General features: G+C 34.9%; 26 protein-coding genes and 2 pseudogenes across 33 annotated transcripts in view; 19 read left to right on the top strand and 9 right to left on the bottom strand.

Annotated features, from left to right (window-relative positions):
* The first annotated feature begins 14,738 nt into the window (after positions 1-14,738).
* Positions 14,739-17,111, top strand: CYCJ18 (cyclin J18). The gene is made up of 9 exons (XM_021114181.2): positions 14,739-14,956; positions 15,022-15,098; positions 15,209-15,311; positions 15,394-15,495; positions 15,706-15,723; positions 15,820-15,890; positions 15,989-16,124; positions 16,651-16,711; positions 16,872-17,111. Exons 1-9 carry the CDS (start codon positions 14,867-14,869, stop codon positions 16,952-16,954), a joined length of 741 nt encoding a protein of 246 aa, XP_020969840.1. The 5' UTR covers positions 14,739-14,866; the 3' UTR covers positions 16,955-17,111.
* A 13,048-nt stretch (positions 17,112-30,159) lies between these two features.
* Positions 30,160-35,561, top strand: LOC107622932 (65-kDa microtubule-associated protein 6). Its single transcript, XM_016325012.3, has 12 exons — positions 30,160-30,903; positions 31,453-31,650; positions 31,747-32,013; positions 32,345-32,560; positions 32,685-32,840; positions 32,916-33,075; positions 33,215-33,366; positions 33,983-34,070; positions 34,154-34,227; positions 34,356-34,430; positions 34,670-35,041; positions 35,162-35,561. The coding sequence occupies exons 1-11, from the start codon at positions 30,829-30,831 to the stop codon at positions 35,012-35,014; spliced, it is 1,806 nt and encodes a 601-aa protein (XP_016180498.1). The 5' UTR covers positions 30,160-30,828; the 3' UTR covers positions 35,015-35,041; positions 35,162-35,561.
* Positions 35,562-37,399: 1,838 nt separating this feature from the next.
* Positions 37,400-55,707, top strand: LOC107622643 (ARM repeat superfamily protein). Of its 2 annotated transcripts, none has more exons than XM_016324622.3 (17): positions 37,400-37,765; positions 38,119-38,317; positions 39,306-39,614; positions 39,882-39,971; positions 41,351-41,824; positions 41,958-42,065; positions 43,400-43,533; positions 43,628-43,757; positions 46,517-46,883; positions 46,982-47,469; positions 47,601-47,780; positions 47,863-48,021; positions 49,210-49,284; positions 52,864-52,981; positions 53,176-53,327; positions 54,223-54,438; positions 54,953-55,707. In XM_016324622.3, the coding sequence occupies exons 1-17, from the start codon at positions 37,557-37,559 to the stop codon at positions 55,586-55,588; spliced, it is 4,044 nt and encodes a 1,347-aa protein (XP_016180108.1). In that variant the 5' UTR covers positions 37,400-37,556; the 3' UTR covers positions 55,589-55,707. The 2 variants fall into 2 exon arrangements, with proteins under 2 accessions (XP_016180108.1, XP_016180109.1); XM_016324623.3 differs by having other exon boundaries at positions 37,429-37,765; positions 38,157-38,317.
* A 2,454-nt stretch (positions 55,708-58,161) lies between these two features.
* Positions 58,162-59,651, top strand: LOC107621164 (phosphatidylinositol/phosphatidylcholine transfer protein SFH10-like). Its single transcript, XM_021113920.2, has 3 exons — positions 58,162-58,730; positions 59,272-59,374; positions 59,460-59,651. The coding sequence occupies exons 1-3, from the start codon at positions 58,177-58,179 to the stop codon at positions 59,490-59,492; spliced, it is 690 nt and encodes a 229-aa protein (XP_020969579.2). The 5' UTR covers positions 58,162-58,176; the 3' UTR covers positions 59,493-59,651.
* A 905-nt stretch (positions 59,652-60,556) lies between these two features.
* On the bottom strand, positions 60,557-62,277 carry LOC107621166 (sugar transport protein 10-like). Its single transcript, XM_016323202.3, has 3 exons — positions 61,825-62,277; positions 61,098-61,721; positions 60,557-61,015 (listed from the first exon to the last, which is right to left on the bottom strand). Exons 1-3 carry the CDS (start codon positions 62,275-62,277, stop codon positions 60,557-60,559), a joined length of 1,536 nt encoding a protein of 511 aa, XP_016178688.1.
* Positions 62,278-66,145: 3,868 nt separating this feature from the next.
* LOC107621619 (sugar transport protein 10-like) lies at positions 66,146-67,939 on the bottom strand. Its single transcript, XM_021113713.2, has 3 exons — positions 67,414-67,939; positions 66,687-67,310; positions 66,146-66,604 (listed from the first exon to the last, which is right to left on the bottom strand). Exons 1-3 carry the CDS (start codon positions 67,864-67,866, stop codon positions 66,146-66,148), a joined length of 1,536 nt encoding a protein of 511 aa, XP_020969372.2. The 5' UTR covers positions 67,867-67,939.
* Positions 67,940-81,064: 13,125 nt separating this feature from the next.
* LOC148582081 (uncharacterized) lies at positions 81,065-81,694 on the bottom strand. Its single transcript, XM_088495194.1, has 2 exons — positions 81,605-81,694; positions 81,065-81,520 (listed from the first exon to the last, which is right to left on the bottom strand). The coding sequence occupies exons 1-2, from the start codon at positions 81,692-81,694 to the stop codon at positions 81,065-81,067; spliced, it is 546 nt and encodes a 181-aa protein (XP_088351320.1).
* Positions 81,695-87,524: 5,830 nt separating this feature from the next.
* Positions 87,525-88,793, top strand: LOC107621628 (uncharacterized). The gene has a single exon (XM_016323661.3). It carries the CDS (start codon positions 87,664-87,666, stop codon positions 88,687-88,689), a length of 1,026 nt encoding a protein of 341 aa, XP_016179147.1. The 5' UTR covers positions 87,525-87,663; the 3' UTR covers positions 88,690-88,793.
* A 1,589-nt stretch (positions 88,794-90,382) lies between these two features.
* Positions 90,383-92,591, bottom strand: TT16 (K-box region and MADS-box transcription factor family protein). Its single transcript, XM_016323856.3, has 7 exons — positions 92,239-92,591; positions 92,073-92,148; positions 91,828-91,992; positions 91,274-91,315; positions 91,139-91,180; positions 90,798-91,051; positions 90,383-90,677 (listed from the first exon to the last, which is right to left on the bottom strand). The coding sequence occupies exons 1-7, from the start codon at positions 92,424-92,426 to the stop codon at positions 90,638-90,640; spliced, it is 807 nt and encodes a 268-aa protein (XP_016179342.1). The 5' UTR covers positions 92,427-92,591; the 3' UTR covers positions 90,383-90,637.
* Positions 92,592-96,554: 3,963 nt separating this feature from the next.
* LOC107622826 (chaperone protein dnaJ C76, chloroplastic) lies at positions 96,555-98,432 on the top strand. The gene is made up of 3 exons (XM_016324868.3): positions 96,555-97,363; positions 97,444-97,624; positions 97,699-98,432. The coding sequence occupies exons 1-3, from the start codon at positions 96,759-96,761 to the stop codon at positions 98,269-98,271; spliced, it is 1,359 nt and encodes a 452-aa protein (XP_016180354.1). The 5' UTR covers positions 96,555-96,758; the 3' UTR covers positions 98,272-98,432.
* Positions 98,433-98,938: 506 nt separating this feature from the next.
* Positions 98,939-107,077, top strand: CYP59 (cyclophilin 59). 2 transcript variants are annotated; one of them, XM_016324866.3, is made up of 15 exons: positions 98,939-99,148; positions 99,673-99,839; positions 99,934-100,038; positions 100,800-100,917; positions 101,067-101,117; positions 103,049-103,140; positions 103,221-103,320; positions 104,235-104,357; positions 104,447-104,524; positions 104,644-104,690; positions 104,779-104,834; positions 105,206-105,246; positions 105,689-105,788; positions 105,926-106,055; positions 106,142-107,077. In XM_016324866.3, the coding sequence occupies exons 2-15, from the start codon at positions 99,742-99,744 to the stop codon at positions 106,803-106,805; spliced, it is 1,803 nt and encodes a 600-aa protein (XP_016180352.1). In that variant the 5' UTR covers positions 98,939-99,148; positions 99,673-99,741; the 3' UTR covers positions 106,806-107,077. The 2 variants fall into 2 exon arrangements, with proteins under 2 accessions (XP_016180352.1, XP_016180353.1); XM_016324867.3 differs by having other exon boundaries at positions 99,064-99,148; positions 99,703-99,839.
* A 2,157-nt stretch (positions 107,078-109,234) lies between these two features.
* On the top strand, positions 109,235-112,748 carry LOC107624284 (Tetratricopeptide repeat (TPR)-like superfamily protein). The gene has a single exon (XM_016326774.3). It carries the CDS (start codon positions 109,473-109,475, stop codon positions 112,554-112,556), a length of 3,084 nt encoding a protein of 1,027 aa, XP_016182260.1. The 5' UTR covers positions 109,235-109,472; the 3' UTR covers positions 112,557-112,748.
* Positions 112,749-121,292: 8,544 nt separating this feature from the next.
* Positions 121,293-124,864, top strand: LOC107622683 (amino acid transporter AVT6A). Its single transcript, XM_016324664.3, has 6 exons — positions 121,293-121,843; positions 121,929-122,423; positions 122,812-122,964; positions 123,396-123,599; positions 123,706-124,171; positions 124,363-124,864. Exons 2-6 carry the CDS (start codon positions 121,994-121,996, stop codon positions 124,499-124,501), a joined length of 1,392 nt encoding a protein of 463 aa, XP_016180150.1. The 5' UTR covers positions 121,293-121,843; positions 121,929-121,993; the 3' UTR covers positions 124,502-124,864.
* A 258-nt stretch (positions 124,865-125,122) lies between these two features.
* On the top strand, positions 125,123-126,059 carry LOC107621582 (nicotinamidase 2). Its single transcript, XM_016323616.3, has 2 exons — positions 125,123-125,515; positions 125,584-126,059. The coding sequence occupies exons 1-2, from the start codon at positions 125,215-125,217 to the stop codon at positions 125,874-125,876; spliced, it is 594 nt and encodes a 197-aa protein (XP_016179102.1). The 5' UTR covers positions 125,123-125,214; the 3' UTR covers positions 125,877-126,059.
* A 461-nt stretch (positions 126,060-126,520) lies between these two features.
* Positions 126,521-127,400, top strand: LOC107622036 (uncharacterized). Its single transcript, XM_016323971.3, has one exon. The coding sequence runs from the start codon at positions 126,646-126,648 to the stop codon at positions 127,282-127,284; it is 639 nt and encodes a 212-aa protein (XP_016179457.1). The 5' UTR covers positions 126,521-126,645; the 3' UTR covers positions 127,285-127,400.
* A 1,926-nt stretch (positions 127,401-129,326) lies between these two features.
* LOC107624180 (abscisic acid 8'-hydroxylase 2) lies at positions 129,327-135,519 on the bottom strand. The gene is made up of 7 exons (XM_016326660.3): positions 134,746-135,519; positions 134,348-134,497; positions 132,785-133,027; positions 132,615-132,704; positions 131,979-132,164; positions 131,600-131,718; positions 129,327-129,661 (listed from the first exon to the last, which is right to left on the bottom strand). Exons 1-7 carry the CDS (start codon positions 135,292-135,294, stop codon positions 129,553-129,555), a joined length of 1,446 nt encoding a protein of 481 aa, XP_016182146.1. The 5' UTR covers positions 135,295-135,519; the 3' UTR covers positions 129,327-129,552.
* A 4,047-nt stretch (positions 135,520-139,566) lies between these two features.
* LOC110262678 (uncharacterized) lies at positions 139,567-143,634 on the bottom strand. The gene is made up of 6 exons (XM_088487197.1): positions 142,987-143,634; positions 142,650-142,944; positions 141,468-142,525; positions 140,506-141,399; positions 140,195-140,425; positions 139,567-140,124 (listed from the first exon to the last, which is right to left on the bottom strand). The coding sequence occupies exons 1-6, from the start codon at positions 143,494-143,496 to the stop codon at positions 139,654-139,656; spliced, it is 3,459 nt and encodes a 1,152-aa protein (XP_088343323.1). The 5' UTR covers positions 143,497-143,634; the 3' UTR covers positions 139,567-139,653.
* A 1,965-nt stretch (positions 143,635-145,599) lies between these two features.
* On the top strand, positions 145,600-147,106 carry LOC107621168 (uncharacterized; annotated as a pseudogene).
* A 154-nt stretch (positions 147,107-147,260) lies between these two features.
* On the top strand, positions 147,261-148,707 carry LOC148582080 (uncharacterized). Its single transcript, XM_088495193.1, has 3 exons — positions 147,261-147,554; positions 147,630-148,388; positions 148,699-148,707. Exons 1-3 carry the CDS (start codon positions 147,276-147,278, stop codon positions 148,705-148,707), a joined length of 1,047 nt encoding a protein of 348 aa, XP_088351319.1. The 5' UTR covers positions 147,261-147,275.
* A 1,039-nt stretch (positions 148,708-149,746) lies between these two features.
* Positions 149,747-153,414, bottom strand: LOC107623882 (C5orf35). 4 transcript variants are annotated; one of them, XM_088487206.1, is made up of 6 exons: positions 153,319-153,414; positions 153,028-153,128; positions 152,858-152,915; positions 152,677-152,771; positions 151,388-151,659; positions 149,747-150,741 (listed from the first exon to the last, which is right to left on the bottom strand). In XM_088487206.1, exons 3-6 carry the CDS (start codon positions 152,885-152,887, stop codon positions 149,927-149,929), a joined length of 1,212 nt encoding a protein of 403 aa, XP_088343332.1. In that variant the 5' UTR covers positions 152,888-152,915; positions 153,028-153,128; positions 153,319-153,414; the 3' UTR covers positions 149,747-149,926. The 4 variants fall into 4 exon arrangements, with proteins under 4 accessions (XP_088343332.1, XP_088343327.1, XP_088343329.1 ...); XM_088487201.1 differs by having other exon boundaries at positions 152,858-152,942; positions 153,319-153,336; XM_088487203.1 differs by lacking the exon at positions 153,319-153,414 and having other exon boundaries at positions 153,028-153,210.
* Positions 153,415-165,979: 12,565 nt separating this feature from the next.
* On the top strand, positions 165,980-167,889 carry LOC107621818 (uncharacterized). The gene is made up of 2 exons (XM_016323809.3): positions 165,980-166,518; positions 167,261-167,889. Exons 1-2 carry the CDS (start codon positions 166,201-166,203, stop codon positions 167,636-167,638), a joined length of 696 nt encoding a protein of 231 aa, XP_016179295.1. The 5' UTR covers positions 165,980-166,200; the 3' UTR covers positions 167,639-167,889.
* Positions 167,890-171,298: 3,409 nt separating this feature from the next.
* Positions 171,299-178,749, top strand: LOC107621170 (myosin-6-like). Its single transcript, XM_088500834.1, has 29 exons — positions 171,299-171,337; positions 171,449-171,598; positions 171,681-171,823; positions 171,898-172,044; positions 172,135-172,236; positions 172,393-172,450; positions 172,541-172,642; positions 172,761-172,798; positions 172,884-173,010; positions 173,096-173,398; positions 173,476-173,585; positions 173,693-173,753; positions 173,833-174,216; positions 174,360-174,479; positions 174,628-174,728; positions 174,829-175,066; positions 175,356-175,495; positions 175,586-175,691; positions 175,931-175,993; positions 176,078-176,386; positions 176,477-176,656; positions 176,741-176,839; positions 176,928-176,998; positions 177,098-177,197; positions 177,260-177,316; positions 177,591-177,647; positions 178,095-178,181; positions 178,270-178,349; positions 178,477-178,749. The coding sequence occupies exons 1-29, from the start codon at positions 171,314-171,316 to the stop codon at positions 178,595-178,597; spliced, it is 3,678 nt and encodes a 1,225-aa protein (XP_088356960.1). The 5' UTR covers positions 171,299-171,313; the 3' UTR covers positions 178,598-178,749.
* Positions 178,750-179,690: 941 nt separating this feature from the next.
* Positions 179,691-181,697, bottom strand: LOC107621567 (uncharacterized). Its single transcript, XM_016323598.3, has 3 exons — positions 181,122-181,697; positions 180,914-181,044; positions 179,691-180,708 (listed from the first exon to the last, which is right to left on the bottom strand). The coding sequence occupies exons 1-3, from the start codon at positions 181,311-181,313 to the stop codon at positions 180,024-180,026; spliced, it is 1,008 nt and encodes a 335-aa protein (XP_016179084.3). The 5' UTR covers positions 181,314-181,697; the 3' UTR covers positions 179,691-180,023.
* A 3,237-nt stretch (positions 181,698-184,934) lies between these two features.
* On the top strand, positions 184,935-187,061 carry LOC107624270 (geraniol 8-hydroxylase-like). Its single transcript, XM_016326760.3, has 2 exons — positions 184,935-185,892; positions 186,274-187,061. The coding sequence occupies exons 1-2, from the start codon at positions 185,008-185,010 to the stop codon at positions 186,871-186,873; spliced, it is 1,485 nt and encodes a 494-aa protein (XP_016182246.1). The 5' UTR covers positions 184,935-185,007; the 3' UTR covers positions 186,874-187,061.
* Positions 187,062-188,082: 1,021 nt separating this feature from the next.
* On the bottom strand, positions 188,083-190,067 carry LOC148582079 (uncharacterized; annotated as a pseudogene).
* A 1,639-nt stretch (positions 190,068-191,706) lies between these two features.
* LOC107621171 (Zinc finger, C3HC4 type (RING finger) family protein) lies at positions 191,707-216,063 on the top strand. 2 transcript variants are annotated; one of them, XM_088487097.1, is made up of 13 exons: positions 191,707-192,323; positions 192,568-193,291; positions 195,455-201,426; positions 202,743-204,244; positions 205,424-205,687; positions 206,667-206,887; positions 208,802-209,073; positions 209,160-212,193; positions 212,275-212,404; positions 213,255-213,778; positions 213,911-214,822; positions 214,973-215,152; positions 215,663-216,063. In XM_088487097.1, the coding sequence occupies exons 1-13, from the start codon at positions 191,986-191,988 to the stop codon at positions 215,858-215,860; spliced, it is 14,271 nt and encodes a 4,756-aa protein (XP_088343223.1). In that variant the 5' UTR covers positions 191,707-191,985; the 3' UTR covers positions 215,861-216,063. The 2 variants fall into 2 exon arrangements, with proteins under 2 accessions (XP_088343223.1, XP_088343221.1); XM_088487095.1 differs by having other exon boundaries at positions 214,961-215,152.
* Positions 216,064-219,177: 3,114 nt separating this feature from the next.
* On the top strand, positions 219,178-223,070 carry LOC107621172 (isoliquiritigenin 2'-O-methyltransferase-like). 2 transcript variants are annotated; one of them, XM_088487088.1, is made up of 5 exons: positions 219,178-219,296; positions 220,378-220,731; positions 221,548-221,861; positions 221,989-222,053; positions 222,524-223,070. In XM_088487088.1, exons 2-5 carry the CDS (start codon positions 220,463-220,465, stop codon positions 222,821-222,823), a joined length of 948 nt encoding a protein of 315 aa, XP_088343214.1. In that variant the 5' UTR covers positions 219,178-219,296; positions 220,378-220,462; the 3' UTR covers positions 222,824-223,070. The 2 variants fall into 2 exon arrangements, with proteins under 2 accessions (XP_088343214.1, XP_020969526.2); XM_021113867.2 differs by lacking the exon at positions 219,178-219,296 and having other exon boundaries at positions 220,327-220,731.
* A 4,408-nt stretch (positions 223,071-227,478) lies between these two features.
* The window catches only part of LOC107622471 (isoliquiritigenin 2'-O-methyltransferase), a 2,223-nt gene continuing 1,463 nt past the window's right edge, over positions 227,479-228,238 (top strand). The window contains exon 1 of the mRNA XM_016324375.3: positions 227,479-227,998. Coding sequence (XP_016179861.1) covers positions 227,580-227,998 — 419 coding nt within the window. The 5' untranslated portion in view covers positions 227,479-227,579. The remainder of the gene's footprint in view (positions 227,999-228,238) is intronic.

Here is a 228,238-nt window from a genome sequence, read left to right as displayed (position 1 = left end):
TCATAGATTTCATATATTAAATATTAAATCATAAATTCTAAATTAAAAATATTAAATTATAATCATAGATAATAATTAAAAAAAGTGAGAATTTGAAAAATAATTTTATAATAAAAAATTATCTGATTTTAACTAATTAAAATTAATTCTTATTTTTATTCATGACTTATTGTAGTATTTATTATTCATTTCAATCATATAACTAATTTTTGTCAATTATATGATTAATGTTATAAAATTGTTATTTTTTTAGACAATAATACTAGAAAGACAAAAAACAATCAATTCAAATTTCTAAATTTATTTATTTATTTATTTATTGGTTAGATAAGGAGATCTAAAGTCTATCCAAATTTATTTTATTTAGTATTTATTTATTATAAAATATATTAAATAAAATAAAAAATAATAAATTTTAATATTTTTTTGTTAATATTTTTTTTGTTACAAATATATTCGTTTTTTCAAGAGTTAACATACTTGTTTACTCACTAAAGTTGGCACAACCAAATAAATAATCAACTCGAATATTATTACTTTTACTTGCGGGCTTATTGACAAATGAATTTTTGTCGGTATAGAAATTTTCAAATGATCAATCGTAGTATAGTCTAAACCGACGCAAAATCCTTCATCAAACAAATCTACAATCTATATCCGAGAGTACTAATCTCCCGAGTCGTTCTCCCTTGGAATTGCCAAAGTATGCATCTTATTGATTTAGTAAGCCTTGTTGGAATTCTTTGAAGGTTTTAGCAAAGCAATGAGAAACAAACAATCAATTATCAAAAGACTTGGCTTAGGGTTGGCATTGGAAATTCTATCCTTATAGTCCATTCAATGTTGACAACAATTAAGCCTTGCTTCATTTAGTTAACCCCTAGGTATAGAGGGAAGTCAAATGAAAGCAATCAACTTGAGTCACAAGTCCTAGCTTCACCTTATGTGAACCTAGCTTTAGTGCACTCCAAGCCAACTAGCAATCCCTAATTCTCAATCAACTATTGATACAACTATTCAACTTCTTCCAAGGACCAAACCCTATGCCAAGTGTGAAAATTCTACTCCATAGCTAGTGTTGTCATTTTATCAAACATGTGATGAGCAAGAAGGAAAGTCATAGTAAAACGAGAAGAAAAGTTGAATTGAAAGTATTGCAACACAAAGATCTAACAACAAGTCTCAAAGAGTAGCAATGAAAATCCAAAATGGAGACGAAATCCAAAATTACAAAGTTGAATTCTAGATCTATGAGAATTGATCAATTGCATCTACTACTTGAAACTAGAGAAGGAAATCTATGACATGAACAAAGTGGAGTGAGAATTGTAGTGGATCTCACCAAAAAGTCATTGAAAATTCAGAAATTAGATGAGGGTGAACCCTAGTGAAGCTTGGAATCTCCCTCTTCTTCTCCTCAAAAAGTGTAACTAACTCTCTCTCTCCAAAATATCTAGATCTAGAAAAATGAACTAACTAAGTGTCCTTAACCCTTGCTCCTTTGGTCTTCTTAAGCTTTTCCCGCCAAGGTGCTTCTCCAAAAGTGGGATCCTTAACTGCCTCCACGCCTAAGTCACGTGACTTCATTAAAAAATCATATTCGCAAATCGGCGCGCACGCGCAAGGTACGCGCACGCGCCGTTGAGACGTCTTTTAATGTGCGCGGAGGCGTGCTGTACGCGTGCGCGCCCATGAAGATCCTGGCTTAGCCGCTTCTCAAGCCGGCTCGTGACTTGGCTCTTGGCTTTTGGCTTCACGTTGCTCAATCCGCGCGGGCGCGCCAGGTGCGCGCACGCGCCCATGCGGAAATTTCCAAAGCTTAATCCTCATGCTTCCTTCCTTTGTACCCGTCTTCCTTCTCTCTTTCGGTCCATTCCTACTCTATATCCTGAAACCACTTAACACACAAGTCACGGCATCGAATGGCATCAAGAGAAGATTAGAAATGTATATATTTAGTGCAAAATAAGCATGTTTTCATTCATGAGGCAAAACTAGGGAAGGAATGCAAAATCTTGTATTTTCATATAGAAAGTGTGTGGAATCATTGATAAAACCCCTGAAATCAACACAAGATAAACCCTCAAATTGGGGTTTGTCAACCTCCCCACACTTAGATTCTAGCATGTCCTCATGCTTAGAGAAATGCAAAGAAACACAGAAGACCGAGGGATCGCAAAAGTATAAGACTCATGAAGTGCAACCTACTTATATGCATGCAACTATGACTAGTGCTACTATCCACTTGGTTGGAAACAAATTAGCCTTCTTAGGACATATGCGAGCACATGAGGTACGAGGGTGGCCAAAGCATAGGACTTGCCACTTTCTAAGCATCAAATGCAATATGCGCAACCTTGCATGAGGAATGCTCGCGAGAGCCGGGAATCAAAGGATTGAGCGTCGAACCCTCACCGGGAGTGTTTGCACTCTAATCACTCGGTGTTTGGGGTTTATTCTCTCAATTCTCCCTTAATCATGCTTTCCAAGATTTGTTTTTCATCTAACAATCAACAATTGTTCAATGCATGCATACAATTATCATGAGGTCTTTTCCTTAGGTTGTAATGGGGTTAGGGTCAAGGTAGGATTATATATGGCCAGTGGACTTAGGATTTGAATCTTTGATTAACTTAAACTTTTCCCACCTAACCTATATAATGACCTATACAATTAAGTGCTAACCTAACTACCCATTCCTCACTTTTCCACATACTCATGCATTTTTCTTTTCGTTTCACAATACTTATGCATTGATTCCTCTTGAGCTTCACTTTGGGGCATTTTGTCCCCTTTTTATTATTTTTTTCCCTTTTTTTTTCTTTTTCTATTTTTCTTTTCTTTTCCATATTGTTCTTCTTTTTCTTTTGTTCTTTTGTTTTTCTCCCCTTTTTTTTCTTTTTCTATATACAAGAGCGTCAATGCATAAGGTTTTACATTTGATCAATTCATGAGTATGTACCCAATTCCCAATATTTCAATAATAATACAAAATACCCTTGTATCCACCCAATGCCCCAAGGTTCCCACACTTGAATGATACTCACATACACTAGCCTAAGCTAATCAAAGATCCAAATAAGGACTTTTATTGTTTTCCGCTTTAAGGCTTGTAATGTGCTAAATTAAGAACAAAGTGGGTTACTCGTAAGCTCAAGTTTTGGCTAACAAAGGAAGATAGAAGGTAAGGCCGTTTGGGTGAGTGAGCTAATGAAATGATGGCCTCAATCATATAAATGCATGAATACACCAAATAATGGACATAAAGAATCAAACAAATCAAAGATCACAATCATAGAGAGAGAATAATGCACACAAGAAGGAAAAATAAGTGGTTATAAGATGTAACCACACCATTAGGCTCAAATCTCACAAGCTTGTGTTCTTAACTTCAAACCCATGTTCCGAAATATAATTCTTCATGCAACTTTGGCATCAAAGCATTTAAAATTTGCAATGCCATGGTCGCCCCAAAGTGTTGGTTTCCTAAGAGAGAATTTCATTGTTCCAACCAAGCAGACTTATCATGCGAATGGTGCTAACTAAAACCTAATCATGCAACCTATTCTACTTTATTCAGATTTATTCAGATGTTACCTACGGAGATCGGTCGGCCGACCTCCCCACACTTAAAACTTAGCACGGTCCTCCGTGCTAGAGGTTAGGCGCAGTGGTTGATTGAGCTCCGAGTGTGCCACATCTCCAATGCCATTGCTATCTCCGCTTGAAGTTGCGGTGGAGGTGGAGATATCGGGTTCCTCCATAGGTGGGGTGATTATGCTTAGAAGCCTCTTCACATGAGCATAGCGGCGTTGGTTACGCCTCTCATAGCGGTCTAATTTGTTGTGAAGGTCTTCAAGGCGTTGGGTGGCCGATTTTTGTGATGTAGATGAAGTAGTAGCGTGGCCAGTTGGTGTGGGCAGTTCGATGTCCTTGGTAACTTCCGGAGGCTTGAGGCATCTCTTGGTCGGAATGATATCACCATCGACCGGTATTGAGGTTCGCCTATCTTTAGTCTCCCGGTTGACGCCGGCTTTCGCAACTAATGCCGTCACTAAACCGGGGAATGGGAGATTTCCCTTGGCATGAATGCGCCCCATGGATTGGCGGATGGCATGCGGAACGTCGACCGGTTTGTCGGTCAAGATGCACCATATCAATAGGGCAAGCTCGGCGGTGATGGATGACCCATGCGTGCTTGGGAGCACGTAATGAGCTAGAATTTGGGCCCATGCTGTGGCTTCTTGAGTGAGGTGGCGGACATCTAAACCTTTGGGTCTTCGCTTTATGGTCCCCCGAATCCAAAATGCGTCGGGTAAAGCAATGACGCGGAGGATCGCGTTCCAATCGAATGCGCAGTCAACGCATGCAGCCAAGACTTCTTGGTAGGCGTCATATGCATCCGTTGACGGTGTAATCCCAAGGACTTCTCGGATGGTTTCCACGGTGACCGACACTTGTTTTCGGCGCACAAATATTGATGTGATATGAGGTGAGTGGAAGTTGGAGTAGAATTCCACCACCCATGAGAGATTGGCCTCCGTTGGTTGCCTCAATAGGAATCTCCAATGTCTCCGGTCAATGTGTGGCATCACAATCGGACTGAGGTGAGCCGGTAAGACTAGGAGAGGTTCCGGATGGTAATTCCTTTCAATCATTCTGGAGTAAACAAGTTCGCAGTAACGATTGGGAAACTTGTTTGAATCCTTAGGAGGGTTGTCCTTCTCTAGAACGTCAACGGGGCCCTTGGTCTTCTTCAGGAGGGGCCTGGCCGTTAGTTCTTGGCGCGCTTTATTGGAGGCTGGCTTCTTGGGGCCTTTCCCGTTGTCCTTTTTGATGACCATCCTGTGGAAGCAAGAAAGGGAAAATATCAAACTCAAAAAAAAAATGGAGGTACATGAGCTATATATGATGAAAAGTAATGCCATAGAATATGGGTATCTTTGTTACATGACAGCTGCAACATGTAACTAGGATAATGTGTGAAGAGCAAGGCAAATAATTTCCATGTGGTGCAAAGGTAGTTTAAGCATGCAAGGAAGAAGCATGAGAAGCACACACCCTTGGGGACCATAAATGGGGATGAATGGTCTGTGGAAAGTGGGGATGCACTCAAAAGTGATTGGTTGAGAGGCAAGGTAGTCACAATAAGTCCAAATTTCAAGTGTGCCGTTCATCGAACACTTGGTGTGCACCCCTCAAGTAGTATGTGATTATGTGAAAATGAGAGCAATGTAACTTTCCACAATCCATTATTAATGATTATAATGCCTATTGGGTGCAAGAAAAGTAAGCAACACCATTCATCTACTCATGTAAGTGAGTTTGGGACCTAAGTGCTCATGAAGAACAAAGAAGAAAGAAGGAAGTAACTAGAGAAAGGAGGAAGAGAGAAAGAAAAGAAGAAGGAAGCTACCTAAAAGATGGTGCAACTAAATGAATAAGAACTACAAGAGATTAATGGACTAAGAGGGAGCCTAGTATAATACCTTGTGAGATGGAGAAGGATATGGGAGAAGAAGAGCAGTGAAATGAGAATGAAGGGGTGAGTGTGTCCTTCTTAAAGGTGGCGTCGATCACCGGCGCGTGCGCGCGCGGTGCGCGCTCGCGCAGGGAGTAAGGTGACAAGGGGCGCGCGCGCGCGCACATGTCGCGTGCGCGCCCATGCGCTTGGGCTGGGGGCACAGGAGAGGCACATGGGTGACATAACTCTCTGGACGAAGTACCAGAGATTGCTTTAGCGTGTGTTGGCGCGCGCGCGCACAGTGCGCCTACGCGTCCATGTGGTTGTGCCCCAGGCGTGAGAGGGGCCTGGAGGGGGCTCAACTCTCTGTGAAATGGCCCAGAGAGGAGTGCAGAATGAAAGGGCGCGTGCGCGGCTGTGGCGCGCACGCACATTCCGTGCTCTCTTTGTATGGACGCGTGCGCGCCAGGTGCGCGCACGCGGCAAAGGTGCTGGGCTGGTGGCTTAGTGTAGGCTTGAGAATGGCTTAACTCTCTGTAAAATGTACTAGGGGGGAAACAAAGCAATCGGCGCGGACGCGCACCATGCGCTTGCGCGTCGATTGGCGGATTTCGCTCATGTGCGCGGAAGCGCCATGTGCGTGCACGCGCAGAGGGGTGGGTTTTCTAAATTTGCAGGTGTTTACACCACTTTTGACATTTCAACAACCCCCCCCCATACAGCCACCTAAGCACTATAGCAAATGAAGTCAACAAATGAAGGGGGGTGTCTATGTACAAACATGAAGTCAAGTGTCTATGTACAAGTCTCAAAGGAAGATCTTACCATGGTGGGGTGTCTCCCACCTAGCACTTTTGTTTAACGTCCTTAAGTTGGACTTTCAGTTGCTTATAGTGTTTATTCAAAAGTTGCATCCCTCAAGAGGAACACTTCAACTTCCTTGGCGTTCTTTCTTTGCTCACCATGATACAATTTGAGACGGTGCCCGTTTACCTTGAAGATGTCCGGGCTTGATGGGTGGCGCAAGTGGTAGACTCCATAAGGTTCTACTTTCTCCACTTGGTAGGGCCCATCCCACCTTGATCTAAGCTTTCCGGGTAGTAATCTCAACCTTGAATTGTAGAGAAGGACTAGGTCACCGGGTCCGAATTCTCTTCTCCTAATGTTCTTGTCATGGATGGCTTTCAACTTTTCCTTATAAAGTCTGGAGTTGTCGTAAGCTTCCAATCTCATACATTCTAATTCTGCCAATTGAAGCTTTCTCTCTACTCCGGCTCCATCCAAGCTCATATTACACTCCTTTACGGCCCAATAAGCTTTGTGTTCAATCTCCACCGGTAAGTGACATGCTTTACCATATACAAGCCGGAAGGGGCTCATGCCAATGGGTGTCTTGTAAGCCGTTCGATAGGCCCACAGTGCATCGGAGAGTTTAGTGCTCCAATCTTTCCTATTCGGCTTTACAGTCCTTTCTAACACATGCTTGATTTCCCGGTTAGAGACTTCGGCTTGGCCGTTTGTCTGAGGGTGGTAAGCCGTGGCGACTTTGTGGATGATGCCATATTTTCTCATGAGGCCATCTATTCTTTTGTTGCAAAAGTGGGATCCTTGGTCACTTATGATTGCTCTTGGGGCGCCAAAGCGACAAATGATATTGTTCCTCACAAAAGAATGCACAACATTAGCGTCATCCGTTCGGGTGGGGATTGCCTCCACCCATTTTGACACATAATCGACGGCTAGCAAGATGTAGAGAAAGCCATTGGAATTCGGAAATGGTCCCATGAAGTCGATTCCCTATACGTCAAAGATTTCGCAAAAAAGCATATTTTGTTGGGGAATTTCGTCCTTCTTGGAAATATCTCCAAACCTAATACATTGGGGACAAGATTGGCAATAGAGAGAAGCATCTTTGAGAAGGGTTGGCCACCAAAATCCGCAATCAAGGATTTTTCTTGCTGTTCTTTGGGGTCCGTAGTGACCACTTCCTTCGGAAGCATGGCAAGCGTCCAAGATTGCTTGGAATTCGGTTTGAGGTATGCACCGTCGCACTATTTGGTCCGCTCCACACCTCCACAAATAGGGATCATCCCAAATATAGTATTTGGATTCGCTTTTCAGCTTATCCTTTTTGTGTTTGTTGAGATTGGGAGGGAAAGTGCGTGAAACCAAATAGTTTGCTATTGGGGCATACCAAGGAACCACTTCCGAGATTGCATGCAAGGCATCTAAAGGAAAGGAATCATTGATAGGAGTGGTGTCGCCTTTTGTGTGTTCGAGGCGACTTAAATGGTCCGCCACTAGGTTTTGGGAACCGCTCCTATCTTTGATTTCCAAGTCAAATTCTTGTAATAAGAGCACCCAACGAATTAATCTCGGTTTTGATTCCTTTTTTGCCAACAAGTACTTTAGTGCCGCGTGATCCGAATACACTACTACCTTGGAACCAAGAAGATAGGCTCGGAACTTGTCCAAAGCAAAAACAATAGCTAGGAGTTCCTTTTCGGTAGTAGTGTAGTTGGATTGAGCTCCGTCTAATGTTTTGGAAGCATAAGCTATGACATAGGGAGTCTTACCCTCGCGTTGTGCTAACGCGGCTCCTATCGCATAATTCGAAGCATCACACATGATTTCAAAGGGTTGAGTCCAATTGGGTCCTCGTACAATAGGGGCTTGTGTCAATGCTACCTTGAGTGTGTCATATGCCTCCATACATTCCTTGCTCATCTCAAATTCGGTGTCTTTTTGAAGTAATCGAGAGAGAGGTAAGGCCACCTTGCTAAAGTCCTTGATGAATCTCCGGTAGAATCCTGCATGTCCAAGAAAAGAACGGACTTCCCTCTCGGAGGAGGGGTAAGGTAAACTGGATATGACATTTATCTTTGCCGGATCTACGGAGATGCCTTCCTTTGATACTATGTGTCCTAAAACAATGCCTTGTTTGACCATGAAATGACATTTTTCAAAATTTAAGACAAGGTTTGTTTTGGTGCATCTTTCTAAGACTTTTTCAAGGTTACCTAAGCAATGCTCAAACGGCTCACCATACACACTAAAATCATCCATGAAAACTTCCATCGATTGCTCTAGAAAGTCCGCAAATAAGCTCATCATGCATCTTTGAAACGTTGCCGGTGCATTGCATAGGCCAAATGGCATACGCTTGTAAGCATACGTTCCAAAGGGGCAAGTAAATGTAGTTTTTTTCTTGGTCTTCTAGAGCAATATGAATTTGGAAGTATCCGGAGTAGCCATCAAGAAAACAATAGTATGATTTACCGGCTAACCGATCAAGCATTTGATCGATAAATGGTAGTGGGAAATGATCCTTTCTTGTGGCCGCATTCAATCTTCGGTAGTCTATGCATACTCTCCAAGAATTCTGCACTCTTGTTGCTATGAGTTCACCACTTTCGTTTTTTATTGTTGTCACTCCGGATTTCTTTGGCACTACTTGGACCGAGCTTACCCATTCACTATCCGAGATAGGATAGATGATGTCCGCTTCAAGTAGCTTAGTGACTTCTTTCTTTACCACCTCAAGAATGGTTGGGTTAAGTCTCCTTTGAGGTTGTCGGACCGGTCTTGCTCCTTCTTCAAGAAATATGCGGTGCTCGCATACTTGGGGGCTTATTCCCACTAGATCCGCCAAACTCCACCCAATTGCCCTTTTGTTTTTCCTCAATACATTCAGCAATTTTTCTTCTTGTTGAGGAGTTAACTCTTGTGCAATTATCACGGGTAGCTTTTGGGCTTCATCAAGGTATGAATACCTTAAGTGAGGTGGTAGTGGCTTCAATTCCATCTTCTTGTCATTCCTTGAAGTTTGAGTCTCCGGATGGCTTGTATGATGTGTGGTATTTAGTTCGCTTGACTCTTCAATTGCTTCTTTGACCATGCACTTCTCATCTAGTCTTGCAAGATGCACTTCGGCTACTATGTTATCGATTGGGTCACACCGAAATAGAGAGTGGTTCTCCGGTGGATGTTTCATTGCTTCCTCTAGGCTAAAGCTTACAATTCTTCCATCAATTTCAAATGAGTAGTTCCCCGAGTAAGCATCAAGCTTAAATCTAGAAGTTCTCAAGAAGGGCCTTCCAAGTAGGATAGAGGATGCTCTCTCGGTTTCGCTTGACGGCATTTCAAGGACATAGAAGTCAATCGGAAACACCAACCCTTTTATATTCACCAATACATCTTCCGCAACACCCGCTACGGTTATTATGCTTTTATCCGCTAGGACAAATCTTGCCGTCGACCTTTTTAGTGGGGGCAAGTTCAATACCCGATAAACGGAGAGCGGCATGATGCTAACACATGCTCCGAGGTCACACATACAATCTCTAAATTGAACTCCATTGACGGTGCAAGTGACCATACAAGGGCCCGGGTCATCACACTTCTCCGGTAATGTTCCCATCAAAGCGGAAATAGAACTCCCCAATGGGATGGTTTCCAATTCAAGAATTCTATCCTTGTTTATGCATAAATCCTTGAGGAATTTGGCATATCTAGGAACTTGATGGATGGCATCAAAGAGGGGGATGGTTACCTCAACTTTCTTAAACATTTCTACCATTTTGGGGTCGAGTTCCATGCGCTTTTTAGCTTTCTTTGCAAGTGTTGGAAATGGAAGTGGTTGAGCAATTCCTTCTTCCAAGGTTCTTTTGGTCTTGGTTGTCTCCCTTGTTGGTTGGGCTTCATCCTCAACTATGGCTTGTGGTGTCTCCTCTTCCACTACCTCCTATTCCACTACCTCTTCTATATCTATTCTCTCTTCCTCTTGGGCGGTTGTGATAGGACTTGGGTCCTTTGCTTCCTTTTCTTTTAGTTGTGTACCGGATCTAAGGGTGATGGCATTGATGCCCCCTTTTGGATTTGGTTGAGGTTGAGAGGGAATGACACTTTGGATTGGGGGTTGAGGAGTAGAGGTCGATGGTGTGTCCATATGTGCAAGAAGAGCTTGTAGTGTAGAGGTGAGGCCGGTGAGGCCGGAAGCAAGTGTGTTTTGTAATTCCTTTTGGCCTTGGATAATGGTCCGGAGTGTTTCGTCTTGGTTGGAGGGGGTGGTTGCATATGTGAGTTGAGGAGTTTGTGATTGGTTGGGCGGTGGTCTTTGATGTGGTGGTTGGTATGTTTGGTAGTTTCTTTGTGAGTTTTGTTGGTTGTATGGTTGATTTTGGAAGTTGTATGGTCGGTTTTGTGAGAAATTTTGCGAGTTGTTATTCCATCTTTGACCTCCATTGTTGTTGTTGTCCCTATTCCCTTGTTGATGATTGTCTTTCCAATTTTGATTATTGTGTCCACTTCCTTGGTTGTAGCCTCCTCCTTGATAAGGGTGCCCTTGGTTAGGATTACCTCCTTGGTAGTACCCTTGATTAGGGCGGTCATAGAAATTATGGGTGGCCGCCAAAGTGTTGTCTTCTTGAAGGTTTGGGCACTCATCCGTATAGTGAGAGTAGCAAGAGCAAATGCCACATACTCTTTGAGGGACCAATTGTTGTTGGTTGTGTTGTTGAGATGGTGGAGGGTGTTGTTGATATGATTGAGGTTGTTGTGGTTGTTGTTGGTTCAATTGGAGTTGCCTCAAGACGGATGTCATCTCATTCAAGGATTGAGTTAGAGCGGTGGCTTCACTACTAGTTGATACCTCGTTCACGGTCCTTGGACGGTTGACTCTTCGCCTCATATGTTGATTGGATTCGGCTAAGTCAATAATAAGTTGCCATGCCTCCTCCGCGGTTTTATATTTGGACAAAGAACCATTGCTAGAAGTGTCCAAGAGGGTTCTATCTTGCTCTCGCATCCCTTGACATATGTATCCAAGCAATACTTGAGTGTCGAGCATGTGATTAGGGCATGCATCTAGTAGTTTGCGAAACCGTTCCCAATACTCATAGAGTGGTTCCGTCTCACCTTGCACAATACAAGACATTTCCTTCCTTAGCCTATCCATCTTCTCCGGGGGTAAGAATTTATCCAAGAACCCCCTTCTAAGTAGGTCCCAATCGGAGGTAACTTCACTAGAGAGAGTGTAGAACCATTCTTTGGCCTTGTCCTCAAGAGAGAAAGGGAAAGCAAACAACCATATAGCAACTTCATCGGACCCTTCCCGTCTAGTAGTTGAGCATATGCGATGGAAGTCCTTGAGATGTCGAATAGGGTCTTGTGCGGGAAGCCCGTGAAACTTGGGTAGGAGGTTGATCAAAGCGGTCTTCAATTCAAAGTTCGCATTCAAATTGGGGTGAGTTACATGAAGGGGTTGAAGGACATAATCCGGTGCACCCGCTTCCTTGATGGTAACTCTCCTTGGAGCGTCCATGGTATTAGTACCTAAAACAAAAGAAGAATTGTTAGTGAGAATGATGGGGGTATGATTAATGCCTTCTTTGAGTGACGGTTCAATGTTCACTTCTAGTAAGGTGGTTGAGGTGGTGAAAACCTCTTCACCTTTTCCAAATCTTAGCCGCCTCCGAGCTTGTCTAATATGAAACAAAGTTCGTTCTATTTCCGGATCAAAAGGGGCTAAGCTCGGATTCGGTTGTGAACGCGTCATGCAATGAAGGGGAAATGGAATTCATTGTAACGATGAGGGGTTAGTCAATTGAGCAATTTACAATGAAGTGCAACTATGTACATATATACATGCTTAATCCAAAACAATAACATGGCACACTAAGCAAGTTTCCCCGGCAACGGCGCCATTTTGACAAATGAATTTTTGTCGGTATAGAAATTTTCAAATGATCAATCGTAGTATAGTCTAAACCGACGCAAAATCCTTCATCAACCAAATCTACAATCTATATCCGAGAGTACTAATCTCCCGAGTCGTTCTCCCTTGGAATTGCCAAAGTATGCATCTTATTGATTTAGTAAGCCTTGTTGGAATTCTTTGAAGGTTTTAGCAAAGCAATGAGAAACAAACAATCAATTATCAAAAGACTTGGCTTAGGGTTGGCATTGGAAATTCTATCCTTATAGTCCATTCAATGTTGACAACAATTAAGCCTTGCTTCATTTAGTTAACCCCTAGGTATAGAGGGAAGTCAAATGAAAGCAATCAACTTGAGTCACAAGTCCTAGCTTCACCTTATGTGAACCTAGCTTTAGTGCACTCCAAGCCAACTAGCAATCCCTAATTCTCAATCAACTATTGATACAACTATTCAACTTCTTCCAAGGACCAAACCCTATGCCAAGTGTGAAAATTCTACTCCATAGCTAGTGTTGTCATTTTATCAAACATGTGATGAGCAAGAAGGAAAGTCATAGTAAAACGAGAAGAAAAGTTGAATTGAAAGTATTGCAACACAAAGATCTAACAACAAGTCTCAAAGAGTAGCAATGAAAATCCAAAATGGAGACGAAATCCAAAATTACAAAGTTGAATTCTAGATCTATGAGAATTGATCAATTGCATCTACTACTTGAAACTAGAGAAGGAAATCTATGACATGAACAAAGTGGAGTGAGAATTGTAGTGGATCTCACCAAAAAGTCATTGAAAATTCAGAAATTAGATGAGGGTGAACCCTAGTGAAGCTTGGAATCTCCCTCTTCTTCTCCTCAAAAAGTGTAACTAACTCTCTCTCTCCAAAATATCTAGATCTAGAAAAATGAACTAACTAAGTGTCCTTAACCCTTGCTCCTTTGGTCTTCTTAAGCTTTTCCCGCCAAGGTGCTTCTCCAAAAGTGGGATCCTTAACTGCCTCCACGCCTAAGTCACGTGACTTCATTAAAAAATTATATTCGCAAATCGGCGCGCACGCGCCGTTGAGACGTCTTTTAATGTGCGCGGAGGCGTGCTGTACGCGTGCGCGCCCATGAAGATCCTGGCTTAGCCGCTTCTCAAGCCGGCTCGTGACTTGGCTCTTGGCTTTTGGCTTCACGTTGCTCAATCCGCGCGGGCGCGCCAGGTGCGCGCACGCGCCCATGCGGAAATTTCCAAAGCTTAATCCTCATGCTTCCTTCCTTTGTACCCGTCTTCCTTCTCTCTTTCGGTCCATTCCTACTCTATATCCTGAAACCACTTAACACACAAGTCACGGCATCGAATGGCATCAAGAGAAGATTAGAAATGTATCTATTTAGTGCAAAATAAGCATGTTTTCATTCATGAGGCAAAACTAGGGAAGGAATGCAAAATCTTGTATTTTCATATAGAAAGTGTGTGGAATCATTGATAAAACCCCTGAAATCAACACAAGATAAACCCTCAAATTGGAGTTTGTCACTTATCCCAAACCCAAAGGGGGAAAAAAACCCTAAAATTGTTGAGAAATTTGGGAAGTGTTCAGGAATCAATTGTTAACTAAAGAAGAGTGTAGAAGATGAGAAGGAGAGAGTTCAAATGTTCAATAGAGAAGAATTGGTTCACAAATTCTTGATGTGCATAGAATGAATACTCTCATTGATTACATGCTCTGCTGTCATATATATATATATACACATCCATGTGCAAGGGAATAACTAAGTTTGCTGACCTGGCTTAAAACAAAGTAATCTCTATAATTACCAAGCTAACTATAAACTATCCAACTAACATTCCCCTCAAAGTTGAGAGTTATGCATAGTGTCATAACTAGGGGTGTTCGCGATGCGGTTTGGTTCGGTTTTAAGGGAAAAAGTCATCCGATCCGAACGCTTAATTTATATGTGGTGCGGTTTGGATTGGATGAAATTTTTTTGAAAATCCGATCCAATCCGATCCGATTACAAGCGGTTTGGATCGGTTTGGATTTGCGGTTTTTTAAATAAAAAATTAAATACATATAACAAGTCTCAACATCAAATTTTAAATAATCAACAATGACATAACAAATCTTAACAATATCTTAAAAAACTAACGATAACATAACAATAGAAATAAAATTATAGGTTAGTTAAAATAAATAAATAAATAACATTTTCAACATAAAATATTTATTAAATAATAAAAATACATGAATAATGGAAAAATGTATAACAAATTGAACATATTATAAGTATAATTGTAAATATAATAATAAAATAATAATATTATAGCACATTGTGCGGTTTGGATTGGATTGGATCGGTTATGAAAAGTAGATCCGAAATCCGATCCAATCCAGCGGTTTGCAAAAAATAGAATCCAATCAAATCCGAATTAATGCGGTTTTAATCGATTTTCGGTTTGGATCGAATTGGATGAGCGGTTTAATTTGGATCGGTTTGGATTTGAACACCCTGGTCATGAACTGCAGTGTAACTATGATGCCATCTAACTAACTAACAGGAAGCAAGGAGTGGACTTCTACCAAATTTCTCAACAATTTTAGTATCCAGTGATCAGCCAGCAAGTAACTGGACCTTGGAGCACTTCAACAACTTAAATTGCGAAAGCCAGCATCACCTTCATCAACCAAACAAGTAAACCTAATGGAACACAGCAGTTCGAGTTTGGTTGACTCAACGCTGATCTCGTCTCAGCGTCTCTCACTCGTTGAGTTCCTCATTCAATCTGCTGAAGTAAGTAATCTCTAACTGTAACAAGTAACAATCACTCTCTCTAATTTGATTTTCTATGTATGTAGCACCTCCAAGTTGCTCCGGTTGTTAAGTACTCTGCATTATCCCTCTTCGCGGATCGCTTCCTTCCTTCTCTACCACGGTTACTCTCTCTCTCTCTCTCTCTCGTTTAATTTTTACGTGTGTTGTTAATAATGATTGTGAATTTATGATTCCAACACTTTTGCTACGTTACTGTACTGTTCCATGCAGTTTCAAAATAGATGCTCATAATTCAAATAACTGGCTATTGAATCCCCTCACTGAGAGTGCATTGCACCTATTTGCGGTTATTTCTCTCTGGATTTCAACCAAAGTCCGCTTTTTCCTTCAACTTTATTATTTCCCTTTCTTCATGAATTATGCATCCACTGGTCGACTCTAATTAACATCTTCAGATGCATGATTCGAGGAGGCCGCTCTCCGTTACATGCTTGAGGTCTTTGGCTAACAAATCCATCAGCGAACAACACTTCACCACTCGAAATTTCTTGGAAGCAGTGAGCCATTTTGCTTAATTTATGCCAACTTTTAACTCATTATTAATGCCTCTGATCCGATCATCTGATCTCTGCTTTTATATCTGTTTATAAATTTTTTATTTTTATTTTGAGACATTGTGGTTTTCCACACTAGTGTGATTGTGTCGGGGAACTTAATTATTTTGTCTTATGCTCGAACTATTTGTATTTGGTGTGCATTTTCCGCAGGAGGTGCTCTTTATGCAGGTATTAGTTGAGTTAGAGGACCCTGCAAGTATATCAATGAACTACTCTATTCCAATTCACGAGCTAGTATGATTGATTTGGTATTCCCTAATTAAGGTGTTGAATTTTGAGATTGGCACAACAAATATTGCGTTTTTGTTCCTTCAAGAGCTTTGGATTCAGATCAAGTGAGTCATGCATGCCTTCAACATGGCAGGAGGTTAATTACTTATATAACGTATTGTTATTACTCATTGATTCCGCACTTAAAAATGGTTGAACTCAGGGGAGTGGCAAAGGCTGGTGAGCTGATTAACTTTGAAGCTTGCATGGAGATCCTGGATCTGCTCTATGAAAAGGAAGAGACATCACTACTTTGTACTTATAGCTGTCCGCCTCACTCTCTTGCTGCATCAATCTTGGTATATTTCTTACTTGTTTTCTCAAATTTTTAGGCAAATGAGTTTTTTTTTTTTTTTTTTATATAGTTCGTAGGCGTTGAAAATAATACCGTAACATGGGTTTGGGCATGATTTAACGAATATGGGCCTTCCAAAGTTGCCAAATGCCCGTTAGGCACCAAATATATTACAATGTGTGCAACCAATTTAGGTTGGACTAGCTCCACAGACAAGTTGGAATGAAATTTGGAAAAGGATCAAAATTTAATTTTTCAATACAAAGAGACTAAAATAAAAATTTTAAGGGGGATTAAACAAAAATCTGTACATAATTTATGAAAAAAAGTTAAAATTCAGTGGACATTGCTCCCTTACATATAAAAAGCTCTGCTTCTGTTCACTTCACTAGTCCAGTTTACTTAAACAAGTATCAAAGTTTAAATTTCACATATTTGCTAACGATCTTTAAATGGAATTACAAATATATTAAAAAATGATCTAGTTTCATGTGAGAGTGTGCTTCTAATTAGTTGTATAACTTTTTCAGGTTGTGACATATGTAATGACAGTCCCTCAACACAAATGGGAGTTTCCAATTCTTCCATGGGGTGAGGAGATGCACTAAGTTGAAAATATAATGTAACATGCTTTTCCAGTTTTCCTGGCTGTGAGCCTGTGACTTGTATTTTATTCTATGAACTTATTAACTCAACCATGAAGTTATTAAGGATAAAGGAACTGAAGCTGATAAAAATATTTTGTTGTCAGCCAAGTTTGTGACCTCGTGTAAGGAAGAGGATATCATCAAAATGGCCACTCTGATCCTCAGACATGTACTGGAACCACCTTGAGTTCATTATGATAGATTAACGCCTCTGGAATTTGGATTGTCTTTTGAACTTGTTTTTCGCAACTCACAAGAGGATATTTACCAGTGCACTCTGATGAATGTGGTTTCTAAGCTTGCTTATATGTACATATTATCAGACACAAAAGATTCAACTCTGATTGGCCCCTGTTTATATGGGACCGATCCAACTTTTGGATTACGTTTCTTTGCAGTTTGCATACAATTATTTTTCCTATTTTTTTTCTTTATTTTTAAACTATTACAATTTATGGTTTAGGAATTTAAATTTAATATTTAATATTTTTGTAGATTTTATTAGTTGAGATTGATGCATGTTTGTAAAATATGAACTTCTTTTTATTAGGAGATTTTTTTTATGTTTATAAATTTTTTATGTAAATTGTTTTAAGTTAGAAATAGATAAATATAATTTTTTTTTTAAATTTTATGTCTAAAATTTAGACACCAAAATTTTAATGAATTTCACTCCAAGTTCATTAAAATAAATATATTTTTTCATTTATTCACTACAATTCTAACTTTTTACTTTTTACATTTCTCTCTTTTTACGGCAATCGCTTCACTCCTTTTAATGCACCTCACCGTTGTTATCACCGTCTGAAAAAGCAACATATTGTACCTATACTTTCTACAATTGGCGTCGTCGTTGCACCTTCTTCTTTCTATGCATCGCGCCTTTGCTTTCAACGCTACCGCTCCACCTTCTTCTCCCATGCGTCACACTGTCCCAGTAGTTCATGTATATCTCTTTTACTTCAAACGAAAAAGAGTTCAACTTCTAGACATGAAATTATACCAATTGTCAAACTTACTACACAAAAACAAATCCTATTTGAGAAAATTTATTATTTCATTGTTTCACTTTTGTTTTATTAGGCATATATATCTTGTTTTTCTCTTTCTATATTCGAGATAAATTTAACGTTACTATCGAAAAAAAAAAGTTATAAAATATAATTGAGGTATTATGTCCCCCTTTTTACTGGATCTCTCATTGATCTAATTATATTATTTTCATTTTCTTCTTTTCTAAAGGAGAGTAATCCATACATTCGAGTTTGAAACATGAACTCGTGAGCAATATTCAAGATTTAAAAAACATGTGAATTGCACTTTTAATTCCAAATTATTTTCCACCTATAATTCAAGAAATGTAACCTAAAAGAATTAAAAGAATAATAAGCATATATTAACAAAATTCGACAACATAAATTATCGTAGTATCGACTATCGATTATTGGCCATAAAAAAATTATATGTTCTCTGATCTTAAATTTGTTTTAAGAAATGTGGGCACCTATCTTTAAAAGATTCACAGCTGCTAACAGTGAAATCTTCACCATCAATTTTATTTCCAAAAAACTCATTGGATTGGAAATATTTGTAGGCCAAACTACTTGGCTCAGGGTACTAGGAAGCTATCTTCCAGACAAAGATGTTTTGTTCGGCTTTCATGCATTCTTCCGAACCCATGGACTACAAATCAAACCCACTAGTCTAAGTTACAAAGGGCAGTTTTTGTCTTTCACATGGATGCAAAGTATCTTTGAAATCCAAGAAGCTCCAGAAGAATATAAGGAGGTCCAGTAATTACTCCTTAGTACCTGTTGTGATAGTCATGACCAATTCAACCATCCTACACCTTTGTGGAAGAATCCAGAATTTTATGTATGCCTCCCTTTCAAAAAGAATGAGGACATCAATCCAACAAAGGCCACGCATTCAGGGATGAACCCTGAAGATCTTAAGTTGGCAAGAGCTGAATGTGCAGCCCTCCTTGTTCAAGGACTCATTGAACCAACCAATTCTAACTGGGCGTGTCAAGCATTCTATGATGAAAAAAGGGCCGAGCAAAATACAGGAAAGAAGAGGCTTGTTATTGACTATAAGCCACTTAATGTCTTCTTACAAGACGACAAGTTTCCTCTACCGAGAATCTCAGTTATTACACAGAGATTAAGTGAAGCAAAGATATTCAGCAAGTTTGATCTAAAAGCTGGTTTTTGGCAAATTGGGCTCTACCCTGAAGATAGATACAAAACAGCATTATGTATCCCTGAAGCCCAATATCAATGGACAGTAATGCCATTTGAACTCAAAGTAGCCCCATCCCTTTTTCAAAAGGCTATGACAAAAATCTTTGAGCCCATATTACACTCTGCACTTATTTACATTGATGATATATTATTGTTCTCAAAGAACAATGAGGCCCACAAGGCACTCCTGGCCCAATTTACTCAAATCATCAAAGATCAGGGAATCATGCTATCATAAAAAAAAAGAGCTCTATTGCTAAGAAAAAGATTGAATTCCTTGGCATGGTCTTCGAAGATGGATTCTTTCAGCCAGGAGATCATATTGCCAAAGAATTAATCAACTTTCCTGATGAGAACATGACGGTCAAACAAGTCCAACAATTCTTGGGAATCGTCAACTACATCAGAGACTTTATCCCAGATGTGACTAGACACACCAGCTAACTGTCAAAACTCTTGAAAAAGAAGCCCCACCATGGGGACCTGAGCAAACCACAGCTATCAAAACCCTGAAGAAGATAGCACAAGACCCCCCTCCTTTAAAGATTTCTGGCACAGAAAAAATAATATTACAGACAGATGCTAGTGATAAATTCTGGAGAGCTGTGCTAGTTGAAGAGATTGATGGGACAAGACACTACTGTGCGCATGCTAGTGGAAAGTTCAAAGAATCCGAAAAACATTACCATGCCACTTACAAAGAGATTATTGCTGTCAAAAGAGGAATAGAAAAATCAATTTTCACCTCAGTTCTTATCATTTCACTGTGGAGATGGATAACACCTCTTTTCCATCAATGCTGAAAATCAAGAAAAAAATCCTGCTAGACTCTCAATTGCTAAGATGGAAAGACTGATTTTCTCGCTATAAATTTGAAGTGAAACACATCAAAGGACATCAAAACACACTTGCTGATTTCCTATCCAAATCAACCAAAGAATCACTCCCCAAACCAATCCATTACATTTGCACCATGAGTACATACAATCCTTCATACACCATTCCATTCCCTGATTGTCCACTTCATAGGAGCCCATACAGAAGAAAGATTGGTCCTTTTTCCTTCAAAGCAAGACCTCAGACAGAGTTCCAAATAGACTGTCTAGCTAGACAAACTTTGTTTTACTGGCTACACCAGCTCCTTATCATAACCCAAATCCATCCAAAACCAAGGTACTTCAACATGGATACCCCTTTTTGTACTATACCAATAATCCAAGGGCCTATACTAGAGAAAATGATGTGGTATATATGGGCTCTGTCTTCCATGTATACATGTGCTATCATAGTGCCACTCTTCCCTGTATATCACATCCTGTGCAATCGCACTCAAGCCCAGTCTCATCTAGTCTGGCTATTCTCTATGTATGCCCCACTTGATGCATGGAGAGGAATGTTATATAATATGCTCGACCGGCACCAACTATGGGATAAATCCTCTAAGGCAAAACGAAAATTCTGTTGTTTTATCACCTTACAGAAAAATTATTTCACTGGGGGAGATTCACACACCATGAATAGGGTCGATATTGTTGGATACTCCACCATATGACCCACAGATGAAAAAACAGTCCTAAATGTCCTGGCTAAATACCTTTGTCAACTTTGGCAGCCTGGACTATATGGAGAGAGAGATGTAGTTGAAGGACTCCCGTTTCAGACGGATGTTCTGCCAATAACCCTCCAAGAGTTCCAGTCCAGATTCATAACTTTAGGAATAATCAATCAATTTGGACAATACTCTTTTTATGCTCCAAGAGACCAGCCCAGCACGTCTGCACATATTCCAAGCAGAAATTCTGAAGAAGATCTGAATTCTGAAGATCCAGGTGGAAGTGTATATGCCTTACCACCAAACCCAACTAGAGTTGATGCAGGAATACCCAATGATGCTGAAGGCCCAAACTCAGACCCATATGACCCATATTTGCAAGATGCCCAAGATCCAAATGAAGAGAACACTGAAGACCCGTTTACCTATCTACATGACCCGGATATGGATCTTAGAGCTGTCAATTTAGCTTCTGAAGACACATCATCCTTTTCAGATGGTGATGAGACCCTTTCAAAAGACTATTTCAAACCGTCTCTTTATTAGGATAATAACTCCATTATGTATAATTATTAAGTGTGCTAGAATAAAGTGACCTCTGTCACATGTTTAAGAAAAGTCAGAAAGAGATAAGGCTTATCCTTATCCTCCAGCTAGCATTGTATGATAGGTTTGTCTAGATTTCGTAAGATATCACTTCTATCTAGAGACCTCTATAAAAGGAGGTGCTCGCCTTAGTTGTAATCAGATTCCGATGAACATTGTAATATATCTATTTTTCTTATCTCACAAAATGTTCTAAATTTTCATTCTCTCTCTGAAAGTTTAGCTAGTGTTATTTTCTTCTTTCTCAATCTAATGTCATAAAAAGTATGCTCTGATCTTGCCTCTAAAAGAGGATCATGTTCATCAGAAAATGGCATGAATAGGATCCACGGAAAATTTTCATAGTGAAAAAGGAACTCAATGTTATAATGCTAAGTGTTACTCGTACTCTTTTATTTCATTTAATTTCTTGGTTACAAAGAGTGACTGAGATAAGTAAATAATGTATTGTTTCATTGTTATCATGAAGTACTCGAGATTACTATGTGGTAAATTTTCGATTTATATAAACGTGAGCATTACGACCACAATTCATTTGTTATTTTTCTTAATATATGTTTTCTATGGACATATATTTAGAAAACGAAAAAGTATACTACAAATTAACAGTAAACATTATTGATCACTAGCAACTAGCAAGCTTTAGGTGGGGCTACTATATATGAATTTGGTGATGATTTGAAATGAGGATGGCCTAATTAATTTATGGTTTCTGTGATTAGTGCACAAAAATATTAAGAATTATATAGTGCATAGGAGAGAGATTGAAGTAGAAGTGCAGTGGAAGGGGTCCATGCACTCACCGGTTGGGTGGCCTTCGTTTGTCTTTGTATTGCATTCTTATCTTTCGGCTTCAACCTCTGGTTGTTACCACCAATATCTTCATACCCAATTATTTATATATATATATACTCTAAAAACCTACACCATATGCAAGCATGCATGATTGCATATATATAATCTATAATTCGAAAGTGGAGAAAAATCTTTATGATAATTAATAATGAATATAACTCTCATGATTACGGTTATCTGATCTGTCATTATTATTGAATAATCAATTGATGTGAGACCTAATCTAACAAACCTGCAATAATATATATTAGCATCATTGGGGTCAAATACGGACCTCATTTGTGTTATCGGATGGATGTCACCCAGGCCATTGCCGTGTGACATATGGTAGCCCGAATGTTAGGTAATTAATTTGGATATTAATTAATAACAGTTAAAAAGAAAAAAAAAATATAGAAATTTAATTAAAAATTTTATAAAATTATAGAGACTAATAAAGTAATTATTTTTTTTTAAATATAAAAAAACATTTAAAAATAAAAAAAAATATCCAAAAATTAAAACAAAAAGAATAATTTAAGACTGAATAAAAATAAATATCTAAAATTATTAAAAAAAATACCGCTGTTCGCATACTCTCACTTTTCTCTCTTGAGAGTTGGAAGCCACAATGATCCAAATAAAAAGAAGAGACCTGGAAAGAGAGACATAGAGGGAGAGACAAGAAAGAAACAAGATGCGGAGGGAGAAAGAAAAATATGTGAAAGGGAATGAGAGGATACTCATCTTTTGAACGTAAAATTAATTTTTTTTAAAAAAATTGATTACGTATATAGAATTAGTTCTCTATACTTTCTTATATTCACTCACAATTAGGTAAGACAATATTTTATTAGCATATATGTCCATTAAAAACAAAATTACAGTAGTATTTGTCTATTACTTTTTCGTTAACACATAATTTTTTATAAATACAGTAACACATAAATACTGTTAGAAACAAGAGACCAAACTAAAGAAAGTGTTTTCTGTATTATTCTGTGTGTTGTGAAAGTACAATATACAAGGGGTATATATAGGTACCAGAAGAATCAAAATAATAAAGGCATAGAATCCTACAATTAATACACAGATATACTATATAAATATAAACGATACTAACTGATCTAAAATGATTCTAATGATTCTCTAACATCCCCCCTCAAACTCAAGTGGGAGCTAAGGATACCAACTTGAGTTTGGATAACAAAATCCGGAAACGAGTCGGGTGATGAGCTTTCGTGAAGATATCAGCAGTCTGATCCAGTGTTCCAACAGTAATGAGACGAACAACATCAATAAGGATACGTTGCCTAACAAAGTGACAATCAATCTCAATGTGTTTGGTACGTTCATGAAAGACATCATTATGAGCAATCTGAATAGCACTGCGGTTGTCACAAAAAACATCAGTAGGGGATGACTGAGGAGCACCCAAATCTTCGAGAAGCCAACGAATCGAGATAACCTCAGCAGTGGTGTCAGCGAGGGCATGGTACTCAGCTTCGGTGCTTGAGCGAGCAGTGAACGTTTGCTTCTTAGCACGCCAAGAAATGAGAGCATCGCCAAGAAACAAACAGTAACCAGTAGTAGAACGACGATCAGTGGGATCACCAGCCCAATCAGCATCGGAGTATGCTTGAAGGGTCAAAGAGGAATGAGCAGAAAAATAAAGGCCATGAAATAAAGTGCCTTTGATGTAGCGAAGAATGCGAAGAACTGCCGCATAGTGAGTAGTACGAGGAGCTGACAAGAACTGGCTAAGTACATGAACGGGATAGGCAATGTCTGGTCGGGTGACAGTTAAGTAGACAAGTCCTCCAACTAGCTGTCGATAGAGAGTAGGATTATCCAAGACAGTGCCATCCATAGGAGTAAATCGAACATTAGGCTCAAGAGGAGTAGACTCAATGCGACTATCGGTAATTCCGGCTCGAGCAAGGAGATCTGAAGCATATTTAGCTTGAGAGAGATAGATGCCATCATCGGTGGATATAACTTCTAGACCAAGAAAATAACTGAGAGAACCAAGATCTTTCATCTCAAAAGTATGCTGAAGGGACGCCTTGAGATCAGAGATACCATCAGCATCATCTCCAGTAATGATCATGTCATCAACATACAGAAGTAGAAGAACAACTCCACGTTCACTTTTACGAATAAAGAGAGCATTCTCATGAGGACTGTAAGTGAAACCAAGACCGCATATGGTAGTGCTGAACTTGTCAAACCATTCACGAGGAGCTTGCTTAAGCCCATAGAGTGCCTTGCGAAGTAGACAAACTTTGCCAGAAGGACAAGGATAACCCGGAGGGGGTTTCATATAGACTTTCTGTTTCAAATCTCCATTAAGAAATGCATTCTTCACATCCATCTGACTGAGAGACCATCTTTTGACCGCAGCAATGGCAAGAAGAGCTCGAACAGATGTGAGACGAGCAACAGGAGCAAAAGTCTCTTCATAGTCAATACCATACTCTTGCGTACAACCCTGAGCAACCAATCGTGCCTTATAACGATCAATAGAACCATCAGAGCGAGTCTTGATCTTGTATACCCATCTGCTTCCCACAATTTCCTGATTTGAAGGAGAATCAACCAAGTCCCAAGTGTGTGCTTTTTCAAGTGCCTGTATTTCTTCCTGCATTGCTTGTTGCCAATTTGGATTTGTGGAGGCTTCTCTGAATGACTTAGGTTCATGTTGATGAAGAATAGTAGAAAAGCAATGATAATCAAGAAGATGAGGAGGTGGATTTCTCACCCTGGAACAACGAGTGGAAGGAGGCGGCATGACGGTAGGAGTAGGAGCGTCGTCCGGTCCAAAATCATCGGGAGATGGAGAAGGCGGAAGAACAGGAGGCTGTGGAGGGTGATTCGAGATAGAACCTGTAGAATCATCACTAGGAAAAAGATCAACATTGGGGTTAGTGAAAAAAGGTGACTGAGTAGAAGAAATATACTCAAAGGAGGAGAACCGAAAAAACATGTGATGCCAAATAAAAAGAAGAGACCTGAAAAGAGAGATATAGAGGGAGAGACAAGAAAGAAACAAGATGCGGAGGGAGAAAGAAAAATATGTGAAAGGGAATGAGAGGATACTCATCTTTTGAACGTAAAACTAATTTTTTTAAAAAAATTGATTACGTATATAGAATTAGTTCTCTATACTTTCTTATATTCACTCACAATTAGGTAAGACAATATTTTATTAGCATATATGTTCATTAAAAACAAAATTACAGTAGTATTTGTCTATTACTTTTTCGTTAAGACATAATTTTTTATAAATACAGTAACACATAAATACATACAAAATATTCGAATATCTCCATATGTATATAATTTACTTTTTAATCAATAGAAGTACAACTAAAGAAATGTATGTAAAAATCCAATTATATAAATTAAAATATATAATTAGACTAGATGATTATCATTACATTAAATTAAATCAATTTTTTTTCTTTTCCTGAATTATTCGAAGCACATCTAATAACAACAAAGAAGTTTCTAAATATTTAAAAGTATGATTAATCTAGATTTACCCTATAATAATATCGATTATCTGAAAATATTGTACAAGTAAATATAAATATATACTAATATAGACAATTCGATCATGAAATCAAAATCGACTCAATTAGATTATATTAATTTGTATTCGACAAATAATTGAGTGTAATTGGATCAGACCTAATTAACATTGACTTTAGTTGGTTCGAGTATTGTTCTAGAATCATTGGATCCGACCTGATACAATTATTTTATTAAGTTTATATTAATTTTAAAAAATAAAATATAATAATACAATAATTTTATTCTCTTTTAGTTTAAATTATGATATTTATTTAAGTATAAATTTTATGATGTATTGCTCTTTATTATTATTTTTTTTACTTCAATTAATAATTTTATATCATATAATGTCATTTAATTTTAAAATAATTTAATTTAAGAGTAAAGTATTATTTTTATTTTTAACGTTTGAGGTAAATCATGAAGTAAAATGAAAGTAAATTTTAATTGAATGAATTACCTTACGAATTTAAGTTTTTTACTCATGCTTATAAAATGACTAGTAGATAAATTTTTGAAAAAGAAAAAAAAAGAACATGATACATATATAATAAAGTATAAATTATACTATTTTATCTTTAATGTACCAAACTTTTTAATATTTAATTTAATTAAACCTTATTTTTTTTACTTTGAAATAAATTTTAATTTTATCTTTTAATAATATTAATTTTTTTACGATAGATAATTATTCAATTAAATTTTTAATTATTTTACTCTTATTCAAAAATAAATTTGCTTAGAATAAAAGTAATATTATTAAGAGTAAAATAAAAAAAATAAATTTATTTAGAACATAAATAATGTAATTAAGAGTAATTTACTTTGATGTGATTAAATATTTATTTTTATTTTACTTGATTTTATAATTCTTATAAGAATAATGTATTATTTTTATTCTCAATATTTTTATTCTATTGAAATCCTCAACGTTTTAAAATGTGTCAATATTATTATACCGTCAACTCTGTTAATAGACCACTAACAACAAGACGATATTAAGAAAATTTTAAAATGTTAACTATTTAAATAGAATAATTTAAATGTTAAAAATAATTTTGAGACTTACTCTAAACATTGAGAAAAAATATAATAGTTTACTATTTATTTTAGTGTAAATATTATATGACGTTTATTAAATATGATTTTTAAGAGATTTTATTAACTTGCTCCAAAATAGTAGACTTCAATTAAGTATCGAGTAAATCTGATTTAACTAACGTCATATAATTCAATTAATGAAAGACATGAGTTTTATCTCATTTATGAAAGGCAAAATATGACAATGCTAATTCAATTAATTTAACAATTTAATAAAAATAAAACTGATTACGGAAGGTTTCGAAATCTTAAATCTTACTTTCAGCCAGCACTTAGCAGGTGTATCTCCTTGGTCTTAATCTACTTTTTCAAGCACGTATTTGTGCTTTGTATCAAGGAATTAATTTGATTTATGTTTGTGGAAGTATGCATGAATTAAAAGCCATTGAATTCTACTAAAGTTGTCATGAACCATCATTTAACTTATCATTCTACTTTGATAATCACATTTTTCAAATGTTAAATATTGTTACGGTGGGTAACCGGAGATTAGTGGGCTGGACGGCGTTGGTTGGCCCAAACGTATGGAGGAGGAAGATTTCAAGTGGATCTGCAACTTGGTGCCCTCCGTCCGACTTGTGCATACGAAAGAATGAGGGGTGGTACCTGCAAAGACACTCCAATACCTAAGTTAGCAAGGGTGTGAGCAGGTCTAGAGAGTATTGGGACTTAGAGATACCTGAGAAGTGTCAGTGTATTTATAGTGGTGAACCAATAACCACCGTTGGAGTAGTGCCACTTTTTTAGGGTGTTAACCGTCCCTTTATCTTATGGAAGTTAAGATACGGTTTGTGGAAGTGGTTAGAGAGATTCTGGGGCAGTTATTCATTCAAATGAGTACTTATCTGCCAGCTAACCCTCGTTCCCGACTTCTTTAGAGCAAGTCGTGGCGAGTACCGACTTCCTAAGACGAATATTGATATTGGGTGAGGCCCAACCCTTTGGATTAGGCCTTTCGCTTGGTTCTGGGCCTTTATTATTGGGTCAGGTATGAACAAATATAATATACCTTTTTAAACCCTTTTTTTTTAACCTTGAATCATTTGAAAATCTTTCACTGGGTATGGATGCATTTTCTGATGCTTGAGAAAGAGATATATATAGTCGATGAGAGAAAGTGAAAAAAATGATGAGTTTTTTGGAAATCTAAAATACACTTATAACTAGTGGTGTTATCGATCGAGTCGGATTTGGAAGCTAAAGTATAAGTTTATAATCGAACTAATTAAATAGTAATCGAATTTATTTGGATTAAATTAAATTTTTTGGAGAATAGATTCGAATCAATCTAAAATTATTGAACTGATTTAAATAATTAGACACTCAATTACATCTTATATTTTAATAGAGAAAAAAAAATCAGATATGAGAAATTTTAGCAATATAAAAAATTAGAAATCCGAAACCCAAAATTTAAGAATAGATATGAGCAAAATAGAAGAAACAACTATAAAAGAAAAGACACCGTAAATGCAGAGAAGCTGACAAAGTCGAAGAAGATGGTTGAGCTTTGCTAGGATTACGTTACGGAAAAAAGATAACTAAAAAAATTAGAATTTGCTTAAAAGTTACAAGTCGATTTTAGTTTTGTAGCCATAAATTCGATGTCCAAACTTATTACATGTAATCGGATTTTACCCGATTAGATTTGATTATTCATCAAATACAATGCCGAATGTAATTAGTTTGAGTTTGATCTAATAATGTAATCGAATTATCCGTATTCATTTACACCTCCATATACAACGATAACAGGCTAATTTTTTTTATATGAGATCAAGTTTGGTGTAATGTTAGGTTATGGAATTTGGGGGAGTTTTGTACCATTGTGACGGCGTTTAGGTGAAGGGAAGAAATCGGATGGTCCGATTTATTGCAGTTGAAAAGGGACACAAATCGGACTGAACGATTTGTGGTTTATGAAAGGTAGTGTATGGAAATTAGACCCATCGATTTCATGCTTTACATTTAACCAAAAAAATCGGATCCAGCAATTTTTTTGCTGGATGAGAAAAAATTTTCCAAGTCATGAAATTGGACCCAATAATTTTCAAACCATCACACTTGCGTTAAGTACCATGTACTCTCATATCCATGTGATACTCCGTCTTCTTTCCAATATGAAAAATAAAAATACGACGATAATAAAGTAGAAAATCTTTACATGTTTTGCATTTATACTCCTGAAAATAATATATTTCATTTTATCTCTTATTCTGTCGCTTTACAAACACTTCAACTTCAAAACAGCTACATGGATCACTTTGAAATAAAACCCAAATATTTCTCACGCGCCTCAATTAAACACGCGAAAACCTCGTTCAATGACTGAAGACTGCGAAACAAGCGCCATATTGAGAGTAAGAAACAAAAAATATCAAGATTCTATCCTGTCAGAAATTTTTGAAAGAGAGAGCAGATAAAGAGAAAGAGAAATGTAAAATAAGGCGAAGAGCGAGAGTATCCAACCCAACCCAACCCCAGTAGTAGTACCAAATCATTGGCGAATGTGCACATTATAATTAACGACGGAAAAATTATATTTTGTGTATTTTGTTTTGTATATATGATGAGCACATATGTTTTATTTATTAGAAGGTTATATTAGATGAAGTGTCAATTATGAATCTTAGGTAATATTAAATGAGTTATGTTACGTCTACGCAAAAATCAGCCAATATAAAATATATCGGTGAAAATATTTGGTAACTAAAGAAAATTAGTTAAAAATAGCTATAACTTGTCTTATTTAATATTTATTAATTGTTATGATAATTAATGAATGCTAAATAAGGCAAGTTCTGACTGTTTTTTTTGTCTCCCTATCATTACCCAAAATATATATTGAAATATAAATACACATTAAAAATAAAATAAATTATATATGTATTTATACATAAATATATGAGTGGCTAATTTTAATGATTAATTTTAGTGTATAAATAATATTTTTGTAAAACTAATTAATAAAACTACATTTGTTTACAGAGATAAAAATAAAGATACATAAAATTATATTTGATAAAAAAGATATGAACAGACAATGTATCTAATAATACTGAATAGTATATTTTTTATTCAATAAAAATATTAATAAGAGACACCACTTATTTTTTATTTATTATTTTTATTAATTTTTTATAATTATATTTTTTTATTATTATATTTTTCGTCTTAAATTTTTTGAATAAAAAAAAATTTAAATTTTTATAATTTGTTCTAATTTCTCATCAAACAAAATATAAAAATACAAAAATTTATATCTTTATCTTCTAAATTTTGTTTTTAGTATCTTGTCTAATCCTATTTTTAGAAACACAACTTAAGAGTTTTAATATTAATATATTAACGGCGTAAAAAACTTTTAAATAATGAATTTTAAAACGAATTATTCTTACTGATACAATAATATAATTAATTATTTATATAAAATTCTTTTATATTGATAATAAAATTCAATTAATAAATATATTAACATTTAACATAACAGCACTAATACGATAGCATCATTTCATTTCCTCTGATTTCATAGTTCAAGTGTTCAACGCCACAATACAGAAATACATACAGATCCATGTTTATGTTATTTCCATTCCAATACGTTCCGGTCCTTCCCCCTCTCTCTATCTCTCTATACCTGCTACTTCCAAGTTCCACTACTGTTTGCTGGTACATTACATTCTGGCGCATTTTAGCCTCTAACAACCGAGCCCTAATAAAAAGCATTATCCTTTTCTTTCTTTGCCTCTTTGCTTTTGCATAATCCTTTGGTGATTTGGTCTCTTCTCCTTTGTTTTTGTTTTGTTTTTTTCTTACTGGGCCAAGGTTTCAACAATAATAATCATGGGAAACCTCCCCCGCCCCCAGAGAAGTGAGAACTCTCCCCAAACAACCCCATTTTGAGAGATCCTCTTAGTCTTACTTTGCTTCCTTTTCAGAAGAGAGAGAGAGAGAGAGAGAGAGAGAGAGAGCAGGCAAAAAAGGTTAGAACTTTAGATCTGGGGAGAGGTCAGGTTGTTTGAGGCACTGGAGAGACCGCATGGCATGGCATGTCTCTTGTTTTGTCTCTGAATCTTGCTTTCTTTGAAGTTGAAGCTGCAAACAAAAACCTTTCTTCAACTTGATCTTCTTCTTCTTCTTGTTATTACAATGCTGGCTATTGGGAGTCCTAGCACCAGTATAAGTGCAAGCACTACTTGCGCTGCTTTGCTAAGAGAACTTGAGGTAACCACTTTTCTTTTCTCTTTATTCTTTTTCACTTCACTCTTCTTACAATTATTCGCTTATGATGACAAGTGCCACCTCTTTTTTTCCCCTTTCTCCTTGTTCTTCTACTTGGGTATTCTCTTGCCAATCATGTATTGTGTCTCTCCTGAGCTCAACTTTTTCTCTGAAAAATAGAATAACTCATAGGTTATTTTATTACCTCAGTTGAAAAAGTCCCTTTCTTTTGTAACTTTGTTTTCTTTTCTCCCTAAAATATTCCGTCTTTTTAAGGCTAAAGTTTGAAGTGATTAATTTTTGGAAAGGGTTACCACAAATTCTTAAAGATTTCAGTAGTTGAGTTTGAATGAGTCTCTGGATGGTTTGGTTGGGAAATTGGTAAAGCCCTTGGTAAGCTTCTTTGTTAATTTGTTGAATTATTGGTTTGCCTTTTATGTTTAGCTGAGAAGAAGATGAGAGTAAAATGAAAGTGGGAAAAAAAAAATTGGCACATAGTTTTTTCTTTTCCTTTTCTTGTCGGGTTGATAGACAGCGGAATTATGTGTGCAGCAACTATGGAAGGATATCGGGGAAAGCGAGTTGGAGAAAGATCGAATGTTAATGGAGCTGGAGAGGGAATGCTTGGATATATACAGGAGAAAGGTTGATGAGGCTGCAAACACTAAAGCACGCTTCCACCAAACTGTGGCCGCCAAGGAAGCCGAGCTTGCAACGCTAATGGCTGCGCTTGGTGATATTCATTCTCCGGTAAGAAAATCATTTTGTATGTGCTCTCTGCGAGGTGTCATATTTTCTTTTCCGAGTATACTGCATGTGCTTATATTTTGTCTTTGTTTCTTGTAGATTAAGGCAGATAAGAGGTCTGCATCCTTGAAGGAGAAGCTTGCATCTGTCACACCCTTGGTTGAAGATTTGAAGAAGAAGAAAGATGAAAGATTGAAGCAATTTGCAGATATAAGAGCTCAAATAGATAAAATTAGTGGAGAGATTTCTGGAAATCACCCTCTCAATAGTGGTCTAAGCAGCATAACAGTTACAGAGGAACAAGATTTGTCACTTAGAAGACTAAATGAATATCAAACACAGCTCCGTGGTCTTCAAAAGGAAAAGGCATGTATTATGAGATCACTTTTGACTTCTGAACAGCTAATGCATATGAATTTTCTTTTCTCACATATGAACACTCTTTACATTTCTTTACACACTATTCATATTGTTTTTATGTTAACAGAAACCATCATTGTATGTATGGCTATAGTAAAATGTTTTTCTTTAGCCCTTATTTCTTACTTTCTAATGTGTCTTGTATACTTACACTGTTACACACACACAAAGTTGGCTTGAAAGTGTTTTCATGATATTAAAGGTCTTTCCTTGTATCAGTTAGTTCGGTTCTTGATTTTCGACTCATTTGTGCATTTTTTATGCTTGATTCTTGCAGTCCGACCGGCTTCAAAAGGTCTTGCAATGTGTGAATGAGGTGCATTCTCTCTGTGGTGTGCTTGGATTGGATTTTGGTCAGACAGTAGATAATGTGCATCCAAGTTTGCACGGGACTCAGGTGGAACAAGCCACTAATATCAGCAATAGTACATTGGAAGGCCTGGAGCAGACCATTCTCAAGTTGAAAACAGAAAGGAAAGCTCGAGTCCTGAAGGTGATTCAAATTCACCATCCTTAGTTGTTTTTTCTTTCGATTCGTGCTCTTTCCTCTACTGTAGCTTGACATTTAAAGTATACTTTCTTCCTTTCTTTCTCTCTTTCCTTTTTTTTAAATGCAGTTGAAGGATGTTGTTGCTCAACTATTTGAACTTTGGAATTTGATGGACTCATCAAAAGAAGAGAGAAATAGTTTTATAAGGGTTACCTCTATTTTTGGGTCTGCAGAATCACAGATCACCGAACGCGGTGTTCTTTCAACAGAGATGATAGAGAAGGTAAATACTTTGTGATTTTTACCCCCACCCCCATTTTATTTATGTTTTGAACCAAATTAAAATGTCATTTTGCAGGCTTCAGCAGAAGTGGAAAGGCTCACCAAACTAAAAGCAAGCAGAATGAAAGAACTTGTTTTTAAGAAGAGGTCAGAGTTAGAGGAAATTTGCAGACTGACTCATATTGAACCCGACATTAGTACTGCTGCTGAAAAAGCCAGTGCATTAATAGATTCGGGTATGTTCCCTGTTCCCTGTTGCTTTTATAGATTAATTTTCTGTTATGTATCATAACTCAGCGACTTAGGCAAATCTGGTTTTGTTTGGAATTTCCTAGGAAAGAGCTCACATTACTGAATTTTGCTGATCCCATGCAGGTCTAGTTGATCCATCTGAACTATTAGCTAACATTGAAGCACAGATACTAAAGGTAAAAGAGGAAGCTTTGAGCAGAAGGGAAATAACAGATAGGATTGATAAGTGGCTTTCTGCCTGTGAAGAGGAGAATTGGCTTGATGAATATAATCAAGTAAGCCTGAACTTCTGTTCTACAAGATTCATAAACACCCTGATAGGATACAGACCAGCCAGGGTTTTGCCTTTTCATTTTCCTGCTTAAATACTTTGTTGTTATTTGTTTGTCCGAACTTGTGTTTCATTGTATATGGTGGCATTCTATATTGATATCTTATTGGGTATTGGCCCTCATTTTTCATTTAAATTCAAGGGAGATTCTTGCATGGAGTCAATGCAACTTGTGCAAATCCAGTAATCCACAGTAAAACTTACTATATTTTTAAGTGAATTAAAGTGATATTGGAGTGAAAAAGAGAAAAAGGTTGGAGTGGGACAAAAATTTCAGAATCATAAAAATTTTCATACTGTTCATACTTTCTCCTTTTCTTATCCAGCTTTTGGCCCTTTCTTATTTGTTATAATCTTGTTCAAACTCATACTTAATTGATCTGATGTGGCAACTACAATGCAGTATTTTTATTCGGGCAGTACTGCCAATTAGGATACTATATTACTACTAACTAAAGGCATGAATTAGTTATCCTTTTTGACTATGGACTTCAAGTCTTTTGGTTTGAATAAATATTGTGTTTTCTCTCAACTCTAAAAGTAATCTCAATGAATTTCAGGATGACAATCGGTACAATGCTGGGAGAGGTGCCCACATTAGCCTTAAACGTGCAGAGCGAGCCAGAGTTACTGTAAGCAAAATTCCAGGTATTGCCTTAATTAATGAAATCCCGTGTATGTTTATCAAGAGTTCCATTTGAACCTGTGTAATAGTTTTGTTCTCTTTGCAGCAATGGTTGACAATCTTATAAATAAAACATTAATCTGGGAAGATGAAAACAAGACTCATTTTCTATATGATGGGGTGAGCTTTGAAGTGGTCTTAAATGTTTCTAGTTTTTCTGTTTTTGTTATTGTTATTGTTTTTTGTTTTTTTAAATTACCACCATGTTCTTTGATGGAAGGTAAATCTAATTGTGATACTATTTGTAGGTACGCTTGGTGTCAATTTTGGATGATTATAAGCTTACCAGACAACTGAAAGAAGAAGAAAAGAGACGATGCAGGGTAGGTTTACCTGTTTATCTGTATTTCCTCTATGCATTGTCTTTTGGGGTATAAAAAATGGTATAATTATACTTTTCCTCCACAAATTGATCTGTGAATAACTTATGTTTTGACCAGTTAATCTGCTTACGTATTTCACAAGATACCAATTAAAAAAAAAGTTTTTTTTTTTTTTTTTTTTTTAATTTCTGTTTCACAATTTGTAAAACATTTATTATGTATTTTATTGAATCTTGCAGGACCAAAAGAAGCTGCAAGATCTACTCCTTAATCAAAAGGAAGCCATGTATGGGTCTAAACCTAGTCCACGCAAAAGTAACAGCTTTAGGAAGACAAATGGGTATCGAGCAAACGGCAATGGTTCTTCTATGCCTCCTACACCTCGCCGTAACTCTGTTAGTGGTGGTGGATCATCCGATCTACTTACACCTCGTTCCTACTCTGGCCGCCAGAATGGATATTTTAAGGAAATGAGAAGATTGTCCACTGCACCTTTGAACTTCGTAGCTATATCGAAGGAAGATTCGATGTCATCATATACTTCGCATTGTGGTTCAGAGCCTGAGTCTCCTCCCCAGCTCTAACTAAAAAGAAGAAAGAAACAAAAAATGGTAGGTTGTGGTTACCAATTTGTATAATATAAATCATTGTAAGCTAGAGCTATGGTTTTGCCAACAATATACAGTATTGGAAATATATTTAAATATGCTGACACTTTTTCACTTGTGCAGGAGTAGGCTTAATATTTTCTTGGGTATCTGTAACAACATTATCGAGAGCAAGAACCAGGCTCAGAACCTTGTGAATATGAGATCAGATGGATTGTACACTAGTAATTTGTTTGTAATAAAAAGCTGAGATTGATATATATATGTACATGGACAATGTTAACTGACATTTGAGGACTAGAACTAGGGTGTTTATGCTATGGAAGAACGAAAGTTTTCTCCGAAGTGTGTTGATACTTGGTAGGGATACTTGAGGAATGGGATTCCTTTAATTGTAGAGAGAGGGTTATGGTAATAATATATAGTGTTTGACTTTGACCGTTAGACCATAAATGCTAGATGAACAAGTCATTGTAACCAAGTTTAACCAAGTGTCTATAAGTGTGTTTTTTTATTTGCGTTATTCGCTCCAATTTAGTTGGATGTTAAAAATATTTATAGGCGCAGCATTACCTTCTATATGTTGTGACTTATGAGTTTCGTTTTATTGTATTCCATGTGTCTAAAGCATATGGATATCATTTCATATCTAAAGGCGGGAACAGAGATCATTTGATTCATTATTTTTTGTTTTAGGAAAACTATGCTTTGTAATGTGCATTGCACTCAGCATCAAAGTTTTTTTCAATCTCAGACTTTCAGTCGAGCGTTTATTTCAGTAATACAATAATTGGCTCAGTATGTATGGGGTTGATTTTTTTAGATATGGACGTAATGTGTGTGCTATGCATGGTCATGGATAAGATAGGTGTTTTCTTCTGATATGGAGATTAATTTTCGAATTTGTCACTAACAAATCGGACTTTCAGTTTTTTTGAGTTATAAAAATTTCAATGCAAATAAACCACTTTAAGTGTATGGTATTACTGTTAACCACTTTTTTTTTTTTTTTTTACCAAAGATAGAAGACTCGAACTCGCAACCCGCAACCTCTTAATTGAGTATGGGGAGACTATGCCATTTGAGCTATTGCTTCTTGGCTATTATTGTTAACCACTTGTAAGCTTTAAATATTCTAATTTTACCTTTTGCTTTTTAAGTTTTGAGTAAATACCTATATTAGTCCTTAAATAAAAAATCAAATACTTTAATTTTCAATAAATTTTTATGGTTTTCAAAATGGATTGATTTCTCCATAAAAAAAATTAATTTGTGTTATAATAAAATTTGTTAAGAATTTATTTATCCAATATGTTTATTAAAAAATTTATTAAAAGTAATAGAACTTATTTATTTGAGGGGTGTTATTAGGAATGACATTTCTACTCGAATATGTGGGTACCCTGAGTTAAAATTCTTATTTCTTATTCGTTTCGCATGTCCACTGTTACTTTTGATTGAGAAGTAAATCCTTATAGTTTAAATTTAAATAAAACAAAAATTTCAATGTAGAATAAATAAATTTCTTCTCAGGAAAATCCGCTTTTAAACATCTTTCATAAAAATTCAAAATAACCGTAATAAAAAAAATAATTTTAATAATAATATTCTATCCCTTAATTAAGTCAAATATTGATTCACGTTCAATATGGAATAAAATAAAGTCATCTAATAACTTATAAATTTTCAAAAAAGTCTAAAATAAGTATTTGAAACATTCAAAATTTTTTTTAATGATAACATAGAACCTTTAGATTGAAAGTTTGAAACTACAATTATCAAGAAAAAAAAAAAGTTTTGAGCTTTTATTTTAAACACAGAATCACATGAAAATGTGTTTTAATGAGTCTAGCATTTTTATTGCCTTATGTCAAAATGTTATGGGTGTTTTTTTGGTATAGAAATATTTTGGGCTTTTATTAAGCCCAGAATTATATAAAATGTTTTAATGGGTCTAACATTTTTATTGCCTTATATTTTTTCTCACAAATATATTATAAGAAAGTATAAGGAATTAATGGAGTATTTGTACAATATGTATAATAAGGGTTTAGCCGTTTAGAGATGTTCGATTCAGTAGATATCAGATGTTTATTATTCCTGGTATTCGGATGGTTATTCTGAATAGTATAGATGTATTGTGTTTTTTTTTTTGGTGACTAGATGTATTGTGTTTAAAAAATTAGTAATATTTTATCTTGAATATTTATTTTTTAACTCATATTGGGCCAAATAAATAACTCATTTTACACATTTGGTAAAAATTTCAAAGCAAAACAAAACAGCACAGATATATATATATATATATATATATATATATATATATATATATATATATATATATATATAAAAGAAAAACCAGAATGAAAGCAGAAACTTAGAAAAGAGAAGAGAAGAGAAGTCGAGAATGCTCAGAACGATTGCGTTGGGGGAGCCGGAGAACGCTTGGCAGCCCCGCGACTTGGCCCTTGGAACCGTCAGACTCGAGGGACTCACTCACTAGACACTAGGGTTGGCGATGGAAATGGAGGAAGGTATTTTAGACAATCCTGCAATGGAAAATGACCCTCTGAGAAGCGCCACGTTCCAACGCTTGAAATCATTGTCCTTGCAACTTCTGCAGCTTTTGCAGAACCCTCACACTGTCACTCACTCCCACGCTCCTATCACTCACCTCCTTCACTTCCTTCAGACTTCTTCTCCCTCCAATTTGCAGCCCTTCTTCGAGTATGTATCGACTTCCCTTCACTATTTATTTATTTTACATTCTCTACAAATATGATAACTTTATTATCCATGAATATCTGATGAACTACCGGTAGTAGTCTCAATAGCTAAATACTCTGGTGACACATAGTTTATAACAGGACACAGTAATGTAGTTCAGTCATTTACCTAGTCCCACCCAGTAGGAAAATGCGGTTATCCTTATGTTTTTCGTTGTATGTATTTTTATTTAGCTGCTTTGGCAAATGAAATCCTGTTTCCGAATTTTGGAATTTATAGGATTGCTTCTTGTGATTATTTGATGCCTACTTTTTTTTACGGTGTTAATTTTCGTTTTGTCTCTCTTCTTTCAGCTACACTTTGTTTCCATTACTTTTGCTTCTCGATGCAGCAATTCAATGCAGATCTACTCAGAAAGTTGATTCTCAAGAAAAGTTTACTATGTCAGATATTCCAAACTCAACCCTGAAAGTGAGTGATAGTGTGGCTGAAGGTGTAGTTAACTGTTTGCAAGAGCTTCTGAGGAAGTGCTGTTTGATGTCTGTGGAACAGGTAGGTGGATTGGCCTGTGGTCTGGATTCTATACAAAATATGAAATATTACTTTTGGAATTTAATTTACTTTAAATTGGCTTAATTAGAAGTAGTGTGTCAAATGTGTAATGACGAACTTTCAACATTAGGGGAAAAGAAAAAAAAAAAAAAAGAATCTAGGGCACATGTGTTTTGTTCACTTCGCATAAACTGAAAATTCCTAATACAGAACTGAAAAGACAGAGTAGAGAAAGAAAGCGAGAAGAGATATTTCTCTAAATTGTGTTTATTGACTCAATTGAGTGACTGCTCTGTTTATATAGAGAATGGTAGCCTTTTTTTGTTTGTTTTTTTTTTTGGGGGGGGGGGGGGTCGGTGGGGAGGGAGCTACCACACTGGTAGTTTGGACCTTTCACTGTTAAGTTAGTTACAGCTGTCCTCCTAGGAAGTTGTTTCTATTCATACTTTTCTCTAAGCCTAGCTGAGACTCCCGAGCTTACTCTATTAATCCATGAAAGCATTTTATTTTTTATTTTCAATCCCTGAAGCTAAAGCACGACCAAATTGTATTACAATCATAATGCTCAAGATTGAATTATCTCTAATTATTTTTATAGCATAAAATTGAGAACAAATGAGAATATTCATGCAATTAGATATGCCTTTCTGTGGTTTCAGCTCATGGTTTCTTTAAGTGATCCGTTGTAATGCTTCTTTACACTGCTTTGCAAACTTGCTATGATTTGAACTTCTGGATAATTTCATCATAGTGAAATGGTTTTAAAAGTAAAGTGCAACAGACATTTAGTCTCTGAACAAGTGAGTGCTTGGAAAAATGTTTTGTTGAGGTATTTTTGGTAAGTCAAAGTATATTGATTTTCCATGTTGACATAGCCCACCGAAATTAGCCTTGAGCAGCTATTTAAACTGACTCTTGCTGTGTTGTGTTTTTTTGTGTAAGAGAAAAGTAAATGAAATTGAAACTCAATTGTGATGTTTTTTAACAGATGGTTGTGCTATTAAAGAAGTTAACGTATGGGGCCTTGCTTACCCCTGCTGAGGCTTCAGAGGAGTTTCGTGAAGGAATTATTTTGTGTTTCAGGGCACTGCTTATGGGTTTATCTCCCTGTTCTGATGTGTCTTGTTCATGTAAACAAATTTCTGGCATGCCTGCACTTTCAGATGACCTTCATAATGATGCAATCCATCATAAATGTTTCAAATCTGGTTCAGAGTCAGAAGAATGTTTACTTGCATTTCTCCGATCTCAAAGTGCATCAGCTGCTGTTGGACATTGGCTTTCACTTCTTCTCAAAGTATGTTGACATAATTTTGTTTGTTTTGTTTTTGGTTTAATTTTCTTGGAGAAACACGGTTCAGTTCTTTCAAAATGGTTCTTAGGCTCTTGGCTACATTTTGTAATAGAATAACCAAACTATATTCTAAGTGCATAATTGTAAGTGCATTATGTTATATATTGATCAAGACTGGGGATCTAGATGCAAACCTCCCTGTCTTCTTGCTATTGAAAGTTGGTTACCTGATATTGTTAGTCTGTAGTAACAATTTGGTTTTATGAAAAGGCTGCCGATACAGAGGCTGCAAGGGGACAAAAGGGCTCTGCAAGACTTCGAATTGAAGCATTCAAAACTCTGCGGGTACTGGTTGCTAAGGTAATTTTAGGACAGGTTATTTGGGAAGGTTATGATAGTTATTTTTTAAATTTATTTATTTCTTTTGAAGAGAATTCATAGATCTCAAAGGAGAGTTAGTATCTGCTCAAAAATAAGGTAATAGAGGGGGGAGGTGGTGCACAAACAAGTTAATTAGTGAAACAAAGAGAAGGAAAAAATTTTGAGTAAATAAACATCTTGGTCCATAAAAGATTCATGTGATATCAATCTAGGCCCTAAGTCTCACAATATCAAATAAGTTATTGAAATTCACCTATGATATCACTTTAATTCCTAAAAGTTTTTGACATCAAATAAGCTCCTTCATTAACATGACATCACTTTGGTCCTTGAAAGATACATGTGACATTCACTTGATCTCCCTCTTTTAGATGAAGTTCGATTTTTTTCCCCTGAAGACTTGCTTGATGTTACATATATTCTTTACTCTTCAGTGACCAGAGTGATGCCGCATTTGAATTTCTAGGGACTTATTTGGTGTCAAAATAGTTAAAGAACTGACATAAGTCCACATTTAAATTTTGGGGCTCTGATGGACATAAACAATGTTTTAGTGACTAATTTGATATTTTGATGTCAGTCAGATGCATGTTTTAGGGCTAAAAAGTATATCCAGAATAAAAGATATTTTATTCCATTATAACAGTAAGCATAAAAAATTCTTGAAATGTTAAAAATTCCAATTTAACTTTGCCTTTCTTGCATCTATAAAATCATATGCTTTCAGGCTAGCAGAACCACTTAAAATGAACATCATATAACTCTATAAAGCACTAATGTGATCTATGAACCATAGGTAGTCATCAGTTTGAATTAGGATTATATACTAATTAGCAATATAAAGAGTGCTTTTGCTGTCTATAGCTTTTCCTATAGGTCACTTTAATTCTTTAATACTTCTTCATTTTGTATTAGACTTTGTACTTACTAAAAGATGCATCAAAGCTATACTGTGTTCCGATCTTAGCCAATACTTTTTGCATGTGTGCATGCATGTGCGCTTGCGCTCGAGTGTATTCGTGCTAGGGTGTGCATAGCATGCTGAATATACCTTGCAGTCACTATTCGTACCCATACTAAAGAGTATCCTCCTATCTTCTGTAGTTATTCTTCTCTTCGTCATATTGGTATTCATCTTTAATCAAATGGGAAAAAAAGGAGTATTGTGAACTAGAATTGTAGCCTATGATTGGGTAATTTTTGTGGTGTTTTTGGTGCTGTGGTTGGTCACTTTATTTTTTGGACAAAGGGATTGGTGATCCCTTCAGAGCCAATATTTTCTTTCCTACATTTTGCCAGCCTTTCTCTATCTTATTTTATGCATATAATCAATTTATTTTATTGGCCTACTTATGCAGGTTGGTTCTGCAGATGCATTAGCCTTCTTTTTACCCGGTGTTGTTAGTCAATTTGCTAAAGTCTTGCATGGTGCAAAAACAATGATTAGTGGGGCAGCTGGAAGCATGGAAGCTATTGAGCAAGCGATTAGAGGTTTAGCAGAGTTTCTTATGTTAGTCCTTCAGGATGATGCTAATGCATTTGCCATGGATAATGAAGTGACTTCAAACTTTGATTCAAATGGTCTTAAATCCAGTAGTTCTCTTTTGAGGGAGCTTCGTCATTTGCCAATTAAAGATAGCATTAAGATAAAAGCTGAGGAGGATGGAAGTGTTGAGTCAAGGGAAATCCCTTGCACACGAAGTCAACTTCAAGTAATGGAGAGTACTGCTCCTTACCGGGAGAACTCGTCCTTTCATGTGAATCGAACAAAAGATTGGGTGCAGAAAACATCAGCACATGTAAAAAAGCTGTTGTCTGCAACCTTTCCACATGTAAGGCTTTATTGTTGTTAATTTCCTTAACATTTTTAGTTTCAGCAGAATCTAGAGTTTCAGTGCTTTCTTTGTAGTTAGATATGATAGTGATTTAATGTTTTAACTGACCAATGAAACCATCGAATCTCAGATCTGTATTCACCCTTCACATAAGTTGAGAAAAGGACTTGTTGATGCCATAAAAGGACTCTTAGTGGAATGCTGTCACACACTGGGGGAGAGTAGACTGATGTTTTTGGTGAGCTCTGAACTGCTTATCTGGAACTACTGTTTGTTAGGTTTGTGACAATGTGCCATCCATATGTTTTTCCTATAATTAACATATATTCTGAAACTTGCTCTAGTGAGTCTTAATATTCATAATAGTCTACCCTTCAAGATACCCTCAATAGAAAAAAACAAACAATAGAAAAAACTTATTTTAGGCATAGTTTCCAAACTTGACATGTCTTGAGAAGAAGTTCCTCTAAAATTGTCATGGGTTTTACACCAAATAGAGGCCAAATGTGTAATACTTTTCCACGAAACATGCATGTCTAAAAATCTACCATGCGAGATGTGAGAAATATGCTCCAACCAAATACTCCAAATAATGGCTTATAGGGCACATGCCTCAAAGATTTGGCTTCCTATGCTCTCCCACAAGCAAGAAAAATTAGTCAAACAACTACTGTGGTATGGCACACCAAACACTCCCCAAAGATGGCAAACGAAATGTTGGCAAAGTTGGCCACAGGACAATGCATAAAACAAATGTGATATTGATTCTGAATTCACCCTACATAACACACATCAAAGAAAATAGTCTTATGTGGCCTCCAAACCACCAAAAATATTATTGGTATTATGTTAAGGATATCTATCCAAATGAAGTATTTGACCATAGGATGAGCTTTGGGGTCCAAATTAGTTCTTTTGCTTTTCTCTTTTGATTCTCTATCTATATTGTTTCCTTTGCAATAATAAATTTTCATCTTCTATTGAGAACAGTAAAATTCTCTAGCCAGCAACACTCAATCATGGAAAAGATATTCACTGTTGGATAACTTGTTTTATCCATGTCTATCTCATTGGTCAGTAGAGGAATAGGGGGCATGGGTTGTCTTTGGTTTCAATTTTTTGGTCCAATACATTGGGGAATGTACATCTAAAACTTTTTAGCTATTCTTATTAAGAATTCTTCTTTCACTCGATTACCTTTCTTTTCTACCCCAATTTTCTATTGGAATATTGTTTACAAACACATTCATTTCATATGTTTGATACAATGCGACTTCATGTTCCATCATCTGGGTAGTATGTTTTTAAATTAGCTCATTATTTGTTTTAATTTCTTCATCAAAAGGTTATTTAATCTAGTGACTGTATTAGAGTCATTTGATAATTTTTATAGTCGCGTTTATGGAAATTTTATAAACAATTCTGTCGAGGTAATTCATTTTCTTTTCATGGTTATTTGCTTCACCCCTACCCTTCCGATCTTAGTTTATTGCGTTTGGCTTTTAGAGTATTTTATTGGTAATCTTCTGTTGTTAATTGGTTTTATTTTAATTTGTTTTGGTAATGATTCAGGAGTGCTTATGTTCCTTAGTTGTGGATGACTCTGATGATGTGTCTTTAACTGCTCAAGATTTCCTTGATTCGTTATTTTTCTCACAACATTCAAAAGCTCTTATAGAACATGATGCTACAGAGATATTTATCAGGTGCTTCCTTCTATTTGTGCACAAATACATATTCTGATGACAGACTCCTTTTTTCTTTTTTCTTATTCTGCAATATTATTTATTCCTAATTCAGGCACCTTGAAAAGCTTCCCAAAATGATCCTTGGAAATGAGGAGTCACTTGCAGTATTACATGCTCAGCAGTTACTAACACTAATATTTTATTCTGGTCCTCATCTGTTGGTGGATCATCTCCAGTCTCCTGTATGTTCTTCCTATATTATATGTTTCTGTTTCCCTAAATACGCATGTCTGTGTCAGTAACCGACATGTAATAAATGGAAGAACCACGGAAGAACCTAATATGAATCTTGTGTTACAAAGTGGTAAGTTTAACATGGAAAGATAAATTAATGACAGGACATCTGTATCATTGACATTGGAATAGGGCTTTGTTTGGTAGATCCACTTTCGCGATACTGATTTAGGAAACTTTTGATTGCTAAAAAAGTTTTTCTTTTATGTTGGGGTAAGTTAAAGAACTAGGAAAACTAGGTAATTGGGAAAGTGTTATGGTATTGAGAATGAGGTTAATAGTGCATGCTAAGTAAATACACTAGGCTCAAGGGGACAAGGTTTATATAATCACTGTAGGCATAAGTATTTGAGGATCATCATTATATGACTCCTCCAGTGAATTTATTTTCCTTCTTCCTCGTTTTTGTTTTCTCTTTACCTTTCTACTATCCCTCTTAACAAACTCATGTGGGCTGAGGTAGATCATATTTTACCAAGGGTTTCAAACTGTACCTATCATTCTAACAGCTTCCAACTACTATGTGCTTTATTTTTTGAAGTGTTTGTGCTGTGATATGGATTGTTTGTAACTTCTCTTGTTTGTTAATGCTGGGTATGCAGTCAGGAGGAGGTGTTATTGATTTTATTCACAACTCACAGATAAACACGCAAAAGAGAATTGTTTATTGGGAGCATAAATCCTTGACTTTGAAAGTACTCAAAGGAGTAAGGCTCCCCAGGATACCTTTAGCGTGCGTTTGGTTGTGGGTGTGTCTACCCAAGACACAGACACGGTAGTACTCGTTCTCTGTTTGGCTAGTAAGACACAAAATTCTGATAGGTACGGGAAGACACAAAGGCACATAGAGACACAAAATTTGTGTATAGCACCAAGGGGTGGAACACTGATCTTGAGACATAGACAATATTTTTAACATTAATTTTTCAAAATTACCCTTCAAATCCTTCTCCTTTCTCCATCTCTTTTCATCCCTTCCACTCCCAAAACACAGAGAGTTTAACCTCTCATCTTCTCTTCTTGCCACTCCGACCACCGCCGCCTCTCTTCCTCCTTTCCTTCCACCCAAATCACCGTCGCCTCTCTTCTCTTCGTGTCACCAGACCACCACCGCCTTTCTTCCACCCAGACCACCTCCTGTCCTCCCTTTCTTCCATTTAGACCACCGCTACCACCCCCATCCCTTCCTCCCTTTTCTCCCCCTTGCTTCTTTTTTGCTCTTCACGGTTGTCTCTTCGCTGCCGTCACCTTTCGTAGTTGTTGCCTCTACTTTACATCTCGTCGACGATCCATATTTGCGAACGGTTCTCCCTTCTGTCACTATGTTTCCAGATCCATTCTCCATTCTCTCGCGCACCGTGTTTTCAGATCTGTTTTCCTTCTGTTATCATGTTCCAGATCTGTTCTCCCTTCTGTCACCATTTTTTTTTGTTTTTGTATAATTTAATTTTGAGTAAAGTATCGTTTTTGTCCCCAACGTTTGGGGTAAATCTTATTTGTGTCCGTAACGTTTAAATCGTCCTATTTGTATCCCTAACGTTTGTAAAAGTGATTCAATGTTATCCTGCTGTCAATTACACATCATGAACGCTTTAGTTTGAGTTTTAAAAATCTTTTTTTAAAGTTAGAATACAAATGTCTGGGATAGAATCGATGATCCACTCCGAAAAATAGCTCATCAAAAGTTGAAACTAATTCCTACAACATTTACATAATTCACTTTTCTAAGGAGATAATTGAATCTAAACACAAAGAGTGGGTATAATATTAAAATCAAACACATCCAAGTAAGACCTAATTGAGAATGAATACATCCAAGTGAGAATAATTGAAAAATATAATCTGATTTGTTAGTATAATTGATAGTAGGATAACATTGAATCATTTTTATAAACGTTAGGGACACAAATAGGACTTACCCCAAACCTTGGGGACAAAAACGATACTTTACTCTTTAATTTTTTATTTGTTTGAATTTTGGTTAAGTTTTGTTAAAATAATGTTGTATTAATTTTGTTGGATTGATTTTTTTTTGTTGATATTTGTTGGATTAAATTTGTTATTTAATTTTAGATTGTTATTGGTGATTGATTTTGATTGAGATGGTGGCTGATTGTTAATGGTGGTGGTTTGGTTGAGATGGTAATTGTGTAGTGGTGGTACTGATAATAATTTACAATAAGGGTAATATTGAAATTTAACAAGATTATGATTTGTGTCTTCTATCTTGTACTTGTATTTGTATACCAAACAAATTTAAAAATTTGTGTCTTAATGTGTCTATGTCTTTAGTGTTTATGTCTCTGTGTCTATATATTAAAAGATACACAAAACAAACGCGGCCTTAGCTGTAACTAGTATAACCCAGCCCAATAACTTGTGTGTCTATTAATTCTGAAAAATCAGGATATCTTTTGTTATAACTAGCATAAGCTCATCTCAATAACTCTCAATAATGTACTAAGGTGATAAGACTAACACATGTTCAACCTAGAGAATATAATATACATGTTACTTGTATATAATCCAGGTTGTTTGGGCTTTGTTATCACATGCTTCTCATACTCTCATAGTAGAAGAGAGATCAGATAGAACATGATGCCTTTTATTTATCTGTTTTACACATCTTTAGTTTAGTCATAGTAAAGTCTTTTCTGATTTATTTTCCATGGAAATTTCTTATTTCTTATACCTGAAAAGCAATCAGGTGGGAGCTGCTAGATTCCTAGATGTGTTTGCAACTTGTCTAAGCCATAATTCAGTTTTTTCTGGTTCACTTGGTACACTCATTTCAACAAGTAGATCTTCAACAATGGGATACCTTCCCTCCATTACTGAGTTGAAGTCTGGAGCTAGTTTCTTCAACTATGGACTTCCTCGTATAAATTCTGGTTTATATGAATCCTCGAAGTTTAGCCTTATTGAAGAAAACAGTATACAAGAACCTCTGAAAACTCCCCAGAAGAACTATGAACTTCCTCATATGCCCCCTTGGTTTAGTTATGTTGGTAGTCCTAAACTATACAAGCTGCTTGCTGGGATTCTCCGACTCGTTGGTTTATCTTTAATGGCAGGTGATTCTGAATTCAGTGTGTTTTTTCTCCTCCTGTTGCTCTGAGAGTGTTTTACTATGACATCTACTGAGTTTATTATCATTTTGTGGCATTGATAGATAGAAGTGAAGGGCTTCTGTCACATGTGACTGAGACCCTTCTTGGTTACTTCCGTAAATTGGTTTCTGAGCTCCGTTTGAAAGAGTACAATAAAGAAAGCTGGCAGTTGTGGTATGACAGGACTGGTTCAGGACAGTTATTGCGGCAAGCAAGCACAGCTGTGTGCATGCTCAATGAGATTATATTTGGTCTATCAGATCAAGCAATCAATGGTTTTTCAAGAATGTTCCATAGATCTACTAAAAGAGGAGTCCAGCCTCAGTCTTACAAACTTGATTGTACATTTTCTGAATCTTTGTGGAACATGCCAAAGGATAAAGTCATAAGGAGTTATTTGGTTGATTGCATTGGTGGGATCTTACATGAGTATTTGTCTGCTGAGGTGTGGAATTTACCACTTGAATGCAGAGTAGCTGACATGGACCTTAATGTTCCAGTTGAAGATATTAGTCTATACTTCTTTCAGGATGTTGCTATGCTACATGAGGTAAGACATTTTTTCCCTGAAGCTGACATGGCATGTTTATTCTCATCCATTTGATGATATTACCATGTTCATATCCTCTAAAGTAGATTACTGTAACCTCCATGATATCTTCCTTGTGATTTGCGTAATAGGTTATTATTGACGGAATTGGAATCTTTAATCTCTGCCTTGGAAGAGATTTTGCTACAAGCGGTTTTCTTCATACTTCTCTTTATTTGCTGCTGGAAAATCTCAGTTCTCCAAATTTCCATGTCAAAAATTCTGCAGATTCTGTCTTGCATGTAGTTTCTGACATGTCTGGCTATCCAATGGTTGGTTTGTCCATGATAATCTTGATTTACATTTTAGACCTTTTTCCATGGATGTTAACTTACTAAATATGTCTTTATGTAGGTTGGACAGTTAGTTTTGGAAAATGCAGATTACGTGATTGATTCAATATGTCGACAGTTGCGTCATTTGGACCTTAATCATCGTGTTCCAAATGTGCTAGCATCCATACTTTCCTACATTGGAGTGGCTCACAAGATATTGCCTCTACTGGATGAACCGGTATGATTATCTCCTCTTAGTACTGTTTTAAGCCAATTAGTGCATTGTTCTGGAATACCCTTTCCCTGACAGAGAGACTAGGTTCAATGTGCTTAGTTCGGGGGTGAAGTACAAGTTTGTTGGCCTTTTTAACTTTTTCACTAGCTCATGCCTAGTGTTCTAAGTGAACTGTCAGGGCATGTTCATACTAAATGAAATTTCAGGTCTTGTGTACAGCAGAGCTCCAACTGCAGATATATATTACTGTGGGTTCTTTATAAGATTTGGTCCATATCTTGTTGAAAGCTTTAGTCCAAAGGCCAGTTGTGTTTGAATATCCTTAGGCCTTAGCTGTATCCATTTTGGTTACGCTCCATGAAGATGATGCGTAGTGTACTTCAGTTGAAATAGGTGCTTAGAAACCATCAGGAAATTTCTGAACCTAAGACCAAAATCTAGTGCATATTTGCAAGATCTGAGAGAATTCAGAGTTTAGGTTGTTAGAATTTGTGATGGTAACCTAGAAATATATTGTATATTTAGATGTATATCAATATGATGTATGATGAGGAGTGCGTATTTATCGTAATAATGAAATAAACCTAATATCAAATTAAATAAACATAAAATCAATATGAGGCATACTTAGATTTAAATCTATAATATCCTAAAGGTATTCTAACATAGGTTGAGCAGGTGCTCAAGGAAAGCGGAAGATGACCCTCTGGCAGTATTATCACTGATATAATAGGATGTAGATACACTATTTCCATGAAACTTGAACAAAAGTTCTTCCTAAACTCTGAAACCATCCCCATGGGGGTTGTTTAAGATTTTGTCTTTACTCTCAACCCTGGGGTTCAGTCATACATATTGCTCGATGAGTGACCATTTAGGAAAGCAAAGTGGAAAAAATGTCGAGTATCCAATCTTTTCAATGTTCCATTGTTTTATTCTTTTTGTTTTGTTCAAATATCCAAGAAAGTTTCTTTTTTTATCCAAAAAGAAAAAAAAATTGGCAAAGGTTGATTATATTAACAATGCTCAATCTGTATTGGGAAATGTTTGTGATTGCATTTATTTAGAGATTATTTATGAAATCATGTGTTCCTCTTGTGCTTATAGTTGTAAAAGGTAAGGAATTGCTGTCTGACATGCTTAAACTTTATTGATTACAGTTCTATGGTCTCATGATTTGCAATTTAACAGATGCATGCTGTCTCAGTGGAACTTGAAATACTAGCTAGACATCAGCATCCTGATTTAACAATTCCATTCTTGAAGGTGTGTTGCTAACTTACTTGTTTCCTCTGTGTGCCTACATTTCTTTTTCTTATTGTGAAATTGTGTTCTCACTTCTCATTACTTATTTACTGTATTTATTTAGATGTCCTCATTCTTCGCCCCTTTATTCTTTTGGTGGTGTGGGCTTCTCGTGAAAATTCTTACTAGGAGTCACCATTCACAATTGTAATTTTATATGTGATAAGAAGTTGGAGTTATGGAGAGAAGCCCTAGAAGTGTATGGTCTGCGCATAAGCCGTAGCAAGACGGAATATATGGAATGTAAGTTCAGTCTGAGAAGGGAAAACTCCAATATAGAGGTGAAGATTGGAGAAAACATCCTGCGAAAAGTTAAAAGTTTTAAGTATCTTGGGTGCATCATACAGGATAATGGAGAGATTGAACAGGATGTAAATCATAGGATCCAAGCAGGTTGGTCAAAATGGCGAAGTGCATCTGGTTTTATATGCGACAAAAAAGTGCCTTTAAAACTTAAAGGTAAATTCTATCGCACCGCTATAAGACCGGCTATGCTGTATGGTACGGAGTGTTGGGCGGCTAAAGGGGAGCACGAACATAAGTTGAGTGTGGCAGAGATGAAGATGTTGAGATGGATGAGTGGTCATACGCGATTGGATAAAATAAGGAATGAAGATATAAGGGAGAGAGTTGGAGTAGCACCCATTGTGGAAAAGATGGTTGAATCGCGTCTTAGGTGGTTTGGACATGTGGGAAGAAGACCGATAGAACATCCAGTCAGGAGGGTGGATGAGATGGAAGATGGACAAAGGGCGAAAGGCAGAGGAAGACCTAAGAAGACCATCCATGAGGTGGTCAAACGAGATCTACATGTAAACGGTCTCTCTGTAGACATGATACATGACAGAGCACAATGGCGTCGTTTGATTCATGTAGCCGACCCCACTTAGTGGGACAAGGCTTTGTTGTTGTTTGTTTTGTTTTGTTGTTATAGGATCAGGGATCTAGCAGAATTAAAGGGATTTTATTGATGAACTAGGGATTGCAAATCACAATCCCTCATTGGAGTACACTGTTGGAACTACCAACTGTGGAGAGAATTTTTTCCTCTCCTGAACTAACAAACTTCACAAAATTTTCTAACTGAATTGAAAACTAAGTAAGCACTGGTATTTATAGGTAGCCACTAGGACTAACACTACTGTCCCTAAACCTGCTAAACTAGCTCAAAAAGAACAAACAAACCTGTTTCTACCATTACTCTGCCCGCTGGACAACCACCTTGTCCTCAAGGTGGAACTCTGGAAAGGAGCTCCAATTGCTCCATTGCCTCTGGGACGGCTTCATGCTCCAACCAACCCCGCTCTTCAGCCTTAGGTTCCATAACCAGCAATTTGAATTCCTTGTTCTTGCACACATGCTCTGCTGAGTATGGTTTATCACAGGAAAAGCATTCGCCTCGTGCACGTTTAGCTTTGTACTCCTCATTGCTAAGGTGCTGCACTCCCTGCTGTTTCGGAGGCTCCACTCCTGATTCCGCACCCTTGCTTGCCGGACCCGTCGCCGCTGCTGCAAGTACCGGCTTGTTAGTAACGAAGTTGTGTCATATGCGTACCCACACTGGCCAGGAGCAGCCCGCAGTGCCATGTTACGATTCTCTACCTTCTGCGCCAACTCCATCAACTCATCCACGGTCTGGAACAAGAACAGCCTGCACTCCTGACTCACCTCAGGCTTCAACCCACTCAAAAACAAGTCAATCAACAATTTTGGAGCGAGACCTCGCAGAGGACATGCGTGCAGCACAAACTGATCAACGAAGTCCCACACAGTGCCTGTTTGTCTCAGCCTCAACAGCGATTGATAGGGACTTTGCAACCGTTCAGGTTGGAAGTGACGTGGTAACACCATTTGGAGGGACTGCCACTGCAGCGTCGGTGTGGTTGCCTCCCACCGCGAGCCATTCCTCCTCCGGCACTGCTTTGAGCAAGAAAAACTGCTCCATATGCTCGGTCCAAGTCATATTGTCCTCACCGTGAAAAATCAGGAGTTCCAGTTTTCTCCACTGCTCTGATGCGAGCCACCGACGGCCTGGTGCGATGCCGGAGAACTCCGTTCGTGACGGATCGGAACACCCTGCTCCATGGAATCCACTTGCGCGTCGATCCTCTGCAGCATCTCCTGCAGCGCGCGGCACAGGTCCTCAAAGCAGTCAAATCATGATTCCATTGCATCCATTCTCCCTTCCATTTTCTCCGATCATGGTTGCACCATTCATCACAAGCTTCCAGGATCCGTGGACTTCTGATACCAGTTGATAGGATCAGGGATATAGCAGAATTAGGGGATTTTATTGATGAACTAGGGATTGCAAATCACAATTCCTCATTGGAGTACATTGTGGAGAGAATTTTTCCTCTCCTGAACTAACAGACTTCACAGAATTTTCTAACTGAATTGAAAATTAACTAACCACTAGTATTTATAGGCCGCCACTAGGACTAGCACTAGTACTACCCCCCTAAACCTGCTAAACTATGCTCAAAAAGAACAAACCAACCTGTTTCTATCAATATGCATATTACTATATTAGAGAACACCAGCCTTCAGATACTCCTCATTTTATTGCTAAAGAAGTTACAGCAAGCAGAAGCAAGGCTAGAGAGCTGATAGACTAGTCACCATCTAGTTAGTAGTATTCTAGGTAGCCTATTAAGTTATTAGCTTCGTAACAGCTGTTATACCTGTCCTTCATCTCCACCTTCTGCAATCTACTTCTCTACTTCCCCTGCATCTATTCAAGCTTACTATAATTATGAACCTCATTATATACGTACATCTCCATATAATCCATGCATTCTACATTGCATCATCACATTACCATGCACATTCTCAGCATGCTTCTTCTAGGGTTTCTACTCCTTCCAATTCCGGTTTCAACTATGTGGCATTAATAGCCATACCTGAATCTGTGATCAATTCGTCATAGTATCCGGATTCAGGAGCTACAGCTCTTGCTGTTCCACAGTACTCAAATCTTATGTAGCATGCCTTTCCTTACCATGGTTCTGATCAGCACCATGTTGGATTTGGCCAAGGTCTGTGCATTTCTCCTGTTGGACATTTCAATATTCGTTCTCCTTATCTTTTAAAAGTAAATAATGTGTATTCATTCTCCTTATCTTTTAAAACTAAATAATGTGATTTATGACCCTAAAATTACTAAAAAATTTATTACGGTAGCCCTAGGGCCTAGACAATCACTGTTTCTTTGAATTCTGGCCTTACAATTACTTAGTCAAATCACAGGCAACTAGGGATCTTCTCCTTGTGACATATCACTATATCAGGGAGAGATGGACTGTATTGGTTCCCATACTGCATATTCCAGCACCAGCTCCCTCACCCGCCAATTACTAATGTTCAGAATAGTGCTCACAATGCTAGAGCTGTTTCTGAGTGTTAAGTTTTCAGAAACAACTATGCCTAAACTTGTTTTAAGACATTATACTTCCCTTCAGCATGTATCTCTCTGAATGGGTAAAAGTAAAACAATAAAAAAAACTTAATTCTGATACCAATACTTGTCTTTGATTTCAGGCTGTAAGTGAAGTTGCCAGGGCTTCAAAACGTGAAGCTTGTGAATTGCCCCCACAGGCAGAGTCACTTGCCTTACATGTCAAGTCTGTAATCTCAACTGCAGAAGAAACCTCACAAGGTTCAGATTCAGAATCCACCTATAAGATTGCTGTTTTAATTTTTATAGTTCTCATTAAAACTTGATGTTGAATTCTGCATTGTAACCTAAATACAAAATAATTCCTTCAATTAGTAGCAGTTACTAGTGGATTTTTTTTTTATAGTAACAATGGTTGATCCTTGATTCTTACTGATTGAAGTCGTTGCGTGTAGATCAGTGCGAGATAATCTTATTCAAGTTAAATGATTCTAGAAGATATAGACAAACAGTTGGTTCTATTGCTGGTTCATGTGTTACTGCTGCAACCCCTCTTCTGGCTTCATACAAGCAAGAGATATGTTTGGCTTCCCTGGATATAATTGAGGTATCATTTTGTTGAAATTGAAATGCTTTATCACTTCAATTTATTGCAATTGACGTAGTTTATGGGAATTATAAGTGTATTATTCTTATCATTTTGGATTTTGGAAGCAGTTTTGTTGATTTTTCACTAATTGGTAGACATTCATGCTGCTATGACTGTTTGAGTTGTGTTAACCAGAAAACATAGATAAAAGGTCTAAAGTTGTGATGGACATTGACAGCTACAAATTACAAAGTAACGCGTGGAAGAGGAAATTAGCGATGGTGAAAATAAGTAAAGATTATTGATTGCCTCGATGCCTACTAATGGATTAATTCACTTTTTTTTTTTAAATCAAATGTGTATAAATAATAAAAAAAAAGTGAAATTAGTCAAGATAATAAGTATGTTGCTCTTCTAATGATTGGTCAAGTTTTAAGAATAACAAAATATATTTTATAAATGAGTAAAGAAAAAGGATATTTTAGGAAGAAAAATGTGCATGAAACCTCACCCTATCCCCTTTATAGTTACAATTTAAGTCTACAAGGGAATCATTAATTAATTAATTAGCATCGTTGATAGTAATTAGTTATCCAGGCCTTAAGAAAGTAAAGGAACTTGCACAGCTAGGCAAGATATGAACACTCCTGAGCAATCCAACAAATATTACAGGGATGATGAATATATTTGGTAGTCGATAGATATTCCATAAACATCGGGTTATTACAATGCAGATGTTGACACAAATGGCAAGTGTTGGAAAATGCTTGTCAGTTATTGTTTTCTTTGATAAATATATAATGATGTCCTTTACTCTTTTCTTTGATAATGATTGATTATTTTGGGAGTTCAATTAAAACAATCAATTTATCTTTATTTCCCTTGTTGCTATTTGGATCTTTTCTGGTTTTAGGATGCCATGTTAGCATTAGCAAAAGTTGAAGCAACATATAAACATGAAAGAGAAATTAGAGAAGCAACAGAAGAAATGCTACAATCACTATCGTTGTATCAGTTGAAGGATTCTTTGGACGCTACTAAAGAAGGTGTTGATGAAAATAGGCTGCTACCAGCAATGAATAAAATATGGCCATTCCTGGTAACTTGTATTCAGAACAGGAACCCAGTGGTGAGCAATCCCTCTGAATTTTTTTTTCTCCTCGTTAGCATTAGGTTTTCAATTCTGTCATCAATATCTGGGTGTAAATGATGACCTGAAGTCAGTTGTTAAATGGCTAGTTCAAACTGGAAACTGCTGACCCAGTTGGTGGTCTGGGTCAGTTTTGCAATTAGACCGGGAATGCATATAACTGGTCAAAGTTGGTCAAACCCAGACGAACTATCATATTTTGACAACGGACTGGCCGAAGGATCAAACTGGACCATGCCGTCGCTTCTGCTCGATCAAGCTGGGTTTTTTCAATAATTGTTGAAACTGGGAGTCATTCATGGACCTTTTTCTTGTTAAGCGTCGTACTTTGCCAAATTACCATGCGTTCCATCATATAACTTAAATATTTATTTCATTTATATCCGGGTCACACTGTTCAACCAGTGGCCCAGTAACGCAACTAACCCTTTCAATCACAGTTGATTCTTAACTGCATTAAAGATACATATTGAATGCAACTAATTTTTGACAGGCTGTCAGAAGATGTTTGTGTGTTATCAGCAAGCTGGTGCAAATCTGTGGAGGAGATTTCTTCACACGACGTTTCCAAACTGATGGGAGGCACTTTTGGAAACTTCTTACCACATCCTCATTTCAGAAGTCCTATTTCAAGGAAAAGACCCCTTTACTACTTCCTTATAGAAGCAGTACCATGACTTCAGAGGATTCACTGGCTGAGACTTCCTATATCAAGGTTCAGATTGCACTGCTTAACATGATTGCAGAATTGTGCCAAAATAAGAGAAGCGCCCCAGCATTACAACTTGTTCTAAAGAAAGTAAGCGGTCTAGTTGTAGGGATAGCTTGTAGCAGCGTTATTGGACTCCGCAAGGCTTCTCTGAATGCCCTCCATGGGCTTGCATCTGTTGATCCTGATCTGGCGTGGCTTCTCGTAGCTGATATCTACTACACTATGAAGAAGACAGAAATATTTTCTCCACCTAGACCAGATTTACCTGAGATATCTGAAATTCTCCCCCTTCCTACTTCTCCTAAAGAGCATCTATATATGCAGTATGCAGAGCAGAGTACTGGTTTTGACATAGATTTAGCCTCTTTGGAGGTTGTTTTCCAAGACATTAATTCTCAATATCAAATGTACAGGTGATATCCGAATTTGGTCATGGAAAACCATGTGCCTCTTGTCTTTTCTCGAGGCTAATCTCATGAAACTTATACCATCTATTTATAATATATTAAAACAGAGACTAAGTAACTCTTTCAATACATCCGTAATCTTTTAACTTTTTATTATCATGTCACATCAACTTAAATGATTAATTGGTACAATTTTTTTATTACTTATCTAATTGAATAATTTTCGATTAATTATCCAAATTAATTTCTGAGATTTAATATCAGATATTTTAATCTTTTAAATTTTAAAATATACAAAATAGTGTATAGTGTTCATCTCTCTTAGACAATATAGTCCTTTTCTAATTTGATTCATTTAATCAAAATGACTGTTTTGAAATTTTTAATTTTTTTTTTTCAGGATTGGTTTGATATTTTTAAACTCTGAGAAATGTTAAGCAAATTGGATGAAGATTGTATTGTTTAATAAAGAAAAACATTCGAGATTGTTTCATGTATTTTGAACTCTAAAAAATCAAAGTATTCGATTTTTAAATTCTTAGATTTGGATAATTACTTATTAATCTTTTACTTTTATATTGTCATATAAGTTTAATATAAATATATATAACAAGATAGCCTTTTAATGTATTGGTAGTTTTATAATTTTTTACTATTATGCTATGTCAAATTCAAGTGACTAATTGACAATTTTTTTATGATTTATCTAATTAAAAGGCTAATTAGATATATTAAAAGGACGCCTTGTTTCGCCACATCATTGGAATAGTTTTCTAGCCGCGACCTCCTCTCCATCTCCTCGCACAATATCTTCTTGGTTTTGGATGATTTATTTTATTAATTTCGGATGTTTTTTTTCTTAGATTTTGGATATTTTTTTTTTGGGGTTTTTGATAATTTTTTAAAATAATTTTAAATGTGTCTTTTTTTAGTCTTCAAATGTTGTTTTTCAAATGTTGTTTTTCGAATAATTTTGAGTGTCTCGTTTTTTTAGATTTTGAATTTTTTAAAATAATTTTTGGATATCTCATTTTTCTTAAGTTTTAGATATTTTTTTTGTTATTCTTTAAATATTTCTTTTTATTAGATTTTGGATATTCTTTTTATATTGATGTTCTTCTTCCTCCTTCTTCTTCTTGTAGCATTTAGATTTTTATTTGGTTTTGAATGTTTTTTATTTAATTTAAATGTTTTTTTATGATAATTTAAATTTATATATTTTTTTAAAAAAATTACTAATTAGTTATAATTGGCTGTATCTCTTGTTGATTATCTAGCACAGTTAGTCATAGATATCGCCGTAGCTAATAGTCTCCTTGTCCCATCTATTTCTAATTTAGCAGGAATCTTTTTCCCTTTTCTAAGAGTTTTTTCGCATTAAATTAGTACGAAAAGCAATGTCTCTAGATCTGCTTACTATGAATGCCAATCATTATTCATTACATGGAATGGATGTGCCTAAGAATGTTTCATACTAATGCACTCCGGTTCTTATGATGGGTTCCAATGTAAATAGATCTAGTTTTCATCATACATACATAAACTTAGAATCCCAAGTACAACGACCAATTCTGGATCATGGGAAATCCTTTATATATTGTTTGTTCTACCTACCTCTATATAGTTAAATAAAATACTATTAAATTAAGGGTTGCGCCTTTGCCTTAAATGGGGTAAAATACTAAAATGTGTTATATATGGAGAGCAACCACAAACAAATATATGTTTTACAATCTTTGGCGCTTATAACTAAATTTATTTTTAACTAGACTATATTAGGTGATTAAATTAACCAACGTTACTCCACAATAGTAAGTGAAATATACATCCATTTTAGTTAAAAATACTGTATACTATAAATGAGGATTTTTAAAACAAGTTGTATATATGTTTAAAGGACACCCTAAAATAACACAATGGCTAATACGATACAAGTAAATAATAATAATAAATAAATAAATAAGATCTAAAGATGGCCTCATTCTGGAAGTTATATTTGGCCCATCACTTTTGCAATTTTGTATGGCCTTTCAATCCCTTTTCATTCTTAGCGAAAACTCATGAAAGTACCATCTTGATCCTAGTAACTAATATATCTCGAAAGGTAACATCATCATCTTCTTCATACACCCCATTGCTGGGATCCATTTGGCTGCACCTTCGATCATAAAGCCTATGAATAATATGATAATGACAAAATTTTGATGACTTAATAATTACTCCCTTGTTTTTCCAAACAATGCGGCATCCTTAATGTTAAACTTGATATCTTTATTTGAGTAAGCTTACAAGATCAAAGTAATGATATGATGTTTGGCAATTCAGATGCAAGTTATAAAGGAGGTGGTAAGTCTTAAGCTATTGAGAAGGTGGATTTGATTTAGAAGGCAGAGAGGTGTTGAAAGAAGTAGTAAGAGGCAGAGGAAGATGATGCGTGTTTGGGAAGACGGTGAAGTAAGCGGAGAAGAAGTGGAAGCGGTTAAAGGGCTTCGGAGAGCACTGATAGAGGAAGGTCTTTTGCCTTCAAAACACGATGACGAGCACATGATGCTGAGATTCCTTCGAGCGAGGAAGCTGGATGTGGAGAAAACAAAGCAGATGTGGGCGAACATGCTTGAATGGAGGAGGGAGTTCGGAGTAGAGAGCATAATGGAGGATTTCAAGTTCAATGAGATACATGAGGTTCTCAAACACTATCCGCAGGGGCACCATGGAGTTGACAAGGATGGAAGACCGGTGTACATAGAGAGAGTGGGTCAGGTTGACTCCAACAAGCTTATGCAGGTCACGACTCTTGACCGTTACATCAGGTATCAGGTGAAGGAGTTCGAGAGGGCCAACCATCTCAAATTCCCTGCTTGCTCTGTTGCTGCCGGAAAGCACATTGGGCAGAGCACTGTGATCTTGGATGTTCAAGACGTGGGGCTTAAGAACATGAACAAAGCTGCTAGGGACCTCATCAATCGCCTCCAGAAGATCACTGCTGACTACTATCCTGAGACTTTGCATCGTATGTTCATCATCAATGCTGGTCCTGGTTTCCGGATCTTGTGGAACACTGTTAAGACCTTCCTCGATCCTAAAACCGCCTCCAAAATCCACGTCTTCGGTAACAACTACCAGAGCAAGTTGCTTGAAATCATTGATGCCAGGTACCTACCTACCTACATACATACGTACTAGTTAATTCAGTTTCTTACGAGAAAGTCTAGAAGGACAGCAATTTCATAAAAAATTGCCGACACTTAATTATCAAAAGAAAAATGAGTAATCTTATACTATTAAAAACATTAAGAGAAAAGGACAAATAGGTTCCTAACCTTTTGTCGCGCGGACATTTTCGTCCTTTATCATTGAAAAATACTTTTAAGTCCCTGACCTTTACAAAATTTGGATAGATCAGTTCCTCCGTCCAAATGCTTCCGTCAGGGACTGATCCGTCCAAATGCCTTCGTCAGGGACTGATCCGTCCAAGTTTTGTGAAGGTCAGGGACTTAAAAGTATTTTTCAATGGTCAGGGACGAAAATGTCCGCGGGACAAAAAGTCAGGGACCTATTTGTCTTTTTCTCAAACATTAATGATGACTAATTGATGGCTACAAATCACAAAAATTGGTGACCTCCTAACACTCCTCGTTTCTTATTTCGCTCGCTCTGCTCTTTCTAAGTTGCCTATTATATCATCCTCGTCAGTGAACTTCCAGAATTCTTCGGTGGTACTTGCACATGTGCAGATAAAGGTGGCTGTATGCTTTCCGACAAGGGACCTTGGAATGACCCAGATATACTCTGCAAGGTACGCCCTACGTATGTACGTGCATGCATGCATCACCATTGTTAGAGATAAATAAGTAATTAATTGAGTGAGTTTGCTCGATTAGATGTATGACAATGAGGAGGAGAACAGTAGCTAGCTAGCTAGGATTGAGGAGGAAACAATATACAGATGAAACAGCAACATTCCAAGTGATGCATGAGGATGAGAGGCACACTTGAAGTTGAAGGAGAAAGCAGAGATGGATGAGAGGCATTGGATCGATCTATCAAAGGAGACAAATTAAAAGGATGGCCAATCACTCCATGCCCTAATTAAATGAAAAACGAATCAATCATGGTTGAGCGACACACACTTCAACTTGATTATTAAAGAGAACGAAGCCAATCAGAGAGATATACCAACAAGCTAAGGAAGCTATCTACACCACGCCAGCCCCACCACACCAAATTATATTATATGGATCGGATATATTGGAGTAGTTTTCAGAGACAAGCTTAGCTTATTAGCATCCTCCCATTCTCGTTCAATTCATCTCATATAATTTCTCCCCTTTATGCATATATTAATTATTTTCTATTAGCAAAATAACCATGTAAAGTTTGTATTCATAAGAATTACCTCTTTTTTATGGAAATATTACTTAAATAATGAACTAACTATCAAAATTAATGATCTTTTTAATTCATATCAACACTTAATCGAAGCATATATTAATATGACTACTTATGTGAAAATGTCTTATAAAAATAAAACTAATTAAACCGTTTTGATATAATATATATTAACTTTTTAACTATTACTTTTACATAAAGATATTTTAGCGGATAATTAATTTGCTTTATATATAAATCTGCACCCAAGAAAACTTACTTTTGTTTTTATTTTTTTTTTTCTCACCAAGAAAATCTAATGATCATATAAAATGTACTAGATATAATAGAAGAAAGAGGGGGAGGGAATGAATGATATGAAGAGATAAAAGTTAAAGAAATCAATCTTATTTCTACTCAATAATTTGATATGTTGGGAAGTTACATGAAGAAATATCCCTTATGCCAAAGAATATCTTTGCATATAAGCTTGATCTGATAAGTCTTTTTTTTTTTTTTTAATCCTTGTTTTTGTGAAAGTAGCAAGAATAAAAACCATATTGATCCCTATCTGAGAACAAAAGATTATTTAATGATTCGCTAATTAACTTCAAGGAGCAGCTTTGGAACTATTGTAAGCTGGTGGAACCGAATCATCAGGTATATACTTGTTCCAAAACCAGTGGGACTTCCAAACGTAGTTCATTTCTTCAACAGGGACGTTCTTAGTCTCGGGTAACAAGAAGGCAATGAAAATGGTCATAACAAGCACCCAAGCACCAAAGAAGAAAAAGAGACCAAACTTCAAGTGGCAAAGCAAGCTAAGAAAGATTTGACCGATGCCAAAAGTAAAGAACATGTTCACTGCCACATTAATAGCTTGGCCTGCTGCGCGAATTTCAAGAGAACATATTTCGCTTGGTACCAACCAACCTAGTGGCCCCCATGACCATGCAAATGCTGCAACGTATAAACATATAAACACCAACAGGATGTCTGCTTCTCCTTTGTTAAATGATCCTTGACCATTCAATCCAAACTTCAAACCGATCATGACTCCAACCACAATCTACAATCCATGCAATAGTAATCTTGCTTAGTCGCGTCATACATACATACATATAAAATTTTTTATATAAATTTATTTTTACCTGACAAACAAGCATCTGAATGCCACCTTCAAGAAATAATATCCTTCTTCCAAATTTGTCTACACAGAAAACAGAGACAAATGTAGCAAGAACATTAACACCTCCTGTGATAACTGCAGACATGAGCGAAGCATCATTGCCAAAACCCAAAATGGTAAAAAGTACTGGAGCATAAAACATAATGACATTAATTCCAGTGAGTTGTTGGAAGAACGGAATGAGAGAGCAGAAAGTGAGTTGTGGCCTATATTTGCGTTGTGTAATGTTCTTCCATGGGTTTTCCACCTTACTAGCTGCCTCACTTGCATCAACAAGATCTTGATATTCCTCATCAACATTGTTCGTGCCACGGACTTTCTGCAACATTGTCTTGGCTTTTACATGTTGTCCTCTTTCAATTAAAGAGTTTGGTGTTTCCTCTAAACAAAGAGACCCTACACACAGCAAAATTGCTGGCACAGCTCCAAGTCCCAAAGACACTCTCCATCCATTTTTATGCCTCGAGGTTGCATAATTGATGAGGTTTGCACCTAGGATTCCGAGTGTGATCATCATTTGAAATCCAATATTGAGTGCTCCTCTAATTTTAGCTGGAGCCATCTCAGACAAGTAAATCGGCACAGACTATTTTAACAAGAGATCATAAAAAACAATTATTAATCTTAAAGAACTAAGTATTAATGCATGCGGATTAAAAAACTTTTATATTAATGATGTCGTTTCTTACCTGATTGCAATATCCGACACCAAAACCGAGAAATATTCGACCAATGATAAGCATTTCAACATTAACTGCTAAGCCATTCAATAGTGCTCCAATAAGAAAAAATAAGCCACCCAAAAACATGGATGGCTTGCGTCCGAACATTCTTGAGGTTGTGGCAGCAAAAAAAGAAGCTATTAATGCCGCAAGATACAAAGAGGAGGTGAATAACGTGAGTAGCTGATTGTCAAACTTGCAGTATTGATTGGTACTGGAATCATCAAGCATTTGTTTATACACAGTAGGAAAAAATTTAACCAAGAATGGTTCCATAGATGTGACTCCTCCTGTGATACCAAGATCATACCCAAAAAGAAGGCCTCCCATGGCAGCAACGAAACATGTAATTAATACAAATGCGGTCACTTCTCCCTCGTAATGTCGTCCCCCAGTTTCAATGTGGGCTCCTCCTGCCATATTTCAAACTAATTATTATTATTACAAAGATGTGATTGCTTTTCCAATCCTTATATTTGTATCTAGCCTTAGCTTGCTACAAGAAAACACCACTGATGTTCTACTAGTTGATTATGCTTTTGCTTCTTCTTTTATGCTCTCTTTTTTCTTCTTCTCTATCTCACTGTTGTGGTGATGATAATAATTAATCCATAAACCTGTTCTTTATATTGGAAGTAATCCACGTTAGATTTCTATAAATATTCATAACTGACACTAAAAATAGCTTCCAATTACTGTTACTGATTTTTCTCTTTTGGCGATAAATATTGACAAACGTATTTGAATTTCCGAGAAACTTGGAGTCAAACCTATAAACATTTTAGTAATTAATCGGGATAACAAGGCCTTTATCTTTTAACTGTAAACTGTTTTCAATACCATACAACACACTAATAATTCGTGACTTTAATGTTGAGATTATTCTAAACTAGTATTATTGGAGTTTAATTTTAGAAAAAATTTTACTCTCTTCTTATAAGAAATGCTAAAATTTCACTCTCCTCTTTTTTATTTGTAAAATATACACTTCTCTTCCTTATAAGTTATAACTTTTAAAAAGAAAAAGTCTAAGAACCAACACTTTTATTAAAATCTAGCCATTAACCATAAAAAAAAAATGAGTAATCCCACATTATTAAATATAATCTCACACCATTAAAAATATTCATAATGGCTAATTAATGACTACAACTAACAAAACCTGCTGGTCCCTTAACACCCCTCTTATAAAAAGCCATCTCTTTAATCTATTTTAAATTTTTTGTATTAAATAACATTAACTTTATCTATTTTTTAAAAATAAATAAATGATTTTTTATAAAAATACTCTTTAACAAAAATTTTATATTTTTTTGATTAAATTTTTTTTATTAAATTACCCTTTAACAAAATATTTTTTATCAATTAAATTTTATTTTTATCAAAATATTCTTTTAAAAATTTTGAATGATTAAATTTTTTTTCTAACATATCCTTCAATAATTTTAATTTTTAAATTGTAATTTTACCAAAATTTTTGTTAATAATTATTTTTGTACTTTACTATTAATTTTTTAATATCAATGTATATTATTTTAACATTAAATTTAAAAATTTTTACCACTGTAAATATGTATAATAACTAATATTAATTAATAGTTTATTTTATAGAACTATTAAAAATTATTAATAATTTTAATTTGACATATTATCATCAGATAAAAGTATACCTAAAAAACTGTTGGTCAATTACTATTTTAAAATAAAGTGACAAATCTGTTGAAAACTTAATACAAAACAAGAGTGGAGGAGGGGGAGGGAAGGAAAGGGAAGGAAAGAGAAGGAGAAGGAGAAGAGAGGCTAATAATGCAATTGTATAGTGAGACATTACTTAGTCAATGCATGTAATGTATTATGGTGGTGAATAACTATGTCATTCATCTATATTTTTCTATATATACTTTTTGATTTTTGAAGTGTAGATCTGTTTTTGCATCCAGCCAAGTGTTTTTAAGTTTAGAATTTTTATAATTGACTTTGAGATATGGCTGCATAATGTAATATTGGCAATTTTATAGTGATCATATTTTATTGAAAGGGGTTATTCATATAAAGATATTTAAAATATTTTTTTAAAATATTTTTTAGTAATTAAAATTTAATATATATAATTTATTAAATTATATTATTTTTGTCCAAATTAGATTTGACAAATCGGTTTGACTAAAAAATTGATAAATTAAATTTTAAATCGATCTAAATTAATATTTTTTAATAAAAAATAATTACAATATCCCTATTATAAAAAATGACTAAAATACTTCTACTATATATATATATATTTTGAGAACTCTAAATCCTAACCCTTCTCTTTACTCTATCTCATCATAGGGTTAGAATTTAGGATTTAAGATTTTTAAAATTGATATATATATATATATATATATATATATATATATATATATATTAATGAGTTTGAAAAATTCCAAATTAAATTAGTGATGATCAAATATTATTAATATAATTACAAAAATTATTAATTTAAATTTTAATTCATATATGCTAATTAATAATTTTTGTTGCTTGCAAATTTTGTTTTGGACTAAAAGAAAAAAATTAATAAGCCCAATGTGAAGTTAAAATTCAGCCTTTGATACAAAAATGGTTTAATATATGTGGTTAAATTAGTTGGGCCAGATTTAAATGTGTAAGCCAAAATCAAATTGTTGGTTTGTGACCAACTAGCATGGTCCTAAAATTTGAAGAAGAGAGAAAGCAAATCTTGCATGCTTTCAACAGATCCCACCTTCAATTTTTTATGGATTTCAAATTCAATTAACTAGCATTAATATCATTGGAAACATGAAAGAGAAAGAATTAATTTGATAGCCATCATTACTATCACCGATTCCAAGCCAAAAGAAAGTGAGAAACTTAATTCATTTTCATTCTCTCTCTTAGTTTCATTGAAAGCAATTTCAATTTCTCTCTCTTCTCTCTCTTCTTTCTTCAAATTTGGGTCACTTCACAAAAAATATGGAAGCTAAAGTAAGTTATCAGAAGAAGGTGAAAGAAGCTAGTAGCAAGGCCATTATGATGATGGCGGAAAGAAAAAGAAAATTTGAGGTATGGAGTGGCCACTTTCTTTTATTTATTTATTTATTTTTTGTTTTTATTACTTGTGGCCTACTTGGTTGGTGAACAGATAATGAATTCACAATGTGTAGCATTGTGGGTTGAAGTCCAACTTGATGATTTGTTTGGTTCCTATAAATGATTGCTTTTGTAATAGTTGTTCTTTGGTTTCCATCGTGAAAAAGTTACATGAACATGACTTGCTTTTGATTTTTTTTTTTTTCTTGGTGGTGGTCATAGCTATGAGAATAAGCATAGATATTTCTTTTTAATGTGCAAATTCTAGCCTTTTTATGTTAATTATTTATGTTGAATGCATGTCTAACTATTTTTCCTTATATATTTGTGTCCATTCAACAGTCTACAAAAGCAATGCCAACCCTTCAAATTCCTTCTTTGTTGCAAAAGTTTAGGCATTGAAAATTATATCAAACAATGCAACAAACTTTAAGAGATGTGGTCGAGAAGCATTTAAGAAAGCAATTTCTACTAATCCGGGTCAATTGGGTAATTATGCCATGCATCCTTCTCAACAAGGGGGTTTCTATGCAGACTAAATAGTGGCACTCAATAAGTATCTTTACTGCTTCACCGACTCAGATGACCAGATCAAAAAGCATTGTACCTTCCACAAATGATTCATTAACTACTATAGCGCTCCCTTTTAAACACATCAACATTATTCTTGTTACACTAAATTCCAGAATACAAAATATTAATGTAACAACATTCACGTCAAAATATTTTGTAGAGATAACAACTAACTAAACGGTTTAATATAATACATATCAACTTTTTAGCTATCACTTTGTCATAGAGATATTTTACCGGATACTTAATTTGCTCCATATATAAATCTGCACCCAAGAGAACTTACTTTTGTTTTCAATTTTTTTTTCCTCACCAAGAGAATATAATGATCATATAAAATGTGCTAGCTATAATAGAAGAAAGAAGGGGAGGTAATGAATGATATGAAAAGATAAAAGTTAAAGAAATCAATCTTATTTCTACTCAATAATTTGATATGTTGGGAAGTTACATGAAGAAGTATCCCTTATGCCAAAGAATATCTTTGCATATAAGCTTGATCTGATAAGTCTTTTTCTTTTTAATCCTTGCTTTTGTGAAAGTAGCAAGAATAAAAACCATATTGATCCCTATCTGAGAACAAAACACATTTGGAGATTATTTAATGATTCGCTAATTAACTTCAAGGAGCAGCTTTGGAACTATTGTAAGCTGGTGGAACGGCATCATCAGGTATATACTTGTTCCAAAACCAGTGGGACTTCCAAACATAGTTCATTTCTTCAACAGGGACGTTTTTAGTCTCAGGTAACAGGAAGGCAATGAAAATGGTCATGACGAGCACCCAAGCGGCAAAGAAGAAAAAGAGACCAAACTTCAAGTGGCAAAGCAAGCTAAGAAACACTTGAGCGATGCCAAAGGTAAAGAACATGTTGACTGCGACATTAATAGCTTGGCCTGCTGCGCGAATTTCAAGAGAACATATTTCACTTGGTACCAACCAACCTAGTGGCCCCCATGACCATGCAAATGCTGCAACGTATAAACATATAAACACCAACAAGATGTCTGCTTCTCCTTTGTTAAATGATCCTTGACCATTCAATCCAAACTTCATGCCGATCATGATTCCAACCACAATCTACAACCAATGCAATAATAGTCTTGCTTAGCCGCGTCATACATACATACATATACACATTTTTATATAAATTTATTTTTACCTGACAAACAAGCATCTGAATGCCACCTTCAAGAAACAATATCCTTCTTCCAAATTTGTCTACACAGAAAACAGAGACAAGTGTAGCAAGAACATTAACACCTCCTGTGATAACTGCAGACATGAGCGAGGCATCACTGCCAAAGCCTAAAATGGTAAAAAGTACTGGAGCATAAAACATGATGACATTAATTCCGGTGAGTTGTTGGAAGAATGGAATGAAAGAGCAGAAAGTGAGTTGTGGCCTATATCTGCGTCGTGTAATGTTCTTCCATGGATTTTCTACCTTGCTAGCCGCCTCACTTGCATCAACAAGATCTTGATATTCCTCATCCACATTGTTAGTGCCACGGATTTTCTGCAACATTGTCTTGGCTTTTACATGTTGCCCTCTTTCAATTAAAGAGTTTGGTGTTTCCTCTAAACAAAGAGACCCTACGCACAGCAAAATTGCTGGCACAGCTCCAACTCCCAAAGATACTCTCCATCCATTTTTATGCCTCGAGGTTGCATAATTGATGAGGTTTGAACCTAGGATTCCGAGTGTGATCATCATTTGAAACCCAATGTTGAGTGCTCCTCTAATTTTAGCCGGAGCCATCTCAGACAAGTAAATCGGCACAGACTATTTTCACAAGAGATAATAAAAAACTATTATTAGTCTTAAAGAACTAAATATTGATGGGTGTGGATTAGAAAACTTATACATTAATGATGTCGTTTCTCACCTGATTGCAATATCCAACACCAAAACCCAGAAATATTCTACCGATGATAAGCATTTCAACATTAATTGCGAAGCCATTCAACAGTGCTCCAATAAGGAAAAACAAGCCACCCAAAAACATGGATGGCTTGCGTCCGAACAATCTTGTGGTTGTGGCAGCGAAAAAAGAAGCTATTAATGCCGCAAGATACAAAGAGGAGGTGAATAACGTGAGTAGCTGGTTGTCAAACTTGCAGTATTGATTGGTACTGGAATCATCAAGCATTTGTTTATACACAGTAGGAAAAAATTTAACCAAGAATGGTTCCATAGATGTGACTCCTCCCGTGATACCAAGATCATACCCAAAGAGAAGGCCTCCCATGGCAGCAACGAAACATGTAATTAACACGAACGCTGTCACCTCTCCCTCGTAATGTCGTCCCCCAGTTTCAATGTGGGCTCCTCCTGCCATCTTTCAAACTAATTATTATTATTACAAAGATGTGATTGCTTTTCCAATCCTTATATTTGTATCTAGCCTTAGCTTGCTACAAGAAAACACCACTGATGTTCTACTAGTTGATTATGCTTTTGCTTCTTCTTTTATGCTCTCTTTTTTCTTCTTCTCCATCTCACTGTTGTGGTGATGATAATAATTAATCCATAAACATGTTCTTTATATTGGAAGCAACCCACGTTAGATTTCTATAAATATTCACAATTGACACTAAAAATAGCTTCCAATTACTGTTACTGATTTTTCTCTTTTGGCGATAAGTATTGACAAACGTATTTGAATTTCCGAGAAACTTGGAGTCAAACCTATAAACATTTTAGTAATTAATCGGGATAACAGGGCCTTTATCTTTTAACTGTAAACTGTTTTCAATACCATACAACACACTAATAATTCGTGACTTTAATGTTGAGATTATTCTAAGGGGAGACTCACATCAAGATGCATGAAACAACTTTTTTTTAAGTTGGTAACGTGTCACATTGTGATTAGTAAATTTTTAATAACCGATTAATTATTATTCTCCAAACTCGGTTTTTTAAACCAAGTTCGACGCCATTCGGTTTAAATAAACCAGTCCTTGGCATGCTTAATTTTTTTTACCAACCGAGAAATCCCGGCCCCCTGAGCCCCACCCAACCCAACCTAACCCAGAAGATCTGCATCGATCTCCTTCTTCCTCGAGCCAGAGGTGCTGGTTGCCTGGTTTCGTTGATCGGTTCTTCTCCCTTATCGCAGATGCCATCCAACTTCTACTCTCTTGCAGCTCCTCGTGTCCCAAATGGTCGTTTCAGGTCCCATTCCTCCTTTTCGTAGCGCCACTTCTCCTTCTCTTGCTTAGTTCAGTTCGTCTTCTTCCCACGGGTCTGTCCGTGTTGGTGCTCCGGCGACGCAGCGATTTGGATGAGGGACCCAGCGATGCGATGAGAGAACTCTATTTCCCAATATGCGACTTGCCTCCTCGCCATTTCCCATCCAATTGATGCCTCCGTTAGCCTGCTTCCTCGCCTTTGCCTGGATCTTCGCCGGCGGTGATGCTGTTTTGTCCGAGGTTCATCGTTGTTTTTGGAGTCTAGTTAACACTCAGTTTCTCAGCGGCATCATAATTCCTCCCCTTCTGTGCTGATTCTTCTTCCTTGCTGCTGCTACTGATTTCATTTTCTCCAGAAAACTCTGCTATGCTGCAACTACCGATTTCATCATAATTTGATTTGTTCTGTAATGCCATTTTTTTCTTTCATCAGCTGACATATCCAATGCATAACCAATAGAAGCAGCAACCTCTGTGACATTCCATGGATTTACCAACACCAGCAGCAAGAGACTTTGCAGCACCTTCAAACTGAAAAATAATAGGTACCTGCAAACTAATGCATAATTTGTAATGATTTGTTTTTTTTGGTGAAATGTAAGGATCAATTTTGGCTCTTTTCATTGTTTTTTTAACGTAAACTGTCCAAGCCCAATATTGTATTTGTCCAAAAATTTTATTTTTAATGTAAAAGTAAAAAAATCGGTTAAAATGATCCAAATGAATCGATTCTATCTATAAGGTTTAGTTATAAAATTTGGATTTTTTTTATAGTAACCGGTTCAAATAAACCAAAATACAAGTGAGGACACTTGTCACATCCTCATGCATAATCTTTAAAAAAAGTTGTTTTGTGCATCTTGATGTGAGTGGTCCCCTTATTCTAAACTAGATAAAGAATACTGCGTATCATTGGAGTTTAATTTTAGAGAAAATTTTACTCTCTTCTTATAAGAAATGCTAAAATTTCACTCTTCTCTTTTTTATTTGTAAAATATACACTTCTCTAAATATACACTTCTCTCCCTTATAAGTTATAACTTTTAAAAAGAAAAAGTCTAAGGATCAGCACTTTTATTAAAATCTAGCTATCACTTAACTATCAAAAGAAAAATGAGCAATCTCACACTATTAAATATAATCTCACACCATTAAAAATACTCATAATGACTAATTAATGACTACAAATAACAAAACCTGCTGGTCCCTTAATACCCCTCTTATAAAAAACTATCTCTTTAATCTATTTTAAATTTTTTGTATTAAATAACATTAACTTTATCTATTTTTTAAAAATAAATAAATGATTTTTTATAAAAATACTCTTTAACAAAAATTTTATATTTTTTTGATTAAATTTTTTTTATCAAATTACCCTTTAACAAAATATTTTTTATCAATTAAATTGTATTTTTATCAAAATATTCTTTTAAAAATTTTGAATGATTAATTTTTTTTCTAACATATCCTTCAATAATTTTAATTTTTAAATTGTAATTTTATTAAAATTTTTGTTAACAATTATTTTTGTACTTTACTATTAATTTTTTAATATCAATATATATTATTTTAACATTAAATTTAAAAAATTTTACTACTGTTAATATGTATAATAATTAATATTAATAAATAATTTATTTTATAGAACTTTTAAAAATTATTAATAACTTTAATTTAACATATTATCATCAGACAAAAGTATACCTAAAAAACTGTTGGTCAATTACTATTTAGAATAAAGTGACAAAACTTAATACAAAACAAGAGTGGAGGAGAGGGAGAGAAGGGAAGGAAAGGAAAGAGGAGGGGAAGAGAGGCTAATAATGCAATTGTATAGTGAGACATTACTTAGTCAATGCATGTAATGTATTATGGTGGTGAATAACTATGTCATTCATCTATATTTTCCCATATATACTTTTTGAGTTTTGAAGTGTGGATCTGTTTTTGCATCCAGCCAAGTGTTTTTAAGTTTAGAATTTTTATAACTGACTTTGAGATATGACAGTATAATGTAATATTGGCAATTTTGTAGTGATCATATTTTATTGAAGGTAGTTATTCATATAAAGGTATTTAAAATATCTTTTTTTAAAAATATTTTTTAATAATTAAAATTTAATATACATAATTTATTAAATCATATTATTTTGTCAAAATTAGATTTGACAAATCGGTTTGACTAAAAAATTGATAAATTAAATTTTGAATCGGTCTAAATTAATATTTTTATAATAAAAAATGACTATAATATCTCTATTATAAAAAATGACTAAAATACTTCTACTATATATATATATATATATATATATATATTAATTTTGAAAACTCTAAATCCTAACCCTTTTCTTTACTCTATTTCGTCATAGGGTTAGAATTTAGGATTTTTGAAATTGATATAAGATTATGTAACTGTAGAAATTGTGAAAAAACTGTAAATGTTTTAACTAGAGAACAAACCTCTACGCTGGTCAAAATAATAGACAAGTTAAAAGATATTCCATTAAGAGATGAGTTCATAAGACAATTAGTTGAATTAGTTAAAAAAGAAAAAGAAAGTAAGCAAGAAATAAGACCAATATATATATATATAATAGGAATATTTTCGTTATTTTTTATAATAAAAATATTGTAGTTATTTTCTATGAAAAAAATATTAATTTAGATATGTTCAAAGTTTGATTCACTGATTTTTTTTTATCAAATCGATTTGTCTGGTCTAATTTTGACAAAAATAACACAGTTTAGTCGATTATATATATTGAATTTTAATTGTTAAAAAATACATTAATAATTCGTCTCATATGATTATTGTAATTTTTTTTATAAAAAAAATATTAATGTAGATTGATTTAAAATTTAATTTATTAATTTTTTTTAGTTAGATTAAATTTATCTAATATAATTTTAATAAAATAATACGATTTAATTAATTTTATATATATATATATATATATTAAATTTTAATTATTAAAAAATATTTTTTATTTAAATATCTTTATCTGAGTAACTTCTTTTTAATTATAATACATTTCACGCAAATATTGTTTCCAACACATTTATTCCTTTAATGCCGAAAATACTCTAAAAATATAAGTACAGGTAATGTCAACTAAGTAAAACATTACAAATCATTGGAGTTTAATTTTTATTTGACATATTATCATCGGACAAAAGTATACATAAAAAACGATTGGTCAATTACTATTTTAGAGTAAATTGACACATATATTAAAAACTTATCTTTCACAAAGTCTCTTCTTGCAATGCCATTATTGGACATATTAGATATACAGCCACATGCAATATAAATATGTTTACTTAGGACAAAAGTATACATAAAAAACGGTTGGTCAATTACTATTTTAGAGTAAATTGACACATATATTGAAAACTTCTCTTTCACACTCTCTTATTGCAATGCTATTATTGGACACTTTAGGTATACAACTACATGCAATATAAATATGTTTACTTAGGACCAAAGTATACCTAAAAAACAGTTGGTCAAATGAATAAATTGACACATATATTAAAAACTTCTCTTTCACAAACTCTCTTCTTGCAATGCTATTATTGTACACTTTAGGTATACAGCTACATGCAATATAAAATATGTTTACTTAGGACCAAAATATACATAAAAAATAGTTGATCAATTACTATTTTAGAATAAATTGACACATATATTAAAAACTTCTCTTTCACAAACTCTTTTCTTGCAATGTCATTATTGGACACTTTAGATATACAGCTATATGCAATATAAATATGTTTGCTTATATAATATGTTATTTGTTAAATACATTATAAAAAATATATAGATCAGTTTATTAAATAAATAAAAATAATAAAAATAATTTATTTTCATTTTTCATTTCGTTTTGTGTATAGATAATTTTATAGGAAAAATTTTAAGTGTATCGAAAATACTGTTTTAATTGTTGATTTAAATTATAAAAAATATATATAATATATATTAATTAAAATCAAGGACAAAAAACAAAAATAAGCTAAGGGAGACAATAATTTACGTGAATCAGCCAAAACGAAAACTGCTTCATGAATCCATCAATGCACGTTTATATATCGTTCGAATAAGCTAAATTCGAACTCCATTTCTACATAATTCGAACCAGTTGGGTTCGAATTATACACAAACACACGCACACACTAATTCGAATCAGCTTGGTTCGAATTACACACACAGTAATTTATGGTATAATTTGAATTATGCTGTTAAAAAATTAATAATTTATTAAAAAAATTTATTAAAATTTTATTAAAAAATTAATAATTTAAAAATTAAAAAATATATATTTTATTTCGTATGTTAAAAAAAGCTAACAAAATATTTAATTACGAGACTTCTTTAAAATATTAATGAGTTATCAATTCGAATTCCATACAATACTTTTCTGTCAATTTTTAATAGCTCATGAATATTTTTTAATAAAATTTTTTAAATTATACTACAAAAAATATTTTATCCTATGCAAAACAATTTAAAAAAATGGCTTAAAAAATGTTAGGAGTACTATAAAAATTTGTAATGTTCTAATAACTTAGGTAAATACATGCATGTACTCAAATTTTAAATAAAATATTCTACATAGTCAATAATAATTTAGAAATGAAAAAAAATATTTTATTCCATACAAAATAATTAAAAAATATATTTTATTATATACAAAATAATTTAAAAAATGGCTTAAAAGATGTTATGAGTACTATAAAAGTTTGTAATATTCTAGTGATTTAGGTAAATACATGATAAAAATATTTTTTCTTTAATTTCTAAATTATTAGTGACTATGTGGAGTATTTCTTTAATGTCCTAAGTCATTAGGACATTACAAATTTTTATAGTACTTTTAACATTTTTGAGCCATTTTTTAAATTATTTGTATAGAATAAAATATTTTTTTGTGGTATAATTTAAATAAATTTATTAAAAAATATTCATGATAATTTTTTAATAAAATTATTTAAATTATATGGTGAGATATTACATGATTCGAATTACGCATGGGGAAGTTCGAATCACTCTAATTCAAATTATATGGTGAGCAATTCGAATTCTATACAATACTCTTCTGCCCATTCTTGATAGCTCATGAATATTTTTTAAGAAAGATTTCAATTTCTTCAAATGAACGATTTGAAATTTTGTTTTGTACTATTTATTGACAAAAGGATATATATGTCCATAGTTTGTTATTTTAAAAGACCTAATTAATATTTTTTAAGATCTAATTGTTACTTTATTTATTTATTTTTTTTTTTATTTTTTTGGTTAGCACTCTATTTAAATGATTGACATGTGATAGAAGTGTACATGTCTCGATCCAGACCTGATAAATTTTTGCGTGTCTTAATCTGGACCGTGTGATCGAAAAAAAATCTAAAAAAAATCGAAACTGGATCCGGGACATGGCTCGGATTCCCCGGCCCGTGAGGATGTTTGTCCTTCAAAATTCGAAATATACTTAGGGCACGGTAGTTGGACCACTGACGGCTGCAATGCATTGAGAACACCAAATGGATTGTTCTTCTTTGCTCAGAGCCACTTGTTTTTATCGCTTTGTTTTTGTTTTTCATCTTTCACTCTTGACCCATTATGTTATTTTGGAGAACACTAACAAGACCCACACATTCAACACCAAAAAAAAAAAAAAGACCCACACATTAGACATTACTCATGAGTAGGGGTGTCAATGGGGCGGGACGGGGGCGGGGGATGCCTCCCTGCTCCCCGTCCCCGCCCCCAGAATTAATCTCCATCCCCGCCCCAATCCCCGTTATGGGGGGATAATTGTCCCCATCCCCATTCCTCGCGTTCCCCATATTCTCCGCGGGGTCCCATCCCCTTATATTTAACATTCATATGAAAATTATAGTAAAAAATATCAAAAAAATAAAAAATAAACTACAAAATCATATTACAAACACACAAACATATCTTATCCAAGATTATAAGTCCAGAAATACAACATAGCAAATTATAATCCATAAAATAAAATCTTAAAATACAACTTCCATTCTAAAAAAAAGCAATAAGATATAGTCTTTAACATCAAGTATTCTTTGATGGTCAGCATACTCAGCAAGAGAAATCATAATTGCTTTAGATACATAGAAGGAGAGAAAATCAAGCAACTATTTCAAAATCAAACCCTAACTATTTCAAAATTATAAACCCTATATGTCTAATTGCTTTAGATACATAAAAGGAGAGAAAATCAAAATTATACAACACAGTAAATAGGGAAGACGGAATAATAGGGTTAGGGTTTTTTTTTAATTGGTAAAATTTCTAAAAAACCCACCTATGTTAAAAATAAAGTAAGGTTATTTAAGAAATTTCAAACATTCGGAGAATTATCGGGGATGAGGCGGAGATCCCCGCTCGGGTCCCCGCGCCTGTCTCGGAGGAATTTTGCTCCCCATCTCCATCCTCACGGAAAAAATTTTTCACCAACAGAGACCCATTCGGGACGATCCCCGCGAGAATCCCCGCCTCCTGAAAATTTTTGACACCCCTACTCATGAGTCATTTCATACGTCAAAAACTCTGCATATGCTAGTATTTCGTACATAAGGTATATATGCTTTATTCATTAATCATTTAATCATGTGTAATTTTAACACTAAAATACTTATGACGTAAAATCAGATTTTTTTTTACAGATTATTATTAATGGTTCGGCTTTCATTCAATTTTTATCCAATATAATTATAACTTGAATGTATATAAATTTTATCAGATCTAAAATTGGATTAGAATCTAAAAAATAGATTCGGTATATATTTAAAATTAGATATAAAATAAGATAAATCTAACTTCACCTGATTCATGTGTTATGTACATTTTTAATATATAAAAAAATTTATAAACTTATCTTTTACATTATACAAATAAATACAATTTTTTTGGTAAAAAATAAATTTTAATAGAGAATAATTTTTTTTATTAAATTTACGAAAAATATGTGCATTGAACATAACAATTTTTTTATGTAAGTTTTTTAAACTAAAAATAAATTTTTATTCTTTACTAAAATTTCACTCTTCATTGTAGTATTATCCAAAAACAAAGTATGCCAAATAAAAAAGTGGTAGAAGTATCCTTTATTTTTGTTTAATTATCACTTTTCCTCTAAGTTTTAGTTGAGGGCTAGTGTCATTACCATCCAAAATTTAAACGGGCATACACAAGTGAACCATAAGCCTTACCACGTGCCTGTTTTCCGCTTGTGTTACCAGAAAAAATTTATTTGTCTTCTTTCAAACTTTTTAAAAAAGGTAATTATTCTAGTACGATTATTAATATATATATGTATTGGTATGATATAAAAAATTGAAAAATAATTTTCTTCAGTTACTTGATTTTGATTTTTTTTAGATTATTAAATTGATATGATTTGAATTTAATTTTAATTTTTTATTAAAAAAGTTTTTTGTTATAGTAATTTATTTAGTCATTTAATAAAAAAATATTTATAAAAATATATTTGACTTTTTTATAATTATTTATGAAGATATTTTTGTATATATAGTAATATAATATTTTAAAAAAAATAAATAAAAAATATTGACAAAAAAATATAATCTACATAATAAATTTTTATTTATTCATTTTTATATCGTACTAATATATATAAATTAGTGATCGTATTCTAAATTTGTCATTTGTTATTTTTCAGTAAAAACTTATTTGTCTTATTTCTAAATTTTAAGGGTCTTAACTATGTAGTTTATGAACAACATATTCTATGTTGATCGATATTATAATATTTGTGTTTTGTTAAGACATTGCCTTAGCACCCAAAAAGCTCATTAAATCATCTCGGTCACTTTATTAAAGGTTTTACCTGTAATTTAAGAAGCTGTTCTATTATGCACGCTGAGCTATGAGGCATTGTTTGCGGTCTATAAATTGCTGTGGCCAACAATATTAGTTTCTTAGTTATTGAGTCTGATTCTATTGCTGCTGTTAACTTCATTAAGAAAGGACATAATTTATCCCACCCGTGTGCCCCGCTTCTTGACGACATTGTTGTCCTTGCCAGCCGTGTGCCACATATCTCTTGGTCTCACTGTCTTCGAGAAACAAATTTTGCTGCCGACAATCTTGCCAAGAAGGGCCATGATCTTCCCTTTGGCCTTCATCTCTTTGACGTTGCTCTCCCAGATACAGCTATGATGATTATGCGTGATTTGTCTGGTTCTCCAATTTTAAGGAGTTCTAGTTAGTTTTCTACTTTTCTTTTTGGGGTGTTTGCCCCCCTTTGTCATCTAAAAAAAAAGTTATATTTGTACAGATAAAGTCTTTGACTATGTTTTACATTTAAATATCGGTGAAAATTCACCTGCTTAAATGATTCAATAAATTTAATTAAATTATTATTTAATAATTATTAATTATCAACTTCTTATAAAAAGAATTGTATCGAAATTTTTACATTGAATGTTCTTACTTGTTTTTTGGCATTCTTTTATTTGATAGGTACGTAATAATTTCTCATTTTTTCCCTTTAAAGAATTAGTCCATCTCAACTTTTTTTTCTTTCTTATTTTAAACTTTTTCAACCCCACTTTTCACGGGGATAGATCCTCTCAATTTTTTTAACAATTAAGAGAGTAAAGTGTGATTTTTTATCATTAATTTTATAAGTAAGATCAAAAATAAATATGAGAGAAAGAGAACAATAAAGGGTTAAAAATTACATTTTACACTCTCAATTTTTTTAACAATTGAAAATATTCATTCCCCACTGTTCAGCATATTTGTCTTTATTTTCGATTTCTTGTAGATTTTAAGTTTGGTCACTTTATTTTTCGGTGTGTAAGTTTGAGTCTATCTAAAATCAGCTTAAGTGTTTTGAGTTTATTTGATGCACTACAAAATTTGAAGCATTAGATTAGATTAATAAACGATCTAATGGTTAGAATTTAATTTATAAATAACTTATTAAAAATTACACTAAAAGATAATAAGTCTTTTGATATTTTAAAATTATCCCATATAAAATTTGAGAACTAAACCTTGGTTTCAGTTGCTTACTGTCGGAAGACCTTCGTGACCCTGGTGCTTCTTCCTCTACGCCCTTCCACACCAGGTACCTTCTAGTTTCAACCCAATTTCTTGATTTCATCCAAATTCTCCCGATTCTCGATGCTTTTTTCTTCTGATTCCACCAAACTCCTTTGAATTCGTTTCAGACGCAGTGCTTCTTCAGTTCTTCTGAGATCCTCCTCTGCGCCATGGCTCTCCCTGCTCATCTACTCTCCACTAGCTCAGATCGAATTTCCAGATTTTAATGAGGTAAAATTATTCAAATAGTGTCTGCATTTATGTGGTTGTTTAATATTTTTTGTTATTAGTTTTATAATGATTTTGTTTTTTAGATTGTGGCTCCAGTAACTCTGGCTGATGAAGAGATTGGCCCTGAACGAGTAAACTATCATTTGTACCCACGAAAGTTGAAAACGCTGACATATCTATCCATAGAAAAAGAAAATTACCATTTGTACCCATAAAATATGGGTTCCACACAACAAAATTATCCAAACACTAAAAAATTACCTAAAATTCCTAAATTACCCTTATCTTCACCACCACACCACCACACCACCTTCACCCAATCACATTTCTAACCCTAACCCTCTTCACCCTGCCACCACCCCTCTTTCCCTTTCTACTCTTAAATCCCACCACCACCCCCTTCACCCACCACCACCCCTCAAGCTCTTCACTCAATGGTAGCTCCCGCTACCCCCCGCAACCGTCACCGGAACCCTCGCCCTCGTTCACGGATTTACCGACGAATCCAGCTGGTTCCTCCAGCTCATCACCATCTACTTCACGAAGGCTGGATTCGTCACCTGCGTCATTGACCATCAGGGCCACGGCTTCTCCGATGGCCTCATCGCCCACATCCCTGACATCAACCCCGTCGTCGACGACTGCATCGCCTTCTTCGACGAATTCCGCTCTCGCTTCGATCCTTCTCTTCCTTTCTTCCTCTACTCCGAATCCCTCGGCGGCGCAATCGCGCTATTAATCACTCTCCGCTGCTGCGACTCGCCGGAAAATGTCTCATTCGCGAACCGAGCGTGAGCTCTCATTATGGTGTCGTCCTCTTCGGGGGTGAAGGCCTGATGCTCCACCTGCGGGGAGACACCATCGGAGCCTGCAAAAAATGGGTTGGTTTATGAACCTGTAATGAAGAACAAAGCAAAAGGAAATCAGGGGAGATGTATATATAACAACGGCAGGGACCAGGCAATGACGGTGGTGGTTCTACGACGCGAAAATAGGTGAAAAAGATTGGCTATGGCGGCGATAAGGTAGCGTGAAGAGGAGGGTCTCTGACGCAGTAGGCTCTGGTTCGAGGCCAATAGTGATGGTGGCGAGGAGAAGTTGGCGCGGTGCTCCTGGACTCGGCGTAGGTCTGCGACATTACTGGCGGAGAAGGGGGTGAACAGTGATGAGGAGGGTGATACGGTGGTATGTGGCTGATGTTGGAATTGGGTGGTTGAGAAAAATGAGAGAGAGAGAGAGAGAGAGAGAGAGAGAGAGAGAGAGGAGAGGAGGGAGGAGATGATAGTGGTGGAGAGAAGGGTAGTTTAAGAATTTTATTTAATTTTTTAGGGTTTGGATAATTTTACTTGCAAAAACTATTTTTCATTGGTACAAATGGTAATTTCTTTGTTCTATAGGTAAATATGTCAGCGTTTTCAACTTTCGTAGGTACAAATGGTAGTTTACTCGCCCTGAACAAGGTGGAAGTCAGTTGGATTGCATGTCATCATGTTCTATGCAGAACCTTGACATCCTAAGTGTTAATCAACTTTTAGAATTGGTAAAAGTTTATACACTTTTATATTTAAGGCTAGCTGATTGGCTATTTGATTATTTTTTCTACTATTAAAGATATGCTAAGAGAATTTACGGCAAGTGGCAAGTCTCTTATATTTAGGGCTAGCTGATTGGCTATTTGATTATTTTTTCTACTATTAAAGATATGCTAAGAGAATTTACGGCAAGTGGCAAGTCTCCCCATTTCTTCAGCTCCAATACCTTATGACCAAATGAAGAACCAATGTGAGGCACTTGTTACAGGGAAACAATAGAAGATGTCAGTTCTTCGAAGTTTCAAACACCAGCAAGAGACTAGAGCGCTTGTTCTTTCAAGTGATTATAAAATAAAAGTTCTCCCTCTGGCAACTAAGGATATGATGTTTTCACCATAATACAATGCGAAAGAACAAAGTTTTTTTAGGACCTGTTGCTAAATGTTCTCATTAGTGTTTTAGTAGCTTTAGACTATGCGCTTCATTATCAGGATTCACACCCAATGAAAAAACTTTATATCTATTTAGATGATGCTCTTAACTTAGTATTATTTAAAGTTTCAACTGATCCAATTAATTAAGAGATGATTTATACAAAGTTAATTGAGGTATATGTAGAAGTCATGAATATTCTATAAACATGATTCACAACAGGATAATATGGTGTCATGTGATGGCTTTAGCTGTATCTACTTAGTGGGAAGGCTTTGATTTTATTGTTGTATAGGAGCAGTAGCCAGTAGGCAAGGCATGTAGTTAATTTATTTATCTATCGCTGTTATGTGTTGTGTTTCTAATATCAAAATAATTGTGTGTATATATAAAATTTGTAGGGCAACAATCAAACCATTGATCTTTTGTTTTTAGTATTCTTTTCATTATATATGTGGTTTTTCGGATCAAATATTGAGATTTGAGAATTTATTCTGTAGAATGATTAGATTTACCATAGATAAATTTCTGCTGTATGCTGTATACTTAATCTATTGAAACCAATTTTTAAACAACAATGCTTGTCTTGGAGAAGCATTTCTGAAAAGAGCCACTATTCTATGTTTTCAACTTACCAGTATGACTCCATCAAAGTGTATTATGAGATTTCTCCAATGCTTAACTGACAGAATTGCTCAAACTCAAAGTATGATTCCCTATCTTCTTTAGACTTGCCAATTGGATCCCATTACTATGTATTCCTTCATCACCATCATACAACATTGTTCCCTTTTTAGCATCCTCTTTTACATCAATGATAATGTTCTTGAAGCTTTTGAGAAACATGGAGTCAAAGAAGCTTTTCAAGTGATCATTTTCCTGCAGTAGGCTTTTCATTCGGCTTTGTCTATTTATCAATTGTCACAAAAATAAGATATTTTACTAGAATTAAACTCAATAAATCAAGTATAAGTCCACTCAATTAAAAACAAATAAATTTATTTTACCCAATAAAAAGCAAAAGTACAACAACAGCAAAACAAAACTCTACTAAACATTTTCATCTCCTTGCTCAACACCATCATCTTCGACCATAACGCCATCTTGCACTATTTTACCTGGATCAATCGATGAGAAATCCACCCCGGGAGCTAGAAATCTCGCCTGAAGGGAAGCCCTCTCAAATCCTTCAAGGAAGGAATCAAGAATTTCTCCTTGCTTGTTCTTCTTCACCTCCTTCAACTGAGCAGTAACCTCAATCATACGAGTACTCAGAGCAGATAAGTCAGATTCTTTCTTTTTTAAATCTTCAACATCTTTGGCATAACTATCCTTCACCTCTTTCAAATGCTTCTCAACCTCAACTAACTTCACCTCTAGCTCTGAAATCTTAGCAGCCTTTATAGCCAACTCTTCCCTCAAACTCGGATCCTCCTTTTTCTTAACAAACTTCCGATGAATTTTTTCACGGCTCCGCCCTAAACTCGTCAATCGCAGTCCCACCACGTGAAAATCATACATTATCACATTAATATTCCACAAAACAAAAAAAAAACAAATTCAAACATTTTGCCTCAAAAATAGAATTACCTGTATATACTGATCAATGGTAACATCACCAACCTCGTCGGCCAGAGTTATATCTGCCGACGATTGACAACACTCATCAGCAATAACCATATATGGGTAATCCCTTTCCCATAAAGACAAAGAATCAGTCTGATAAGCAATCCCGTGCAACCTTTTTTATTGTCAAAAAACTTATGAACTTCTTCAATTGGCACATCATCCTTATCATCATCAGAAACGTCGGACAAATCCACCATGTCACCTTTTCTTTTCTTAGCAATAACTTTCCTCCTCCTCGGCTTCGGTTGATCAACCTCGCCAGCACCAACAACTTTCTCAACTTTGGATGTCGAACCTTCCTTATCCAGGTTCTTACTTTTCACACGTGCCCTCAAGTTTGCCGCGGATATACCAGGATACTTTTCACCTGAAAACAAACAAAAACCACTTTTCATCAATATATGTCAATACTGAATGCAAAATAAAACCCCAACAAGCTCACCTAAATAATCTACCACAGCCTGCTTACTTTCCTCCCACTTCAACAAATCAAACACTGAAATCAATTCCTTCCGATCAATAGCCTCGACCAGATACTCAATAATACACTCATCCCTAAGCTTGATAAACTCCAGGCTGAGTATATTATTGGGCTCAGAACACCACCAAATCGGGAATCTCTCCCCTAAATGCTCGTCCACATAAAAAGAAAAATCCCCTTCAACACTTCTCACCTTCAGATACATCTCCTTAAATTCCTTAAAGAACGACTTATACAGCTTAAATATTGCAAATCTTGATGAACTATTCAAGTTCACCCACCCACCTTTCCACACACCTTTTGCTTGAAAAAGTGAGAAAAATAACTCTACAGATGGCACTTCTTCCAAAAACTCCATCAATACCTCAAATGCACGAAGAAAAGCCCACCCATTCGGATGTAGCTGAGATGGAGCACAGTTCATCTACTTCAAAACCTGACATTCAAAATCGCTAAATGGAAGCTTAACCTTCAACTCTTCAAGAATACAACTATACATAAAAAAGTGTTCAAAACCTTCACCGCTATGAAAAACCTATCACTTTCAGAATAGGGCAGTAGCTCCAGTCGAATTCAAGAACCAGACCTAACGACTTTACTCTTATCCACTTCATCTATAGCTCCCTGATCCAAGAACAACGACACACGACTCCTAACATCCTCATTAACCCAGTCATAAGACCAGTCTATCCTCTCCTTCTTATCGTTCTCAAACCCCATCAACAGCAACAAACAGAAATAGAGGAAGAAGCAAAGAAACTCAATGAAGAAGCAGAAACAAAAATTTTTTCACATACCTCTTTTACTCATTTTCTTCCCTTTAGAAACTCCACAGCCAACTTTATCTCACAAACTCAAAAATGATGTAGATGCTACACTATTGGTATTCCAGTAACAGTTACCAATGAGTTACAAAAACCCCTTCAGTAACAATAACCCACTTCTCATTCACATCAACCGCCCAAAGAGCAGTCTTGGAAATGACAGTACACTTAATGCCATCATTACTTCTCTCTCTTCATTTAAAAACTGTTTACTTTTTTATATCTTTTCTTTTATTAACCCTTTTTAATAAAACATCTTGAGATGGGGGCTCTAGGTCTAACACATTTGCCGACGTAATACACTTACGCAACTGCCAACTTATACTTCATTTAAAACTCAACCTGCTTCATTAAAACATACTCTCAGGCTAAGCTTTGGGGCTATGATCAGGACCGTTACAAGATCGGCATTACAGACCATAACTCGGTAATTTACGTTATTAATCGACGCTACATTATTAATCAGCGTTACAGTTACTAATCGGCAATCAACGTCATTAATCGGCAACTTAAGTTACAAATAAGCTTAACAGATTGCTTTACAAAAGTGAAACGTCCAACCTGACATTTCACCCTTATTATTACTCTTTAATACAGGCAATAAAGCAGAAGTATAACCGACCGATATATTTTCACCTATAAAAGGTATGATCTCCTATCCTAAAGACACATTGAATTCTCAATACTGACTTAAGCTTCAGAGTGCCTTTGCAGGTACACTCCCCCCTAGTTTCTTGCTCAAAACTCTGCGCGATTGGACATCCCCTTGGAGTAAAGCTCGAATTACCACAAAGCTCAAAGGTCGGCACCGAAGATAACAACTTGGCGTCGATTTCCCGAGACCGAACTCTCCCTCTAGGTATCCATACAAGAACATTTATAATTTTGTAAGGACAAAAAATTATTAGGAGTTAATTTTTTTCAAGTGTAAAAAATGAAAAAAGTTTATTAGTATTGATTCAAGAAAAGAAAAGGATGCAAGCAAAATTTGATAGAAATAAAATTAGGATATAATTTTAAATTTGATGAGCGTTTATAAAATCATTTATAGAACGGTCATGTATAAAATATCCTAATAGGAATGAAAACATGCATTGCGAAACTTGAGCATTAGGTCGTAATATTCATTTGTTGAGTGACCATATAACTTATGGTACTCGCAGTATTCGCCATGACTTCCCTCTTTTTTATTTTTGATGGGTCTAGGGGGAGGTAGCCTTTCAGTATGACAGATTTTCCTGTAGACATCAACTAGGAAAACTCGTAGAGGAGTATAGGAGTGATATCTCTTGGGCCTTTCAGGGCCGACTTCCTCTTTTTTCTTGGGCTCTCTCTCTTTCTCTTTTGATGAGTGAGAGGTGCCCCGGTCGCCAACTTAGCTCTCGCAGCCTGGCGTTTTCTTCGATATTGATGTACTTCTCGGCTCTTTCCTGTATATCACTTAAAGAAGTCGGGTGCCTTTTCGAGATGGACTGGGAGAAGGAACCTTCTCGGAATCCATTTACTAGGCCCATAATCACTGCCTCCATGGGCAGGTCTTGAATTTCTAAGTACGCTTTATTGAACCTTTCCATGTAGTCCCTCAGAGGTTCTCCGATCTCCTGTTTTACTCCCAGAAGACTTGGCGCGTGCTTTACTTTGTCCTTCTGGATTGAAAATCGCATGAGAAACTTTTGGGAGAGGTCGTCGAAGCTGGTAACCGACCTGGGGGGAAGACTATTGAACCACTTCATTGCTGCTTTTGTCAAGGTCGTCGGAAAGGCCTTGCAGCAAGTAGCATCAAAAGCGTCGGCTAGGTACATCTGACTTTTAAAGTTGCTAAGATGATGCTTTGGGTCAGTAGTCCCATCGGATAGGTCCACATCGGGGCTTTTGAAGTTCCTTGGAACTTTTGCCCTCATTATGTCCTCACTGAACGGGTCTTCCCCTCCCAAGGGAGAGTCTTCTCGGTTACTGCGAGAGTTTCGACCTCGAAGAGCAGATTCCAATCTCGAGAGCTTTTCTTCAAGCTCTTTTCGTCGCTCGACCTCCCTTCTTAAGTTTTTCTCTGTCTCTCGCTGTCGCTCCAATTCTTGTTCCAGCTGTTTGAGCCGCCCTTGGTGGCCGAGGAACAATGCCATTAAATCGGCTGCATGGGGTTGTCCCTCCTTTCTTGATTCGTGCCCCTCAGAGGGGGTTTCCCTTGGGTCTTTTACTCAAGAGGGAACTTCCTTGTGTTGGTTGGTCACCCCTTGGTGAGTGACTATAGCTCTGTCATTGTTACCAGCGTCTTGATTCTCTTGCTCCGAATCGGACGCCGTGTTTCTGTCCTTATTTAAGTTATCCGCCATCATGGGTTAATCTCCAGGTTCTTCGGCAACGACACCAATGTTACGTGGGTAACCTGAAGTTGATAGTTTGGGCTTGAAGGATTGGCCCAAGTATGAAATGGAAGAAGGTTTCCGACTTGGTAAGCGCTTGAGAGCCTCCGTCCGAGTTGCGTATGGGAGAGAGCAAAAAGGGGAGGGGAGTGGTACCTACAAAGACACTTCGATACCCAAGTCAGCAAGGGGTTAAGCAGGTTTTAAGATGTATTGGAACTTAGAGATACCTGAGGAGTGTCAGTGTATTTGTAGTGGTGATCCAATAACCACCGTTGGAGTAGTTCCACCTTTTAAGGTGGATAACCGTCCCTTTATTATCTTAGGGTAGTTGATATATGACTCCTGGAAGTGGGATGAGAGATTTTAGGGGCAGTTACTTATTTGAATAAGTGTTATCTGCCAGCTATCCATCGAGCCCGACTTCTTTAGAAGGAGTCTTCGTAGAACCCAACCTCTTCTGAGGAGGTCGGTGGGTAGTCGAAGGCCAATCGGAGGCCAATCTTTGGATTTGGATTTTTTGTGTGTTTGGGCCTGGGTCACAGTGTTGGGTCACGATATGAACACTATTATATATTTTTTTATTAAAATTTTTGGCTTCTTCAAATATTTTTTTCAAGTTCCATCTGCACTCTTATATACTCTTATTATTTATTAAATTAGTTTGTACTTGATGTAGAAAATTTGAAATTACATGGCTATTTTAGTCATTTCATATAATATTTTAGTCTTATCCATGTGTATTCAAACATAATACTAAACATTATATTAGTGTCTTGTACATTATATTCAAACACAGTATACAAAAGATAATTTTTAGTATCTCCGTACTATTATTTCTGTCTCAGTGTCATATTCTGTTCCGTCTCTAAAAATAAACGCAGCATATGTGTTTGCAAAGAGGGCAAACTTATCAATGGTAGTCTTGTTGAAGGATATGATATGAATGCATTAATTTTATGAATAATTAAAATATTCAATTTTTAATTAGCTAATTTTTTATTTTAATTTTTATTTTATTTTTTTAAGAATTTAGAATTTAAGATAAAAAATAATTTTGAAAAATTGACTAATATTAATTAAAAAAATTAAGTTTCTAATTGTACTCATAATTTTAATTAAAAATATTTATAATTTTGTAAGGACCAAAAATTATTAGGAGTTAATTTTTTTCAAGTGCAAAAAATGAAAAAAGTTTATTAGTGTTGATTCAAGAAAAGAAAAGGATGCAAGCAAAATTTCATAAAAATAAAATCGAGATAATAGTTTGGTCTTTGAACTTACACGCGAATCTCAATTTAGTCCTTGAGGTTTCAATTGTCTCTATTTAGTCCCCGAAGTTTATAAACGTGCCTCATATTAGTCTCTAAGATCATTTTTAGTATAAAAACGTTAATAGAGCGCTGTTGTAGACTATCACATATTACGTTAAAACTTGTAAAATGTTGCAGTTTTGGTTTTGACATTTAAATAGCTCAAAAAGGCATTGTATTACTTATTTTGTTAGGTAAAATTTTAATAAACACTATTTAGGATATTGTTTTTTGGTTATTTGAGTGCCAAAACCAAAACGACATTATTTTACAAAGTTTAGTGTGGCATCTGGCTGTCACGACAGTGTTCCGTTAACGTTTGTATGTTGAAAATTGTTTCAAGGACTAACATGAGTTATGTTCACAAAGTTTGGAGGCTAAATAGAGGCAATTGAAACTTCAGAGACTAAATTGAGATTCGCGTGTAAATTCAGGATCAAATTGAGTATTATCTCAATAAAACCAGGATAAAATTTTAAATTTGATGAGCGTTTATAAAATCATTTATAGAACGGTCAAGTATAAAATATCCTAATAGGAAGGAAAAGATGCATTGCGAAACTTGAGCATCAGCATGTTTTTTATCTTCCCAGCGTACCATAATTTAATGAAGAAATAAGAATAACAAATGATTTGTAAAAATGAATTAAATAGGAAGGGTCGAAATGAGGGAGTGTTGGTATACCAATATTATTTGGCAGCACAGCACATCAAATAAAATGAAATGAATGGGCATCACTCACCAAACCATAACCCTTTCCCTTTGGAGTCACGTTGCCTTAATCTTATTGCACTTTTTTTGAAATCAATCTTGCTTCCTTCCACTCACCAATACGCTTCCCATTGAAACCAACACTTTTCCTCTCTATATATGGACTATGGAGTGGGAAATAAACTTGGTTAGTTGGTCTTTCTTGGTCTAGTTCTAATTCATACCACCAACAACAATATCCAACCATAACAATAATAATAAAGTTAATTTAACAGATGCAACACAGCAGAACAAAACAAATTAAAGCAAGCTAAGCGAATTGAGAATAAAATGCTCCCAACAATCCAACCTGGACGGGACCTAACCTTAACAGAAGCAGATTCCCATGCCGCCGCCACATTCTTCAAATGCACTAGCTGGCAAGTCGAGGAAACCTTAGATTTACTGAATTGCCCTTACCATTATGTGTGCGAGACAACTTACCCTGCAAATTACCCACCTTATGTTGATATCTTGGTCCTCCTCTTCGCGACAGCTTCTTATTTGGTGACACTTGTGATTGTTGCTACCATTGCAAGGTCTCGTTATTCTTCTTCTTCTTCTTCTTCATCAACACAAAGAACAACAAGGTACCTGCTTCCATGTGGACCAATATCACTCCCACTAGTGATCTTAACCTTTGCAAAGGGTCCTCAAATCAACACATTATTCCCAATATCATCCACTGGCCCTGCAATTCTCCACCTGGTCCTCATCTCTGCATTGGTCTTTGACTCTCAGGAGGAGGAGGAGGAAGAGGAAGAAGAAGATGAGAACAAGAAGAAGAAGGACTTGAGGTATGCATTGTTTGCAGCATCGACAGTATCAGGAATCCTGCATGCAAGCCTGTACCTGGACTATGTGGTGGTGCCTTATTACACGGGCTTGGACGCGATGAAGAATTCGAGATTGTCAGGAGAGTGCGATTCTTGTGTGTGCAGGAAAGAGGAGCTGGTGGTGGGAGGGAAGGTGGTTAGGTACAGGGCTTGGTCACTCACCACTTTCATGGTTGTTGGGGTTCTCTGTTTCAGGATTATATGCAGAATCGCCGCCGCCGGCAACAACAGAATCATGTTGCAGAGGATTAAGGGGCTTATGGAAAGGCTAAGCTGGCTTTTCATATTTCTGGATTGTGTTTATCTCGCAGCAAAATCACCTCATCATCATCATCATGCGACACTTGCTGCTTCTTTTGGAGCCATATTGCTTCTCATTCTACTTCATCTCCTCAAACAGGCCTCCTTTTTATTTTCTTCAATCCTTCCATTCCCAACACATCTCATCGTGAATCGAAATTCTCTAGTTAAACCGTTATAATATAAGGATCATAGTTTTCTTTTCCTTTTTGTGTGTCTATTGTTTTAGTCGGTATAGAATTCAATAACATTTACAACCATATAGAACATGGCTTATAAGTTTAACTTGGTGTTACTCAAAATAGTAACTCTTTTTTTTGGTTATCTTCTGCTTGCGACTATTCCTCTATCTATTTTTGGTTTTTGTTATCGCCATGCATGAAAATTAAATTATATATAGTTAACTATTTTTCCTTAAAAATAAAAAAAATAGAAAAAATATAGAAAAAGTATAGATAGATAATGAGAATATTAAACAATGTGAACAATTGATATGTCTTATGTTTAATTCAATTGGTATGCCGATGATTATGTTCATTATTTTTAATTGGATGATTATTTTTTTTATTCGATTTACTCATGCACAATTAATAATGGCTGGATATTCAATTTATTAGGTATGCAAATGGTTATTATAATATTAAAGTTTAGGAAGTAATTTGAGAGTAGAATATTTTTTTACTTTATTGAATCAATTCTAGAGTTATTATTTACATTGTTTACAAAAGTTATTATTATCTATTAGCAAAACCAAAAAACATATTAGGTTAGAGGTGATTGCTATAGTATCTAAAAGTGTTTACCTAATTTACTAAAAATATTAAAAATTAATATTTAATTTTAAAAATATAAAAATAAATAATTATTTAATATTCAAAAATTATAGTAAAAAATAAGTTAGGTAAAAGTTAGGCTTAGGCACCTAGAATTCAGCTAGGTTAGATCAGCTGAGCTAGTAACCTGCATAAAAATAAGCCACGCATGATAATTGAGAGAAGAAAATAACTATAGGAAAAACATTTACCAGGTGATTGTTTTCGTGTTGGAGACTCGAATAGTTTTTAGTATTGTGTTTGTTTCAAGTTTCAACTTTATTTTTTAACAGAAATTAGTTTTATTAAAAATTACTTTTCGTATATTCTTTATAAACTTTATAAAATAAATAGTTTTTTAATTATAAAAAGTGAAATTATAAAATCAGAATTTTATGCACCGAAACATTGATATACACACTTGGTTGAAAACGAAATTTGTCCCAACCACATGGTGTCTAGACGAAATAAATTAACATAAAAAGTTGACCCACCACATGACAAATGTAAATAATGCAATCTCTATGTCAGAAAACATCGTACTGTCTATATTCTATAAGGCACAAAGTTGGTCAGCAACATTCATTTCACTAATTTGACTCTTATCTATCTAGTGTGCATCACTTTCTTTTCCATGCAAATGAACAGTAGCAGGGAGATACATAGAACGAAGACAAACACATAAAGCAACTGCAGGAAGGGGATCGAAACCTTGCTTCATTAGAGTATATTAATATATATAATTAGTAATGATTAAGTATATATATATATATCCAAGAACGTATTGAACATTTTTATATTTGATTTTATTTTTCATAAATCAAGATGAATAACCTTTATACAAATTAAATATTATTACTCTAAAGTAAGCCAAGGCAAGCGGTTACATTATTTTTAAAATGCTCTTTAATAATTTTGTATCTTAAAAATATTTATTTAGGCCAACAAGTCAATATCTTCATGGCCAAACAAAATGATTCATGAATATGTCAATAATAATAATAATAATAATAATAATAATAATAATAATAATAATAATGCCTGCAGAGCAGACACTTCATAAGTAGCTAATAAGTTTTTTATCCACTATTACTGATTACAAGTATCTAATTCACCCTCCTCATTTCTTTCTGGATAATGTGCAGATAATAATAATATAAATATAATTTTGATCAAACATATGATGAAAAGTGAAAATAAATTTGTTGTATAGTCTGAAAATTATTTAATGTAAAAAAGCAAGGTTATAACTCTGAAGGTAGAGTAGCAATGAAAGCGGCAAATCTTTGTGGATGACGATGATGATGATATATCACCTCATGCATCGAAGGGATCTCCTCCGTCCTTCTCTATCACCCTGCAAGTCATCATGATTCATCAGAATAATATAATAATAATAATAATAATTCAGTAGTAAATAAACTTGATACATATAATTGACAACTTAATTATATATAAAGATGGATAAGATAGATACCATTTTGATGTCCCCATGAGTAGTCCAGTGAGTGAGTCATGATGAACATTGGGCTGTGCAAGCTGAAGATATGGATATGGATGAAGCTGCTGCTGCGGTACATGTGGTGCACCAAGCTGAAGGATGGTGCCAGCAGAAGCAGAAGCTTGCTCATCATCGTAGAATGGCAACTGATGATGATCCATCACTGCTTTGTTATTACCACAGTTACTTGCTGCAGCCCTTTCAAACTCCAATACAGCAGCTTGCTGCTCCTGTTATTCCATTTATCAGTAATAATAATTAATGTGTATATATAACTATATTAACTAGTATACCAAATCTATAACTTGCTAACTTACCCAATTGGACAAATTGCAGTTTTCATCTTCCAAGATTCTTTCCTATATAAATTACAACAAGCACCAGTTTCAATAATAATAATAATTATATATTAAGAACGAGATGATGGAGAGATTATCAATTGATTATTTGACCTTCCTTCGCAGATTCTCCAATTGCTGCTGCAAGAGCTCGTTCTGATGCATATGGCAATAAATTATAAATGTCAAAGATTCAGTTGCAAAAGTACTTTAATTCAATTTTCACATAATAATAATTAATTAACAAGTAGCTTTTAGCAAGTCAATTTTATAATGCTTTCCTTTAACATGATATATGCATTGGATTTGTAGTTACAGGGGGATCCTGAACATATATAGTGAATGGAAACTAATTTCTGACATTAGTTAACTTAATTATTATATAAATTATAATCAGTATTTGATCAGTGATGGAAACATTTAATTTTGTCTGAAATGTATGCACGCATATCGCAATATATACATCTTCGGTGAACATTTTGCAAAAAACCTCCGTATCACTTTATTTATTTATTTTCTTTGACATTAGTATGTGTATCTGCTCATTTAGGTCACCAAATTTCTGAAAACTATGTGAAGAAGAAAAAAAAAAAACAACTTCGAAATGCACATGTGTGTATATATATATACCTGACGGTTAATCATCACCAAAAAAAAAAGGTATATACCTGACGCTTTCGAACCCTTGCAACAGAGCTTTGAACTTCATGTTCAAGCTTAGTCAATTCTTCATATTGGAGACAAGCTATGCCCTCTCCAAGGTAGCGCTGAATCCCCATCTCAAGGCTCAGATTTTGACGCCTCAGCATTGCCATCTCAGTCAATAAATCTTCCTACAAAAACGAACATGCAAATCATTCATTATACTATATGATTAGAAAGAAAATTGAGCACCTTAGTCTCATATAAGTACCTGAAGGTGGGAATGTCCATGGCGCGTTATGCGAGTCCCTGTAGATCGTTGGTACTTTTCAATTATTTGATCCATCCTGACCAAAATATTAATTTCACGTCCATATATATGATAGGATAAGTAGATAGAATTGAGGAAAACCCTAAGGAATATAAAAAGGTTATACCTGTAGGGGTGAGAGGAGTAGTGAAAGAGCTTGCCAGTGTTGGAGAAGACGATGAGTCCGATCTGGGCGTCACAGAGGACAGAGAGCTCATTGGTCTTCTTCAGGAGTCCGTTCCTTCTCTTTGAGAACGTCACTTGCCTCGTCGTCGTGTTTTCTATCCTCTTTATCTCTATCTTTCCCCTTCCCATGTTTTCTTCCACAGCTGAAAGAAATAAGAAGGAGCCAGGAAGAGAGTAGATCCGAGTCAACACCTCACCTAACCAGCTCTCCCACGATTTCCTTCTTTGCTAAGCTACTTAGGAAGCAATGCGTGAAATCAGGAAGAAACTTATGAGATTTGAACTTGTGAGAGTGTGTGTGGGATATCAATTTAATGACACGGAAAAATAAATGCTTCAAGGGTAGATATGTCATTTCCTGCAAGTCATGATTATGCAATAGCAGAAACCCATATGGCCTGGCCTGATGCCGTTGCCATGCAGGTTCGAGGGTCGAAGATGATATCATATAATTCACAAATGGCAATGCATCGCTTGTCATCACTTCTCAGTTCTCACTCTCCCGGGCTGGGGTCGCCTCTTCTTTCTACAAGTATTTTCCTTTCCTTTTTTGTTTTTTTTTTTAACCAAAGAGAAGAGACACGAACCCACAACCTCTTAATTGAGTACGTGGAGACTATGTCAGTTGAGCTATTACTCATTGGCTTCCTTTTTAGTTATATACTCTTAATTGTCATCATAAATAAAATCAAACTGCCTTTTTTTGTTCATATATGTTTAAAAGTGTTTTTGTTGTTCTTAATTTAAGAGTTATCTGTTTTTTTTTTACCAAAGATATGAGATTCGAACCCGTAATCTCTTAATTGAGTATGGGGAGACTATGCCATTTGAGCTATTACTCATTGGCTAAAATTTGGAAAGATAAGAGACTCGAACCCGCAACCTCTTAATTGAGTATGAGGAGTTATCTGTTATCTGTTATCTCAACAAATTTATGAAAAAATAATTAAAAATATGATATAGTTACTATTTTCTTATTTTAAATTTTTAATATTTCGAATTTATCATTTTTAATTGTGGAGGTGTATTTTTAAGAACTCCGATATTTAAATTATTATAAGTCACAAAAAAAATTAAAATAAAAAACATATCTAAGTGAACATATTTAAAATAGTACATATATTATGTGATTATAATGTTATAAACTTATATATTATGTGATTTTTTTTATGCATAAATTATTTTTTTATAAGATATTCTTTTTCTTTTTCATGAGATATATTGTTCATAATTTTAGATTTATATATAATTAATATTGTAATATTTATTTTAATAATAAAATAATAATTATAAGAGTAAAGTATTGTTTTTGTCCCCAACGTTTGGGGTAAATCCTATTTATGTCCCTAACGTTTAAATCGTCCTATTTGTATCCCTAACGTTTGTAAAAGTGATTCAATGTTATCCTGCTGTCAATTACACATCATGAATGCTTTAATTTGAGTTTTAAAAATCTCTTCTTGAAGTTAGAATATAAATGTTTGGGATAGAATCAATGATCCACTCTGAAAAATAGCTCATCAAAAGTTGAAACTAATTCCTACAACATTTACATAATTCACTTTTCTAGGAACATAATTGAATTTAAACACAAATAGTGGGTATAATATTAAAATCGAACACATCTAAGTGAGACCTAATTGATAATGAATACATCCAAGTGAGAATAATTGAAAAATATAATCTGATTTGTTAGTATAATTGATCGTAGGATAACATTGAATCACTTTTATAAACGTTAGGGATACAAATAGGACGATTTAAATGTTAGGGACACAAATAAGACTTACCCCAAACGTTGGGGACAAAAACGATACTTTACTCTAATTATAATATAACAATTAAATTCGTAAAATTAAGTTATTAGAAATTAAAATAAATGATAAAGAGTTAATATTCTTTTTATAACATCTTTTTTAAAATTTTAAAAAACTCTTAATCATGAAATCGATTATTAAAATTTATTAAGTTTTAAACTTATAGAAATGGTCCAAAACACCGTCATTCTTCTATATGTCACATTCATTCATTAACATGGACATTATTACTGTCCGCTCAAAAACAAAATACAGACATATTTTAACTACTATACATTTATTTGCACGGATATAATAAGTTCGTCTAACACTTTCAGTTTTTCGTGTTTTGTACTAGTGTATCGTGCATACTGTATTCTTAAATTTAATATACACAAGAGCTAGGGGCTTCTGGTACTTAGTGTGGTAGTAATAGTAATAGCATATAAAGATCCATTAACACTAATATAAGTATAATTAAATTACACCAAATCTCAGATTTCACGCGCAGAGAATATTTATGGTTGAATTTTACTTAAATAATAATACTTATATATTCTATCTCTTCAATATTAATTACCCATTACTCATTACTTTACATCCCTCAATAATATAACCAATAATTTCCAAATTTGGGGACTCTTGTGTTTGTATTATTTTTTCTTAATAATTATATATATATATATATATAATTTTTTTATATTTAAAATTTTAATTTTTTTTTAATTTATCCCTTTGTGTACAACATAAATAGTTTTCATTTCTTCTCCCGAAAATACTATTTATTTTTGTTTAGGAAGAATTTTTTGTGCCTACAAAATTTTTGTCTAATTTGTTTAAAAGTAGAGATAAAGTGTGAAGTGGAACTCACCTCTTTATTTTTAAATTTTATAAGTAAATGTTAAGCACCATAAAAGACACCTTTGCTTGGTCCATGTTAATTTATTGATTGATTAATATTCTTAATTAATTGTACATCAAGTGCAAACTTAGTTTCCTATGTGAAAGTTCTCAAAGTGGCCAAACATGGACCCAAACAAAGAAAAACAATTTGGCAGATAAATACCAAATAAAGGAATACTTGTAATATTTTAGGAAACAAAAGAGAGAAATCATGATGTCTTGAAGAAGGAAATCAAATGAAAAATATCTTCAAAATGTATATAAAGTTATAACATCCTACATACCAAAATGCTAATTCTAAATAAAACTCAAAAAATTAACTTCTATATATTATGTTAAATATAAAAATTAGTGCATGTTTTAATATATCTATAAATTTATTTTTAATCAAATTTGCAGGTAACATATATTTTATAATTTTTATTATTGAAAATAATTGTATTAGGATAGAAATTTTATATGGAACAAATTCTTCCAATAGTAACTACGACTATGCTAAATATTTATAGACATCCTTTAAAACTAATAATGAACTGAATTCAATTAATTTTAACAATTTTTTATATACAACTTTAAAGTTAATGAAAGTAGAACGATGTTATATTATTAAAGAAGTAATGAAAAGTATTGGTCCTGAGATTTTCTTTATTAAAGAATATGTAAAATTTTAAAATACTACTAGGCATTTGCTTCAAGGTGAAATTGCCTTTAGGGTTCATTAATAATTTTCATAATAAAACTAAGGTATGAAAAAAAGTTTTTATCTTTGACTCTTCAAAGGAACCTGTCAATAATAGGTAAAACGCATATTTATAAAATGGGAAAAAATTATCATTGTTGATCAGTTCAATTTTGAACATAATAACTTTTAAAAGAAACAAACAGCCTCTTTAATCTTAAAGATTAATCCTGTTCCTAGAGACAAATAATTCGTGTATTTGATTTTTTTTTTTAAATATTATTCTCTAAATTCCTTTCTTATACTTTTTATTTAAAATTAAATATGATATTTTGATATTTTTATAGATATATATTCTCATGTTTAGTGGAATATCTATTGTAAAATTTAGAATGTTAATTGTTCCGGCTGAGTTCAACAAAGGTTGAGAGTTCACCATACGAAGTCATCAACCCATATATTGTCTCACATTTTGATAGAGACCTAGATAAAAGGCAGAAATTTCCAGACAAATGAGCCTAGGATAAAAAGTTCACCTGAAGTACGAGGTATAAAAGGGAAGGGACCTACTCCTCCCCAAAGATACGTCACACTTACCCTAATTAACCATATTAGTGTATGGAGGCTCACTTTAGTATCGGAGTGTCCTTGCAGGTGACTCCATCTACCGACCCACCGACGCTCGGAACAACTCCCCTTCGTAAAGCTCGTACCCAGGTTCAAAAACACCCTTGATCAACTCGTTGCTCTCGACCCACCAACCATCCAGTCTACCTTTCTAGCGGGCAACCGAACATTAATTTATATATTTTACTGTTTGAGAACAAAAATACACTGGACACAATTATAAAATAGGGCGGATAATTAAGTAAAAATTTCGAGTATATTACATAATTGGACATCAACGGTGGATATAGCCATCTATACAGAAAATTAGTGAATAATAAGTATCTTCCATCGTTGTCAAAAAAAGAAAAAAAGATGTAGAAAGCAAAGCAAAATATCTTGCACAGCCATAATAATGAGACAGTGTGGCATAGGAGGGGCTTATCCTGTTGAGTAGCCGAAAATTAAAGGACGAAGATGGCTATGAGTGCTGCTGCATCCACATGGCTGATTCCTTGTATGGCAAGAACACATGGAGAGCAGTTGAAGCTGCACAACAAGTATAGTAGTAGTAGTAGTAGTAGACATAGCAGAATAAGATGCAACTGCAAGGCATCATCATGGATGACGTCAGAGTTGGATCTGTACGATCTTCTTGGGATTGATAGCACATCGGGTCAGTCAGAGGTGAAGACGGCCTACCGCTCTCTCCAGAAGCGGTGCCACCCGGACATCGCGGGCCCTGCCGGCCATGACATGTCCATCATCCTCAATCAAGCTTATGCCATTCTCTCCGACCCCAATTCTCGCCTCGCATATGACAGGGAGCAAGCCAAGATTTCAGAATTCAAAGGCTTCACCGGCAGACCCCTCTACTCGGTATGGCGGGGCTCCCAAACCGAGCAGCGGGCCGTCTTTGTCGACGAAATCAAGTGCGTCGGCTGTCTAAAGTGCGCTCTCTTAGCTAACAACACCTTTGCTATTGAATCTGTTTATGGCAGAGCAAGGGTTGTTGCTCAGTGGGCTGATTCTCACCACAAAATCCAAGACGCCATTGATTCCTGCCCTGTCAACTGCATTTCGTAAGTATATCTCCTCTATACTATTTCTATTCCCACTTTTTGAATGTTCAAAGAATTGCTGAGTTATGATTCATTCATAGGCTAGTTGAGAGGTCCAACCTTGCAGCTCTGGAGTTCTTGATGTCCAAGCAACCGCGTGGCAACGTAAGAGTAGGCGCAGGTAACGCAGCTGGCGTTCGTGTCTCCAACATATTCGTGGATGTGGACAAGTTTCAAAAAAGGTTCCAGGAAACAATGGATAAAGCTTCCAAGTGTTCAAAGGTTAGTACTTTGACTTGTAATCAGGGCTGGGCTTCATAGTAACACTATGTTTTAATTTAAATGCTTGTATTCAGGAAACAGACCTCCAAAGAGAATCAAGAATGTCAGCAATTCAGGCAATAAGATCAATTTCCAATTGGTTATACTGGCAAGCACCCAGCGCATGTGGAAGCTCTGAAAAAAACATGACAAGAGTCACATATCAATTACCAGAACCGGATATCGGTAAGCTTAGAGATGCTGTTGCAAGGAAGAAACTGAGGGATCAAATTCCACAAGCTTGCGACCGTCCTGAAGAGTATTGGGCCCCATCAACATATGCTCTTCCGTCTTCAACTACAACAACTGCTACTCCTCCAAGGCCAGCTGAGAAGCCTTCAGCTATCAAGGGAAAGAATGAATATGAGAACCAAAATAGCCCAATCAGATGGGGATTTCCAATTGTTACTGCATTGATCGCGGTAGCTACGGTTCGATTACATGAAGCAGAGTCAGTTCCTGAGCTGAAACAACACATAGGTGGTAATCTGGCTTTGGAAATTGTTAACAGTCCCTGGATGCAGTATATACTGGCAGCAGCTACATGGTATATGATTGGAATGGCAATTGTAGAACTTGTTGCCATTATTGGCAATGAAGATAGATAGATAGATAGATACAAAGTCCATAATAAATAGCCAAGATTGATTAGAACTATATACATGTAAGTAGCAAGCAGTAAGGTACTGAAGAAACACATGAACATGATCATAGCAGATGATGTATTAAAACTTTCAAGTTCTCTTTTAAGAATATCATACTTCAACAATTATTTGACTCAGCTTCTTCTGAAACTTAATTACTTTGCTGCAGCTTCCCCCCATTTTGATGTTAAGGACACAAAATAATTTGTTATCAGAACTAATTGAAGTGTTAAATGTCATGAAGTGGTGCCTCTGAATCTGAAGCTCAAAGGAAACTGACTTCAACTTGCATCTCAAAGAAAGAGTTCTTATTTTTCACTCTTTTTTTTAATTAGATAGTTTGGACGGTACTCAATCTTAAGCATTACAGACTCATTCACACCACACTTCCACACACAATATTAAGAGTTTTATCCACTACCTGGCCAAATTTTAAACCCAAGTGTACTCGTTGTAAAATATAAAAGATGTCTACTAGACCAAAACCTTGGGTGTCCTATTTTTCACTCCTTAAATCCTCTATTTGTACCAAATCTCAGATATGTGTTTGTAGGTTTGCAATTACATGACATATTCTGGTCGGGTAATTAGTAATTACATCTTATTTTTGTACAATGGGTAATTACATAGTTTTTTTTGTTGATATGGATGAAGCAAGCCTCAAAATTGGGCCGATATTAACTAAACCTCAAAATTGGGCCTTGAGTTGGGCCCAACTCCAAACTCTACTATCTAGATGCGGCCTAGGTTCTTCTCGCTCGCATCTCCCAGCACCGTCGCACACCGCACGTCCTCAGTGAACTCGCCGTGAAGTCGTTAACCACCGTGGCTTCAGTTCAAGGTCTGTGTCCGTCTTATTTTCGTTTTTTCTTCTCCCCGAGTCTTCGCGCTTTTGTTTCGTCGTGATTCTTCTATTTTCCCAACTTATTCATTTTGTGGTGAGATCAGATTGCTTGAAAATAGATATGACTTGATTTTATTTTTTTTAGTATTCCAACTGTTTAATCATTTGCTTGTTGTTGATTTGAGCTAAAATAGTCAATAGGTTATTGAAGTTCGACTGCTAAGTAATGGCAAGAAGATAAACTGAATGAATAAAGCATATAGTAATTTAGGCTAACAAATTATTCGCAGTACTAAACTATAAGTTGGCCATAGCCTCTGTTGTTGATATTGAAATTGAAATCCCAGTGTTTTTATTTTTCTTTTGGTTATCCTTGACCGACCCACTTGGGAAACTGTTGCTGCTTTCTTCTGTTCTCTGATGATTCCCACCTCTATTTAAGGCCTAAACAACTCATAAAGCTTGCTTCTTTGAGAATTGGGTTTCTTCTCATTCTGATTACTCTGAGGTTGGTACTTCAGGTGTTTAATCATAATATAATACTTGTTCAGTTAGTTGCATTAAGCACTGAGTGCATAATAGTAAGTAAGATGTCAGTGCTGATCGTGACAAGCTTAGGGGACATTGTCGTTGATTTACATACCGACAAGTGCCCCCTCACCTGCAAGAACTTCCTCAAGCTCTGCAAGTCAGTCCCACTTCTCTGAAACTTCTAGAACTCTATACTCGATAGTTGACTAGTTTTTAGTACCTTACAGTTGTTGTTTATTTTGTTGTTACAGGATTAAGTACTATAATGGCTGTCTATTTCACACTGTTCAGAAGGATTTCACTGCTCAGACTGGTGATCCCACAGGAACAGGCACTGGTGGCGATTCCATCTACAAGTATGAAACCTAACTTGCTTACTTTTACATGTATTACTCGCTGCTCGCATTTACGTACACTTCAGCTGTAGCGTTTGAAAGTTAGGGTTAGGGCAGCACCTATTCTTAGAAGAGAAAGGAGTTTCCTTTTTATTACTAATGTTGTTTTCATTGTTGTTTTGTGTGTGTGTGTTTTTTTTGGGGGGGGGGGGTTGTAGTAGAACCAAATTTTTGTAGAAGGTCTGATACGGCAATTGATCAAACAAAAGGTAGTCCAACAGCTAGAGATAATGGCTCAGATTTTAATGACTTAATTCATATAGTGAAGGCGTTTGGTTGCTTTCATTGTTTAGATACACATACTCTTCTTTTTACCTTTTTAAAATTATGAAGCTTCTGACATTGAATTATTAAGTCCCACATTGTCTAAAATTAAGCCCGATAGTTCTTTTAAGTGTGAGGCAACCCTTACCTCTTGAGCTAGCTTTTGGGGGAAGTTAGGTCCACTTAATTTCTTATATGGTATCAGAGCAAAAATTAAAAAAAAAAATTGTTATTGGGCCACCCTCACACCACAACAAATTCAAGTCATTCTCAAATTTCACGCTCCAAGTCTTTGTCCAGTCCTGAGCATGAGAGGGGTATTAAGTCTCACGTTGTCTAAAATTAAAAGCTTGATAGTCCTTATAAGTGTGAGGTAACCCTTACCTCTTGAGCTAGCTTTTGGTGTAAGTAAGGCCCACTTAATTTCTTATATGAATTGCAATGGCATCCTCTCTCAGGTTTCTTTATGGTGATCAAGCTCGATTTTTTGGCGATGAAATTCGGGTTGATCTGAAGCATTCCAAGACTGGAACAGTTGCCATGGCAAGTGCAGGAGAGAATCTGAATGCTTCACAGGTATGTGTATGAATAACATTCTTCCCATCATGGCTGGTTGATGATTGCCTTCCAGTTAAAAGGATTAAAGAAAGTGTGTTTGCAACTTTTGATGGTTAAATTGAAAATGATTGTTAATTAACGGTTCTTTCTTTTGTTAATGTTTCCAGTTTTATATCACTCTGCGTGATGACCTCGATTACCTTGATGGGAAACACACAGTAAGTCTTCTGGGTTCCATTTCTTTTGCTCTTTCACTGGATATCGAGGCGTCATCCTTGCTTTGATGGTTTTACCATGCTAAAATTGTTTTGATTTTTCTGGATTTGGGTATAATCATAGTAAAGGGACAGGAGTTGAAATAGAGGATGGCATGACTATTTTATTATTAAATAAGTTTAAATTAGGTTTAATTACTCTGTTAGTCCTTATAGTTTTACCAAATTTGTAATTAGATCCCTATATTTTTTTTCTTTTTAATTAAGTCTCTACATTGCTTTTAATTTTGTAATTAGGTCCTTTCATATAAAAAAACGTTAAAATTAACGGAATATTTCTCCCAAAAAAATTATGTGGTCAAAGATCTAATTAGGTTCTTAATTGTGATACTTTCAATTTGCAGAGAAATAATTAGTTAACTCTAACATTTTTTACACTAGAAAGAACCTAATTACAAAATGAAAAGCAGTGTAGGGACCTAACTAAAAGGAAAAAAATTATAGGTACTTAATTACAAATTTGGTGAAACTATAGGGATCAACAGAATAATTAAACCTTTAAATTATTTTGTCAGTCCCTATAGTTTTACCAAATTTGTAATTGAGTCTCTACACCTTAAAAGTTTTTAATTGGGTCCCTACACCCGTTTTAAATTTTTAATCACATTCTTGCCGTTCCAAAAACGTTTAACTTAACAGAATATGCTTCTATTCACGGTTAAAAAGGATCTAATTACATATTTAAAATTGGTGTAGGGACCCAATTAAAATCTTTTAAATTGTAGGGATTCAATTACAAATTTGGTGAAATTATAAGAACTAACCGAATAATTTAACCATTAAATAATGATGATATTTGATTAGTACATCTAAGCAGTTTGTGCTTTAGTTTTAGGGAATATATACGGGATAAGTATGTGGATCAGGTCTTGCTTTGTAGTCCTTATGTGATATCCCACATGCACAAAGGGAGGCATTGCCAAGGCTTTTGAGTTTGGTATGGGTGTTTTACTTTTTTTAATCTCAAATTGGTATCTTTATAAATAAGTAGTTCGTCAATACACTGGACAAGATAGGGTTTGGAATATGACCGAATGAGCGCAGCAGAGAGAGTTGGGTTATAAATAGCTTGTGACAGGACACTATGGCTCGCCGAATTTATGTAGCCAATCTCACCAAGTAGGAAAAGGCTCAGTAGCAGTTAATTTTAAATAGCTTGTTCGGTTGTTCCTTAGTAGGATAGCATTTCATTATATGCCACTATATTGAGTATTTGGCTAGAGAACAATTCACGCACCTTTAATGATAGGTTTCCAGATAAACAAGTTTTATCAGATGGAATTAGGCGTTTGGCCTTTATATGGTATAAAGCTCGTGATCTCTTTTAGTGGACTTTCCCTCTCATAAATGTTGGGAGATTGGAAAGCTATGCTTCAGTAATCTTTTGTTTTCATTTTTCGTTGCGTGATATCTTTTCCTCCGCTTCCATGTATCATTCTTTCCCTATCTTAATGATGATGATGATGATGATGATGATGATGATGATGATCAACAGTAGTAGTAGCAGCATGTTTTATGCATAGAGATAGCAGAATGTAGGCAGAGTAACTGCTAGTCTGCTAGAGTATTTTATATGTCATCAAGAATGATGTGTTAGTATTTAGCACAGATTGAAAGGGATTGGCATATGTTGTTGCATGGCTTATCCTTTTAGGATTCAGCTTCATTTCTGGTTTCTTTGTGACTAGTCTTCTTTTCCTTTTTTTAGGAAAAACAGTAAAAGGAAAATAAAAGAAAGAAAGAGAGGGGGAAAATTTTTTCTTCCCAAAAGGAAGGGCATAGACTAGCAAGTGCTACTTTTATTAGCTTGATCTCTTTTGACCCTTATATTGTAGGGGTTATTTCTTTTGCTTATTTGGTATCCATTATTTCAGGTTTTTGGTGAGGTAGCTGAAGGATTTGAGGCTTTGACTAGAATAAATGAGGCTTATGTGGATGAAAAGAGCAGACCATATAAAAATATACGGTTTGTAAATGCTATTTTCTTATTTTCCTTTTCACTGTTGAATAAGAAAGTAGTGTAATCTTCTTGAACTACTTGAACAGAATCAAGCACACATACATCCTAGAGGATCCTTTTGATGATCCTCCTCAGCTAGCTGAGTTCATTCCTGAAGCTTCTCCAGAAGGAAAACCTAAAGATGAGGTAATGGTTTACTGAAGCACTGTATTTCATAGCTTGAAAGCAAGTAAAATCTTGAATAGGTTACTTGTCAGCTTTATGATGGTCCTTTGTGATATAAATTGTAAATCCATTTATTGTCAAAATGGTTTCAGTTGACAGAAAAATGGTTCTTGGACAGTTTTTAAATGAGTAAGTTTGATGTTGCATTGATTCTTACACAATCAAAAACTTGATTTTGAATCTTTGCCCCCTTGAGTTACTTTACTAATAAGAAAAATAAAGAAAAAATGCTCATTGTTTCATCAATAAAATACTTGCTATAACAGTTGTATGCTTGTTCATTATGATGCAAGTATGCAACTTGCTAATTGTTTTCTAAAGCAAGCATTACTCGAAACAGATGTTTAAAAGGATACAGTTGTACTTTTGGTCTCACATGCTTTTTTAGAGTGTTTTCCTTCTAGATATGCAGATGATAGGAGAGTTTTTTTTTTACTTATTTTGCATTGATGTATTTATTCTATTTAATATTTTATTTTTTATTTGTTTTCTTGTTTGGGAGTATATCTTATTCTCCATTTTTTTCTTGAGACGATTCTTCTCAAATGACTTCCTATAAGAACCAGGATTTCTGTGCTACTCTTGAAGTTATTACGACAAGACAAGAACTTACTATCTGATATTTGAATTTTGGTGACATTAAAAGAAAAAAAAGATTTGGTAATCAATGTTGACTAGTTTGGAGATGAATGATGATGCTATAGATGGATAGGTGAACTGGGTTTTACTCCTTAAATATGTAAGAACTGTTTATATGTATTCAAAATAATTACTTAATGCTGAAGACTGATGTGATAATGAATAGTATAAATCCAATTTTAGAGTCTGAAGTAATGATATCTGTTCAGAGTCATGACTTCATGCAATTTGACTAGGTTGATGATGAGGTGCGACTTGAAGATGATTGGGTTCCCATGGATGAACAATTAAATCCAGCAGAGCTTGAGGAGGTTATTAGAGAGAAGGAAGCACGTTCTAGGGCAGTCGTACTTGAGAGTGTAAGTATATAAGACTGACACACATAAGTTTTGGTACTTCATGTGTGACTATGATCCTACATACAATTTACTTTTCATCTTTGTTTCAGATTGGCGATATTCCTGATGCTGAGATTAAACCTCCGGATAATGTGCTATTTGTTTGTAAATTGAACCCAGTTACTGAGGTGATTGACCTTTTTCTTATATGTATTATGCATCTGAATCATGATTGTATTCAGAGTATTTCTACTGAGTTATTATTTCAGTACATTCAGTTTCAGTAATTTTCTCCTTTAAAATATAGGATGAGGACTTGCATACGATATTTTCACGATTTGGAACTGTATCATCGTGAGTAATACTGGACACTTGTGAACACATTTAGTAATAGTATCATACATTTCATACTTAAGTTCTCACGCAAAATATTTGGTGATAGGGCTGAAATCATCCGGGACCACAAGACTGGTGACAGTTTATGCTATGCTTTCATTGGTCAGTATCTATTTTCACTTTTTTCTGTTGTGTTAAAAATTTATTCAACTTTACTTGCATGCAGAAACTGTAGTAGCTGGTTGGCTCTATTTTGATATCTCTTTCATTCCCTATGTGTAATTCCACTTTGCCGAATTTGTTACATTAGCATCTAGTTTGTATACCTTGCACACATGCATCGAGATGAATAGCCTACTAAGACTTATTAAGAGTTATTATGTTATGTAGAATTTGTAGTTGCAGATAATGTGATGAATTTTTCTTTTTAATTTTATAGTGTATAAACCTACTATGTAAGTTGGAAGTTGGTGGTTATCTCTGGCTGTTTATGCAATTGAATCAAGTAATCTAACGTTCACCTGTTGTGACAGAGTTTGAGGACAAAATGTCATGTGAACAGGCATATTTTAAGGTATGTAGAAAATTTTGAACTATCTGTTTCCTAATCAAAACAGTTTCTTTCTTTCCTTCACAATAAATGATCCTAGTCCTAGTTTACTTATTGCACATTGGATGCTTTACTTTGTTTAACTCTTCCCATTTTGTTATCCTTGATTGTTTCAAATATACCTTAATACTTTTGATAAGTCGCTAGAGATTGTTATATAAAGAGATCTTGCATCTTATCTCCCCAAAAAGGAAAGATAATTTTGTTTACCTGTTTTCTTTTCTTGATGAGTTATCCTTGTTTTAATTTTAATTGGCCTTTTAGATGTATCTGGTCGTAGAGTTGTTCTTTTCTTTTCCAGTTATGCATTTAAACTTTATCAACTATATATACTTAAAAAGCACACTTTGGGATGAATAGAAAACTATTTCCCCTAATCCTTTCACTTTTACTTCCCCCAAAATAGATGGATAATGCTTTGATCGATGATCGAAGAATACATGTGGATTTTAGTCAAAGTGTGGCAAAATTGTGGTCGCAATATAGGCGGAATCAGAAGGGCAAAGGTAAATGATAAACATGTCACAACCTGTAAGAATATGTTTTATATAGTTCTGTGTTTTGGTAGCATTATGGCAGTGTTCAGTTGCAAATGCCTGCAGCTTCTCCTTTGTAATCTCAATGTCATAATTTATGACTGTAGGTGGAGGTTGCTTCAAATGTGGTTCTGCAGATCATATTGCTAAGGATTGCACTGCTGATGATTCAATGAAACAACCTGCAAAATTCGTCTTGAAGGATAACAATACCCAACATGGTGGAGATAACACCAGGTCCGTACTGATGATTACATGTTTCTATCTCATATTTTTGTCTGTGATTATGTTTACCCAAATAAGTGACAAACTTCATGGTGTAGATATGAGATGGTTTTTGATGGAGATAACACACAAAATCCAAAGAGAGATGATAGGAAAAGCCAACGGCGTGAGAGGGATGACATAGTTGAGAACAGTATGAAGGACAATTTTAAAGATCATATTCGTAGAGGGCGTAAGGATGAGATGGTAGGCTCCAACAACAGAAATAGGTACAGTGATAGACACAGGGAACGTGGGGGAGATGGAGATGATAAAGCACGAGCTGAAAAAGAATCAAGAGATTCAGATTATCATTCAGACAGGAAAGACAGAGAAAAGCATAAGGAAATAAATAGAGACGATGACTACAGGCGGAAAGATGAGGTAGACCCAAGAAAAAGACACTTGGATGATAGATACACAGAAAGACGTGCTAGTGGAGATCACAGGAGAGAATCAGATGGTAACCGTCTGGAGAAAAGGGATGGCAGAGATTATAGGAAGAGACCTGAAGACAGCAGAAGGCATGACAGGAAGATCGATAGCAGACCAAAAAGAAGAAGTCCTGATGAAGATTACAAACATAAAAGGGAGGATGAAGATTATAAACGCAGAAGGGAGGATGAGGATTATAGACACGGAAGGGAAGAACGCGGACTTAGAAGACTAGATACTGAGCCTCGTGACTATTCCGATAGGAAGCATCATGGTGACAGGAGATGATCATTTTTGTATCATTATTGTTGTCAATGTTGCAGAAGATTTGTCAATGCAACTAGGACCATGAGGTAACGGATGTACATTTTATTTTTCTGGTAGTGTAATTGTTGACATATACCACTTTCCGTGCAGTAAAAAATGCACATGAATCATTCTGCTTCTAATTTTAATATTTTATGGTCACATCTTAGTGTTTTTGTTAACTGTTACAGTAATATTATGGCAGAAATGCTTCTTAGTTTCTGGTTTAATTTAAAAATTGGTTCCATTTTTAAGTTCCATTATTTCAAAGTTCCAAAGATCACTCTCTTGGAACAGTGTGTAGTTGAGATTTTATTTACTTGTAGGTTGTAGTATTAGCGATATAAGATTGAAAGCGTCTGGTGTTGTATAGAAGTGTGCGTTCATTGGACAACATATATGTACCTACTGGGTATTATTGTTACGTTGATTGTCTTATTTTTGTAATTTCTTTCTTGATTGATGGGGGTCAATGCGAATTGGTGGTGTTGTGTCTCCAATATAGATTTTGTTTTTTATTTTTTTGCCCTCATAAAGAGCATTCTTCTATGGTACTCGTTACATTAGCTATTTTATTATTTTTAGTGGTGGAGAATTCCTTATGAAGCCATATATATGATGAGGAATTGAGGATGAAGATAAGGATCCATGCAGTTTATTATTACTGCACGTCATAGCGCCTGAAAATAATTATTTTCATGATAACGTAAAATATTAAAACGAAATTAGAAAATCTGCCGTGCTTATTAGAAATCTTGCATGTGATAAGAGATTGTCCAAGAGCTGCGACTATTTGGGTGAAGCTCATCAACCCCGCTGCTGTAGCCCTGTTCTTTAACCTCAACTTCCAAGGATGGATTGAATTAAATTTGCAAAATTCCATTGGTAAGTCACCATCTGAGTGGATAGATGAGTTTTATGTTGCTTGTTGGATGATATGGAAGTGGAGAAACCTTGAGGTCTTCTCTCCTCCTTATGTAAGACCCAAGAACGCTGTTGAAGTGATTAGGAATTCCCTCAATAATTACAGGAAAGCGTATGAAAGAAGAAGTCAGAAATGCACAATAAATGAAACCAAAAGCCAGGAAGGTATATGGATGCCCCCTCCTATTGGGTGGGTAAAATTGAATACTGATGGAGCAGTTTCAAAATTAAAAAATATGGCTGGGTGTGGCGGTTTAATCCGAACGTGGAAGGGGGAGTGGGTTGCAGGCTTCCAAGCAAAGATAGGCAATACTCAAGTTTTTCAAGCGAAAATGTGGGGAATTTTTTATGGTTTACAAACAGCTTGGGACTTGGGAATAAGAAAAATTATTGTTGAAACAGATGCCCTAGAAGTTTGCCAACAGATTACAAAAGGAGAATCTCATAATCAATACAATTCTCTTCTTAGAAAAGTCCAAGACCAGCTGGCGAAACCTTGGGAGGTTAGAGTTCTGCATATTCACAGGAAAGGCAACACCTGTGCCGACTGGATGGCTAAGCATAGCTTGAATAAATCATTTGGATATAGTTTCATTGATAAACCTGAGCCAAACTTAGAAATCCTCATGGAGCAAGATTGGAAGGTCTCTAGACCCACTAGTCAAATTAGTTAGTTTGCTTTTGTTGGGCTTAGGCCCCATTACTTTACCAAAAAAAAAAAAAAATTTGCCGTGCTTATAAATGCCAATGGAGTGAAACATTTGAAAAAAAAAGAAAAAAAGAATCGAGAATGTGAAATAGGCTAAAACAACAAAATAGAGTGAATTTTAAGGCTAAAATTTTTTATTTTGGAAAAAAAATATGTGCAATTTAATTTTATTGGTGGTGCATGTGTTTTTATTTTGGTATGGGAATCAATAATCGATTCTACCAATTATTTTGTAGGTTGATTTTTTAAAATTTTTTAATATTAAATTAGAGGATTCAATTTGTTTGTTGTAATTTTTTTTTAAATTCATAAATCGGAGTGCTCAATTTTCATTCCTAACAAATCAGATTGTTTGATTTTTATTCCAAAAAAATCAGAAAATTCGATTTTCACATTTTAAATAAAATAATTCCAAATTTAAGAATAACATCTTTATAATTCATGATTCTAAAAAAATATCATTTTCACTCCAATATAAAAAATAATTTGCGAAATTTCAATTCTGCACGTTAATGTGTATTAAAAAGTATATACAATTATTTATTATAATTTATAGTATTTAATAATATATAACCATAAAAATATACGTGATTGTAAAAACTCATAAAATATACTTCAAATACTTTTCTTCAAGATCATATACAAATTTATTTATCGCATATACAAAGATTAAATTTAAATTTCTGATATTTATTTAAATAAATTAATAATCTAATCATTAGACTAACTGAAACAGCATGCCAATTCAAAGTAGATACTTGTTTACCTAAATTAACTATTAAAGCCATTAAAATCTGTAGAAAGAAAATGCGCGGAGAAAACGATGATTATGAATAATATCCAAAAATAATCATAAAACTCGCGGCGGCGGTGGCGGCGGCGGCGGCGGGAACAGCAACAGCAACAACAGCTTGTTATATATGGGGGGTGTGTGTGTGTGAAGAGGAAGCGTGGAGAAGAACGGGAGGGTTCCCTGGAAACTCCTCTTTCTCAGAAACAGAAACATCAAAGCTCAAATGGTGCCGCCGTCGTCCGAGATGGCTGCGGCTGCGTCTACCGCCAGTTGCAGCGGCAGTAGTCCAGCACCACGTGTCTTATCTTCCACTTCCACTCCCTCTAATCTCCTTCATTCCCCACCTCCCTTGCTTACAAAGCACCCTCACCCCCAAGTTTCATGCTTCCCCCAAAAGGGCTTCTCGAACATCACTCACGCCTTTCTCGGCAAAGCCTTGCATGGACTTTGCATTAAGGGCCTTCTTCACCTCGGCACATTCTATACCAATACCTTGATCAACATGTACTGCAAGTTTCACAACATTGAATATGCGCGCCACGTGTTCGACAGAATGCCCGATAGAAACCAAGCTTCTTGGAACAACTTGATGTCTGGCTTTGTTAGAGTTGGTTGCTACGGGGAAGCAATGCACCTCTTTCGTCACATGTGTGAAGTTGGTGCCACACCAAGCAGTTATGCACTTGCTAGTTTAGTGACTGCCTGTGACAGGTCAGGATGCATGCCTGAAGGAGCACTTCAGATTCATGCTTATGCTGTTAAATGCGGTTTGCTGTCTGACGTGTTTGCTGGCACTTCTCTGCTGCACTTTTATGGTGCACACGCTCATGTTTCCGAGGCTACCAAAATATTCGAGGAGATTGATCAACCAAATATAGTCTCTTGGACTTCTTTGATGGTTGCCTATGCCGATAATGGGTACACAAAGGAGGTTCTAAATATTTACCAGAACTTGAGACGCCAAGAGGTACCTTGTAACCAAAACACAATGGCTATTGTTATTCGATCTTGTGGAATGCTCGATGATAGAACCCTGGGATACCAAATCCTTGGAGATGTGATCAAATCTGGATTAGACACTAATATCTCTGTTGCAAACTCCCTCATATCTATATTCGGTAATTTTGAGTGTGTTGAGGAGGCATCTTGTGTGTTTGATAACATGTTGGAACGTGACACTATTTCATGGAATTCAATCATCACTGCAAGTGCGCATAATGGTCGTTGTGAAGAGTCTCTAGGGCACCTTGTTCGGATGCGTCATGATCAGATGGAAATAAATTATATTACTATTTCGTCCTTATTATCGGTTTGTGGCTCGGCTCAAAATTTGAGATGGGGACGAGGACTTCATGGTCTATTAGTGAAATCTGGACTTGAATCGAATGTTTGTGTGTGCAATAGTCTTATTAGTATGTATTTGCAGGCTGGAAATTTTGAGGATTCAGAGTTTGTATTTCATACCATGCCAGAGAGGGATTTGATCTCATGGAATTCCATGATAGCATGCCATGTTGAGGATGCAAAGTATTCACGTGCCATGCAACTTTTGATTGAGATGCTCCATACGAGGAAGTCAATGAACTATGTGACTTTCACAACTGCATTATCTGCCTGTAATAATATAGAAAAACTAAAGATTGTTCATGGCCTTGTGAATCTTTTCGGTGTCCAGCACAATCTGATCGTTGGTAATGCACTGGTTACCATATACGGTAAGTTTGGTTTGATGGATGAAGCACAAAAGGTGCACAAAATTATGCCTGAAAGAGATGAAGTAACTTGGAATGCACTTATAGGTGGCCATGCTGACAATAAAGAACCAAATGCGGCAATTAAAGCTTTCCATTTATTGAGAGAAGAAGGTGTATCTGTAAATTACATTACTGTTGTTAATCTTCTCAGTGCTTGTTTGGCTTCTGATGATCTCTTGGAGCATGGAATGCCCATCCATGCATATATAATCAGGGCAGGCTTTGAATTGGATACGTATGTCCAGAGTTCCCTAATTACAATGTATGCTCAGTGTGGTGATCTTGATACAAGTAACTACATTTTTTATGCATTAGCTAATAAAAATTCGAGTACTTGGAATGCCATTCTTTCTGCAAATGCCCATTATGGACCTGGTGAGGAGGCACTCAAACTTTTTGTACATATGAGGAATGGAGGGGTTCTTCTAGATCAGTTTAGCTTCTCTGTAGCCCTTGCCATCATTGGGAACTTAACTGTACTGGATGAAGGTCAGCAGCTTCATAGCTTGATTATTAAACTTGGGTTTGACTCAAATGATTATGTACTAAATGCTACGATGGATATGTATGGAAAATGTGGGGAAATTGATGACGTGTTTAAAATCCTTCCCCAACCAAGAAACAGGTCACGGAGGTCTTGGAACATTTTAATATCAGCACTAGCCAGACATGGGTTCTTCCAACAGGCTAGGGAAGTCTTTCATGAGATGGTTGATATGGGACTGAGACCAGACCATGTGACTTTTGTTTCACTTTTGTCTGCATGCAGCCATGGGGGTTTGGTGGATGAGGGTCTTGCATACTTCTCTTCAATGACTGATGAATATGGCGTCCCCACAGGAATCGAACATTGTACATGTATAATTGATCTTCTTGGGCGAGCAGGGAGGCTTGCTGAGGCTGAGGCGTTTATTGACAAGATGCCAGTTGCACCAAATGACCTTGTGTGGCGTAGCTTGTTGGCTGCTTGTAAGATACATGGCAATTTGGAGCTTGGAAGGAGAGCTGCGGATCGTCTTTTTGAATTGGATTCATTGGATGATTCAGCTTATGTTCTTTATTCAAATGTGTGCGCTTCCAGTAGAAGATGGGGAGATGTAGAGAATGTGCGGAGGCAAATGGAATCAAATAAAGTAAAGAAAAAACCTGCATGTAGTTGGGTAAAGCTGAAAAATAAGGTTACTTCTTTTGGAATGGGAGAGCAGTTTCATCCACAAACGACACAAATCAATAGGAAGTTGGATGAGTTGAGAAAGATTATTAAAGAGGCAGGGTATGTGGCTGACACAAGCTATTCATTGCAAGATACGGATGAAGAACAAAAGGAGCATAATCTTTGGAACCATAGTGAGAGAATTGCCCTTGCTTTTGGATTGGTCAACAGCCCAGAAAGTTCACCACTTAGAATATTTAAGAACCTTCGTGTTTGTGGTGATTGCCACTCTGTTTTTAAGCTGGTTAGTAAAATCCTTGACAGGAAAATCATATTAAGAGATGCATATCGCTTTCACCATTTCAGTGGTGGCAAGTGTTCTTGTTCTGATTACTGGTAGTGGTAGCAGTGGATTACACCCGTTTTAGTGATGCTTGGTAATTCATACGGGTGATTTTCTTTTTATTATTTTTAAGTATTTAAGTAGACTCAACAAAGGTTAATCTACTAAGATTATGACATATGTATTCATTACCTGTTAAAGGAGGAGTAAATCTACGTAATAGTCCCTAGATTTGCGTGAATACTTAATGTAGTCTTCAAGATCTCAATTTTTCCATAGTAGTTTTTTAGATAGAGTTTCGAGTACTCATAGCGGTCCCTAGGCATATTTCTAATGAAGAGTCATCACTGGAGCGCTTACGTGGCGTCGTTTCGTCACGTTGGATGATTCCAAAATGTTGTCGTTTTGGTTTGGCGCCCTGGTGTGTAAAAAACGACGTCATTTAGATGATATGTAGCATGAAAAACAGTTTTATCTCCAATACAAACACTTCACTCGTCTCTTCTTCTTCCACCCTCCTACTTCTTCTTTGTCTCTTCATCAATGGCGTTGCCGTAGGATTCTGTTGTTGGAGTTGAAAAAGTTGAGAAAATAACTAACTCGATTGAAGACTCTTTTAGTTGTTTTCCTCCTCCACTAGAAGCACGAGGTTTCGACATCCTGATCAGACTCAAGGTAACCTTTTTTTTTACCTTGGATTTCCAATACAGTGTTGGTTCTTCATTATATGTAAGTTGTTAGTGTGGTTGAGGTTTTTTCGTTTTGTTGTCATTGTAGTCTCCAGAGTTTGAAGGTTGGTTGGAGTTTTGTGGAGATGATTTATTTTACCTGAATGAAACAGGAATAGGATAAACGATATTTATAAAATTGAAAAAATATGTGTTCTTATGGTGTTGATTTTGCTTTTTTATTATGCATTAGTAGGCCAACAAAATCTGCTTGTATTAAGTGTAAATTTTGAATTTCTTAAAGATGTAAGAGAGGTTGGACATCATGTTTCATTATGGGGTGATTTCAAAAAAAAATTGCAGAGGGGATAATGGTATATTCTCCAGACAACATGGCGTGTTTAGGTGATTTAGACGCCGATACTCTAGATGTCTTTTACATACGGAACTATCATAAGGAGCTTGGGTACAATGACATAAAGCATTGTTGGTGGCATGATCTTGAAAAAGGCTTGGAGAATGGGTTGAGAAACCTAAACATTGACAAGGAAATAAGAGAGATGATGAATTGTTCTAGGAGAAATGATGGAGTGATTGATGTTTCGAATATGGAGTGTCAGTACCGGAAGTCTTAGAGAACAATAACACAGTTGTATATTTGGATGATGATGGTGGAGAGAAGTGTAATACTACTATAGAGGTTGCTGTAAATCTCCCCCAAAATGAGACTTATGCAGTCATAGTTAATCCCACCACCAATTCTGTATCCAATAGGCATTGCAAGTCCAGCCCCAACAAAAACAAGAAATGTCCAAGAAAAACACAACCATCACCCTCAAAAATCAAAGTTGTAACCACATCCAAAGTCACACAGCCACCACCAATTTCAAGGACTTCAAACCAGCCCAAGATGCCTACATACAACACTAACCCTCCTAAGACAACCAACTCTCCTAAGACAACCAACCTCCCAAAGCAACAAAGTCCACCAAGCCCACCAAAATCATCTAGCCCACTAAGCCCACCAAACCCACCAAAAAAAAGAGGGTGGATGATGTTGTTGCTACTGCTGTTGCTGAGAAGAAGAAAAATGATGGAGGTGATCCTGCACCTAAGCAGCAAGTTGAGTAGCCTCAAGATAATGGTGATTAAGGTGATGGAGAAAACAATCCTATTGTGCAGCCTACTAACAACGTACCACCCATTACTGTTGCACAACCAGTGGAAATAAAGATATCTCAATCAACTGCTTCTAAGGTAGAAAATTCTCAACATGTAGCTTAATATTTATCTCAACCAATTTTTATTTATATAGGATCTTGGTATGAAAAGGCCTTTAAAGTTGTCACAAATAAGAAGATCCTCTCCATTGGCAACCTCTCCAACAGTGAATCCCATGCAGGGTGCTAGTTCAGGAACAGCAACAAAATTTGCCAATTTGATGAAGTTTGTTCCGATTCCAGGATTTAAGCCTCCAAAAAAGAATTGAAGACTTTAGATAAATGTGTATAGGGCCTTCTGTTTTGTGTTATTAGAACTTTTCACTAGACAATGACTATACAGGGATGTGTAATCCTTTATGTTTTGTTGTGAAGTCCTTCATTTTGAGGCAATTACATTTAACAACTTCATGTTACTTGGCTGCCCTTTATATTTGTCATTGGCTGTTTTTTGCTAAACTATGAAATTTATCTTAATACACTTATGTTTTGTAGTTTTCAATCACTTTTGTTGCCTTCTTTAACATATGTTCATTTCATGAATAAATATAAATACAATAAATTCATAGTTAACTAGGTTTTCATTCCATCAACAAACACCATTTTTACATATATTGCTCATCCAATGAATATAGGAAACCCACCACCAATTCATTCATGATTTACATATCAGGATAACCATCAACATTATCAATATAGACACAACTAACACCAACAATTGGGTAACCACTTTTTGCATCCGGACATCCTCCTCCAACCTCCGAAACCTCCAATCAAAGTTCATCTTCACTTGATGATCATCATTCCCAGTATCTATCTACACAAAAAGTACATACCATCTCTTTTCACTTGTCTGTAACCAAAAAAGATATAACATGCTCAAGTTTTAGACAAGAACAAGAGAAGACAGTGAAGTAAGAACAAGCATAACAACACAAGTAATACTGCTAATTCACATTATAATTGGGACAGTCATAAAATAGTTTGTTTGGATTTGAATCTATCCCAGACCACCTGAGAACCGGCCAGCAGCCTCGATCTTCTGCTCTTACTTGACGTTCTCGTCCGGTGCCAACTAGATGGGGAACGAATAGAGCTTCCACATGCAGTGCTACCACCACTCATCATCAACATGACGAAGAACAACAACCAGAAGAATGAGAAGAGAACAATGAACAAGAAGAAGAAATAAATTTTTTGAAAATTTGAGAATTTAGGGTTAAATATAGAAGGGGGGACTAATGTGGATATGAATTGGAAACGTGCTAGCTAAGTTAGCCGTTGGAGCCATCCAGCGTGGCGAAACGACGCCATGTAAGCACTCCGATGATGACTCATCACTAGAAATATGTTCAGGGACTACTATGAGTGCTTGGAGCTCTATCTGGGGGACTACTATGGAGAAATTGGGATATTGAGAACTACATTGAATATTCACGCGAATCTCAAGGACTATTATAGGGATTTACTTGTTAAAGGAGTTTTCCCAATAGTATGTATCATACATGGTTTATACTAATACACAACTTTTAACTTTTTGCTCAAAAGTAACATGAAAGATTCGGATACTAATAAAACTGACCATGAAAAATTGAAACTAAGGTAATATCCATATAAGATAAGTTTCGATTGACAAAAATGACTTTTGTTAAATTTTTGTTAATAATTCTGTAAATACCTATCTCATTTCCTCTTTATTTTTCATCTTTCTTTCATAACCACCACCACTTCCACCGTAAAATCCACCATCCCACCAGATTTATTTCTTTACTCTCACCTCTCCCACCTTGACAGAGACTTCATTATCCTAAACAAATGGTTTGAGTCCACGTAGAAGAAGTGACACCACGTCATAGAATCTAACATGTCATATCATTAAATTCTGTCAAGACTTGTCGGAAAATTTAACAAAAGAATTTATATATCTAACGAAAACGAAGGATAAAAATTGAGTTGTTATTTTCAATCGATAGGATGTCGATTGTCTAAAATAAAAATAAACAAGGACCAAAAAAATTTTTTACTCGTTATATTAATGTAATTTGATTTTTAGATTTAGTAAATTGATTGCAATAAAAAGTACTTATATCATTAGTGTAAGGACTCTAAAATTGGATATCAAAAGAGAAAATTTTTCTTTCTTTTTTTCTTTCTCTAATTACTTTATAGTAGGGATAGATAATAGAGATAGACGATGTTATTACTTGTTAACTTACCTTCAAGAAACGAGATTAAGATATATGTAATTATGTATAACAGATCAATAAGCCAGCATTGTTCAAGGTCATCAACTTAGTTTACTTTATAAGAAATACTTAAATAAAAAGAAAAATCCACTAAAAAATACGTGCTTGTTGAATTCAATATCCTTTATTCGAATTGGATTTTTCTTTTTAAATAGAGGTCTGCTACACATATAAGTATTTTTGACTTATAAATTTTACAAGTTGCTACATATACGGGTCTTTTAATGCGTTATTCAGTTTCCAAAGCGCTACACTCACCGTGTATTATGAACGACTCCTCTTCATCTTCCTCTTTCTCTTCCTCTTCCTCCATGTATTTCTTCGTTATTCTCTTTGCCTTTTTATTAGTTGTTTTACTTGCGTTTATTATTAGTATTCTTGCTTCGTTTTTTTTCGATTTTCATGGTTTCTGAAATCGTTTTGAAGATAATGGAACTTCAGAAATACACCCAAATGATTACAGAAATACACTCAAACGGTTACAGGAATTTACCCAAACGATTATAGAAATACACCCAAAGGATTACAGAAATATACCCAAAAGATTACAAAACTACACCCAAAGGATTTAAGAAATACACTCAAAATTCGTTGACGTACAACGATTATAGAAATACACCCAAAGGATTACAGAAATACACCCAAAGGATTTAAAAAATACACCAAAAATTCGTTGAAGTACACCTTATGCATAATTCAGAACTGTTTCTCTTTCTCCTCCTCATCTTCTGCTGCTTCTTCTTTTTCAAAAACGATTTCAGTGCTTGATATAAAAAAATAATGGAAATCGAGAATAACAAAGAAAGAAAACAGAGAGAAAAGTACGTAAATGAAGAAGGAGAAGAAGAGGAAGAGGAAGAAGAATGTGCAGCAAGAAGAAGAAGAAAATGCAGTGAAATTGTGCAGTAACGGTTGAAGAAGGAGAAAGAGAAAGTAAGAAACGAAAGAAAAGAAGAAGAAGAGGAAGAGGAAGAAGAACGTGCAGTAAAGTTCAAGCGTGTAATATAATTACTTGTAAAGACTTGTACAAAAAAATGCTTGTATGTGAAGAATTTCTCTTTTAAATAATCGATTAATCGAAATCTTCCAAAATTTTATTTTTATAATAACACTACCAATAGGTTATTGATTACCTTTTCCCCCTTCGAACTCTTTTTCTTCTTATTTTTTTTAATACAGGCTGTATATTCATTATACGCCAAGTATGTAGAACATCAAACCTCATAATCAACAGTCGTCAAATAGAAAATCTCGAAATCATTTTTTATATAAATATCTTGATTAATTAATTCTGCATTCTTATTACTCAGCATGCTGACAGATCATACACTAATGAAACGTCCAATAAGACTCGTTGTTTTGGTTAACCCGTAAAATAAACTAATAAGTAATGAGGGTAGATTTAGTGATTTACTAAGTAAAGAAGTGACACCACATTATTTTTTCATAAACGTGTGGCTGCAATTGCAAGGACTTAAAAAAATGCTTCATGATTGCGTAGATTATAATGCTTGTTAATTGTAAGCACTTCCGTCTTATATCAGCTTGGCAAAAAGTAATAATCAAAGAATCAAATATTACTTTAGATAATAGTTTATAATATTTTTTGATTGGTGAATACTTAAGGACACATAAAAAATATCCTGAAATAAAAAATATGGTTTAATTTTATAGTTTTTTATAGTTTGGTCTATATTTCAATTAGATTTTTCACTTTGTAGTTCAATACTTTTTAGTTTTTATATGATATTTAAAGATATGGTTTAATTTTATAGTTTCTTTTAATTAAGTCCTTAAACTAATTTTTTAATTTATCTCCCATAGCTACTTAATAATTTGTTGTGATGATACGATATTTAAAAGATAATTAATTTGTCGCCTTACTCTTAGTTTTTTTATAGTATTGGCTTAGAATAAAATGTATTCGTTGATGCATGCAGAAGGAAATTAAAATAATAAAAGATAAAGTTTATACATAAAAATTAAATTATTTAATGAAATAAACATGTATATTTCGATGAAATTTAAAAGAACCAGAAAAGTTTGATAAAAGAGGACAAATATGTTGGGGTCGTCATACAAATTTATGTGGGGACTAGGAAGCTTTTTAAACTTTGTATCACTCGACTGCATTGGTCGGTTATGGGCCCATAACGTAACCTCTGATTATGAAAGGTATGGCCCATTGTGACATTACCCATTTGTTCTTCCAAAAGTCAAATTAATTAAAGGCAAATATCTAATAATGTCCCTCCTCAAAGTTCCAGGTTTCGAGTTTCCACCCCAAAGTAAAAAATAAAAAAATATTCAAGGTTTGTTATCAGGTGTCACATGCATTTCCTTTTTATTATTATTATTATTATTATTTTCCTTTTTGTAAAATTTTCCCGTTTCCCTTCTGTTTTTGTGGTCATGTTTTCCACGGCTTACACTTCCCTCTCACAATTGCTTAATTTAATTAGGTGGGGACAGAGAAAAAGTTAATTACCTGATTTAGAGAGTAAATTGGGTTTACACCACATGAAATAATTACTCACACATCCACTATTGCAATTTCAATCACATTTTCCCTTTTTTTTTTCCCGTCATCTGTAAATTAAGTTTAAGAGAACTGATAGGATTAATATAGAAAATCAAGATTGTATTAAAGAAAAGGGTTAGTGCAGTTAGGACCTAAGCTGTTATGTTGGTTAGGCTTGATTTGTTGACCAACTCACCAACTCTATTTTGGTATCTCTTATGCATATATATATATATATATATATATATATATATATATATATATATTGTACGTGCATGAGACTGAGTAACGAACCATGTTCCAATACTGAATATCAGTTAGCTTTTCATTCATTTTTTCACAAATCTCTTCAAGAACTATAATTATATTCATTAATCCTTGTTGAAGAAGCTTATAACTAAGCTATCTCAATTACAAAAGTCAACAATCATCAGCTTGGTTTTCTATAATCTGCACTGTGATATGGCTATTTGTCTTTTAGGCTGTTTAATTTCATGAAGATTTTACAGGTAAAAAATTTACTTATTCCCAATTTAAATTGTCAAATTAATTGATGCATTATTTTACCTTGTAAATTAATTGATTCAACAGAAATTCTTAGGAGGTAACATGATTTCAAAGCGAGAGACAATGCCTTTGTATTAAATTATTCAAAGTTACTTTTTCATCAATCATGCTACCAAGTGCCGTAAAGAGCTGTCAAAAATGGTAAATCTTGAGTGGTTGGATAAAAATTAAATTAAACAATGTATGTTGACACATACCAACTATTTTTTTAAGAAAGAAAACAAAAACTGGTATGTGAATATAAACATTCAAAGTAGATGAAGGATTATTTAGTATAATATTAGGAGTAAACGTAACTTACTTGTAGAGGTCTTCCTCTCCTTAAGAATGTTCAATCTTGTTTGAGTGTTAATATATATAGTGCCGTGGCGCGTGAGGGGTAACACCATTATCATTATTATGTATGTCCATATATTTCATAACACTTATCCAATTTGGATGGCAAATAGGATATGCACTTCCCCATGTATATCATATGATATCATCACTACTTTTATTGCTATACGCTCATTTCATATGAATTTCTCTCTATATAAATACCAAAAATTTAATTTCGTCATAGATCTTCTCTTTAGATACATTTTTTTTTCTTTCATTACATGTATGATAATAATGCACCATTGCCAACAAAACTCTAATGTCTGGATCTGTTTGATCGATCGAATTTCTTTAGCTAATTTAACCTAAATGTGAGACATATATATAATACAATAATTTTAATTTTAAAATAAAGATATGAGTAAAATCTTTTTTGATTGAACTTTGAACATGAAGATGTCAATTTAAGTTGCCCGGTCTTGTATAAAAAATTAAAAACGGTTCCACGCACTCATCTCTTCTTGCTATTAAAATTATCACGAATTATGCTACGTGTACACTAAAATTAGCCACCAAAATCAGTCACTAGCATAAAATATATGGTAAAATATAAATATACATTGAAAATAAATTAAACCATACATGTATTTATATACAAATACATTGGTGGATGATTTTAGCGGCTGATTTTGGTGTATAAATAACATTTTTGAATTATCACTCTTGATTAAAAACATTTTCTACAGCATGGCATGATTCATATAAAATTTATATTTTGTTAAAGTTCTAAAAGGATAAACAATTTAAAATATTTAAATGTTGCAAACAGACAAAAACATCGTTGAATAAAAGAGTTACCACTTATTTTTCAATTTTAAATAAATATACGCATTGCTTATTAATTAAATTAATAATTGTATAAAAAAGATTTATTAGTTTTTCTATTTTTATTTAATAAAAAATGGCTCAAATATACTTTACTATTGGCACCCTAGTAATTTATAAGTAAAAGTGTATATAACCAAGAATAGTTTTATTTTCAGAAATTCTTTCTCTTTTTTTATTTGACTATATGTTAACTACAAATGTTTTGGTAATATAAAATCATGACTCAATTTATAATAAGAATAATATACTCAAGAAATGGTTACTAGTACATGGAAGCACTGCAGCGGTAAAACTTGAGTTTTCACAGATTTTATTTGATTTGCTTAAAACACTTTACAGTGATTCGTGTGTGAGTGTCTTGTCCTGTTGGATTTGTCTTTGTCACATGTCTCAGCAACTTGCCTCCGGGCCATGCTAATACCATTATTCAATTTTGCATACAATATTCCATCAATTCGTCTCCAAAATATTGATTGCGTGTATTTTTCTTCCGTTGATTAATTCTTCTATAATCTATAAATAAAGCTAATTGGCCACCACAACCACTAAAAATCTCTCCTTTTCGGTTCTTCTTTTCTATTTTCTTTTGGGTCTCTGCTTCCTCATTTTCAGTCTCAAGTTCTGCCCTTTTTCTTTAATTGGTTATTAATTACTTGGCTTCTCTCAATCATAGATCCAATAAATCTCCCAGGAACCACGGGGATTCCCTGCTTCTTTCGCTGAAGCACGAGATTCTGATTCTCGTCCAATATTTGATTTTCTCAACTGGGTTTTGTTGAACTTGTAAATTTTGTGTTGCTGTGTTTCAAAGTTGATTCCTTTTGACTTTTTGGATTCTGGGTATCAACTCTCTTCTTGCTTTGTGATTAGTCTCTCTTGTTGCTGAATTGGGATATTTTGCTTTGTCACTTATCAGGTACCTAACTCAATTGAACTTGATTGCTCAAAGCTTGTATCTTTGTTTCAATTTTTATTTGTTTAACCTTTTTTGTTCTTTACAGAGTTACGAAGCTGAAGCTTCTTTGAATTTAAACTTTCCAAAACCTTTGATAATTCGAACCTGAAAATGACGATTGTGAGCACCGCACCTAAGACTGAGAGAAAGAAGTCAAGGAAGAACAAGGCAATAGTTAATGAGAACGCTCCCTTGTTGCCTAAGACTCAAGAGAGTGATGCTGGTTTTGATGATTTCAATGGAGCTTCATTCTCGGGAGCAGTTTTCAACTTGTCAACAACAATCATTGGTGCTGGGATCATGGCCTTGCCTGCAACCTTGAGGGAGTTGGGGATGTTGCCTGGCCTCGCCTTCATAGTCTTCATGGCTTTGTTGACTGAGAAGTCAATTGAGTTCTTGATCAGGTTCACCAGGGCAGGAAAAGCTGTTTCCTATGGTGGCCTCATGGGGGATTCATTTGGGAAATATGGGAAAGCACTTGTGCAGCTATGTGTCATAATCAATAACATTGGTGTGCTCATTGTTTACATGATCATAATTGGTATGCTATGCCCTTTCCTTAATTGATTTTGTTGTTTGGGTTTATTAAAATATATGATTGTGTTACTAAAAGGATTCAAGTATAAAGGAGCTAAATACGTATGTGTTCTATGACCAGGAATTATGGTGTCATTTGATCTATTTAGCCGACCTCACCTAGTGGCTAGTGAGATGAGGCTTTTTTGTTGTTGATACATAGGATGGTATGATGTTTCCTGATGTATATAGTTGATTGCACCTAGTGGAACTGGCTGTGGTTAATTTGTTTTACTGTCATTGTTGTTTTGATGTTAGTTTCTGTTATAGGCTTAGGTTTCACGTATGAGTTTTTGGAGGCAACAGATCTAAGGCTTTCTAACTAATTCAGTTTTGAATTGGTGATATTGCAGGTGATGTGCTGTCTGGAACATCTGCAAGTGGAGAACATCATTCTGGCATCCTAGAAGGATGGTTTGGTGCACACTGGTGGACCGGGAGGACATTTATCGTCCTGTTTACAACACTGGCTATATTTCTTCCACTGGCAAGCTTCAAGCGAATTGGTGAGAGCTTTAGTCCAAGGAAGATTTATTGAGAACACTAGGAATTCTTAGACTTTGTTGCACAAGTTCTTGTTTTTACAACTACAGTTACATGCATATAATTGATAACATGTTATTGCTACAAGGGCTGTTCTTTGTCACCAAATTACTCATCGAAGTGTTTGTTGGAAGAGTAACGGCAAAATTAGATTTGCATTAAGGCTTAAGATGACTCAGCTTTCCCCCTTGTTTATTTGTTAGTAGCTTTAGTTTGTTCATGTTTCTAAAATACCTATTTTATGATAGAAAATTATAACTTCTTGAGGAAAAGTAAAAAAATAAAGACAGTGATGGACATGTATTCTTATTATGCGTATGATGTTGACCTTAAACATGTATTTGCGTATGATGTTAACAAATGGAGGTTTTTGATGCGTATTCTATGGTTGCAGATTCCTTGAGATTCACATCTGCACTCTCAGTTGCACTGGCAGTTGTTTTTCTTGTCATTGCTGTGGGAATCTCAGTTGTCAAGGTTATTAGCGGGGGCATTGCAATGCCAAAACTCTTCCCAGACATTCCCGATGTGACATCGTTCTTTAATCTATTCACTGTGGTTCCTGTGTTTGTGACTGCATATATCTGCCACTACAATGGTATTAGTACAATTGGTGTTTGGAAACTTGGAATTGTGTTAGAGCATGATGTTATTACAATTTGTCATACATTTAACTCAACTGATATTTGACTCTTTTCGTGCAGTTCACAGCATAGATAATGAACTTGAGGACTCCTCACAGATGCAAGGGGTTGTACGCACTGCCCTTGGTCTATGCTCTTCCGTGTACTTATTGATAAGCTTCTTCGGGTATCTTCTATTTGGCGAAGGAACTCTTGATGACGTGCTTGCCAATTTTGATACCGACCTTGGAATCCCTTTCAGTTCCGTCCTCAATGATGCTGTCCGTTTGAGCTACGCTGCACACCTCATGCTTGTATTTCCAGTTGTTTTCTATCCGCTGCGGCTCAACATAGATGGTCTCCTCTTCCCTTCATCAAGGCCCTTGGTTCTGGATAACTTCAGATTTGCAACAGTCACTGTTGGCCTAACTGGTGTGATCTTCCTTGGCGCAAATTTCATACCTAGCATTTGGGATGCTTTCCAGTTCACCGGAGCAACTGCTGCTGTCTGTCTAGGATTCATATTCCCGGCTGCCATTACTCTTAGGTGAGTTCTGTTGCCTGAATTCAATACTGGATTTGGTTTTCAAAAATGATTCTTCGTATGTCTTAAGATAAGTATCTACCCCAGCAGCTGATTTGCATAAAGGCTGTGGCCCTTGTCTCCATTAGAGTCCTGATGCGCTTATTTCGAGTATGCTGTGGTGCTAATCAGTCAAGTGTTTTCTGACCATGCAGGGACAGGTACAACATAGCGACCAAGACAGATAAGATTCTATCTGTGCTGATGATAGTCCTTGCAGTCTTCTCAAACATCGTGGCCATATACAGTGATGCCTATGCATTGATCAAGCAGAACAAGGGTTCTCGCGCGTAATCTGTGTTGCACGAGCACAAGTTCTGCCAAAACTGGCAGTAGAATCATGGTCAGCCTCTCACATGGAAACAACTCAAGTGGCAGGGGCAGTTTGAAAATCAGGGTTGAATAAAAATGAGAAGCTACACTCTGTACAAATTTGCTTCAGGAGTGTCGAGAGGCATGGCTTGCACTGTAACATGCATTCAGCCTCCCTTTGTCATGTGCTATCTTTTTGTGAACATGTAATATTTTAGTCCTGCTTGTAGTTTAAGATTCCTCTCTTTTTCTCTTTTTCCCTGAATTATTTTACTCATAAGTGTAATAATCTATTGTTGGCATTGTCATGTTTTATACAACCTATGAATTATGTTCTATATGCAAGTGGTATGATCCAAGAATTGAACATGACTTGTTTGTATGATCTCAGGTATTTTTGTCACTTTACCTTCATGATTGTTTAGTTTTAGTAGTTAGTTGACAAATAAGCCCAACAGGAGATTAAAATTTTTGTAATTGATATTTAATTATTTGTTTTTATTTTCACTTTTTTTTTTTTTACCAAAGATAGGAAAACTCGAATTCGCAACTTCTTAATTGAGTATGGGGAGATTATGTCATTTGAACTCTAACTTGTTCGGCTTGTTTTTATTTTCACTTAAGAAGCAACTAGAATTGAATATTATCCACATATATATAGAGTAGTAGTGATGAGAAATCACAAGTAACTAATAATGGCGTCGTGCTCGTCCTATAGAAAGTACGAGATAAGGAAGAGAGATCCAGATCCCAAAAGATGCGCCCTCTTGGTCATCGATATGCAGAACTACTTCGCCTCCATGGCCAATCCCATACTCTCAAACGTCAACGCTACCATCGACCTCTGCAGGCACGCCTCCATGCCCGTCATATTCACGCGCCACTCGCACCGCAACCGCGACGACCACTCCATGCTGGCTGAGTGGTGGTCCGGCGACCTCATCCTGGACGGCACTCCCGATGCTCAACTTATGGCAGCCCTCCACCGCAAACCTGGTAAGCTTGGTTGAGTAATTAAATTAGGATGATGTAGGGTTTATGATTGAATATATGGAACGGTGCAGGGGAAGACATGGTGGTGGAGAAGAACACATACAGTGCGTTCAGGAAGAGTGGGTTGGAAGAGAAGCTGGTGGAGATGGGAATTAAGGAAGTGATAGTGACGGGTGTGATGACAAACCTCTGCTGCGAGACCAATGCGCGAGAGGCATTTGTTAGAGGCTTCAGAGTGTTCTTCTCCACGGATGCAACTGCCACGTCGGATGAGGAGCTTCACGATGCCACTCTCAAGAACATGGCTTATGGTTTCGCTTACTTGCTTGACTCCCACACCCTCAAACAAGCCCTCACTCACTAGTTCTATTACTTTAATTATATCTAGAACTTTCCACGAACGAGGTATATGTATATCCAGATCCTACAAATAAATATAGAGGAGCATTAAGGTCTAGGCGTCTAGCAGATTTTATAATTTGTATTCATTAATTAGTGTAAAATTATATCTAATGATATGAAATTATTTATTTTTTTTGTTAGTTAAGTATTGATCAGATTTTAATAAAAGTGCTGATCCTAGACTTTTTTAGAAGATGAAAACTCAGGTGCAGTCGATTTCCCGTGAAATTTAATGATTCTCAACTATCAACTTCACTTAAAGTCAACTCAACTGCACTCGAGTTTTCACCTTTTATAAATATATGTTGTCAGTAACGTAACCCGTGCATGTACACAACATACAATGCATTCTTGTTTGAACAAACATTTTGTCTGCTCCTAAGTAATCAGCATAGGTTGGCATACATGCACGAGTGCGTTGCATATTTAATTTGTTATTTTGTCACAAGATGCAGCAACAATCGATATCCTGAACCGCTTACATATCCACACCAAGAAGGTTCCTTTGGACCCAGCTTGTACCTTAGCTGTTTCCATTACACCCAATAATTCCGTACCACATAATTAATTAATAAAGGATACTTCATTTTTGCTTCCTCGTTTTGATCTCAGATCCAATCATTAGTTATAAAATAATGCTCTGTCTCTATGGTCTATACTATATATACCAGCTTTAATCATTAACTTGTAGGCATAGCCTTATTAGCTTAACTAATTATATAGGCACCATTATGGGACCCCTTGATTTTAATGCTCTGAAGAAGATGCAGAATTCTGCGAACGAACTGCTTCACTCAGCAGTAGTCCAAGAAGCACTGGTGCAGGAGCGGGAAGAGAAATGGTTGAAGGAGTTGTCGGATTCATGTTTGGGAATGTTGGAGGTGTGCGGAATCTCGAAGGACGTTCTGGTGCTGGTGAAGGAACACCTTGAAGATCTTCGATTCACATTGCGGAGAGCCAGCATAGGGGAGGCGGGAATCGAGGACAAGATGGCGGCCTGCGATTCCTACAGGAAGAAGCTGAAGAAAGAGACCCTCAAGTGTTTGAAATGGCTCAAGGCAAAAAGAATCACTACTCCAAGCATAATGGAGGTGGTGTTGGTTGTTGATGTTCTAAGGGAAGTGAGGTTGACCAGCATCTCAATTGTGGAATCACTACTGTCTCTGATTTCAACACCGTGGTTGGAGTCAAAGTCAAAATCATGGAGGAGGCGGTCTTTGTTCGCAGATGCCATGCTGCTTCAAAGCGCAAACAAGAGGCTTGCAGGGGTTCAGATGGCCATTCAAGATCTTGACCTTGAGTTGGACTGCATCTTCAGGCGTTTGATTCACACTAGGGTTTTGCTCCTTAACATACTCACACCAAATTAAATTAAGATAAAGACTCACATGCAATTCACTTCATATGAAGTTGTTAGTCGAGAAACGTTAGATAATTTGATATGTTTCAGTTTGACTAAATTGTTATCTAACGGTTCTCAATTAGCAACTTCATACGAAGATAACTGCATGCGAGTTTTTCTTTTAAATTAAACTCAATTAACCACTCACTCACTCTATTCTTTCATTTTTTTCAAATATAGTAACTGCATTGTCATCATTCTGCAATCAATTACCACAGTTAGTAGTACTCAGTTCATTCCTTTATTTTTTTATTTTGATATCAATCAATAATAAATTGTGTTAACTTAAAAACTTATTAGCTAGTGCATGTTCCAATTTGTCAACTAGATGTATGTATAGAGTAAATTAGAAGGAAAAAGACATAATATATATAAGCTTCACAAATCACATCTAAAAAGAATAAGATCTTTATTTATCTTTTAAATATGAGGTATATCCCCCACCTCTTAAGCTAGTTCTGATCCAATTATGTTGATGAGTCCCTTGTGTATCCAATATAATAATAGTACGTAAAATTAATGAATGGTGTTTTCCAGAATAGCACATATCACATATATGTGGTATTAGCGATGATAAATACATATATACTCAAAATATGGAGATTTGTGTTCAGTTATATATAGAGTTAGGTTCTGGAGATCATCTAGCTAGTTAGTTTTTTTTTTTTTTTATGGTTTTCCACGGTATCCCTCAGTCCGGCAGGCCAAGGACTAATCCGTCGCGGAACTGAGCTCCATTTAAGGGATTTACCGCTGGCCAATGGGTTGCTGTATGCAAAAGGCGGGATTCAAACCCCAACACTTCTAGTGAGCTAACCACTAGACCAACCTAATTTGATCTACTTTATCAAACGGGAATGCAGCTATCACAGCACTGTAAAACGTCTTTATGCTGCTGATATATGCAGCAATATCAACTAACTGATAGGAAATGGGCTTGGCCTTTTCTTAATGGGCCTCCTAGGTACATATCCATTACTGGATTTTGCCTTGGATCTATCAAAAGAAAAAATGGGAGCCTGGTTTGTATATTGGTGTATAAACCATAAATTTGATGGAATATGGCTATTATTAATTACTAAAGAATTTATTTTTTAATGGATATGAATTGTCCCAATTAGACTCAAAGTACATGCATGTTGGAAAAAGTGGGCCAGGTGAAATATAGACAAAACTTTTGCCTTACAATAATTTTATTAGCAGAAAATAATAAAACAAAATGCTAAGGATGGAGAGTAGTGTGAGAAATCATGGATCTCTCCTAGCTTATCATGAATGTTTTACTTTTCATGAGACAGAGAACAACATCTTATCATGAAAATAGTTGGAAGATGATTTGTGTCCATACAATGTTGAAAATACATTGGAATTTGCCTTGGATATACATGACAAGAGAAGATTTTAACATGTTAGGCTTGCTTTGCCTATGATGAACTCCACAAATGCAACAAGATCCTTTAAAACATGACCATTATGCCACGCATGCTGCATTTTGGTGCTCAGACAATGGCCACGTGTAATTGTGGTTAACATTTATTTATGTGGGTCACCACTCATCAAGTTACTGCTTGCTGCATGCATAGCTTGCCATACACCATATCTTATCCATAATCACATTGACTCAGCTAGACAATATACACAAGCTACATTCTCAACTCCACACACATTAAGGACCAATCAAAGTTTCTTAATCTATTATTCAGAGTTTTGGAATCAAATCAAATTATGTGCTTAAGGATAAGATAATATGAGAAGATGGATGGATGAAATTAAATGGAAGAGCAATAAATAATAATTAGGTATTTTATTGAGTGAAAATGCTGTTAAGTTGTGCAGATTGGTGGATGGCTGGATTATGAGAATGTCTAATAGAAATCTTATTCATTGGCATTTCATATGAAACAATATGATGTCAAATCTTCAGTGATCATTTGACATATATAGATAATATTGCTATTACTAAGAGAAACAGAGAGTGATCCATCTAAATTTGTAGAGAGAGAGAGAGATTTTAAAGTTCGTTATAATTAATGTACAGTAACATTTGTTTTTTAATGTTATTTATATTACATTTCTGAAGAAACATACAATAAGGCCTACTATATATTTCTACAACAAAAGAAAAAGAAGTGATTATTATTTAGTGACTAGTGTGAGACAGGGGACAAGGAATTTTGGCCCCACTTTGCTAACATTTTGTGAAGTACGTTTTAACAAACGCAAGAAAGTTGCAAATTTAGGTAAAGATGTTGTTTCTGCGGGTAATCTTTACTGGTAAGCCATGTTTGGGCACTGGAAAAGGACCATACTGTATTCCATCACCATTATTTCCCACAACTTGCCACCTAATTATATAAAGCAACCATCAAATTAAAGGGGTCAGCATCAATACAAATTTGACAAAATCTTTGATAACTTTGACTCTTTTGCCAAAACCATCACATTATTATTATTATTATTACCTTTGAAAATTTCTTCATGAACTCACACCTGTACTTATTTAACACTATTCTCTAATTAATTAGTCAAAATAATGAACACAAAAAAGTATAGTCATAGTCTCATTACTCATAGGCGTATATTTATTTTACATTCTACATTAAATTAACTCATCTTAATTACTACTAAATTAAGTGTGACCAAAATTAAATGATAGTAAAAATGAGTTAATTCAATATAAAATATGTAAAATGAATTATTTAAACATTTAATACGAAATACTTAGAAATGTCAGAGTCACATTCCAAATTAATAATATCTTATAGAATAAGGACAAGGTGAAATATGATGTGGTTTGTAATTGTGCAGAACTATGTGTGGTATCAAGTAAAACTTGCTCCCTTCAAATTTGACTTCTCTAACATCATGGAATTTGTCTGCAAATTGCTTGGACTATCTTCAAAAATTACTATCATCTATCACATGCCATAATTACCGGAAGAATTCATGTTTGAGAAGGAACTTAGCTTGATAAACAATTTAAAACAGAGTACACTAAAAAGAATAAAAACACGAGATTGAATTGAAAGGGGGGACGGATCGGAACATATTATGTTACCTTAGTACCTAACTAATTTTTTGTATTCTTTAAGAATTTTCTATTAGCAACTATAAATTTATTTGATGTACGAAGTTTACACGTAACTTAAGAAAACTTGTTGCATATTTATATAGTGTTGGTATCATTCTGAAAAAGAAAGGCATATCTATTTTATTAGTACTACCATTCTATATATGATTGAAAGGGACCTTCAAGAAGTGTGATGTTTTGAGTAATTGTAGACAAGCCTTTGCCTGTTAAACTAAATGACAACAAATTTTGATTGGCCAATATAGTAGAAATAGTGATCAGTGTAAAGTCCCACTCATTTGATTAATTGACCATCAACAAATAAAGATTAGGAAATATCTAATTTTTAGCTTAATTTGTGGGTTTTATTTCATAGACTGCTTAAATATCTACATTAGGAGTTTAATTAGAGAATTAATTTTTTTAGTTAATATCAATAAATTTTATTAAATTGTTTTTTATTTTAGATTTTAAATCTTAAATTCTAAAGAGATAATATTAAAAAATAAAATTTCAATAAAAAAATAGTTAATATTCACTAATTAATTAAAAGTTAGTTCATAATTATATCATTAAATAATACTAATAAATCTTATGGAAGATAATTTCTAATTTTTAAGAATTGGAAAATTTTTAAGTTAAAAAATAAAGTTATATAAAAAAAATTGTACTTAAATTTCTAAAAAGTGTGCATTTTACATAATATTTTTATTTTTAAAATATTTTTATTTTTAAAATATTTTTATTATAAAAATTAAATAATAATTTACATTCTTTATTGTAGCATTATTCTTGGAAATAGTAGTAGCTTATGTAAATATGCATGCATGGCGACAAAAACCATGCATGTTTGCCACGTATACGTATGAAATACGTAAACAGTTTAAGGTCGTCTTAAAATCCGGGAGGTCGTGGCTACTTCTTCCTGAAGACATGTATCGTATGTCATCAAAACCACACGCCAGTAATTAATAATATATGCTGAAATAATATTATAATATAAACATTGATAATATAAATAAAAACCCTATATTTATGAAGGACCACTTCCACATCTTAAGGAACACAGTATGTAATTATAGGACCACCCTCATTGATCAATTTTCCTAAAGTCAATTGAGAGATCTGAGTAGCTGACAAACTAATTATGCAAAAAGTTCATACAAGATCCAAACTAATTAATTGTATTATTGATCGAAAAAAATATAAATACCTATACGAAATAGTGAGATGATGAAGGAGGACAAGAAGCTCAAGCTTGGCTAGCTCATTCCCTGGACAAGAATGGATTCCATTTCCAAATGGCATGTATGTGTTTGGTCTCGGTGGCACCTTCACCATCACATAAACAAAGTAATTAACAAAAGTCAACCCTCTTTAAACATATTATCCACTATGTACATGAAATAATGTTACGTTGTACTAGCTAGCTAGCGTACAAATATAGGTCACGTGTTCTGATATCAAAAAATATATAGATGAAGATTCAAATAGGAAATGAAAAGGACTTTACCTAAGCATTGATTGATAACCTTATATATGAGATTAGATTTATAGAGACATATATTATAATAATGTGACATAATATATACCTCGAAGCGTGAGGGGTCGAATTTGTGTGGTTGAGGGAAGAAATCAGCAGAATGGTGAATGCTTCTGAAGAGTGGAAGGACCTTCCAGCCTTTGGGAATGTAGTAACCTTGAAGCTCCACATCTTCCACTGCTTCTCTGAATGTGAATGACAGTATGCTTGCACTTCTCAACGTTTCTTGGATTACCTGATCAAAATTAAAACATACACATACATATATTAATAATTAAAGAGAACTGTTAGGGAGCCAATGGTCTAAGTGTACATGTGTATAACGGATTATGAGTTAACAAATAAATATCACCCATAGTATTAAGAATAACCATCCGAGTACGATAATAAACATCTCATGTCATGAAACTACTTATCCCAAAAGCTTAAGTTGATTTTAGGGTTCAGTAAGGATCAAACTCTTGACCTTTCGGATCTAGAGCTCTAATACTATGTCATGCAACTGCTCATCCCAAAAGTTTAAGCTGATAGAAAAAGGTAACATAAATGGTTATATTTCTAATACTTCCTAAACTTCTATTGTACGCATTGTACAAATATTTCATTGGCTCCCCATACTTTTCCATAATAAAATTGGTTTAATGCATTAAAAATTAATTCAATGATTGATTAATTAATTTATTACCCGAGTAGTCAGTGGCATCTGCCTGGTATCATCCCAAGAAAGTCCTCGATTTTGTTGAGCTGTTTTGCTCTTGATTCCTTCATGTTCTTTCTGTGAAAGTTATTGAAAATTAGGATTGAGTAGGTGATGAGAAAATTTGAAGGATTATAGAGAAAGAGAAGGCATATTACTGTGACAGCTTCCAAGAGATTGGGATTGTCGTGCAAGTATTTGAGAAGCCAAGTAAGAGCAGTTGCAGTGGTGTCATGTGCAGCGAAGATAACACCAATGAGATTATCAGAAACCTGAGAATCAGAGAGTTTGTATTTTCCTTTCGCTTCCAGCAATTCTCCCAATAACCCTCCACCAAGCTCTCCACTTTCTTTTCTTCTTTTTATTAACTTCCCTATACTCTCATCTAGAAGCTTCCTTGCCTTCATTATTCATATTAATCAACAATTATTCATTAATATGTGCTATATCACCATAATTAATTAGCTGATTACTTCTATATATAGGTCTTTCTTTTTTTATTTTTGTACAATAAATGCACTATTTTATGCACATTTTCACTATGTATTTGAGTCTCTACCAATTAATTAAACACATAAACCTCTCATCAAGCTTAGAATCATAAATATTTTAATATGATAAATTATTCTTCTAACCTTTACCGTATCTAATAATTAACAAATTAAAGTTTTTTTTTTCCGTTAAATAAGAGTTAACTATCAAAATCAGATAATGATATTATTATGTCTTTGTTATATATCATGTCTAAAATAAGTCAAGTTTTTAAAGATTTTATCGATTATTAGTTTTGGTGAAAATCATAAATGGCATTTTTTTCTTTATTTAAATATATAGCAATTTAATATTTATTTATAATATATAAAAGCTGATACCAATTTTTTTCACAATGAATTTAAGCCATCTTTTCTTTGCTAATAATGTCACATCAACAATTCTAATGATTTGGCAAAACATTAAAATCAACCAATCACTATTTAGTAAAATATTTTAAAAAAATTAAAACAAAAAACTTTTATCTACTATTATTCAATTGAAACATCAAGTACTAATTAAATGTAATAAATATACATTAAAAGTGTCATAATAATGATAATTATAAAAAATTTCAGTTACAAATATTCAAATTCTACAACTTATACATATTAACTCTTACTACTTTTTATTTCTTAATCTCTTGTATTAATTATCAAAAATTTCTTAAATTTAATATAACTTTTTTATATATTTTTCATTCTCATTCATTCATTTTTTTAATTATTTACAAAAAAAACACAAGAGGTAGGAAATTAGAACTCTAAGAATTAATAAATACAAAACACATTACTATAAAGAATGATAGGAAATTAAAAAAATATTTTAAGTAAAGATTAAAAAAATCAATTTATGTCCCAAACATCTAAAGAATGAAAATAACATTAATATATGCAAACATATAAATAGAATTCAAACAAATAAAAAAATAAAAAAATATTTTTTTATAAACAAATTAATTATATAAAATAAAATATAATTGATGATAAGACATAGTATTTATATGACATGGTTGTTGAAATAATAAATAAAAATGACATTACTTCATCGTAAAAATATAATTTTTTTTAAATTAATATGTATATATATATGGTATCATATACCATTTGAACTATAATTTATTAGCAAAAAAACACCCTTGTTTACTTAAAAGAAGTAAAAACTCAATAAAAGAAATTTGTGATACATACCTTGATTGCTTTCCAATAGGAAGTTCCAGGAATATGTAAGGGATAAGAGTTGTAGCCTTTCTCCAAGCATCGATACAGTTTGCATATTTCTTCCATTTCTACCTCCATTGTTCCACCAAAGGCCGATACTGCAGCCACTTGGAAAGCATACTATATATAACAAAAAGAAAATAAAGGCACATATACATACATTAATTCTATGCTTGGGATAATAGGAGAAAGTCTCACGCGCCATACTTTTATTAAAATTTAATCAGTATCTAACTAATAAAGAAAGAATGTATAATTTTACACCATTAAATATAATTTTACATCATCAAAAATATTAATAATGATTAATTAATAATTACATTTCATAAAAATGTGCTGGTCTTCTAGCACTACTGCATAATATATACCTTTTTCATCTCCTGCAAGGTGTTGATGGTTTTATTGGTCCAAGTAGGCAACAAATCGAGGAGAATATGCTCAACCTCGGAGACCGAGTTCTTGATTTTGGAGGGCAAGAAAGAGTTTTGAACGAGTTTCTTGAGCATGGTGTGATAGGCGCCTTGTTGGAAGAACACAGCTTGGGGGCCTATGAGCTTCTCTTTGCTGGGTGGATGTCCTGCTTTAAAGAGATGCGCGTGGCTCACCAGCACCACTCTTGCCGCGTCTGGATCTGATATCATCACGCACGGGCAGCCCAGTATGTGCGTCTTGAATATCTGCCCGTACTTTTTCTGTCTCTTGGAGAAGAAGGAATTTGGGTTTTGAGTGTAAAGTTTGAGAGTCTCTCCAAGAAAGGGCCAGCCCATGGAACCGGGAGGCAAGTACCACTCTTTATTATATTTGAACCGCTTCCTCCATTGGATTTGGAGGAATAATCCTCCTATTATTATTATCATTGAAAACAAGGACACATAATAATAAGCAGAATGGGTAATAAAACATGAAATAAGTTGCATGATGGTGGACTTGATACACAGCTATATATACACTATATAAGTAGCTAGGTGCAAGCAATAAACAGAGAGGTTTAATTTCGTGCTATATTGTGTGGCCAATTAAGTTATGCACTGTAATAGGAAGAATGAGACTGAATTATGTAGACCAAGGAGATATATAGGGCTATATATATACACAGAGCCACAGAAATAGAAAAAAAGAAAAAAAAAAAAGTACTAGTAGTCGGTTAAGTGAGCGAGTATGTGAGGTTATATTATATTGGTGCAGGTGGTGGTTTTATAGAGTGGCAAATCGGAGTTGGGACATGCGTCACCACCATTGTGGGAACACCTTGAAATGGGTTCCTCTTTTTCCGCCCAAATACAATCATCTTCTAACATGCTTTTATCATTTAGAACCGACCCTACACCTAGAGAAAATATTTTTGAACACTAAACTCTTGTAATATGTCTTCATGTATTATTTTAAGAGGAGTGCGAGGAGCAATAATTTTCGTAATTTGTAGTTATCAAATAGTTATTAATAATATTTTTAATGGTGTGAGATTTTATCTAATAGTATGAGATTACTCACTTTTTTTTACTAATTACATGTTGATCAAAATCTAATAAAGTTTCTGCTCCTTAGACTTTTTCTTATTTTAATATCAATTTTATTTTGACATTTATCTATATTGTCATTCGAGTAACTTAGCTGTTGGCAAACATTTTAGCTTTATTCATTTCTAGCTATTCAAATATTATCTCATTATATTTTATGTAACAAAAAAGATTTGCTATATATATATATAACTAATATTACCAAAGGAGAAAACCTTTTTGTATATTGATATCTAGAAAATTTTCTGTAGTCTATTATTATTTATAAAGAAATTTGTTTCCACGGTGACGAGCAAAGAGGGAACATTTGTCCCATCCTTTGCAGACTTGAAAAGGTATTTAAGTTGGAATACAAAGATCATCTTCAAATGTGATGATAGGTTTGGCCACAAATTCAATGTTTGTCTAGAATTAGTTAGAGAATGAGCTAATAGAAATAAGAAGATACTTCATGTAGGGAAAGAGCAGTATTAGAAGAAAAGCGGTGGCTCTTCTATCCACGATATACAACGGTAAGAAGAAGGAAGGGACAATCCCAAAAGAAAAAGAATATATGATGGCAAAAAATTAAGAAATCAGTAATAATGATCAATAATCAATTTTAATGAAAAGATTGAGTGCAAATTACTTTTTAATCAAAAATCTTAGTAGAAAAAGAGTACGTACTCCGTACTCAAGGAGAATGAGAGAAGGAGAGAGCGTGGGCGAGCAGTTGAGGGTGAAATACGGTGAGAAAGATGGTCATGCCATCGGAAGAAATAAGGGGAGAGTGTGGGTGTGTATCCGGTGTTAAGGAGGGTTCTTCTCAAGAGGGGTTAGAAAAGTCTCTTTTAGAGATAAAGTCATTGGTGCAGAAAAGTTTAAGCCTTTGCATTAATAGGGTCTTTATCTGGGGATGGTATCTGGTGCGGAATTTATAACTACAAACTTACTGGCAAGTACACCGGGTCGTACCAAGTAATACCTTATGTGAGTAAGGGTCGATCCCACGAGGATTGATGGATTAAGCAACAATAGTGTTTGATAGGATTAGTTAGACAAACAAAAAAAATAGTGTTTGGATGTTCAAAAGCATTAAACAATAAAAGAAGAATTTGAAGACAGACAGGTAAATAAGTGAGAATAAAATATGGAGAAATAGTTAAAGTTTTAGAGTTATCTATTCTTTTGGATTAACTTTTTTTATTCACTATTTTAATCATGTAAGATTTAATTCATGGCAAACTATTTGTGACTAGACCCTAATTCCTTAGACCTTCCTAGTCTCCTCTAAAATTCATTAACTGCCAATTCCTTGGTCAATTAATTCCAATTAGAGGGTGATGATCAAATTCCCTTCTCTGTTGGCTTCTTGTATTTTGTTGGTTCTTCTGTTCATTCATCCTCTTTTTCTCCTACTTCAATGGCTAGTTTAGGATAGTCATTTTAGTAGGTATATAGATGGTTATTTTAATTCTTATGTGGATGATTATTTTGATTGGATTGGTTTAGTTTTATATAATTAAAATATATTGGATATTAAATTCATTAGGTATACGGATGGTTATTTATCATTAAGTGGATTGTTATTTTTACCACCGGTGTCGGCGTGTGGCAAGCCAAGCAGCGACGGCAAAGTGAGATGATTATTGATGAAGGTGGGGATGACAGCCGATGACAGCCGGTTGAAAAAGAAGAGGATGTTGGAGTGAAATGTTTTGGTAAATTACGTATTGTTTGGATGATATGATTTTGGAAAGAAAGAAAATGGGGGAGAAGAAAAGGGATGAAAAATTTGATTTTCCTTCGTTTGGATCAATAAGGAAAATGAAGGGAAAATGAAAAAGTACCTATGGGACCCATTTTAAAGTTTCTTAACCTGTTCGGCCTTCTTCCTCAGCACTGCCACCATAGCTTCCCATCCGCGTCCACGTTGCTACAGCAGTTTTGTTATCGTTGTGACAGGTGAAGCACATCTTCAACCAGGCATCCTCAACAGAAAGGTGAGTTCTTTTTTCAGTTCTAGTAGTTTTTTTCAAAACGAAACGAAAAAAATCATTATAGCATATAGATTGTATTCGTCTTTTGTTTTTCAACTGAAATGTTCTGATTTTACATTTTATGGATGCCGTTTACAATTGTAATGGAAAAAGAACACATTCTTCGTTGTCTGTTCTTAAATGCTTCATTCGTTCTAACCCAAAAATCCAATTATATATGACCCAGTTCACGTTTGATCCTAGAAAGGACTAATTTTTAACTCATCTGGTATTTGAAATGGTTTGCCCTGATTTTCATATCATCGGATTTTTTCTCAAAGTTTATTATATTATGCCCTTTTTGAATAGGGTGGTCCAAATATGAAGAAAAGAATTCAGGCAAGTGACCATAAAATTTAGTTACATTATTAGAGTAAATTACCAATTATGCCCCCGAATTTGTAAAACGCTGACAAAAATAACCCTAATATTTGATAACGACAATAATACCCTTCAAAAATTTTAAAACGGTACAAATCTGACCACCCGTGAGGAGAACCCTTCTCCGTTGAACGGCGCTTGGTGATGTGGCAAACGGAAGTCCAACGTGGCCTCCCTATTAGGCTTCACTCCCTTTACTCCCTTATTTAGAAATCAGAATGAACATTTTCCCCAAATTGAGCATAAAGCAAAACCCTAACCATTGTCATGCATGCTGGAAGCTCAGTCATGTCCAGTTATAATCGAAGGGCACAGTATATGGAAAATAGTGGATCTGAAGGGCTCGAAGAACATGTGAGCAAGCCATATGATGGCACATGCTTCTGTCGTCTTCAGGTGGTGGCGTTGAAGTCGAAGACGAGGAAAAACCCAGGTAGATGGTTCTTCAGGTGTCCTCTGTGGAAGGTAAGTATGAATTTTGTGCTTCATTTGTTCCCCCCGTCGACAACTGAGCTTGATGAATGGTTATTGTGTTGGGCAGACGAAGAACAGTGGGTGCTGTTATTTTCAATGGATGGACGAAACGGGTGAGGAATCTGCTGGGGTGGAGGAATGCTGTAAGAATGGCACAGTAGGATGCAATGCATGTGGAGTATTGGAAGGGAGGTTTACCAGTGTTAAGAGTGAGACGACACAGAGAGATCGAAAGATGTTGATAGAGCAGATGAAGAGAGTTGAATTACTTCTGTGTTTCGTACTGGGTGGACTTGTACTGAGTTTGAGTTTGAGTTTGATGTGTTTGGTTAGATAGGACAACGAATGCATGCAGGACAGGGTTTATTGATGACTGTTATGTGTTATTGTTGCATACTATTTATGTTGACATTGCTGTGGTTATTTTGCTTACTTGTTAATGAATTGGACCTGTGACTAGAATTTTATTGCATCACCAAGAAAATCATGAATGGAGTGAAGTGCAACTAACCAAAAAGGCAACTCAGACATGTTAAATAAGTTCAAATAGACCTAAGAAATCAAAATTGGTAAAAGGACAAGATAAAAACCGAGACAACTGGTCTGCATAACATCAAGCATTAGCACAAACTGTTCCAACCAAAATACTCTATACATGCTAATCAGTCTTCATAGCTGATACCAAAATAAACAAAGAGTCCAACAAAGGGCAATAACCCATACTAAATATCAACATACATTCCCAAAAACTGGATAAAGTTATAACTAAATACCAAACATACTAAATATCAACATACAACCCAAAATACTTAAGTTGTCCAACAAAGGGGAACTACAGATCAAGTTATAACCCAAAAGATGAAGTAATTATATAGCAAAGTCTCCTTCAAGCTGACTGATTTGGCATAAACCTTGAGAACCTAGAGGTGGTTGCCTTAGATGCTCCATTCATGGTTTCATTTGACACAAGTGGAGTCATTGTGGAGGCTGGAACTCCTGAACCAGTAGCAGCATTTGCAGATGGTGCGACAGGCCTTATTTGTGGGGGCCTAAATGGTGGGTTGGGCCTTGGAGTGGCTTGTGGGCCTGGAGCTGTGGGCCTAACATGGTGTTGGGCTGCTGTAGCTGTAGCTGTGGGCCTGAGATTTGGTTGGGCTAAGGGGGTTCTCCTGATAGGCATCTTGACCCTGATTGTTTCCCTGCTAGTAGATGCTGCACCAGCCGCAGCAGTGTTGGAGGGAGTTTGAAGAGTTGTTGCAGCAGCCTTGGTAGATCTTGCTGCTCTCCTTGCAAGGTTAGATCTAGTAGCTCTCCTTCCTTCACGATGACTAGTTGAACCGGAGGTGTTCATGTTTGCCTACAGTAAATTAAATTTAAGTACTAGATCTGAAGTTAGTGTAAAGAGCAATTATTGAAGAATGTGCTACCTCTTCATCAGCTTCAGAGTGTGGATGGCCCTGTGTGAGCTCCTCTTCGACTGCATCCATGGTTTCCTCCCAATACATCTCCTGCTCTGAGTCTGACATGTCTTGTAAGCCCCTGGGTGGAACAACTCCTCCTGTTGCTGGCTGACCTGATTGAGGTGCTTCTTGTGCATCTGCATCTGCCCCAGCTGCAACATGATTCTTATCAGGGCAGGTCCTGGAATTGTGTCCCACCTACAAAAAACAACATCAGATCAACTTGAAGAGAACAGATAACAACAACAGTTGTGTACAAGAAATGAGTTTTTATTTACCTTTCTACAATATTTACAACTTGTTTTTCCATAGCTCCTCTTGAGTTTGTACTGGCTCCCACTCTGACTCTCTGATTCATGTCGTGCTCTCTTCTTGGTAGGCCTTCCTATTGGTCTCTTATAAGGTGGAGGGAGACACGGGAGGCCCTCTGCATCAGCCCAGTATTCTTGACTAGGGACAGTGTTGATGTGAAATTGATATGTTCTGTTGTACGCCTCCATGGTCAGCCAATGGTGGGCATACTCATCTGGACGTTGATTTTTTCTTTGAATTGCAGCAACTCCATGACAGCACGGCAGACCTGTGAGTTGCCACTTTCTACAAGTGCAAGTCCTGTCTTGAGTGTTGACCCGAACTGTTCGACCATGCCTTCTGACTTCAAAGACATTGTGGTCATCGTCTCCCACCCATTGAGCCTCCCAGTAATTTCCTTCCTTCTTTTCCTTCTCCAATCTGCTTATTTGGATAGGAGCCAGTTTTCTCGTGTAGGCCATGAGTGCATCTTTATGCGTTGCCATCGTCTTCATAAGGAAATATCTAATTTCCTCTAGCATGGTAATGATGCTCTTGCCTCTTAGCCCCACCATGGTTGCATTAAGTGACTCAGCATTGTTATTGGTTATGTTATCCACTTTAGGCCAAGTTGAGAATCTTGATCTTGACCAAGTTTCTTGCTCATACTTAGAAAGATATTCCCAGGCAGAAGTATTAATTTTCTTGATAGCATCCATACCTTCATTAAACTCCTGATCAGTCAATGCCCTTGCACATTGAAATAGCAACTGCTTGAGTTCTAAATCCTTCCAGCGCTTGTTGAAATTCCTCCACATATGCATAGTACAAAATATGTGATTAACCTCCGGCATAACTTCTTGTAGAGCAGGAATTAGGCCCTGTCAAGAACTAAGTTAGTCAGCATATAGTATTAAATAACTTAACACACAAGTTACAGACAAGATACCTTCTGTTTGTCAGACATAAAGTGCCAATCAAATTGCCTGTGATCCCCGATATCTTCCAACAAATACTCCAGGAATTCTTTCCAATTATTCTTTGTTTCTGCATCAACTACTCCATATGCAACTGGGAATAGATGATTGTTTGCATCTTGAGCCACGGCTGTCAGCAGCTGCCCCCCAAAATAACCCTTCAAAAATGCTCCATCAAGGCATAAAAAAGGCCTACATCCTTGCTTGAATCCTCGTTTGCAGGCATCTAGACATATGTAAAGACTTCTGAACTTAGGCAACCCTTCTTGTTGTGGGGTTGTGCTCATACGGCAGGTAGATCCTGGATTGGCCTTACGGAGCTCATTCAAGTAAGTCCTTAACTTCAAATATTGTTCCCTTTCTGTGCCCTCAATGACATCCTTAGCCTTCTCCATTGCCCTAAACATCATCCTCTCTCCGACACATATATCAAACTCAACCTTGAACATATCACGGGCCTCTCTATGAGACAAATTAGGACAGACTCTAATCTTGCTAATCAACTCCTCGGACACCCATTTACACGTCACTGACCTGCTTTTGTTACTCCTTGGACATGTATGCTCATCGACCAATGTTTTGATTTGGTAACTCGGGGGCTGGTTTCTCCTTGCACAGTAAACTTCCCATGGACAAGTTTCATTGTAACATATTACCCTGCACCTGTGTGGTTCAACCTTGAGAAAAAAGGCCTTTCTGCCCAGCTGAATACTGTACTTCCTGACTGCATCCTTAAACTGCTGCATCGTGCCAAACTCCATTCCTAATTCCAGTCTAATTTTACCAAATTTTGTATCTGGATTATACTGAGGGAATACCGGGTTTTCATCCTCAGAATCAGAACCAGGTGGGGTGTGCAGCTCTTCAGAATGATACTGATACTCAATGGGTTCTTCATCCTGGTCATGAGGGTTAGGAACAACCACCCTTGGAGCCTGATTCTCTTCCCTAGGTGGAAGAATCTTCTGTCCAGATGGACGGGGTCTTTGATGATACCTCCGGCCTTGAACCCCACAACCTGCATCGTCATCTAATTTTACAACATAAAGCATTCATATGATTAATTTTTTAATTAGCAAACATCTTATGACAGGTAAAACACAGTCCCAACAATATTCAATATTTCAACTAGGATCTACAATTCATGTACTTACCAGCATGTGCATCACTATTGTTTTGTGGTACAGGTTGAGCTCTACCAGATGGTTGGGGCCTCGCATGTTTCTTCCTGGGTTTTCTTCCCCTGCCTTGGGCTTCTTCAGGATTAGATTGACCCGCCTGGTCTTCAACATGTGTCTGATGGTTGTCTCCTATGTTGGGGGCCTCGTTTTCCATTGTTCCAGCCTGAGTTTCATTACAAACCTTTTCAGTAGCAGCCTCATCTGGCAACGCAGAATCATACCCCCCTTTGTTCAGCATTGTTTCGTCCTCTTCTTGCTCTTCTTCCTCCTGATGTGGGGGATCATCATCCTCTTCTTGCTCTTGTTCCACCTCTTGTGGGGGATCAGCTTGATGATTTGATTGATTTTCTGAAGGATCTCCCTCTACTTCTGTATTTTCATATCCTTCATCCTGTTCATTTTCTTCGGCTTCCTGCTGATGAATTTGCTGATCCACTAAATCAAGAGTCTCAACTTCTTCGTTACCAATAAGCTCAGCCTCATCAACATACTCTGGCTCCGCATCAACTGGATGCTCAAAATACAAGTGGACCCTGTTTTCATTCCTCAATGCAGCTTCACACAACTTAACCACATCGGCATCCCTCCTGAGCACCCGTAACCCGTTACCTAAATCCTTCCCGGGCTCCAACCAATAAACTTCAGTATACCTAGTATACCCTAAATCTAGAAACAAGCCTTCCACAAGGAATAGGTTGCATGTATCAACGTGCACCCTGTCGATGATACTCACTGTACCACCATTATACTTCAGCACACCATCCGCATCTTTCTCTAACCAACCCCGATGGTGATAAACAAATGTGATATGTGTAGCCATCTGACAAAAGTCATCACAAAAGTTATAATGAGCTAACACAACACATCAAACTACCATCATCATACCTCCATATTCAAACCCCAACTGGCTGATAATAACAACAACAAAAACATAAAATGCTTACCAAAATTTTCGTTCTTCCACAACGATTTCTTCACTCCGAATCAACGCCAAACGTGTCACTGCATATGACGTTATGAAATCCAAGAGACGGATATAAAGCGACAGCAGACGAACACAGACAGAGACCACCACCAAGAAACTCTTCAGTTTCGCGCGTCCAACTTCGTCTTAGTTACATATGGTCTTTCACTAAAGGGTTAATCTAGTAATTTCATTTGAATTGTCCAATTAGGGTTTCAAAAATTAGGGATTTAGGAACAAAACGGATAGTGAAGCCTAATAGGGAGGCCACGTTGGACTTCCGTTTGCCACATCACCAAGCGCCGTTCAACGGAGAAGGGTTCTCCTCACGGGTGGTCAGATTTATACCGTTTTAAAATTTATGGAGGGTATTATTGTCGTTATCAAATATTAGGGTTATTTTTGTCAGCGTTTTACAAATTCGGGGGCATAATTGGTAATTTATTGAAATTATGAAAAGTGTGTGTGAGAAACAAGTAGAAAATGCCAAAAACTTGACCTCTTAAGTCTTGATCAATGTACAACAATACATTAGATAATCAGGGACTTGTACTTAGGAAAATTTATTGAAAAATGAAAAAAAAAATTATACATTGTGATTTGTGAAAACAACATATTAGAAAATAGAGAGTATAAAAAAAGATTAAGCTCCTAATGCATATAATGTAATTCTAAATCAATCTAGTAATTAAACTTGGAGCTTCGACCGATCAAATCATTCAATTAATTTGAGCATGCATTTTAAACACAATTCTTTGTAGGTTAGCAGGAAGCAATTTTTTGAAGACACAAGCCAGCTTTTCTTTCTCTTTTTTACTTTCTTTTCATGTAAATATCATCAACAATAGCTATGAGCTATATCATTCATAAAGGGAGAGATTTCCCAACCTCTTCTTTAGTTCATGCATCATTTGCTTAGTTTACTAGGTACTTGCTTTGTAGATGATTCTTTTTGTATAATTAAAAGAAATTGAAAAAACTCCCATTGTATATCTTTAGAAAATTAACATGAATCGAAATTAAATTAGTTTAATCAAAGATTGGTGGTGGGTAAACCACGACAATTACAATTATTTTAGATCGTAGATATTAAATTGGAGATATCATAAAAACTAACTCTTTATAATTTGTCTATTTGTTATATATGCCATAAGAAGAATCTCTATCTTAATAATTCAAATAACTTTAGGACATAAGAACATATATTATGTTTAATATAGAGAAAGCAGTTACAAAGTTTATAGAAAATGTACACATGCTTCTCAGTTATCACAATATTTTTATATATTTGATTTCTTAATTTTTTTTAATTTTTTTCTCTTTATTTTAATCGATTTGATTTGTTTATTATATGCTTAAACTACAACCAATGGTTAGGTGAATTGAAGCAATGTTATGGGTATAGTTTATTCAAAAGTCCATCACTTATTAAGTAGATCCACTTGGTTAGATTTTATCTATAGGTGTTGTGATGCATATACCTAATTATTACAATCATTAATGGGACAACTTATTCTTTTTCTTTTTTGTTTATTTCTTTTAGTATAAAAATGAATAAACAGACATAAAGCATGGGACATAGATACAGTTATTACTATGGAATAATTTTCTTTTGAGGTCTCATCCAATTTTTACTCACAACTTATGTTTTTATGTTTTTCTCATTGGATTTTGGTGTTAAACCAATGTATTTATTAATATATCATGCCATTTACAGTTTGTTTTTATTGTTTATGGCAGCCAGTTTTGGAATCAAGTTTGACATTTAGGAGCTGGAAATAAGTGTTTCATACCAAGGTATTTTCGTGTTTACAACATGACACCATAGTGTTATATAAAATTTTATTTTCATTTATTTTTTATATTTCGACAAATGAATTGTTAAAATGTAATAACATATGTGACTTTCTAGTTACTTTCTTTATTGATATGTCCACCCTAAACCTTATATTTTCATAGATGGATAACGAAAATATTGAAGATGCGAATCTCGAAGATAGAACAAACGTCATATATGATTCGGAATTTCAAGTAGGTCAAATCACTTCTACTGACCTATATCATCCTGAGCCAATACAAATACTAACTCGTGTCAGGGAGGAGTTAGAAAATAGACAACATATCTGTGTCACATCTCTTTCTTGTGTTGCAGTGCATCAGTTATATCTTTTGGAATTAATATCACAACATAGAACTAGGCAAATTAATGACGACAAGTTGGAAAGAGAACTTAGGCGTACTCAATTAATGACACAGTTATTGGAGTCTGAAAAATGCCGATATGTCATACGTATGGGCCCTGAAGCATTTAGGCAATTGTGTCAGAAATTAAGAGGAACTGGTAGAGTAAAGGATTCAACTCGTTCTACGGTTGAAGAGCAAGTCGCTAAATTCCTACATATTATAGGGCATAATGTGAAAACTAGAACCATGTCTTTCTTCTTCCACCGGTCAGAAAAGACAATTAGTCGTCACTTTCACAATGTCCTACATGCTATTCTATCGTTAGAGGGAGACTTCTTCAGGCAACCATCTGGTGAGGAAGTTCCTTACGAAATACTTAATAATAGTCGATTCTATCCGTTTTTTAAGGTACTAATTCTTTTGATTTACTTAGTGACATTTATATAATTGTCAATGAAATAATTATAATACTGTTATGTTAATAAGTCAATATACTTTCCAAAAAAAGGATTGCATTGGAGCCATAGATGGAATTCATAGTCGTGTGAAGGTACCAAGGGTGGACGCCCCTCGTTTTCGCGGACGAAAAGATCACCCAACACAAAATGTTTTAGCGGCCTGTGGTTTTGATATGAAATTCACTTATGTGTTGTCCGGTTGGGAAGGAACTGCCTCTGACTCAAGAATATTGAAAGATGCTTTAAATAGGAATATCCACTTCGAATTCCCGAAGGTCTGTGCTAATATAATTTGCGAAATCAGCTACATAAAGTTAAATTTATAGCCATAGTGTGTTATACTTTAATTTTTGTATGCAACTGTTGTAGGAAAATTTTATCTAGGCGATGCTGAATTCATGCTGAAGCCTGGGATACTTACACCATATAGAGGTGTTCGGTATCACCTGAAAGAGTATTCAGTACGTGAGCCACAAAATCCTAAAGAACTATTCAACCACTGGCATTCTTCATTAAGAAATGTCATTGAAAGATGTTTTGGAGTTCTAAAGAAAAGATTCCCAATTATAGCTGGCGACACTGAACCATATTATTCATTTGAAACTATGAAAGATATTTTTTTGGCATGTTGTATACTGCATAACTTTTTGATGGGTGTTGATGTTGATCAATCTATAATTGATGAGGTTGACAGAGAATTGCTACAAGAACGCAATATAGATAGATCACAACCAAATCAACAACGTGATGAGGAATATAGGCATGCAGCATTATTACGAGATAACATTGCGGCTGAAATGTGGAATGTGTATCAAACATTATGAGTGATTATACCTCTGATATATTTGAATATGTATATATATGTGTAGTTTATTGTCAAAGTTGTTTGATTGGATTTTTTAAGAAAATGTTACAGGTTAAATAATGCCAAATAAAGAAAATAAAACAGAAGCAACTCAACCTTCTAAAGACAACTTAAGATGGTCTGAGGAGATGGATGAAGCTCTGTTGAATGCGTTAGCAAAAGAAGCATTGAAAAGTAATAGACACGATGGCTCGTGGACAACTGAAGCATATGCCAATGTTGTGAAGACTTTGAGTATAGCTATAGGCCCGCACATAACAAAGAACCACATCAAGAATAGAATGAAGACACTGAAAGATCATTTTGCTGAAGCGTATGACTTATTTCATCACTTAAGTGGATTTGCATGGAATCCTGTAACTAGAAAGTTTGAAGCTGAAGAAGAAGTGTGGCAAGACTTTATCAAGGTATCTAATACTTTTTTATTACTTATACCGATGATGAAGTGAGTCACAAAATAATTTTAACATTACTTTATGTAGAAAAAACCACAAGCAGAAAAATGGAGAAAAATGCAAATTAAGCATTATGATATTATGAAGGAGTTGTTCGGAGCTGATAGAGCTACTGGTAAAGGGGCTGCTACTTCACGAGAAAGGATTCAACAACTTGATAGAGATCCCATTGACTTGAATGACTCTTTTGAAAATATTGAATTTTCTGACATAGATGTGAATACGGGACATGATATCCCAACATTTTTTGCTAGTTTAGATTCACCAAGTGCTCCTCATGGTCAGCCAAATCAATTAGGAGGGAATTCAACTTCAAGAGGTACAAAGCGTAAGTCTCCTATGAATGATTTTTTGGAGGCACAGTATGAGAAAGTTGCTTTGGAAATTACTACCATGGCCGATGCTGTAAAAGAGGGTAGTTATCTGTCTAGCAAGCTACATGACGTGGCTCAGAGGCCGGTTGAATCAGCTGAGAGACAAGCTTTTGTGGCTGAGAGGCAAGTTTTGATCGCTGAAAAACAAGTCTCATTAATTGAAAGACAAGTCGCGATTGCTGAAAAAGGATTAGCTATTATGCAACAAAGTAGGACTCGCCTTTACAGTGAATCAGATGTATGGGATATGTTGACTGAATTGGGTCTAGTAGGTTCATTTCGGATGCAATGTTATCAGTTTTTATGTGAAAATGAGCAAAAAAAGCGCCAAATTTTTGGGATCCCACCTGAAATGCGATTGGATGCACTTTTTCATTTCATGACTGCTGCTGGTGTTCGCTTAGGAGATATGGTACTTCCAGAAAACATTCACCATTACAGGTATAATTTTTATATGCGTTTAATCTCTGGTTAATTTGAGGTTATTGCTTTTAACAATTGATTATGTGTTTCTTATTGTCGTAAAGTATGACTATATCTTGATATATTTGAACAAGAGATCATTTTCTGTTTTATTTATATTAACACATGGTTGGAAATCACTTTTTGCTGATACGTTGAGATTGATTGGTTGATTGAATAGAAAGATATTGATAAAATAGATTATCATAATCAATTCTGATCTTTGTGTTAATTAGTCTTTGTTGTATATGCTCGTGCAGGAATCCTAATACTTGAAAATGTTTGGGACCAATGAGTACACAGGACAACTAGAAATTCATCATGTGTTAATATCTTTAACTCGGAAAAACTTTATTTTTTTGAAGTAGATAGGTACAGATGACTCAAGCTATGTACAATTGATTTTTTGGACGTAGGCCTATGCTGATTACTCTGACCATGAAGAATGACCCTTTTGGAAAGTGTTGTGTGGTGATAAAATGGTACTATTTTGGAGTCCTAGTCGTTGTTACGTTTTTTACGTTTTGTTATATGTTTATAAAAATTGTATATGGTTTTTTGTCACACGTAGTAAGAAAGAAATGCTAGTTACTGTTGATAATATTTTATTTTGTGAATACAATTTAGTGAAACTTTTTCTTAAATATGATTAAGGAGATTAATGATGTAGAGTATGAGTAGTTTTTATGATTCTTTTAGGAAATTATTTATTTATATGTATTTAAAAAGAATGATATATATTTTTATTTACGACATTAAAAGACAACAGAAAAGGATAAATTCAAAAAAATATTATTGTTCATAAAGATAACACTAAAATTCTTAAATGTAATTGGGATCACTTTTTTTTATTTTAGAAATAATTTAAATACGTCGGTATATTGTAATTCATATATAATATAAAGAAGGGTATTAATGTAATTTCACTTGTTCATGATTTTCTCTCTTCTTACTTTTCCTTTCATCCAAACAAAGGAAAAATTTCCTCCTACATTCTTTCCATCAATTTTCTCTTCATCCAAACAACATAAAAAAAATATTAACTTTTTCTTTCATTTTCTTTCCTTCTATTTTCTTTCCTCCCATTTTCTTTCCTCTCATTTTCCATCTTCCATCCAAACAAAGTGTTAGGGTTTGGGATAGTTATTTTTTTAGAATAACTAAGTAAATTTTTTTATTTAGGTAATTTGTAGAGTATTTTATTTTTTACATGTATTGGACTAAATCTACGGCCCATTGTTCGTATTGTTTAGATTCCCCTTTGTCTCCCTAGCGGAGTTGTTATTTAAAGGTTGCTGAATATCGGAATTTTGGTACATCACAACTTGTATTTTGACCATTAAAAATGGGCCATAATCAATCTCACAAAATTTCATCATCCCTAGCTTCATCTTTCACAAAAATTACTAAATCTGAATCAAATTCGGCGTCTGATGGAAAAAAAAAAAAAAAGGAAAAGAGAAAGAACTACCGGATTGTGTAGTGATTTTAGCTCCATCTTCTCCTGTCCTCTTCTTCATCTACTGGAGCATACCATTGTGGTCTCCCTTTGGTGTTGCTGAGCCTGTAGTTGAGGAGGACTTCCTCATCTTCAAGAGCTCTAGTAGCTACCAAAACAAGAGTTTTCAGTGTCGCAGCATTTGTTGATGATGCACTTTTTCTAGACACCCCAGATTTGAACCAAAAGCTGCCAAATCTCCTCATGTTCACTTCACCGTTTCCAAACATAACATTTGGGATGTAAACTCTCATGTTGTCTTCGGTTAATGGGAAGTCATAAGGGCAAATCATGACATTTGGTTGCACCCCTTTTGGAGGGTGATTTGCAAAATGAGCTAATGCTAAAGGGTTTCTACGCTCAAGTATTTCATTCTTGGATCCAAGTTTGTTGCCTTCTAAAGGCTTACTAAGAAGTTTCCAGAACTTCTCTGAGCCTTTCTCGGCTCCTTTCACATTGGGTTTGATTTCGCCCATTATTCTACCATTCCATGGTTCTCGCACTTCACCTCCAGAGCCCCAAGGTTGGGCATTGATGACATTCCCATCGTATCTAGTAATCAAATAGGGATTCTGTGCATCAACCTTGGGGTATCCGGGAATATACCGATAGAAAGCTGGAGAATAGACCACCCCAGGATAGAAGGCAATTACAGCACCAACATCTGCTGCGCCATCTAAGAATAGACCCTGGCCAGCATCCTTGTGGGGTATTTGAGAAGATTTAACATCAAGTGTGAAGCCAAGTTGATTTTTTAATTTCTGAGAAACTTCTGCTTGGCTTAATGGCCTTGTCTGAGGGACGTCTGCACAGAAGTTACATCAATGAGTTATTATAGTAAACAGATAAACCAGGGAAGTTTTCCAATAATGTCAAATTATAAGAAAATAAAAGTAAGCTGTTACCAGAATAAGATATTTTCTATACAACCTTGTCAATGTATATGAAGAGGGGAAAGAGTTTGTAGCAAGTGAAAGATGTTGTGCTCATAACAAACAGACATGTCAACTTGATAGTGTGGGAATTTCTTAATTCAAAGGCATAGAACCTCGATAATAATGGCATCTGTTCATTTATAAAGGAGAAAATAGTAATGACCACAGGCTAGTATCATATCCATGACCTTATGATCCTAGAGCCTTCATAGTATTTCAGCCACATGAACAGGGAACTTAATTGGTTATATCATGATTGCATAGTTTTAGTAAAATATGAAAATATGAATCACAACACGGGCACGGAAATTTGATTAGAGAAAAGTTTTCATATTCCAGTTTTGAACAGGCGCTATTGTACTTGGCTTATAACTGCTAAGGCTCCTTTCACTCAAATTAAGTATAATATAACCTCAACTGAATGAATTGACACTACTTATTAATGATGAGAAATTTCAATAGAAGATGAAAAGATTGCAAAATTTAAATAAAAAAGAAGAGGCGAAAAAAACTGACCGGGATTGATAGGTGTATTGCTCCTACCCACAGCAAAACTAAGCCCACTTCGATGAGGCAAAGTGTTCGTTTGCCGAGATAATTCAGAGAAATCATTCACCATCTTTTTGTCTGGCAGAAGAATTTCATCCATGAAGGTGCAAAATGCTTTGATTTGTGAATGAACATTTTCTTGAACTTGCATCTGTTGATCAGCAAAAGAGGCTTTATTGGCCATTTCAATAATTTCTTCGACATTTGCTTCATCTGCACTCTTCCCCAACTGATTGTAGCTGGATAGTTAAGTCTTTGCATGAGAAGAGTATATCAAGATGTTGAAAAAGAAAAGCATCAAATACACAACAAAATTGAAATCATTGGAACCAGCATAATGCAATCCCATGTTGGCATATAAACGATACTCATCCATTTATGTAATCATAACATTAAGGAACCAACATCTCATATCTCATGCTAGCTTAATCCTTGAGCAATCTTTTTCCCCCCAACTTTTCTTGCTTTGGAGGACTCAGGACTCTCCTCTCCAGTTCTGATCCCATCCTTTTCACTTCGACTAAAAACATTGTGTGTTTTTTTGAATTAAGGAAAGAAAAGAAAAATTGGGCTTTGCAAAATTCAAATAAAAAAAATACAATTCAAATATGCTGCATGATAGTTGTTCGAGTCGGGGATGTCCTAATCAAAGCAAAACCTGAACTATAGATACAGCAAGGCAGATATATTGATTATTAGGACTTAGGAGACATTCATTTATCAACAACAGACAACCCACTCTCCTAAGAGCATATCTGAGATTATTAGGAGGTACAGAACAGAATCCTGCCTAAGAAGCTATGGTGGATTTCCATGGTCCAATGAAAAATATATAAAAAGTAACAGCTTCTGCTAGATCAAGGACTAAGATATGAACAATTTAGCCACTAAATATAAAAAGGGTAACAAAACAAAAATATAAAAGTTTAATATTTAAGGTAGTATTTGCCACTTCTGAACATCAGTAATAGCTTATAAGCAAAACATAGTGGATGAATGGAAGAGATTCAGGGATGCAAAAATATTGATTCAGGGATGAAATAAACTATAAACAGCAATGTGTAAAGAGGATGAATGGAAGAGAGAGAGAGAGAAAAAGAAGAATGCAACGGAACTCTGCATTAGCTAACAAAGCAAGCTGATGAAGAAGATACGGAAAGGAATAAAATTTGAAGGAGCAGCAAGAGAGAAAGAGCATAAATTTACTCTCATTATTTTATCAATAATAAAAGCATAGAAGACATAAAAGCACTGACCTGGAATAAAGGAACAAGCGGTTAATGTCAGCTTGAAATTGTAGTTGTCTTGGATCCTTAGAAAAAGAAGGGCGTTTTGCAAGGATTTTGGCGCCCTAAAACAAATCCAGAGCAATAGAAGAGTGGGATTTCCATGATATATAGTGAACTAGTTTAGTTGTGTCATAAGATAACCATATACCTCGGTGAATTTCTTGAAAAAAAGAGCCATTGGTAACTGGTGTTCACAAATAAATGTGCTTTAGTAGCCCAATTATCGCATTGAACTGCAAAACACAAGAAGCATAGTTGCAAGAGTAAACCCCGATGAACCCTGGAGTAGAAAAACTAGAAACACAGAATTAGCATTACCATCGGATCAGAGCACGGAAAGGACGGCGGCGGCGCTGTGGGTGCGGGCAGAGAGTCCCGAGTCCGTGATGGTGCCTATGTCACTGTAGCTGTAGCGATCTCTACAGAAGAAGAAAGTACAAATCTCAGATAAATGGATTATTTTCGGGTCGGGTCCGGTAAGTATGCCACCTTGGTTTTTTTTTTTTACTTTTTGCCAAATGCCATGGATTTCCAAGGCTCTTTTTTTTTTTTCTACTTAAATGAAAAAGAAATTGTAAGAAAGAGAAGAATTATGCATATAAACATTACGATTTATTTTCCATCCCCAATCCTGAGAAGAATTATGGATTTCCTCAATGTTTGTTTTGACAAATCTATGAGCTTCTCGAATCCCAAAATTAAGGTGCCAGAAATTAAATTAAGAAATATGGTTTTTTATTAATTTAAATTTTGGAACAAAATAATTAGGGGTGAGCACGGGTCGGTTTGGTTCGGGTTCAAAGTGAAATTAGAACTAAACTGATCAAAATATAATTGGTTCGAATTTGTATTTTTTTGTATATGTACTCGAACCAAACTAAACCGATTAAGAATGGATTGGTTCGGTTCGGGTAATTGGATACCCGATGACTTTAAAATTCATAAAAAAAAAACTAAATTTTTATCTTAAAAATTCAACAAGTACAATAAACATGTAACATTAATATAAATAATCTAAACATGTTAAACACCAAATACATTAAAAATTAAACTCATTAAAATTCAAACATATTAATAGTAAATAATCTCACTAAAAATCATATATATTTTTATTTTTTTATTTAATTAATATATGATCGGGTTCACGAATTGGTTCGGATTCTGCACCTCCAGAATCGATACCCGAACTAATCACTAACAAAAGGCCATTAATTTGATTCAGGTTTAACTTGATTATCCCTTTTAAAACCAATTTAATTAGTTCGGTTAGGACAGATATTTGGTACCGGCTATCCTTGCTTACCTCTAAAAATAATTTTATGATATTGATGCGGAAATTGTTGGTGCTTAGGCTACAAGCCACAACCACTTTCCAAAAGGTGTCACCCTCCCCCATTAAAACAAATTCGTTCTATTTGACTCTCAACCGCCGTTACGCTACTTTCACTTCTTCAAGGACTTGGTTTCCGAGATTAACAATGTGAAAAATATACTTGATCACAGATTTAAAATCAAAGATTTAGGAGACTTGAAATACTTTCTAGGCATGGAAGTTACTAGATCAAGCAAAAGAAATACATCAAAGACATGCTTCAAGATCACGGACTCACCTAATTAATGCAAGCCAAGCTCCACTCCAATGGAGTATACTACAAAGCTGTGCAAGGACAGTGGAGATGCTCTCGATGACTCACAAGACCAGATATTTGTTTAGCTGTTGGAAAACTAAACTAGTATATATCTTCATCATTCGAGCACAGCACACATGACTGCAGCTCTGCGTATTCGGTTTCTTCTGGCTTCTTCATCAGAATCCTCAAGTTGCAGAGATATGCAGGGTGGTGAGTGAGAGAGAGGAGGGAATACCGGAAGAACGGAAGAAGATTCTTTTAGGTTTAAGCCTCGAGATTAAGAAGATGCATTATTTGCATGCTTCCCTTTCATCACAAACAGGTAACTAAATTAACTACTATTATATTCCATTTAACTACTCTCATTCGCTATATACTTCCATTAATTTGATTCTTAATTTATTAACACAGTACTGGTTAATTAGCATATAATATATAATTCATACTATCTCATATATTTACATTACTCTTTCTTTCTTATTTATCTGTATCTATTTATTTTTATCCAATAATAATAATATTTTTTATTATTTAATAATATTTTTTTAAAAAAATTATTAAAATATAAAAAAATATAATTGTTAATTTTAACAACATTTATATAATCACGCTAGTCAATATAAGCACAGTTTACCTCACTATCTGCACTGTTTCCTTCCTAGTTATGTAACTTCTCGATGCTTTCTATTCCATGTGCAAGTATCGCCATGAGATTTAATTAATATACTCTTGGATCAAGCTACAATTTTTTTTTTAAACATATATTTATTTATATATAAATATTTTGGGGTCAAAATAAATAAATAAGAGTTGGCAGAGGTGAGCAAAAATAATAAATTAGTCATCAATAAAGATTGTGATTGCTAGTAGTTTGGTACTACTTACTCCAAAGAGTTAAGACTTAGAAGTCAAATCTGATGTTGCAACTAATAAAAATGCAGAGCAATGAAAGAAGAAAGCTGAAGAAAATGTATATATTTGGCCTTACATATTGTTGGAATTTTGTGTGTTTTGGGTCTGATGTGTTGATAAATTTGATAGCAACATATGCTGAAATCTGCGAAATCTGCTCAGGCACCCATTAAGAACATCCCACAACTCAATGTTGCATTCAATGCAACTTGGGCTTCGGTCGAAATTCAATGCAACTTTTTATAATTACATACATCTTCATCCTTCAAATTGAAATTAATTGTAATGTCATACGTACAACGTAGTGTAGCTTTGAAAATCTTTTTCATTAAATCATTATTGAGCTCAGTAATCTTAAATTGAACTTTTTGTTAACGAGTATTCATAGAATCTTCGGTATAAGGTGATTTTGCATTTGGTATACGAAGGTGGTGGAAGATGAGAGATTGCCAGAAGGGTACAAAGGTAATATACGCAATATATGCAATGGCGAGAATGGAGAGCTTATGGCTTCAAGGTCAAGGTCAAAGTCAAAGTCAAAGTCGCTTCATTTCTAAGTCTGCATATAAGTTCGCTGCCTCGGCAAAGACTTTCCATACTATCAGATGCAACACGCCGCCGCCACCATGTCATTCTTCCCCCACACCTCCCTGTTCTCCCTAAGCTCTCTCTCAATCTCTATATGCAGCAAGCATGGCTTCAATATATGCTTCGCAAGAGTCTTCCTTCTCCAGTTCTCCACTTCCTAAATACTTTTTTTTAACAAAAAAAAACTCAACACAAGTATAAATTAATAGATAATAAAATAAAAAATTAAACGGTAGTCATTTCTGGTATTGTCGTCAATAATTAAAAGGATCAAAATTAGCCTATTTTTTATAATTTTTAATCAATTTGTTGATAATTTCTGCAATACTTATTTCTAAATGATTGAATATCCTGTCATTCCTTTTCAACAGAGTATTTCAGATGATAGTACAAAATCCATCTACGGACAATGATTCGATAAACCTGTTTGTCCACCTTTAAGCTGTGTCTCAGGAAACTCTTCAACCCATTCAACGTTAACCAAAACTCGATCAATGCGACCGCACGATTAGCCCCTAAACCAAGTAAACTTACAGTCATTCAGCTCTAAATCCACTAGCTTCATATCCTGTATCTAATTTTTAAAATCTTCTGCTGCTATTAATGTACTGGCTCCTTTCCTCTCAATCACTGTCACAACTTCATTAAACTCTTCTAACACAGTTAGTTTGTCCTCTTTGACATGAGCACCGTACACCAAGCAAAACGCACAATTGAAACTATTATTCGTCAACACCCTTTCCACACACGACCATCTCTCTCCTCTATAATAATTATTCGACTTAAATATCATGTTGTCCCACATCAACAATAATCCCCCAAAAGCACCATTCGATCCCACAAATTCTCAACCTACCGCATAATTCTTCTAAATTTACATTACATCAAACTTAGTCACCACCTGTTTCTTCGTTTCTATCAATCCTAACATGTTTACCTTATTTTTTCTCTTAAAATTTTTCATTATTCCTAACTTTTCGACACCCCGTAAACCCTTTACATTCCAACAACGATAAATCATTTAAGCACTGTATTACACACTTTATTTCGATTTTTAGAACGAATCCTTCTTGCTTTCTTTTTTTGTACATTTGCTTCATTATGAACTTGAAAAATAGCTATAATATCTTCTTCCTCGTCATAAAGAACAGCTCCTGATTTCACTACTAAATTCCAAGCCACTCTATTTTCAACCAAATCGTCTTCCCAACTTCTTTCTGGCTTTTCTAGATATGGCTCACTGCCTACATCCTTTCCAGAAACTTCAAAGTCCGCCAAGTTTCTTTAATTCCCTTCCTCTTCAAAGCAATTTTCATTCATTACTGAATTTTCAATCCCTACATCTGATTCTTCTGCTACAACATTCCTCAACCTACTTAGAGCAGTGTTCATCTTAACACTCTCGTTCAGCCTATTTGCGGTGGCACAAGTACCATTCAAACTCTTTATCTTCTTCCTAATCACTGTCCCCTGCCGCATCGTCACCATTTGTGTGAGCATCTGTACCAACCTCAACGAGCATCATAGTCATCTTCTCATTAGAATGTGTCTGCATCCCTAACGCGATTTCTTTTGTTGCTATATTGTTCTCCGCACCTCCGACAGACTCCAACTCGGCGTACACTGGTTTAGCGGTGACTCCATGAGATTCTCGCTCTCCACTACACACCACACCAGCGTACTCTATCCGGAACTCCACACAGTCACCGTCACCGCTTATCGGTGTTCGCGCCCCGTTCACTGCCTCTCCCCCCACCAATCCTATCGGCCCTACATTGAGTCGTGCCCTCCACATCCCCTGCACAAAGGCCAAACCCTTCGTCCCTCCTTCCCTAGATGGCGCAGTATCTCTGTCACATGCCCTCATGACAGCCACCAACACAACCTTATGGAGACACAGGACTAAGTACTCACTGTCGCATGTCACTACAATAGCACCATCATTGCGTCCCAGTAAGTTTACTCCTTCATCACTACTTGAATGAGATCCCATAAAATCTGCACAAACCATAACTACTGTTCGAATTATATGATTATCCATTTTCTGTTTCGAAAACCCGTGCTGCCATTCATCCAAATTCGCAACCGTAATGACCATTCTGCCCTCATCTTGATGCTCCTCCCTTGAACCTTGTGGTATCATCGTTGCCGCCATGTCCCAATGCAGCTTCATCGGTTCATTACGTGCTTCAACATTCTTGGTGTAGTTATATTCAACAATAGAGATCCCTTTTGTTATTCGTCCTGTTGTCTGCACGCTTTTCAAATAATCCTTTTTATCTCCGTCATTTTTATCATGTTTTGCCTTGATATCGACATTCCTCCTCTACTTATAGCCTCTCTCACATAAATCTCTTTAGTTCAGCCGCATTTGATTCTTCCTAAATACTTAATTAAGACTATGTAATCATTATTATTAAAAATAATAATATTTGAAAAAAATAAAAAATTAATTTAAATAATTTAAAATTATCTTATTTAATATTAATTAATTACTATTAAAATAATTATATAATTTTAAATATAATAAATGTATATTTACAGATATTATATATATAATTATAAATATTATTATTATTATTATTATTATTTTTACAAAAAATAAGAGACTCGAACTCGCAACCTCTTATTATATATATTATATTATATATATAATAATTTTAGATATTATCTTTTTAATATTATCCTATTAAAAATTCAACTTACTCAATAAGCCAATTGGATGAGCTTTAATTTCATTATATATGTTATTATTTCCTGGAATTCAATTCATGCTAATTGTGTGTTTTTACTTTTTATCCATCTGTTTATTTAGACTAAAGTAACATTCAATCAAGAAGAAAGTTCACGTAATTTAATTTAGAATTTTGATTTTGCCTGCTTCTGTTCTCATTCCAAACTACCCATTTGACTCTACATTCTATTCGGAAGCTTCGAAATAAAAATCAATCGGATAAGAAATATATCCAAACACTAAAAGAAAAGTAGTACGTATTCCACTATTCCTTTTAAATTTAAATCTTCAAGGATTAATTTTAAAACAAATAATTCATATAATGATTAGCTTTTTACCTTTCAATTAACGCACGCAAAGGAATATTTGCTGCCTTTATAGGTGTGTGTAGGTTCTCATTCCTCAACACTTAGCTTCTTTCATCTAAAGAAGCAAGTACCCAAGTAATCTTGATTTCAAATAAATTACCCACATAATATGATGAGTTTTATGTGGAATTGTGGATCTTCAATGAGGATATCGGATATTCTTTTCTTAATTTTTATAGCAGTATAATTAAGAAGAATGAAAAAAAGATTAGATCAATTAGGAACTTTTTTTTTTCATTTTAGTCCATCAATTAATTCATTAATTGATTTTTTTATTTAACAAAATCTATGAAATAATTTTTTTTTATTCGGACGCACAAAAAATTAAAGATTGACTTCAATTTTATATAGGAAAAGTCTAGGGGTTAGCAACTTTTTTAAATTTTGGCTAAAAAAGTGAGCTATTGGATAAAATCTCACACCAATCTCACACCATTAAAATCATCATTAATGACTATTTGATGGTTACAAATCACAAAAATTGCTGCCCCTAGCATTCCTCTTTCATACATATATATATATATATATATGGATCGGATTATCGATCCGTTCAAAGCTAATATCGTAAACTTTAATCAGCGGCGGCCAGTTTCTTTTGTTCTTAAAATTTGGCTTGACTGATTAATCGAAATTACAAGAAGCCAAGGCGGTGGATTCGATATTTAGATATTCCTCATTGAATACCTAAGCAGCAATTAGATTTTCAGAAATCTTATGTCATCATTTTCTTTTTTATATCCTTTCCTTCCTTATAATTATTATTTTTCTTGTGTCTCTATCTCCTCATCGTATTATTAATTAGATGATCGTCAGCTTTTTCAATTCTAGAGGAGGCTATCATTTCCCTTCTTGATTGTTCTTCAAGTTTGAAGCTAAGATGTTATCGATGTATATAATATAATTCAAAGAGTAGACTTTAATTATATATTGTTTTTGAATTTATGATCTGAAATCCGATATAGCTAGTATATATTTTTTACCTTCACAATTTTCATATGCATGATTTTATATATATTAATTTCTGAGTTTTCATTTACCCCACTTCTATTACGTACTTTTGGAACCACGTGAAGCTAAATAATTGTTCAATTCTTGAATAAATAAGACTAAAATTATATATGCATAAGACCTTTATTTTTTTTTTCTTATATTATTGAAATGACTATAGATAATAAATTAAGGCATGTTCCTTAACCACGTGATATAATTAGGGTATATTATTAGGGTATATTGTTAGATATAATAACAAAATATATATGCAACAATGTTAGGGAACTAAGAGGGTACTAGCTAAAAATCAGTCAAATATTTTTGAGTGATTCTAAAATCTCTACGTAGATGATATTTATGTTAGGCATTAGGATGTTTCTTCTACTAAGTATTAGAATGATTCTTTTTCATACTAAATAGATGTTCTTTTATATATTTTATAAAATTTTTTATATACTAAAAATTGAAATTGTTGGAAGTTCCGTAATTCCGCTCCTATTTTTCTAATGTATCATTCAGAATTTTTAATTTGGAGTGAGAAGTAATTAATATCAAATATTATAAATTAAAAACAAATAAAATTAATTAAATATAATTATAAATTAATTAAGTTGTTTACTGACTGATCTTGATTTATCACCTCTTGATTTCATATACTTTTTCATATGCGTATATTTGGTGCCGTCTCATGTGTTAACGCTGTTGATTGACTTGCATGGACAATAATTTTGTTAATCAAGCACGATCGATAAATGTTTAGTGGGTGTTTTTTCTCCGTGAATTACAAGAAAAAGAAAAAAAAAAAAAGAAAAAAAAGGACGAAAGAATTATCCAAAATCCAAGCGCGGCAGCTATTGCAGAAACTCTAGAGCTTATTATTTACTGAACCTCTTTATGCTCCACTAGTCCTCCTTGGCCCCTTGCTTAGAAATAAAATTAAAGTCTAGCTTCGTTTTAGAAATATAATTATTTATATTATATTCTTTTATTAACTTAAATTTTTAGAGTAAATTTGATTGTTTTAATTTGTTGATGAAAATTATCATTTGGTGGTGGAGGCGCCTGATTAGAATGCTAAAGTTGTGAATTTTAGTAGTTCTAATTGAATTTATGATAACATTGTCAGATAGTATGGCCAATTCTTTCACAAAGCTGACATTGAGGTCTGCTTCTTTGCCATTATAAGTCACAACCTGCCTCATTTGAAGTTCCTTCCTCTACTTCTTCTACCACTTTGGTCTCTACTAGAGTTTCTTGTGTAGTTCACATAGAAATTTGGTATTGTGTAAAGGAGTGGAGCTAGATAAAATATTAGAGGGAGGTCAAAAATATTTACATAATAAAATAAGACTAAAATAAAATTTTAAAAGGGACTAAACTGAAATTTACATATAATTTACATGTAAAAGATTAAAATTAGGGGATCATTGTCTCCCTTTCCTACAATGTAGCTCCGCCCCTGATTGTGTAGTCACTGATTTCTTTACCTATATTTGATTCTTTGTACACTAAATTCGCATCAATCATAGTAAGAGATCTCCCTTTCTAAATCTCTCATTCACTTTTTTTGTACCAAAAGTTGTGACTTAAAATCACTAACAGTTATGGGATCCATTCTTACATTAACCATAATAATGAAATCCCTAAACTATTCATCTAATCCTCCTAAAGCACATTCAAAATATTCCTCTATTATTGAGAGAGGAGCTCCAAGAGTTGAAAGTGAGATGATTAATTACCTTGTTCATCTTGCCTATATATTCAGAAATTGTTGATCTATGATTCATGATTGTCTTCAGCTACACTTTCAATGACCTTATTCTTGATTTGAGTCTTGTTGCGAAGTAGTCTTTTAGAGCATTCTAAATTTTGTATGTATAGTCATATTCTACAATTTTGTTAACAAACATTTCATTCATGGCAGAGAATATCTACGCCACTAGACACTCATCTCGTTGTTCTTATTATTCAAATTTTTGAGAAATTTTGTTTTTTGCTTGATCTTGATTACTGTTGAATTTTCTTAGAATCGATCTTGCTGCAATGTGATTTTGCAACTTGTTTGCCTTAATGCATGCAAGTACTTGATGTTTTCATACTTTGAAGCTGTCTTTTCTAATTTTATTGTTGCTGAAAAAGTAGCAATTGAAGTCATTGTTGTTGTTGATAGAAGCTGTGTGAAGCTTGAACAGTTGAATATTGATTTGCAGAAGGTGTGGAATCGTCCATGGATCAGAACCGTAAAATTTGATACCATGTAAGATATTAGAGGTGAAAAGGAAGAATGATAGAAAGAAAAAAAAAGAATTGACAGAAAATTTGAGAGTAAATGAATTATTGTTGATTATAAAATGATGAGTGATCATGCAGTGAATTTAAGATTACAATTTATATTTGAGAAGTAGGATGTGAGCGGTGTGACTAGAATTAGTTAGAGAGGGTAACTCGCTAATTTGTTGAGCTGTCATAACAAACTAACTATTTGTTAATTTGGGAAAGGTTCACTTAACTGTACTAACATGCTCCTCAAATCAAGGTCATCTAAGGTTCTGTTTTGAAAATTCTGAGTAGATTTCTAAACTTGAGAAAGGATGACGCTGAGAGAGGTTTAATCATTGTATCTGTCAGTTGATTCTGAGTTGGGATGTATTGAACATAAATCTCCCTTTTTATTACATAATCTCTGACAAATACTTGATCAGAGATAGTTTAAAATATTAGATAAATAAAAATATTATTTATATACTAAATCTAATCCTCCTTCGATAGCAGGTGTACGAGATAGTTTAAAAATATTAGACTAATGAATTAGATTGAATAAGCATGTGCTTTGTAAAATCGAAACCAATTCCATCAGGTAATTAATTATGGGTGCAGCCAACTGCAGTCAATTAGTAAAAAAGAAGCCCATTAATAAAAAATATATATAATTGAGCTTTTTTTTAATTTTTTATTTAAAAAAAATATAAATTCAAATTATTATGAGAAACATTTAAAATAAACAAAATAAAAGCAACAACCTAAAATCACTTTAAAACAAATATCCAAAACCTAATAAAAAGAAAATTCAAAATTTAACAAAAAAACATCCAAAATCTAACAAAAAAATTATTCATTTTAAAAAATTTAAAATCTAACAAAACGACATATAAAAAAATATTGGAAAAAATATTCCAAAACTAAGAAAAGAAATATCCAAAATTATTAAAATAAATAATCCAAACCCTAAAAAATAAAAAACATCTAAAAACATATAAAAATTACATCCAAAATATAGGAAAAAGAAACAATCAAAACTAATTAAAAGAATCATCCAAAACCTAGACGACGATGCTATATGTGGGGACTGGTGCGCAGTTGATAGGCAGCACTATAGCGGACGTGGCACGCGATGGAGTGGTGGACGAATGGCGTTTTCGATGGAGGCTGCTGCGTTCGCGATGGGCGTGCTTGCGGAGAGGGAGGGTGTTGCACGCGTGCAGCGGCGGCAATGCGTTCATGAAGGAGGTTTGTGTGCTATGATGGTCGGCGACACTAAGAAAAAGTGGAAGGTGTTGGACCAACCGTGGAGAGCTCTCGACCACCGGGGAGACTTCAGGGAGGAATCAAGCGAGAGAACATAAGATGAGAAGACACCACATCCAACTCAAAACCTTAATGTGTCAAGTTAATGGGTCTCTCATCTTATAAACACCTCACTCTTCCTTGCTTTCTTTAATGTGGGATTAATTTCAACACTCCTCACACTTGCAACACTAACAATCTTCCCCTCAAGTGTGAGTCTCCACATCAAGCATCAACTCCCCTCTAGCTCCTCCACCACATTTGAGTATTCGTCCATCACACCGTCGCAAAACACCGCGGGACACGCCGCCCGGACCACCTTTGCCGGGAAGACTTTCGATGCTTCACCTTGAATACTCCTTAAAACCAGACCGATTAAACCATCGGCTCTGATACCACTTGTTGGGCCAACCGTGGAGAGCTCTCGATCACCGGGAAGACTTCGGTGAGGAATCAAGCGAGAGAACATAAGATGAGAAGACACCACATCCAACTCAAAATCTTAAGGTGTCAAGTTATTTAATGGGTCTCTCATCTTATAAACTCCTCACTCTTCCTTACTTTCTTTCTTTAATGTTGGACTAATTTCAACACTCCTCACACTTGCAACACTAATAGAAGGTTGGGCATCGCTCACGATGAGAGTTGGATGATGAGTGGCCAGCGCCACCGAGAAACTCGGTGGAGGGCACAGACGCAGGGGAGGTCGCAACGAAGAGAGTAATTAGAACGGGAGATCATAGTATGAATTGATTTTGGATGAATTATGTTTCTAAACTTAATCTTAGCTTTCAGAATTTCAAAATCATATTTTTTAAAAAATTGTTCAAGTTGATTGCACTAAAGTTGGTTACCTGTACTTTCTTAATGGAAAGTGATCCGAAAAGCAGCACCAATTAGTTTAGTCAATTATTTCAAAGAGAGGATTTAAATGCTAAAAACCCTTGAGAAAGAGCCAGGGTTATGTCTATCGACAGTGTTGATGTCGTCATATTGCTGTGGAACCGAAATTTCGGGACCAGTCACTGAGGAATGAGCTGATAGCATAGTAAATAGCCGGATTTAATAGAAGTAAGTGCTCTTTTTATTCTGTCATCGTGCATGTCTTCGATAGCAGGTGTAGGAGATAATTTAAAAATATTAGACTGATGATTTACATTGAATAGGCATGTGCTTTGTAAAATGGAAAACAATCCCGCTAGATAACGAACTAGGGTTGCAGTCAACTGCAGTCAATTAGTAAAAAAGAATTCCATTAATAAAAAAATTAGAATTGAGATTTTTTTTAATTCTCTCTTTAAAAGAAACATAAATTCAAATTATCACGAGAAATAATTAAAATAAACCAAATGAAAAAAAATCCAAAATCTAAAAAGAATCTAAAACCAAATAAAAACAAAAATTCAAAATCTTAATAAAAAGAAACATCCGAATATAACAAAAAGAAACATCCACAACCTAACAAAAAAAAGAGGTATCCAAAGTTATTTTAAAAAATTCAAAACCTAACAAAACAACGTATAAAAAAGTTATTTAAAAAACATTCAAAAACTAAGAAAAGAAATAATTAAAACTATTAAAATAAATCATCCAAAACCTAAAAAAAATAAAAAAAATCTAAAACATATAAAAAAGCACATCTGAAACTTAGGAAAAAGAAACATCTAAAACTTATTAAAAGAATCATCCAAAACCTAGACGACGATACTGTGTGTGGCGACTGGTGCACGGTTAATAGACAGAGCTGCAGCAAGTGTGGCTCGCGACGGAATAATGGACGAGTGACGTTCTCGATGGAGGTTGTTGTGTTTTGCGATGGGTGTGCGTGCGGCAAAGGACAACGCTGTGTGCGTGCGTGCAACGGTGTTGCATTTGCGAAGTGAGAGCGCTGCGTGTGTGGGGCGGCATTGCGTTCAGAAGGAGGTTTGTATGCTGCGGCGGTCGACGACACTAAGAGAAAGTGGAAGGTTGGGCATCACTCGCCATCAGGGTTAGATGATGAGTGGCCAGCGCCGCCGAGAGACGCAGTGAAGGGGTGGACGCAAGGAAAATTGCGGCGAAAAGAATTATTAGAGCGGGAAATCATAGTAGAAGTTGATTTTGGGTGGATTATATTTTTAAAATTAATCTTAATTTTTAGAATTTTAAAATTATTTTTAAAAAATTGTTCAAATTGGCCGCATATGGAGTTCATTATCTATACTTTCTCAATGAAAAATAATCCAAAAGGCAACATCAATTATTGTCAATCGATTTTATAAAATTTATATTAAATCTAACGATTTTACGAGTTAAATCATTTTTACGTAAAATGTTAATTTTGTCTCTTCTATTAATAATATTGGTGTGAGAAGAGAAGGGAATTGAATGAGAGGAAGTGGAAACGTGGGAAAGGAGTAAGCGTGTGAGGATGAAGGGAAGGGGTTAGGTTGGACGACTGATTAAAAGACAAAGTCCAAGTCTTCCCTCCAAACCACTACTTTTACAAACTATATGCAATGCATACCTCAAATTCCGTTATATTTTAATCTAACCTCTATCACTATACTATGCCGTCAATAACAACATCATTATTCATTGCTATGGACTAAGCCAACCATTATTCCACCACCACTCTCCATCAAATTCATCATGATATTCTTCCCATAGGCCATAGCTAAAACCAACTTACCTGATCTTCCATCTTTAATTAATAAATCCACACATGGCCAAAACCAAAAACCGAATTTTCCTATGCTGTTTTGGACCACCACCCGACACAGCATCCACTAATAATAAAAAGTCTGACCCAATAATCAAGAAACGGACGAGGAAGAAACGCAGCTGGATTTCATGGCTCATCATTCGGATCCGAAATACTTCCTGCAAAACGGTGCCGCTTGAAGATCATTACTCCAATCCCAAGCCCAAGCCACCAAAGTCAACTCTCCGTCACAATAATAAGCCTCAAGCTCCACCACCGCCGTCGTCAATTGTGCCTCTTCCGCCACAGCCGGCTACTCCCTACTATACCCCTTCGCAGGTATACGTATTACTATATACATATATTTAACTCGTAATGGATCTTTCATGTAAAATTCTGTACCCTATATTATTACTATATATTGATTCGAATAAGGTTGTGTATATATTATTGAGCAATGCTACGGGGCCAGCAACATTTGTGATTGGCAGCCATCAACTAGCTATCAATGATGATTTGATGGTGTGAGATTGGTGTGAGATATCATCCAATGACTCACATTTCTCTGCTGGTTCCATGCTGGCCAAAATGCAATCAAATTGCTGACCCCTTAGACTTTTTCTATATTATTAATGGAAGACTAATAATGCAATAATATAATATGTCCGACACTGCAAAAATTTACCCCATGTTTAATTTTCTTTTTTTTTTTTTTTTTAAGAAGCAAAGTCTATGATTTTTTTTAAGAACAAAAGTCTACGAAAAAATAGCTCTTCTTTTTAATTTTACGCTGGAGGCCTATAAACAAAAAAAAATTAGAAGCTAGTATTTGTATTAAAATTTAATTAATATTTAATTAAAAAATAAATAATTTTATATTATTAAATATAATTTAATATTATTTAAAATATTAATAATAAATAATTAATAACTATAAATCACAAAATTTACTGAATCTCTAACATTTTTTATAAATAAATTCTTAAAAAAAATAGTGTTGTTGATATATGTCGATGAATTGGAAGCAGGCGGTAAGAGATGTTGTACATTTGTACTTATTATACTGCGTGTTATGTTTCAGACAAGGCACGGGGCGAGCAAAAAGAGAACAGAGGAGGACACGCGTCAACAACGAAGAGAGTCTCTGAATGATGAAGCAAAACAAGAGCCAACAGAAACGAAGCAGAAAAAGTCGAATAAGTACGCGCCAATGGTGGGAATGTCCATAATAGTGGTCATTCTGGTCATAATGGTGTTTTGGGGTCGCTTATGTGCCATACTCTGCACTTCCGCATGGTTATACTACATCCCCCATTTTAAGACGGTCACAACTGCCGCTTCTCATTTGCAACACGACGTCATCCATGTGGACGTGGATTTAGATTCGGAGGATTACAAGAAGAAGGTAATCATGGAGGGACTTCTAGACAGAAAGAGAGGGCTCACTACTAACAAATAACAAACAAACTAATATTATATAGGTTACTTGCTTGTTGACCTCATCTAGTCCCATCCTTTTAATGCTGGCTAGGCACTTTATAATTTTGTGATCAACCCAGAAAAAAAAAAAGTTAGTTCGGAAGTAAAAAAAAAAATACTTATATAATTGTACATTATTATTATTTTATTTTTGTTACTTAAATTATTTTGTTGTTAATTTAATATTAATAATAATTAATTATAATAGGAGTACATAACAAGTACATAAAATTAACTATTAAATATTTCTTTTGTAAAAATACATAAAATTAATCACCAAATATTTTTTTCTCAAGAGTACATAAGATTAATAACCAAATATTAAAGTAATGAAAATATAATATAGGTAACAGTTTCTAATCATATTTCTTTTGTAAAAATTTTTTCTTCATATAAAGATGTAATTATAATTAAGATTTATATTATGACACATTTTAAGAGAATATATAATAATATTATTTTAATTTTTAATGTATTTAATAAATGAGAAATATAAAAGATTATTTATCTTTTTAATTTATTATATGCATTTATTTATTCTCTCTTTCTATTCACTTTTTATATTAAATAATATATTATCCGTAAAAATAAATGATTAGAGTAAAGTATCGTTTTTGTTGCTAACGTTTGGGATAAGTTCTATTTGTGTCCCTAACGTTTAAATCGTTCTATTTGTATCCCTAACGTTTATAAAAGGGATTCAATGTTATCCTACTATCAATTATACTAACAAATCAGATTATATTTTTCAATTGTTCTCACTTATTGGATGCATTCATTCTCAATTAGGTCTCACTTGGATGTGTTCGATTTTAATATTATACCCACTATTTGTGTTTAGATTCAATTATGTCCCTAGAAAAGTGAATTATGTAAATGTTATAGGAATTAGTTTCAACTTTTGATGAGCTATTTTTCGGAGTAGATCATTGATTCTATCTCAGACATTCGTATTCTAACTTCAAGAAGAGATTTTTAAAACTCAAACTAAAGCGTTTGATGTGTAATTGACGGCATGATAACATTGAATCACTTTTACAAACGTTAGGGATACAAATAGGACGATTTAAACGTTAGGGACACAAATAAGATATGCCCCAAACGTTGGAGACAAAAACGATACTTTATTCTAAATGATTATTTAAAATTGAATGGAATATAAATTAATGTATATTTAAAGAGTTAAACTCACATACGTACGGTGTATTATCTATTAACTACGGGTAAAAATAACTGCACGTGGATCTTCTTTTAATTTTAATGTAATGATAATACGAAGAGAATTTACAATTATACAATTAGATTTATGCATTTAGATAACTTTTAAAATAATAAATTTAAAAATTAATTATTTTTTTGATATATGATAATGTATGTATATTTAAAATTGTGTATGAAAATTAGATTCATATCTCTGAATATAAAACAGGGTTTAGAATTAAGGAAATACCAAAACCCCGCCGAGTGCACAACACGATATTATTGAGCATAATAAGATACTATGATATATAAAATCATACATTGCTAAGTATATTTCAGTTATAATAATTGTTCCAACTGTGATAGTGATACGCACATAACAATGAATGCGCAGCATGTCATGTTTATAATTTATATATGAGATATAATACGTAAATGTATGTAAGCAATTATTGAAGATTTAAGTTTTGTATAATATCGCTATATATAACATACATTTAAGATACATATAAGTAGTGTAAAAATAGAAATGAGCTAAGAGTTAACCACTTGAGAAAAATTAGTTAAATCTCCGATCTTTTCTTAAATACAAGTAACAGTAATACAATGCATGATTCGTATGGTTGCACCAATAATAATTAATACGACGTGTAGTAATATGTAATGTTTTCCTAACCATTGAATATATAATATTCATTTTCCAATTTAATGGCTAAAAAGTTATCACAGTGGCGATGATGCATCTTCATGCATGCAACGACGACGACGACGATGGACTTTGATTCAAGGAAGGTGTATGTAGATTGATTGATTCCGTCCGATCCCCAATTATGAATTCATTAGGATGAGATCGAGAAGGTGTTTGACTTTGGCTATGTATCATCGAGGTTGAAGCCTGTTTGATTCAAGAAATTAAGTGCATGCGTGCGAAGAAACAGAAAGATTTTTCTTCAGTTGTTGTAATTATATATGGCATCATCTTATTGTGACTGGAATTGGGCAGCATATCAAGCTAGATTTCTTGGCATACCAGTTACATAACGTTATTGATTGATTAGTTAGAAGCAAAGGGAGAGAGAGTTGCAGAGGAGGGCTTAATTAGGGTTCGGTTAGCTAGTTAGCATAGGTTGGAGATTCTTCTTCTTTCTTTGTGAATCTTCTGCAACGACACTTTCCTGAGGTCACTCCAACAAGAATTACAAGTTAGTGAAAACAGTTCTGAACATGGAACCACTTGTTTGATCAATTCAACCTCAAACCCAGCATTCCCTTAACAATGGTAATTATCTACAACTTGTCATTGTGTTGGTTTCTTTCTAATGTATTGGTCACTTATGCAAACACATTTCTTATTGAATGTACAGTCTGCTCAACTAAGTTTCGTAGTTGGATCTCATATTTGGATTGAGGACCCTGATGAAGCTTGGATTGAAGGAGAAATATTGGAATCTAAGGGCAATGAGATCACAGTTAATTGTGCTTCAGGGACAAAGGTGAAGAACTAGTTACTTTACTTGTGTGATTATACTGCATGCATTCATGTAATGGTGCCTTTTGCAGGTTATTAGTAAATCGTCTCATATCTATCCCAAAGATCCTGAGTTCCCACCAAATGGAGTGGATGATATGACAAGGTTGGCATATCTGCATGAACCAGGGGTACTTCAGAATTTGCATGTTCGATATGAAGTAAATGAAATATATGTAAGACTTCATCATCACCTCTCTCTCTCTGACTCTATATGTATGTATATGTTTGAGTAATGTTTCTTATGGTACGGTTCCAGACTTACACAGGAAACATATTGATAGCTGTAAACCCTTTCCAAAGATTACCTCATTTATATTCGAGGGAAACAATGGAGAAGTATAAAGGCGCGGCTTTCGGTGAGAAGAGCCCAAACCCCTTTGCCATTGCTGATTCTGCATACAGGAAGATGATAAATGAAGAAACAAGCCAATCCATTTTAGTTAGTGGAGAAAGTGGAGCTGGTAAAACAGAAAGTACAAAAATGCTTATGTGTTATCTTGCTTATATGGGAGGCAGAGCAGCTAATGAAGGACGCTCAGTTGAGCAACAAGTCTTGGAGGTAATGATAATATTTATTCCAAGAGTATGAATTCTATTTGGATCTTTTTATCAAGTAATTACTCATTGCACAATTTATTATTTTCCTAGTCCAATCCTGTTTTAGAAGCATTTGGCAACGCCAAGACTGTTAGGAACAATAATTCAAGGTACTAAAAAAAACTTGTATCTTGTATTTTCTAGTCTTAATTGGATTGATTTAAAGTTTGTTGTATTATACATAATTTCAGTCGTTTTGGTAAGTTTGTGGAGATTCAGTTTGATCAAAAGGGGAGAATTTCAGGAGCTGCTATCAGAACTTATTTGCTGGAACGGTCTCGTGTCTGTCAGGTTTCTGATCCTGAGAGAAACTATCATTGCTTTTATATGCTTTGTGCTGCACCAAAAGAGGTACATCATAATAATAATAATTCCCTTACCTTCTAGGAACTGAATGAACTGGACTAGTTTTTTCACCTATTTGACAAAATATATATTGCATGCATGTATGTATGTATATAGGATGTTGAAAAGTACAAATTGGGAAACCCAAGAACTTTTCATTACCTAAATCAATCAAATTGCATTGAGTTGCAAGGGTTGGATGATTCTAAGGAATACCTTGCAACTAGAAGAGCTATGGATGTTGTTGGGATCAATTCTAATGAGCAGGTAATATAACACAATAATATATGGAATTCATAGATTTTGAATTAATGTAATTTCACAAGTTATTGTGATTTGCTCTTCTCAGGATGCTATATTTCGAATAGTAGCTGCAGTGTTGCACTTGGGAAATATTGAATTTGTTAAGGGGGACGATGACGAGACTGATTCCTCTCAACCTAAGGATGACAAATCTCGTTTCCACCTCAAAACTGCAGCTGAGCTTTTGATGTAAGCTAAGTTAAAAATTGTTTCAATTAAATACAAAGCTTATAGATAAGATACTCATGTATTTATATGTGTAGGTGCGACGAGAAATCCCTTGAGGATTCATTTTGCAAACGTGTTATGGTCACTCGCGGCGATAAAATAACAAAGTCACTTGATCCCGTTGCTGCAAGTCTCAGCAGAGATGCTTTGGCTAAAATTATTTATTCAAGGCTTTTTGACTGGTCATTTCTCTCTGTTATATGTTCTTTCTTTTAGGAGATATGCCTCACCTTTTTGTTTTATTGAACTCATACAAATATCTCTTGTTCCAGGATTGTGGACAAGATTAACAATTCTATTGGGCAAGATCCACATTCAAAAAACTTAATCGGAGTCTTAGATATATACGGATTTGAAAGTTTCAAGACGAACAGGTGCTTAACTAGCTAAGGAACCTAGATGCTGTGTGTGTGGATAATGATGTGAAACTTGATCAAGTTCTTAATTTATTATGTAGTAATTTATGTGTTAGTTCATATCATTAACTTCTTACTTAGAAAAATTACACTCTACTAATTGTTCTTATGCAGTTTTGAGCAATTCTGTATCAATTTGACTAATGAGAAATTGCAACAGCATTTCAACCAGGTTTAAATCTGTCTTTTCTCCATTTGTTGGAATTTGATCACTCTGTAAAATATTTCAATTGACTTAGCATTTGCTTATTACATTATGCAGCATGTCTTCAAAATGGAGCAAGAAGAATATACAAAGGAAGAAATCAATTGGAGTTATATAGAGTTCGTTGATAATCAAGATGTTCTTGATCTCATAGAAAAGGTATGTAATTCACAAAAGATCTCTTTTTCATTCTAGCATAGTTTTGCTATACTACTCTTTAATATTTACGGTCTTTCTTCTTTTCACCTTTCTGATTTATATGTATTCATAACCACAGAAACCAGGTGGCATTATCGCTCTTCTAGATGAGGCATGGTATGTAATAATAATAATTAATTTTTGGTAACCATCTCATACGCTTGAAATAGTAAAATTAATGCATGTTGGTTAATGTTTGTAGCATGTTTCCAAGATCAACCCATGAAACATTTGCCGAAAAGCTGTATCAAACATTTAAAGACAATAAACGGTTCAGCAAGCCAAAGCTGTCTCGTACGGATTTCACAGTAAACCACTATGCTGGTGATGTAAGTGAAGTAGGATGCTATGGTAGGGTAGGGTAGTGATGGTGATATCATCAAAAATGGTTAATTAATTAATATGAATTTACAGGTGACTTATCAAACAGACCTTTTCCTTGATAAGAACAAAGACTATGTTGTTCCAGAGCATGCTGCCTTACTCAATGCTTCAAAGTGCAACTTCGTTTCAGGGTTGTTCCCTCCTTTGCCTGAGGAAACTTCCAAATCAACCAAGTTTGCTTCTGTTGCAACTCAGTTTAAGCAACAACTGCAGTCTCTGCTGGAAACACTAAACGCTACTGAGCCACACTACATTCGCTGTGTAAAGCCCAACAACCTTCTTAAGCCTGGAATATTTGAGAACAGTAATGTGTTGCAGCAGCTACGATGCGGGGTAAGGATTCAATTCTACTACATAATACATCAGTTAAGATCATCCATCATATCTTCATTCATTCATTCTATCTACAGGGAGTAATGGAGGCAATAAGAATTAGTTGTGCCGGATATCCTACTAGGAAGAACTTTGACGAATTCATTCGAAGATTTAGTATCCTAGAACCTAAGGTTCTTACATCATGGTATTTTTATATATTTATGTTTTTCTTTCCCTTTGTGAATTGTGATCATCTCATCTATCTGAATTATATCATGAACTGATTGAATATAACGATGTATGCATTTACAGCCCTGATGAAATGACCAGTTGCAAGATGCTTCTTGACAAAGTGAACCTTAAAGATTATCAGGTGATGTTAGTGGTAGCTTTGGCTTTGCTAACTAGTCAACCATCATAAATGATGTTGATTGGACTATTTGCCATTACAGATTGGAAAGACAAAAGTGTTTTTGAGAGTAGGACAAATGGCACAACTAGATGCCTGTAGAGCAGAAGTATTAGGAAGATCTGCAACCATTATTCAAAGAAAAGTTTGCACATATCTTTGCCAAAAACATTACAACACATTGCGGATGTCTGCAATACAAGTACAAAGGGTAGTCAGAGGACAACTTGCACGCTTTCATTATGAAAAAATGAGGAGGGAAGATGCTTCTGTGAAAATTCAAAAGAATCTTCGCATGCATCTTTCCAAGGCTGCTTACCAAGCCCTCAAGGCTTCAGCTGTATTTATTCAGACTGCTATGAGAGGCAAGACTGCTAGAAATCAACTCAGATATAGGAAGTTAACCAGAGCTGCTGTAATCATTGAGGTATCAACCAACAACTATCTACCTCAACCATTTGTATACCTTTTTTTTCCAATAATAATGATTGAAAATGTTTGACAATCTCTAATCTTTCTTATTATAAGCACATGCTCTCAATTCATTTGATGTAATTGTCTATCTTTCAGAGACACGGTAGAGGTTACGTAGCTCGTTCTCATTACAAACGTTTAAAGAAAGCCGCTATTTTTGCACAATGTTCATGGAGGAGAACAATGGCTCGTAGAGAACTTCGAAAGCTTAGAATGGTGATTCACACTCTTTTTATTAGATTATATTTTGAATTTACCCTTTTCACTCACTCTATAAACAAATATTTAGTGCATTAAAACATGTTTTAACTCTTATATATCATATTCTCCAAAAAAAATCACATCTATTTTAAACTTTTGTTAGGCTGCTAAGGAAGCCAAGGCTCTTGAAGCTGCGAAAAAAGAACTTGAAAAGCAAGTGGAAGAATTGAGTTTGTCTCTAGAATCAGAGAGAAGAATGAGGGTATGTAATTTATCTAAGTATATGAAGTTAAATTTGTTTTAGTTGTATATATGTATGTATGTACTATTGCTGACTTTTCATAATTGTTTGGGTTAATAATTATGATATTGAGGAAGCCAAGACACAGGAAAATGAAAAACTACAATCAGCTTTGCATGAGATGGAGCTTCAACTCAAAGAAACTCAAGCTTCCTTGCATGAGATGGAGTCATTGCTTCTTAAGGAACGTCAGGCCCCTAAAACTACCGATGCAACACCTATGCAAGTTATTCAATCTAACGGAGCTGATAATGATATTGAATTGATTAGCAAGCTTACAGCAGAAAATGAACAACTCAAGGTATATAATTTAAGTGTTCTTGTGGTTGAATCACGAAATGCCAAAGTATATATTATTATATCTGATGTTTTTACAGGGTTTGGTTAATTCATTGGAAAAGAAAAGCACGCTAGAGATTCCCAGTAATATGACTGAGAATGAAGTGATCAATATGCTTAGTTCAGAGAGGGAACATCTTAAGGTATACAATATGTTAAAAATAATGGTCAAATTAAATCTGAAGCTTTTGGGCTTGCATGTCATATATAATATAAGATCCAAAGCTATTGTTATGTTTTAATCTTTACAGGATCAGGTTAGTTCACTAGAACAGAAAATTAATGAAACAGAAAGGAAATATGAAGAATGTAGCAAACTTAGTGAGGAACGCATGAATCAAATCATAGAGACCGAAAGCAAGATAATTGAGCTAAAGACATCAATGCAAAGGTTCTTTATATATAGTATTCATTTTTAACTTACTTGATCCTTTTCTTATATATGCTATATATAAGTTGTTTTGTGTATTATGCATGTTAGGCTTGAAGAAAAAGTTTCTGATATGGAAACTGAGAATCAAGTTTTAAGGCAGAAAAGCCTTTCGAGTTCATCATCAAAGAAAATGTCAGAAAAGAATCCATCTCAGGTAGTAAACAAACAAACATAATATCTATCATGAGTGTTTTATATTCGTAAAACTAATCCTGATAATCCCTCTTGTTGGTGGTACAGTCATCGGAAAATGGTAGTAATCAGGTAATATTTAAATAAAATATTGAGCCTTTTGTTCTCATATACTGACAGACACAGTAGTATGTATATATAGTTGTGATGAAAATCCTATTTGGGTGAGCGTAGGCATCAACATCAGCAAGTTCAGGCCAGACAAAGACATTAGGAACCGATGCCGATAGCAAGGTAAGGACATCTCACATGGAGAGGCATCATGTATGCTTCTACAAGAAATTATTATTTCACATTCCAATCATTCTAACTGAGTCACATTTTCATGTGTTTGACTACTGTGTGCAGGAGAGCATCGAAACTCTTTTCAAGTTCATCCAAAAAGACCTTGGATTCTCGGAAGGAAAACCCGTGGCAGCATTCACCCTTTATAACTGTCTGCTACATTGGAAATGTTTTGAAGCAGAAAAGACAAGTATATTTGATCGTCTTATTCAGCTGATTGGATCTGCAATAGAGGATCAAGATAACAATGGTTGCATGGCTTATTGGTTGTCCAACACATCTGCTTTGTTGTTCCATCTCCAGCGAACTCTTCGAGTCCCTACAGCACGAAAGCCACCCACTCCGACATCTTTCTTTGGAAGAGTCACTCAAGTACACCACACTATCTATATCTATATATATATCTAATCATTCACTTGAGGATTCCAATAACAATAATAATAATACACACTTACTTTTCAGGGATTTCGGTCATCGAAAAGTCTTTCCAGTGGTTCATTTGATGTAGAGCATCAAGTTGATGCCAAGTACCCTGCTTTACTTTTCAAGCAGCAACTTGCAGCTTACGTTGAGAAGATTTATGGAATTCTTAGAGAAAATTTGAAGAAAGACATATCTCCTCTAATTTCTGCTTTCATTCAGGTATTAATTTAATTACCTTCCATTAATTGATTAGTAAATTCTATTTGATGCATTTTCTTATTGCTATGATTATGATTATTTCAGGCGCATGGAAAGTCAGATGATAACAACCAGCCAGCTGCTTCATGGACTGCCATTGTACAATGCATTAACAGATTTCTCAATATTTTCAAAGAAAACCATGTATGTCTTTTAATATTAATATAAATATGATATGGAATTTGTATTCTCGAACCCTTTTATTACTTCTTTCTTTTTCATTTTGTATCAGGTGCATCCAGTTCTCGTTCAGAAGATATTCAGCCAAGTTTTTCAACATATCAATGCGGAAATCTTTAATAGGTAGTTAATTTTCTTATGTGTGTATGTGATAACAAATTAACCTCGTCACAAGCTAAGCATGTGAGTTTACTTGATTGGAAATACTTTATTTGGTTGCAGCCTTGTTTCACAAAGAGAATGTTGCACATTCAACAATGGACAACTTATCAAATCTGGATTGGCTGAACTAGAACAGTGGTCTACTGAAGCAACAGAAGAGGTATATCCTAATAAATAATCATTATTTCTAATTAATTTACTTACTAATTATTTCTATTGCAGTATGCTGGCACAACTTTGGATGAACTCAAACATGTAACACAAGCCGTTAGATTCTTGGTATATCTTCATTAGCTTCAACTTAATTACTCTTTTTCTTTATAATTATACCTTAATTATTTCGATGTGGAAAGGTACTATTAAGCTTGTTGCGTTCATGAAAATCTTATTCAAGACATATGAACTTTTCCTTTTCCGTTGCTTAAGAGATTAGCAAGAAATCTTTAAAAAACAAAATTAACTTTAAATGCCTGATTTTGTATTGTAAAATAAGATTCTAAATTCTCAACACCGATTCTATTTTTTAATTGGAGCTCGACTATTACTTCTCCAGGTTGTAGAGAAAAAGGATGAATTATCATATGATGGTCTTACAAATGAGCTATGCCCTGTAAGTTTCATTTCTTCTTTTTTCTTTTTTTCCTCCCTCTCTTAATGTGATGAGTTACAACATGTGAAAGATAAATCTATCTACGAATGGCATGTCTTAAAGCAAAACCTTAACATGTGAACAACTAATCTTTACATACACAACTATAATTAATTCATGAGATGAAGCTAATAAAGAATTGTTACTTAAACTTTTGTCTAAATCTTCTTTATAAACAAAAACTTGATTTTATTTCTTACATTTCTTATGTTGGACCAAAAAAAGAAATCTCTTTAGTCTACTTGCTGCTTGAAAGATGAATCATGAATTTTTATAGTATATTTACACAAGTAAATCTAACTGTGAAATCAACTATGTGTAGCTGTATCAAATATATATGTATTATCCTTACGCAATGCAATGTTTATCTGACTCTAATGTTTGCTTGTATATGGTAATTAATTCCAGGTTCTTAGTTCTCACCAGCTTTACAGAATATGTACACTTTACTGGGATGGAAATGAAAATGACAGTAGCCAAAGTGTATCATCTGAAGTAAGTTGAGAAAGTATATATATATATATAAAGGATACTTTCTATTCTTAGCATTTACTCTATCATCTATATTAACTTTCTTGTGTAGGTCATCTCTAGTTTGAAGCTGCTAATGACAGATGGTGTAGAAGATGATAGTAAATCCTACATGTTAGAAGACAATTCATGGTAAACTTAAAATTTTTATTGATATAAGGCTTAAATATACATGCATCAAATCTTGAAGAAATTATAATTTAATTTTAACTAAAAACTAAATTTGTTTAACCTTTGGTATTTTGTCATCAATTTACAGTATCCCTATTATTGTTGAGGAGATTTCTAGCTCCCTCAAAGATAAGACTACTTCAAAAGTAAAGCCTCCTGAAGAACTTCTTGAGAATGCAGGCTTCCAATTTTTACATGACTATTCTTAATGCTCTTGCAAGGTGGCTTCATTTCCTATATATTACTATAGGTTCAAAATATTAAACACCATGCATGCTGTAAATTCACCCACTTTACCCCCCTCTTGCTATTATTAAGTGCCATCCATGTTGTACTGGTTCTGATAGCTAAAAGGTAGAATAGGCCTCAGAGTTCCTGTTAATTAACATTTTATTTTGATCTATATTTCATTAGATTATATGGATGTTCACTTGGGAACAAACTTTTGTATAAGGTAAGAAAAGTAACATTTGTAAATTATAGTTGTTGATCCCATAGATTATTGTTGTTCTGCCTTAATAAATTTGGCCATTATTTTGTGAGATCATCCTTTGTAATATTATCACAGCATGAAATATGAGGTAAATATACAGATAGGTGGATATATGCTTCAATTACATTGTGAAATTTACCCTCCGGAGCAATTGCCCGACAAATTCATGATATCAGTTTTGTTGCAACTAAGAAATTCAAGGAAAAATAAGAAAAATAGTGAAAAGCTTGTGTTTCACCTCTCATGTCTGGAGGGTGGTATGAGAGTTGCAACAAAGTTGCCACTAATTTTTATATGAAAAAAATCAGAGATAAAGAAATTTAAATTACTAAAATCATGTCTTTTAAAAAGTTCAGGTTAGGAATTTAATTATGTCAAAAGAATAATGGAAACTTAAGTCCACGGAACCCATAACACATTCAACTTAAACAACAATGATCTTATCTTATAGTAATTTATGTAAATTATATCGATACAAAAAATTATGTAAATTATATATAATTTAAATATTTATTTTACCCCCTAAAGTCTCAAAAGATGTTTATAAAATCAAAAGAAAATTATTCACATAAAGAAGAAAATAAAGAAAGAAAGAAAACTAATAGTATACGAATATATTTTTATGGAAAAGTTCTTATCCTATCTTAATTTAAATTTATAAGTTCATGTTGTATCTTGTATATGTTAAACGTTAAAGACCTCATTGTTTTCTTGTGATTCATGCATTACTTTAATGAAAGTGGTGTACTCGTGTAGATGTTTGTTTACATTTTAAGGGTTCATTTGAATGAGGTTTTTTCATAGGCTTGTTAAGGAAACAAGGGGAAACAAAACCCCCTACAGTATCCCATTTTTATTTTGGATTGTGACACCATGAATCTATACATAAAAAATAAAAAATAAAAAATATCAAAGAAAAATATAAAGGCAAATGCAACTATGCAAGGGTAAGGAATGCTTTCCTTTCATCCCCTGACCCTGCATTGCATTGCATTCTCACTGTTACAATAAACAACACATTGATGTAATTTCCTGTGGCATATTGGTTTTCTTTTTCTTCTCCTTCACTGATAGGTTGCAGCAGCTAATGATTCCATAACCTCAGAAAATGGGATCAAAATTGTTTGATAAATTGATATAATTCAGTCAAGTGCAGCTTTATTTCTTCGAGGCTTCGGTAGAACCTGTAAATCTGGTTTCAAGGTCCACACTGAGGGTGGCCAAATGGATGAGGTGCAACTGTTATCTTGATCTTGAAAGCACGGTGTGCTGTATGATTTTCGCACCCCAGATGATAATGGTGATGACCACTCAGAAGTATCCCCTGTTTTCATGATACCACTTGATTCAGAATCACTTGTTAATGCATTTCTGCTACCCACTTTCTGCCTCAGAGCCAAGCGCTTTCCTGTTCTCGACGGAGGACCAACAGAAGCGCTGCTGCTATCCTCCTTCAACAGCAATTCAGGTATCCTACTAAAGTCAGCTTCGGATGTGTGGCGCCTCCGGATAAGTTTATCATTCCATTTCTCCAACTCCCCTTCTTGCCTCACTTGTGCAGCCTCTTCAACATGCCCCTTTTCCATGACCTCTGCCAAGATTATATCCACCAAACTTCTGGATTTGCGGTGTTGGTGCAGAGGTCGCTTAGGCGTGTGGGAATCGTCTTCGGAGGAATTAGTGGCCGGTTTAAGTCCATAGAAACCTTGTAAGGAGCTCATTGCTTGCGAGACCTTGGGCTCGGAAGGCTTGCCTTTCAAGGAATGGAATGATTCAAACAGCTCAAGGTGGCCAGCATCAGTGCAAGGGGGATTGGAGTTACCTTGTCTGAAGAAGGTTAAAACATTCAAGGCCATCAATGGCTCAAAGTAATCAATAATCATACATTATCAGAATTAAATTTATATGAACCATTACTTTACTCAAAATCTGACATTGAATTGAATTTGTTGAAGAAATGATAAGGTTTATGTTTCATGCAAGAAAGAAAACCTATTTGATGTGTTCCATGTTCCAATAAGAAAAAACATACCCTGGAGAGGTTGCATCATAAGATAAACAAGGAGATGGAGGGTGCCTTCCAGGCAGTGGAATGTTGATGGTTTTAAGTGCGAATATTTGACGATCCGTGACAAGCCCATTCATCTTTCTGATGTCAGCAACCTGCAAAGCAACTTTGAGCTTCAGCATCACCATTCCCTCATAATTATTCAAAAGGCAAAAAGAATGAATGAGAATACCTCAACACCATACTTGATTGCAATGCCAGCCAAAGTGTCAAACTTGGAGACAGGGTGCTCAATGCATGCTGATGCACCAATCGCTTGGGGGCTAACCTCCCGATCACTATCAAAATAGAACGAAACTTTTTGATCCTCATTGTTCTGCTCTTTCCCTGTTCCGTTTTCCATCTCTTTAATCCTATCCAACATTCAACAACCATCCAAACGCATTTCAGATTTCTTTTCTTTCTTTTGCTTCGATAATTGAATTTAATTTATTCAGATTCGTATTCCCCAGAAATCAATTTGGATTGCGATTGGGATTGGGATTATTAGAGGGGGGAAAATTATTGATCGAACAAAACACGAGGGGGAATTGGGATTTCTTTGGAGAATGAGGGATCCTCCCTTTCGTGAATCGAATCGCGTTGAGGAGGTTTTCTGGGTGCCTTTTTGTGTTTCCTGAATACCGGTCAGCGTTTTGTTCCACTTTCTCGGGAAAAACAAATGAAACTGGAAGGAAGCTGTAATTGCTGCTTCTTCTTTCTTTCTTTTTCTCTTTTTTTTCCCGCATCCAAAAATATATTTTCCCGCATTATAAGTTATGATTTTTCGCGCATTTTACATAAGTTACAATGAACATATTGTTAGACACCTCAGTTGAATGTACACGTAATTATTATTATTATTATTATTATTATTATTATTATTATTATTATTATTACCCAATGTTATACAAGTGAATTTAATCATTTTTAGCTTTTAACTTAAGTTTTTTTTTTTTAGTCTACACTTTTCAAGTTAGATTTTTTTTTCTTTTAAGTAGAATATCTTAAGTTTATTACTTTTAATTAGTTTAGTTTCATTCATAGGAATGTATATATACTATAATTATAATAATATTGTCACGGCAAAAAATAAGTCATGAGTGACGCTCAGAAAAATAATCCCCAAGTAAAACTAACCGACTCAAATATAAATTGAATAAAAAAATAACAAATATTTTAAATAAATTTACAGTTTTTAAAATGAATAATTACATATTTAAAAAAAATAAAAATAAATATGGATGGATTCGGCCTGTGACATATGAAGCAGATGACGTCTAAAAACTCACAAAGAACAAATATCCGTTGCAGATCATTACTCTTGAATAGAAATGCTCACATAATCAAATATTTATTCCTGGAAAATATTTTTAGAAAAATATGGTGAGTTTTATAACTCAGTGACTAGACAATACATATATAATCGATATAAGACCATATAAATATTATTATCAAGGAAAATTTAATTAGAAAGTAATAGTTGATAATAATAAGTGAATCAATAAGGGAATTCTCATAAATAAATCAAATCAAAATTCCATACTTGGGCGGTTCTACCTCTATGGATAGCCTTTGTCCTAACATAATAACAGATCTAACATGTGACCTACACGTTAGGCTAGCAACACCCCTGCTAGAGTCTGAGTTAGATGACTCTAAGTTAACGTCATAACCGCCGTTAACTACGGTTTCTAATACGAGCCTCCCAAACCAATTCAAAACATATAATTTCAAATACAACAAATCTTTGATATTTCTAATATATAAGATATCGAATCAAATCAAATCAGATAATTCTTTTTCATCAGAAATCTTTTTCAATCACACTTTTTCACTCAAAAAAATTTCAAATATATTTTACAATTTTAAAATAAGTGAGTACCAATAAATACCTTAATACTTAAAAAACAGATATTCAAGTAAAATTAAGAGTATATACCCATTTTGGTCCTCAAAGAATTTCAAACTGGACACTTTAGTCCCCAACTAAAATTAATTACTCGATTGGTCCCTAACAATTAATTCTGTCAGTCACTTAGGTCCTTTACTCTGTTAACTCTAACGGAGGACAAAATAGTCCCTGACAACTCTAACAAGAGACAAAATGATCCCTGACCCTTTTATTCGAAAACGATACTGTTCTTCCCCAATTTTTATCATATCTCGCATAACCCTAACATTCATACTCTCCTTCTTCACCTTCACAGTTTTCTTTTCCATCTTTTTCTTCCTCCTCTTTAGCTCCAAAGTTAAGCTATGGTATAATTGTCACACGTATCGCACCTACCTCAACATGTCATGGACCACACACTCTCTAAATCTTTGTGACTGGTACATCCACCTCCTCTGCACTTCACCCACCAAAAGCATCCACTTCCATGTCTTCGATAATATCACCTCCAACCCCGACACGTCCACGACATTCTCAAGACCAAGTTCCACAACTACTCCAAGGGACACCTTTCTCCACTCTCCGATAAGTAATATAGATTGTTGGACATTAGGACATCATGAGAAGATTCTCCTTCGACATCATATGCAAATTCTCATTTGAAATAGACACCGAGTGCTTCATTCCTTCTTTTCCAGAGCCCAAGTTGGCAGACAGCTTTGATCTCGCATCCAAACTATCAGTATAACGAGCAATATTGTCGTTGTCGCTCATATGAAAACTGAAGCGATTACTGAGCATTGGTTCGGAGAAGAAGCTGAAGCAAGCGATAAGAGTGGTGGACAATGTGATCATGGAGATGATAGGGTAGAGGAAGAGGGAGATGACAACGACGACGACGGGTCTTAACAAATCAGACTTGCTATCTAGATTCATGGGATTCATCGAAGACGATAACTAGTTGAGAGACATAGGCATTAATTTCCTGAATATGAATTGGTTGAGAACAAGTTGAGGATTTTTTTGTGAACATTAAATTTATAGAGTGTGCATTGTGTAGTTTGAAGTTACAGTGTTAGACTGCTAGTGTTATGTGAGATATGATGGAAATTGAGAGAGAACAGTGTCGTTTCCGAATAGAGGAGATTAGGGACCATTTTGTCCCATGTTAAAGTTGTCAGGGACTATTTTGTCCTCCGTTAGAGTTAACGGAGTAAAGGACCTAAGTGACTGACGGAATTAATTGTTAGGAACCAATCGAGTAATTAATTTTAGTTAGAGACTAAAGTGTCTAGTCTGAAATTCTTTGAGAACCAAAATGTGTATATACTCTAAAATTAAACATTTTGAAATAATGTAAAACTTTATCAAAAATATATATGATCTCATGTATATATATTTTCTAATAAAAGTGTATTTAATATTAATTATTATTGATAATAAATTAATAAATAATATATTAGTATCTTATACTTTTTCATGTCTCTGTCTAGATTCTAGACTCCAAAAAAGTTGGCTAACTAGTATATAAGAATTAAGAACTGCAAGTGTACATAATTATTGTTTGTCTAATCACACGTGCTTCTGTAATGTACGAGTCTCAACAGATTTCTAAGCAAGCCATGTGTTCCAAAAGTTGAGTTACTGAATTTTAACACAAGAAAAAACTCAGCACAACCACCAAAACGGTAGGGCACATAGAATAGACACAAACAATAAAGAACCTCTCTATTTGATTCTTCCACATTTATCATATCTCATCAAGTCAAAATATTTTATATGAAGATAATAATGTAATGTAATGTGTATGTCTTATTTAGCATTTTTAATTAAAAATAATAAAAACGAAAAATGTTTGGTAATAAATTAACAAAAAAACAGCCGAAATTTATATTTATTAATCGAAAAGTCTAGAGGGCCAGTAATTTTATTGAATTTTGATCAGTATGTAACCAGCAGAGAAATGTGAGTTATTAGATGAAATCTCACACCAATCTCACACCATTAAATCATCATTGATGACTACCAATAACAAAAATTGCTAGTCCCTAACATTGCTCTTTATTAATTGTTGCATTTATTTAAAGGGTTGCATTTGAACCTTGACACTTAATGGAATGGTCCTCATAACTCCACCACCACCTCTTTCTGTCTATCTCAAACACACAGATCTGGGTAGAATAACATGGACGCAGTGATGAGTTCCGTACTCCTGTTCCTGTTAACGGTAACCGTCGTCCATCTCTTTGGTCGTTCCCTTTCCACCAAACCATCAAAACACAAGCTTCCACCAGCACCCAAGGGCATCCCCATCTTCGGAAACCTCCTTCAGCTCGGCAATAAGCCACACCAAACTCTCGCCACTCTCGCCACCATCCACGGCCCAATCATGCGCCTCCAGCTAGGCCAAGTAACCACCGTCGTCATGTCCTCCGCCGAAACAGCCAAGTCAGCCCTCCAAATCCACGACCAGCACCTTTCGAACCGGAAGATGCCAGATGCAATGAAAGGCGCCGGCCACGACGCTTACAGCCTCCCGTTTATTCCGGTTTCGCCACGCTGGCGAGACTTGAGAAAGACATGCAACAACTTGATCTTCTCCAACAAGAACCTGGACGCCAGCCAAGAGCTGAGGCAAAGAAAGATAAGACAACTTTTGGCGGACGTTCAAGACAGCAGCTCCAGAGGCCAAGTAGTGGATATTGGTAGGCTCGCTTTCATGACCACAATCAACTTGTTGTCCAACACCTTCTACTCTCAGGACCTTGTTAGGTCGTCCGACGTGGCGGGGGAGTTCAAGCAGCTGGTGACCAACATAATGAAAGAGGTTGGGAGGCCCAACGTGGCGGATTGTTTTCCGCTGCTGAAGGCGGTGGACCCCCAGGGCATAAGGAGGAGGACGGGCAATTACTTTGGCAGGCTGCTGGAAATCTTTAAAGGGTTGGTTCGTGAGAGGTTGCGCCTCCGGAGTGACGGTGGTTACTGTCCCAGGAATGATGTATTGGATCTCATGCTCCACAATGACAATGCTCAAGACATGTATAAGGACAAGATTGAGCGTCTCTCGCTGGTATGCTATCTTCTAACAGTTGGATGAACACATTTTGTGATCAATTAGTTATCATTAGTATTTTTAACGGTGAAAACTCAGGGAAGTTACATGAAGTTGATACCTAATAGTAGTTAGATGAAAATTTAGTCAAATCAATCAAATTATCTAACTGTTCTGATGTATCAACTTCACGTGAAATCGATTGCATCTAAGTTTCCACCATTTTTAATGGCGTGAGATTATATCCATTGGTATGGAATTACACATTCTTTTCTTGATGGTTAAATCCTGGCTAAATTTTAATAAAAGTGCTGGTTTTGGAGTCTTTCTCATCCTCCGATTACCATTTTTCTTTTCAGAGATACACTTGTAATTGATTGCATTATTGTGTTAGTATAGGACTTGTTTCTGGCTGGAACAGACACAATAACATCTACAGTGGAATGGGCGATGGCAGAGTTACTGCACAATCCAAAGGTGATGTCAAAGGCGAAGTCAGAACTAGAGGAAATAGTTGGAAAAGGTAAGGTAGTGGAAGAATCAGACATGGCAAGACTGCCGTACTTGCAGGCAGTAATAAAAGAAACACTCCGAAAGCACCCGGCAGTTCCCCTGCTGCTCCCTCGCCAAGCAGAAATGGATGTTGAGATCCAGGGATACACGGTGCCAAAGGGGGCACAAGTTCTTGTTAACGTCTGGGCTATTGGAAGGGATCCAAACGTGTGGGAAAATCCGCATGTGTTCTCGCCTGAGCGCTTCTTAGGATCCCAGATCGACTTCAGAGGCCGCAATTTCGAGCTCACGCCGTTTGGTGCTGGAAGAAGGATATGCCCCGGTTTGCCGTTGGCCATGAGGATGTTGTTCTTGATGTTGGGTTTGTTTATCAACTGTTTTGATTGGAAGCTTGAAGCTGAGGATATGGACATGGATGAAAAGTTTGGTCTTACTTTGGAGAAGGCTCAACCTGTGCGTGTTATTCCCCTCCATATAGCTGCTTAGTTTGGCAACTCACTCTTTCTTTTCTTTATTTGTTTCTTTTTTTATCATTCAATGGGAAGTTGGGAACACTGCTAATGACAATGCAGTAATAAGAGAGTCAATCACGTGCATCTTCTGCTATGTTGTAGCCATTTTCTGTACTAAACTACTAATTAATCCATCCATCATCCTTTCATTTTCTGAGGTTATTCTATTCAACATGAAGTTGGGTAAATCAATGACTTGGTATATATATTTATATATGTAAAGCAACTTTATATCATTAACAAAATTATTTATTTCAAAGGATATATCATTAGTTTTACTTTACGAGTTATCCCTTTTAAATAATAAAATATTAATTAAATAAAAAAAATATAAATAACCAACTTTTGTTTAATTTATATTAATCAATTTAATGTTTAAATATATAATTTATGATTTAGAATTAAAAATGTAACACCATTGAGTAATCTTCTATGTACATTTTTTGTTTATGATCACGGCGCGTGACCATATATTTAATAAAAAGCGTGACCATATATTTTATGATTACTATTTTTTACTTTAGGTCACAATTTTTTAACTTAAATCTATTCTGGCATGATTATGTATCTATGGTCATGGTTTTTATCTATGTTGTAGTGCTTGTAATCAAAATAATATATTATAAGGCTGCATTTGGAAGAGAGATAGATACTGAGAGTAAATTAAGTTTATGTATTATATTTGATATAAAGTGTATCTTATATTTAGTATAAAATATACATAACTGAATTATATCTTAATATTCTATTTGATTCAAGGTAAATATGGCTATGGAATAATATCTACTAAAATTTTCTTAATTTTAAAAAAAAATATTAAAATTTTTAAAAATATAGACTAAAATTTTAGTTTTAGACTTGAAATTGTGATAGGTGGTAGGGTGGTAAAGATGCAGATTGAGAAGAACTTCTTGAGGATGATGAAGAGTTAAGGTTCACAATTAATGCCTGCTATTATTTTCTACCATTCTTCTTTATCTTCTTCTCCAAATAAATCTTTTTCAGTACTTGCAAATTAAACTACTATTTAGTTGAGCATGATCTTGAGGCATGATTGGTGTCAAAGAGGTGTATGCTCCATCAAACTTATGCATCTCCTTACAAATTACTCGTAGATGTCAACATTTAGTAAAACACAAAATTAACGTAATAGACTTTAATGCATCCAAAATAAATCCTAACATTACCAATAATTCAAGTTCTGGCGTAGTGCCACACGAAGAATTCATGGATAACTGTTGGTGAATTGCTTGCAACGACAGTGGTATTTAAGTCTATTCGACTCTAAAACTCTGTACTCCACATTTCATCGAATACTATAGTTCTTCACCGCCATTAGAACTACATCATAGTTCCTGAATCTATGGTCAACTTGAAATTCCACCCCACCATCCATATTGTAATCCTCCCAGTCATCGGCATTCAAAAGATCTTCCGGCTGCATTGTGTTCAAATTCAAAGTGAGATAATGACTAGGAACTTCTGATAATCGAGGAATGGCTAAAGAGGGAGGCAGGAGAAGCCGACCAACATCGCCGGTGGGAGTTTCCAGCACATACTCATAAGCGAAAGCAGTATCGCTAGACGACCCGGACCCAGCAACATAAGTTGAATCGCCCTCATTGTCGTACTCGTCAACACTATCATGAGGTTAGGCATAGTGGATCGGTGTGGTCTCCAATGGGACAACTTCAGGACTCAAAGAAGATGGCCACCACCAACAACCACGTCACAGACCGCAGTATACAACTCCATCATATGTTGTGGCATTAGGCGTGCATGTACGTTAAACATTATCCTCACATGCTAATCCCCATCAATCCAAAATGACCTATTGATAAATCCATCGTTCGAAAACACGTGCAAAAATATATATGCAACCTGCCCAACCTCCTTGGTACATATTTCCTCCATATTACTTAGTATGACTGTTTTTAGCGCATGTAAGGTATCAACGTGGTTGGTGCGCAACATGACAGTCTTATCAGACTCGAAAATTACTCCTTCATCGTCGTGTTTGACTATCTCATTGGGATAAACCACAACAAAAAAGAATTGATTATTCTCCATCTGAACAAAATGGAAAGAAGAAGAAGAAAAGATTGATATGTGAATTGTGAGAGATGGTTGAGGAATGAGCTTTATAAATAGAGTTATTCTCCAGTATATCTTGGGTGTAAAGACACCTAAATCATAATACACATATCACGGGTGCTGAGACCCAAATTATACCCTTGACTATATCTCGAATGCTGAGACTCCAATTAAGAAGTTGTATTTATCTCGGGTGCTGAGATCCTTTTCTTAGTTTCCATATATCTCGGGTGCTCAGTCTCCGATCTTTATGGTAACACAAATCCTTGGGGCACCCAAGATATGTCTCGGCGTTGCCCGGTCATAGCACGAGATCTCAGATGCCGAGACATGCTCAATTTTAATATGGCCCTCAGCATCCGGGATGTGTACGAGTACATATTTTTATAACAACTCTGTTAGGGAGACAATGAAAAATCTTAACAATGTGAACAATGTGCTTTGAATTTGGCCCAATATAAGGAAAAAAAACCCAAACAGTTATTTCAAAAAATTAACCATTTCATCTCTAATTTATCGAAGGAATTCAACTAAACACCCTCTTCCCCCCAAACCGTCTGCCACCCCCACCCTCATCAATCATCTCACCTCTCCGGCTGTTAGAAGCTCCCTTACTGGCCATTATCGTCCACCCCCATGTAGCCCCCTCCCCATCATCGTCACGGGATCGTCATCAAACAACCATTCACATAGTTATTAAAATAATCATCCGGTTACCTAATGAAATGACCATCCAACATTTGTTAATTGTATATACTTAAACTGAATCAAACAAAATAACTATCCAATTAAGAATTAAAATAACCATCTATATATCCAGTGAATTGAATATCGAGCACATTTGTGGGGTGGAGAGCGTTGACGTCGACGCATGGAAGCATGGGAGGAGATCCAGCGACGGAGCAGCCACGCAACGACAACTTCGGCTAGACGAGGTTGCGAATCTGCTCCGTGGGCTTCGAAACCGAATGCATAGCGGCCAGAGATGGAAGTGGAGGAGGAGTCGAATCGGTGGGAGGAAGGGCGGCGCACGAACGGCGCAATGGAGGCGGCGGCCTGCGGTGGAGCCTGCATGGCCGACGTTAGGGGTGTGCATGGCCCGACCCGGCCCGAAGACCCGGCCCGGTCCCGAACACTTCAGGAGTTAATTTGATGTGATTTCATCGGGTCTAGGGCCGGGTATGGGTCTCAAAAGTAGACCCGGTCATTATTTCGGGTCGGGTCCGGGCCATAGCTCGGGTCACCCGAAATCGGCCCGGTGGCCCGGTTATCATACACAATTAATATTTTGTGTTATTAGTGATGGATGATGGCTATTATTATGTGAAATTTAAGTATTGTAAACTTTAATATTTTGTGTTATTAGTCATTATATATAAGACTATAAGTTAATGTTTTATTTTTAAAATGCATAAGACTTTAGACTAATGCATAATCTTGTGTTATTTGTATTGATTTAAATATTCGGTGTTATTAGGCAATATTAGTATTGATTATGGTTATACTTTAATTTTACAGAATAGTTAGTTCTTATTATATTTTTCTAAGTGAATTTTACCATGTCAAATAATGGTTGGAGTCTTGAAAATTTGGATACTTTTACATGCTAACTTACAAGAAGGTATCAAGGTAATATAATGTTAACGGCCCGGTTTTCACCCGGTATAATCGTGGCCCGAAAGTGTATAGGTTTCATCGGGTTTAGGGTCGGGTTCGGGTCTAACAAATAGGCCCGGTATATATTTTCGGGTCGGGCCTGGGTCACATCAAACCCGGTTTCACCCAGCCCATGCACACCCCTAGCCGACGTGTTAGTGGGCTGCGCAAGGGACACAATGTGCGTGAAGGGAGTGCCTGCTCGAACGTTCGCGAAGAGCTGCGCGGCGTCGGTCGGTGTTTTGGGCGGCGGCGGCTGGTGTTTTTGGCGGCGTTGGACCGAAGAGATGGGAAGAGAATGGACGAGAGAAAGGCTCTGTAGAACAAAAATCACACGCAGAGAAGGGAGGTTACCATATACTTAACTGCACCATTTGCAAATCCTTATTTTTTAAAAATTTAAAATTCGAAATTATTAGAAATTAATTAGATTAATTACCATCTGATTTAATTTTCTTTTTAATTCTATTGTTCATATTGTTCACTAAACTCATTATCTTTCTATACTTTTTTTTTTTGTAAATATCTCACATTTTATATATTTCTATAATTTATATATTTATTTAATTCAAATAAAAAAATCTTAATCATTAGCGGTAATAAAAATTGACGTGATAAATTAAAAATAAAACTATAAAATTAGATAATTATATCATTTTTAAATTATTAATTCTAAATGCAATAATTTATTTTCAATTTAATTCATTTCAATTGATTTAAAATCAAATAAAATCCATTGGAAAAATATTTTGTTTCTAACGGTTTGCATTGAATTTGGTCATTTGGAGCAAGTGATGAGATATCTTTCTGCTGATGGCTCATGCGTCTTTCCAAATTAGGTCCCAGAGAGTAGGAAGATTGGTTGATTTCGAGCAATATCTATGTTTATACTTTATACGAATAACATTTTTAATGTTTATAAGGCAAGATATTTCTAACAGAAAAAAATAAAAAGCACTTATATTAACCTAAGAAAAGAAAGATTGTGTTCATTTATTATGTATCTTAGACAGACGTGTAATATAATATTTATTGACTATATTTTTGAAAAGATTCTTATATGATGAGTTCAACACGCTTGATGCTGTTTGGCTCCTTCATGATGGGAAGACGGTAGATCATTCACACCCCGAAACCCAACTCTTCTTCCTCCCCTTCAACTTCTTCTTCTGTCTCACCACAGAAACAATAACTTGGAAAAAAGGAAAGATCAAAGCAAATTCTCATTACAGTCACATTCGTAATTCAATGCACAATCGAATTCGAAACCCATAGAACCAACCAACCAACCAACCCAGCTCCCTTCCTTTCAAACTCCACCGATTTGATTCTCGCAATGACGTCTTCTGATTCCATCTTTCTAGAAGACTTCGGTCAGACGGTGGACCTCACGCGCCGAATCAGGGAGGTGCTTGTGAACTACCCCGAGGGAACCACCGTCCTCAAGGAGTTAATCCAGAACGCCGACGATGCTGGCGCCACTACCGTCTCCCTTTGCCTCGACTGCCGCTCCCACCGCCGCGACTCACTACTCTCCGACACCCTCGCCCAGTGGCAGGGCCCCGCCCTCCTCGCCTATAACGACGCCATTTTCACCGAGGAGGATTTCGTCAGCATCTCCAAGATTGGAGGCAGCAGCAAGCACGGCCAGGCCTGGAAGACCGGCCGCTTCGGGTATACTAACTTCGCCTCTCTTCTCTTCTGCTTCGTTTTGATTCCTTGAGCTGAATTCGTTTGCCTCTAGTGATTTTCTGCCTTTTTGTTGTGTTGTGTTGATATCTGTGAAGTTGCTGTAGTTGGAACTTTACTGTACGCAATAATGCATGGCCGAATATGACATAATGAGTGTGATTTTACTTCATGTATCACTGGTGTTCATAGTTTTTGGCTTCATTCTTGTTCTCATGCTGTTTTCCAGGGTTGGATTCAACTCAGTTTACCATTTGACAGATCTACCTTCCTTTGTGAGCGGCAAATATGTGGTGTTATTTGATCCTCAGGGTGTTTATCTTCCAAAAGTTTCGGCGGCAAATCCTGGGAAGCGGATTGACTTCACCAGTTCATCCGTGCTCTCCTTATATGAGGACCAGTTCTTCCCCTATTGTGGTTTTGGGTGTGACATGCAGCGTCCTTTTGCCGGAACTTTGTTCCGTTTTCCTTTGAGGAATGCAGACCAGGCTGCCAGTAGTAAGCTCTCAAGGCAAGCATATACACCCAAAGACATTTCAGCCATGTTTGATCAGCTCTTTGAAGAAGGAATATTGACTCTTCTCTTTCTAAAGAGTGTACTGCGCATTGAAATATATGTATGGGATACTGGAGAACCTGAACCCAAGAAAATTCATTCATGTTCTGTTAGTTCAGTGACAAATGACATAGTTTGGCACCGGCAGGCACTGCTCAGATTATCCAAAGTTTCAAATACCAGTAATGAAGTTGATGCATTCTCATTGAACTTCTTAAGTGAGTCACTAAGAGGAGTTGAAACTGAGAGGCAAACTGAGAGATTTTATGTGGTGCAAACCATGGCCTCAAAATCAAGCAGGATTGGCTCTTTTGCTTCTACTGCATCCAAAGAGTATGACATTCACTTGCTGCCGTGGGCATCAATTGCGGCATGCATTTCTGATAATTCACTGAATGTAATTTGCATATCTTATTATCTTTCATTGTTGCTCCTGCTCTCTCTCTCTTCTCTGCACATATGCACATTAGTCATGTTATTTGTTTATTAAGAAAAAAAAAAATACAAGTAAGAGGATGAGAGGTCCTCCATACAAGTGAAAAAACAATCAAAATATGTGATATGTATGAAGCATACCTTTCCAAGCTCTATACATGTCTAAGAGGGAAACTCCTCTATAAAGATCATGAGCTTTACACCAAATGGATGCCAAATGTCTACTCCTATTTCTTAAAACTTGCTTGTTAGAAAATATGCATTGCGATACATAATTCAGGTTATTACTCTTAATCTTGTGGGCCTAACTCCACCGTAAAAGTTTAGCTTGGGGGAGTAGGGATGCATGAATTATCTAAAACTAAATCTTGACTATATTCTTAAATCTTCAGCAATGTGGGAATTCACGTCCCTTCTCACACATAGGATTGGACATTTGGAGCATAACATTTTTGTAATTGAACAACCATTTGTGTGTTAATGTTATTGATAGTATGGATTTTGATATCATGTCATGAACCATCTCTTCTAATGGTTAATTTGGCAAAGTTATATGAATAACTTTTATATCTAACAGTCACCATGCTTTTGGATTTTGCTTTTGGTTCTAGCAGCATGCGTAGGATTAGCTTCCATCTGTGTTGTGAATCCGAATACAGTTGAAAGTAGTTCCTCATTTTGCTGCATTTGTTGTTTGTCCAGTGCAGCAATTGATTTTATTGCAGCTTTTTTTTTTTTCCTTATAGGCATACATGACTGTTTATAGTCTAACAATTCCAAGGGGTTTTGTAGAGCAGTGCAAGGGTTGCTGTCACTTTTGGGTCTAAGTAATAGAGGAATACTATAATCTTGAATACATGTTCATTCTCTTAATATTATTGAATTGAATGTTTTTAAAATGTATTTTTCTTCATCTCAATAATGCGCTGATGGTGCTGTTCAAACAAGAGGTGTATGCTTGGTAGAGCAAACGAGATTTGAGCTCTTCCCTAATATTTGAGACATTTCTGTTTTTAGATTTTTGCTCTCTTCCTTACTTTTTGCTTGTAGGATATTGTACCCACTTTATATATTTGAAATTTATGATTTTATATCTTCATATGCCCTTCAGGTTGCAGTGCTTACAATACATAGGTGCACTGTCTTTGTGCTGAAATTCAACTTATTATTTTAAGAAGAATGAGGCTAGCAAGGGTAAATTTGTAGATCACTTAGTCCATTAAAACTTTGATTCTAATTGAGAATGATCTCTTTCAAAAGCTTAAGATGTTGGGTGCCTCGGTAGAGGCAAATGAATGGTTGCTCATGGCCCTTTTTTTAATTTTTTTTTCCCAGTCTTTTCTATTTTTAAGATTCTGTTAAAGAAAAGATGAAATAGGAACAACAAAGAAAACAAAATAAAAACAAAAAGTCAAATCTTATCCCTTTCATTGTTTTAGCTTTTTGTTTTCTTTACAAAAGATTAAAAAAAATAAAACGATATAAATGAAAACAGATACCTTAAAACAAACTGGCCATTATATTCGCAAACTTCTTATATATGGCTAATTCCTTTTCATTGTAGGCTTGTGCTTCACTTTTGGTATTGAAATTCGTATTTTTGTTTGATCTATCCCTTCTGGCTGTTACCTGCTGACTGTTGCTTGACACCCCTATATTCTGTTGCTGTAACTGAAGTGAATATATCTCTTTCTGATACCTTATGCTAGGAAACTAAACCTTATCTGTTAGACATTTGAAACTGCATAATATAGAACAGAGGTCTTAAACATGGAATCCTAGATCTGAAAAGCATTTCTAGTCTAACTCGTATATAGTGTCAGAATAAAAACTAAAATTAAGCCTCTACATGGTTGTGCCACTGTAGCTTGAACAATGTGTTGCATTGGAGAAGTGAAAATTGAAGTCTTGTCTGGGTCTTCAAGGTGGCACCAGGAGGGTCCTGACTAAGCAATCATTCTTCTCTTGCATCTGATTTATGAAATAAAAATTGTTGGCATAAAATGTTCACCAAGTTTTAGTGAAAGATAATTGTGGTGCAATCAAAATTTCCACATGCTTTTTTTGAATGTCTTTTTGAATATACCTCTATGGTCAATGCCTCATATTGCATTATATTTTACAGAAAAATGCTCTCAGAACTGGTCGTGCATTCTGTTTCCTTCCATTGCCTGTTAGAACGGGGCTTAGTGTACATATCAATGGATTCTTTGAAGTCTCATCAAACCGTCGTGGCATTTGGTATGGGGATGACATGGATAGAGGCGGAAGAGTTCGTTCTACCTGGAATAGGCTTCTTCTGGAAGATGTTGTGGCTCCCACTTTTATCCGTATGCTGCTTGGGTTGACAGATTTACTAGGGCCTACAGAAATGTACTATTCTTTATGGCCTACTGGTTCTTTTGACGAACCATGGAGCATTTTGGTTCAACAAATATACAAAAACATTGGCAATGCTCCCGTTATACATTCAGATATTGATGGAGGAAGATGGGTGTCACCAAGTGAAGCTTTTCTTCATGATGAAAAATTCACTAAAAGCAAGGACTTAGGTTTGGCTCTGATTCAAATAGGAATGCCAGTTGTGCATTTGCCTAACTCATTGTTTGACATGCTTTTAGAATATAATTCCAGCATGGTGGTTACTCCTAGTACAGTACGCCAATATCTTAGGCAATGTGAAACATTTAACTTGGGCAAACCAGACAAGCTTCTATTGTTGGAATATTGCATAGAGGACTTGGTTGACGATGATGTTGGTAAAGAGATGTGCAACTTGCCCTTACTTCCTTTAGCAAATGGTGATTTTGCCGCATTTTCGGAAGCATCGAAAGGAATTTCTTATCTTGTTTGCGATGAATTAGAATATAAACTAATGGAGCCAGTTTCAGGTAGAGTAATTGATAGAGCCATTCCTCCCGATATATTGACCAGACTCTCTGCTATTGCAAAGTCCTCAAAGACCAATCTTTCCCTTTGTAGCATTCACCATTTTGCTCAGTTATTCCCTGCATTTATGCCAGCTGACTGGAAATATAAAAGTAAAGTGTTATGGGATCCTAAACTCTGTCAAAAGCCAACATCGTCATGGTTTTTGCTATTTTGGCAGTATCTAGGAAAGCAGAGTAAAAAATTACCATTGTTTAGTGATTGGCCAATTTTACCATCCACATCTGGACATTTGTTAAGACCTTCTGAACAACGGAAAATTATCAGTGGAAGCAATCTGTCTGATACACTGCAGAATATCCTTGTCAAAATTGGATGTGATATATTGAATTCAAGTTATGTAGTTGAATATCTGGATTTATCTAGTTATATATGCAAGGGAAGTGCATCGGGTGTTTTGGAATCAATTTCTAATGCAGTTTCAAATAATGACATTGTGCAAGTTTCACTGGATAACCTGATTGCTGAAGAGCGAAATGAGCTCCGCAGGTTTCTTTTAGATCCTAAATGGTATGTTGGACGCTCTGTGGATGAAGTTAGCATAAGATTTTGCAAGAGGTTACATATATTCGAAGTCTACAACAGAGAGTCTGCTCAAGATTCCCTTTTCTCTGACCTAGAAAATCCTCGAAAGTACTTATCACCATTGGATGTGCCAGAGTTTATTCTGGGTGAAGAGTTCATTGTCAGATCCCCACATATTGAAGAGGATATTCTGTCAAGGTATTTTGGAGTTGAGAGAATGGGGAAAGCACTATTTTACAAGCAGCACGTGTTTAACAGAATTGGGGAATTGGAAGCTGAGGTCCGTGATAGCATAATGTTATCTGTTCTGCAAAATTTGGCACTTTTATCTCTTGAGGACATATCTATCAGAGACTCTTTGAGAAATTTGGAATTTATCCCAACACTCACTGGTGCTCTTAAGCGTCCCTCAGTCTTGTATGATCCAAGGAATGAAGAACTATATGCATTACTAGAAGACTCTGATAGTTTCCCTTCTGGTGCTTTCCAGGAGTCTGAAACACTTGATATTCTGCGCAGCCTGGGGCTCAGAACTTCTGTCTCTCCAGATACAGTTTTAGAAAGTGCCCGGTGTATAGAGCATTTGATGCATGGGGATCAACAAAAGGCATATTTGAGAGGGAAAGTGCTTTTCTCATACCTAGAAGTTAATGCATTGAAATGGTTTCCTGATCAAGTTGATGATAAACGAGCAGTTAACCGAATGTTGTCACGAGCAGCAACTGCCTTTAGGTCGCGCACCCCAAAATCTGATCTTGAAAAGTTCTGGAATGATCTTAGGTTGATTTCTTGGTGCCCAGTTTTAGTTTCTGCCCCATTTGGCTCATTACCATGGCCGGTTACATCATCTGTAGTTGCTCCTCCAAAAGTTGTGAGGCCACTAAGTGATTTGTGGCTAGTCTCGGCTAGCATGCGGATATTGGATGGCGAATGCTCTTCCACAGCTTTGTCATATAACCTGGGATGGATGTCTCCACCAGGAGGTGGTGTAATTGCTGCTCAACTACTTGAGCTTGGAAAAAATAATGAGATTGTGACTGATCAAGTACTTAGGCAGGAATTAGCCCTGGCAATGCCGAGGATATACTCAATTTTGACAGGAATGATATCATCGGATGAGATTGAGATTGTTAAAGCTGTTCTTGAAGGCTGTCGGTGGATATGGGTGGGAGATGGATTTGCAACCTCTGATGAGGTAGTCCTTGATGGTCCTCTCCATTTGGCTCCGTATATTCGTGTTATTCCAGTTGACTTGGCAGTTTTCAAAAATCTGTTTCTAAAACTTGGTATCCGGGAATGCTTGCAACATGCTGACTATGCCAATATCCTTGCTAGGATGGCAGTAAAGAAAGGATCATCTCCGCTTGACCCAAATGAGATTCGGGCAGTCACGCTAATAGTTCATCAGCTAGCTGAAGTCTATCTTCATGAACAGAATGTCAAGGTATATCTACCAGATATATCAGGTAGACTGTTTCTTGCCGATGACTTGGTTTTTAATGATGCACCCTGGTTGCTAAGTTCAGAAGATCCGAATGGTTCTTTTGGCAATGCAGCGACTGTAAATTGGAATGCAAAGAGAACAGTTCAAAAATTTGTGCATGGAAACATATCTAATGATGTAGCAGAAAAACTTGGTGTTCGGTCTCTTCGTAGGATGTTACTGGCCGAGAGTGCAGACTCAGTGAATTTTGGTTTGTCCGGAGCTGCTGAGGCTTTTGGACAGCATGAAGCTTTGACAACAAGGCTTAAGCACATACTTGAAATGTATGCTGATGGACCTGGGACTCTGTTTGAGATGGTACAAAATGCAGAAGATGCAGGTGCTTCTGAAGTAATATTTCTTTTGGATAAGTCTCAATACGGGACTTCTTCTATTCTTTCTCCGGAAATGGCTGATTGGCAAGGTCCTGCTTTATATTGTTTCAATGACTCTGTTTTTAGTCCACAAGATCTTTATGCCATTTCTCGTATTGGCCAAGAGAGTAAACTTGAGAAGGCTTTTGCAATTGGAAGATTTGGACTAGGATTTAATTGTGTCTACCACTTTACGGACATTCCCATGTTTGTTTCTGGAGAAAATATTGTAATGTTTGACCCTCATGCCTGTAATTTGCCTGGAATATCTCCTTCCCACCCTGGTTTACGAATTAAGTTTGTGGGTAGGCAGATTTTGGAGCAATTTCCCGATCAATTTTCTTCATTGCTACATTTTGGCTGTGATTTGCAACACCCATTTCCAGGTACTCTGTTTCGGTTCCCTCTTAGAACTGCAGGTGTTGCCTCTCGCAGCCAAATTAAAAAGGAAGTTTATACACCTGAAGATGTCAGATCTCTCTTTGCTGCGTTTTCTGAGGTTGTTTCTGAAACATTACTTTTTCTGCGTAATGTGAAATCTATTTCTATTTTTGTGAAAGAAGGGACAGGGCATGAAATGCACCTACTGCACCGTGTACGCAGAACCTGTGTCGGTGAGCCTGAAATCAGAGCTAGTGAAGCCCAGGATATGTTTAACTTTTTCAAGGAGGAGAAGCACATTAGAATGAATAGAGTTCAATTTCTGAAGAAGCTAAGCTCTATTGACAGAAATTTGCCGTATAAATGCCAGAAGATCCTAATTGAGGAGCAAAGCACATCTAATCGTAGTTCACACTATTGGATAACCACAGAATGTTTAGGTGGCAGGAATGCTCAAAAGGGAACCTCTGAAGCATCCAATGGTCAGAGTCAGAATTTTATTCCCTGGGCATGTGTTGCTGTATATTTGAAAACTGTTAAGTTTGGTGATGACCTGGCTGATAGTTCTGGGGGGGAGGATCGTTGTCTGGTTTTTCCTGATCTATTACAAGCTGCCAATTTGCCAATGCATCTACCAGAAAATTTTGAAGGTCGTGCATTCTGCTTTTTACCTTTACCCATAACTACTGGTCTTCCTGCACATGTAAATGCATATTTTGAACTATCATCGAATCGCAGGGATATCTGGTTTGGTTCTGATATGACTGGGGTTGGAAGAAAACGCTCAGAGTGGAATATTTACCTCCTTGAAAATGTTGTTGCCCCTGCCTATGGTCGTTTACTTGAGAAGGTAGCATCAGAGATTGGCCCTTGCAATTTGTTCTTCTCATTGTGGCCAACAACATTAGGGTTAGAACCTTGGGCATCAGTAGTGCGGAAACTTTACCAATTTATTGCTGAATTCAATCTTTGTGTATTATATACAGAAGCTAGAGGTGGTCAATGGATCTCAACCAAACATGCTATATTTCCAGATTTTTCTTTCCTTAAGGCAGCAGAACTTATTAAAGCATTGGCAAGTGCTTCTTTGCCTGTCATTTCGCTTCCGCAATCACTTGTAGAAAGGTTTAAGGAGATCTGTCCATCGTTGCATTTTCTAACACCAAAGCTGTTAAGGATGTTGTTGATCAAAAGGAAGCGTGAGTTCAAGGACAGGGTTGCAATGATTTTGTCCCTTGAGTATTGCTTACATGACTTGCAAGAAAACATGCAGTGCGATAGTCTGTTGGGCTTGCCGTTGTTACCACTAGCAGATGGTTCCTTTACATCAGTTGATAAGAAGGGTGTTGGAGAAAGAGTTTACATTGCACGTGGTGATGAGTACGGCCTTCTCAAGGATTCGATTCCACATCAGCTTATAGATTGCGTTATTCCAGAAGACGTTCATAGAAAACTTTGCTACATTGCCCAAACAGATGGTACAAATATTTCTTTCTTGTCATGCCAGTTACTTGAGAAGCTTCTGGTGAAAATACTGCCTGGAGAGTGGCAACATGCTAGACACGTAAGCTGGACTCCTGGTATTCATGGCCAACCCAGTTTAGAATGGTTGCAACTACTATGGAATTATCTGAAATCATATTGTGATGATCTTTTAATGTTCTCTAAGTGGCCTATATTGCCTGTTGGAGATGAATACTTGATGCAGTTAATACCAAATTCTAATGTGATAAAAAATGATGGATGGAGTGAAAAGATGTATTCTTTGTTGTTGAAGGTTGGATGTTTATTTTTGAGAAATGACCTGCAGTTAGATCATCCAAAACTGGAACATTTTGTCCAGCCATCAACCGCAAGGGGTGTATTGAATGTGTTCATGGCTGTTGCTGGAGACCCACAGAATATTGAGGGGATTTTCAAAGATGCATCTGAAGGGGAACTACATGAACTGCGGAGTTTTGTTCTCCAGTCAAAATGGTTCTCTGAAGAGCAAATTGATAACACACATGTTGATACCATCAAACACCTCCCTATATTTGAGTCATACAAAAGCAGGAAACTAGTAAATTTGTGTAACCCTGTGAAATGGCTTGGTCCCACTGGTGTTCGTGAAGATCTTTTAAATGATAGCTTCATAAGAACTGAATCAGAAACAGAAAGGATCATTATGAGAAGGTATTTAAAGATAAAAGAACCAACAAAGGTGGAATTCTACAAAGATCACATAATCAATCACATGTCAGAGTTCCTTTCGAAGCAAGAAGTCATTTCAGTTATTCTGCATGATGTGCAGCTTTTAATTAAAGAGGATACCTCTCTCAAATCTTCACTTCCAACCATACCATTTGTGATGGCAGCTAATGGAACTTGGCAACAACCATCTAGGTAATTTTAGAAGTTTTTCTCTGTGAAAATAAATCTTAAAGATGTTTTCATTTATTATATAAATGACTTATGTGATTTTACTTCTGAATGCAATTATTGCCAGTGTGCCACAGTTATTTTGAAGGAATAACATTATGCAAATTTGCAATGTAACGTATCTTTATATCTCTCACCCGTAATGTTGTTAATCATATTTACAATTAAATTAGTGAGACTGAAAATATAAAAAGGAAAACAAGAAGAAAAGCCCTTAATGTTATAGAGATGAGAATGTTACATTGGAAAAATGGATAGTAGACAAGATAGAATTACGAAGAATTTATTAGAAATGTTGGGATTTGACCCTTTTTGAAATGATGGTAAAGTCTTATCATTGGTGGTTTGGTCGTGTGTGAAATGGCAGTAAAAACTCTAGTAAGGATAGTAGAACATGTTAGTCTAATAGGTAGATGTAGAAGAAGGTCAAGAAAAACCATAGTTGAAATTATTCAGATGAATTTATATGTTGATGGTTTGACACAGTTGCTTCGGTAGATTATTATTATTATTATCATCATCATCATCTTGTTTAAATTCTTTATTTATTTGATAGATCTTATTTTATTTCTTGGAATAATTGATGGTTTTATTACATTTTGAGTATTTTAATCATAAAAATTATGGTAGAAAAACATCTTAGATATCTACAAGGTTTTTTTTATTTATTATTTTTTTTTTCTGACCTTCCATAGTTGCTGAGACTTGAGATGTATTTTCCATTTTATGGATTACTTAATGGTGTTACTTGTCTCTTGCATATACAATATTTGGTGTACAATCAATTTTTGCACACTTCATCTTTTTCAGTTTCCTTGCAGATTCTTGGTATCTGACTTATACTCTCTATTAAAAATCCACTACATCCTGAAGCTCATAAATGAAACCATTCTGCTTTTTACCCTTTGAACATGCTGCTATTCTCCCTTACATCTAATTGCTTGTGAACTATAATTCTCTCAGCAAACACAAAGGCATATTACTGATTTCAGTTACTTTTATTAACGAGAGTGGGTTATGGTCTACAATTCAAAGAAATATCTGTGATATGCAGGTTAAATTTTATGGGAAATAGTCCTGCTTTGATAACAATGTATGTTTAAGCTCACGTTGGAGACTTGGAGTTGGACTCAACAAGAATGGGTTATAGATCCATTACTTAATAGAAAAATGTACTGTAATTGTATCAGATATTATATTTTATCCTGAATTGCATGACAATTACTTTAGTTGCTTAGAAGTGATTTTGTTTTGAATTGCTGATTAGATTGTTATTGCAGGCTTTATGATCCTCGTGTTCCTCAGCTTAAAAAGATGCTGCATGGGGATGCTTTTTTCCCCTCTGACAAATTTTTAGACCCTGAAATTTTAGATACTTTAGTTACCCTTGGACTTAGGACAACTCTGGGATTTACTGGTTTGCTTGATTGCGCTAGATCAGTTGGCATGTTGCATGATTCCGGGGCCATTGAAGCCTCCAACCATGGTAGAGTGTTACTGGTTTTTTTGGCTAAACTAGCCCGTAGGCTCTCAAATAAAGGTGAAAGTTATAATGGTGATCAACAGGTTGCCATGGTTGTGAGAAGCAGCAGTATAATTGATGATACTGTTGTATATGAAGGCTTTCCTAAAGAGGATGTGAACTCCCCAACAGATGTTGATTCTTTTGTAAGCAGCTTAACTGATGATATGGCAGAGGAGGAATTTTGGTCTGAACTGAAGCAAATCTCTTGGTGTCCAGTAATTTCTGATCCACCTGTTAGGGGACTTCCATGGTTGAAATCCAATAACCAAATTGCACCCCCCATGATTGTGAGGCCTATATCACAAATGTGGATAGTGTCGTCCTCAATGCACATATTAGACGGTGAATGTGACATGACATATCTACAAACTGAACTTGGGTGGATGGATTGCCCAGAAATTGCAGTTCTATCAAGACAGTTAATTGAGCTATCTGAGTCCTATAAGCAGCTTAAGATGAATTCATTGCTGGATCCTGGTTTTGATGCTCAGTTACAAAAGGAAATACCTTGCCTTTATTCAAAATTGCAAGAATATATTAGCAGCGATAAGTTCAATGAACTGAAAGCAGGATTAAGTGGTGTTTCATGGGTCTGGATTGGTGATGATTTTGTATCACCAAATGCACTTGCATTTGATTCCCCTGTAAAATTTACTCCTTATTTGTATGTTGTTCCATCTGAACTCACAGAGTATAAAGAATTGTTGCTAAAGTTAGGAGTCAGATTGAGTTTTGGTATTACCGATTATATTCATGTATTACAAAGGTTGCAGAATGATGTGCAACGACTTCCTCTTTCAATGGATCAGCTAAATTTTGTCTGTTGTGTCCTTGAAGCCATAGCAGAATGTTGCCTGGAGAAGCCACTTGTTGAGCCTGTTGATGGGCCCTTGCTGATTCCTGATACTTTTGGAATTCTGATGCCAGCAGGAGATCTTGTGTATAATGACGCACCTTGGCTGGAAAACAGTTCTCTTATTGGCAGACACTTTGTACATCCAAGTATCAGCAATGATTTGGCAGACAGGCTGGGTGTACAGTCAGTTCGTTGCCTCTCTTTAGTCAATGAAGATATGACTAAAGATCTACCCTGCATGGACTATAATAAAGTAAATGATCTTTTGGCCCTGTATGGGAGCACTGAGTTTTTGTTGTTTGACCTCCTTGAGTTGGCAGATTGCTGCAATGCAAAGAGATTGCACCTGATTTATGATAAAAGGGAACATCCTCGTCAGTCTTTGCTGCAGCACAATTTAGGTAATGTTCTTATTTATTTTTCAATTAACTTTCCATATTTCTTCCAAGGTAGATGTATATGCAATTTTTTTTTGGATATGTATGCAATTCTTTCAACAGGAATGCAGATATCAATTTATTTTTTTGTTTCCTCACAAATTCTAAACCAACAAGAAGATCCCATAAGTAGAATATGGGCTGGCTCACATAGTTGTTATTTTTGTATCATTGTGAGCTGTCTAAGGCACTTTTCGATTATTTTTCTGCCCTTCTAATGAAATTTCTTTCTATATACGCCCTAACGAGAAAAAAGAACCAAAAAAAAAAAAAAACATAGCTTTCCAATCTCTCAACGCATCTGAGAGGGGACTTTGTCTAAAAGATTACCAGTTTACATCAGAGGCCAACTGTCTATCCCATAAAATAAGCTTGTTTGAAATAAGAGTTATGCTCCAACCAGATACTTCACAGTGACAATCTAAGGTTGTAAGGTGTACCCCCAACACTTAAAAGATAGAGATTCCAAACAAAGTGTTCATTCAAAAGTCAACCACATGAAAATGCAAAACAGAACATTGTGTCAAAATGAAAAAAATTACGTGATTTTTTTTTTTAAAAAAAAGAAAAAAGGGAAAGAAAGGAATCAATGAAGCACAGCCCCACAAGAGTGCAGCCATTTGGATGGGTTCATAGATAAGTGATTCTCTCAAACTCCCTACATTTGGGAGATAGCAGGCTACAGCCTTTTAAGTTCACATTTCCTGTTGAGCCTTCTAAGCTGCTTCAACCTTGGCCTTCTCCATATGTGACCATTAAACACTCAACGCATCAAGTGGCATAATACGTTTCCAGTCCTCATAAAACAGGGAGGTTGCTACTTTTTAACTTAGTGGCTACTAACTGTAGTCACAAAAATTGCTGCTTCACCTAAACAGGTATGATTTTGCAACATTTTTTATTCCTAAATGTACAATGGGAACAGCATTGTACACTGGTGTCCTTTTCTTAGAAAGCACAAAAGTTTCAAACATCAATTATGCAGAGTGTCAACAAGCTCATTATGCCCTTCTGGTTGAATCGAAGTTATATATCAGCTAATGTCTTTTCAAAGTTTATCTGTTTCTTGCCTGTGAAATGATGATGCTGCATTCTGTTTATGATAACTTTCCTAAATTGCTCTTAACATGGAATTTTGTTCAGGTGAATACCAAGGTCCTGCTCTGATAGCGATCTTCGAAGGTGCCTGCTTGAGTAGAGAGGAATTTAGCAATTTCCAGCTCCATCCTCCATGGAGAATACGGGGGAACACACTAAACTATGGTTTAGGACTAGTTTGCTGCTATTCTATATGTGACCTTCTCTCAGTCATTTCTGGTGGCTACTTTTACATGTTTGATCCTCATGGTATGGTACTTGCTGCACCTTCAACTAATGCCCCTTCAGCAAAGATGTTTTCTTTGATAGGTATGCTACTATGCGGCATGTTCTTCATCTAAATTCGTGTAAATTAGTTTTAGTTACTCCATTCTCAGCTTGATTTGTTGTTTTTTATGGTGTTACTTCTTGCACCATGACATTTTCATCTTTAAGTACTCTATGTTGTTATCTAGGTGTGATATTGTTGGTTCTGAGGATACTATGGTGCCAATATCATCTGATTATTTAAAACATGTACGTCTTCAGTACAATTAGGAAATTGGTAATATTAGGGCAATATAGTTCAATAATTCTTAGAATGGGGAGAGGATAAAACTCCAATGGTGATAGTTCATTTTAGTCGTTTTCTTTCATTCTATACCTCTTTGCCCACATATATCAATGTTCCACAGTTTGTACTAGTTAATGTTAAGAAACTTACAATTCACAAGAAATTCTTGTCATTATCTCTCAAAAACTATAATTTTGGCCAAATTGTTTTAAGTTTAAAAGTTAACCACCTATTGTGTATGGATTAGTTTGTTTTGGATTCAGAACATCTTAATCATATAATCCAAATATTTCTCAAAGTTATTTTGATAAATAAAGTTGAAATAATGAAATCCTAAATTGGACCCAGTTTGTTAATGATAATCAAATTGAGCCTATTAAGTAAAAGATTTTTGACACAATCATTTGAGTTGTTACTTGATGCTAAAGGTAGGGGCAAATGGTTCTAGAATTTAGTTCCTTTCATTGATGTTTTATTTGTGGTTTTTAGATTTTGTCACTTAAAAGAACTGCTGTTTAGTCCCTTTCTGGAGTTTATATTAGCAGTTATGTTGCACTTCTCTATTTCTTCCTTGGACGAATGATTTGTTTCACAAGCACATAATTATTCCCCCCCCCCCCCTCTAAATTTGACATACTTATTATTTCCACCTTTTTTTAAATATATATATATATTTTCTATTATAATGCTCACTTTAGTACTGTATAACTTTTTGGTGTTTCATTGAGGTTTCAGGTACTGATCTGACACGACGCTTTTGTGATCAATTTAGTCCAATGCTCATTGATCAGCATGATTTGTGGTCGCTATCGGATTCTACCATTATCCGGATGCCGCTATCATCTAATCACCTGAAGGTTGGGCCTGACCATGGATCAGACAAAATAAAGCATATTACTGAAATATTCATGGAGTATGGATCTAGAGCACTCCTATTTCTGAAGTCAGTTTTGCAGGTAGCTTTACAACTATTATATTGTAGATTGGTGCAGGATAGGAAAAGAATTAGGAAATATGGGTATGCGGTTGGGTTATTAAACATTCATATAGGATATATGTGGACAAGCATTAGGTTGAGGGTCTATTTGGTTATGATCAGTGGATGCTAGGTTTAGGATAAATTTAGGCAAGGGATAGCTAGGGATTTGATGTGGTGAAGGCGTAATGCTCTTTGCTAGGGAAATGAGATTGCATTGTAGGTAAAAAACTCAATAACAAAATTTCTGTTCAAGATTAAAGAAAAAACTAGAGTGAGACTCGCGCGATACGCGGAGAGCTAAATTATTTATACTATATAGTGTATTTTAATAAGTGTTTTTGACAATTGGTATGAGAGATTAAGAAATGAAGAGTAATAAGAGTCTTTAACATGTATAGGTTGTAGAATTTGAATATTTGTAACTGAAATTTTTTATAATTATTATTATGAAATTTTTAATATATGTTTATTGCATTTAATTAGTACTTTATGTTTCAATTGAATAATATTAATTTTTAAAAAATATTTTATTAAAGGGTGATTGGTTGATTTTCATCTTTTGCCAAGTCATTAGAGTTGCTAACGTGGCATCATTAGTAAAGAAAAGATGGCTTAAACTCGTTGGTATAAACTTTTATATGTTATAAATAGATAGATAGATAGCATTGCCATTGCGTCCTCTTTTTTGGGAGTTAAAAGAATAAATACTATTTACAAGAGGAGAAGAATAATACATAGAGCTTGGAGGACAAGAGATTAACAACAGATGAAGTGAGAGACATAAAAACATCATAAGGACAATGCTTTCTGTCCTCTTTTTTGGGAGTTAAAAGAATAAATACTATTTACAAGAGGAGAAGAATAATACATAGAGCTTGGAGGACAAGAGATTAACAACAGATGAAGTGAGAGACATAAAAACACCATAAGGACAATGCTTTCTGTTAAAATCCATGATTAACCAAGAAAATAATAAAGAGCACATTACTCTTATGATGTGTTACATGAGAGGAATGCTAGCCTCTATTTATAGTAATAGTAAAAATCAGAACTAATCATAAGAGATCATATTTGATACTTTTTGATTTGGTACGATCTTATCCCGATTTCTAATACTCTCCAATCTCTACATATTTGAGAGAATGCCCTAAAAAATTGATCGTGTGCACCAATTTGAAGCAAGACGGCCAATCTAGTACAAATATGAGAGTTTTGTTCCACTCAAATACACCGAACAATGACATAGATGACACATAGCATACTAGGTTTTCAGGCATTTGTATTAAAGGGAAAGAAGAAATGTGAGTCATATCCATAGTGATTTCATAAAAAAAGTTCTCAATTTGATGTCTGTCTTTCTCCTGCTGAATAGATGTGTTGTGAGTTTTGCAAGTGCAATTACTAACAATTAGTGAAGTGATTAATGGAATATTAATGCCTCAAGAATCTTGTGTTGATACGTGTTCACAAGGGCATTTTCGTCATTTCCTTATTTGCTTATCATGTGTTGATGTGATTACTAATATGCTCAATGTTGATTATGTAGGCAAAATAATAATAATTATATAGTAAGAATAATAACGATATAATCATGTATATAAGATATTGGGATAGCTTAACTTCATTATTGCAGTCTTGTAAATAGTAGTTAATACCTCATACATATTTTCTTGTATGTTGATTGGAGATTATCTAGTAATTCACTAACAACTCTTCGTCTCTTTATTCTCAAGTAATATTAATCACTCTTTATTCTATTGTTATTGCAAATTTCTTCTAAAAAAATATCTTTTTACCTGTCTTGCTAATTATTTTTACCTGTAAGAGAGTTCTTATCAGGAATTCTTTTCATCAAATATTTTGTACTAGCTTGAAATTTTCATGCCATCAGGTGTCAATATCAACATGGGAAGAAGGAAGTTCACAACCATTGCAGAATTTTTCAGTAAGCATTGATCCATCATCTTCTGTTATGAGGAATCCATTTTCGGAAAAGAAATGGAGAAAGTTCCAATTGTCAAGACTGTTTGGCAGCGCCAATGCTGCTATAAAGATGCATGTCATTGATGTGAGTTTATATTCAGAAGGAGCTACAATCATTGATCGATGGCTTCTAGTACTCAGCTTGGGTTCTGGGCAAACTAGAAATATGGCTCTTGATAGGTATTGTTTGATGATATGTGTGTTTGAAGTGATCTATCTTATAATTACCATATTATCATTATTTAATATTTAAATTTTCTGCATAGGCGGTATCTTGCTTATAACTTGACTCCTGTTGCTGGAATAGCAGCACTTATATCGAGAAATGGTCAGCATGCCAATGTTTATTCAGTGAGCTCAATCATGTCCCCTCTTCCTTTGTCTGGCTGTATGAACATGCCTGTTACCGTGGTTGGTTGCTTTCTTGTGCGTCATAGCAGAGGCCGTTATCTTTTTAAATACCAAGACAGAAGAGCTTCTGCCGAGGGGCGATATGATGCTGGAAATCAATTAATCGAATCTTGGAACAGAGAGCTGATGTCTTGTGTATGTGATTCATATGTTGAAATGATTTTGGAAATTCAAAAGCTTAGAAAGGACATTTCAAGTTCTTTAATTGATTCTAGTGCTTATCCTGCAATCAGTGTCTCTTTGAAGGCATATGGAGATCAAATATACTCCTTCTGGCCACGATCTTTTGAAAGGCTTGGTCAGAGTGACCAAGTCGGTGATCACAGTGACACTGCTTCTCCTGTGACACTAGTTCCTAAAGCAGATTGGGAATGCCTAAAAGAGCGGGTGATACATCCATTTTATTCTCGTATTGTTGAACTTCCTGTATGGCAGCTATACTCAGGAAACTTAGTGAAGGCCGAAGAAGGCATGTTTCTTTCACAGCCTGGGAATGGGATGAGTGGTAATCTACTTCCAGCAACCGTTTGCAGCTTTGTAAAGGAGCATTATCCTGTTTTTTCAGTACCCTGGGAATTGGTGACTGAAATTCAAGCCGTAGGTTTTTCAGTGCGAGAAATTAGACCAAAGATGGTTCGCGATCTCCTTAAAGTGTCTTCAAAGTCAATTGTTTTGCGATCAGTTGATATGTATATAGATGTTCTTGAGTACTGCTTATCAGATTTTCAGCAAACCAGCTTGCCCAGAGATAATGCACCAACTGACCCTGTAACCGCAAATTCTTTTGGTCAAGAAACTGATGTGAGAAGCACTTCTCAGCAGGAATCTTATATCCATACCTCCACTGGTATATCTACTCATGCTCAGGGGGCTGCTAGTTCTGGCGATGCATTGGAAGTGATGACAAGTTTAGGGAAGGCTTTATTTGATTTTGGTCGGGGAGTTGTTGAAGATATTGGCAGGGCAGGAGCACCCTTGGCTTACAGGAATTCTATGATGGGCATAAGTCAAAATAGGGACCCGAGGCTTTTATCAGTTGCTGCAGAACTTAAGGGCTTACCATGTCCAACTGCAACTAGCCATTTGAAAAAATTGGGCTTAACTGAACTTTGGGTTGGGAATAAGGAGCAGCAGTCATTAATGGTTGCCCTGGGAGAAAAATTTATTCATCCCAAAGTATTAGACAGACCTCTCATGGTAGACATTTTCTGTAATTTTTACCTTCAGGCACTATTAAAACTACAGAACTTTTCCCTTAATCTTCTGGCCAATCACATGAAGCTAATTTTTCATGAAGATTGGGTGACCCATGTAATGGGTTCTAATATGGCCCCCTGGCTTTCATGGGAGAAGGTGACTAGTTCTGGTGGTCAAGGAGGTCCTTCACCTGAATGGATTAGAGTATTCTGGAAGAGTATGAGGGGATCACAAGAGTTATCTCTATTCTCTGATTGGCCTCTAATACCTGCTTTCCTTGGCAGGCCAGTCTTATGCCGTGTAAGAGAGCGGAATCTTGTCTTTGTTCCTCCTCATTTGGAGCACCCACCATTAATGAATGAGACTATAGAAAGGGAATCCAGAGAGAGTTCTACAGAAAGGGTTGGTACATCTACAAATAATAATTCTGATGCTGAAATAGCTGATCCGTACATTTCAGTTTTTGGAAGATTCAAAAGTAGTTACCCCTGGTTGTTGCCATTGTTAAACCAGTGTAACATACCTGTATTTGATGAGGAGTTTATAGATTGTGCTGCTTCATGCAATTGTCTTCCAATGCTGGGTAAATCACTAGGCCAAGTTATTGCATCCAAACTCGTGGCAGCTAAGCAAGCTGGATATTTCACTGAGCCCACCAACATCTCAGCTTCAAATTGTGGTGAACTTTTCTCACTTTTTTCTGGTGAATTCTTTTCAAATGGAGTCAGCTACACAAGGGAAGAAATTGAGGTTTTGCGTTCTCTCCCAATATATAAAACAGTTCTTGGTTCTTACACCAAGTTGCAAGGTCAAGATCAGTGTATGATCCCTTCAAATTCATTTTTCAAACCACATGATGAGCGTTGCCTTTCATATGCCACAAATTCAAAGGAGGGTTCATTTCTTAGAGCCCTTGGGGTGCTTGAGTTGCAGGATCAACAGATCTTAGTACGGTTTGGATTACCAGTCTTTGAGAGTAAGCCTCAGAATGAGCAGGACGAAATTTTAATATATGTTTTAAAAAATTGGCATGATCTTCAATCAGATCAGTCAGTGGTTGATGCTTTGAAAGAGACAAGGTTTGTAAGAAATTCTGATGAATTTTCATCAGATTTGTTGAAGCCCATGGAACTATTTGATCCTGGTGATGCCATTTTGATATCTGTTTTCTTTGGTGAGAGGAGAAAATTTCCTGGAGAAAGGTTTGGTACAGATGGCTGGCTTCGAATTTTAAGGAAACTTGGCCTTCGAACTGCAACTGAAGTAGATATAATAATTGAATGTGCCAAAAGAGTTGAGTTTCTTGGAATTGAATGCACAAAATCAGGTGATTTGGATGATTTTGAGGGTGACAGTTCCAACTCTCGTAGTGAAGTTTCAGCGGAAGTGTGGGCATTAGGGGGATCTGTAATTGAATTTGTTTTCTCCAACTTTGCACTTTTCTTTAGCAACAACTTCTGTGATCTTCTTCGCAAGATTGCATGTGTACCTGCTGAACTGGGATTTCCCAATGGTGGTTGCAAGAGGGTGCTTGCTTCATATAGTGAAGCTATGATATTCAAAGATTGGCCTTTGGGATGGAGTAGTGCTCCCATTCTATCTAGACAATATGTTGCTCCCCCAGAATATTCTTGGGGATCACTCCATCTAAAGAGTCCTCCAGCTTTTTCTACAGTCCTAAAGCACTTGCAAGTAATAATCATACTTTTGTTTTGCTTTTTCTATTTGTAGAACTTATATTTTTGTTTACATATTTACATTGTTTCTCCCCAGGTAATCGGGGAAAATGGAGGTGAAGATACTCTTTCTCATTGGCCCATTGCTTCAGCAATGAACATTGAAGAATGTACCTGTGAAATTTTGAAATATTTGGACAAAATCTGGGGTTCCCTGTCTTCTTCAGGTGCTTCACTTTTCTCATAATTACGTTTGGGCTCAATGTAGATTAAACAATACGTTGTCTGTGTCTTTCATGCTGAAGTATGATAAACTACAGTTGATATTTAATACTACATTGCACTTGTGATTTTATGATAATATTTCAGGCTGAACTAATTGTCTCATTTTTTGTCTACTTTAATGCTTACAAAGGAAGTTGGAAACTCTTGAGCTGAGGCTCGTGGATTTCCAGTTTTAGAAATGAAGCTGCTCATAACGTTTCAGATACTGATAACTGATGTAGGAATTGAATGTGTTGGATTTGATCAAAATGGGTGGATCAAAGGCAAACCATCAATTTGTTTGTGATCCCAAAAAATATTAAAATAATACTAATAGAAGCCACACAAAGATAGGCAAGAAACAAGATGAATAGCGTGTATTATTCAAACTACAATGCTGATATCTGAATGATATCAGATTAGAAGAACCCCAAAAGCTAGCTCTAGTGGAAAGGAATGTCTTACACTTATAAACACCATATAGACCATATCCTTTCACACACAATCCACATTCATGCATCTTGACCTTTCTTGCTTACTTATTTTCAATATCACAATAGTCTTGGCCCAATTCCCCTTACACACACACACACACACACATCTATGAAGGGTCAGTCAATCTCAATATTCGAAGTCCTATTATGTTGAATAAAATTATGAACAATGCTAAATGCACTGTTGATTAAGTTGTTTTGCTGAAACTGGTGATATAATGACACCAAACTAAATGTATAAAAGCATAAAAGATGGTATTTACATTGTGAAATATGAATGCATATGATAATGAAATTAAAATCACTCGTGCATTTACAGATGTGGCAGAGCTACGGAAAGTGGCCTTTGTACCTGCTGCAAATGGAACACGCCTGGTGACTGCTGATGTTTTATTTGCTCGTTTAACTATTAATTTGTCTCCCTTTGCTTTTGAACTTCCTTCCGTATATCTCCCATTTGTGAAGATTCTTAAAGATTTGGGACTTCAGGAAATGCTAACACTTTCTGCTGCAAAAGATCTTCTCTTAAATCTTCAAAAAGCATGTGGATATCAGCATCTAAATCCAAATGAGCTCCGTGCTGTGATGGAAATTTTGAATTTTATTTGTGATCAGATTGTTGAGGGAAATTCATTTGATCGATCCAACTGGAAATCAGAAGCCATTGTACCTGATGATGGCTGTAGACTTGTTCATTCGGCTTCTTGTGTCTACGTTGATTCTTATGGTTCTCGATATGTCAAATGTATCGATACTTCCAGAATTAGATTTGTCCATGAGGATCTTCCCGAGAGAGTTTGTGTTGTTTTGGGAATCAAAAAATTGTCTGAAGTTGTCATAGAGGTAGCAACAATTCAGAATCTTTTCCCTGTGTTAAGATATCCTTCTCACCTGCTAGTAATCATTTTTTCTTATTTCTATGGTTTGTCTTGTATATGGCTTTTACTTACTGGAAGTTTCTGTTTGGACTTTCAGCAACTAGATGAGAATCACAAGTTGGAATCTTTGGGATCAATTAGATCTGTTTCACTGGGAACTGTCAAGCAGAAGTTATTAAGCAGATTTCTTCAAAGTGCTGTATGGACTGTTGTTAATAGCATGGACAGTCACATTCCTGGATTCAAAAGCCCTTCATTGGATGCAATAGAATGTTTATTGAACTCTTGTGCAGAAAAGCTGCAATTTGTTAAGCATCTCAAAACAAGGTTTTTCCTCATGCCCAATTTGGTAGATGTCACACGTGCAGCCAAAGATTTCATTATCCCGGAGTGGGAGAATGATTCTGCACATCAAACTCTCTATTTTATGAATCAATCAAAATCCTGTATTATAGTTGCTGAACCACCAACTTATATTTCCCTTTTTGATCTCATTGCTATTGTAGTAAGTCAGGTATTAGGGTCTCCTATTATATTGCCTATTGGATCCTTGTTTGTATGTCCTGAAGGATCTGAGATTTCAGTTGTTAATGTTTTAAACCTTTGCTCTGACAAGAAAGAAGTTGAACACATAAATGGAACCAGTCATTTTGTTGGCAAAGAAATATTGCCACAAGATGCTCGTCTTGTGCAGCTGCATCCGTTGAGGCCCTTCTACTCTGGTGAAATAGTGGCTTGGCGCTCTCAACAGGGAGACAAACTGAAATATGGTAAGGTTCCTGAGGATGTAAGGCCATCAGCAGGTCAAGCTCTGTACAGATTTAAGATTGAAGTTGCACCAGGGGTTACACAACTTTTCCTTTCATCACAAGTATTTTCATTTAAAAGTGTATCAGCAAGCAGTACCCTGCAAGAAGCATTGGTGCATGAAAGCCCAGTAGTATTTGACAGTAACAGGCCTCAAGATGGACTCCCGGAGAGTTCATCAAGGAGAGAAATCTACTCCCAGGTTCATCCCTCTGATCTTTTACTAATTAGGAGTTCTTTTTTTTTTTTGTGCTCTATGCATATCTTGTTAGTCCTGGCCTAGAAGTCTGTGTTCATATTGTGACATGCCTTCCGTTGCTTGTATGTCTGAATGACAAAGCTATGTGAACAGGCACAACCTCAGAAAGAAAAATCTGGCAGAGTTTCAGCTGGAGAACTGGTGCAGGCTGTGAATGAAATACTCTCAGCTGCTGGGATCAGTATGGATGTGGAGAAGCAGGCCCTTCTTCAGAGAACAATAAATTTGCAAGAAAATCTTAGAGAATCTCAGGCAGCACTTCTGCTGGAGCAGGTTGGTGTTTTTCATTCTTTTAGTAGTATTTTCTGAGTGAGTATCAAGTTAGGCTGTGTACATTATCCCCTTCCCCGGTCTCTATGTCAACGCACACATAGTACTTATGCACGGGGCTGCCCCTTTTATGTTCCGAGTGATCTGTGACTATGTGATGTGGAAAAAGGCTTAATTTTTTCCAAAGTGTTTATTATTGCTTGAATTGCAATATGATACTCACGATTTGATGTGATTCCCGGAGCCTGCCATATATACTGTATGATGAATCGCATGGAGCCATGCAATTGCATGGATTGTGTTTGGAGTAGCATTTGCAGTTTGCAATTTGCAATTTGTGGCTAGATGGGTCATGTGCTACTTGATTAGCTTAAAATACTGTTTTTTTAAACCTTCATTTTGCTGTGATTCAAGAGAGTCGTTTCCTGATCTTTAGCAAAGCTCATAAGTACTGGTTGAATTAAATCTGATCCAACTTTGAGATGACACGTCATAATGCAATGATTTGTACAGGAAAAGGTTGAAAAAGCAACAAAAGAAGCTGATACAGCAAAAGCAGCATGGGTTTGTCGGGTTTGTCTGAGTAATGAGGTTGATATAACTATAGTTCCTTGTGGTCACGTATTGTGTAGAAGATGTTCATCAGCAGTATCGAAGTGTCCCTTTTGTCGGCTTCAGGTCACGAAGGCTATCAGAATTTTCCGTCCATGAATCATTTGAGTATATTCTTCAAGTTCCGTTCCATTGGGGAACTTGGCTAACTCTTCACGTGGTGTATTCTCCCTATATATAGTTTGATAAGAGATTAATCAACTGTACATGTATATTCTGGACATTCATGTAAATAGTTTCATATTTGACCCCCCAATAAGAGGGTGCCTTTGATATAATTTTAAGGTTTTTTTGACGGAAAATAATACGCAAGTTGCATTAACCTTTTTAAGTAATGTTGTGTCTTTTGTATTTCTTTAGTTTAAAGTTTACGGTGTAAATAAAAGAAAAAAAAAAGTGGCCCAAATAAAATAATACATCTCATATTAACATTAACTAGAAAGAAATCCGCGCATTTGTGCTAACGGTAAATTAATGATAGTAGGTAATAAATATTAAAAATTGTTATATTTTGTAGAATTAAATTAAATATATAAACTAAAGTTAAATTTAAAAGGTATTTTATTTAAAATAATTTGTAATACAATAAATTTGGATATTAAAATTATATGTACAAAATGACATTTTTATTTGGTAGTTTGATTTTTGCATTTGTTTTAGTTGATAAACTTAGTCTTATGTGGCGTTCGTCCTTTTTTTTTATTGGTTGTTGTTAGAGTTGTTACTTTTTTCTTTCTATCGTAGGTATTTGTGAAGACATGTTTTTTATGAATTGTTGAGTTATATGCACTTTTTATTGTGTTGTTTGTTCTATCTTTGCAAATATGTTTTTTTTTTCAAAGATGTGTTTTGAATTTGTATGGTTTTCTTTCTCCTTAATCTTTTGATGGATATGTGATCTTCGTCTGATAATATTAGTGTTGGCGAAGTTGGTTCCTATAATCAATGAATAATTTAGATTAGAAATAAAATAATGTCTAAAATAAGTATTGGGTTAGTAATTAATAATTTGATAGATGAGATTATGAAAAGTATATAGAGTTATCTTATTATTGGATATTGTGGTGTTTGATTACATGTGCCACAAATGTAGTTATCTCATTTTTCATATGCTTTCTTCTTACACTTTTCACATTCAACATAGTTACCTCCATTGATTAAGTTTAAGATGTGTAGTTTGAAAATAATTTTTTTGTGCTAAATTTGATATTATTTGAAGGAATAGTGATAAGAGACTTATATAAGTAGTTCAAATAGTATGGAATTTAAATATTTGTAACATAAAATTTATTATGATTAATAATATTATTATGACATTTGTTATATGAATGTTTATTACATTGAATGAGTTATTTATAAAAATTAATAAATTAATTATTGGGGTTATAAATTGATTGTATTGTTTATAACAGGTAAGATATAATAAATATAGGGATATGGATTTAATGTCTTTGTAAGTTACAAATTTGGCTAGACATTATTAATTTCTAATTATTGTCATTAGTAATTATTGTATTGTTTTTTGTATATTTTTTTTCTGATTTTAAAATAATAGTTGATTTGGCAAAAATTGAGTGGTTGATTCTAAAATTTTGTTAAATAAGCGATGTTGCTGACATGACATTAATAGGAAAAAAAAGATATTTTAAAAGTAATGTGAATAAACTTATCCATTTACTTTTATATATTAAGGATAGAAGTTGATAATATTTTAGAGTTGATATTAATTATAAAATTATAAAGTGTTATATCATGTATATATCAAAAATCGATTATCAATTAACCATTATGTATAAAAATATGTATATGAAATCTTTTGTCTTATTATAAACAAGTTTGATTGTTTATTAATTGCAGGTTTAATTATTTTGTTATAGCAGGTTTGATTATTTTAGTTGGTGATCATTTAATTAGAAAAATATGAATTAATATATATATACACACACAATTAGGCAATAGTTGATTTTGTGGTTACGTTTTAGTTCACATGAAGTATTTATATCAAATTTCTCCTCAATATAGGATGAACATTGAGTTATATATATTATTGAAAAAAATTGCATAGCTAAAATTTTCGCATCTTATTAAATTATTGATGATGTGAGGTTATAAGAGAGCAAAAAATATTTTTCTTTTATCGTACTTTATTTACTTAGTTGCGTTTTTATACAGTAGTTTAGTTACTTTATGTGTTAACATTTTATAAAAGTATGATATATAAATTATTCATTTGCAATTTTGCATGTTAATTTTTAAAATTTATTTTTTTTGTTTGTCTCTCAATCCTTAATGATGAATCCATAAAATTTAGATAATAAAAGAGGTAAAAAATTTAATATATATAAAGTTTCTTATAATTTTCATAATATAATGTAAAGTTTAATAAAATAATGAAGGAAAAGTAAGTATATTCCAACAAGGTAAGTTGTCAAACTTCAGGGTTTGACTTTGATTACAAGGATAAGGCACTATAACATTTTTGTTCCATGGTCACGATTTTCTCTGTATGATCACGGTTTTTTAGGGTGACAAAAAAAAAACTATAGTCATGATTTTTTAAAAAAGAGTGGCTTAAAAAGGTCTATGGTCACGGTTTTGAAGGATGATCTAAAGGGGTCTATGGTCACAGTTTTTTACAGTGACAAAAAAGAGTCTATGGTCACGGTTTTTCAAAAAAGAATCACCTAAGAGGGTCTATGATCACGGTTTTCGGAGGTGACCTAAAAATTAGTGATTGAAACGAAGCAGTGTTTCGGTAGCATAAACACTTACAGTATTCCGGTGAAAGTGGGAATGAATCGAAGAAGGCAAGTGATTAATTTAGTTACCCAAGCATAGGTCGTAATTGTAACTATGTTATAAGTTGCATTCTAAGTTGTAACACCACATGAAGACATGATTATTATTGTCTTTTTTCAAGTTCAAGCAGCAGCCTTAATTAGTTTCGAAATTGCAGAATTAAAGTTTAATCAAATGCATGCATGCGCGGTCAATTTCTTTGACTAGTTAGTGTAAGCCGCCAGAAGCTAACAAGGAATGTAAAATGAATATAAAAGCAGGGTACAATATGGCTGCATATGATGACTTTTCCAGAAAGACGCATCAAATTTGCTTCAAAAACATATAGAAACAGTGCAACTTTATTACCTAATACTTACCAATGGAAAAGTCTAGGGGTCAACAACTTTTTCAAATTCTAATCAGCAAGTAACCAGCAAAGAAAAGTGAGCCATTGGATGAAATCTCACACCAATCTCATACCATTAAAATCATCATTAATAGCTATTTGATGGTTACAAATTACAAAAATTACTGGCCCTCTAGCACTGAGTCATCAGAATGCTATGACAATAGATCAATATAAATATGAGACCAAATTAATGCAAGGACAACACACATTATTATATTCACAAGACAAGTGAGAAAAGAAATTAAACAATGAGTTTGAGCTCCAAAGAGGAAGAAAACAATGCTTTCGTTTCAGCATTGGTACTTTGTTTTAGTCGGATCCAGTGACGGACCCAGAAAATTTATGGTAAGGGGGCAAAAATAATTCACATTATTATCAAAAGATATATTAATTTAAATTTAAAAAGAGCTCTTTTATAAAAGCATTACTACTCGCACTATCAGATTTCATAAGATAATAATAGAGATAAAAAACAGCATCTTATGAAATACTATATTCCAATTAATTGCTAAATTCATCAAACCAATCAGCATTAAATTTACCAAAAAAAGTCCCAAAATATGTTTGTAGAAAATTATATTCTCTTGGTTGACAATGATCTTTTCACAAATAAATTTGTCTAATTTCATCTCTGTCATTTATATCATAATTTAAAATTTTGGGTCGTTGTTCAGGATCAACTATGAAACTTTTTACATTGAATTTTAAAAACTTTTTTTTATTAGAAGAGACTAATGAAGTGACTTCAGATTCTAGTGGTAGCTTTCTTTTAAAATATTTTTCCATTATTATTTCTAAAAATAAAAAATATATATTCTAAATTAGTAAATTGATCGATTCACTTTAGAAATTTATATGCAACATAATTATATATAATAGAATAGAATGAAAGATAAACAAATAAATAATAAGGATCACTAAATCAAAAATAAAATAAAATATATAAATTCATGAAGAGAATATAAAAATAGATTAATACCTAAACTATAATTGTTTGAATTAAAATTTGCAATCGAAAATATGAAAAGAGAAACAATAAAATTGAAAAAAAACATAAAATCATAGAGAGCTGTATAAAACAAAATAGAGAATTTAAAATTTACCTGTTGATGAAGACAAGATGACCACTAAACAAGGAATAGAAAAAAAATGTTGAAAATATGAAACTAAGAAGAGAGTTTAAGAGAATAAATGAGTGACGACTAGGATTTGAGAATGAGAGAAGACTAAATTTAATTAGGTTAACTCATAATCAAAATGATAGCAAGATAAAATGGATTCAAGGTTTTAAATAATTAGTTTAATTTATTTGTAATGGGATCATTTAAAATTTAAAATGGGGGCATATTATATATGTATATATTTTTTTTTGTTTAAAAAAATTAAATGAGAGTGGGGGCAAGTGCCCCCCCATGGTTCCATGTAGGTCCGTGCCTGGTCGGATCACTCCTGCAATCATAAATGCAGCCATTGATCTGAATCTGTTTGAGATCATACCATCAAAAGGGATCATGTCTGCCTCGGAAATTGCTTCAAAGCTTCCGATTAAAAAAGAAGACACTGATATGGTGGCAAAGAGGCTGGAGCGCATGCTGCCTTCACTGGCAAGCCACTCGCTTCTAGAATGCTCTATTCGCATTAACCAAGATGGCACCAAAGAAAGAGTTTATGCTCTCTCAAATGTTGGTGCCTACTTCAGATCCTCTCGTCATGAACATGAATATGGCGGCTCCTTGACTCCTCTCTCTGTTCTCTTCCATCGAGTATATGATGACCTTTGGTAATCTCATTTATCTAAACACATCATATCATATGCCAAATTTGGTAACTGTGAAAATACGTCTACGCTACATGTACACCAAAATCAACTATCAAAACCAACCGCCAGTATATACTATATACACAAAAATATTAGTAACCGATTTTAGTGTACAAATAGTATTTTTGGTAAAAATATGTTTTCTCTTAGTTTTTTTTTTTATTTAAACCCTCCACACTTGCTTTTTGTTTATATAGATTGGAAAAACCATTAATCCTAGGTTACCACAACACACCCACATTACACACTCATTCATACAACACTAAACTAGCGTTTGTTTTGAGGTATTGAGACAGAGACTGAAACTCAGTATCATGTTTGTTAGTTCAGAGACTAATACTAAAATTTCTGTCTCTGTTCCTAAAACTTCAGTATTTCAGTACCTCCAAAAAATAGGGACACAAGGGACTAAAATTTTTAGAGATGGAGATTGAAACTTTAATAACATTTTATACCTAAAATACTTTCATTTTAATTAATTAATTTCAATTTTATCCTTTGTGCAAATTAAATTAGAGTTTCATTCTTGTTTCAATTCCTGTCTCCCATTTTTCACCAAACACAATACTGAGATTTATTTTAATCTCTGTTTTTTAGTCTCTGTCTCTCAGTCTCAGTCTTTTCTCTCCACGAAACGCTACCTAAAGAATTCATATTAATATTCGGCACATTCGCCAAAGTTCGAACCCAGGTGCAGCATATTAACTTATTAAGGGGCATACTTAAGCTAGGGCCTCAGCTGCACATTATTTCAAGTCTTAACTTTTCTTCTTGCAGGAAGGACGCAAAAGATGCAATTTTGGACCCAAATAACAATCATTTTGAAAGGGTTTATGGAATGCCAATGTTCGAATATTTGAAGACAAACAAAGAAATTAGCCATGTTTTTGACCAAACAATGGCCCAATCTGGCCCACTGGGAATGAAAAGGATCATAAGCCTATACAAAGGTTTTGAGGGAGTGACAACATTGGTTGATGTAGGAGGTGGAATAGGACAAACCTTAAACTTGATCATTTCTGCGTTTCCTTCCATTAAAGGAATTAATTTTGATATGCCTCATGTTGTGAAAAACGCACCATCATATCTAGGTATATACACATAGTTTCTGTCAGGCTTAATTATTTTATTTATAGCTTTTAAATTTTAATAATCAACTAAAGGACCTAATTCAATCTAATATCTACTAAGTATTAACACACTAATTTTTGCATAAAGGGATTGAGCACGTTGGAGGAGACATGTTCGAAAGTGTTCCAAAGGGTGATGCCATTATGCTAAAGGTTTGGTCCCTACCTGAATTCAGGCTAATTTTTTTTTTTTGTTATGGAAATAAAAGTGGTGATATACTTTAATATTGTAATTTTTGGTGTTTTTCAAAATTGTAGAAGTACACAAATTCCTGGGTCCGATTTCTGTACTTAAAATTTTTTAATTTTTTTTAACACAAATCCCTGGGATCGATTTGTGTACCTCTCAGAAATTCCTGGGTCCAATTTGTGTATCTCTCAGAAATCAGTCGGTCCGATTTTTGTACCTCTAGAAATCGGACGGTCCGATTTATGTACCTCTAACAAATCGGACGGTCCGATTTCTGCTTCTCTAGTTAAACGATCCCACATTTAAGTATAACACCCCAACAATCCACATTTAAGAAAAACACCACTAATTCCCTGAATTCATCAAATTTTTTTTATACAACATAATATATAGATGATGTGATATAGATTTTGTTTTATATTTGGGTTTCCAGCATGTATGTCATAATTGGTCAGATGAAGAATGCGTCAAATTCCTAAGAAACTGCCACGAAGCGTTGCCACAACATGGAAAGGTGATTGTTTTGGACTTCATAATGCCAGAAATCCCGAATTCAAGCAATTCATCAAAACATATTTGTGATGTGGACTACCTCATGTTTATAATTAATGGCGGAAAGGAACGAACCCAGAAAGAATTTGAGAGGCTATGCATCAACTCTGGATTTTCTAGATTCCAAGTTGCTTGCACTACTTCCTTAACTACGTTTGCAGTCATAGAATTTTACAAATAAATATTTTGAATATTTTTTTTTCTTTTTTGGTTTTAATTTAATTTGCTCCACCTTCTTGCTTCTTAGCTCTTGTGCACTTTTCTTTTATCTTCGTCACATATCATATATTGTGAGCAATTTACTATTTATGGAATAAGGATTGCGTCTATTTTTTTTTTATACCAAAGATATGAAATTCGAATCTGCAATCTCTTAATTGAGTATGAGGAGACTATGTTATTTGAGCTATTACTCATTGGCGAGTATTGCGTCTACTTATGTGATAATAATGTTGTACGCTTATTACATTATATGATTATAGTTGATTTTACTTTCATTTTTCATATACATGTATGTACTTTAAGATGTATACATACATGAGTTATTTTTTGGATTTTGAAAAATGAGTTACTTTAGTTGCTAGCAAAATTAAATTAATTTCTGTTTTGATTCCATTAAATTAATGTTGACGCATTGTATCAAGGAGGATGCTCTCCTAAAGACACGTAAAACGTCTTTTTGTAAAGACATTTATGTGTCGCATTATTATTAGACGTATTAATGAATCGATTATTTTTTAATTTCTTAACAAATTAGAATAAAACTGATTTTTTATAATAATAACAAAAAACTCAATTGTTATCAGATCCAGTCGAATCGACCAATTTATAAAACCCATTGGATCCTGATTTTTTTTGTTTTTTTGTTTAAACAAAAATCGGGGATATATTTGTCTTTTTATCAAAAAATTTAAACATGATTCGGTTTAAATTGTGTAAATCGATCGGATCAAATCGGGTCTAATAATTATAATGTGGATAATTGGGTTTATTATTATTGTTATAATAAACCGATTTTGTTCTGATTTATTAAAAAATAAATTATTAACCGATTTAATAAAGATGTCTAATAATATCATGTCACATGTAAATGTCTTAAAAAAAAGATATTTTTAATATCTTTATGGAAGTGATCTCCTTGTATTAAATTATCCATAAGACATTTTTTTGTAAGTTAGTTATATTTATCTTTCTCTAATAAAATCGTCTAAAAATTTTAATTGTTTTAACTTATTTTAAAATTTAAAATCAATTTAATAATTAGTATAAATAGATATCATTGTTCTCTCATAAAACAAGAACAACAACAATAATTTTATCTTTATCTTTTTTTTTCTCGTTCTTTTATAATTTTATTACCATGATTTATTAATGTGTCAAAAATTGACATGTGATATGTCATTTGGCTTTTAAGATAACAACAATCTATGAAAATACAAATGAAAACTTTAAAAACAAAGTATCAAGGTATTTTAACTAGACTATACATCACACCTATTATTACACATCTCATCTACATAAAAACAATAATGCAGGCCTCTATTATAATATTCCTTCGTGATTGTCATAAAGAGAGCATCCCAAAATACATTTTAAACATCTAAAAATAACTTTAAAAATTAAATAATTTAACATATATTTGGTGTGCGTTTTATTTTTGTCTCCAATTTTTGTTTGCTTTTTATTAAAAGTCTTGTTGTTTTATAAGAGAAAAGAGACGATAGTAAAAATAATGAGATCATCTTTTATTAGAAAATTAAATCAAGAATATTCAAGAGAGTAATACAATTAAAATATACTAAAATATCGAAGAAGTTCAAAATCAAATTGAATTGGAATTGAATGGAAGTTACACTCGTCACTTTCATACTAGAAGAATCATGAAGTGTATTGGAAGCTTCAAGATTGATGACTAAGCTTAATAAAGAATTTTTAAGATGTGCTAGAAATTACAAGAAGTTACTTATTTGAATAGTCAAAGTAAGAAGCAAAATTGGATAAGTATGTGTATTAAGAAGTTAGTAGAATCAGGAACGGACATAAGGGAGCGAGTGGAGACCTCGACCCCAATTTTTTTTAAAATAATTAATAGTAATAAGTTATTATGTATAATTTAATTTTAAAAATAAGTTATTTAGTATTTAGTCTAGTATAAATAAAAGTCCAGTCTAATTTAAATATTAATGATTTTTAATATTTAAAAAATAAGTAACAATATTAAAAAAATCTGAAAAAGATATTATTACTAATATTTTTTAATTAAATAAAAATTTTCAAATCTCATAATGTGAATTTTTTTCTTCTTATGACCGTCTTTTTTTTTATTTATTTGGTATTAATTCTCTCTGTTTCAATTGCTACAACTAAGAGATATTTTTCCACTATAAATATTGTGAAAAATAACTCAAAAACAAAATGAAAATGAATTTCTTGCTAATTATCTTTTAATTATATTAAAAAGAAAATTGCTGAAAAATTTGACATAAATTCTATTATCGATAAATTTTATGATACGAAAAATCGACCACTTCGTTAGTAAAAAATACACATATTTTTTGCACTTTAAAATATAATTTCTATCGGTGTATTTTTATAATACATCTTATATTATATAATTTTTTACATAATTTTTAATATTATATGTGTTATTGGCCCCATAATAACATTCCTGGATCCGTCTCGGAGTAGAATCATAAACTTTTAGTACGAAACTTTGCCTATATAAAGGCACATATGTCTTATGTATTTTGTGTGTTCTATGAAATGAAAAAGATATAATTATGTGAAGTCCTTCTTTATTCTATTATTTCATATGAGTGTTATTTAGTGAGTTTGAGAGATTGAAAATATGATAATGTTACTTAAGAAAGTGAGTGATTTTAGAATCAATTAAGTGTGGGTATTATATTTACATCTTTTATATTATTTTTACCTTTTTTTTTATCCAAACAAAGTCCATGAGCTTAGTCTAAAATCTAGAAAGATGACTTTTCTGTTGTTAAATGTTACCCTCCGAAATTGACGAAAGGCTACAATGAAAGCTCAATTATGTTTATATTCAACTCTTTTAATTAATTATTAGGACACCGTCCAATAATTTAATTAATCTTTGACAAAGTGTTCAATAATTAATCAACATATACATATGCATGTCAATTTCACCCAACAGTTACAGCACCAACAAGCTAAGTGAATGTTTCAACGTTCAACGTTCAACGTTCAACTAACGGGATATATATTTATAAAAAAAAATATTATTTAATTTGTATATCTATAATTAATTGGTAAATAATTTTTTATATGCATATAATATCATTTATTTTAATTTAGTTGGCTATACAAATTTTAGTTTACACCTATTTCAAAAAAAAAAATTGTTACTTCAAACTCTTTAAAATGTTAAACTTGAGCTCCTATATTGAAGGACTATATATTAGGTTTATTTTTATAAAATAAAAAAAAAATTAGATAGTGATTTTATTTGATATTAATGGATTAAAGGATTTTTTAAGGGTTAAGTACGATTTTCGTCCCTAAGGTAAGGGATTGAAAAATTTTTTTTCCTCAACTTTTTTTTCTTACAAAACCGTCCCTAAAATTTAACTTAATTTTAAAATCGTCTTTCGGACGAAAATATCCTCCCCTTCTTTCCCAAAATCAACAGAGAAGCTGAAGCTGAACCAAAAGTTGAAGCAGAAGCAGAAGCAATACCAATGAAACAACAACAACAACAACAACAACAACAACAACGAATAATAGAATCAGAACAACAACAACAACAACAAAAGTAACTAGAAGCAGAAGAACAACAACAACAATGGATAATAGAATTATAAGAAGAAACATAAAAAAATCATCATCATCATCATCGTCAAGAACCTAGAAAAACAAGAACCGAGATGCAGAACTCAGAACTCAGAAAAATAAGAAAATCATCAACATCATCGTCAAAACTCGTAATCATTAACAAAACTCAGAACTAAAATTCTTCTTCTTTCATTAACAAAACTCAGAAATTCTTAAATTCATCTTCAATTACAAGAATAAAAAATCTATAAATATAATTACTAACAATCTCTCTAGAAACCCTTGTTGCAGATTTTGCACATGACAACCACCACCACTTCTTCGACAACGACGAACCATAGGGTGCGTGCCAGACGCGTCGTGGCAAGGCGAGGGCGAGGGCGAGGAGGAGGAGCAGAAATGGCGAACGACGAGGAGCAGGAGTGGCAACAACAAAGAGCAGCGGCGGTGGCCCTTCCCCTTTCCTTCCCTCTTCCCTTCCCTTTCCCAAACCAAACAAACCCCTGGGGCGGTGATACCCTTCCCCTTTCCCCTTAACCCATTTTCTTTTTCTTTTATTTAGTTAGGGGTATTTTCGAAATAAAAATTAAAAATTTGGTAAAAATAATAATTTTAAAATTAAGTTAAATTTTAGCGATAATTTTGTAAGTAAAAAAAAGTTAGAGACAACAAAAATTTTAACTCCTATTTTAAAAACCAAAATCGTAGTTAACTCATTTTTTAATAAAATTTTAAAAGTCAATAAACTGATAAAGAACAAGCTAAGTATTACAAACACTCTTAGAAACATTGTTTATTTAAATCATCAGATTAATTTTACTTTTAAAATTAATTCCAACCGCATTATAAACACACACTCTTAAGAAACATTGTTTATTTATTGTCATTACTCATTAATATAGCAGCAGATTTATAATAATAATTACAATCATTAACCGGTTGCTTCCAAGTTCCAAGAGAGCATGTAGTCAAATCTTATGCAACAAAAATATCTCTTAGCTTGTGTATTTAACACTGACTATTCTACTTGGTGAAGCATATATATAGAGTGATCAGTGACTACATACATACACACACTAAATTAGAGTGACTTTAATTAAAGAGTAATAATTAAAGTAGGTTGCATATATATGAATATGATGAGTTCAATAACCACCAAGGAGGAGTACGATGATGCTTTCACCAAAGCTGCTTCCTTCGCATTTGCTCAGGTGTTTCCTGCAATCTTGAACGCTGCTGTTGATATGAACTTGTTTGATATCATATCAAAGTCAGAGAGTCCATTAGGCATGTCAGCTTCTGAGATTGCATCTAAGATTCCAAAGCAACACAGTGAAATGGGTAGCAGACTTGAACGCATGCTGCCATCATTGGTGGCTCGTTCTCTTCTGACTTGCTCCATTCGCACCATTAATGAAGATGGTGACACTGAAAGAGTTTATGCAGTTTCTCCTGTTGGACAATACTATACAAGTAGTCATCATGATGAACAAGGAGGCTCCTGGATTGCAATGTCAACTGTAAGCTACCAAGGTTACCGTCATCTTTGGTAATTAACCTTACTTAATTACCTTAACTTATTAGCTTTATTCATTATTAATAAGTTTTCCTTTCATCTCAAAAAAACAAATAACACATGACTGCGTTTGTTTCTGAGAACAAAATAAGATAAGATACTGAAAATAAGACATAAAGAATATAAATATCAAATTTGTTGTTTTTTTATATATATATTTTTTGTGATAAACTAGAATAAATTATGAAAATCTAATTTATCCTCATTTTTTTT

This window comes from Arachis ipaensis, chromosome B10 (assembly GCF_059453495.1).
Source record: "Arachis ipaensis isolate K30076 ecotype BB chromosome B10, ASM5945349v1, whole genome shotgun sequence".
Classification (NCBI taxonomy): Eukaryota; Viridiplantae; Streptophyta; class Magnoliopsida; order Fabales; family Fabaceae; genus Arachis; species Arachis ipaensis.
This window is presented reverse-complemented; position numbering and strand designations above follow the sequence as displayed.

Excerpts from the sequence above, each read along its gene's own strand:
- CYCJ18 (XM_021114181.2), top strand. The coding sequence starts at position 14,867 with ATGGAACACAGCAGTTCGAGTTTGGTTGACTCAACGCTGATCTCGTCT. Across the intron at positions 15,312-15,393 it reads CTCTCTGGATTTCAACCAAA|ATGCATGATTCGAGGAGGCC; the intron begins GTCCGCTTTTTC and ends TAACATCTTCAG. Across the intron at positions 15,891-15,988 it reads GAGCTTTGGATTCAGATCAA|GGGAGTGGCAAAGGCTGGTG; the intron begins GTGAGTCATGCA and ends GGTTGAACTCAG.
- LOC107622932 (XM_016325012.3), top strand. The coding sequence starts at position 30,829 with ATGCTGGCTATTGGGAGTCCTAGCACCAGTATAAGTGCAAGCACTACT. Across the intron at positions 30,904-31,452 it reads CTTTGCTAAGAGAACTTGAG|CAACTATGGAAGGATATCGG; the intron begins GTAACCACTTTT and ends TTATGTGTGCAG. Across the intron at positions 33,367-33,982 it reads GGCTTGATGAATATAATCAA|GATGACAATCGGTACAATGC; the intron begins GTAAGCCTGAAC and ends AATGAATTTCAG.
- LOC107622643 (XM_016324622.3), top strand. The coding sequence starts at position 37,557 with ATGGAAATGGAGGAAGGTATTTTAGACAATCCTGCAATGGAAAATGAC. Across the intron at positions 47,781-47,862 it reads ACATGTCTGGCTATCCAATG|GTTGGACAGTTAGTTTTGGA; the intron begins GTTGGTTTGTCC and ends GTCTTTATGTAG. Across the intron at positions 52,982-53,175 it reads TGCAGAAGAAACCTCACAAG|ATCAGTGCGAGATAATCTTA; the intron begins GTTCAGATTCAG and ends CGTTGCGTGTAG.
- LOC107621164 (XM_021113920.2), top strand. The coding sequence starts at position 58,177 with ATGTGGGCGAACATGCTTGAATGGAGGAGGGAGTTCGGAGTAGAGAGC. Across the intron at positions 58,731-59,271 it reads CTTGAAATCATTGATGCCAG|TGAACTTCCAGAATTCTTCG; the intron begins GTACCTACCTAC and ends CATCCTCGTCAG. Across the intron at positions 59,375-59,459 it reads ACCCAGATATACTCTGCAAG|ATGTATGACAATGAGGAGGA; the intron begins GTACGCCCTACG and ends TTGCTCGATTAG.
- LOC107621166 (XM_016323202.3), bottom strand. The coding sequence starts at position 62,277 with ATGGCAGGAGGAGCCCACATTGAAACTGGGGGACGACATTACGAGGGA. Across the intron at positions 61,722-61,824 it reads GTGTCGGATATTGCAATCAG|TCTGTGCCGATTTACTTGTC; the intron begins GTAAGAAACGAC and ends TTGTTAAAATAG. Across the intron at positions 61,016-61,097 it reads TTCAGATGCTTGTTTGTCAG|ATTGTGGTTGGAGTCATGAT; the intron begins GTAAAAATAAAT and ends CATGGATTGTAG.
- LOC107621619 (XM_021113713.2), bottom strand. The coding sequence starts at position 67,866 with ATGGCAGGAGGAGCCCACATTGAAACTGGGGGACGACATTACGAGGGA. Across the intron at positions 67,311-67,413 it reads GTGTTGGATATTGCAATCAG|TCTGTGCCGATTTACTTGTC; the intron begins GTGAGAAACGAC and ends TTGTGAAAATAG. Across the intron at positions 66,605-66,686 it reads TTCAGATGCTTGTTTGTCAG|ATTGTGGTTGGAATCATGAT; the intron begins GTAAAAATAAAT and ends CATTGGTTGTAG.
- LOC148582081 (XM_088495194.1), bottom strand. The coding sequence starts at position 81,694 with ATGGTTATTGCTGATGAGTGTTGTCAATCGTCGGCAGATATAACTCTG. Across the intron at positions 81,521-81,604 it reads CCATTGATCAGTATATACAG|GTGGTGGGACTGCGATTGAC; the intron begins GTAATTCTATTT and ends TATGATTTTCAC.
- LOC107621628 (XM_016323661.3), top strand. The coding sequence starts at position 87,664 with ATGCTCCCAACAATCCAACCTGGACGGGACCTAACCTTAACAGAAGCA.
- TT16 (XM_016323856.3), bottom strand. The coding sequence starts at position 92,426 with ATGGGAAGGGGAAAGATAGAGATAAAGAGGATAGAAAACACGACGACG. Across the intron at positions 91,316-91,827 it reads CAAGGGTTCGAAAGCGTCAG|AACGAGCTCTTGCAGCAGCA; the intron begins GTATATACCTTT and ends CATATGCATCAG. Across the intron at positions 91,181-91,273 it reads TGGAGAATCTGCGAAGGAAG|GAAAGAATCTTGGAAGATGA; the intron begins GTCAAATAATCA and ends TAATTTATATAG.
- LOC107622826 (XM_016324868.3), top strand. The coding sequence starts at position 96,759 with ATGGCTATGAGTGCTGCTGCATCCACATGGCTGATTCCTTGTATGGCA. Across the intron at positions 97,364-97,443 it reads TGCCCTGTCAACTGCATTTC|GCTAGTTGAGAGGTCCAACC; the intron begins GTAAGTATATCT and ends ATTCATTCATAG. Across the intron at positions 97,625-97,698 it reads AAGCTTCCAAGTGTTCAAAG|GAAACAGACCTCCAAAGAGA; the intron begins GTTAGTACTTTG and ends GCTTGTATTCAG.
- CYP59 (XM_016324866.3), top strand. The coding sequence starts at position 99,742 with ATGTCAGTGCTGATCGTGACAAGCTTAGGGGACATTGTCGTTGATTTA. Across the intron at positions 104,525-104,643 it reads AATTGAACCCAGTTACTGAG|GATGAGGACTTGCATACGAT; the intron begins GTGATTGACCTT and ends TTTAAAATATAG. Across the intron at positions 105,247-105,688 it reads GTGAACAGGCATATTTTAAG|ATGGATAATGCTTTGATCGA; the intron begins GTATGTAGAAAA and ends CCCCCAAAATAG.
- LOC107624284 (XM_016326774.3), top strand. The coding sequence starts at position 109,473 with ATGGTGCCGCCGTCGTCCGAGATGGCTGCGGCTGCGTCTACCGCCAGT.
- LOC107622683 (XM_016324664.3), top strand. The coding sequence starts at position 121,994 with ATGACGATTGTGAGCACCGCACCTAAGACTGAGAGAAAGAAGTCAAGG. Across the intron at positions 122,424-122,811 it reads TGTTTACATGATCATAATTG|GTGATGTGCTGTCTGGAACA; the intron begins GTATGCTATGCC and ends GTGATATTGCAG. Across the intron at positions 124,172-124,362 it reads CCGGCTGCCATTACTCTTAG|GGACAGGTACAACATAGCGA; the intron begins GTGAGTTCTGTT and ends CTGACCATGCAG.
- LOC107621582 (XM_016323616.3), top strand. The coding sequence starts at position 125,215 with ATGGCGTCGTGCTCGTCCTATAGAAAGTACGAGATAAGGAAGAGAGAT. Across the intron at positions 125,516-125,583 it reads AGCCCTCCACCGCAAACCTG|GGGAAGACATGGTGGTGGAG; the intron begins GTAAGCTTGGTT and ends GGAACGGTGCAG.
- LOC107622036 (XM_016323971.3), top strand. The coding sequence starts at position 126,646 with ATGGGACCCCTTGATTTTAATGCTCTGAAGAAGATGCAGAATTCTGCG.
- LOC107624180 (XM_016326660.3), bottom strand. The coding sequence starts at position 135,294 with ATGCAACTTATTTCATGTTTTATTACCCATTCTGCTTATTATTATGTG. Across the intron at positions 133,028-134,347 it reads CCTATTGGAAAGCAATCAAG|GCAAGGAAGCTTCTAGATGA; the intron begins GTATGTATCACA and ends TGAATAATGAAG. Across the intron at positions 132,705-132,784 it reads ATCTCTTGGAAGCTGTCACA|AAAGAACATGAAGGAATCAA; the intron begins GTAATATGCCTT and ends TAACTTTCACAG.
- LOC110262678 (XM_088487197.1), bottom strand. The coding sequence starts at position 143,496 with ATGGCTACACATATCACATTTGTTTATCACCATCGGGGTTGGTTAGAG. Across the intron at positions 140,426-140,505 it reads GTTGTAAATATTGTAGAAAG|GTGGGACACAATTCCAGGAC; the intron begins GTAAATAAAAAC and ends TGTTTTTTGTAG. Across the intron at positions 140,125-140,194 it reads ACTCTGAAGCTGATGAAGAG|GCAAACATGAACACCTCCGG; the intron begins GTAGCACATTCT and ends AATTTACTGTAG.
- LOC148582080 (XM_088495193.1), top strand. The coding sequence starts at position 147,276 with ATGGATGAAGCTCTGTTGAATGCGTTAGCAAAAGAAGCATTGAAAAGT. Across the intron at positions 147,555-147,629 it reads TGTGGCAAGACTTTATCAAG|AAAAAACCACAAGCAGAAAA; the intron begins GTATCTAATACT and ends TACTTTATGTAG.
- LOC107623882 (XM_088487206.1), bottom strand. The coding sequence starts at position 152,887 with ATGGCTCTTTTTTTCAAGAAATTCACCGAG. Across the intron at positions 152,772-152,857 it reads TTTTCAAGAAATTCACCGAG|GGCGCCAAAATCCTTGCAAA; the intron begins GTATATGGTTAT and ends GATTTGTTTTAG. Across the intron at positions 151,660-152,676 it reads CGCTTGTTCCTTTATTCCAG|CTACAATCAGTTGGGGAAGA; the intron begins GTCAGTGCTTTT and ends TTAACTATCCAG.
- LOC107621818 (XM_016323809.3), top strand. The coding sequence starts at position 166,201 with ATGGCCAAAACCAAAAACCGAATTTTCCTATGCTGTTTTGGACCACCA. Across the intron at positions 166,519-167,260 it reads CCTACTATACCCCTTCGCAG|ACAAGGCACGGGGCGAGCAA; the intron begins GTATACGTATTA and ends GTTATGTTTCAG.
- LOC107621170 (XM_088500834.1), top strand. The coding sequence starts at position 171,314 with ATGCTTTGTGCTGCACCAAAAGAG. Across the intron at positions 172,237-172,392 it reads GAAAGTTTCAAGACGAACAG|TTTTGAGCAATTCTGTATCA; the intron begins GTGCTTAACTAG and ends GTTCTTATGCAG. Across the intron at positions 175,067-175,355 it reads CAGAAAATGAACAACTCAAG|GATCAGGTTAGTTCACTAGA; the intron begins GTATATAATTTA and ends TAATCTTTACAG.
- LOC107621567 (XM_016323598.3), bottom strand. The coding sequence starts at position 181,313 with ATGTTGGATAGGATTAAAGAGATGGAAAACGGAACAGGGAAAGAGCAG. Across the intron at positions 181,045-181,121 it reads CAATCAAGTATGGTGTTGAG|GTTGCTGACATCAGAAAGAT; the intron begins GTATTCTCATTC and ends GTTGCTTTGCAG. Across the intron at positions 180,709-180,913 it reads TATGATGCAACCTCTCCAGG|ACAAGGTAACTCCAATCCCC; the intron begins GTATGTTTTTTC and ends AACCTTCTTCAG.
- LOC107624270 (XM_016326760.3), top strand. The coding sequence starts at position 185,008 with ATGGACGCAGTGATGAGTTCCGTACTCCTGTTCCTGTTAACGGTAACC. Across the intron at positions 185,893-186,273 it reads AGATTGAGCGTCTCTCGCTG|GACTTGTTTCTGGCTGGAAC; the intron begins GTATGCTATCTT and ends GTGTTAGTATAG.
- LOC107621171 (XM_088487095.1), top strand. The coding sequence starts at position 191,986 with ATGACGTCTTCTGATTCCATCTTTCTAGAAGACTTCGGTCAGACGGTG. Across the intron at positions 206,888-208,801 it reads TTCTGAAGTCAGTTTTGCAG|GTGTCAATATCAACATGGGA; the intron begins GTAGCTTTACAA and ends TCATGCCATCAG. Across the intron at positions 214,823-214,960 it reads GGAGAGAAATCTACTCCCAG|CTATGTGAACAGGCACAACC; the intron begins GTTCATCCCTCT and ends TGAATGACAAAG.
- LOC107621172 (XM_021113867.2), top strand. The coding sequence starts at position 220,364 with ATGGTTCCATGTAGGTCCGTGCCTGGTCGGATCACTCCTGCAATCATA. Across the intron at positions 221,862-221,988 it reads AAACGCACCATCATATCTAG|GGATTGAGCACGTTGGAGGA; the intron begins GTATATACACAT and ends TTTTGCATAAAG. Across the intron at positions 222,054-222,523 it reads GTGATGCCATTATGCTAAAG|CATGTATGTCATAATTGGTC; the intron begins GTTTGGTCCCTA and ends TTGGGTTTCCAG.